Source organism: Balaenoptera ricei, chromosome 7 (genome assembly GCF_028023285.1).
Source record: "Balaenoptera ricei isolate mBalRic1 chromosome 7, mBalRic1.hap2, whole genome shotgun sequence".
Lineage (NCBI taxonomy): Eukaryota > Metazoa > Chordata > Mammalia > Artiodactyla > Balaenopteridae > Balaenoptera > Balaenoptera ricei.
Window position 1 is genome coordinate 73092446 of NC_082645.1, and position 288358 is coordinate 73380803.

General features: G+C 35.4%; 2 protein-coding genes across 2 annotated transcripts; both read left to right on the plus strand.

The window, feature by feature from the left end:
- The first annotated feature begins 75826 nt into the window (after positions 1-75826).
- FSIP2 (fibrous sheath interacting protein 2) lies at positions 75827-205692 on the plus strand. Its single transcript, XM_059928283.1, has 23 exons — positions 75827-75925; positions 76268-76393; positions 79722-79883; positions 80578-80667; positions 81942-82081; positions 83182-83323; positions 83802-83912; positions 96064-96190; positions 98615-98704; positions 106600-106715; positions 107536-107581; positions 108787-108893; positions 111095-111155; positions 132020-132077; positions 159981-160017; positions 162611-171584; positions 173438-182916; positions 185437-185937; positions 187482-187582; positions 196596-196642; positions 199747-199790; positions 203005-203074; positions 205564-205692. The coding sequence occupies exons 1-23, from the start codon at positions 75827-75829 to the stop codon at positions 205686-205688; spliced, it is 20853 nt and encodes a 6950-aa protein (XP_059784266.1). The 3' UTR covers positions 205689-205692.
- A 20180-nt stretch (positions 205693-225872) lies between these two features.
- On the plus strand, positions 225873-227374 carry LOC132368789 (cytochrome c oxidase subunit 8C, mitochondrial). Its single transcript, XM_059927527.1, has 2 exons — positions 225873-225916; positions 227206-227374. The coding sequence occupies exons 1-2, from the start codon at positions 225873-225875 to the stop codon at positions 227372-227374; spliced, it is 213 nt and encodes a 70-aa protein (XP_059783510.1).
- Positions 227375-288358: the final 60984 nt, after the last annotated feature.

A 288358-nucleotide genomic window follows, 5' to 3' on the forward strand; every position in this document is an offset into this window, starting at 1 on the left:
ATCCCACATGCTGTGGAGAAACTAAGCCCGTGTGCCACAACTACTGAGCCTGCGCTCTAGAGCCCATGCACCACAGCTACTGAAGCCCGCGCACCCTAGAGCCAGCGCACCACAACTACTGAGCCTGCGTGCTGCAACTACTGAAGCCCTCGCTCTTAGAGCTCGTGCTCTGCAACAAGAGAACCCACCTCAATGAGAAACCCATGCACCGCAGTGAAGAGTAGCCCCTGCTCGCCGCCAACTAGAGAAAGCTCGCATGCAGCAATGAAGACCCAACACAACCAAAAATAAATAAAATTAATTTTAAAAAATTAATAAATTAGATGTAAACATGGAAATATACATTAGGGTTAGGAAGCAGAAGGAACTGAAACAAAGGGGAGTTTTAAAATCAGAGTGGAGAATAGGAGGGGGCAAGATGGCGGAAGAGTAAGACGCGGAGATCACCTTCCTTCCCACAGATACAGCAGAAATACATCTACACGTGGAACTGCTCCTACAGAACACCCACTGAACGCTGGCAGAAGACGTCAGACCTCCCAAAAGGCAAGAAAATCCCCACGTACTTGGGTAGGGTAAAAGAAAAAAGAAATAACAGAGACAAAAGAATAGGGACGGGACCTGCGCCAGTGGGAGGGAGCCGTGAAGGAGGAAAGGTTTCCAGGCACTAGGAAGCCCCTTTGCGGGCAGAGACTGCAGGTGGCAGAGGGGGGAAGCTTCGGAGGAGAGCGCAGCCACAGGGGTGCGGAGGGCAAAGCGGAGAGACTCCCGCACAGAGGCTCGGCGCCAACCAGCACTCACCAGCCCGAGAGGCTTGTCTGCTCACCCGCCGGGGCGGGCGGGGGCTGGGAGCTGAGGCTCTGGCTTTGGTGCTAGCCGGGAGGGAGTCCGGGAAAAAGTCTGCAGCTGCCGAAGAGGCAAGAGACTTTTTCTTGCCTCTTTGTTTCGCGGCGCGCAAGGAGAGGGGATTCAGAGCGCTGCCTAAACGAAATCCAGAGACGGGTGCGAGCCGCGCGGCTATCAGCGCGGATCCCACAGCAACAGGGGCGCAGAGGGAAAAACGGAGAGATTCCCGCACAGAGGCTCAGCGCCGAGCAGCGCTCACCAGCCCGAGAGGCTTGTCTGCTCACCCGCTGGGGCAGGCGGGGCTGGGAGCTGAGGTGCGGGCTTCGGTCGGATCGCAGGGAGAGGACTGGGGTTGGCTGCGTGAACACAGCCTGAAGGGGTTGGCGTGCCGCGGCGAGCCGGGAGGGAGCCGGAGAGGAGGTCTGCAGCCGCCGAAGAGGCAAGAGACTTTTTCTTGCCTCTTTGTTTCATGGCGCGCAAGGAGAGGGGATTCAGAGCGCCGCCTAGACGAACTCCAGAGGCGGGCGCGAGCCGCGGCTAACAGCGCGGACCCCAGAGACTGGTAGGAAACGCTAAGGCTGCTGCTGCCGCCACCAAGAAGCCTGTGTGCGAGCCCAGGTCACTCTCCACACCGCCCCTCCCGGGAGCCGGTGCAGCTCGCCACTGCCAGGCTCCCGTGATCCAGGGACAACTTCCCCGGGAGAACACACAGCGCGCCTCAGGCTGCTGCAACGTCACGACGCCTCTGACGCCGCAGGCTCGCCCCGCCTCCTCCGTACCGCTCCCTCCCCCGGCCTGAGTGAGCCAGAGCCCCCGAAGCAGCTGCTCCTTTAACTCCGTTCTGTCTGGGCGGGGAACGGACGCCCTCAGGCAACGTACATGCAGAGGCGGGTCTAAATCCAAAGCTGAACGCTGGGAGCTGTACGAACAAAGAAGAGAAAGGGAAATCTCCCCCAGCAGCCTCAGAAGCAGCGGATTAAAGCTCCACAAACAACTTGATGTGCCTGCATCTGTTGAATACCTGAATAGACAACGAATCATCCCAAATTCAAAAGGTGGACTTTAGGAGCAGGATATATTAATTTCCCCTTTTCCTTTTTTTGTGAGTGTATATGTGTATGCTTCTGGGTGAGATTTTGTCTGTATAGCTTTGCTTTCACCATCAGTCCTAGGGTTAGGTCCGTCCATTTTTTTTTTTTTTTTTTTTTTTTACTTAAAAAAATTTTTTTTCCCTAATATATGCTTTCTTAATAATTTTTTCCGTATTTTCTATTTTTAGAAATTAAAAAATTTTTTTAATAAGTTTTTTCATATTTTTTATTTTAAAAAATTAAAATTTTTTTTGTAATAAATTTTTTTTAAAAAAATCTTTTTCTTATTTTTTACTATAAAAAAATTAATAAATCTATTTTTAAAAATTAAAAAAAAATTTTTTCTGAATACATTTACTCTTAATAATTTTTTTTATTTTTTATTATAATAGCTTTATTTTATTTTATTTTATCCTCTTTTTATCTTTCTATTTTTTTCTCCCTTATATTCTGAGCTGTGTGGATGAAAGGCTCTTGGTGCTCCAGCCAGGCATCAGGGCTGTGCCTCTGAGGTGGGAGAGCCAACCTCAGGACACTGGTCCACATGAGACCTACCAGCTCCACGTAACACCAAACGGCAAAAATCTCTCAGAGGTCTCCATCTCAACATCAAGACACAGCTTCACTCAACGAACAGCAAGCTACAGGGCTGGACACCCTATGCCAAACAACTAGCAAGACAGGAACACAGCCCCATCCATTAGCAGGGAGGCTGCCTAAAATCATAAGGCCACAGACACCCCAAAACACACCACCAGACGTGGACGAGCCCACCAGAAAGACAAGATTCAACCTCATCCACCAGAACACAGGCAATAGTCCCCTCCACCAGGAAGCCTACACAACCCACTGAACCAACCTTACCCACTGGGGACAGATACCAAAAACAACGGGAACTACGAACCTGCAGCCTGTGAAAAGGAGACCCCAAACACAGTAAGATAAGCAAAATGAGACGACAGAAAAACACACAGCAGATGAAGGAGCAGGGTCAAAACACACCAGACCTAACAAATGAAGAGGAAATAGGTAGTCTACCTGAAAAAGAATTCAGAATAATGATAGTAAGGATGATCCAAAATCTTGGAAATAGAATAGACAAAATGCAAGAAACATTTAACAAGGACGTAGAAGAACTAAAGAGGAACCAAGCAACGATGAAAAACACAATAAATGAAATTAAAAATACTCTAGATGGGATCAATAGCAGAATAACTGAGGCAGAAGAAAGGATAAGTGACCTGGAAGATAAAATGGTGGAAATAACTACTGCAGAGCAGGATAAAGAAAAAAGAATGAAAAGAACTGAGGACAGTCTCAGAGACCTCTGGGACAACATTAAACGCACCAACATTCGAATTATAGGGGTCCCAGAAGAAGAAGAGAAAAAGAAAGGGACTGAGAAAATATTTGAAGAGATTATAGTTGAAAACTTCCCTAATATGGGAAAGGAAATAGTTAATCAAGTCCAGGAAGCACAGAGAGTCCCATACAGGATAAACCCAAGGAGAAACACGCCAAGACACATATTAATCAAACTGTCAAAAATTAAATATAAAGAAAACATATTAAAAGCAGCAAGGGAAAAACAACAAATAACACACAAGGGAATCCCCATAAGGTTAACATCTGATCTTTCAGCAGAAACTCTGCAAGCCAGAAGGGAGTGGCAGGATATACTTAAAGTGATGAAGGAGAAAAACCTACAACCAAGGTTACTCTACCCAGCAAGGATCTCATTCAGATTTGATGGAGAAATTAAAACCTTTACAGACAAGCAAAAGCTGAGAGAGTTCAGCACCACCAAACCAGCTTTACAACAAATGCTAAAGGAACTTCTCTAGGCAAGAAACACAAGAGAAGGAAAACACCTACAATAACAAACCCAAAACATTTAAGAAAATGGGAATGGGAACATACATATCAATAATTACCTTGAATGTAAATGGATTAAATGCTCCCACCAAAAGACACAGACTGGTTGAATGGATACAAAAACAAGACCCATATATATGCTGTCTACAAGAGACCCACTTCAGACCTAGAGACACATACAGACTGAAAGTGAGGGGATGGAAAAAGATATTCCATGCAAATGGAAATCAAAAGAAAGCTGGAGTAGCAATTCTCATATCAGACAAAATAGACTTTAAAATAAAGAATATTATAAGAGACAAAGAAGGACACTCTATAATGATCAAGGGATCGATCCAAGAGGAAGGTATAACAATTGTAAATATTTATGCACCCAACATAGGAGCACCTCAATACATAAGGCAAATACTAACAGCCCTAAAAGGGGAAATTGACAGCAACACAATCATAGTAGGGGACTTTAACACCCCACTTTCATCAATGGACAGATCATCCAAAATGAAAATAAATAAGGAAACACAAGCTTTAAATGATACATTAAACAAGATGGACTTAATTGATATTTATAGGACATTCCACCCAAAAACAACAGAATACACATTTTTCTCAAGTGCGCATGGAACATTCTCCAGGATAGATCATATCTTGGGTCACAAATCAAGCCTTGGTAAATTTAAGAAAATTGAAATCGTATCAAGTATCTTTTCCGACCACAACGCTATGAGACTAGATATCAATTACAGGAAAAGATCTGTAAAAAATACAAACACATGGAGGCTACACAATACACTACTTAATAATGAAGTGATCACTGAAGAAATCAAAGGGGAAATCAAAAAATACCTAGAAACAAATGACAATGGAGATACGACGACCCAAAACCTATGGGACGCAGCAAAAGCAGTGCTAAGAGGGAAGTTTATAGCAATACAAGCCTACCTCAAGAAACAGGAAACATCTCGAATAAACAACCTAACCTTGCACCTAAAGCAATTAGAGAAAGAAGAACAAAAAAATCCCAAAGCTAGCAGAAGGAAAGAAATCATAAAGATCAGGTCAGAAATAAATGAAAAAGAAATGAAGGAAACAATAGCAAAAATCAATAAAACTAAAAGCTGGTTCTTTGAGAAGATAAACAAAATTGATAAACCATTAGCCAGACTCATCAAGAGAAAAAGGGAGAAGACTCAAATCAATAGAATTAGAAATGAAAAAGGAGAAGTAACCACTGACACTGCAGAAATACAAAAGATCATGAGAGATTACTACAAGCAACTCTACGCCAATAAAATGGACAACCTGGAAGAAATGGACAGATTCTTAGAAATGCACAAACTGCCGAGACTGAACCAGGAAGAAATAGAAAATATGAACAGACCAATCACAAGCACTGAAATTGAAACTGTGATTAAAAACCTTCCAACAAACAAAAGCCCAGGACCAGATGGCTTCACAGGTGAATTCTATCAAACATTTAGAGAAGAGCTAACACCTATCCTTCTCAAACTCTTCCAAAATATTGCAGAGGGAGGAACACTCCCAAACTCATTCTACGAGGCCACCATCACCCTGATACCAAAACCAGACAAAGATGTCACAAAGAAAGAAAACTACAGGCCAATATCACTGATGAACATAGATGCAAAAATCCTCAACAAAATACTCGCAAACAGAATCCAACAGCACATTAAAAGGATCATACACCATGATCAAGTGGGGTTTATCCCAGGAATGCAAGGATTCTTCAATATACGTAAATCAATCAATGTGATACACCATATTAACAAATTGAAGGAGAAAAACCATATGATCATCTCAATAGATGCAGAGAAAGCTTTCGACAAAATTCAACACCCATTTATGATAAAAGTCCTGCAGAAAGTAGGCATAGAGGGAACTTTCCTCAACATAATAAAGGCCATATATGACAAACCCACAGCCAACATTGTCCTCAATGGTGAAAAACTGAAACCATTTCCACTAAGATCAGGAACAAGACAAGGTTGCCCACTCTCACCACTATTATTCAACATAGTTTTGGAAGTGTTAGCCACAGCAATCAGAGAAGACAAAGAAATAAAAGGAATCCAAATCGGAAAAGAAGAAGTAAAGCTGTCACTGTTTGCAGATGACATGATACTATACATAGAGAATCCTAAAGATGCTACCAGAAAACTCCTAGAGCTAATCAATGAATTTGGTAAAGTAGCAGGATACAAAATTAATGCACAGAAATCTCTTGCATTTCTATACACTAATGACGAAAAATCTGAAAGTGAAATTAAGAAAACACTCCAGTTTACCATTGCAACAAAAAGAATAAAATATCTAGGAATAAACCTACCTAAGGAGACAAAAGACCTGTATGCAGAAAATTATAAGACACTGATGAAAGAAATTAAAGATGATACAAATAGATGGAAAGATATACCATGTTCCTGGATTGGAAGAATCAACATTGTGAAAATGACTCTACTACCCAAAGCAATCTACAGATTCAATGCAATCCCTATCAAACTACCACTGGCATTTTTCACAGAACTAGAACAAAAAATTTCACAATTTGTATGGAAACACAAAAGACCCCGAATAGCCAAAGCAATCTTGAGAACGAAAAATGGAGCTGGGGGAATCAGGCTCCCTGACTTCAGACTATATTACAAAGCTACAGTAATCAAGACAGTTTGGTACTGGCACAAAAACAGAAATATTGATCAATGGAACAGGATAGAAAGCCCAGAGATAAACCCACGCACATATGGTCACCTTATCTTTGATAAAGGAGGCAAGCATATACGGTGGAGAAAAGACAGCCTCTTCAATAAGTGGTGCTGGGAAAATTGGACAGATACATGTAAAAGTATGAAATTAGAACACTCCCTGACACCATGCACAAAAATAAACTCAAAATGGATTAAAGACCTAAGTGTAAGACCAGACACTATCAAACTCTTAGAGGAAAACATAGGCAGAACATTCTATGACATACATCACAGCAAGATTCTTTTTGACCCAGCTCCCAGAGAAATGGAAATAAGAACACAAATAAACAAATGGGACCTAATGAAACTTAAAAGCTTTTGCACAGCAAAGGAAACCATAAACAAGACCAAAAGACAACCATCAGAATGGGAGAAAATATTTGCAAATGAAGCAACTGACAAAGGATTAATCTCCAAGATTTACAAGCAGCTCATGCAGCTCAATAACAAAAAAACGAACAACCCAATCCAAAAATGGGCAGAAGACCTAAATAGACATTTCTCCAAAGAAGATATACAGATGGCCAACAGACACATGAAAGAATGCTCAACATCATTAATCATTAGAGAAATGCAAATCAAAACTACAATGAGATATCATCTCACACCGGTCAGAATGGCCATCATCAAAAAATCTAGAAACAATAAATGCTGGAGAGGGTGTGGAGGAAAGGGAACTCTCTTGCACTGTTGGTGGGAATGTAAATTGATACAGCCACTATGGAGAACAGTATGGAGGTTCTTTAAAAAACTACAAATAGAACTACCATACGATCCAGCAATCCCACTACTGGGCATATACCCTGAGAAAACCATAGGTCAAAAAGACTCTTGTACCAAAATGTTCATTGCAGCTCTATTTACAATAGCCAGGACATGGAAGCAACCTAAATGTCCATCGACAGATGAATGGATAAAGAAGATGTGGCACATATATACAATGGAATATCACTCAGACATAAAAAGAAATGAAATGGAGGTATTTGTAATGAGGTGGATGGAGTTAGAGTCTGTCATACAGAGTGAAGTAAGTCAGAAAGAGAAAAACAAATACAGTATGCTAACACATATATACGGAATCTAAGGGGAAAAAAAGCCATGAAGAACCTCGTGGCAAGACGGGAATAAAGACACAGACCTAGTAGAGAATGGACTTGAGGATATGGGGAAGGGGTGGGGTGAGATGTGACAGGGTGAGAGAGTGTCATGGACATATATACACTACCAAATGTAAAATAGGTAGCTAGTGGGAAGCAGCCACATAGCACAGGGAGATCAGCTCGGTGCTTTGTGACCACCTAGAGGGGTGGGATGGGGAGGGTGGGAGGGAGGGAGATGCAAGAGGGAAGAGATATGGGAACATATTGTATATGTATAACTGATTCACTTTGTTATAAAGCAGAAGCTAACACACCATTGTAAGGCAATTATACTTCAATAAAGATGTTTAAAAAAAAATAAAATAAAATAAAATAAAATAAAATAAAATAAAATAAAATCAGAGTGGAAAATTTTAAACAAGATGCTAAAATGGATATGAGCTGGCAAAATTACAATGTGTGATCAGAGGGGTAAAATGGTAATAATTCTAGGGAAAGACTATATTAGTAAGTTATTACCAGCTCTCTGCAATGAATAAATTAAAAGACTGAATACACAAAGCTCAGAAGGCACAAGGTAAAAGGTAACCTTGCAAAAATAGTTCCTGAAACTATAATTGGGGCATGGCTAATACTGCCAGATTAGTAATATTGTTGTTGCAGAGATATCTGGCCTCCTGGCTTTGAAATACTGTCTATATGCTTCATTCCAGACCTCTTGTCCAAATTCTGATTTTGTATTGCCAACTGACTACTCTACATCCTCATGCGAATGTCTGTTAGACAGATCAAGCACAGTATTTCCAAACATAAACTCTTCCCTCCATGTCTGCCATCAAAGTTAATGGCAATTCCATTTTTTCCAACAGCTCTGGCCAGAAACCTTAATGTCATTCTTAACTCCTTTATTTCTCTCTTACACCTTATATCCAATAATCAGGAAATCCACTGACTTTACCTGAACATATATGCAAACTCCTTCCCATTCTTTCCACCTTCACAACTATCATCTCACTCAGCCACCACCACTTCTCACTTAAAATACAAAAAGAGCATCCTAAAGTTCTTCCTGGTGCTACACTCTCCCCTACCACAGTCTGTTTTTAACAGAAAATCATTTTAAAATATGCCACTTCAGTCCCCATTTCACTTAAATAAAAGCCAAAATATTTGTGATGTCATATGATATCACCCACTCCTCAGTTCCACCATATATCACCTCTTCACATTCTCCATTCCATCCACATTGCCTCTGAGTATACCAGGTATACTGCTACATTTGCAGCTTTACTTTAGCTCTGTCCTCTGTCTGCAACACTCCAGCCTCAGATATCTGCATAGAAGTCCCTTACTCTTTTCAAGGAGTTTCTCAACAGTCAGCTTCTCAGTAAGTTCTATTCTTACCACCAAATTTAATGCTGTAATCTGCAATATCTCATTCCACAAACTTGTGAGCCTTCTTCCTGCTCTACTGTTTATTTTCTTCCACAACACTTATCACCTTACAACATGCTAGATTATTTATTATCTTTATTGCATGTTATCTGCCTCTCATCCCTGAACTATAAGCATCAGACAGGCAAAAATTTTTGTTTGATTTGGTCACTGATATATCCCAAATGACTAAAAGAGTATCTGGTACTAAGTGTGTACTCAATAAATATTTGTTTTCAAAGTTTAGAAATATATAGTTTATAATGATAACAATACACATTTAGACAACAAGGATAAACTCAGTATACTAACGGCATCTCTATGGATCTGTGTACTATAAAACCTAAGACAGTAAATAAATGTTTCATTATCTGTTGTACGATAAATACACTAGACTATCCAACAAATAGACTAAGTCTACAGTTCAGTAATGTTAACAAAAATTATCAGACAAGAAAAATTATCAAATAAAATAGTGTAGGTAACAGAATTACTACAAAATTTTTTGATTTCCAGGAGTATTTCACACAATTTTCCAAAGTTGAGGTTCAAAATTGTGTTCAGTAGACTAACTGCAACAATATCACCTCAAATGCTTGTTTACAATGTAAGTTTCTTTGGCTCTACCTCAAATTTATAGCATCAGAATTTGAGGGAGTGGGGTGTATATCACCTGGGAATGTGAATTTTTCCCATTTTTTCCAGGTAATATTTTGGAAGCTAGTGTTTAATACAATCTTTTTATTTAATTGAGAATAATGACACAAAATCTAAATGCATCTGTCTTCCCTACTTACATTTTAATTAACTTCTCAATACATGATACAATTTATTTGAGATTCACTCATCAGATATACAGAAGTTGTTTCTAACTTCCCTTGTAATATGCTGCACCAATTATATCCTCTTGGCTCTTCTCCCATATCCTCTGATATTTTACCTTCAGAATACAAATGTGATAAAATCCCACCAATTCTAAACCTCCATGGTCTCTGAACTTTTACAAAGGACTGAACTGTTAAATCACACTTTCATGTATCAGATATCTTACCCGGTATCAAGCTTTACTATAATTTCAAGGATAGAGGAAATTAAGAGCCACAGGTGGAGCAGGAAGTAGTCGAGGATTCTTAACACATCTTCCCAGGTCCTGCTTCTCTTTGCCAGATGAGGTTTCTAAGTGATGAAGGTGGTTTACTTTATTTACACGGAAGGAACTAACTCAGTTATGAAAATCTACATTTAATATTTAGATAGTTATGTAGCTTATCTGATGTCTTCCTGGGAAAGAACCTCCCATAAATCTAAAATTTCATGTTTGTTTAACACAGCAATCAGTCCATGGGCATCATGCTAAAAAACATTCCCTAACTTTAATTTTCCCAATAAGAAAAATAATTTATTTTCCAAGTAAATGTTTACGAGAATGTTTATAAGAATATTAGACTGAGTCACCTGCCCTCTACACCCTCTCCTCATCATAGGAGAAAAATTTTTTCCAGGCCAGTTGCTTTCTTCTTTCCTTTTAGTTTTATTCCCTTAATTTTCTTATATTATTTATTATAATATGTTGACCTCTTTCTTTCTGTTGATTTAATTCTTATATTTTAAGAAATAAATGTAACTAACTATTATATTCATTTTTGTATAATTAAATAAGGATTTACCACTATATTTTACACTATTCTGTCAAAGAAAACAAAGAGATTTTTTTCTTGGAATTTATACCAAGAAATGACAAAATCCAAGGAAAAACATTTGCTTTTTACCTAAGGGACACTACTGAGCTTCTAACAGTTTGCGTTTCCATTCTTGCTAAGCTTTCCACATCTAATAAAGTATTCTGTGCAATATCCCCAAGGTTGGCTTTACGTTCCCTTCTAACTTTTTCTAGATTTTCCCATATCCTAATATAATTAATTTTTGTTATTTATTTTTCTCACCCTTTCTAGGTCACCAAGAACTAAGAATCGTGCTTGCCCAAGAGCTGGCAAGAAAACAGTGACCAAAATACAGTCAAAAAGAAATGAATTCCATCAGCAACTGAACATGGAAAAGGACTTGGAGTTTCAGAGGATATCACAGTCCTGGCCCATACCTTGATTTCAGCCTGGCAAGGCCCTAAGCAGAGGAACCAGCCAAATTACACTTAGATTCCTAACCCTAAATTTGTGCTCTTAAATCAAGTTTGTGGAATTTGCTGCACTGAAATAAAAACTAATGTAGGATTTGGTATCTGTGGGGTGGTGCTCTAACAAATACTTTAAAAATGTGGCAGTGGCTTTGGATCTGGCAAAGATGAAGGCTGGAATAATTTTGAGGAGCGTGGTAGAGAAGGCTTTTTAAATTGCTTCTAACAGACTGTTAAAAACACTGCTGGTAAGACTTCTGAAAGAAGTGCAGAATATGCTTTTGCAAACTGGAGAAGGGGAGATCCTTGTTACATAATGGCAGTAAGCTTAGTGAAATTGTATCCTGCAATTATGTGCAAAGCAGAACTTGAAAGTGACAAATTTTATATATAGTTTCAGAACTTTTTAAGCAAAAAGTTGAGGGTGCTTGTCTGGTTTCCTCTTGCTGCATATAATAAAATGTGAGAGAAGAAAGGTAAATTGAGAAAATAATAGTATGACAAAAAAAAAAAGAACCAGGACTGGATGATTTTGAAAATGTGCAGTGCCTCCAAGTGGCAAAATATTCCAAAAGTCAGAAATGGCTACTGAAAGTGTGGCATACAGAAATGACTAAGTATGTGACTATATAACATTTTGTTAAAACCCCAGAAACATGAAAGGTCAGATATTCAGTATACAATGGGCTCTTTCCAGGAATGAAGGATGTGTCTTACAGACCTCAACCAAACCAGAGGATCTCTAAAGCTTAAGGGTGCTGACCCTTAGCCATCTCGACAGGAAGCCATAGTAGAGAAGGAATTAACTCTAAAAGATCTGTGGATCTGACTTTTACCAAATGGGGTAAATACACGATAAATCCATGGAAGACCCCCAAAATTCTTGAGAAAATTGTTTCAGTAGAGACACTCCCAACTTGGACTAAAAGAGACAGAGAAAGTACAAAGTGAAGGGAGGCTGTCAGACCATCAAAATTCTACTGGCAGGAAGCAAGTTGATAAAACAACTCAGCTGCAAAGATACAGTAACTTTTTTGATAAAATAGGATGACTCAGAAATGGGAAGCTAGAACCAAGATGACAGAGCTGAGAGCAAAGGAAAATTATTCCTAGGCCTTAATACCTAATGAAGAGAATTCCAACATTTGCCTGGCTGGATTTCAGAACTATTTTGGACCAGTGACATTTTTGTGCTTCTATTTCCCCTCTTTTTTGATCAATGCCTGTTGTATTATTCTAAACTTGTCCTACCATTGTACACTGGGAATCTTGGGGGCAGATAACACATCTCTTTAGTTTCACAGTCCTACATAAGGCTAGGGATTATGTCCCAGGAGTTGATCATAATAGATTACACTCAGGAGCCTCATCATAACCTTAGATGATTTAAATGAGATTTTGGACTTTGAGTCGATGCTATAATGGGACTAAATTCTTGGGTCCTTGGGAGGGAGTCAATGTATGCTACATGTGGGAGGAATGTGAATTTTTTATGGCCAGAAGTAAGACTGTGGTAGGAGAATTCTAGGATGGCCCCCGTGATTCCCCCAAGAGCTTATTAACTATGTTATACAAAAATTCATAGCTCTTATTATTTGTTTTCTTTACCTAGCAAGTTCTGAGAATGGTGTGTTAAAATCTCCAGTGATACATTATATTTCTCCCTGCAGTTTTGTCAATAAATATTTAAGGCTATGTTGTTAGGTGCAAATATTTTGAAAACCACAGTAATACTTTTAAAATTTATGAATCATTTTATCAATATTCTTCACATTCCTTAGGATATTTAGCCTTAAATACTTTTAGACATTTATTAAAATTGCTACTCTGAAGGGTAAGCTGGGACGAAGTGAGAGAGTGGCATTGACATATATACACTACCAAATGTAAAACAGATAGCTAGTGGGAAGCAGCCACATAGCACAGGGAGATCAGCTCCGTGCTTTGTGACCACCTAGAGGGGTGGGATAGGGAGGGTGGGAGGAAGAAGCAAGAGGGAAGGGATACGGAGATATATGTATACATATAGCTGATTCACTTTGTTATACAGCAGAAACTAACACATCATTGTAAAGCAATTATACTCCAATAAAGATGTTTAAAAAAAAAAATCGCTACTCTGGCTATCCTCTGGTTCAATTTTTTTTTTTTTTTTTTTTTTGCCACGCCATGCAGCATGTGGAATCACAGTTCCCCGACCAGGGATCGAACCCGTGCCCCCTGCCTTGGAAGCATGGAGTCTTAACCACTGGACTGCCAGGGTAGTCCTGGTTCAATTTTTATGGTCTTTATTTACCATCCTTGAAATTTTCTACATAATCATGCCTTTTCATTTTCTATATATCTGTTATATAATATATATTATTAGATGTTTAAAATTGAATCTGATAATTTGCATTTTCTAATTAACATTATATTAAGTTTTAATTTTATTATCTATTTTCTCTTTACCATTACAATGCTCACTAGGGAATCTTTTCAGTATCAACCAAATGTTCAAACTGACAAGACTAAAAAGGTCACATCTTGCATCAGAGTTACTTAAAAGTATATAGGGTAAGAGAAAACCGCTTGTCATCAGGAAAGTATCAAGTTTCCTCTATGTTAAGAATTGTGTTTGCAGCATTTATATAGCTATCCAGGAGATATCCTCTGAGCTCTCAAGTAAGTTCAGGTGTAAGGAGACCAGAATCCCACCAGTGGTAATGAATTCATTTAGCTTGGAAATTTCAAGTCACACATGAGCTGGTATCTCTTGTAACAAGTCCAGAAGAATAGCTCTTAGAAAGGTATGAGCTCCATCATCAGGAAAACATAAAGTTCAGGTTACCTCTTGATATTTATAGTTCCTCCAAGTTCAGTTTCAATTTACTAACCAGTAGTTAATTTTACCATAAGTAATACTGCCTAGTTGATATTCCAATTTTAGCAGGTTTACAGGCGGAAAAGCTAGAAAGTTAAGAGTCAAATTCTTATGAAGAATAGAAAAATGTTTACTTAATACCTAACCAAAATTACATTTTTCTTTTAGTTTTCAATTATATATATCAAAAGGTTTATATAATATTTTACTGGTTTGAAAACTTCCATTATTATTTGTTTATTCTGATTACTCCTAACATAACCCATTTTAAGTTATTTTTACTTATTCATTTCTTAAGCTTAGCAACGTTTACATTTCATCTGAAAACTACAGACATATCTTCTGTTACTTTACTTTGCCCATTTTCTAGCATTATTTTACTTTAAGGTTTTAGTTAGGAATGCTTTCGATATTTTCTTTCTTAATGTCATTGCTTATCACGCTATCAGTAAACTTGATTTGGAATTATTCATCCATCCTTCCCATAATTCTAGTGTTCTGCGTGATTTGTTTCTTCTTTTACCAGAATACTTTCTCCAAGAATTCGTTCAAAGGAGCCTTCATGTGATAAACATTCTGAGGTTGTATATGCCAAGGGATACTTTTATTTCTCTTGTTCATTTAATTAGCATTTAATTATAAACATGATTAATCATACATTTTCTTGAACCTAAGTGTGGTAGTCAGAATTATAATGTTATCTCCAAGATTCCTGCTTCCAGGAGTACATAGTCTATATAATTCCTGAGTTCAGCAGGACCTGTGAACATTATGTGTGTCATTTCTGTGCATAGACTATGTTGTGTGGCAAAAGTGAAGATGTGATTAGGTCCCTAACCAATTGACTTCAGGCTAATCAAATGTGAATTATCTTGAGTGGTCTTGAACTAATCAAGTGAGTGCTTTCAAAGAGAACCTACTGGTTAGAGATTTTCTTCTTGACCTAGAAGAAATTAACTACCATCTTATGAGAGGGGGCCAAACAGCAAAGACTTGAGAGTGGCATCAAAAGAGCTGCAAGCAATCTCCGACCAACAGCTAGCAAGAAAATGGAGACCTCAGTCTGGCAATTGCATAGGAGTGAATTCTGTCAACAATCTGAATGAGCTTCAAATAGAAATCTGAGCTCCAGATGAGAACATAGTCTGGATAACAGCTTGAACTTTGTGAGATCCTGAACAGAAGACCCAACAACTTACCCTTGCCCAGACTCCTGACCCCTGGAAACTGCGTGATCATAAGTTTGTGTGATTTTTTAAGGTAGTAGATATTAGAGATTGATGGTGCCCCCACAAAAGATGTGCTGATGTCCCAACGCCTGGACTCTGATACTTGTGAATGTGACCTTATTTGGAAATAGGATCTTTGCAGATGTAATCAAGTTAAGATAAGGTCATTATGGCTGGTGTCCTTATAAGAGAGAAATGTGTACACAGAGAGAGGAGAAGAACACAAAGAAAACCATGTTTCCTGGAGACAGAGATTGAAGTACTATACCTGCAAGCTAAGGAACACCAAGGATTGCCAGTTAAGCACCAGAAGCTAAGAAGAAGCAAGGAAAGATTCTCCTCTACAAGTTTCAGAAGGCTTGGCCCTGCCAACACCTTGAGTTCATACTTCTAGCCTTCAGGGCTATGAGACAACACATTTACATGTTTTAAGCTACCCAGTTTGTGGTACTTTGTTACAACAGTTCTCGAAAATTATTACAGTAAATTTGTCGTAATTTGTTACATCACAATAAGAAACAAATATACCAGGTTTTGTGGAGCTGTCTGATGTCAATTTAATTCTTCTTTCATTATTTTTCTGATATTTTAGAATATCTCCTTTTTTGATATTTTTAATTTCAAAATATTTCCCTATTTTAACTTACTTATGTTTGATAACTACAATTATTTTTCAACCTAAAGTACTACAACTGTCTTTAATTCTTGACAATTCTTGCACATTATTTATGCAAAATATCCTGTATTACATTCATTTTTTCACTCTTTCTGAAACACGTATACTTTTATGTCCTAAATATTATATATTTCATATTATGTATTTTTATTTTAAGTATGTGTATGTATGTATACACTTTATATCATGGCAATAATATTAATAGTAAAGCACCCATATACCTCACATCCAGTTTACGACTTAGAACATTAAAAATAGTTTTAGAATCTTCTGTGTGCCTCTCCATACCATTTCTTTGATAGAATATCCAATGCTGCTTATTTGAGAGGAGAACAACTCTTTGCTAAGTGTGTCATCCTGTCAGAAACTGAAAGTCCCATATTTAATTTCATAGCTTAATTTAAGCAGTCTACTTCCTCATCCAAAATTAAAATCCCTAATTAACTCTTGGCTACTTCAGATTCTAATTACCAAGGCTTCCTTCTAGGGTTGGGATGTTTCGCTGGTTGGAAGTTTTTTTAAATGCAGGTAGCTTCTCTCTCTCTTTTTGTTTCCCTAATCTGCTTAAAGTCTCCTTTTGTGGTAGTCTGAGATTATCTCAAGTGGTTCAATTTCCCTTGTTGGCTCAAATGATAAACTCAACATTCTATTTTAATAAAGCATTTTCATTTTGATTGCCAACAGTTGCAAATTTTTGGCAAAGGCTGAATCCAAGCAATTCAAGCAATAGATGGGTTTTATTTACCATGTATGGGAGGTTTAAAAATTATGTTTGAATACCTTAAGTGGACATAAAACTGTTGGAGGAGGTCATTAATAAGATGTGACTGCCCATTGGACCTGGACCTGGGCAATCAGAGGCTCCTCACCCCCATTCCTGTCCTTGGAATGTATGTTCCAGTTGCTTTTCCTGAGCTAGAAGCTGCCCAAGGACACAGCCTTGAGACAGTAATATGGTGTTGAGACCAACCTGACTGTGTATGTGACTGAACCCAGTTAAGGCCTCTATATAAACTTTTAAGATTTGGCAAGCAAGTGCAGAAATCAACACATCTTGCGGCCACCCAAGACAAGCCTGATAAGTAAGTTTCCTTGCTTACTAAACCGGCCACTGGGAAGAGATCAAGATGGCAGAGTAGGACATGGCACTCACCTCCCCCCATGAACACATCAAAAATACCCCTACACGTGGAGCAATTCTCACTGAAAACAACTGGAGACTGGCATAAAGACTCTAGGACAACCAAAGCTGTGGGAAAGGTCCACACAGAGTCAGGTAGGAAGGGAAGAGAAGCAATCATGTTGGGACCTGCACCACTAGCAGGGAGCACAGAAGAGGAAAGGGATTAAATGGGCTCAGATCTCCTCCCTGGGGAGTGAGCTGTTCAAACCACACATTGGGCAACCCAGCCCTGGGGTCCAACACTGGATAGACAAGTCCCCTTAGGTGGTTTGAAAACCAGTGGGACTAACAGCAGGGCTGCAAGAAACTTATATTCTACTCGTGACGAGTGTGCACATGCTTGCTTACTCCCAAAACAAGGTGGAGGAAGAATACTGACACTGCTCAGAACTGTGGTCAGTTTCCCATGACCACACTAGTGTATGCCCCAACTCACACTGGGTGTCCATTCCAGCTCCTCGTGCTACACAGCACAGCTCCACACTAGAGTGAAGGCTGCCGTGTGAGGAGAGTGCACAGTTGTGGACAATAGAGCCAGCTCAGAACTGGTGCAGCATCCTCACAGGTTGAGGGCAACCATTACTGGTGTTCATGGGGGCAGCATATCAGGATCAGTCTGGAACACTGGTGCACTGAGATCACCCCAGCATGAGCCCCGACCCACACAAGGGAGCTGATCTGGCCCCTCTTGCTCCACAGTGCAGCTCCCCACTAAGGCAAAGGTGCCATTGCTGAGAAGTGTGTACTTTTGTGGGGGATGGAGCTGGCTCAGACACAACATAGCATCTCAGCAGGGTGAGGGTAGCCATTACTGGAATTCATGGAGGCAGCAGATGGGGAGCAGTCTGGGCCTCTAGTACCCAGACTGCATCAGCGCATGCCTTGGCCTGCACCAGCACCCACTCCAGCCCATCTTGCTACTATCTGCTGCCCTTTGAGGAGAAGGTGCCAATGCTGAGAAGGATGACAGTGCACACTTAGAGAGAATGGAACCAGCTCAGACCCGACTCTCTGGGCTCCAGAAACTTAGGACCCAAACCTGCCCCTGATAGGGTGGTGTTGGCCAATGAGCAGAAGAAGAGCCCTGGCTCATACCTGGCTCTGACTCCAGCCACTCCATCTCTAGCCCCAACTACCACCAAGGTGATAGCTACCAGCACACCCTAGGGGAAGACATGCTTACTTCAGATCCTGCTTTGCCACCAAAGCTCTGGGCCCATGCACATTCTATAGAAATGCTCTCACACACGGACACCCCTTCAAGACCAGGATATGTAACTATTTCACCTAATTTCATAGAGACAGAGAAAGTTAAGCAAAATAAGACAGAGTAATTTGTTTCAAATGAAAGAACAAGAAAAAAGCCCTGAAAAAATAACTAATGGACAGAGATAAGTAATTTAATAGATAAAGAGATTCAAAGCACTAGTAATAAGAATGCTAACTGAACTAGGGAAAAGAGTAGATGAACACAGTGAGAATTTTAACAAGGAACTAGAAAATATGAAAAAGAACCAGTCAGAACTGAAGAATACAATAACTGAAATGAAAAACACACTAAAAAAAATTAAAAGTAGACCAGCTGATAAAGAAGAACACATGAGTGATCTGAAAGATAGATAATGGAAATCACCCAATTAGAACAGCAAAAAAGGAAAACAAATTTTTAAAAAAGAGAACAGTTTAAGGGACCTCTAGGACAACATCATGTGTACTAACATTAGCATTATAGGGGTCCCAGAAAGAAAAGAGGGAGAGAAGGGGGTTAAAAATGTATTTGATGAAATTATGGCTGAAAACTTCCTGAACCTGAAAAAAGCGGTAAGAATGTATAGGAAAGGAAAAATTCCACTAATACAGGTAAATATAGAGTAAAAGCTGAGGATCAACCACTTAAATAAGCTAGCATGAAGATTAAAAGACAAACAATTGAAAAATCAACTATAACTATAATAAACAGTGAAGGAATAAATATGAAGATGTAAAATATGACATCAAAACACAAAATATGGGGACGGGACTAAAAACTACAGAACTCATGGAATGTCTTTAAACTTAAACGACTACCAGTTTAAAACAAGTAGATATAGTTATAGGTTAAAATATATGAAACCCATGGTAACCACAAATCAAAAATGTACAATAGATACACAAAAACTAGAGAGAAAGGAACACAAGCATTAATTAGAGAAAACCCATCAAACCACAAAGAAAGAAATTAGAAGACAAATCAGAGAAGAACTATTAAAAAAAAAAAAAAAAACAGAAAACAAGTAACAAAATGGCAATAAGTACATACCTATCAATAACTATTTTAAATGTCAATGGACTAAATGCACCTATCAAGAGATAGAGAGTGGCTGTTTGGATAAAAAACAAGACCCATCCATACACTGCTTACAAGAAACTCACTTCAGACCAAAAGGCACACATCAACTAAAGGTGAGAGGATTGAAAAAGATATTTCATGTAAATGGACATGATAACAAAGCTGGGATAGCAATACTTTTGTTAGACAAAATAGACTTTAGAACAAAGTCTATAACAAAAGATAAATAGGGCATTATATAGTGAAAAAGGGATCCATACAAGAAGGGAATATATTCACCTAATATAAGGGCACCTAAATATATAAAGTAACTATTAACAGACATAAAAGGAAAAATTGACAATAATACAACAATAGTAGAGAACTTTAACAGAATTTAACACAATATTGTCTATTGAGGTAACACACTTACCTCAGTAGACAATAACCCGGTCAGAAAGTCAATAAACAACCGCAGTATTGAATGACACTTTAGACCATTTGAACTTAATAGATAGACAGGGTGTTCCATCCAAAAACAGCATAATACATATTTTTTCAAGTACACATGGAATATTCTCCAGAATAGATCACATTCTAAGCCACAAAACAAGTATCAACAAATTTAATAGGATAGAAATTACATCAAGCATTTTTTTCTGACCACAGCAGTATGAAACTAGCAATCAGTTATGGAAAGAAAAATGGGAAAAACACAAATATGTGGAGACTAAACAATATGCTGCTAAAAAACCAATGGGTCAATGAAAAAATCAAAGAGGAAATCAGAAAACACTTTGAGACAAATGAAAATAAAAACACAGCTTGCCAATATCTATGAAATATGTGAAAAGTACCTCTAAGAAATGCAAATCAAAATTACAATGAGGTATCACCTCACACTGGTCAGAATGGCCTTCATCAAAAAATGTACAAACAGTAAATGCTGGAGAGGGTGTAGAGAAAAGGGAACCCTCTTGCACTGTTGGTGGGAATGTAAATTGATACAGCCACTATGGAGAACAGTATGGAGGTTCCTTTAAAAATAGAGTTACCATATGATCCAGCAATTCCACTCCTGGGCATATATCCAGAAAAGATGAAAACACTAATTTGAAAAGATACATGTACCCTAATGTTCACAGCAGAACTATTTCCAACAGCCAAGACATAGAAGCAACTTAAATGTCCATCGACAGATGAATGGATAAAGACAATGTGATATATATATATATGTGTGTGTCTACACATACACACACAATAGAATATTACTCAATCTTAAAAAAAAGAGTGAAATAACTCCATTTGCAGAAACATGGATGGACTTAGAGATTATCATATTAAGTGAGGTAAGTCAGACAGAGAAAGACAAATTATATCACATATGTGGATTCTAAAAAAATGATACAAATTAACTTATTTACAAAATAAAAATAGACTCACAGATAGAAAACAAACTTATGGTTATCAAAGGGGAAAGTGGGGGAGGGATAAATTAGTAGTTTGGGATTAACAGATACACACTATTATATATAAAAATAGATAAACAGCAAGGGCCTACTATACAGCACAGGGAAATATATTCAATATCCTGTAATAACCTATAATGGTAAAGAATATTAAAAGACATATATATATATATATACATATATATATATATATATATATGTATATATATATATATGTCACTTTGCCAAATACCTGAAACTATCACAACACTGTAAATTAATTATACTTCAATAAAAAATAGTACATTAATTAATTAATGTTTAAAATAAAAATAAAATAACAATACTTCAAAAAGAATAAAATACCTAGGAATAAACTTAACTAAGGAGGTGAAAGACCTATGATCTCAAACTATAAAAAAACACTGATGAAGAAAATTGAAGATGATACCAAAAAATGGAAAGGTATCCAATATTCATAGATTGGAAGAATTAATATCGTTAAAATGTCTATATTAGCCAAAGCAATCTACAGATTTAATACAATCCCTATTAAAATACCCATAACATTTTCACAGAACTATAACAAATAATCCTAAAATTTATATGGAAACACAAAATACCCTGAATTGCCAAGCAATCTTGAGAAAAAAGAACAAAGCTGGAGGTATCACTCTCTGTGACTTCAGACTATACTACAAAGTTACAGTAATCAAAACAGTATGGTGCTGTCACAAAAATAGACACATGGATCAATGAAACAGAATAAAGAGCCCAAAAATAAACCCACAATTATGGTCAATTAATCTATGACAAAAGAGATAAGAATATACAATAGAGAAAAGACATTCTCTTCAATAACTAGTGCTAGGAAAATGGAACAGCTACACATAAAAGAATGAAAGTAGAACATTTTCTCATACCATATACAAAAATAAACTCAAAATGGATTAAAGACCTAAGTGTAAGCACAGAAACCATAAAACTCCTAGAAGAAAACATAGGCAGAACACACTTTGACATAAATCATAGCAATACATTTTTCTGGAAATGTCCCCTAAGGCAAAAGAAACAAAAGCATAATAAACAAATGGGACCCAATTAAACTTAAAAGTTTTTACACAGCAAAGGAAACCATCAACAAATCAGAAAGACTACCTACTGAATGGGAGAAAATATTTGTAAATGATATGACCAATAAGGGGTTAATACCCAAAATATATAAATATCTCATACACTCAACATCAAAAAAAGAAAAACACTCCAATTAAAAAATGTACAGAAGAATAGATTAGACATTTTTCCAAGAAGACATGCAGATGGTCAACAGGCATATGAAATGATGTGCAACACCGCTAATCATCATAAAAATGCAAATTAAAACCATAATGAGATATCACCTTACATCAAAAGACCACATCAAGCTATCAACAAAAAGACCACAAATAACAAAATGTTGGTGAGGATGCAGAGATACAGGGACCCTAGTACACTGTTGCTGGGAATGTAAATTGATACAGCCTCTATGGAAAACAGTATGGAGGTTTCTCAAAAAAACTAAAAATAGAAATACCATATGATCCAGCAATTCCCCTTCTGGGTATATATCTGAAGAAAAGGAAACCATTAATTTAAAAAGATACATGCACCCCAATGTTCATAACAGTATTAATTACAATAGCCAAGATATGGAAGCAATCTAAATGGCCATCAACAGATGAATGAATTAGAGAATGTGGTATATATATATATACACACAATAGAATATTGTTCAGCCACAAAAAAGAATGAAATTTTGCCTCTTGCAACAACTTAGATATAACTGGAGGGTATTATGCTAGTGAAATGAGTCAGACAGAGAAAGACAAATACTCTATGTTATCACTTATATGTGGAATGTAAAAAATAAAACAAATGCATAAATAAAACAAAAAAGAAACATACTCACAGATACAGAGAACAAGCTAGTGGATACCAGTGCTGAGAGAGAAGGAGTGAGGGATAAGATAGAGGTAGAGGATTAAGAGGTACAAACTATGCTGTATAAAATAAATAACCTACAAGGATATATTGTAAAGCACAGAGAATTTGGTCATATTTTACAATAACTTTAAATGGAGTATAACCTATAAAAAAATTGAATCACTATGCTGTACACCTGAAACTAATTTAAAATTGTAAATCAACTATACTTCAATTTAAAAAAATTAGAAAAAAACCTGCCACCTACCAATCTGGAGTACTCTGCCTCTTTCATTGGTCTCTCCTTGCCTTCTGTATATGCAGGCTGGTTTCAGATTACACTCAGGAAGCTCCGGAGGATGTTCAATCCAACAGAAACACAATCCTCTACAAATTTTGCCCCCTTAATATCCACTGTAATCGCTTGCATTATCTGTTTTGTCCACAAATATAATAGAATTTATACTTTATGTATTAGATAGCAAATCTTAGAGTGTCAGTTTAGAATCCACAAAGGAAGTGGGAACAATAGAATTGTCCCAAGTCTCATAGGGCATTTTAAAACTTAATTATTTATATCATTCTCATTCTTATTAAGAATTAGGTGGACTACGGATTAATGAGTGAACAAAGCCTATATTATTCCTTTAAAATTCAGTTTCAATGTAAACTTAAACTTTTCCTCTTCCACTCCTTTATATCTTGCATCCAGTATAGATTTAGATATCCCTAATATTATTTCCAATTTCCCTGTTTTATGTGTATATATTTTGATTCATGGAAACAGTATTGTGACACACACACACATATATGTCTTATATATAACTACACATTTCATATATATATATAATTCTTTTTTTATATAAACTTAAAAATATTTATCTATGTTCCTCTGTCCATCTAATTTACTGTTTCTATTTGGGGCATAGAACTCATGTTGTACTTACATGTCATTTAACTATCCTCTAATCCAGTAATAGACACAGACATTTTCTCTATCTTGTTGACAGCACAGGTAACACTTTAATAGACATTGTAGTGCATGTCCCATTATTGAACTGTAAAAGAAGTTTGGTGGGAGAGGAGAGTAGAGAGTGGAATATATATCTAGGATCACAATTGCTAGGATACAGCGTATCAGTAAAATTAATTAGACTGAGATGTGCCAGACTGTTCACCTGAATGGCTGCCGCATTCTACATTCTCAAAGGTGAAGAATTATTTTACATATTTCTACATCCAAGAACACTTCGTTAATTTCTATATAAATGTCCTTGTCTCCTGCACTTCACTCTTCTGAATGAAACGTCTGTGTGTCGGTAGAAAATAAGTGGACAAAAGGTAAAGTTATAATTACTCTAATGGTGCATACAGGTTCTGTGTGTATATAGTTGCTCATAAGCAACTTACAAGCAGATTATGTAGCTCTCAAATGACTGAAGAAATTTCTCCGAGATGAGGCTGCCCTTATTTATGTGCATGCTGCAGGCAGTTTTCCCTGCAATAGAAGTCGTTCAATTAAGAAAGTGAACAGAAAATTTGTCCCTGATTTTAGCTGAAGCAATCAATGACACAGTCTTGACCGTGGAAGCTATTCAGGTCAGCTTTGATTGCTTAGACAGTATAGATAGAGATTATAGTATTGCTCAGATGGCCTCTTCATGGGCCAAGTTAAACCCTGTACAATGACTAATACATCTTGCTCTAACTAGATTAATGCCTTAGGCTAAATGGAAAGGCCAATACAGAAACTTAAAAAGATAATCACCTTTCTCTCTGAGTTAGACCCTAATAGTGTATAGCATTTGTTCAATAAGTTGATACTGGTACTCTGCAGGGCAAGGTTGAAGTCAACATTGCAGGTTGACTCATCTTGCTGGTTCTAGTCTTGTTGATAGTGGCCTTAATTATATACTGCATGAAACAAATTTGGTCCCAATCCCTGTCAATCAGATTAATCAGAGTAATTCACATTCACATGAAAGATTCATCAGAGGTTAAGACAGTGTAGAAATGAGAGGTGGATATTGCTGAAAGACATTTCTCCAGGGGTCTCTTGCATTTCTGCAGAGACACTGACAACTTCAAAATACCCTTTCAAGGATGTCCGTATAGCAAAGAATTTTGGAAGATGGAGATATTATCTCCCACTGGAATAAAGGACAGACTTGTCTCCTGTTCAGTATAATAGAGATAATGTCTTTCCCCAGGGCAAAGTTTGGGCAGGCTTGCTTGCAGAACCTGATAATGAACTTGGGTTTCCTAAGCTAAGGGTTACTCAGTTGTAACACAAACCCACTGTGTATTCAGCATCCACTTTTCTCCTCTTCCACTTCACTTGGGAGACTGGGGCCAAAGTAAACTAATACAAACATAAAATTCATATTGCCTTCTGTGCTGTGAGTAATAAATCCTTCACCTCTGACAAAGGAGTCTCAAGCTATATTCCATGAAGCCAAGTTGTTAACTTACAACTAGGGTAGAACGTCAGCCCCATCATAGTACATGACAGTATTATATGTTTAACAGATGTCCATAAAGAAATACTGCTCTTACCTCTACTCTTTCTCCCCATACTACAAGATCTAATTCATTTTTTAGAAGTATAACTTGCATTGCCAAACACAAGCATGCATTGTGCCTCATAATATCTAATGTAATATAAAGTATGCAACTCCTTGTATCAATATGACTTTATTCTACTGAAAAGATATAATCACATGGAACATTATAAAATTTTTAACAAAGGAAAGTAAATGTTGGTATTTGTATGTTTTACAAACAGTTATATCTTGTATAATTATTCAATTTGGTTTATTTCAAATTGAATTTTGTTAATTTAACTAAATTTGTGAATTTTGTTAATTTAACCAAATATTTTAGGAATAAGTTGTAAATGCTATTGAAGGAATCTTGTAGGAATATTAGAAAAAAGTACAACGTGAACTCAGAATCTAAAAGTTTTACATTCTACAGCACTGTCTCTAGAAATCCAACACACTCAGCATCATTTCAAAGACATTTTTTTCTAATCAATACACAGTGATACCTGAGAAAGAAGCATCCCTTTTCTATGCTCATTTACATATATTTATTCAATGAATATTAAATTAACACAACATGGCTAATCTAGAGCTGTGCAAACAAATGTCCTGTTCAAAGAACGATGATGGCCCACTTCTAAAAAAAGAAAAATAAATCTTACTTTTCTTTTATTCCTTATGCTGCTCCTTATGTCATTTTATGAACTGTCTGAAATTATGTTGAATAATATAGTTGTCATATTACTTTGGTTAGTAGATACTGTAATAGATGGAACACATGCAAACTAGTCTTCTTTAATAAAACACAAACAATTTTTGTATTTTGAATTAAAAACTATAAAACTATTTTATAGACATAGTCACATCATGAAGTTAAATACGTAAGCATCCAAACATCAGAATATGCATTTGGAATAATTTTCAATTGTCCCAAAATATGATGACGTCAAGGAAATCAGGATGGCCCTTTTCTATTACTCTAAGTTGATGATTAGCAAGCAATTATGTATAAGCATGAAAACGCTACATATATTTATTCTGTTAACTTTCCGCATCCATTTTTCTTTTCAATACGTTTTATTTTGTCAAACATAAAGTTTAAACCAACCAAAATACACACACAAAAATAATTTTATGCTATAAATGGAGAAAATCATTTAAGAGCACTGATATACCTTCGTATCTGACGAAGAAATGCAGTAATTGCTGATTTCTTTTAAGGCAATACCTATTGAGCCTCTGAGATAATTTAATCAATCAACATATATTTGAGAATATATACTCATGTTTACTAGATACCACGATTGGAAAATGATAAACTTCTGTAATCCTTTCCAAAAAAGAAAATATACATATATAAAATTGTATTTTATAAATGATTCACCACTTTTTAGACAAACATATTAATGAGGAAAAAATAAGAGAGATCAACTCTGAAAGACAGTACACCATACATAGCTTCAGGCTTCAAATAAATTTATTTCGTATCAAATAAACTGTACAAAATATTCTAGTCTTTACATTCATGGGCAGCTTGTATTACTATCAAAAATGGCTGTAAATAAACAATGTAATAATTTTGAACTTAGATTTGAAAATAGTTCATTGTAAACAAATGCCATGCAAGAATTAAGGAATTGTCTTTATCATTTGTTTTGTTTTACTATGTTCACCTCACGTTTTAAAAAGAAGAGGGAAAATCAGCATGAGAAAAAAAGTAGTTTAAAAGTGATCCCACACTAAACTCTATGAAAAGTTATTCATTCTGGATTAAAAAGAAAAACAACTGTGTCTCATGACAAACATCAAATTGTTTTAAGAATGATGGATGAATACAAAGGTATTTCTAGTGTACAAAAAACAAATGAAAACAAAGATAAAGGGAACGTTTCCTGACTCTAAAAAAATCGACTATACATTCAGTTATAATTTGAGTTTTCTTGTTGTTTGTGCTCATGTATAATGTAATGATAATCTTCTGAGAAGTAATTTCAAATATTGAATAAGACTATTAATTAATACAAGTGTTACATTTAGACAACCATGACTTCTTTTTTATATTCTGTACAATACTTGTCAGGCCTATAGTAGATACATAACCCTAATTCCTGCTTTCATCCAATCTTAGGACTGGTTGCTCTATTTTCAGTAAAATAATTTTGGATATGTTAACCATTAGACTATATTTTTGTACATTTACTTGTTCTTGCTCCAAGGGCCCACCATTATTCAACACTTTAACAAAATTGTTTTAATTATATGCACACACACACACATACACGGCACATACAACAAGCCAGATGCTGAAAATGTGGTCAGACAGGATTCCTCAGGTCACCTGAATAATCTAGATCATATGCGCCCTCATATGAAAACACTATATTTTAAATAGATAATATGTGATGTATTTTCAAAACATAAAACTATATTTTATTAAGAAGAAATAGATATAAAGAGAAAAAAAGTGAAAATAAATCAAATAAAGTTTCCCAAATACAAAATAACATAGAAGTTGCTTTAACTGCAGATGGATATATAATGGAGACAAGTCGGAAAAAATAAATGGAGAAGAATAAGGATACACTGTAAAATTCCTATGCAACAACCAGCTCTATGAAGAATACATGTTTGGATTATAGTGAAAATTGAGCAGTTGAAACCTTTGGGAGAAAACAATGTGAGTTGTATACTACCTATACCTTGATAAGAAATGAGGTATCCAGCCCAGATCCACTGAATTGAGAGGCAATAAAATATAAAATATTCAATATACACCTGAGATAAAAATAAAGAGAAACAACCAAGTGCCAAAAAAGAATAAATAAATTCAAAAAATAGATGTAAGAAGATGCTATAGTTTTGAATCAGCTATAGATCTTGGAGAGGGTAGATTTTTTTTTATACCCATGTAGCTCCCCTTTCTGGCTACATGAAGCAGGAATTGGAATTGCCATGACAGATTTCAAAATATGTTTTAAAGCCATTGTTTTAGAATAAATTTTCTTCCACATAAACAAAAAGTTGAGTGGGGTTATATCTTTATGAATAAGTAATGCTGATGAGAAAGGGGGAAAATGTTTCTACAGGTATATAATTGGTTCATTCTAATGGGATAACTGACTAATCTGAGTCTATGGGAATCTACATATCCAACTAGATTGCCAGCTGATTCTTGGTCACACTAGTGTTTAAGTAGCACTGACTTGGGGATATGGTCCAATAAAAATAAAAGTATTCTATTCCAGATAGGTTAGCTCAAAGTGACTTTAAAGTAAAGAGAGTTTACTCCATCTGACTGACCATCAACTCTCAGTTATTTTATATTTAATGCTGAACTAAGATGATATAGAGTATACACTGTCTAAGTAGAGACAGGAAAAACATTTTTCTTTCATAAGAATACCTAATAGAGAAATTATTCCAATAAGTCTATCATATTTCAAAAGCTTTTTACTTATATTTTAATGGCCCAAGTAGCTAAATCAGTGTCCTATTTAAAAGCATGGTAGTTTCCAGAAATTTAATACTGAAATAAAATAAACTTCATAATCCATGGCAGATTTTTTTGTTATTTCTGTAGACAATGGAAAAATTGCTTTAAATATTCTCATGGATTCTTTCCTTTCTCCTGGGGACTCTTCAATGAACCAAAGACATCACTATTTGGGAAACCAGTTTGATCATCAATTGCTTAAATGATATATCAATTCAAAATGATTTTGTGGATTCTGAATGGGAGAGATTTGACAGCTTGTTATTTTACAATAAATACTCATTAAATGTCATCTACACCAAGTAACTGAAAAATACACTCTCTGTGCCTCGTTCAATTTACCTTCCAGCATGGAATAGTTATAATTGGTTGAAATCAAGATGTGGGGCTGAAAATTTACTAATTTATCCTCCCCCAAACTGAGAGAAAATGAATATTGAAACTTGGATTATTTTGAAGTATGTGAGTTTGTTTATCTTCTGCAGGGAATTTGAATTTTGGTCATAAATGCTTAGAGCACATCTGGCACATAGGATAAGGAAAATAAGTTCATTAGACAAATTGCAAAGGGTCACAATGGAGCGTGTGCCCATGCATGAATATGGGGACTGTACCCTGGGGTAGTACTGAGGCATGTTTGGCCGGCTGCTTTAATTTGTCCTATGTGATTTGTTAAGCAAACAAAAGAATATGAGAAGCTTGCTTGCTTGAGTGTGCCAAGGCTGCAATCAGGCACTTCATCCTTCCTTTCCAGTCCACCACCCCTGTGAAAGCTGCAGATGCAGAAAAGCTGGCTGCTGCACCAAGGTAAATATGGCACAGTAGCCAGAAAGAATTATGAACTACAAAAATGTGAACTGCAGATGCTGTACCAGAAGAATACACAAAGATGAAAAAAGCAAAAACAAAAGAAAATTTAAAAGGCATAAAATATTCATTGAAGGCAAAAACTAAAACTCACTTTCTTAGATATCTAGATAAAGTTTGTGTATTTAAATACACTATAAGGTATTATGCAAACATTGTCATGAATTGTATGATAATAATATAGAAACTCTAACATGATGGAAACTAAATTTGTAGAGGAGAAAAACAGTCACCTGTGAGGGAAAATTGTGTGTCAACTCATACCATAAATTTGAGGCAGGCCTGAAATTACAACTTGAGCCTCATAATTCCTAGTCTAATCCTCTTTCCATTGAGGCATGCTGCCTGTCTCTCATCATCATCATGCTCTCTATATCACCAATATCACTCACCTTATGTTGCTGTTCAACATGCTATTTCATTATTTATCAAATATTACTGCCTATTAAATTCAAGTTATTACTTGATGTTTTGATAATATATGAAATGAACATGTACTTCTGTTAAATTTCTCATTTTATTGAACAAATTATAATAGTAGTTTAAAATATTTTAATTAACGTAATATATATTATAATTTTTCCTGTGACAATATTGCTATTATTTAACCTTTTTGTTTTCAAGGTTTTTTTTTAGTTCCTTAAAAACTGGACATACTGTACTCTTAACCCTTTTAAGGAATATTAATTACATTTTTTAAAATGTCTCTTCCATTCTTTACATTATCGTATGTTTTGGAATCTCTGGTTCAGTTTTTATATCCTGATATTTCTCTTTCTGCTCCTGGCTTTCACCCTTGATTAGTATTTCATATTTATGAATAAAGAAAGATGTTGCTTAGTATTGGTATTGGCGTTTTATTCCTTTGCAGGGGTGAAAGTTTGCAAACAACATGCAAATAGTATAAGGTTTGCAAAATGGGCAGGTTCTAAGTAGAAGCAGCCTTCCATTTAAATTATTTATTAGGGAGATGCTTAAGACTCTCCAACTCACTATAATCACAAGGAAGCTGCTCTGGGGTTGGCATATTTAATACTTATTTCAAAACTAAGTGGCACTGAGCTCCTCTACTTTTTTTTCCCCTTGTTTATTTTGGGGATTGAAAATTGTCTTAACTTCTCTCTGTTCTCCAATTCCCACACTAGTTCCCTTCTGTGGAATGGTTAATAAGAAAGTATTTCTTGGGTCCAGCTAAGGGCATATGCTACAGCTTGTTGCTCCTTGTACACAGAATGTATGCATTTTCAAAGACAGTTCTTTAATTCATTACAGTGATTTCTTCTCCAAAAGCCTATCACTGCATTCAGATTTTCTACTGCATTCCCTTCTGTGCAAAATTAGAGTTACACATTCTACTCCTCAGATGTCTCAGTCAATAAATCATCTGCTCTCTCCCCTCAGGAATTTGTCAGTGTTTCTCTTCAGTTGATGGTACTATTTCTTATTTTGATACCGACATACTTTTGTGATCACTATTTTGTATATAACAATTCTCACTTCAATTAGAGTTTATGAAAAAGAAAGGGTAAATTATGTACTCTGCCATCTTGAATTAGATATGCATTTGCTTTTTATCTTTGTTTTTCATTGTTGTTTTGAACATACATTGTTAAAATTCATATAAATCTTTGTCTATAATTTCCTTTTTCAGTTTCTGTCTTTGTAGTTTTCATTAGGAAGATTTTTCCCTCTCTAACAATACACAACATTTTCTTACTTAATTTTAATTATCTCAAGGTTTTATCAATTTTTTCTCTTTCTGTATGATGATTAGAAACACAATGGACAAAAAAAACCCCAACATTATGGACATCAACATACAATTTACCTACCTCTACTTGGAGGAAGAATTAGGGTGTTCTGCACGGGATTGTGTAATGAACAAGGGATAGAACTAAGATTGTGGGGGCTTGGGTTTTTAAGTAGATTATACTATAATGAAATGCATTAGAGCATTTATGGAACATCACAACCCTATAGTTTTCCCAACTGGCGTGAGTTATAATCAGTGTAAATAAACTAAATATTAAGACATCTATACGTTTACATCCTCTATCTTGCCATTGTTTTCTGGAAGAAAACTTCAGAGCTAGGAAATGATGGTGACATTCCCTGGCTTCAGGTGTGATCTGGAGTGGGCTATTACTATTAAAGCATCTGTAATAAGAAAGCTAACTGAATTAATGAAAAGAGTAGATGGACACAGTGAGAATTTTAACAAGGAATTAGGAAATAGAAAAAAGAGCCCATCAGAACTGAAGAGTAAAATAACTAAAATGAAAAACACAATAGAAAATCTATTTTGAAGATCTTCTATAATGTTAGGATCTATGTAGAAAAAGCACATTTTTTGTTTTCTGGATGCTATATTAGTCCTGTAAGTTCACTTTCCTTTCCTCCAAGTAATTTTACCTAGTGGAATAGATAAATTTGAGAACTTGTCTTATTAATGAAAGTAAATATGCAAAAATCAGCTTTCTTTTTTTCCCTGAAGATTGATATTAAGTGAATCTCTACAAGAAATCTAGTTCGACCACAAAAAAATTTACCCAGAATGAAGTTCTATAGGGAAGGTAATTACAAAGAAAGAGAATTCCAGAGGTCAAATGCTTTTTGACAAAGAATCAAAAGCAATTTAATTAAGAAAGTATAGTCTTTTTAACAAATGGACTGGAACACCTGGACATCCATATGCAAAAAACAAACAAGAAATCTAAACAGAAACCTTTCACCTTTCACAAAAGCAACTCAAAATAATCATAGACATAAATGTAAAATAAAAAGCTGTAAAACTCCTAGAAGATAACATAAGAGAAAATCTTGCTAACATTGGGTTGGGTGATGACTTCTCACGTACCACACCAAGCGTGAGCCAGCAAAGAAAAAATTTGTAAGTTGAAATTTAATAAAATTAAACACTTTTCCACTGTGAAAGACACTGGAAGAAATATTTGCAAAACACATATATGATAAAGGACTGGTAACCCAAATATGCAAAAAACTCAATAATATGCAAAATTCAAAAAAACACCTCAACAATAAGAACACAAACAACCGAATTAAAAAATGGACAAAAGATCTAAACAGACATCTCACCCAAGAATATATATATAGGTGGTAAGCACACTAATAGATGTTCAACATCATGTATCATTAGGGAATTGCAAATTAAAGCAATAAGATACCACTACACACATATTAGAATGGCTAAAATCCAAAACAGTGCCAACATCAAATCTTGGTGAGGATATGGAGAAACAGGAACTTTTGTTCATTGCTGTTGGAAATGCAAAATTTTACAGCCACTTTGGAAGATGCTTTGGCAGTTTCTTACAAAACCAAACATACATTTAACCATATGATCCAACAGCTGAGTTGCTTAGTATTTACTTTGCCCAAATGAATTGAAAATTTATGTCCTCACAAAAGTCTGCACACAAATGTTTATAGCAGCTCTATTCATCATTGTCAACCAGGATAAACTTCAATAAGGTGAATGGATAAACAAACTGTAGTATATTCAGAAAATAGAATATCATTCAGCATAAAAAGAAAAGAGCTATCAGACCATGAAAATACATGAGAAGATCTTAAACAGATATGGCTAAGTGAAACAAGCCAAACTGAAAAGGCTACACGTTTCCAACTATATGACATTCCAGAAAAGGTAAAACTATATATTCTGTAAAAAATATCAGTGGTTTCCTGGGGTTTAGTGGGGAGGAGATAGAGAAAAGGAGGGATAAATAGGTGGATCACAAGGGATTTTTAGAGCATTGAATCTATTCTGGATGAGACTGCAATGGTGACTTCATGTCATTACACGTTTGTCAAAACCGGTAGAAAGTGTAACACAGAGTGAGCCTTAATGTGAATTATGTACTTTAGTTAATAATAATGTATCTATATTGGCTCATCTATTTTAACAAATGTACCACAGTAATGCAATATGTTATAAAAGAGGGATAATAGGGCAAGTGAGAACGTATGTGGGAACTCACTGTACTTTCCACTCAATTTTTTTGCTCTGCATACCTAAATTTGCTCTGAAAAAAAAATAAAGTATATATTTTTTTAAATGGGCAAAGGAATTGAACAGACATTTCTCCAAAGGAAATAAATCAAAGACCAATAAGCACATGAAAAAATGCTCATCATTACTAGTCATTAAGGACCCTTTAAAACCACAATGAGATACCACTTCACACTCAATAGGATAGCTACTATGAAAAAACAAAAACAAAAAACAAGTATTAATAAAGATATACAGAAATTGAAGCCTTCTTACAGTGCTTGGGGGAACATGAAACGGTCTGTGGAAAACACTTTGGCAATTCCTCACAAAGTCAAACACAGAATTACCATATGACCCAAAAATTCTACTCCTAAGTATGTAACAAAGAGAGCAGAAAATATTTTCACACAATAACTTATACATCAATTTTCATAGCAGCATTATTCTTAATAGACAATAAGTGGAAAGAACTAAAATGTTCATTAACTGATGAGTGATAAACAAATGAGGCATGCCCATACAATAGAATATTATGTAGCCATAAAAAGAATGAAGTACAGATACATACTACCATCTGGAGGAACCTTGAAAATGTTACACTAAGTGAAAGAAGACAAACATGAAATGTCTAATGTTGTATGATGTCAATTATAAATATCTTAAATAGGAAAATCTATAGACAGAGCAAGAGGATTAGTGGTTGAGTAGATTTGAGGAGGGTGAGAGAATAGGGATATGATACCTAAAATATATGGGCTTCTTTTTCAGGTGATGAAACAGTGTTATAATGGACTCTGTGGATGATTGCTCATATCTGTGACTATACTATAAACATTGAATTGTTCACTTTGAACGGGTAAATTGTATGCTATGTAAATTAATATCTCAATAAAGTTGTTTAAATAATAATGTTGGGAAAATTACTACATGCAAAGAAGCAGCATAAGTAGATTCATAAATAGGAAAAAAATCAGTCAATAAAAACAGAATCAAAATGAGAGAGGAGGTGGAATTAGAAGACAAACATTAAAACTGCTATTATAAATATGCTTAAAGAGGGACTTCCCTGGTGGTCCAGTGGGTAAGACTCTGCACTCCCAATGCAGGATGCCCGGGTTCAATCCCTGGTCGGGGAACTAGATCCCACATGCATGCCGCAACTAAGAGTTCAGATGCTGCAACTAAGAGTTTGCATGCCACAACTAAAGATCCCACATGCTGCAACTAAACATGCCGCAACAAAGATCCCATGTGCCACAACTAAGACCCAGCGCAGCCAAAATAAATAAATAAATAAATAAATATTTAAGAATAAATAAATAAATATGCTTTAAGAAATAAAAATATAGATATAAAGAATTAAAAGAAAATATGAAAATAGAAACAAATGCTATTAGAAAAGAACCAAATGTTAACTCTATAGCAGAAAAATATAATTTATGAAATATAATTTATGAAACTTTCACTTGGTAGTAGAAAACAAACAATTCTTTTGTTATATGTAGGACAATATCATGCAGTCTATCATATGAATAATAAAGGTTAAAAAATGTCTAAAAGACTTCTTGTGAGAAAAAAAAGAATACCTAGAGAAAATGGAATGACATATTTGTAATATAAAAAGTAAAAGATTTTTAAATAAAATTTTCAACCTAGAATTCCATACTGAGGAAAAACATCCTCCAAAAGCGAAGGCAAAATAATTTTTTACATGGAAAAAAGTTGAAAGAATTCATGGCCACCAAATGTGAACTATAAGAACTATCAAAGTATGTGCTTCAGGAAGAAAGAAAATGACGTTGCGTTGAAACTTGAATCCACTCAAAGTAAATACCAAAGTATTGTGGATAAGTATAATAAAAGATGTTTTTCAGTTTATGATTTCATTAAAAGGTAATTGACACTTAAAGGAAAAATAACAATCATCATGGGTTTCATAACCTATAGGAAAAAACATGACAACAGCAAAAAAAAAAAGGAAATGAAAATATACCCTTATAAGAATTTACATTATAAGTGAAGTGATTTAACAGTATTTGTAGGTAGACTGTGTAGGATAAAGATACAAATTGCATTCTCTAGAGCATGGCTAAAAATAAATCAAAGAGATACAGATAGGAATACACAGAGGAGATAGCATAGAACACTGAAAATATTCAAAAAGGAGAAAAAACAAATAATAGAGGGGGCAAATGGAAAATCAAAGCAAGATAGTGGGTCCAGATATGCTATGTCCCAAGCCAGTTTCTTCCTTGAGCCTTAATGTTGCTTCTTTCAAGATATGTTCAGTTATCTCAGTTTCAAGTAGGGCTGATCATTTTTTTCGTTAATATTAGTCAACATCTCCACCCCACCCTACTTCTCAAAAACTTAGGATTCAGCTCTTTTAGCTGTAAAGGAATAATTTCCTTCTCAATGAAATGGATCTTTATGTTAACATTGAATTATCTCACTCTATGTACAGCTCATCTCATCCAGTTCTTAGATATTTTTAAAAATTTTTTTAGGTTTACATTCCCCTCTAATAAGTATTTACACCATAATTCCCGAGATGCAAGAGGTAAATTTGAAAGTTATTTCTGAGTTATTATTTTAAAACTACTTTCCATTTAGACATATGTGGTATTCTTCTTTTTGTGTTGATTCTTAGAATCATATTCCTGTTTTTCGTAGTCTCTGGAATCCAGACTTTCTACTCCCCTTCTTTTTTTGAGGACTTATTTCTGGATATTTGCTCATCCTTTCAGTATCTATTTAGGAATTGGATTTAGCTACACAAAAGAAAGACCTGCCCATAGAAGCTTTAACAAATAGGGGTTTATTTTTCTCATGCAGTTAGAAGTCTGGTATAGGCAGTCCAGAGCTTATTTAGCTGCCAAAAAAGAGTTTCTTCTATCTTTCAGTATTTGAGCCTCTGTGACTTTTCCCCTCATGGTACAATAACACTGTTCTGCCTTCAGTCTGTTAGTATGCTATCTATATTCCAAGGAGAAAGAAAAGGGCAGGAGGAAGCAAAACCTTTCCCAGAAATCCGCTTCTACTGACTTGACATCTTTTTGTCCAGAACTGTAATACTTGGCCACACTAGCTGCAGGAGAGTCTGAGGAAGTGAGGATATTTAAATGGACACATTGCCTTTCTCAACAAAATTATGAGTAGTAAACAGCAGAGACGCTGGAAATCAGGATGCAAATAGCATAGACTACCTTAGGTCAGAAGGTTTCTTCCATAACTTCTTTCTGGATTCCTCAGTACAATAATTAAAGTAAAATCTATTTTTTTATCTACATCAATATTTTATTCTTTCCAAAGCAAACAAAGCAGCCAATTTCACGTATACATTGTTCTCTCGTTAAAATATTTGAAAGGGCACCAAGCGTGCCTCTCTTCCATCTGAGGACATGCACATACTCAGTAGTCCTATAGCACTTTCTTTCTTCAAGAAACCTCAAGGTGATATGAAATCAGAACCCAGATAATTCAATTTCCCAGATCCTTTTTCCTCTAGCCAAATACATTTTGTCCATTCCAGAGCCCTCCCTCACAGATCTGAACTATAAAACCCTTTATCTATATAAAGAATGTATTAAGGGAATTCCCTGGTGGTCCAGTGGTTAGGCCTCCACGCTCTCACTGCCGAGGGCCCGGGGTTCAGTCCCTGGTCAGGAAACTAAGATCCCACAAGCTGCATGGTTCGGCCAAAAAAAAAAAAAAAAAAAAGTATTAAATCTGCCAGTATGCTATATCATGAGGATTTATAAAACTATTTTTACCTTATACATAGATATTTCTAATATTCTAAAGTTATGCTAAGAAAAATTCATGATATATTTTAATAAATTATTCAAAATGTATAATATTTGCTTATGATTTTATTATTTATAATTCTCCAGTATCTTATCACCAACTTTTTCTCTTTTCTGGGGGGGGAGCAGGAGGGACTGACATAGCAAACTGCATCAAACTAAAATAAACTTTTGAATCAAATATTTATAGATTTTCTTGTCTGTAATTTTTTAATCAATTGGCTATTTGACTGCAGCTCTTTAACTAGTTTTCCCATAATTAATTTCATATTTTTTGATATGTTTCAAAGTAAATGCAAACATTATTACATTTACCCCGGAATACTGCAGTATGGACAGAGTCCAAAATTTGTTCAAGTTTTTGTTCAAGTTTTTAGGTTTTTTTAATGTAATATTCAAATACAATAAAATGCACAAATCTTAAGTGTACATTGGCTGAGTTTTGATGAACGAATAGTCCTATGAAAGCGAAATCCTTATCCAAGATAAAGAACATTATCATCACCTCAGAAATTTCCTTTCTTTCCCTTCCCATTCAATTCTCACCCACACTCCAAACGTTAAGTATTGCTATGATCTTCCCCATAAGCATTAGTTTCATGCATCCTACAAAACCATATAAATTGAATCATTCAATATGCATTCTTTAGAGAAAGCATATTTCACTCAACAAAGGATTTTTACAATGTACCCGTGCTGCAGTATATATCACTAGTTTGTTCCTTTTATTTCTGATTAATTTTATTTTATTTATTCATTTATTTTAATTTAAGCAATTTATTTGAGCAAAAATTCATTCAAGTCGGGCAGCATCCAATATAGCAGATAGAAAGCTCCAAAGAGTTGTACAAAATGAAAGTTTTACAGGCAGAGGGGAATGGGAACAAGGAAGTTATACTAAGCAAAAAAAGTAGGTTGGTTATTACAAAGTTACTTTCCTTTCCTTTCCTTGAGATGGCAAGAGTAACTCAGACAGATTACCTAACTAGTGCTGATCAGGTGATTCCTGATTGACTGGTTTAAGATTCCATTTCCCAGAGAGCTGAAGCTGTAATTAAGTTTAGGTCTTGGCTGGCTACGTGTGGCTTAGCATAAGTGTCTCCATTTTGGGTCTGTTGTCTTGTTTTTAACACATTCTATTAATTTTCCTTAGAAACTCGATGATCACCCCTTACAACTGGTTACCATGAAGAATTAGGTTGATGAATATAGTAGCTGTCTTGGGTGGTTTTCCTTTGCTGCTGGAGACCTGTTTTCCTAACAGTCCGTTCCTTTTAATGTAAGGACCAATAGGGTGTTTTTTGGAAGCGGGTCTTGGTGTTGGTGGAACACAGAGGGAGCTAGGCTGTGGATCCCCACAACTACCAAAATAAAGGCTCTTCTCATCTCCAGGGAGAACACCTGCATTTATTCCTGGGTAAAGTCGCCTTCAACACTTTTGTTACACGGGTATTTTTTTTCAGCATCTGAGATAAAGTCCAGAGTTTCCTCAAGCTTTGCTCTTTTATCTTGGGCTTGACAACCCACACTGGTTTGCTACCTAGACAAACAACTTTCTTTTGAGAGTGGTTCTCAAGTTTTATTCAAGAACTTAAAGCTTTTCTCTACAGAACCCGGGAATGCGGAGAGGGAGCATCCACATGGCCACCTGTCATGAATAAATGTTGTTAGTAGTTAACCTGCCTGGGGGCCCGAGGTCCACACCTGCTCCTTATATTGGTTGCGTCTCTGCTGCAGTTTGTTCAGAGCTCTTTCAGGAAGAACTACGCTTTCCTCTGCTCTCTTTGGTGAGTGTTTCCCCTGGTTTTTATTTTTTCCATCAGTCTGTTTTTCAGCATCTTGGACTGTAGTTTTTCCATTTCATATTTTCCAACCTCGTTTTGGTTTTTCTGTTTCCCTTTATGTTTCTTTTTTGCTCTTTCATCAGGACCTTAAGAGATACGGAAGGTAAGCAGACAGACTGGTTGTCTTTCTTTGGTTCACAATATTTATATTGTAGCTTCTTTAGGAAAAAACCAAACTAAAACAAGAGAAAAATCTTGTTAGTCATGCTGACACAGTTTTGCAAAGTGCTGATAAAGTGTTTTAGACTTTAGAGAAATATTTAGCTACTGGAAACTTGTGAAATACTAGTTTGCTTCTTTCCATTTCTGAGCAGTATTCCACTGTAGGAATGTACCACATTTGTTCAGCAATTCTCCTGTTGAAGGACACCTGGGATGTTTCCATGTTTTTGCCTATTATGAAATAGAGCTGCTATTAACATTCATCTACACTTATTTTTTTGTGAAAATAAGTTATTTCTTTTTAATAAATACCCAGAAGGGGACTGCTGGGTCAAAGGGTAGTTTATTTTTACTAAAAAAGAAGGGGAAAAAAAGCTTCCAGATTGTCTTTCAGAGCTGTTTTACCATTTTACATTCAACCAACTATATATTGGTTGGTTATTCCAATCAATAACCAGAGAGGTCTGGATATTTCACATTGTTGCTGACATTTGATGTTCGCAGTCATTTTAACAGACATTCTCATGGATGTGTGTAGTGTCTCATTGCAGTTTTAATTTGCATTTCCTTAATGGCTAATCACGTTAACTGTGGTGCTTTGAGTCTACCTCATGTATGCATGGTTTCAGAGTCAGTCAGAGATTTTATCAGAATTTGTACATAGAATTTGGAGCTCCTCACCTCTATTTTCAGATCTAATATTTCAATTGAATTTTCTTTCATATTTGCTATTCCTCTACTGATATTTCCTGTATTTTCACTCATTACAAGCATATTCTCCTTTACTTCAATGAACATAGTCAAGAAAGTTGTTTTAAAATCTTGGTTTGAAAATTGCAGCATCTGAGTTAATTAGCAATTGCCATTTGTTGAGAGCTTTTTCTTGATATTAGGTCACATTTTCCTGTGATTAACTTGATTTTTGTCCTGAACATTGTGAATACTATGTTTGGTACATTCTAGATTCTCTTATACTTCTCCAAGAATACAAATGTTTTGTTTTAGTTTGTTAGACTTAAATTGCTGACTCATGCCTGCATTGAGTGGCAGTATAGATTTCCACTTGATTCCTTAATCTTCGGTTGCAATCTGCTTTCAATTTGACCTTCATGTGCCTTGTTCAGGGACCATTCAGTGAACACGGACTAAGTTAATGAAGGAATCAGGTTTCTCCTGTCTTTTCCCTTACTAGGGACTCCTTCCTCACTTTATAGCAGCTGTGGTTTCCTGGAGTTCCTTCACAAAGTTCCTCTAGCTTCAAAGATTTCACATATTTCTATTAGGCTTTTGGAACCCAGTGCTGCCACTTTTGCAACTATGGTGGGAATCACTCCACGTTGATCAATTCTCCCAATTTTTGCCTCCTCTCAAAAGAAAAAAAAAAAAAATGCCTACTCTTTTAAAGCTATAGAGCCCCCAGGGAGTGTTCTGTTTTGTTTTCCTCCCAAATTATTAATAACTTATTTGTGAAAAGACCAATGTGTTAAATGCTTAGTCCTCTGTGGCCGACAACAAATTCTGGCAGCAATTATGTATAAAGACTTTGCTATGTCAGACTAAAACCCTGTCATTTAAAGTGTCACAAATATCAGCTAGTTACTAAAGGGGCTAGCCTTCCTAAAAGTATTTTTGTGGACCTTTTATCTTTCATATGAACTATATTACTGAACCGGTATCAAATGAATTCATGGTATTTGTGTATCTGCTATAGGCAACCATTCTATTAGTCCAACTATTTCAGTAGTCCTTTTCATTTCTACAATTCTTATAAATGTTTAGACGAGTAAGGCATTTTAATAGAGGATATGTAGGTAGAGAAACTGGAAAAATGAATATTGTGTCTACTATGTAGTAAATAGTTTGCTAGAGAAGTGAATTCTACATATCTAATCCTGCCTAAGCTTATCCCAGCTACTGTATTTCTCCACGTGGCTCTGATAGCAAAAACCTCAGATTTTAAGTGCTCAAATATAACTTAAGCAGTATAAGTAAAAAACAGAATCCAGTTACTACGTAGTTGTCAAATTTTAAAGTTTTCATGGTAAATTAGTATTTTTTAATCAAAGTAAGTTGGAAGTTTAAGATATAATTATGGAGACAGAATGGGAGATGAAATAAGTGCATAAAATAAGTACAATATATAAAATTCCACATGCAAAAAATAGACTTAATGATTTTCTTCATTTCTACATAATATGGCATCAAGAATAAATATGCCTTAAATTTTGACACAGGTTAATATTTTATGAACCTTTCTCTAACCTGCTGATTAAAATCAATTTCAAGAGTCAATTTTTCTTTCTTTTCATTTTCGTATCAAATGGGTTTTATAACTTATGAATTAATAATGGCCCATCTACTTCAGATTTTAGAAATACTGTATATTATTTCTACTTAAATAATAAATGAATCTTAGGCTCCTTGTGATTATTTTATAGGTATATCATTTTTGTTATATATTTTGCAATAGGTTGAATTTAAAACTGCAATTCTTTTGAGTTACTTTATTACTATACTGATACATTGAAAATCACACTAAACTTAATACAGATTGATAAAGTCCTTCTGTTTAATGAAATCCAAACATTCTTTATGGTTCAGTCTACTTTCACAAAGTCTTTCACATATCCTTACTTCTTTGATACCACGCAACATCATTCAAGTGGTATTAATCATGTGCTATCCTGTGACCTCAACCGTAGCATTAGTTTTATTTTTCACACCATATGTCCTATTGCCCTAAATAAACAATCTCAGGGAGATTACATTGTACTTTAAATTGTTCCTATAAAGAAACTCAAAAGATATGTATACATAATCTGTTCACTGCATACAAAAAACATAAAATATACCTGTTTGAAAACATGAAATATCTATTTTTGTCTTAATAGAATAAGATTTAATAGAAATGTTACATTTCTAAAGATATGAACGGTGAAAGCATTCCAGAATGTCTACAGCTGAATTTAACTACATATATATATATATTTCTTTTTTATTATGTCATCCTAGGATTTTATTATGTATACATTTTAGGTTGTTGGCTGTTTTTGATTTGATTTTTTTGATAAATTTGCCATGTTACATTTTACATATTTAAAGTGCACAGGGTATTACTTTGTTAGCTTCTTGTTCTCTTGATCCTTTATCATTCATTACATAATTACCTTTCTTATTACCATTTTTGGCTTGATCTATTTTGTCTGATATAAGTATGGCTATACCTGCTTTCTTTCAGTTAACATTTACTTGCAGTATCATCTTCCACCCCTTCACTTTGAACCTGTCTTTGGAGTTGAGATGAATCTCCTAAGGCAGCATATAGTTTGCTCTTCTTTGCTTTTCAATCCATCAAGCTACTCTGTGCCTTTCGATTGGTGAGTTTAACTCATTTATATTTAGAGTGATTATTGATATATAAGGACTCATTACTGTCATTTTATGTTTTGTTTTCTTGTTGTTTTGTATCTCTATTGTTTGTTTTTACTTCGTGTTTCTGTTTGCCTTTTTGGGTTGGTAGTTTTCTATGATGATATGCTCAGTTTCCCCTTTTGTGCTTTTGTTCTAGACTTTGGTTTTGTGGTTACCATGAGATTTGAATAAACTCTCATAGATGAAATAGTCCTTTTTCTACTGATAGCAGCTTATCTTCATTTGCTTATGCAGGCTCCATCATTTTTCCCACTCCCTTTTATATTTTTGGTGTCACAAATTATCCTTTTTTATGCTGTGAGTTTGTTACTAAACTGCAGTAGCTATAGTTATTTTTAATGCTTTTTCCCTTTAAACCTCTATGCTATAATTAACATCCTATTCTAAAATAGTTACAATTTTCTGATTCTGTCTTTATCACCTTACTCAAAGTTTTGTGTATTTTTGTCTTACTGTTTTAAGCAGAAAAGCTCCCTTCAACATTTCTTGTAAGGCAAGTTTAGTAGTGGTAAAATCCCTCAGTTTTTATCTGAGAAAGCTTTTATTTCCCTTTCCTACCTGAAGGATAACTTTGCTGAATAAAGTATTCTTTGCTGGAAGTCTTTATCTTTCAATACTTTCAATATGTCACTCCACTCTCTCCCAGTCTGTAGAATTTCTGATGAGAAATTTGCTTATGGTCTAATGGGGGTTCATCTGTAGGTTTTTCCCTGACTGCCTTTAATAGTCTTTTATCATTGACTTTTGGCAGATTCATTGTAATGTGTCTTGGAGGGGGTCTTTTCTCATTGAGATAGTGATCTGTTATCTTCATGGACTATATGTCTACTTATTTCCCTTGGTTTGGGAAGTTCTCAGCTATTATTTCCTTGAATAACCTCTCTGCCCTCTTCTTCTGGTATACCTGTTACTCTTAAGTTAGCTCTCCTAATGGAGTCTGATAGTTCTCATAAGGTTTCTTTACCTTTTTGAAGTCTTAGTTCTCTCTCCTATTCAACCAGAATCATTTCTAGATTCCTATCTTCCAGATTGCTTATTCTCTCTTCCACCTGATCTGTTTCCATGTGTTCCAATGCATCCTTCATCTCATATGTTGAGTTCTTCGGCTCCAGAATTTTTGTTCTTTACAATTTCAATATTTTTGGCAAATTACATCTGTTCACTAATTTTATTCCTGAGTTAACTGAACTACCTTTCTGAATTACCTTTCTGAGTTTTCCTGTAGCTCACTGATTTTCTTCATAACAGCTATTTTGAATTCTCTATCAGTTAGATGCCAATCTTCCATGACTTTGAGTTTGGCTGCTGGAAAATTGCCATTCTCTTTTCTGTGATACCATATTACTGTGATTTTTCATGGTATTTGATGAGATGTGCCTCTGCTGGCACATTTGAACTAAGGACACCTTTCCTTTTTTTTTTTTAAATTTATTTATGTTTACTTATCTATTTTTGGCTGTGTTGGGTCTTCATTGCTGCATGTGGGCTTTCTCTAGTTGTGGCAAGCGGGAGGCTACTCTTCATTGTGATGTGCAGGCTTCTCATTGTGGTGGCTTCTCTTGTTCTGGAGCACGGGCTCTAGGCACGCGGCCTTCAGTAGTTGTGGCACAAGAGCTCAGTAGTTGTGGCTCACAGGCTCTAGAGCACAGGCTCAGTGGTTGTGTCACAGGGCTTAATTGCTCTGTGGCATAGGGGATCTTCCCAGACCAGGGCCCAAACTCGTGTCCCCTACATTGGCAGGTGGATTCTTAACCACTGCGCCACCAGGGAAGTCCCCAGGGACACCTTTCTTATTTAGGTAAAGCTTCTTGTTTTTTTTTAAACATCTTTATTGAAGTATAATTGCTTTACAATGGTGTGTTACTTTCTGCTTTATAACAAAGTGAATCAGTTATACATATACATATGTTCCCATATCTCTTCCCTCTTGCATCTCCCTCCCTCCCACCCTCCCCATCCCACCCCTCTAGGTGGTCATAAAGCACAGAGCTGATCTCCCTGTGCTATGCGGCTGCTTCCCACTAGCTATCTATTTTACATTTGGTAGTGTATATATGTCCATGACACTCTCTCACCCTGTCACATCTCACCCCTCCCCCTCCCCATATCCTCAAGTCCATTCTCTAGTAGGTCTGTGTCTTTATTCCCGTCTTGCCACTAGGTTCTTCATGTCCTTTTTTTTTTTTTCCTTAGATTCCATATATATGTGTTAGCATACTGTATTTGTTTTTCTCTTTCTGACTTACTTCACTCTGTATGACAGACTCTAACTCCATCCACCTCATTACAAATACCTCCATTTCATTTCTTTTTATGTCTGAGTGATATTCCATTGTATATATGTGCCACATCTTCTTTATCCATTTATCCGATGATGGACACTTAGGTTGCTTCCATGTCCTGGCTATTGTAAATAGAGCTGCAATGAACATTTTGGTACATGACTCTTTTTGAACTATGGTTTTCTCTGGGTATATGCCCAGTAGTGGGATTTCTGGGTCGTATGTTAGTTCTATTTTTAGTTTTTTAAGGAACCTCTATACTGTTCTCCATAGTGGCTGTATTAATTTACATTCCCACCAACAGTGCAACAGGGTTCCCTTTCCTCCACACCCTCTCCAGCATTTATTGTTTCTAGATTTTTTGATGATGGCCATTCTGACCGGGGTGAGATGATATCTCATTGTAGTTTTGATTTGCATTTCTCTAATGATTAATGATGTTGAGCATTCTTTCATGTGTCTGTTGGCAATCTGTATATCTTCTTTGGAGGAATGTCTATTTAGGTCTTCTGCCCATTTTTGGATTGGGTTGTTTGTTTTTTTGTTATTGAGCTGCATGAGCTGCTTGTAAATCTTGGAGATTAATCCTTTGTCAGTTGCTTCATTTGCAAATATTTTCTCCCATTCTGAGGGTTGTCTTTTGGTCTTGTTTATGGTTTCCTTTGCTGTGCAAAAGCTTTTAAGTTTCATTAGGTCCCATTTGTTTATTTGTGTTTTTATTTCCATTTCTCTAGGAGCTGGGTCAAAAAGAATCTTGCTGTGATGTATGTCATAGAGTGTTCTGCCTATGTTTTCCTCTAAGAGTTTGATAGTGTCTGGCCTTACACTTAGGTCTTTAATCCATTTTGAGTTTATTTTTGTGCATGGTGTCAGGGAGTGTTCTAATTTCATACTTTTACATGTATCTGTCCAATTTTCCCAGCACCACTTATTGAAGAGGCTGTCTTTTCTCCACTGTATATGCTTGCCTCCTTTATCAAAGATAAGGTGACCATATGTGCGTGGGTTTATCTCTGGGCTTTCTATCCTGTTCCATTGATCTATATTTCTGTTTTTGTGCCAGTACCAAACTGTCTTGATTACTGTAGCTTTGTAATATAATCTGAAGTCAGGGAGCCTGATTCCCCCAGCTCCATTTTTCGTTCTCAAGATTGCTTTGGCTATTCGGGGTCTTTTGTGTTTCCATACAAATTGTGAAATTTTTTGTTCTAGTTCTGTGAAAAATGCCAGTGGTGGTTTGATAGGGATTGCATTGAATCTGTAGATTGCTTTGGGTAGTAGAGTCATTTTCACAATGTTGATTCTTCCATTCCAAGAACATGGTATATCTCTCCATTTGTTTGTATCATCTTTAATTTCTTTCATCAGTGTCTTATAATTTTCTGCATACAGGTCTTTTGTCTCCTTAGGTAGGTTTATTTCTAGTTATTTTATTCTTTTTGTTGCAATGGTAAATGGGAGTGTTTTCTTAATTTCACTTTCAGATTTTTCATCATTAGTGTATAGAAATGTAAGAGATTTCTGTACATTAATTTTGTATCCTGCTACTTTACCAAATTCATTGATTAGCTCTAGGAGTTTTCTGGTAGCATCTTTAGGATTCTCTATGTATAGTATCATGTCATCTGCAAACAGTGACAGCTTTACTTCTTCTTTTCCGATTTGGATTCCTTTTATTTCTTTTTCTTCTCTGATTGCTATGGCTAACACTTCCAAAACTATGTTGAATAATAGTGGTGAGAGTGGGCAACCTTGTCTTGTTCCTGATCTTAGTGGAAATGGTTTCCGTTTTTCACCATTGAGGACAATGTTGGCTGTGGGTTTGTCATATATGGCCTTTATTATGTTGAGGAAAGTTCTCTTTATGCCTACTTTCTGCAGGGCTTTTATCATAAATGGGTGTTGAATTTTGTCGAAAGCTTTCTCTGCATCTATTGAGATGATCATATGGTTTTTCTCCTTCAATTTGTTAATATGGTGTATCACGTTGATTGATTTGTGTATATTGAAGAAACCTTGCATTCCTGGGATAAACCCCACTTGATCATGGTGTATGATCCTCTTAATGTGCTGTTGGATTCTGTTTGCTAGTATTTTGTTGAGGATTTTTGCATCTATGTTCATCAGTGATATTGGCCGGTAGTTTTCTTTCTTTGTGACATCTTTGTCTGGTTTTGGTATCAGGGTGATGGTGGCCTCGTAGAATGAGTTTGGGAGTGTTCCTCCCTCTGCAATATTTTGGAAGAGTTTGAGAAGGATAGGTGCTAGCTCTTCTCTAAATGTTTGATAGAATTCACCTGTGAAGCCATCTGGTCCTGGGGTTTTGTTGTTGGAAGGTTTTTAATCACAGTTTCAATTTCAGTGCTTGTGATTGGTCTGTTCATATTTTCTATTTGTTCCTGGTTCAGTCTCGGTAGGTTGTGCATTTCTAAGAATCTGTCCATTTCTTCCAGGTTGTCCATTTTATTGGCATAGAGTTGCTTGTAGTAATCTCTCATGATCGTTTGTATTTCTGCAGTGTCAGTGGTTACTTCTCCTTTTTCATTTCTAATTCTATTGATTTGAGTCTTCTCCCTTTTTCTCTTGATGAGTCTGGCTAATGGTTTATCAATTTTGTTTATCTTCTCGAAGAACCAGCTTTTAGTTTCATTGATTTTTGCTATTGTTTCCTTCATTTCTTTTTCATTTATTTCTGATCTGATCTTTATGATTTCTTTCCTTCTGCTAGCTTTGGGGATGTTTTGTTCTTCTTTCTCTAATTGCTTCAGGTGCAAGGTTAGGTTGTTTATTCGAGATGTTTCCTGTTTCTTGAGGTAGGCTTGTATTGCTATAAACTTCCCTCTTAGAACTGCTTTTGCTGCGTCCCATAGGTTTTGGGTCGTTGTGTCTCCATTGTCATTTGTTTCTAGGTATTTTATTATTTCCCCTTTGATTTCTTCAGTGATCACTTCGTTATTAAGTAGTGTATTGTGTAGCCTCCATGTGTTTGTATTTTTTACAGATCTTTTCCTGTAATTGATATCTAGTCTCATAGCGTTGTGGTCAGAAAAGATACTTGATACGATTTCAATTTTCTTAAATTTACCAAGGCTTGAGTTGTGACCCAAGATATGATCTATCCTGGAGAATGTTCCATGAGCACTTGAGAAAAATGTGTATTCTGTTGTTTTTGGGTGGAATCTCCTATAAATATCAATTAAGTCCATCTTGTTTAATGTATCATTTAAAGCTTGTGTTTCCTTATTTATTTTCATTTTGGATGATGTGTCCATTGGTGAAAGTGGGGTGTTAAAGTCCCCTACTATGATTGTGTTGCTGTCGATTTCCCCTTTTATGGCTGTTAGTATTTGCCTTATGTATTGAGGTGCTCCTATGTTGGGTGCATAAATATTTACAATTGTTATACCTTCCTCTTGGATCGATCCCTTGATCATTATAGAGTGTCCTTCTTTGTCTCTTGTAATAGTCTTTATTTTAAAGTCTACTTTGTCTGATATGAGAATTGCTACTCCAGCTTTCTTTTGATTTCCATTTGCATGGAATATCTTTTTCCATCCCCTCACTTTCAGTCTGTATGTGTCTCTAGGTCTGAAGTGGGTCTCTTGTAGACAGCATATATATGGGTCTTGTTTTGTATCCATTCAGCCAGTTTGTGTCTTTTGGTGGGAGCATTTAATCCATTTACATTTAAGGTAATTATCGATATGTATGTTCCTATTCCCATTTTCTTAAATGTTTTGGGTTTGTTATTGTAGGTGTTTTCCTTCTCTTGTGTTTCTTGCCTAGAGAAGTTCCTTTAGCATTTGTTGTAAAGCTGGTTTGGTGGTGCTGAACTCTCTCAGCTTTTGCTTGTCTGTAAAGGTTTTAATTTCTCCATCACATCTGAATGAGATCCTTGCTGAGTAGAGTAATCTTGGTTGTAGGTTTTTCTCCTTCATCACTTTAAGTATATCCTGCCACTCCCTTCTGGCTTGCAGAGTTTCTGCTGAAAGATCAGCTGTTAACCTTATGGGGATTCCCTTATGTGTTATTTGTTGTTTTTCCCTTGCTGCTTTTAATATGTTTTCTTTATATTTAATTTTTGACAGTTTGATTAATATGTGTCTTGGTGTGTTTCTCCTTGGATTTTTCCTGTATGGGACTCTCTGTGCTTCCAGGACTTGATTAACTATTTCCTTTCCCATATTAGGGAAGTTTTCAACTATAATCTCTTCAAATATTTTCTCAGTCCCTTTCTTTTTCTCTTCTTCTTCTGGGACCCCTATAATTCGAATGTTGGTGCATTTAATGTTGTCCCAGAGGTCTCTGAGACTGTCCTCAGTTCTTTTCATTCTTTTTTCTTTATCCTGCTCTGCAGTAGTTATTTCCACCATTTTATCTTCCAGGTCACTTATCCGTTCTTCTGCCTCAGTTATTCTGCTATTGATCCCATCTACAGTATTTTTAATTTCATTTATTGTGTTTTTCATCGTTGCTTGGTTCCTCTTTAGTTCTTCTACGTCCTTGTTAAATGTTTCTTGCATTTTGTCTATTCTATTTCCAAGATTTTGGATCATCCTTACTATCATTATTCTGAATTCTTTTTCAGGTAGACTACCTATTTCCTCTTCATTTGTTAGGTCTGGTGTGTTTTGACCCTGCTCCTTCATCTGCTGTGTGTTTTTCTGTCATCTCATTTTGCTTATCTTACTGTGTTTGGGGTCTCCTTTTCACAGGCTGCAGGTTCGTAGTTCCCGTTGTTTTTGGTATCTGTCCCCAGTGGCTAAGGTTGGTTCAGTGTGTTGTGTAGGCTTCCTGGTGGAGGGAACTAGTGCCTGTGTTCTGGTGGATGAGGTTGGATCTTGTCTTTCTGGTGGGCATGTCCACGTCTGGTGGTGTATTTTGGGGTGTCTGTGGCCTTATTATGATTTTAGGCAGCCTCTCTGCTAATGGATGGGGCTGTGTTCCTGTCTTGCTAGTTGTTTGGCATAGGGTGTCCAGCACTGTAGCTTGCTGGTCATTGAGTGAAGCTGGGTCTTGATGTTGAGATGGAGATCTCTGAGAGATTTTTGCCATTTGGTATTACCTGGAGCTGGGAGGTCTCTTGTGGACCAGTGTCCTGAAGTTGGCTCTCCCACCTCAGAGGCACGGCCCTGATGCCTGGCTGGAGCACCAAGAGCCTTTCATCCACACGGCTCAGAGTAAAAGGGAGAAAAAATTGAAAGAAAAAAAGAAAGAGAATATAATATAGTGAAGTAAAATAAAGCTATTATAAAGCAAAGCTATACAGACAAATTCTCACCCAGAAGCATATACATATACACTCACAAAAAAAGGAAAAGGGGAAAAATTAATATATCCTGCTCCCAAAGTCCACCTCCTGAATTTGGGATGATTCGTTGTCTATTCAGGTATTCAACAGATGCAGGCACATCAAGTTGTTTGTGGAGTTTTAATCTGCTGCTTCTGAGGCTGCTGGGAGAGATTTCCCTTTCTCTTATTTGTTTGCACAGCTCCCGGGGTTCAGCTTTGGATTTGGACCCGCCTCTGCGTGTAGGTCACCTGAGGGCGTCTGTTCCCCGCCCAGACAGAACAGGGTTAAAGGAGCAGCTGCTTCGGGGGCTCTGGCTCAGTCAGGCCTGGGGGAGGTAGGGGTACGGATGCGGGGCGAGCCTGCGGCGGCAGAGGCCTGCATCACGTTGCACCAGCCTGAGGCGCGCCGTGCGTTCTCCTGGGAAAGTTGTCCCCGGATCACGGGACCCTGGCAGTGGCGGGCTGCACCGGCTCCTGGGAGGGGCGGTGTGGAGAGTGACCTGTGCTCGCACACAGGCTTTTTGGTGGCGGCAGCAGCAGCCTTAGCGTCTCACGCCCGTCTCTGGGGCCCGCGCTGATCGCCGTGGCTCGCGCCCGTCTGTGGATTTCGTTTAGGCGGCGCTCTGAATCCCCCCTCCTCGTGCACCAGGAAACAAAGAGGGAAGAAAAAGTCTCTTGCCTCTTCAGCAGCTGCAGACTTTTTCCCGGACTCCCTCCCGGCTAGCTGTGGTGCACTCGCCCCCTTCAGGCTGTGTTCACGCCGCCAGCCCCAGTCCTCTCCCTGTGATCCGACCAAAGCCCGAGCCTCAGCTCCCAGCCCCGCCCGCCCTGGCGGGTGAGCAGACAAGCCTCTCGGGCTGGTGAGTGCTGCTCGGCGCCGATCCTCCGTGCGGGAATCTCTCCGCTTTGCCCTCCGCACCCCTGTGGCTGCGCTCTCCTCCGTGGCTCCGAAGCTTCCCCCCTCTGCTACCCGCAGTCTCTGCCCGCGAAGGGGCTTCCTAGTGCATGGAAACCTTTCCTCCTTCACGGCTTCCTCCCACTGGTGCAGGTCCCGTCCCTATTCTTTTGTCTCTGTTATTTCTTTTTTCTTTTGCCCTACCCAAGTACGTGGGGAGTTTCTTGCCTTTTGGGAGGTCTGACGTTTTCTGCCAGCGTTCAGTGGGTGTTCTGTAGGAGCAGTTCCACGTGTAGATGTATTTCTAATGTATCTGTGGGAAGGAAGGTTATCTCCGCGTCTTACTCTTCCGCCATCTTCTCTACCTCCAGGTAAAGCTTCTTTACCTTGGGAATTAGAGGCCTTTCTTTTGTTTTCTAGCAAGTGGCACTATAGCACATGTTTTCTTTTGCTTGTTTTTAAAGGAGTTGCCTCCAGCTATATTTGTGAGTGCACACTTTCCACCCTCTACTCTTTCTGCCAGAGGGGTTGTGGGTGCCATTGTCCTTGCTTGTACCACAGAGGTCACCAGTTCTGTTGCTGCTAACAAAATTGCCAGGGCCACAGGCACCACCACCATTGCTGGGGTCACCAGGGTTGCAGGCACCACAACCACTGCTGGGGGAGCTAGGGTTGCAGGTGTTGCCACTGCTGCCAGGGACGCCAGGGTCATGGGTATCACTGCTATTCCTGGAACTGCTGGGATTGTGGGAACCACCACCACTGCTCCTCCAGTTCCACCACTGCTCCTCCAGTTCCACCACTACTCCTCCAGTTCCACCACCTCCATGAGGTCCAATCCACCCACCTTCAGATGTACAGATCAATAGACATATAACATTTTATAAGTTTAAGGTATATGTATTGATTTGATAAATTTATATATTGCAATATGATTACCATCAAAGCATTAACTAACACATCTATAATATTACGTAAGTATCACTTCTTTTTTGTGGTGAGATCATTTAATATCTAGTCTCTTAGCATCTATGAAGTATATAATGCAGTATTGTTCGCTATAATTACTATGCTATGCATTAAATCTCTAGAACTTATTCACCTTCTAATTGCAATTATGTATCCTTTAACAACATCTTCTGATTTCCCCGCCCTCTCCAGCCCCCAGTAATCAACATTCTACTCTCTGTTTCTACAAGTTTGGCTTTTTTTCCATATATGAGTGATATCATACAGACTTTGTCCTTCTCTGACTTATCTCATTTAGCAGTATGTTTTGTTAACGTTGAATTGGTAGTAAGCTGAGGTAACAGTTTAGAAGTCAAGGTCAGATTAGACATGACATAGGGCAAAGAGACAAAAATATGTCATTTCTGGAGAAAAGACTCAAAGAAGGTAAGAACCATATCTAGATCCAGAGACAGATTTTAGTCCTATTCCATAGTATTGCAGTAAGCTCCATATCCAATAGATATTTCCCTGGGAGAGAAGTTAGTAGGATAAAGTGCAAGGTCATTTTAAGGTTTTTGTCTTTTGAATATCTTACAGACTTAATTTTATTTTCTATTTCAGCATTTGCCAGATGGGTTAATGATAATTAATGGTAATGGTAATTCAGCAAGAGTTGCATGAATTTATATATATTATAAGTGTATTACTAGTCTTGAAATATTAAGTGAATATTTTGGTTAATATATAGTATGTTTAAATAACTGAATCTATATACTTATTATTCATAATGTGTTCCTTCAATCAGCTGAGTCTGAAAATTCAAATACTAGCATGGTAAATGGTTGAAATATTTTGGTATTTAAAGGGTTCCATGCTCAAAATGTCTGGAAAACAATTATTTTAAGTGAATTTATTTCTTATGTTATTTAGTTACCTATATAAAATTAACACTGTAAAGGAATTTTAGAGATCTCATTGATGGACATTTTGTAAAATTTACCTCTTTAAATAACAAAACAAAACATGATGATTTAGACATATTGGCTCTATCTGCTGCCAACCTGAGTACTGTAAAGATATTTGTTCTCTAAAAGTGTCTGATGACATTTTAAGAAAAATGGCTTATCCTTTTGATATTGAGTAATCTTTCTTCTGAAAACCCTTTTCTATCATAAAACAAGGACCCCATTTAGAGTCAGTTCCCTACATCAGGTTCTACAAGAGAATGATGATGATCAATATAAATGGAGAGATCTAAATATGGTTTTTCATGAGTATATTCAGTCACCAATTGTTCACAACAGCATTATATATTTTCCAGACTTAGGCATCACTGTTGTTCAGAGAACACAAAAAATAGTTTGTTTTGATCTAACTTCTTAGAAATACAAAGTTTATTTCAAAAAAATCCTTATGAAAATAACTACTAGTTTCATTTACTAGCTGGTTAAATTATAGTATGCATAACAGAGAGGTATGTGTGTATTACACAAGATCTGTCCTCATATTTATCCCATTTAGAACTGTGCCATGTGTACAGACATAACATAGAGAGCTGTACTCTGAAACTCACAGAAGAACCTTGTTGATTCTTTATAACATGTAAAAACAGCATATTAAATTCTGAATTATAAGTGTACTGTTAAATATATACTGCTTGTGTTTAAAGTCTTCATAGTTGCTAACTGAAACTTGAATATTATAAAACAGAAGTGTCTTTATCCTATAAAACCTCTCACAGGTTTTGTTTTAATGAAAATATTATTGAAGTTATTCTTCACTGATACGCCCATCTTCTCTTCATCCCACATTTCCATTCTCAGTAATTTAAGCCACATATTTGCTTTTGATTCCTTTCTTTCCTTCATCTACTCTCATACTAAACAACTAAATCATGAAATATTCCTTGTTCTACTTTCTTAATATTTCTGGAATCTATACCTTTTCTCCTTTAAGCCAATAGTTAGTTAAGCCCATGATCTCTAGCTTAGTTTACTTCAACAGCCTATGAGCTGGGCTACCTGTCTCTTGTAAATGAACTCTTCTGATTCATTCTCTGTATTGCATTCATTCACTCATTCATTTATCTAGTATTTAATATATACTGTGGGACCAGACACTGTTTTGTGTGTATGGTTAATCTCTCTAAAACTCAGTTAATCATATTATTATCTTCTTTAAAACTCTTCAGTGAGCTCATCTTTTTCTATGAAATCCAATTACTTAAATTATTTATCTCCTCATTAATTTACTATTTCTCATTACTGGTCCATTGCAAACGTTTAGACACCTTCTCTGGCTAAGATCTCCCTTTTACCTAATGCTTTGTCAAGACTCTTATGTCCTCCCATAGTATTCATGAAGAGCACTCATCATACTGTATTGTAAGTACTTGACTAAAATGTCTCATCTCTTGAAAATAAGCTCCTTGAAAGTAGACAATGTGCATTAGTATTAATTATATGTAAAGTGTTTAGTAAAAGTATGGGGACAATAGAATCTCAGTAAAGAATAACTGAACAGTCCTGATCACCTGAGTATTACAGTATATGCTAAACTTAATTTTCCATCATTTATGTCAAACTTCTGAATCTCAAATACAATATTAAAAATACAGATCCAAAAACATATTGGACAAAACCTAGTCACTTTTTTCTGGAGTATCTGAAACATTCAGGCAGAACTGTAAACCAAGAGGTATACAAACCTCATAAGAAAGACAAAGGGAAAGTCTTGTGAGTGACAGATTGCTCACACTTTGGATGTAACCTAGGAAGTCATATGTATTCTGGCAGCATATTATGAAAATTCATTCTTCAATATTCTTATAATTTTTATACAACATCCCATATTGTATACTAATAAGCAAACATTGTATCATTTAATTTTTCTGTACCATATTTATGACCATCTCTTCATTATACCACTGTGAACTCACACAGATTTGTGTCCAGTAAGATTGACACAAAGATCCCAGGTCTAAATTCATATGAGTATTCTAGAATTCAATTGATTGTTGATTCTAGAATATCAAGGTAACAGCTGGACTCATTCATACAAACTTTGAGGTGAGTAATGGAAAATAAAACGTTTTAGTGAAATGTGTCCTCTCTCTCCTGTTTTAAGGTGTTTTGGGTGACTGTGTGATGGCTTTATGATGTGTCAACTTGGCTGAACAATATTCCCCAGAATTCTCTTCCTAGTATATTTCTAATTAGAGTAGGCTACAGGGAATATTTTCTTGACATAGTTAAAAGAAAGGTGACAGTAGTAATTTTTTACCATATGCACACCTTCTCCTGGTTATTCAATCAAACATTATTCTATGTGCCACTGTAAAGGGATTTTATAAATATTAAAGTCCCTAATCAGTTGATTTTAAGTGAATCAAAAGAGAGCATCCTGCACACACCAAACAATCTGTTGGTATTTATTTATTTAGTATAATTGACCTACAACACTGTTAGTTCCAGGTGAACAACATAGTGATTTGATATTTCTATACATTACAAAATGATCACCATGGTAAGTTTACTATCTGTCACCATACAAAGAGATTAGTATTGACTATATTCCCCTAGCCATACATTTCATCCCTGTGACTCATTTATTTTGTAACTGGAAGTTTGTACCTCTTAATTTTTCTCAAATATTTCCCTCATCCTACCATCCTCCTCACCTCTGGCAACCACCTGTTTGTTCTCTGTATCTACAACTCTGTTTTATTATGTTGGTTCTTTTTTTTTTTTTTTTTTTTTGAATTCCACATAAGTGATTTCATACCATATTCGTGTTTCTCTGACTTATTTCACTTAGCATTATGCCCTCTCCATCTATCCATATTGTTGCAAAAGGCAAGATCTCATTTTTTTATGGCTAACTGTATAAATATACCACATCTTCCTTATCCATTTATCTATCAAAGGTAGCATCCATATTTTGGCAATTGTAAATAATGCTGTGATGAACACTGGGGTGTGTTTATCTTTTCAAATTAGTGTGTTTGTTTTCTTCAGAAAAATAGAAGTGGAATTTCTGGATCAATTTTTAAGTTTTTGAGGAACCTTTCTGGATCAATTTTTAAGTTTTTGAGGAACCTCTGTATTGTTTTCCATAGTGGCTGCACCAATTTTGCATTCCTACCAACAGTGCACAAAGATTCCCTTTTCTCCACATCCTCACCAACACTTATTTATCTTTTTTATAATATCTATTCTGACAGATGTGAGGTAATATTTCATTGAGGCTTTGATTTGCATTTCCCTGATAATTACTAAGGTTGAGCATCTTTTCATGTGTCTGTTGGCCACCTGTATCTCTTCTTTGGAAAAAATCTCTATTCAGGTTCTCTGCCCATTTTTTATACAGGTTGTTTTTTAATGCTGAGTTGTGTGAAGTTTTGTGTATATTTTCGATATTAATCTCCTATCAGATATATCATTTGAAAATATTTTCTCCCATTCAGTAAATCAGAAGGTGTGATACTTCCAGCTTTGTTCTTCTTTCTTAAGATTATTTTGGCTTTTTGAGGTTTTTTTGTGTTTCCATACAAATTTTAGAATTATTTGTTCTAGTCTTGTGAAAAATGCCATTGGTATTTTGATAGAGATTGCATTGAATCTATAGATTGCCTTGGGTAATATGGTCATTTTTAACAATATTCTTCTAATCGATGAGCATGGTGTGGCTTCACATGTTTTTGTTGTCTGTATTTTATGAAGTCTTATAGTTTTCTGAACACAAGTCTTTTGCCACCTTGGATAGTTTTATTCCTAGGTATTTTATTTTGATGCAATTGTAAATGAAATTGCTTCTTAATTTCTCTTTCTGATATTTTGTTGGTAGTGTATAGAAATGTGACAGATTTCTGTATTTTGTATCCTGTAAATTTACTGAATGCTTCTACTAGTTCTAATAGTTTTGAGCAGAGGCATATTTGGAATTTCAATTTGGCGTCCTGTCATCTGCAAACAGTGGCAGTTTTACTTCTTCCTTTCTAATTTGAATTCCTTTTATTTTTCTTGTCTTATTGATGTGGCCAGGAATTCCAATACTGTGTTGAATAAAAGTGGTGAGAGTGGGCATCCTTGTCTTGTTCTTGATCTTAGAGGAAATTCTTTCAGCTTTTCATCATTGAGTCTGATGTTAGCTGTTGGCTTGTCATATATGGCCTTTATTATGTTGAGATATGTTCCCTCTATACCTGTGTTGAGAGTTTTTATGAAATGGATGTTAATTTTGTCAAACGCTTTATCTGCATCTACTAGGATGATCATGTGATTTTTCTTCAATTTGTTAATGTGTTTTATCACATTGATTTTTTGGATATTGAACCATCCTTGCATCCCTGGGATAAATCTCACTTGATTAGGTTTTATGGTCCTTTTAATGTATTGTTCAGTTAGGTTTGCTGATCTCTTGAGGATTTCTGCATCTTTATTCATAAGTGATTATTGGTCAGTAACTTTCGTTGTGGTGTCTTTTTCTGGTTTTGGTATCAGGGTGATGCTAACCTCATAGACTAAGTTCAGAAGCATTCTTTCCTCTTCCTTTTTTTGGAGTAGTTTGAGAAGGATAGGTGTTAAATCTTTTTTAAATGTTTGGTAGAGTTCACTTGTTAAGCCTTCTTGTCCTGGGTTTTTGTCTGTTTACAGTTTTTGGATTACTGATTCAATTTCATTACTAGTAATTTGTTCATATTTTCTATTTCTTTGTGATTCTGTCTTGGGAGATTGTATATTTCTAGTAATTTGTCCATATCTTCTAGTTTGTCCATTTTTTTGGTGTATAAATCAACTAATTTGTTTGTAATAATCTCTTATGATCCTTTGTATTTCTCCAGTACATACTGCAACTTCTTTTTTCTCTCTGATTTTATTTGGGCCTCTTTTTCTGATGAGTCTGGCTAAAGGTTTATCAATTTTATTTATTTTTTCTAAGAACCAGCTTTTAGTCTCATTCATTTCTTCTTTTGTTAAATCGCTATTTCATTTATTTCTGCCCTGACTTTAACATTTCTTTCCTTCTAACTTTGCATTTTATTATTTTTCTAGTTCCTTTAGGTATAAAGTTAGGTTGTTTATTTGACATTTTACTTGTTTCCTGAGGTAGGCTTTTATTGCTATAAACTTCCCTCCTAGACAGTTTATCCTGTGTCCCATATATTTTGAATCATTGTGTTTTCACTGTTATTTGTCTCCAGGTATCTTTAAAATTTCCTTTTGATTTCTTCAGTGACCCACTGGTTGTTTAGTAGCACATTGTTTAGCCTCCATGTGTTTATGTTTCTTATAGTTGATTTCTAGGCCCACAGTGTGTCAGAAAAGATGCTTGAGATGACTGCAATCTTCTTAAATTTATTGAGGCTAATTTTGTGGCCTACCACATGATCTATCCTGAAGAACGCTCCAAGTGCACTTGAAAAGAATGTGTATTCTGTTTTTGAATGGAATGCTCTCTATGTATCTATTAAGTCAATCTGATCTCATGTGTTGTTTAAGGCCAGGGTTTCCTAACAGATTTTCTCTCTGAATGATCTATCCATTGATGTAAGTGGGGTGTTAAAATCCCTGACTATTGCTATATGACTATCAACATCTCCTTTTGTTTATTAATATTTGCTTTATGTATCTAGGTGCTCCTATATTGGGTGCATATATGTTTACAATTATATCTTCTTGTTAGATCGATCCTTTTACCTTTATATCATGTACTTCTTTGTCTCTTGTACCATCTTTGTCTTAAAGTCTATTTTGTCTGATACACGTATTGTTACCCCACCTTTGTTTCCATTTTCTTGAAATACCTTTTTCCATCTGCCAATTTTCAGTCTGTGTGTGTCTTTAGATCTGAAGTGAGTCTCTTGGAGACTCACATGTACATGGATCTTGTTTTTTATCAATTCAGGCACTGTATGCTTCTGATTGAAGTATTTATTCCATTTACATTTAAAGTAACAATAGGCATGTAATTATTGCCATTTTGTTTGTTGTTTTCTGGTTGTTTTGTAGATCATTTTTTTTTCCTTTTTATTTTACTCTCTTCCCTTGTAATTTGATATAATTCGACTATCTTTAGTGTTATGTTTGGATTACTTTCTCTTTTTTTCTGTATGTATTATAGTTTCTTGATTTCTGGTTACCATGAGATTCATATATATAACTTCTTAAATATATTTGATTATTTAAAGTTGATGCTCTCTAAATTCAAACACATTCTAACCACCCTACATTTTACTCTCCTCTTAAGTTTAATGCTTTTGATATCATATTTTACATCTTTTTGTGTATCCCTTAACTACATATTGTGCATATAGATGATTCTACTACTTTTGTCTTCTAATCTTAATACTAGCTTTATAAGTGGTTGACCTACTACCTTTACTGTATGTTTGCCTTTACCAATAAGATTTTTCCTTTCATAATTTTCATATTTCTAGTCATGGTCTTTTCTACTTAGAAAGATCCCTTTAACATTTCTTTTAAAGCCAGTTTAGTGGTGCTGAACTCTTAATTTTCCTTTTTTGTAAAACTCTACCTGTCCTGAATGACAGACTTGCCAGGTGGATTATTCTTGGTTGTGGGTCTTTTCCTTTCTTCACTTTGATATATTATGCCACTCCCTTTTTGCCTGCAGAGTTTCCACTGAAAAGTCAGCTTACAGTCTTATGGAAGTTCCCTTGTATGTAACTAGTGCTTTTCCCTTGCTGCTTTTAAGAGTCTCTCTTTGTCTTGATTTTTGCCATCTTAATTACAAGGTGTGGACCTCTTTGGGTTGATATTCTTTGGGACTCTCTGTGAGTCCTGGACATGGATGTCTGTCTCCTTTCCCAGATAAGGGAAGTTTTCAGCTATTACCTCTTTAAGTAGGTTTTCTGCCCCCTTTTCTGTCTCTTTTCTTTCTGGGACCCCCACAATGTGTATGTTACTACACTTGATGTTGCTCCAGAGGTCTCCTAAACTGCCCTCATTTATTAAAATTCTTTTTTCTGTTCAGCTTGGGTGATTTCCATGACTCTATCTTCTAGTTTGTTGATCTGTGCCTCTGTATCACCTAATGTACTGTTGATTCCTTCTAGTGTATTTTTATTTATTATTTCATTATTAAGTTATGTTTGGTTCTTCTTCATATTTTCTAACTCTTTTTTAAACTTTTCACTGTGTTCATCCATTCTTCTCCTGAATTCATTGAGCATGATTATGATGAGCTTTTATTGGGTAGATTACTTATCTCCACTTTGCTTAGTTCTTCTGTGGTTTTATCTTGTTCCTTCATTTGGGACATATTCCTCTGTTGCCTCTTTTTTACTAATTCTGTTTTATTTCTATGTATTAGGAATGTCAGTAACATTTCTGATCTTGGAGAAGTGGCCTCATGTGGGAGACATCCTATGGAACCCAGCAACACAGTCGTCTCTGGTCACCAGAGCCCTGTGCTCTAGGGGTGTTCCCTATATGGATTGTGTGTGGCCTCTTCTTTTGTGGCAGGGATGATTACTGTGGGTGTGCTGGTAGGTGGGCTAAGGTCCCAGCGTTAATAGTCTAGAAAGAGGACTCCAAAATGGTGCTTACCAGTACCAGTATCCTCACATTGGAAGAAGCTCCTACAAATGGTTGCCACCAGTGTCTATGTCCCCAAAGGGTCCCACTGGCCTCTTGCCTCTCCAAGAGGCTTCTCCAAGATCTCCAAGTAGGTCTGAACCAGGCTCCTTTCAAATTACTGCCTCTGCACTAGGTCTCAGAGTGTGTGAGACTTTGCACATGCCCTTTAAGTACAGAGTCTCTGTTTCCTACAGTCCTCTGGCCCTCACGAAAGTAAATCTTGCTAGCCTTCAAAGCCAAACATTCTGGAAGCTAATATTTCCAATGCAGACCTGCTGGGCTGGGGAGCCCAATGTTGAGCCAGAACCCCTCAGTCTTTGCGGAAAGCCTCTGCGATTGTAATTATCCTTCTGTTGGTGGGTCGCCTACCTGGGGGTATGGGCCTTGACTGCATTGTGTCTCCACCCCTCCTACCTGCCTTGTTGTGTTTCCTTCTTTTTATCTTTAGTTGTAAAAGATCTTTCCTGCTAGTCTTCAGGTCATTCTCATTGATACTTTGTAAATCGTTTTAAATTTCATGTGCCCATGGAAGAAGGTAAGATCAGTGTCTTCCTACTCCACCATCTTGGCCACTGCCTTCTGTTGGAAGAACATTAAAAGGGGGCTTAGCACTTCCCTGATCAAAGACTACAAACAGCAGCTGGATCTGCAATTTCTCTCCTTTTCAGTGGATCTTCCTTTCTGGTTGCCCATCTGTGCACAGTAAGCTTCAGCTCATCTCATGGCATTTCATCCTGCTCATGATCTACCCTTCCTGGCTGCCTGCCCTGTAGACTTTAGGGCTTGTTTAGCCAGCCCCCACAACTGCATACAGTAATTCCTCACAATAAACAAACAAATATATATATTCACTTTCCTACTGACTCTGTTTCTCTGGATGAGTCCTGACAAGTACACACTAGCTTAAAAATATGACAACTCAACTGTCCATATCTATAATTACTTGTTAGCTTTAATATATTTTTAGAAACATGCCAGGTATGCTTTTTGCCTCTTAGCAAGAATTTAAAGAGTAAACTATTATATCAGGTGTCTGGCTTATAAGAAGTACTGCAACTGTAGATCTCAAAGTCTAATCTTGGATTTTTTTAAGAAATAGTAAGTAGCTATATGATTTATTTAGCTTCCGTAATATAATGGCCAGAAGTTTCCAGGCCAAAATCTAAGAGCTTCAGTGATTTATATGAAAGAAGAGTAAGAAACAGAACTAAAAAGTGCTTTAACTCACTAGGATGACTTGCCCTGAAGAAGTGATCTGATATAGGAACTACCATATAAGAGGAATTATCCTGAAACTTTACAGAATTTGTTTATTTGTTCTAACAGTTTTTTAGTGGAATCTTTAGTGTTTTCCATGTAATAGTATGTCATCTCCAAAGAGAAACGATATTATTTCATCCTTTCTGATTTTGATGTCTTCTTTTTCTTCCCTAATTGCTCTGGCTAGGATTTCCAGCACTATGTTGAATAAAGATGGGCACACTTGTCTTGTACCTATCTTAGAGGAAAAGCTTTCAAACTTTCCCATTGAGTATGATGTTAGCTGTGGGTTTGTCATATGCAGCTTTTACTATGTTGAGGTATGTTCTTCCCAATATGTTCAGAACTTTTATCATGAAAAGGTGTTGAATTTTGTCAAATACTACTTCCGTATCTATTTAGAGAATCATATGATTTTTATACTTCATTCTATTAAGGTGGTGTATGGAGTTTATTGATTTATATAGGTTGAGCCATCCCTGCATTCCATGGATAAATCCCACTTGATCATGTTGTATGCTCATTTACATATGCCATTGAATTTGGTTTGCTAGTATTTTGTTTGGAATTTTTCCATCTATATTCACCAGGGATATTGGTCTTCTTTTCTTGTAGTCTTTATCTGACTTAGGTGTCAGAGAAATTTTGTCTTTAGGAACAGAGAACACTTTGGGAGAACACTTTGAGAACACTTCTCACCTCTTCAGTTTTGGGGTGGAGTTTGAGAAGAATTGGCATTAATTCTTTAAATGTTTGATAGGATTCACCAGTGAAGCTACCTGGTCCTGGGCTTCTCTTTGTTGGGAGGGTTTGATTACTGCTCAATCTCCTAAGTCATTATTGGTATGTTCAGATTTTGTATTTTTCATGATTCAGTCTTAGCAAATTTATCCATTTCTTCTAGGTTATACAATTTATTGTCATATAGTTGTTCATAGTAACCTCTTATGATATTTTGTATTTCTGTGGTGTAAATTGTAATTTTTTCTCTTTCATTTATAATTTTGTATATTTGAGTTCTTTTTTTCTTGGTTATATTTATTTCTGCTCTAATCTTTTATTTCCTTTCTATTGCTAACTTGGAATTAGTTTCTTTTTCAAATTCCTTGAGGTATAAAATTTGATCATTTATTTGAGATCTTTTTCTTAACATAAGCATGTATCACTGTAAACTATCCTTTTAGAACTGATTTTGGTGCATCCCATAAGCAATTTTATTGTTTTCATTTTCATGTGTCTCAAGTTACTTTCTGATTTCCCTTTTGAGTCCTTCATTTACCCACTAGTTTTTCAAGGTTGTGTTTTAATTTTCATGTATTTGTACGTTTTTCCATTTTCCTGTTATTGACTTCTTGTTTCATATTATGATCAGAAAAAAACAACTGATAGGATTACAGTCTTCTTAAATTTATTAATATTTGCTTTGTGGCCTAAAATATGATCTAGAGAATGTTCTGTGTGCATTGATAAGTATGTGTATTATGGTGCTGTTGGATAGAATGTTCTATATATGTCTGTTAGGTCTATTTGGTGTAAAGTGTTATTCAGGGCCACTGTTTACTCATTAATTTTCTGTCTGGATGATCTATCCAATATTGAAAGCAAGGTATTGAAATCCCCTACTATTATTATATTACTGTCTATTTCTCTCTTTAGTTCTGTTAATATTTGCTTTTTATATTTAGATGCTCATTGCATTCTTCACTTCTAGAATTTGTTTGCTTTATGGTTTCTACTTCTTTATAAAACTTCTCATTTTATTAGTGCATTTTTTCCTGATTTTATTTAGTTGTCCATCTGTGTCCTCTTGCATTTCATTAAGTTTCCTTAAGACGTCTGACAAAGAATTCAAAACAGTTAATTTGTAGATCTCCATTTCTTTAGGGTAAGTTACTAAAGCTTAAAAGTTTCCTTTGGCAGTATATTTGCCTGTTTCTTCATGATCAATGCACTCTTGCATTGGTGAGCAACTCCTCCCAGGCCCTTAGTAAATAGTGCTGGTGACAGGACCATGGCTAATGGGGCTGTAGCCTACTCCTTAGGGGTACAGAGCTGTTTCTAGGTCTTTAATCGAGACCACAGTTGGCAAGTCAGCCTCTTGGGTGCAGGCATGCCTTCTCAAAATGGATTTCCTAAGTTTTGGACTCCACTGAAGTTTCACAACCTCCTACCTAGATCTCAAAGTTCCTACAAAGGCACTTTTGCCCATTTATGGTTGCCAAGTTATTGTTGCTGAGGTGAGATATCAATGAGAAGCTCTTTTTCCTCCATCTTGCTCACTTCATCTATTTTTTTTTTTTTTTTTTTTAAGAGAGAAGATTGCAGGAAACCCGGAGAGGGCCTGTGACTTTTATTCTGTGAGATGAGAAATCATTGGCAGGTTTTGAACGGAGAAAAGACAGTATCGGATTCATGTTTTGTTTTGTTTTTTTGTTTTTTTTTTTTTTTATAGCTACTTTATTTATTTATTTATTTATTTTTGGCTGTGTTGGGTCTTCGGTTCGTGCGAGGGCTTTCTCTAGTTGCGGCAAGTGGGGGCCACTCTTCATCGCGGTGCGGGGACCGCTCTTCATCGTGGTGCGCGGGCCTTTCACTATCGCGGCCCCTCCCGTTGCGGGGCACAGGCTCCAGACGCGCAGGCTCAGTAGTTGTGGCTCACAGGCCCAGCTGCTCCGTGGCATGTGGGATCTTCCCAGACCAGGGCTCGAACCCGTGTCCCCTGCATTAGCAGGCAGATTCTCAACCACTGCGCCACCAGGGAAGCCCCACTTCATCTATTTTTCTTTCCTGTCATTTTGTCTTCTATCTTTTCTCTTCAAAAAAGAGAAAAGAAAACTGTTTCAATTTCTTTCCATTTTCTTTCCTTTTATCAAGGTGACCAAGATAGAAGAGGCAAACATGACTGAGGCAGAAGTAACTGGCAGGATTGGGGAATGGTTAAACAAAGGGGTCATGAAAAAATCTAAGTAAATTTATTAAGGATAATGGATACCAGCAGGGAATTAAAACATGAGAAAGATGAAGACAAGAATGAAGCCTGTGGCATTTGATTGGACTTAGATAAATTGGTGTGAGCTGTGTGTTAACAAAGGGATATGAATAAACAAAGAAACAGATATAGGTCTCCTTGTGCGTGTGTGTGTATCTTAGCTCTGTCTAATGAAAATACCTGGAAGCTATGAGCACATTTAATGTCTAGGTTTTTTAAATAAAAGTTTCAAAAGTAGTAATAACAAACAGGAACTAATATTGGGAATGAATAAAGTAGGGAAAGATCATTTTTACAGTATAATCACAACTAAGAAGTTCTACATAAATAGAATGAATTGTAGAATCAGAAACAAATAAAAATTTGGTAAACATAACAGTTCTATTTTTTCAGGCAACTATCCTCAGTGGATACTAACACTCAGGGATGAAAATGTGTTGAGAAATATACTATATAGTCTTAAACTATCTCCCACAATTCCAATCAAAATTATGGCACATTTTTGTTTTTGTAGAAATTTACAAACTTATTCTAAAATTTATATATAAATGGAAAGGGTACACAAATCTAAGATTGGTTTGAAGATGAAAAAGAAAGCTGGATGTTGTACAATGACAGGCAAATCTGTAGTAATTAAGAGAATGTGGTATAGGTGCAAGGATAGACAAATAGCTCAATGGAGCAAAGAGAGAAACATACTGACTCCTATTGTCACCTGGTTTACGTCAAAGTGTCACTGCATTGAAATGAGGAAAGGTGTTCTTTTTTGAATAAATGGTACTGGATCAGTTGGAATCTGTGTGAAAAATACATCTTTTCCTCCACAACACACAAATAGCAATTCAGATAGATTATAAAACTAAATTTGAAAGTTAAAACAATAAAGCTTTTAGAAATTAACATGGGCAATTATCTTCAAGACCCTAGGATAGACAACAATTTATGAGTAAGTATATAAGAAACAAAATATTAAAGAAAAGATAGATTAATTGGATGTCAAAAATTAAGAGATTCTGTGACTTCCCCAGTGGCTCAGTGGTTAAGAATCCGCCTGCCAATGCAGGGGACACAGGTTTGAGCCCTGGTCTGGGAAGATCCCAAATGCCAAGGAGCAATTAAGCCTGTGTGCCACAAATACTGAGCTTGCACTCTAGAGCCTGGGAGACACAACTACTGAGCCCAGATGTCGCAACTACTGAAGCCCGCATGCCTAGAGCCAGAGCTCGGCATCAAGAGAAGCCACTGCAGTGAGAAGCCCGCGCACCACAATGAAGAGTAGCCCCCACTCACTGCAACTAGAGAACGCCCTCACACAGCAACGAAGACCCAACGCAGCCAAAAAATAAATAAATACAATTATTAAAAAAAGATTCTGACCATCAAAAGACATTAAGAATGTGAAAGGCCACAAAATGACAGATATTTGCAATATGTGAAAACAACAAAGGATGTATGCAAGTCCATAAAAACTGCTACAAATCAATAATAAAAAAGCAGACATGCCAGCAAAGTCAAAAACTTTGAACACTTCACAAAAGAGGATAAACAAATGACAGACAGCATGACAGACAGCATATGAGAAAATATGCATCATTAGTCACCAGAGAAATGAAAATTAGATACCACTGCACATCTACCAGAGGGCTAAAACAAAATAACAACAACAACTGATTATACCAATTATTAGTGATGATGTGGAGAGCTAGAACTTTTCTGTCCTACTGGTGGGAGTGCAAATTAGAAATCCACTTTGGAAAATAGTTTGCAGTATTTACTAAAGCTGAAAATATTCATGCTACCACTCATCAATTCTATTCCAGAAATACATATACATGTGCATCAAAGAGCATGTACAAAAATTTTTGTAGCATCATTATTTGTAATATCTCCAAACTAGAAACGATCAAAATGCCCATCAATAATGAAATGTAAAAGTACAGTTTGCTATATCCATATAGTGGATACCATTCAATGAACTGCTCCTACAGGCAACAACAGGAATGAATCTCACAGACATAATATTGAATAAAATAAACCAAGCACAAATGATACATGTCATTAGATTCTATTTATGTAATATATAAAACATTCAAATTTCATCTATAGTGATATATATCAGAATATTTTGCTTGGAGACATCACTGATAGACTTCTGGTGTGCTGATAATGTTCTAGATCTTGATCTAGGTGACAGTTATATAGGTGAGTCCACTTAGTAAAACTCATAGAGATATATGCTTAATATTTTTGCATTTTACTGGATATAGAGTATGCTTCAATAGAAAAAATTAAATAGACAAGAAATCAAGCCCCAATTCATGCAGTTTGGTCAGCTTCATTGCAGTTTGTGGCTCCAAGAAGACTGACAGAACTAAGCCAGTAGAAATCTTCTATTTCTTTTAATAAGTTAAAGAAGCTGTTATAATACTTTTGAAAACAAATATCAAAAGGATAAAACACAGATTGACAGCAGTGTGCGATGCTCAACATTTATCTAAGAAAACAGTTTTAAAATTTTATGTCTCAGAATTTTAAGATTAGCATATTCATACTCAAAGAGAGGCTGTAACCTGGACTGAGTTTTTATACACAAGATAGAAATCCAGGGGGAAAAGTTGGAAAGGAATCACAGAGTGTCATATTAAAGTTCTGATCACTCACTGTTTGACTGTTTACATTTCATTTTATGATAATACACATAAAAGATCAATTGTTCTAGAAACAGGAAGATAAATGTTTATTTTATCAAATATAAAGAAAACATTATAACTGTGCTAGATTATCTCTTCTATACCTGTCTCTAACATAATCTTGGTAAGGATAAAAACTAATTTTTCTGGAATCTTCTTACCCTAAGCTCTAGGTCAGAATTTGCCAGTGAAAGTAATTTGTGTGAGATACGGAAGGGAGAAGTGAAGCAAAAGCCATTGTTTTCAGAGATCAGTCATAGTGCCTTAATCAGAGTGAAGCTGCAGATGACTTTACAAGCTCACACTGTCCCGTTGTGGCAGACTTTGCAGAATTCTTCATGAGCTCTCTCTACATGCTCCCACCTTTTGGCTAGACACATCACATAACTGGATTTCTATTTGAACACCTGCTTTTCCTCCTGCTCTAGTGCTTTAGGCTCTAGTTGTTATTGTTTCACTGATCATCCAGCTGTAGCATTTCAGATGTTCATACTAGCCCTTCCTGCTTTTGTATAAGTTCTAATTCATTTTATTAAACCCCTCACTCATATAAAAGTTGAATGGCTCAGTTTTGTTGACTGAGAAGCCACTTTGATATTTTACATATTGAAGTTTTCCAACTTTACTGCCACATTCACATTTTTTTAATTAAAGAACAGGATAACTTACTGACATGTTATTTAAGTACTTCAAAACAATTTAAAGACATGTAATTTATAATAATAAACAAAATGTATGAATGTTAGCAGTGAAAGCATATTTTCTATATTCTACATGCAAAACTTAGACTTTATTAACTTTTAATTAATGTAACAATCTTCTTATTTATAAAGGTAGGCTGCTTCCTTTATCACTCTAAAAGTCTTTGGAAACTTTACCAGGTAGTTAACAAAGTTGAGTTACTGAAACAAGAAAGATTTTTTTTTAAAATTCTTGCACTTCGTGAAGGTTAAAGGAAGGGTTACTTGTAATAATTTTGGTTTTAAAATATATTTTATGAAGCATAATGGTTATAGAGACTAAGATTTTGCAATGTTAGCATTTTGCAATGGTAGAAAGATGATAATTAGCAAAGGTCAAAAAGTGTTCTTATTTATGATTAGCTGCAAATAAAGTAGGAATTTAAATGTGTTATCTGAATACCTTTGGACAATCAGATATTCATTGATAAAGAGTTTCCTCCTTAGTGGTAAAATAGTCTCCAAATAGATGTGATGAAAATACTATCTTTGAAGTAATTTTTGATGAAATCTGATAAAACTCACTTACAGAAAACTGCATTATTTGAGTAAAAAATAAATGAGGAAAGTGAAAGTTGCCTAAGACACAGAATATGCATTTGAATCTTATGATCACAGGCAGGCATTATATATTCAAGTTCTCACAATAATTTTTGTTTCCATAAAGGGAAAAGGAAAAAATTATATAAAGAAGAAGTGGAAAATAACATCTATTGAGGGCTGTCTACAAACCATTGCACAGCTTCTTTACATACGCTATTTCACCTTTTAATAACATAATTATTTAAGATAGATATTATTATCATTGCCATTTTATGAATTAAGGAATTGTGATTCATAGCTCATTCAGTTAAGAGTTGGTAAAGGTGAACTTAGGACTACCTTGTACAAAAGCCTGTTGGAATTTTTTTTAATTAGTGTGACAAAGGTAAATTTTATTCCTGTGAGCACACTAATATATAGTGTGTTCTGGAGTGAAGGAGGAATCACTTTCTAATTCTGTAACCTTGAACAAGTTATTAACCCTGAGATAACACAAAGGATTCCATTTCCAAATCAGACTTACATGATTTGAAGATCTTTTCCAATATAAACCTCTCCTAATAATTTCAAAATAATTTTATTAGTACTTTCTGTTTAAAGATATCAAAGAAATCTAGAAGCATTAATAGGGCAGTTAAGATCTTTAATAAAGTTAAACAAGAAAGGGAGCGAGAAAGTCACCAAAGGAATCTTAGTAAATACGGCATAAAATAATTTGACAGAGTAGAACATATATTTATGTTAAGAAGTGAAAATGGGTTTATTAAATTTTTTAAAAATTTCAAATTGTCCCACAAAACAAAACCCAACTGTTTTCTGTATGTCACAGATATATCTAAAAGTGTTTCAGAAGAATTTACAATAAAGAAATAGGCAACTGCATATGTCTGTCATGCCACCACTAATAAAACAGAAATAAGCTCCTATATCAGACAAGGTAAAATTCAGACAGAAAAGTCAAATAAAAAAGAATTGAGATTTTTTTTTTTCCTACCAATGTCCTCTGAGGTCTTTTTTATTCCCACCTTCATTACTTCTGAAACCATACTAAAGATAAAAGTTTTTTTCAGACTGTTCACTAATTAGGTGAAAATTAACCAAACAAACAAAAAGCCCTGCAACTGATAAGCTGCTTCCTGGGAAATAACCCTGTGATTCCCTGCAACATTAATATAAATGACCAACTGGCAGAAGACGATAGGACGTAGTAATATTTTTAACTTAAAAAAGTTAAGAAATTAATAAATGCCTCTAATTGTGGTTATACATTTAAATGAATATCTATTTTTTTAACAAAGTTGAAAAGAACAACCACATTTCTATGGTGATTGCACCTAGTATAAAACAAATATGCTTATTGAAAAAAAATTAATCTTAACTTGATTCCAGTTTCAGTCTGAGTAGAACAGATCCAAAGTTATATTCTTGAACAGCATAAAGCATTATATTCTCTTAAGCGCCACAATTTGAAAAATTGACAGAAGCCTTGAGTTACAACCTTAAATTTCCCATTAATCTATTGGTAATTTTGGAGGATTTCATTTTACTAATTTCCTGCGTTTTTATTTGTAAAATAAAAGTATTCATTTAAATGTCCGATACCATTTTCTGTTCTAATATTCTGAAGGATTTTCATGTTTTAGAATCTTTTTATTGAAGTATAAATGCTCATAATCTATTATTTTGTGGCTGTCCTTCCTTAAATTCATAATACACACATTACATATATATAAGGAAAATATGTCAATTATAAACCTATAACTAAAAAAAATTTGCATAAGGTAATATTTATGCTAAATCTGAAAAACTATTTTTTGGTCTTTTCTCTTTTGTTTATCTTTAAAAATATTGCCTTGATCCACCGAGTTAATTTCATAGGTAGCTAACAGTTTTTGATCCTCCATTTAACAAAATAACTATACCTTTACCCAGATCAGTAAGCCCCTGAACTTTGTTTAATCTGCAGATACTGATAGGTTTTATAAGTATCACTGTATGAAAGCCGAACAATTGCAATCAAAATATTCTGATGCAATCAAAGTATGCAAGAAAGTTATTACTATGATTTAATGATGTACCTATTCTTTAAATAAATAATTAAATGAGAGAAAAAGAGGAATGACAAGCTATAACAGTTTTTTTTTTACTACCCTATAGCTCATTTTTTTAAATATATATTGGAGTACAGTTGATTTACAGTGTTGTTTCAGGTGTACAGCACAGTGATTCAGCTATACACATATCTATTCTTTTCCAAATTCTTTTCCCATTTAGGTTATTACAGAATATCGAGTACAGTTCCCTGTGCTATACAGTAGGTCCTTGTTATCTGTTTTAAATACAGTAGTATGTATATATCAATCCCAAACTCCCAATTTATCCTTCACCACCCCTCCGACCCCCGCACCTTTCTCCTTTGGTAACCATAAGTTTATTTTCTAAGTCTGTGAGTCTGTTTCTGTTTTGTAAATAAGTTCATTTGTATCATTTTTTTTAGATTCTGCATGTAAGCGATATCATATGATATTTGTCTTTCTCTGTCTGACTTACTTCACTTACTATGATAATCTCCAGGTCCATAGCTCATGTTCTTAACACCATGTAGGAAAACAATAATTTAGAGATTAAAAATGTGGGATGCTATCTAAAGAAGATAGTGTCAATTAGAAAGATCATTGCTCAGAAATGGATGCAATAAAATAAAATGAAAACAAAAGCATAAATATCCTGACTGGTAATGTCCTTTTAAGCAATAACCAAGAAAAAAAAATTTCCCTTTTCTTAAATTTACTCATTTACTGAAATGGTGTTTATTGATTACCTCCTACTGTCTTTTCTATTTAAGAATAATTACTGAGCACTGATCTAGTTATTGAAGAGTACATTGAACAAGACAGACAAATCTTCCCTAAAGAATTTTCATTTTATAGTGATGAGACAGACCCATGTCTTCATATGATCGTCCCTCTGTGCCTGTCTATATCCTAACCTCCCATTCTGATAAGGATATCAGTCATATTAGATTAGGGCCTATTCTGATGATCTCATTTTAACTTAATCACCTATTTAAAGGCCCTCCCTCCAAATATGGCGACATTCTCAGGTACTAAGGGTTAGGATTTCTACATAGGAATTTTAGGGGAACACAATTCAGCCCATGACAGAGCCCAGGGTTTCTATGGTGGATGATTAGGTGGCACCTGCTCCCTAGCACATATCAAAATCCCAGACGCCCAGATAGAAAGCATGTGTCCAGCATAAACACTATCTTTACAAACAGTCTAGGCACAGTGAACCCATGTAATCAGTTTGTGAGTGGTTCAACTGCCAAGTTCCCAGATGCTAGTCATGAGAGAATCTTGCAAGCAGGCTTCTCTAAAAAGATAGCAGGCTCAGGTCTAGTGTATTAACCCTTTTGTACACAGGCTGACAAGTTCAAGCTTATTTTTAACTTGTGATATATTTTGGGCTGAATATACACACATGTTTATTATGATTACTAAATGTTGCTTTGATTTTTAAAGGAGACAAAAAATATATTTTGCCGGTTAGTCTATAATAAGTAATTTGGCCACTACTTTCCTTTTATTCATTCCCTAAGCTTATATAACTTTAAATACATTAACAGAAAATTATCCAGTGATTTTGCTTAAAGTTAGCAGAGTAAAGGTTTCAAAATACAAGACAAAAAAAAAAAAAAGAGCATGAAAATTGAGGGAAAAGAATCTATATTGTCTCTGAAACAAAAAAAAATTATAAAAACTAGTTATAGCCGTTACTTGAAACCACAACCTATGAGAAATATCTACTCAGGACAGAAAAAAGACAATAACATCAGGCACGTACCTTACCAAATCTCTGTTTGTGGTAGGATGAATTAGTATAACTGCTTTGGGGGAAACATGACAATATCTGTAAGAAAAAAAAACAACATACCCTTTAATCTAGGAATCTATTTAAAAGGATGCTTATTACAGAATTTTTATAACAGAAAAAAATCTAAAAATTAATAAATATAAGACTAGTTGAATAAATTATGGTAATTACAGCATTACACACTCTACATGTGTAGTTAAAAACTAAATTAAATCACAGTTGTTCATATGGAATGATCTTCAAGACATATTGCTCAGTAAAAATGAACACTAAATGCTTCATAAGATATGTTTGCATGTACATAACAATACACAGACTATATCAATAGTTTGCTTCTGGGTTGAGAGTCTTGGGATCTGAGAATAAGGGCGAATTAATTTTAGTGTTCAGATTTTTAGCCACATATGTTATTACTTTACCAATATAAAATTCTTCATCTTCTGCCTTCTGAGGGACATCAAATGATTAAATCAATCAAGAGGATGAAAGTTGAGAAGGGCTATCATAGAAATCAATGCATCTTGGAATTTAAGATAACATAAAGAATTAGCTTGAATATTCAGATTCAAGGTACTCATACCCAGTATCAAGCTTTACTAATAATTTCAAGGATATATGTAATCATAAGGCACAGGTAACATTTAAAAAAAGGTCCAAGACCTCTAGCACCGTTCTCCAAGTCCTACTACACCACATCAGATGCACTCTGGCCCAAGTTAACAGATGAGGTTTTTGTGAGGAATGCATTACTTCACTTTGATAGAAGGAGCCAGTTAGATTATGAGACATTTATATTTTACAGTGGGTTACACAGATTATATAACATTCTCCAACCAACCATTATGCATAAATCTTTATATTCCAGTTTGTTTACCATAAGCAATTCTAGACAATTTAGGAACGTCCTGCTAAAAGCATTCCATAGAAAAAGATTTTTGCTAGCAAAAACCTTTATTGCTATTGTGTGGGTAGGGCCATCATTAGTATGTAGCAACAAAAATATACTTAGGACTCACTAAATGCTTGCTAGGTACTATGCCAAGTACTGTACATGTAAAATTGAATAAGCAAATACCTGCTTTCAAGGAGTTTCCATTCTATTAAAGGGAGAGTGACAGGTAAATAGACATTTTTGATGTATTGGGAAAAGTGCTAAAACGGAGGGAAGCACAGAGGAAGAGAATTTGACAAAAGCTTAGAAATGTCAGAAAGGCTTCCTAGAGGAAAGAATACTTAAGCAGTCTTAAAGGCTGATTGCAATTAGCCAAGCAATGAAGTGCAAAGGGCTGTCAGGCAGAGGAAACAGCACAGCAAAGACATAGTCAGTCTTGAATCAGCAGGCTCAGAAGGGGAAGTATCTAGAATTTCTCAGCTTCTCGTTTGGGGAGATACTGATATTGTCACTGAGATGGGAAATGCAGGAAGTATAGGGCCTTTGTTTTGTTCTATGGTGGAAGGTGTGGGTTGAGATTTGAATATATTGAATTTGAGATGATTGTGAGACATCCGTTCAAATTTAGGAGTCCTAAGCATCTGCATGGCATTAAAACAAATAGAGCAGATGTAAAAGTAGAGTGTACTGATTTAAGAAACTGCCTCTGGGGCCACTATTTAATAGTGATTGTCATTCTTCTTTAATCTTTGAAAAAATGGGGTATTTCTTGACAAGGCTGTTATAAAGGTTAATGTAGAGAGTGTTTAGCACAGAATCTGGAGATAGCAAATTCTCAATAAATGGTAGGTATTATTACTAATGGCCCCAAAATAAGAGGATAAGAGTGTGCCAAGGAATCTAAGAGACTAAGTCCAAATTCCTGACATCAGATACAGTCTCTGCCCTCAAAGTACCCACAGTCTAGTTAGCTCCTTGAAGAAAGGGACCATATTTTTTTCTCATCACTGTATCCTTTAGTACCCAGCTCAGATGACTGGCCCAAAGGTGTCAGGCACTTTATAAATTTTGGCTGGATGGTTGAGAGGAGGAGAAAGAGGCATATAGGAGAAGGGCAAGAGAGGTGGAGAGGAGGGATTGGGAGAGAGAGACAGAGCTAGAAATGAAAGAGGAAGACTAGAGGGGGGGTCGGAGTACAGTACGTCCTGTGGGACCTGGAGTGGGGTGGGGAGAGGTTATGGGAGCCTGGGGATGCGGTATGGTCACAGTCTACAAGGGGGGGCGGGGCATGTAGAAAGCCAGGCCTCTGGCCCTAAATTGGGCTGCACAGTCACTCTTTTTTGTTTTTTGCATGGAACCAAACCTTCCCGGAGGCCAGGAGAAATTAGCCAGCTAACAGGCCAGCAAAGCTTTATACATTTTGATTCTGAGTTGGTTTGACTGAGGGCTGTAGGGTTCAGAGAGGAAAGATATTTCGACCTTGGCGCGCTGGGACCAGGCCCCTAGTACCGATTTCCCCAGCTCTGAGGCGCCCGGGCCTCCGGCGCAAGGGGCCGGCCCTCGCGGAGGGCACTGCTGTTGCGGCGCCCGCACGTTCGGAGCCTGTAACGCCGCGAGGGTGGGCCTCCGGTACGCGGGGTACCGACCATTCCGGCCCGGTGGGGACCGAGGAACAACGACGGGAAAGGGGTGCGAGGGGAAGCGAGAGGGGAGGGCGGTGGCGGCGCAGAGGGGCCCAGGCCGGCTATGGAGTTGTACCTCAGCGCCTGCTCCAAGGCTGCCAACGTCGCGGCTACCAAGACGGCCACCAGCGGCCTGGCCGCGGACAGCCAGCAGTGCGGAGACGTGAGTGTCAGCGAAGACTAGTCATCCTTGCCCTCTACCAGGCCTCCGGCCGGGAGGGCGTGGGGGGGGGGGGGGGGGCGCGGTGCCGCGGACGGTCACGTGCGGTCCGTAACCGTCCAGCTTCTGGCGCCCTCATGCGGCGCGGCACGTGGCGGGGCTCGGGCAGCACTGGCCGCAACTGGCCGTGGCGCCAGCGGGAGGGAGCTGGTAACCCGGAAGCGGAGGTCTTCCCGGCTGTGTGGCGGGGCTGGACCCTTCAGTTCCTTAGGTTGGAGTAACAGTAGGTTGGCCTAAACTAACATACCTAAAGGAAAGACAAAACTCCCCAATTGTACCTGACAGGGCGCGCACAAAACCCACTTTCCGGGGGTCGGAGCAGCTCAACTACTGGATCTGCCTCTTGGGGTGAAGCTGCCTGTGATCCCAGGAAGCAACCCTGTATACTATACCACGAAACTAAGTGAAAAGGTAAAGTGATGTTTAATTGTCTTACGTTGGTTTCTTTGTCCTTTTCGACTGCTGTTAAATTCAGGCGCTAGCTACATCACGTGAAGTGCATTGAGGGAATTTGCACTAATGTTCCGTACCTCTCCTATCCTAAGGTGTTGTTCAGGATGCGTACCAAGCAAGTTCATCTAGTATGATTTGGACAGAATCATGGGCTAGAAAGTTTAGATTCTTAGTTCTGTCTTATTATGATTCCATAAATTATAAATTAACTTTATAATAACACTTCATTTATACCTATTTATTGAAATTTAATTCACTTAGAGATATGTTTGGTCGAAAGGTGGACGGTTATCTGTACTGGCTGGCATTTAATTATATGTTATGATTTTAACCAATAATAACTTGGACAGAACTCTCATTACAGAACACCTCTCTTTGTTTTGAGCTGAATTCTGCTTCACACACGAAGTGCGAAAAAGAGTAGAGTTGAAATGAATTAAAGTGTTTAGTCCTTTAACCTCACTTCAGGAAAACAAGGCTCTGTCTCCCTGAGGAGACTCCGTGATTTGCCCCAGCCTCCCCATCCAGTCTTTTCTCCAGTGCAGAGCCTCTGCTTTTTCTAGTTGGGGTCTTTTATACCTACTCACACAGACCATGTTAATACTTCTGTGACTTTGTTCACCTTGCCTCCCAAACCTGGCATACCCTTTGCTCTTCTCCTCAACTCCCAAATCTTACTGGGTTATAGTGTATACTGCCCTCAAACTCTTTCATGTTTTTAGTCCTCAGTGCGACCCCCTCTCTCAAACCTCCCCATTCCTTGATTCAGTACTTAACACTGAAGGAGGTTCAATACATTCTTTTTGAGCAGTTGCTTTGATCAGTATTGCAAAAAATTCTACAAGGAAGAATTCTGAGTTACCCCCTTACTCATCTAGTATTTATGATGTCATCAGAAATGAGTAGGGGCCCTTCATATTTGATACTTGCCTAATAAACATGATTTCTTAAAGTAAATTTTGTTTTTGGAAAATACATAATTTCCCTTTTTAAAAAGAAATCTTTTCTACTAGAATACAGCAAGTTAACTAAAAATATGCCAACCTCACACAATTTGACTAAGTCATATACACACAAACCAGCTTTCCTAAAGCATGCTTGAAACCTATATCACTCCTTTTTATTATGTAAACTTAACCCTGTCTTCTGTCTACTTCCTCAAATATTGTTTGCTGTATTACCATTTTCTCTGTCAAATAATAATTCACTTGTCAACTACTTTTTAAAAAGATGTTCTCTGTTCTTTATTACATTCATTTTCCCCCAAACTCTTCATTTAATCATAATTAGGCCCAATTTCCCTGAAGACTGACTTTGTACTGAAAGAAAAAGAAGGATATCAATCTCCTCAATGAAGTAGTGCTTTATATTTACACTTTTAGTTGTTTCTTTCCAATTATTTTAATCGACAACAGATGGGTTACCCTGACACTAATAAATGGGTTTGTATTGGGTTGCCCAAAAAGTTCATTCAGGTTTTTCGGTAAGATGTTACTGAAAAACCCGAACGAACTTTTTGGGCAGCCCAATATGAAAGGTGTTCTTTGTTTATAGGTCACTAGTCCAGGGCTGGTTTTGAGAAACATAGGCCATCAAAGCTAAAATTCAACATCTAAAAGAAGTTGACAGCTAAACATCAACATCTAAAAGAAACAATCCACTCCTTGACTCATGATTTTTGACTGTTTCCCTTACAGGAAAGATATGAACTTCTTATCTGGTCTCACTGAATTTAAGACATTGCCCTATAGGATTCCCTTTTTTTTTTTTTTTTCTTGCCTTCTCAGGGAAGCTTTGGTAATTAGGAATTCTACGTTACAACTTAGACCGCTTGGAAGAGAATAAAGTCTGGTATTAAGCAAGTGGTCAGAAACTTACCAGGAAGCTTTTAAATGGGTAAGGAACACTAGCGTCCTATCAGGTTCCCCAGTCTCCCCTTTTGTCGACGTAAGAAGAATCCTCATACTTACCTTGAGGGAGCTCTTTTTAGGGTCCCAACCCAGGCTCCTTAGTGTTCAGAATCTGACTGAGGTGGCTACCGCCAGACAGAACACAGACTGAGCACAAATAGGTACCTCCAGACAGTTCTGGATTGATGCACAATGTGTGGGGCCATATAAATTGAATTAGATGCCTGCAGACAGGGCATGTGCTCTCAGATTTGCCACATCTCCCACACATTCCAACTGCCTTTCACTTGAGCCAATTCCTGCTTTGACATCACTTTAGACTAAAATTTCTGTTGTTCTGGCCAAGAAAACCTAGAGGAAAGCACAAAGATAGGATGCAAAGACAACATTTGGACGACTTCCACACCTGCTTCCATCCTCTACTTTTTCCCTTTCAGAGATTCTCCCATTACCCATTATCACCATCCTGCTATTGAAAAATTTTTGGAAAATGGACTAAGTACTCACATCCCCCCCAAAATTTTAAACCCCCTCACTTTGTAATGTTTTAACTTACAGATGAGATTAAATAATTCATCTGCTTCCTCTAAAGTAACAGATATAGCAATATGACTATTAGCTGATATTTTCCTTCTTTTATATGTTAATGACTACTTCATAAGGTTGTATTTGGTCTTTACACATATGGAGAAACCTCAATCCCTACCAATATCCTTCATAATTGGTTCTTCAATATGTTGAACTGTATAATATAGACCTTGAATTTTTTCCAGACTGTAGTGCTCAGAAATCATTGGGTTTCTTGTGTTAGATAAGAACTCAAAATACAGTAACTCTGTAATTCATCATCTTTAACATCTGAGTTTTACTTCTATTTTTTGTCAGAGTTGTTTCAATGCATCTTTGTGAAAGATTTTCTATTTTCCTTCATTTTCAGATTATTGAGATATAATCATGATAATTGATATTATCCCTTTATCCTTCTAATGCAGTGCCTTGATCTGGAAGAGGGAGGAGGAAAAGGGAGAATCTTAGTATTAGCTTTATACATTAAAAACAAATTTTATCCTATTCCCTTTCTTTTCCTTTCCTCCTCCATTTTCTACCTTTGGGTCAGGAGCTGATGGAGATGGGGGGGGGGTGGATTAATTGAGTGAGGGTGGATTTTTAGAATAATTCAGGTCAGTGAAGAAAAGAGGTAGGGATGAGCAATTAACATTACCCATTCCAAATTCTTCTATTGCTGGTTTTTCCCCACTTCACATTCTTCTTGCATGCTTTATTTTCAGTGAACAATCTGGTGTTTTAATAGGTTGATATTAAAAGTAAAATTCATTAATTGTATGTTTATAATATGTTTAAATCTATGTTTGCAGCTTTTCCGACCTTCTTATGGTTTTAACCTGACTGATCCTTATTGTCGACTTTTGGAAAACCAATATAAAAGTCTCCATGATCCACATTTAAGAGCCTACCATAAGCGTAAAGACATCTTGAGGAGATTAAAGAAAGGTGGCTACATCACCAGCAATAATAGAGTGAGTTGAAGATAATTTCTTTTTAATCATTGAAAACCTCCAAGACTTGGTATAAGCTTGCTTCTGTACCTCACTGGGTGACCTGTATCACCTTTAACTTGGTCATAAGAGATACTTAATGGAAAAGTCCATAAATTATTCAGTATTTGGATCAAAGGAAATCGGACAACAGTTGTTTTCTAAGTGAAACTACTTTCTCATTTACCTTTTTTCTTTGTAATACCAAAAGATGATTACCAAATAATTTGAGGATATACAAATAATTTTCCCAACTGTATCATAGTCCTCTTTCTCTGTCTCTAATGGCATGTATGCTTGTCAAGGATTATGTCCCGTATACTTTTTAAAAACTTTAGACAAAATAAGAACCTAGCAAAATCAGCCTGATAGAGTCCTGATAGACTCTATTCTTATTGGGGTTGAACATTATTATTACATTGGTATTTTAATAGCTCCAATTGTGTGTAGTCAATTCCTTATCATGGCATAAGTCATATTAATAAAGTAATGTTATTTGGATAACAGTTTCCTATTGATTAACAATTTTTAGAGAGCTATTACTTACAAAATTGTTAGTAATTTATTACTTGATATCAAAATGTCATTTTTGCTCTGGAAAGTAATTGCTTTGATTTTAAAATATTTGTATTTATATATTTTTGTTGTTATTATTGTTTTGTTTTTTTTTTTTTAGATTGTATGTACCTTGAGGGAATTGAATAAGTACAGGCAATATCTTACCAGTTTAAAATTGGACTTTGAAAGAAACTATATAAGAGAACAAGTAAGTTAAATACTTAAATTTGGTTTTTTTTTACATAGAGTTTGGAAGAAAGGTTTGTATACAAAGTATTTTCTTATAATATTTTACCTTGAATTTTGATAACTTAATTTTTCCAAGTAAAAATTTAGAGCAGTAGTAAATAATATTTTGAGGTTGATATTTTGTGCCAAGAGAAGGAAAGGGACCAAGTCATCTATTAATATGCCAGTAGTAGCTGACAAAATTTAGTAATTAAATTACTACTCAGATGTGTCCCTTCTACGTGAGCTGGGACCAATGGGAAGAGTCCATTGTAGTAGCAAGATTCTTAAGCTGTAAACCAAAACAGCTTAAGTAACAGGAGAGGAACAGTATGAATAGTTATCACATCCTAAAGGTGACTCAAAGAACATGTGCACTGTATGTTTGTACCCACACACATGTGGCTGTGTCCATACAGTAAAAAAATGTCCTTAAAGGTGAAGTGGAATGATTGGTATAGAGTGAGTGGGTAAAGTTAGTGACTTCCTTTCACATTTTCACTCAAAGTTTGTGTGAGAGTGTGTGCACGTGTGTGCCTGTGTGAGTGAATTCAGGCGTTAGAGTCAAGAGAGTTGGGTAAAAATGAGAAAGGTGCTCATATATGTACTTTTACAAGTTTATGTTCTAAGGTCAAGAGAGTTGTATAGAAATGAGGATGACTCCCCAGTACTTTTAAGTGTTCTATATTTCCTCCCATTTCCTCCTCTATGCCTACAGTTTCTCCTCCGCTTCTTCCATTTTTCTAAATTTCTTCAGATTGGGTAGAAAAATAAGCTGAAATATTTATCGTTTATTTTCAGAGAGAGAAATCTTTACTTTGGTTCAGTTGTCCATGTCTGCTGTGGATTCAAAATAGATTTAAATGCAGTTAGGGACTTCCCTGGCAGTCCAGTGGTTAAGACTTCACCTTCCAATGCAGGGGGTGTGGGTTCAATCCCTGGTCCAGGAGCTAGGATCCCACATGCCTCAGGGCCAAAAAACTAAAAACATAAAACAAAAGCAATATTGTAACGAATTCAGTAAAGACTTTAAAAATGGTCCACATCAAAAAAATCTTTAAAAAAAAAAAAGATTTAAATACAGTTAAACAGAATTAGTTATTTACAAAGTATGGGAATTTTACTAAACGCTAAATATGAAAAAGGCATATCAAAAGACAGTTTTCTGGGAAATGTTTTAAAAAATTTATGTATACATATATACACACATATACATACATATACATATATATGATACACACTTTTTCTTAATAGAAAATGCTTGCAAAACAAGTAAATAAACTACAGGAAGACAATCAAATACCTGGACGTTCTGATGTTGCACAGTTCCAAAATTGGTTGTTACAGGAGGGCACCCCATCTATTAAGGACCGGGAACGATTAATAAGGCACAGGTGAGATTGAAGTTAATGCATATTTTATGTATATAATGTGGACCCAAATAAGTTGCAAAATACTGCAAATAATTGATGGTAGGAAATTTTTTAAAGTACTGGATGCTATTTAACTCCACTCTTTCAGTGTGGAGAGGAAGGGAGATCAAGAGGTACAGGAATTGGAAACTTGGGTGCCAAGGCTAAAGATGAACTTCTACTAGAGAAGATAGAGTTTCTGGGAGTCCAAGAGGCAATCCAAGCTGATAACTGAAGAATTAATCAAATCCAAAATCCTTCCTATAGTAGGAGATGGTGGGAAAGTATCTTTAGCACATGCCTCTAATAATAGTTTTTTATGGGTCTTCTTTAAGCGCTGACAGCATTAAGTTTGAGGAAATTAATGCAAAGTCAAAAAAGGAGGTTTGGTATAACTTTATCTAATACTAATATAAACGTGCATTATCTCAAAAAAAAAAACCAAAAAAACTGCAAGCTCTTTAGATATTATCTACTTACATTCAATCATTACCTTTCCATGGTCAAGACCATTTCTTAGTATAGTTCTTTCCTCCTCCTCTATTAAGGTGAGAAATTAAGCTGCATTACCTGATTTTATGTTCCATGGTAGTTCCATAATACAGATTGACATACCAGAGACCCAGACTATAGATGCAAGATTTGTTCAAGGCCTTATAAATTACAAGGGGCTCAACACACATCTTTTCTAAGGAAATTCAAATCTGATTTTTTCCAGATTTGAAGTCAGTGTTTCAGTTATTTCAGTCTTCTTCGCAAACTCATATTCCTAAGCCTATTGTGAATATGTACTGTACAAAATGTTTTTAATCAGTCTGCTCCACATTTTATCATTGTCTTGGCCATAACAACAGATTCTTATATATATAGTAGGGAGATCTGTATAATGAATAAAATATGGTGAGTTCATGGGTCAGGCTGGCTTAAAGTCCATGAACAGAGCTGATAGAAAAACAGTTAAATTCCTGTTGCTCAAGAAATATAAAGCAAGAAAGGAAGTAGTTTTGGACTATCAAAGCAGATGATGCCATAATAAGGAAAACTCCCAATTCACCTTCACTTACATTTTCATTTTTACTTAGATATTTGGATATGATAAGTAGAGAATTAGAACATCTTGAGCACACAGCAGAAGAGCAACGCCTAATCCAGATGGACAGAGAAGAAAGACAACAGCGGGAACACACAAGAAGAAAACTTAGTCTTCGTAGAAAAATTGAAGAGGTGAGAGACAACAAATTTAAAATATTGAGAGAAAAATTGTGTACAGTTATTTCATTTGTAAATAATTTGAGCTGTCCATCATACTTCTTGAAGTCATTTCAAGTCTAAGCATTTTACCCACGTTGATCTTTCTTCACAGCTATGATATGCATGTTGTTACATAAAATGAGAATGACACCACAAACTACATATATGAGCTAATATCTGCTCTTAAAGTGATGATGGTGAAAGTTACTAGATACTGTTTAACTCTCCTATAGCCCTCAGTGTGGAAAGGCAAAAATTTTTAATTTAGCTTTAGTTAAAAATAACCATCCCTGCATTCCTAATAGGAGTGCAGTGAAGAAAGCGCTTTCTAAAGCCAACGTATGACTTCAGTTACGCTTGACCTGATTTCTGTTAGGCTCTTGACTTGTTCTAACTTGCTTGTTGGTTTATTGTGAATACATACTGAATACAGTAACATCGTGCTCTTTAGGAATGGAAGACAAAAGAGATGTTACTTCTAACAAGGATCGGAGAAGATGTTAAAAGAGAAGCTAGGATAGAGGAACAACGGCGTAAAAGCAGAGAAGAGAGTGACAGGAAGGTAGGATGAGCTTTAAGCTCTAATTGGGGCTGTTTGAGGACAAGCTTTTGATAGTTTTGATTTTTGAATGTAGTTCACTTTGTGAGATGATAGAATAGTTACCCCAAATGATTTGTATTATACAGAACTGAAAGTTATAAAAATTTTTGCTATATTTTGGTCATATTGCAACCATAATATAAAAAGTACTTCTCTAATTTTTGATATAACTACTTTTGACTTTATCTCACACCATAAACTACACTTGTAATTCCTATAGAAAAAAAATGACATAACTGATTGTTTTTCTTAGAATCAGAATTTCTTGGAGAAAGTTCTCAATTTTTCCCCACCAGTTAATTTTTTTAGAGTAACTGTTTTGAACCTTAAATAATATGTAATATTTTATGATTTAGAGTATAAATCAGTATAAAGAGAAAGAAAATTCATTTGTAATCCCAGCACCACCCTATTTATTGGTATACATACACACACAACTACATACACATACATTGCATAATATTTCCATGAATATTTACATATTGCAATAAATAAATTCATGTTATTGTTCCTTATAGGCTGTTTTGTAGACTGCTTTTTCATTTAACGAAATAACATTGACAACTCTTCATGTCAATAAATATTAACCTAAAATAATCTAATCTAAATGATTATTTTAGGTAGTATGTTGTTGACAAACCTATATGTAAGTGTAAGATTTACATAATTTGGTTATACTGCTATCTACTGCTATATAATTTTTTAAATACTGGAAATTGAAATATGTTGGTAATCTTTTATTCTACCCTTCATACATGTACCTTTAAGTATTGTCAGGGACTCATTACCCATATGGCAAGCTCAGCTTATTCTAATTTACTATAATTATTATTTTCTAGTATTTAATTTTTCACCACTTTTTTACTGGAGTATAGTTGATTTACAACATTGTTAGTTTTCAGGTGTACAGCAAAGTGATTCAGTTATACATGTACATATATTCATTCTTTTTTAGATTCTTTTCTCATATAGGTTATCACAGAACATTGAGTAGAGTACCCTGTGCTATACAGTAGGTCCTTGTTGGTTATCTATCTTACATATAGTAGTGTGTGTGTATTCATCCCAAGCTTCTGATTTATCCCTTCCCCCACCACGTTTCCCCTTTGGTTACGCATAAGTTTGTTTTTGATATCTGTAGGTCTGTTTCTGTTTTGTAAATAAGTTCATTTGTTTCTTTTTTTTTTTTAATTAGATTCCACATATGAGTTATATCACATGATATTTGTCTTTCTCTTTCTGACTTCACTTAGTATGATAATCTCTAGGTCCATCCATGTTGCTTCAAATGGCGTTATTTCATTTTTTTATGGCAGAGTAATATTCTATTGTATATATGTACCACATCTTCTTTATCCATTCCTCTGTCGGTGGATGTTTAGGTTGCTTCCGTGTTTTGTCTACTGTAAATAGTGCTGCAGCGCACACTGGGGTGTATGTATTCTTTTAGATTATAGTTTTCTCTGGATATGTGGCCAGGAGGGGGATTGCTGGATCATATTGGATTGCTGGATCAAAAATAGAGTCATAGTTCTATTTTTAGTTTTTTAAGGAACCTCCATACTGTTCTCCATAGTGGTTGTACCAGTTTACATTCCCTCCAACAATGTAGGAGGGTTCCCTTTTCTCCATACCCTCTCCAGAATTTATTGTTTGTAGATTTTTTGATGGCCATTCTGACCAGTGTGAGGTGATATCTCATTGTAGTTTTGATTTGCATTTCTCTAATAATTAGTGATGTTGAGCTTCTTTTCATGTGCTTTTTGGCCATATGTATGTCTTCTTTGGAGAAATGTCTATTTAGATCTTCTGCCCATTTTTTGATTGGGTTGTTTCTTTGTTTTGACATAGAGCTGCATGAACTGTTTGTATATTTTGGAGATTAATCCCTTGTCGGTCACTTCATTTGCAAATATTTTCTCCCATTATGAGACTTGTCTATTCATTTTATTTATGGTTTCCTTTGCTGTGCAGCTTTTAAGTTTAATTAGGTCCCATTTGTTTAGTTTTGTTTTTATTTTCATTATTCTAGGAGGTGGATCAAAAAGATATTGCTGCAATTTATGTCAAAGAGTGTTCTGCCTATGATTTCCTCTAAGAGTTTTATAATGTCTGACCTTACATTTAGGTCTTTGATCCATTTTGAGTTTATTTTTGTGTATCGTGTTAGAGAGTGTTCTAATTTCACTCTTTGACGTGTAGCAACAGCATGCCCTAGGTTTCCTCTTAATTTTTGCCTGATCACATTTGCTTTTCAAGGAGTCTTGGCCAATTTTAGTGACATCTAGTGCAGTGGATCAAATTATGGCACTGGGAGTGTCCATTAAACATGACCACTGATGGTAAGCATGGTAACACCACAGGCTACCTGAGGCATCTTAATGGCAGAGCTATTTGAATTATTGATATTTCCAATGCAGCTATTCTAAATTGTCTTTTTTGAATCATGTTTTAATATGAGAGGTTTTCAATTCATTTGTATGTGTTTAATATATTTATATTTTTTGCTTTCAGATTTGATATTATCTGTATTTTTACTCCAATCTATGTGCTTAAGTTACAGGGCTGTCAAAAACTTAAGAGATCTGTCTTAGCTTCTTTGTCAAAAATCAGTTGTATTCGTCTAAATTTACTCCTTTTCTGCTCTTTGCCCTATTTGTCTATTATACTGCCTTGATTATTATACCTTTAATAATTGTTTAAATCAGTAATGTTAGCCTTCCAAGTTTGTTTTTCTATTTTGAAGTTGTTTTGGTTAATCTAAGCCCTTTACATTTCTGTGTAAATTTTAAAATCATCTTGTCAATTTCTGCCAAGAAATTTTACTGAGATTTTGATTGGAGTTGTATTGACTCTGTAGGTCAGTTTGGGCAGAATTGATCTTTTGATAATACTGGGTCTTCCAACTCATGAACCAAATACCTCTCTCCATTTATTTAGGTTTTCTTAATTTTTCTTCTCGTGTACTCATGTAATTTGAAGTGTACAGCTCTTACACATCTTTTGCTAGATTCATCCCTATGTATTTCATGATTTATGCTATTGTAATTTGTATTTTTAATTTCAAATTCCAATTGAGGTTAGGATGTAGAAAAACAATTTTTAATATTCATTTCGTATCTTGTATTGATAAAAACACTTATTAGTTCTAGTTGTTATATTCTAGGTACCAGTCGATATTCTACATGAATGATCATGTTGCTACAAATAAAAGTAGTTTAACTTCTCATTGAACACAGATGCCTTTTTATTTCCTTTTCTTGCCTGACTGCACTGACTAGAACCTCCAGTATTATGTAGAATAGAAACAATTTTAATGGACATTATTATCAAATTTTTTTTTGTCCTATCTTGCCTCTCTACAGACATAATAGGCTGCTTGACATTGTACCAGACTTCACTGATATGCTTTTCATTTTGTAATTTTTAAATTGAAATATAGTCAGTGTACAATATTATGTTAGTTTCAGGTGTATTACATAATGATTTGACATTTGCATACATTATAAAATGATCACCACAATAAGTCTAGTAATCCTCTGTCCTTATACAAAGTTATTATGATATTATTGACCATATTCCCTATGCTATATATTTTGTCCTTGTGATTCATTTATTATATAACTTGAGGTTTGCACCTCTTAATTCCCTACATCTATTTCACCCACTTCCCACCCCCTCCCTTCTGGAAACCACCTGTATCTGAATCTGAATATTCTTCTCTGTATCTGAATCTGTTTTATTTTGTTGTTGTTGTTCGTTTTATTTTTTAGATGCTACACGTGATATGCAGTATTTGTCTTACTCTGACTTATTTCACTTAGCTATAATATCCTCTAGTTCATCCATGTTGTCACAAATGGCAAGATTTCATATTTTTAATGGCTGAGTAATATTCCATTGTGTGTGTGACCACATCTTCTTTATCCATTCGGCTATGGATGGACACTTAGGTTGCTTCCATATCTTGGCTACTGTTAATAATGCTGCAGTGAACACTGGGGTGCATGTATCTTTTGTATTAGTGTTTGTATTTCCTTTGGTTAAATACCCAGAAGTGAAATTCCTGGGTCATATGGTAGCTCTATTTTTAATTTTTTGAGGAGTTTCCATACTGTTTTCCGTAGTGGCTGCTACCATCTAATAATTTAAAATCCTACCAACAGTGCCTTGAGGGTTGCCTTTTCTCCACATCCTCACCATTTGGTATTAGTTGTCTTTTTAATGATAGCCATTCTGGCAGGGGTGAGGTGGTAACTTATTGTGATTTTGATTTGCATTTCCCTGAAGATTAGTCATGTTGAGCAAGTCCTCTGACCATTTTTAAGTTGGCTTGTTTTTTTGTTTGTTTTTTTTTGTTTTTGATGAGTTGTAAGATTCTGTTGTGTATTTTGGATATTAACCCTTTATCCGGTGTATCGTTTGCAAATATCTTCTCCCATTCAGTAAGCTGCCTTTTGTTTTGCCAATAGTCTACATGTCCGAAAATGTTTTAGTTTGTTGGTATCCCATTTGTTTATCTTTGCTTTTGTTTTCCTTGCCTGAGGAGATAGATCAAAGTAATAATAATAATGCTAACATCAATGTCAAAGAGCATACTGCCTGTTTTCCCCTAGGAGTTTATTGGTTTGGGGTCTTACATTTAAGTCTTTAATCCAATTTTGAATTTGTTTTTGTATATGGTATGAGAAAGTAAATAAGTTTAATCCTTTCCCTGTAGCTGTCCAGTTTTCCCAGCACCACTTATTGAAGAAGCTGTCTTTTCCCTGTTGAATATTCATGCCTCCTTTATTGTAGATTAATTGACCATATAAGTGTGGGTTTATTTCTGGGCTCTCTTCTGTTCCAGTGATATGTGTCTGCTTTGGTGCCAGCTCCATACTGCTTTGAACTGTAGCTCTGTAGTATACTTTGAAATCAGGAACCACGATTTTGGTTATCTTTCTCAAGATTGTTTTGGTTCTTCAGGGTCTTTTGTGTTTTCATCCCAATTTTAGAATTATTTGTTTTAGTTCTAAAAAATGCCATTGGTTAGGGTTAGGGATTACATTGAATCTATATATTGCCTTGGGTAATATGGTCATTTTAACAATATTAATTCTTCCAATTCATGAGCACAGTATATCTTCCCATTTGTCTTCAGTTTATTTCATTAATGTCTTATAGTTTTCAAGTATAAGTCTCTTGCCTCCTTTGTTAGAGTTATTCCTAGGTATTGTATTCTTTTTGATACAACTGTAAATGTGATTCTTAATTTCTCTTTCTGATAGCTCATTGTTAGTGTGTAGAAACAGGACAGATTTCTGTATATTAATTTTGTATCCTGCAACTTTACTGAATTCATTTACTAGTTCTAATAACTTTGGGGGGCATCTCTAGGATTTTCTATATATAGTATCATGCCATCTGCAAACAGACAGTTTTACATCTTCCTTTCCAATTTGGATGCATTTTATTACTTTTCTTGTCTGATTGCCATGGCTAGGACTTACAATACTATATTCAAGAAAAGTGGTGAGATGGGGCATCCTTGTCTTATTCCTGATCTTAGAGGAAATGCTTTCAGTTTTTCACCATTGAGTATGATGTTGACTGTAGGTTTGTCACAAAGGGTCTTTATTATGTTGAGGTATGCTTCCTCTGTACCCGCTTTGTGGAGAGTTTTTTTTTTTATCATAAATGGATGTTGAATTTTGTCAAAACTTTTTTCTGCATCTATGGAGAAAATCATATGATTTTTCTTCGGACTGTTAATGTGGTGTATCACATAGATTGATTTGCAGATATTGAACCATTCTTATATCCCTGGGATAAATCCCACTTGATTGTGGTGTGTGATCCTTATAATGTATTGTCAAGTTCTGACTTCTAATATTTTGTTGAGGATTTTTACATCTTAGGTTCACCAGTGATAATGGCCTGTAATTTCCCTTTTTTGTGGTGTCTTTGTCTTGTTTCAGTATCAGGGTGATGCTGGTCTCCTAGAATGAGTTTAGAAGACTCTTCCTTCCTCTTTGATATTTTGGAATAGTTTGAGAAGAATAGGTGTTAATTCTTCTTTAAATATTGGTAGAATTCACCAGTGAAGCCCTCAGTTCCTGCTGGTTAAACTTCATTACTGGTAATTGGTTTGTTCATATTTTCCTCCCAATTCAGTCTTGGGAGATTGTACATTTCTGGGAATGTATATTTCTTCTAGGCTGTATATTTTATTGGCATATAATTGTTCATAATAATCTCTTATCCTTTGTATTTCTGTGGTGTTGGTTGTAACTTCTTCTTTTTCATTTCTGATTTATTTATTTGGGCTCTCTCTTTCTTGATGAGTCTGGCTAAAGGTTTATCAATTCTGTTTATCTTTTCAAAGAACCAGCTCTTAGTTTCACTGATTTTTTCCACCTTTTTTTTTTTAGTCTTTATTCCATTTATTCTGCTCTGATCATTATGACTTCTTTCCTTCTACTAACTCTGAGTTTTGTTTGTTCTTTTTCTAATTCTGTTAGGTGTGGATTAGGTTCTTTATTTGAGAATTTTTTTCTTTCCTGAGGTAAGCTTATATTGCTATAAACTTCCTTCTTAGAACTGCTTTTGCTTTGTCCCATAGATTTTGGATCATTGTGTTTCTATTTTCTTTTGTTTCCAGGTATGTTTAGTTTGATTTCTTCAGTGACCCATTGGTTGGTTAGTAGCATGTTGTCTAGCCTCTACATATTTGTGTTTTTTACAGGTTTTTTTCTTGTGGTGATTTCTTTGTGGTCAGAAAAGATGCTTGATATGATTTCAGTCTTCTTAAACTTATTTAGACTTGTTTTGGGGCCTAACATGTGATTGATCTATGCTGGAGAATGTCCCATGTGTACTTGAAAAGAATGTGTATTCTGCTGCTTTTCAATGGAATGTTATATGTATATATAAAATCCATTGGGTCTAATGTGTTATTTAAGGCTAGTGTTTCCTTATTGATTTTCTGTCTGGATGATCTATCTATTGATGTAAGTGGAGTGTTATTGTCCCCTATTATTATTGTGTTACTGTCAATTTCTCCTTTATGTTTGTTAGCATTTACTTTGTGTATTTAGGTGCTCCTGTGTTGGCTACATAGATATTTACAATTGTTATATCTTCCTGGATCAATCCTTTTATCATTATGTAATATCCTTCCTTGTTTTTTGTCACAGTCTTTGTTTTAAAGTCTATTTTGTCTGATAAAAGTACTGCTACCCCAGATTTTGTATGGAGTGCTTTTTTCATCCCCTTAACTTTCAGTCTGTGTGTCTTTAGATCTGAAGTGAGTCACTTGTAAGCAGCATATATATGGGTCTTGTTTTTGTATTCATTCAGCCACTCTGTCATTTGATTGGAACATTTAGTCCATTTACATTTAAAGCAGTTATTGATATGTATGTACTTAATGCCATTTTGTTCATTGATTTGTGGTTGTTTTGTAGTTCTTTTACATTCCTTTAATCTTTTTCTCTCTTCCATTGTGACTTGATGAGTATCTTTAATATTATGCTTGGATTTGTTTCTCTTTTTTGTGTGTTTTATTATACATTTTTGGTTTGTGGTTACTGGGAGGTTCATGTGTAAAAACCCATATATATATATGATTATTTTAGTTGATTATCTCTTAGATTCAAATGCATTCTAGCAACCCTACATTTTTACTCTCCCCTCCACTTTTAATGTTTTGATATATTATATTTTACATCTTTTTGTTTTATGTATCCCTTAACTACTTATAGTGGATATAGATGATTTTACCACTTTTGTCTTTTAACTTTCCTACTAACTTTATAAGTGGTTGATCCACTGCCTTTATTGTATGCTTGCCTTTACCAATGAGATTTTTCCTTTTGTGTTTTTCATATTTCTAGTTGTGCTATTTTCTGCTTAGAGAAGTCCCTTTCACATTTCTTGTAAAGCCAGTTTAGTGGTGCTGAACTCTTAGCTTTTGCTTATCTACAAAACTTATGAGCTGTCCTTCAAATGTGAATGATAGCCTTGCCAGGTATTCTTGGTTATAGTTTTCCCTTTCACACTTTGAATATATTGTGCCACTCTTTTCTGGTCTGCAAAATTTCTGCTGAAAAGTTAGCTCAGAGTCTTATGTGAGTCACCTTGTACATAACTAGTTGCTTTTCTCCTGCTGCTTTTATGATTCCTTCTTTAATTTTTGCCAATTTAATTATAATGTGTCTTGGTGTGGACCTCTTTGGGTTGATCTTGATTGCGTTTCTTTGTGCTTCCTGGACCTGAATGTCTGTTTTCTCTCTCAGGTTAGACAAGTTTTCATCTATTTCTTCAAATAAGTTCTCGGTCCCTTTCCCTCTCTCTTCTCCTTCTGGGACCCCTGTAATGCAAATGATAGTGTGGTTGATGTCCAGAGATGTCTTAAACTCTCTTTATTTTGTTTAACTCTTTTTTTTCTTTTTTCTGTTCAGCTTGGGTGATCCCAACTACTCTGTTTTCCGGTTCACCAATCTGTTCCTCTGTATCAGCTAATCTGTTGATTCCTTCTAGTGTATTTTTTTTTTATTTTTATTTATTTATTTATTTATTTATGGCTGTGTTGGGTCTTCATCCATGTGCGAGGGCCCTCTCTAGTTGCGGCAAGTGGGGGCCACTCTTCATCGTGGTGCACGGGCCTCTCACCATCGCAGCCTCTCTTGTTGCGGAGCACAGGCTCCAGACGCGCAGGCTCAGCAATTGTGGCTCACGGGCCCAGTTGCTCCACGGCACGTGGGATCCTCCCAGACCAGGGCTCAAACCCATGTCCCCTGCACCGGCAGGCAGATGCTCAACCACTGCGCCACCAGGGAAGCCCCCCTTCTAGTGTATTTTTAATTTTAGTTATTGTATTATTCAGTTCTGTTTGATTCTTCTTTATGTTTTCTAACTCTTGTTGAACTTCTCACTGGTTCATCCATCTTCTTCTGTGTTCCTTGAGCATGTTTATGACCATTACCTTGAACTCAATTTTATCAGGTAGATTGTTTATCTCCACTTTATTTAGTTCTTTTTCTGAAGTTTTGTTTTTGTTTGGAACATATTGCTCTCTCTCCTCATTTTGCCTAATTCTTTGTGTTTATTTCTGTGTATTAGGTAGATTGGTTAAATTTCCCAATCTCGAAGAAGTGTCCTTATGTAGGTACCATCCTGTGACCCCCAGCAGCACACTCCCCTCTGGTCATGAGAGCTCTGTGCTCTAGGGGTGTCCCCTATGGGGGCTGCATGGGCCCTTCTGTTGCTTCTGCAGTTGCAGGGCTGACTACTTCGGTGTGCTGGTAGGCAGGGCTGGCCCCTGGTCTGGTTGGCTGCCAGGCCATGCCTCATGTGATGGCTGCCTGCCCACTGGTGGACATAGCTGGGTCCTGGTGCAGCTGGTTACAAGTCCCAGGGGGTCCCATGTCTCGTGCCAGCCAACCGGTGGGCAAGACATGTCCTGGTAAGGCTGGCTATGGGGCCTGTGGTGGCTGGGTTAGGAACTAGTCACCTGTTGGGAGATGGTGGGTCACAGTGAGGCTGGTTGTATGGCCCGGGTGGATCCCAGGACTGGTGCCAGCTCCCTGGTGAGAAGATCATCCCCCAGTGCTAATAAGCTAGAGGGAGGACTCCAAAATGGCACTTACCAGCACTGGTGTCTTCATAGTAGAACAAGCCTCCCAAAATGGCTACCACCAGCATCTCCATCTCCAGAGGGAATGCCAGCTGCCTCCTATCTCTCCAGGAATCTCTCCAAGATGAACAAGTTGGTCTGACCCAGGCTTCTTTCAATTTACTGCCTCTGTGCTGGGACTTATAACATGTGAGATTTACATGTGCCCTTTAAGAACAGAGTCACTATTTCCTACAGCCCTCTGGTTCTCCCATACACAAGCCCTGCTGACCTTCAAAGCCAGATGTTCTTGTGGTTCGTCTTCTTGGTGCAGGACCCCCTGGCTGGGGAGCCTGATGTTGAGCTTGGACCTCTTTCTCCTTGGGAAGAACCTCTGCAACTGTGATTATCCTCTTGTGGGTCACCTACCCCAAGGTGTGGCTCTTGACTATACCTCACCTCTTCCTCTCCTACCCATCTCATTGTGGTTACTTCTTTATATCTTTAGTTGTGGAAAATCTTTTCTGCTAGTCTTCATGTCATTCTCACAGTTGCTCTGCAGATAGTTTTAATTTTGGTGTGCCAATGGAAGGAGGTGAGCTCAGGGTCTTCCTACTCTGCCATCTTGGCCACAGCCTCTCATTTTGTAATTTTTTTTTTCTCTCAGTGTTTCATTTTAGATGGTTTCTTTTTCTGAACACGTATTAATTAATCTCTTTCCCTGCAATATCTACTCTGCCATTAATGCATCCATTGCATTACTCATCTCACACATTAAAAAAAATATTGATTTGGGCCCTTTTTATATCTTCCGTGTCTCTTGTTTACCTTGTAAATATATGGAATGTAGTTATGTTTGTTTTATTTTAATTCAAGTATAGTTAATTTACAAGTCGTGTTAGGTTCAAGTGTGCAACAGTGATTCAGTTGTACATATATAGGTATATATAGATAGATGCTTTTTCTGATTCTTTTCCATTATAGGTTATTACAAGATACTGCATATAGTTCCCTGTGCTATACAGCAGGCCTTTGTTGTTTACCTATTTTATATATAGTAGTGTGTGTATGTTAATCCCAAACTCCTAATTTATCTCTCCACCCACTCCCTGCAATCCCCTTTGGTAACCATAAGTTTGTTTTCTATGTCTGTTGAGTCTATTGTTGCTTTGTAAATAAGTTCATTTGTATCATTTTCTTAGATTCCACATATAAGTGATATATGATATTTGTCTTTCTCTGACTTACTTCACTTATGTGATGATCTCTAGGTCCATCCATGTTGCTGCAAATGGCATTATGTAATTCTTTTTTATGGCTGAGTAATATTCCATTGTGTATATATATATATATCACATCTTCTTTATCCATTCCTATGTTGATGGACATTTAGGTTACTTCCATGTCCTGACTGTTGTAAACAGTGCTGCAGTGAGCATTGGGGTGCATGTATCTTTTCAAATTAGAGTTTTCTCCAGATATATGCCCAGAAGTAGGATCGTAGCATCATATGATAACTCTATTTTTAGTTTATCTGTTTTAATGTTATCTTTAATTCTAACAGCTGTATCATTTCTGGATCATTTTTGATTGATTACTCACTTTATGGGTCATATTTCTGTGCTTCTTTATATGCTTGGTATTCTTTGATTAGATGCCAGATATCTTGAATTTTATATTGTGTGTGCTGAATATTTTCAGCTTTTTATAAATACTCCTTAGCTTTTTTTCTTGAATGTAGATAGGTAGTTTATTTGGAAATGGTTTGATTTTTATAGGTCTTGCTTTTTAATAGTTGTTAGATGGGGCCAGAGCCATGTTTAATCTGGGACTAGTTATTCCCCACTACTGAGGCAAGACATTTTAGTACTCTACCCAGTGCCCTATGACTTACAAAGTTTTTCTGGGGTGGCTGGTGAGAATAGGCGTCATAGGTAGGGGCCAAGTACTGTTTTCTTAATCCTTTGGGATGATCCTGTCTTTGGTCTTGGATAGTTTCCTCACATACACATAGTGATCCATTCCATTGCTGACTACTTTAGGAAATTCTCTGAGGATTTCTGGGTGTTTTCCTCTGTGCCGCTATCTCTTTTCTGGCACATCCAGTGTCAATATTAGTCCAGAGATTTACAGAGAGAAGTCAAATTTCATGTATGATATTATGTTTACCTATGTTAGGCGTGAGTGACTCTTGGTTAAGGAATCCTCCAGCTGAAGATGATTTGAAATTGCCTAAATTCACCAGGAGAGCAATGCATTGAGATGCTATCTGATCTGAAACTAGACACCCTGAAGGTGTGCAGTGAGATAAATTGCATCTAAGGGTTAAATATATTCTTCATGTTTGACCATGTGTGGAAATTTACCCCTTACTACCCTCCCAAATTTGTACTCAGAATAACCTTACAAGTCACAAGTCTTGCTCATTTCCAACATACTATCACATTTTAAATATTTATTTGTATTTCTACACAGCAAGTTGATGTTAACCAATATACTTCTTTAATATTTTAGAAACAAGCCCTTCTAGAGAAAAAAATGGCTTATCATTTACAAAAAATGCAAGAAAGTGGCATTAAAAGAGAAGATACGAGGAAAAATACAATTGATTACAGAGAACAAGATGGACCACATTATGAATGTGAGAACCTTAAGGGCTGATGTAGCTATGTAGAAAGTGCTTGTCTGTGTATTTATGTAAAAGATCCTTTTACACAACTCTGTTTGCTCACGCTTGCTACCTGCTTTGTGCCAGGGAAGGGTTCTAGGCATTTCCCTATCAATAGTTCAAGTTGAAAAGTAGACATACACGTAAAAATTAAAATAACCTTATCAAGTGGTTCAGCAGACAGGCTTGCCTATATTGCAGTTCTAACCAACTTCCCTGTACTTAATGTATTTTTTGCTACTGAAACCTTAAAAATTTGTAAGATAATTGCTATCACGTACCAACATGGTGTTCTACTATTTTGCCAGCCATAAAGAATAGACAGTACCAGAAAAGAACACAGGGAAGAAGGAAAGGAGGAGGTAGAGAAAGATAGAAAGGAACAAAGGAAAGGAGGCGGTAGAGAAAGATAGAAAGGAACAAAGAAAGGAAAAAAGGGAAGAAATGAAAGTTTAAAGGAAGAACATCAAGTCATTACTTTGTTATGCCCAGTATCACCAGCTTCCTGTTATTTTTAACATTTTAAGACTGTAGTAGGATTTATTAAATTAATTAATGATATTAAAATTTCATGGCCAGAATACAAAAATGTAGACTTGTTTTAATTATCTGTGACTAAATGTATCAGAAAAGAAAATAATAATCTTCCATGAGTTATCATCATAGCATCCCATCAATCCTATCTCTGTCCCATCAATCCTGTTTCTATGTGAGAGCCTCCCTTTGTCACTTAAGTAGATTACTAACTAGTCTCCATTGGCTCTTATTTTTACCTACCTCAGATCCATTTTTTACACTGCTACATAATTACACGTAAAACTCTGTTCTGCTAGTTTTTTCTCCTGGCCTCAAAACTTAAAGATCCCCATTACGTTTTAAATGAAGCTCAGACTTCTTAGACAACCATTCATCACCATCTAGGGTCAAACCCAAACCTAACTTTATTTCACATTACCTCCTTGAAGAAGGCAGATATGATCTAGGGGTGATATGCTTAGGCTCTGGAGCCAAACTGCTGAAGTCGAAGTCCTGCTTTACCATTGTCTAGCCATGTAAATAGCTTGAACAAATTATTTAACCTCTTTGAATCACAGTTTCATCATGTGAGAAGAAAATACTCCTAAATCCCATAAAAAGCCCAAAAGTTCTAGCCCATAGTAAGCATTCAATTAATTTCATTGTCTAATCAAACGAGACTGCTGACCGTTCCTAAAACACAAGTGAACTTGTATACTTCTGGGCCTCTCTTTATCCAAGTTTCTAGCCTGGATTGAAATGCTCACTGTCCATCTCTTTAACTCCTGGAATTCTTTAAGCTCCACTGTAAGGGACACTACAAAAAGTCTTTCTTGATAACTGTAATTGGAAGATACCTGTCCTTCGAATCACTTATAGTACTTTGTATTATTCTTAATACATGTATTCCATACTTCCCACTGTCTTAATTACCTATTATATTGTAACTCCCACCTTTCTGTTTCACAGAGCACCTAGTATCGTATGTATATATGTATATCTTTGTGTGTGTTTGTATACATGCATGCTTACTGAATGGACTAATTCAGTCTCTTCAGCTCATTGAGATAATGATAGCAATTTCATCCTTCAAAAAAGAAATCACTTTAGAAACTATATACATCCCTGCATCAACAACCGTTAACTTTCTCATTTAATAGGAAAAGAGTTTCAAGAAGACATTTTTAAACACTTGTTGCCTCAAATCCCTTTTTCTGAAGAAGTGGGATATAAATTAATTTATTTTATCAAGGTGACAAATGAAATTGAATTATTCCTCTATAATAATGTTGTCATCTTCCACCAAGTAGACAGCTTCCAGAGGGACAGAGAGAGTAAGAGAGGACAGGAATATTGGGTGAACCTGCTCCAATGAGAAGACAGATCACTCTCACATTTGACAGCCTTAATGAAAACCCATTGAGCGCACATGCTGTGAGGATCCTTTGCCCTACTAAATGGTTAGAAACAGGAACTATAATTTCCTTTATCGCAAAGGAGGAATATGTATTTGGTTGCTTATGCTAGGCTGTGAGGTACATTCAAGAGTTGCAATTGTCACTGTGGGCTGGTGGGTCTCCAGCCAGTAGCTATATTGGTATCCATCCCTACAAAGACAAAATGGCGTGTTACAGTTGAGCCAGGTATAGCTTTTCTCTCTGTCAGAGGAAAATTCTGTCCTTCTATCTTTTAACTTGAAGGGATAATATTTGAAGAGTAATCGTTTTTCGCATTCCTCCATCTTCTCCAATACCTCCCCACAATCCTAAATAGAAATTAGCATGTAGGCTCACTTCCTATTGGGCATGAAAAGAGAGCCTGTCTTGGGTAATTCTGTCATCATCATTATTAAAAATAAATGTTTTGTTGCATTTCTTTAAGCTTATTCTCCAAAGAAGAAAAAGAAGAGTAATGATGACATAAAGATAGTTTATCCTGTTGGTGACCAGAAAGCAAATAAAGGAGCATATGGTAATTTAATATTGTGATAAGAAATATTAAATAGTATTTTTGGGAAAGACTGAATTTGGATGGCCTTTTTTGCTTAAATTCAGATAATTCCTCTGTTCTTTGTTGTCAAATGACAGATTTAGAGTGATGCTTACAAACAATGATATAACCTCTATTGCTTTCAGAATTTCATCTCAAGTTACAGATTTAGTGTTCTGAACTTATCATCATTTTAGACAAATTAAATGGTCTATTGCTGCTGAATGAAAAATACATGAACGTAACAAATTGCAAGATAATTTTTATATTGCTCAAAATGATTTTTAAAAACTCTGAAACGCAAGAGGGAGGGGATATGGGGATATATGTATACGTATAGCTGACTCACTTTGTTATACAGCAGCAACTAACACAACAATGTAAAGCAATTATACGCTAATAAAGATGTTAAAAAAAAGAAAAAAACTCTGAAGTGAGTCAGAAATTAAGTTTATGTACATTCACTCAACCCACTATGGACCCCAGTGAAATATCACTTTCTTTATTTATATCATTCTATGTTACTTCATGTTGTCCATTAGAGCTCATTGGATTAGACCAGGAACCCAAACAACGGCATAAATATCCTCCAAATAATATACTATTAAAAGTATAAGACTGTTAAAAATTGAGCAATATGAATTCTTCTCCCATATTAAATTTCCAGGGAAAAATTAAAGTATAAAAATTAAATCCCTTTGTCTTTATCAGTTAAATTCTAAAGAAAAAGTTTAAAATCTTTCCTTCCATGAGTGTGTAATTTGATTAGTCTCATAAAGTCTCTGGGATAAGACAGGGTTGCCTTAGCTGAGGCTGTCTTCCACTCAGGACTACTGAGGTTTACTTAATTCAGCTCTAAGCTTTAAAGACCAAAGAAAGATTTTTAAAGTCCAAAGATTTTTTGGTCCCATTTTTAAAGTCCAAAGATTTTTTTTATAAAATATCAAAGAGTTACTTACAACACATACAATTATGACAACACCAGCCACATATCTACTAAATGTAGACAATAAAACTAAATTCTCAGTCTCTAAAGCAGTTATCTCATGCAGAATGATCTTCTAAAAGTCTAGTGTTGAATGCAGGCCAGACTGGTCTTACTAATGTCAAAAAAATCTCAGTGTTATTGGAGGAAAGGATGATAGATGGAAAATATGATTTTCAGCCTCACTAAGGTACCAGTCTATCTGTGACAGTTGTCCAGGTATCAAAACTAGAAATTTAATTAAGCATAGTTGGGAGACAAAGATGAATTCTAAAACTGTATTAATACATATCTGGGGGTGAGAGGATCTATTTCTATCCTCTAAGAGATTGGCAAGTGAATCACTCTTGTTTTTTGTGAATTTTAGAAATGTACAGTAGTGATATCACAATTCATTATATATTAAAAGTGCCCCTCTTTCCCATTCACCATAATCAAACCTCCTTAGTTTCCGTCTCATCACTGAACTGAGTATGAACTCCATACAGTGTCACAACCTTTACACTCTTATGGGCAGTTTGCCCCCACGTTCTGTAATTGGCAACTATCCAAACAGAGTTCAGAGGCCAGAATTCTCTATAGTTCCTGCTTCTGATCTTGTCTCTGTATTTTTTCATTCTCATAAAAAGATCCTGGGGTAATTTATTTTGGTTTTTAAATTACCCTAAAGCAAAATGGAATTTTTTATATAATTGCATGAATTTTAACACACCTATGAATTTGTATGACCTCTACCACAATCACCGTGAGAACATTTACAACATCCCAAAAATGTCCATTTGCAGTCACACCATCTTCCCTCCCACTAATAAGCCCAGGCAACCACTGATATGTTCTCCATCACTATAGTTCTTTTTCCATTGGAAAATGCCTTGTAAATGGAATCATATGGTATTTGACCTTTTGATAATTGCTCCTTTCACTCAGCATACCTTTGAAATTCTTTCAAATTATTTCATTTGTCAATAGTTGACTCCTTCTTATTGCTGAGTAGTAGTCCATTGTGTGTATGTACCAGGTTTATTTATGCATACATCAGTTGAAGGAAATTTGCTTGTTTCCAGATTTTGGTGATTATGAATAGAAAGATCAGAAGTATACATTAAGCTTTTTGTGTGAACAAGGAATTGTTGTATATGTTTAAGTTTATAAAGAATTGCCCAACTGTTTTCCAGAGTGGCTATAGCATTTTGCATTCCCTATTTGCTATGCATCCTTGTAACTGTTGGTATTATCAGTAGTTTTTATTTTAGTCATTCTAATAGATGTAATGGTATCTCATTGTGGTTTTCATTTGTATTTGCCTGATGGCTAATGATGATGAATATCTTTTCATATGCTGTTTGCCTTTTGTAAATCCTGCCTGGTGAAGTATCTGTTGAAGCTTTTTGCTCTGTTGAGTTTTGGGAGTTATTTGTATATTCTGAATATAAGTATTTTTCAGGTGTGTGACTTGCAAATATTTTCTCTCAGTCTGTAACTTGCCTTTTAATTTTCTTTTTTCTGTTTCTGATTGATCAGTGTGTCTCCCCCTTTGCCCACATTGCACTGTCTTTGATTACTGTAGCTTGTTATTAAAATGTGGTATAATTCCAGCAACTTTATTTTTCTTCAAAATTTTTATGGATATTTTAATTCATTTACCTGAGTATAAATTTTATACTCAGCTTTACTGCAAAAATTATGCCAGGATTTTTGAATAAAGTATATTAAATCAATCTGTAGATCGATTTAAGGGGGAAAGAAATCTTCACAGGGTCCTTCCAATCAAGGATGTTTAGGTCGTCCTTGATTTCTTTCATAAGTGTTTTGTAGTTTTCAGCATAGAAATCTTGTATATGTTGTGTTATATGTATACATAAGTGCTTCATTTTCGGTACTGTTGTATATGGTATTTTTAAAGTTTGATTTCCAATTGTCCATGGCTGTTGTTTTTACTATGTCTCTTTATACAGATTTTTTAGTGGTTGTTCTAAGTAACGGTGTACTTACTTAGCTTATCACAGTCAACCCTAACTAGATATTCTACCTCTTTATGTAGAATTTGGAAACCTTACCACTATATATGTCTCCTTACTCCTCTCCCCTTTGTTATAATTATCTTATGTATTACATCTACATATACCAAACAGCCACTCAGAGTAATCATCATTTAAATGACTAAATAGGCGAAGAACAGCCTATCATATTTACTCAAATAATTAACATTTTGGTCGCCCGTTAATTCCTGATGTTTCTGGTCCCACGTTTCTTTCTGGTATCATTTTCCTTCAGTCTGTAGAACTTCCCTTAGCATCTCTTTTAGAACAAATTATCTGGCACTGAATTATCTTAGTTTTCCTTCACCTGAGAGTATTTTTATTTTACCTTCATTCCTGAATGATACTATTTACCCTTGATATCGAATTATAAATTGTCAGGCTTTTTTTTTTCCCCAAAACTTTAAAACTGTTGTTCTCCATGGTTCTGATGGATATAGATACCATTATTAAGATATTTTAATATAATTGATATGATATTGTATACAGTGTTTTGTGACTTGCTTTTTATACTCAGCATTATATTTCAAAAGTTTTACCTATGTATTGTCTGACATTTTACTTCCTTTCAGTACTAATCCTATCCCATTGTGTGAATATCCCATTGTGTAAATATACCACAATTTAATATGTTTTTCTTTTGGTGGAGGTATCTGTCATTTGAACAATATTTCACCAAACATTCTATACATATATATCTCCTGGTATTCATGGACAGGTGATTCTCTAGGGGTTATATGCCTCGATATGGGATTTCTGGGTCATGTTCCCTCTTCTGAGAAATTGTTTTTTCAAATCTCTTTTCCATTTTCTTATTGGGTTATTTTTCTTTCTCTTACAGATTTGAAAGATTTTTTTGGTTACACACTCTATTATATACATATATATGGTATAGCAATATCTTCTTCCAATTTGTAATTTGTTTCTATTCTCTTTTTATCTTTTGATGTACAGAAGTTCTTAGTTCAGTATAATAAAATTTTACATTTTTCCTTATAGTTTGTATATTTTGTTACTTTTTATTTGAGGTTCATTTCTATGAGTTCTCTTTGATATGGCAAAGACATTAATCTTTTGTCTTATTTGTGGCACATATTTCCATAATTTTGTTAATGACTTTTTTTAGCCTTATTAAACATTTCAAAATAAGCAAAAACCAACAGAATCCTTATGTGCCTATCTTTCAACTTCAACAACTCGTGGACAGTTTTGTCTTGTCTATGCTCTCAACTTCTCCCTGCTGCCATATTGTTTAAAAGCACATCCCACACATATTATTTCATCCATCAACATATCAATATGTACCTAAAAAATAAGGATTATTTTTTTAATGCGTAAGCACAATACCATGATCACATTGCACAAATAATATTTCCTTAATGTAATCAAATATCTAATCACAATTCAGCTTTCCAGTAATCTCATAAATGTCACAAAAATATTTTGACATTACTTTGAATCTACATTGACACATACTGCGATAGTTTGTATGTCTTTTGAGTCTTTTAATCTATAGGTTCTCCTTCCATATATTCCTCTCCTTCCCTCCCTCCTCTTCTTTAAAATTAGTTTATTTGTTGAAGAAATTGAGTTGCTTGTCTTGTTGAGCTCCTCAGTGACTGAATTTTTGCTGATTGCATCTATATGGTGTATGTTATTTCTTCTGTATTTCCTGTAAAGTATTAGTTAAATCTGTGCACTTTCAGGTTCAGTTTCTTTAGCAAGACTGATGCATACATGATGGTGTATCTTTCCATCAGGAGACTCATAATATTGCATTGTCTTTCTCTTTGTGATATTAGCAGCCATTTATGTGCAAGGCCTTGATCCACAAATTAATTATGGGTTACAAAATTGGGATATTTTTCCTTCTTCATAAACTAGCTAGAAAATTTCTAATAAAAAGAAACTTTCCCCCAACTACTGTTTGGTTACACTGTGATACAGGATACTTGAGAAAAGCAGGCTGATGCTTAATATTTTACCATCATTTATTAGTTTTCAAAATAATGAATTGTTTCAGTAGCATCTTCTAAGAGTGAGCAATTAGTTTTGTTTCATTATGAATTCACAGATTTATATAAATTTTATGCGCTTAAAAATTGCTATTACTGTGCTTACTAATGTTGAAATTGTGACACCTCTGGCCAGTGAGAGCCCCTTCAAGATAACTCTCGAGTCCTTTTTGACACAACCCTAGTGATTTTTGTTAGCTTCCTTGCTATCTGAGAAGACTGGACTATCCAAGCTTATCTTGTACACATTCAGTTGTTTCAACACCAATGAGTTTCATTGGTATCTTTGAGAAGATGAAGTAATCATATATAGTTGGACCTATTTCTGGACATGCTCTTTTCTTTTATTGGTCTATTTGTCCTTATGTGAGTATATTCAATAGCATTCTCTTAATTACCGTAGCTTTATAATAAGTCTTGAAATTTGGCAGTTTGAGTTCTCCAACATTTGTTGTTCTTCTAAGTTGACTTGGTTGTTCTAGGGCCTTTGCATTTCCATAGAAATTTTATTTTTTTTTATTGAAGTATAGTAGATTTACAATATTGCATTAGTTTCAGGTGTACAGCATAACGATTCAGGGTTTTTTTGGGCAGATTATATTCCATTATAGGTTATTACAAGATATTGAGTGTAATTCCCTGTGCTATACAGTAAATCCTTGTTGCTTATCTATTTTATGAATATAGTTTGTATCCATTAATCCCATACTAATTTGTCCCTTATTTCCTCTCCCCTTTGGTAATCATTAAGTTTGTTTTCTAAGTCTGTGAGTCCGTTTCTGTTTTGTATAGATTCATTTGTATTATTTTTTAGATTCCACATATAAGTGATATCATATAGTATTTGTCTTTCTGTGTCTGACTTAACACACTAAGCATAATATACTCTAGGCCCATCCATGTTACTGCAAACAGCAATATTTCATTATTTTTTATGGTCGCATAATATTCTGTGTGTGTGTGTATACACATACATAATACACCACATCTTCTTAAGCCAATCATTTGTTGATGGGCACTTGGTTATTTCCATGTCTTGACTATTGTAAATAGCAGTGCTGTGAACATTGGCATGTATGTATCTTTTCAGCTCTCCAATTTCTACAACATAGTCAGCTGGGATTTTATTTGGGTTCACCTTTCATTTCTTTTTCTTGCTGGCCAGGACCTCCAGAACAGTGCTGAACAAAATGGTGATCGTGTACATCCTGATCTTGTTCTAAAATATAAGGCTAAGTGATCAATATAAATTAGAATATAGTTCTGGAGATTTGAGGATAGCTTTTATCAAAGGAAGGGCATACCCTCATACTCCTCATTCACTAAGAAGTTTCATCATGAATGGGTGTTGAATTTTATCATGTTTTTCCTTTCATCTTTGAGATAATCGTCTACATTTCCTCCTCTTTTCTCTTACTGTGGTACGTTACTTTGGCTTATTTTTGAATGATAAACTAACCCTGCATTCTTGGAATAAGCCTCACTTATTCATTATGTATTATCTTTTATTGTATATTGTTAGATTCAATTTATTTATAGATTTTGCATTGGAGGATATTGACTGAGTTTTTCTTTTCTTGTAATGTCTTGTAATGATTTTTATATCTGAGTGATTCTGGTCTCAAAGTATGAGTTGGGAGAGGAGTTTACTCCTCTTCAGTTTTCTGGATGAACTTGTGTAGAATTAGTGTAAATTCTTCCTTTGGTATTTTGTGTAATTCAGAAGTAAAGTCTTTTGAGCCTGGAGTTTTCTTTGTAGAAATGTTTTTAACTATATATTCCATTTCTTTAATAGATATGAGGTTCTTCATATTTTCTATTTATTCATGAGTGAGATCTGATTGTTTTTGAGGAAAATCTGTCCCTTTCATATAAGTTTAATTTATTGCTATACATTTTCATAATCTATTATTTTTAGTATTATCTATAGACTGTTATGCTGTTATCTCTAATTTCCCTGATGATGGAAATTTGTGTTTTCTCTTTTTCCTGATCAATCTGGCTTTATCAGTTTTATTGAACTTCTCAAGGAGTCAACTGTCAGTTTATTTTCCCTCTTGTTTTTCTATTTCTTTTTCACTTTGATCTTTACTTATTTCCTTTCTTCTGCTTACTAAGTGTTGACAAGGACGTGGGAGAATTAAAACTCTGACACACTGCTGAATGGTATGAAATGGTACAACCACTTGGGAAAACAGTTTGGCATTTCTTAAAAGTTAGACATATACCTACCATATGACCCAGCCATTCTACTACTAGGTATTTACCCAATAGAAATGAAAAAGTATGCCCACACAAACACTTGTGCAGGTAAGTTCATAAATATTTGTAAGTTGCCAAAACTGGAAACAACCCAAACAACAGGTGAATAGATAAAGAATGGTAGCATATCCATACAATGGAATACTTCTCAGAAATTTTTTAAAAAAGGAATGAATTATTAAAACATACTATACTGAGTGAAAGAAGCCAGGCAAAAAATACTACATATCACATACTATATGATCCCATTCATATAAAATTCTAGAAAATTCAGATTAATCTTGTGTAAGAGGTACAGAGCAGTGTTGTCTCAGGATGGGAAGAAAGAGATAAATGGATTGCAAAGGTAGATGAGAAAACTTTCAGGGGTATTAGAAATTTTATTTTGGTTGCAGTGATGGCTTCACAGTTATAGATGTATTTTTAAATTGAGGCAACCATTCAATTTAAATAATAAGTTATAATTAAATTATAATTAAACCACTATAATTAAACCAAACAATTATAATTAAACCATTAAATTATACTTCAGTGAGTTCTTTTTAAAAATACACTGTTTCTTTCATTTACTTTTAGGACCCTTTGTAAACACCATTCATCGGTCTCTAAGTAGTTCAAAGAATGTTGCCAAAAAATCAGTACCTTCTGTTGTTTGTCAGCCAGATGTACAAGATAATGATATTGAACAAAAGGTATGAAATTATGTCTCAAGCTTCTGTATGTGATTATTAATTTATCTAGTTAACTTTTACTTCTGTGAACCATCTCCCTCTCTAGCGTGTTACGGATTGGTTAGGGGTATTAGGATCTATTCATGAGAACTGATCCCTTTCCCTAGATGTGTTGAGTTACCTTTGTGCTAAACTCACTCTCATTAGCAGAAACTAATCCAAACAAACATTTAGCAATTGCAATATCTAATATTTATTGAGCATCTACTGTTGGCCAAAGCCCTGTGACTTTTTCCTGAAGGAAGGGAAGATGAATAAATTGGTCACATAGGATACAAAGAAGAATAAGACATAATCTTTCCCCTTGAGGACTCATTGTCTAATGGGGCAGACAGATACAAAAATGTTATTACAGTAAATTGAGAGTCTGGGATGATAAATTTTATTTTGATTCTAAGCAATGTGTTTTTAAAGCAGTAGATTGGATTAGAATAGGTTGGATTGTATTTCCCTGAAACAGACTGAATGACTAAACGTTTTAGAACCAACCACTAAATAGATTACCATGTCTTTAAACAAAATATGGAGTACTAGAAGAGGGTAAAGTTTGTACATGGCTGCATATTAAACTCAATTTTGAACTAGTGAAATTTGAGATCCCTGTGGAAGGTGTCCTAGGAGGTTGGTAATAAGTATTGTCCCTGAGACAATTTTCATGAGAGAGTTAGAAGATAAAAGGGAAGAAAATCTGTATTAATTTGGTTGATTGGTAGAAGGTAAAATCTCTTTCAGAAGTGAAGTTACTAATGAATGTTCTTATCTTTAATGTTGTACCATATAGAAAGATGGAGAGACAAATAAAAAATCAAGTATTTTTGATAATAGAGGTAAGAAAATAAAAAACATTCATAATTGTTCTGTTGTTTGTTAAGTACCTAATTATGGTTTCACCATATGGTTTCTCAAGTTACTTGTTATACCTGATTATAAAAACCATGGTTATTTTGGAAAATAAAGCATGGTATAAAACTGTTTTTGAATTTTGATGTTATAATTAGCCTATATGTTTGAATGATTGCTTGATAAGTATGACTTGAAATTTGCGAAGTGTGGAAAAGTTAGAGTCTCTGCTGTAGCTGTTTATAGTGATAGGTAGAGTAAGATACTGACATACTATGGTTCAGTAGCTTATAATACAGAGAAATATCCCCAGGAAGGTCCTCATACTGCACTGGCATCTATTCCCCACAGACAATACATCCTATTTCCCATCTCCCCTTGAGTGGAATATACAATAGCTAAGTTTTTCTGCACCTTGTTAGATTTTTGGAAGTCACTAAAAACACTCTCATGCAAAACCTATATACACACATAGAAAATACTAGACACCTCCATCCAGTGGCCAATGACCACCTCAAATTCAATACAAAAATCAAATTTTTCAACTTCTTGATCCTTCTGTTTTTACCCAGGCACAAAACTTGACTTATCTTTGACTCTTCCTCTTTCTTGAATTTTGTATCCCAAAGTTGCCACTCTCTGTCTAATCTACCTCCTTCATTCCTCTTTCCCTCTCTTTTGCATTCCCACAACTGCTGCCTTTCTTTCCCCCATCCTTGACTATTTCAGTAACCTTCCTCCAACCTCTTCTTCCTCTTTTTAATCCACCCTACATTTTGGTGTAAAGCAATCTTTCTACAACACAGTTTTGGTTATTCCCCTATTCAAGCTGTGAATGGTTTTCCGTCACAGACTGAGTGAAATGCAAACAGTTAAATCTGCCAGTGGTTTGTGGTTAGTTATAGGGATTAAGCTGGCATAATATTAAATAAATTAGGATCAGAGGTTAAGAATCTCAGACTTGTTCCTGAGGGCAGTGGTGAACACTGGAAATTTGTGGGCACTAAACATCAAAAAAGGTCATGTTATTCTTAGAGATACTTCCTTAACTCAGGTAAATCCCTGATTGGTGTATTCCAGTGATTGTGGCAGCTCAGCAGGGAGAACACTGGATCAGTTCTATTCGTTAACATTCACCCTTGTTCCAGCAATATTATCTTTTCATATGTAAAAGTATCTCGTCTTTCTCCAGGAGAGATACATGTCTCAGCTCAAGATTCAAAGATTTCAGCTCAGAATTCAGCTACAAGAAATTTTCCCAGATCTTCACAGTCTTATGTGGGTCCTTCAAAGGATGAGGTATATATTTCTTTTGCCGCAAGTGCAAACAATAAATGAAGTACAATCATATGATCATCATTGGTATAAAAAATTCACTCATGAAATGACAATACAGAACAACTTCAGTCCCTGAAATTAATCATACCATAATAAAATTTTAATAGCTCTAGGATAGTCTTCCCAAATATAAGCTACAACATGTTGTTTACAGTACATACGTGCAGCCTTCAGAGGAGGTATCAAATTAGGCTTCTCTGATTGGGCTTTGACGAGTACTGATGGATTGTTCAGAGACAGACATACCGTCTCTCCCCATTTCCTTTTGACCAGTGAACAGTTACTTGCTGTTGAAAAGTTACCAGCAAAAATTCAGGTGCGGCTTCTGAATATAACATAGATATATAGATATTTTTCTCTGTGCATTGCCAGCTTGCTATTATAGGAGTCAAAAGCACATCTTCCATTCCATTAGTAACACAGTGTTAACTGTATCAACTGTGCTAAAAAGTTAACATGGTTTGAAAGAGATTTCAGTAAACTGGAAATTTATTAAATTCTTTCCAAATGAATTCTATTTGATTAGGGTAGAAAGTGGCATCTTCTGTGTCCTCTAATGCATAATGATTGACAGACTACATTATACGTAGCTCATAAATGTAGTATGTTTACTATAATATGCTTCTCTGTAGCACAGTTTTATTATAAACAAGTATTTTACGTTTCAGTGTTCTACTATGTTAATATCCACATTAAGCATGAAAAAGAAATTTCTTAACAACTCTGACATTTAAAGTCCTCATATTGCCCAACAGATGTCAAAGACTATGTCATGTACTAAAAACCAAACCAAAACAACAAAAAAATGAAAAACTTCTTTAAAAACTGTCTATAAATTTTATTATTGACCTTTTTTGAGTAATATGTGTATTCTTAAATTTGCCATCCATATTTCTCTAAAATGAATATTAAATGTCCACAAATATCTAATTTATTATGATAAATACTATGAGAATTTTATTATGATAAGTATCATCCTGTTTCCAACATGTTGTACAAAGCCTACCACTGTCAGAAAATGTATTTCTGGTGGCCTGTGTTCAGCTCTCAGATCTGGGAATAAAAAAGTCTATTGCAGGAATTCCCTGGCAGTCCAGTGGTTAGGGCTTGGCACTTTCACTGCTGGGGGCCTGAGTTCGATCCCTGGTTTAGGAGCTAAGATCCCACAAAGCACATGGTGCAGCCAAAAGAAAAAAAGTCTATTGCACTGGATTTTCTGCTCTGAGAGCCAAATCCTCATATATTCAGAGAATCTGCTCTCTGCCTTCCAGCTCTGCTTAGTCTTTTATTCTTTTTTTAGCCTTGTTAAAAATTACACCTATTCATTTGTCCCACTGAGTTAACTTCCTTACTGATCAGTGCACTCCAAAGATAATTTAACAATAAATAATATTGTACAGAAAAGAGTTAACATAGCAGGCTTGGGACTGCTGTCTTTGTAGAGGCCTGCTTGCAAGATTGGCCTATGGCTAGTGTTTGGGAACTTGGCTTTTCTAACATTCCCTAACTGATATGGAAATTTCCCTAACTGAATGGGTGGGTGCCTGTACGTAGATTCTGCAAACAATGTGATTTTTGCTGAACATCTTATTTCCTTTTGGGGGGCTAGAATTTCAGATATGCACTAGGCAGAGGATGTCTTCATGACCAGCCTTCAATAAAAACCTTCAGTGCTGAGTTTCTAATGGATTTCTCAGGCTGAAACATTGCACACATGTTGCTGCATTTTTTATTGCTGGAGAAAAGAGCATGTTCAAATGTGTCCTTTTACAGGAGGGAGAGAACATAAGGAAGCCTATGCATGGATTTTTACAGACTCCTCCTATGTCTTTCCCCCTTATTTATCCTATAGTGTATCCTTTTACTGTAATAAATATTAGATGTGAGTACAACTGTATTCTGAGTCCCATGAGTCTTAGCAAATTACCTTATGTGTGCATAGTCTTGTGGCCCTCCTATAATATAACTGTGAACTTTTGAATTCTGTAAATAATTGATGTACTATAACCATCAAAAATGTGTGCATTTCTAAAAATTGACATTTAAGAGTTCTCAGAATCTTAAATCTCTGTATTTTAAATATATAAATAATAGTTGATGTTCAGATCCTGGAAAAAAAAAAATCCTTTGAGAATGTCTGTTTTGTTGTTTGGATTATGTAGAAGGAGATAAATGCTGATTGGAATGAAAGATCAAAGAGACCAAGCTACTTCTGTGAATCAGGTAAACATCAGCAACAGCTATTGAGTAAATTGTGCAGTCTATTAATTCATTCTTTCAACTAACATTTATTGAGCTCCTGATTCATGCCAGGTATGGTGCTAAAGACTGAACAAAGAAAACCCATGGTTCTTACCCAGGGCTGTTACAGTGTAGTAAGGAGATAATCATGCCAATAACCAGAACCCAATACGATAAGTACAATAAAGAAAGTAGGTGTGTGTACAAATCAGAAGAAATATAGAGAAGACAGTGCCTAGGTCTGCCTGGGGTCCTCAGAGAAGCCTTTACAGAATAGGTCATACTTAAGACATGAAAGATGAGAAGGAATTTTCTATTTCAATTTTGAGAAAATTGATACTTTTTAATGTTAATTGTTCTCTTTCTCTGAGCATTGAATGCCTTTCTATTTGTTTAGAAGTTGTCTTGAATACTGTTTTATTATATACATATATATATGACACATAAATATGTGATTCAGGATAAATATTGGTTTTGTACTTAAGTTTATTCCTATGTAATTTTATCACTTTTGCCACTTTTATAAATATGTTCCCACATTCATGTATAAATAGATTCCTAATGCTAGAGAAACACTGTAAAGTTTTTCATCTTGTATCCAATTACCTTACCAAAATCTCCTGTTAATTTTAATATTTTTGCTAATATCTCATTTTTTATTAATAAACAATTACATGAGAGAATTTTTTAAATTCCCAAATGTTTGTACTCATTTTAATAATCTGTCTAAATATAGTTACTGGAACTTCCAATATTAAGTGGCATGGTAGTTAACAATATGACTGTTAAATTCTGGGTTTTACTTGAAATAGTTTTGGTGTTTTGCCACTTAGGATATTTGCTGTTGGTTTTGGTAAATAATACTTTATTATCTTTAAATAGTGTTTTTTCCTATCTTATGGCTGAAGATGAAATTATGAATTTTATTTATGAAATAAAACTATTAATTTTTGAAAAATCTTTTCTAGTACCTATTGATATAATCATGATATGTTCTTTGATTTATAAGGATTATGTTGATAGATTCTATCATATACTATTTTCCCATTTCAGAAATAAATCACACTCGTCATATTATATTTTTGTATATTCTCTAAACTGAAGTAAAACATATAATCAGAAAAGACTACAAAATAATATACAGCTCAATGAATTATCACAAAGCAAAACACCCATGAAACCACAATGTAGATTGAGAAATAGAACATTGGAAATCCAGCAGAAGGCCTCATTATACTCACTCCCAATCAATATTCTCCTCCACAGATACTGTCATTATCTTGATTTCTGATATTATAGTTTATATATCCATTTGTGTATATTTGTGCAGTTTCTTATTATCAAGCCAATACTCCACTGTCCTAATTACAAAAGCCTTGTAGTAAATCTTGATATCCAGTAGAGCAGCTAGAGTATTGACTAGTTGACTATTCTTAGCCCTTTGCCTTTCCATATAAATTTTAAAAAGAGCTTGTTGAGTTCCAAAAAAAAAAATCTTACTGGGATTTTTTATTGGAATGGCATTAATCTGGAGATCAGTTTCAGGAGAATTACATCTTTAAAGTATTATATCTTCCAGTCCAGGAACATACGTAACTTTCCTTTAATTTCTCTCACTAATGTTTATACTTTTGTGTCTTAAATATTTTTCATTAGATTTATTCCTAGGAACTTGATTTTTTATGATATTTTAAAGAATATCTTTTAAATTTGTATTTTATAATTATGGATGCTCTGATGAAATAAAACTAAGTTTTCTATATTGGTCAGAAACCTGGGTAACCTCAATTATTATTACTAATAATTTATCTACAGATTATTTTAGACTTTCTACATATATAATAATGTTTTCTACAAATGTCAGCTTTATTTCTTCCTTTCCAATCCTATAGCTATTTTTCTTGACTTCTTAAACTGTCTAGTATCATTAGTGTGTGTTGAATAAGACATTCTTTTTGTTCCCAATCTGAGAGAGAATACTTAACATTTTGTAATTAAGCAGAATGCCTGCTGATTATTTTTTATAGGTCTCAACATATTAAGGACGTTGTCTTAAATCCTTACCCTGCTAAGATCTTTCATTATGAATGGATGTTGAGTTTTGATCAGTTGGATTTTGTTTTTGTTTCACAATTACTGAGATGATTATATGACTTTTCTCCTTTATTCTGTTAATGAATTATGTTCATTTTTTAAAATGTTGCTACAGACTTTTCTTCAAATAATAATCATTTGATCGTTATGTAGTATTCTTTTTCTATGCACCTTGATTCAATCTGCTTGTTTTGTTTTACATTTTTTCCTTATATAGTCATAACAGCAATTGGCCTATAATTTTCACTTCTCATAATATCTTTTTTAACATAAAGGTTGTACTATCTTTATAAGTGTTCCATCCTTTATTTTCTTCTGGAAGACCTAGGTAGAATATTGGGGTAATTTTTTCCTTAAACATTTTATAGAATTTACTGGTGACAGTATCTGGGCCAGGAGTTACTTTGTTAGGTAGTTCTTTTTTTTTTAATTTTTATTAATTTTTATTTATTATTTTTGGCTGTGTTGGGTCTTCGTTTCTGTGCGAGGGCTTTCTCTAGTTGCGGTGAGCGGGGGCCACTCTTCATCGCGGTGCGCGGGCCTCTCACTGTCGTGGACTCTCTTGTTGCGGAGCACAGGCTCCAGACGCGCAGGCTCAGTAGTTGTGGCTCACGGGCCCAGTTGCTCCGCAGCATGTGGGATCCTCCCAGACCAGGGCTCGAACCCGTGTCCCCTGCATTGGCAGGCAGATTCTCAACCACTGCACCACCAGGGAAGCCCCTGTTAGATAGTTCTTAATTACAATTAAACATTTTTAAATATAGGATCATTTAGTTGTTAGTCTAGTAATTTATCTTTTTCTAGAAATTTATCAATTTGCCTAAGTTTCCAAATGTATTAGCATAAAATTATTCATAATATCTTGTGTACGTATCCTAATACTAATATTTTAATTTTTTAATTAAAAGCATTCAGAAAATACAAATTTGTGTTCAGTAAATCATCACAAAGCACACAAATCTATGTAACCCCTGATATGAACAATAATATTATCTGCACTGCAAAAACACTCATTCTTTTCCCTCCAAATCAAAACATCCTGCCTCCTTTTCATTCTCTTGATTTCTACCACAATAGATTAGTACTGCCTGTTTTTGAACTTTATATATAAATGAAATCAAGGTATGCTTTGTTTCTGGCTGCCTCTCTCAATATTATGTTTCTGAGTTTCATACTATTTTTGTGTGTCATTGTAATTCATTTTAATTGTTATATAGTATTCCACTTTATGAACATACAATTTATTCTGTTTATGGATATATGGATTTTCCAGATATGAACTGTTATGAGTAATATTTATGAACTTTCTAGCACATTTGTGTGTGAGTGTGTTCTATGGATATATATCTAAGAATAAAACTGCTTGGCCATTGGATATGTATATACACTAGTAGATAATGCTCAAGAGTTTCCTGAAGGGGTCTCACCAATTTAAAGTTTTACCAGCAGTTAATGAGAGTTCTTGTGATTTCATATCCAGCCATCTCAACACTTTGGTATTATAGTCTTTAATTTTAGCCATTCCAGTAGATTGTTATGTTATTGAGGTTTTAATTAACATTTCTCTTATTAGTAATGAATTTTCATATCTTTATTGGCTACTTGGATATCTCCTTTTGTGAAGGTTCTACTTAAGCCCCTTACCTATTTTTCTATGAGTTTGTGCCTCTGCTTCTTACTAATTTGTTAGCAGGTTTTTTTAATATTCTGCATAATGAATCCTTTGTTGTATATAATGGTGTAATATATTCTCACACTATATGCCTTTTCTCTCTTTTATTAAGGCTTTTGAAGAACACGTTATTATCATTCAAATTACCATTTATTTTTGATGAGTTATTTCTGTGTCCTGTGTAAGAAATCTTTTCCTAGCCAATGTTATTTCTTTGATTTTTTTTGTGAGAAAACTTAAGATCTATTCCGTTAGCAGATTTCAATTATGCAGTACAGTATTATCAACTACAGACACTATGTTATACATTAGATCCTCAGACTTTGTTCATCTTATATATAAAAGGTTTACCCTTTTACCAGCTTCTCCCTATTTGCTTCTTATTCCAGCCCCTGGCAACCACCATTCTACTCTCTGTTCCTATGAGTTCAACATTTTTTTTAAGATTCCACATAAAACTGTAATCTTGCAGCATTTGTGTCTCTGTGTGACTTATTTCAGCTAGCATAATACGCCCTCCAGCTTCATCCATGTTTTCCCAGATGGTGAGTGTGTGTGTGTGTGTGTGTGTGTGTGTGTGTGTGTGTTTAGATAATATATTTTCTTTATGCATTCATTCATCAACAGACGCTGACATTGTTTCCATACCTTGGTTATTGTGAATAATGCTGCAATGACCATGGTAGTACAGATATCTCTTTAAGATAATGATTTCATTTTTTGTGTGTATAGACCTGGAAGTGGAGTTGCTGGATCATATGGTAGTTCTATCTTTAATTTCCTGAGGAACCTCCATACTGTTTTCCAGAATGGCTGTACTATTTTACATTTTCACCAACAGTGTATATGTGTACCCTTTAACCCACATCCTCACCAGAATTTATCTCTTGTCTTTTTTATATCACCTCACACCTATTAGGATGTATATCTTATTGTAGTTTTGATTTGCATTTTCTTGATGATTATTGATGTTGAGCACCTTTTCACATACCTGTTGGCCATTTGTAGGTTTAAATTGGAAAATGTCAGTTCAGTCTCTCTGCCCATTTTTTAATTGGGTATTATGGGTTTTTTGCTATTGAATTGTATCCTTATGTATTTTGGATGTTAACCACATATCAGATACGATGTTTGCAACTATTCTATCCCATTCCATGGATTGTCTGTTCATTTTGTTTATGGTTTTCTTTGCTGTGCAAAAGCTTTTTAGTTGAAGTGATCCCATTTATTTTTGCTTTCATTTTCTTTGTTTTGCTGTCAAATCCAAAAAATCATTGCCAAGACCAATGTCAGGGGGCTTAGTTTTCTTCTAAGAGTTTTATAATTTCAGATCTTACGTTCAAGTTTTTAATCTATTCTGAGTTGTATTTCGTGTACTGTATAAGGTAGGGCTCCAGTTTCATTCTTTTGCATGCAGTTGTCCAGTTTTCCCAACACTATTTTTTAAAAACACTATGCTTTCTGCATTGCATATTCCTGACTCCTTTGTTATAAGTTAATTGAATGTATATATATACATATACATATATGCATGGGTTTACTTCTGAGCTCTCTACTCTCCCCCATCTACCTCTGTGCCAGTACTATGCTGTTTTGATTACTGTAGCTCTGTAATTTAGTTTAAAATCAAGAAGTGTGATGCCTCTAGCTTTGTTCTTCTTTCTCAAGATTGCTTTGGCTATTCAGGATCTATTATGGTTTGATATACATTCTAGGACTGTTCTATTTCTGTGAAAGATACCATTGGAATTTTGATATAGACTGCATTAAATCAGTAGATCACATTTGGACACTTTAACAATATTAATTCTTCCCATCCATGTTAAGGCATATCTGTCCGTTTATTTGTATCTTCAGTTTCTTCCATCAATGTCCTGTAGTTTTCAGTGTACAGGTCTTTCACCTCCTTTGTTAAATTTATTCCTAAATATATTATTCTGTTTGATGCTATCTAAATGGAATTATTTTGTTAATTTCTTTTTCTGATAGTTTGTTATTAGTGTACAGACACATAACTGATTTTTATATACTGATTTTTGTATGCTATGTCTTTACTGAATTCGATTATTAGCTCCTACAGTTTTTTTGGTGCATTCTTTAGGGTTTTCTCTTTATAATATCATGTCATCTGTAAATAGAGATAATATTACTGCTTTGTTTCTGATTTAGTTATATTTTATTTCTTTTTCTTGCCTAATTGCTCTGGCTAGGACTTCCAGTACTGTGTGAATAAAAGTGGCAAGAGTTGGCATCCTTGTCTTGTTCCTGACCTAGAGCAAAAGTTTTCAGCTTTTCACCACTGAATATGATATTAGCTGGGGACTTGTGTGGTCTTTATTATGTTGAGGAACATTCATTCTATGCCCAATTTATTGAGAATTTCTATCATGAAATGGTGCTAAATTTTGTCAAATATTTTTTATGCATCTAGAGATGATCATATGATTTTTAGCCTTCATTTTGTTAATGTGGTGTATTACAGTTAACCACTTGCATATGTTGAACCATTCTTGCATCACAGGGATAAATCCCACTCGATCCTGGCATATGATTCTTTTAATGTACTACTGAATTGGTTTGCTAATATTTTGTTTTGAATTTTAACATCTATGTTCATCAGGGATATTGGCCTATAGCTTTTTTTTTTTTTTTTTTGGAAGAGTTTGATAAGGATTTGTATTAATTCATCTTTAAATGTTTGGTCAATTCACCAGTGAAACCATCTGGTCCTGGACTTTTCTTTGCTGGAAGGTTTTAATTTTTTTCATTGAACTATAGTTGATTTACAGTGTTGTGCCACTCTCTTCTGTACAGCAGAGTGACTCAGTTATACACATATATACATTCTTTTTTTATATTATTTTCCATTACGGTTTATCATAGGATATTGAACATAGTTCCCTGTGTGGAAGGTTTTTGATTACTGATTCAATCTCCTTATTAGTAATTGGTCTGTCAGATATTCTACTTCTTTATAATTCCATCTTGGTAGGTTGGATGTTTCTAAGAATTTATCCATTTCTTCTAGGTTATCTAATTTGTTGGGATATAATTATTCATGGTAGTTTATTATTATCCTTTGACTTTATGTGGTATCAACTGTAATGTCTCCTTTCTTCATTTCTAGTTTTGAGTCTTTCCCCCTTTTTTTTCCTGTTAAGTCAAGCTAAAGGTTTGTCTATTTTGTTAATCTTTTTTAAAAAGTACTTATTTTTATTAATCTTTCCTATTTTCTTTTTAGTCTCTATTTTATTTATTTCCACTCTGATCTTTGTTATTACCTTCCATCTGTTATCTTTGGGCTTAGTTTGTCCTTCTTCAATTAGTTCCTTGAGCTGTTAAAGCTAAGGTGTTTATTTCAGATATTTTTCTTCTCAGAAAATCAGTAATGCAACAGAGGTCCTACGTTGACACAGTAGACAAGTTTGACTTAATTGACATCTACAGGATACTACATCCAAAAAAAAAAAAAAAAGACTACACATTCTTCTCAAGCATGCGTGGAAAGCTCTAGAACAGACCATATACTAAGGTAACCAAACAAGCTCCAACAAATTTGAGAGGTTAGATATTATTTCAAGCATCTTTTCTGACCACAAGAGTATGAAACCAGAAATCAACCCTAGAAAGAAAAATGGGAAAAGAATGAACACTAATGGAGACTAAACAACATGATACTTAAAAACCAATAGGTCAATGATGAAATCAAAGAAGACATCAGAAAATAACTCAAGATAAACAAAAAAGAACTCACAACCATACAAAATCTATGGGATACAGCAGAAGCACTTCTATATACAAAACTACAACAGTCACACAGAGATAGAAAACAAATATATGGTTTCCAAAGGGGAGAAGGGAGGGAAGGAGAGACAAATGAGAGGAGTATGGGATTAACAGATACAAACTACTATACATAAAATACATAAGCAACAAGGATTTACTGTTTAGCATGAAGAATTAAATTCAGTATTTTGTAATCTATAATGGAATATAATCTGAAAATATATATATAACTGAATTACTATACACCTGAAGCAAAGGAAATATTGTAAATCAATTGTAATTTAATTAAAAAAATAAGTAAGCAAAAAGTAAGTTTAATAAAAAAGTCAAAGTCAAACATCCATTTTTCCATAGAGATAAGGACAGAGCATTCCTAGCCAAGCTATTAACTCTGTCTTCCAAAACTGTGGAATTTTGTTTTGTTTTTTATTCTATTCTAATAATACCCTCTATGCTAAACATTTTCCTGTGAGTGTAGCTCACAACTGTAGATTTTGATGTAAATTGTTCTGTTTTTTATTGGTTTACACATAGATTTTACTTCCCCTCTTAAATTCTCTTTCAAAACAGGTATCTGTGCATATTTTTAAATTTCTAATAAATAATTTTGGTAACATTCTTATTTTTAATTTCTTTGAATTAGTATCAGAAAATATAGCCTTTAAACCTCTCTTCGTTGAAGTTAAGTTTTCTTCGTGGCCAAATATGTATCGATATTTTTTAATGTTCCACAGATATACCAAAAAAATGTCTATTCTTTATTTGAGAGACCTAAGGTTTTAATTCATGCATTGGCCAGCCATGAAGTTTCTATTGCAACTATTCAACTCTGCCACTGTAGCTGGAAATCAGCCATAGGCAATATGCAGTGAATGGGCATAGCTTGAGTCTTTCATCAGTTTTGCTTTTGACAATGTCACATGTAGTTCTCAGCCCTATGATTGCTGGGTTCCTCTTAAGTGAGTTTTTAATTTTCTCTACTTGGTCATGCGTTTTTTTATGACCTTAGCTGTTAGGCCTATGTATTAGCAGGAAATCAGCAAGTAGAGGAAACCACAATTATTTCTGCATAAGAGGAACAGGATGAATAGAATCATAAATAACCCTCTGTTAAGAGAAACTTCCTGTACCTCCCCTCAGGTATAATTTGTAGCCCTTTCTTACCTTCAGGACCTACAGCAAACCAGTCTACCAGTAGAGCTCCCCTTCAGGTCCTCTCAGTGTAAAACCGTTATCTCCCTTGCCTTCCTCCCCACGTGAATAACTGTTTGCCTGAGAACTTTTTTTTCTTTTTTAATTTTTACTAGAGTATAGTTGATTTAAAATACTGTGTTAGTTTCAGGTGTACAGCAGAGTGAGTCAGTTATACATATACATATATCCACTCTTTTTTAGATTCTTTTCCCATATAGGCCATTATACATTACAGAGTACTGAGTAGAGTTCCCTGTCATATACAGTATGTCCTTATTAGTTATCTATTTTATATATATATATAGTTATCCATATATATATACACATACACTGTGTATATAAATATAGTATGTATATGTCAATCCAATTCTCTCAATTTATCCCTTCCCCCCTTTACCCCATAGTAATCACAAGTTTGTTTTCTACATCTGTGACTTTTTGTTTTGTAAATAAGTTCATTTGTACCTTTTTTTTTCCTAGATCCCACATATAAGTGATATCATATGATATTTGTCTTTCTCTGTCTGACTTCACTCAGTATGACAATCTCTAGGTCCATACATGTTGCTGCAAATGGCATTATTTTGTTCTTTTTTATGGCTGAGAATATTCCATTGTATATATGTACCACATCTTCTTTATCCATTCCTCTGTTATGGACATTTATGTTGTTTCCAGGTCCTGACTATTGTAAACAGTGCTGCAGTGAACATTGGGGTGCATGTATCTTTTTGAACTATGTTTTTCTCCAGATATATGCCCAGGAGTGGGATTGCTGGATCATATGGTAAATCTATTTTTAGTTTTTTAAGGAACATCCATACTGTTCTCCATAGTGGCTGTACCAGTTTACATTCCCATCAACAGTGCAAGAGGGTTCCCTTTTCTCCACCTCCTCTCCAGCATTTATTGTTTGCAGATTTTTTGATGATGGGCACTCAGACCAGTGTGAGGTGATACCTCATGTAGTTTTGATTTGCATTCCTCTAATAATTAGTGAGGTTGAGCATATTTCCATGTGCTATTTGGCCATTGACATGTTTTCTTTGGAGAAATGTCTATTTAGATCTTACGCCCATTTTTTGATTGGGTTGTTCGTGCTTTTGATACTGAGCTGCAAGAGCTGTCTGTATATTTTGGAAATTAACCCCTTGTTGGTCGCATCATTTGCAGATATTTTCTCCCATTCTGTAGGTTGTCATTTCATTTTGTTTATGGTTTCACAGCACCACTTATTAAAAAGACTGTCTTTTCTCCATTGTATATTCTTGCCTCCTTTGCCATAGGTTAGGTGACCACAGGTGCATGGGTTTATTTCTGGGCTTTCTATCCTGTTCCACTGATCTAGATTTCTTTTTTTGTGCCAGTACCATACTGTTTTGATTACTGTGGCTTTGCAGTATAGCCTGACGTCAGGGAGTGTGATTACTCCAGCTCCATTTTTCTTTCTCAAGATTGCTTTGGCTATTCAGGGTCTTTCGTGTTTCCATACAAATTGTAAAAATATTTGTTCTAATTCTGTCAAAAATGTCATTGGTAATTTGATAGGGATTGCATTGAATCTGTAGATTACTTTGGGTAGTATAGTCATTTTCACAATATTGATTCTTCCAATCCAGGAACATGGTATATCTCTCCATCTGTTTGTGTCATCTTTGATTTCTTTTGTCAGTAGCTTAAACTCAGTACTTATTCTGAGTACAAGCATTTGCCTCCTTAGGTAGGTTTATTCCTAGGTATTTTATTTGTCTTGATGTGATGGTAAATGGGATTGTTTCCTTAATTTATCTTTCTGATCTTTCATTATTAGTGTATAGGAATGCAAGATATTTCTGTGTATTAATTATGTATCGTGCAACTTTACAGAATTCATTGATAAGCTCTAGTACTTTTCTGGTAGCATCTTTAGGGTTTTCTATGTATAATATCATGTTATCTGCAAACAGTGACAGTTTTACTTCTTCTTTTCCAATCTGGATTCCTTTTATTTCATTTTGTTCACTGATTGTGTGGCTAGGACTTCCAAAACTATGTTGAATAGTAGTGGCAAGAGTGGACATCCTTGTCTTGTTCCTGACCCTAGAGGAAATGCTTTCAGTTTTTGCCATTGAGAATGATGTTTGCTGTGGGTTTGTTGTATATGACCTTTATTATGTTGAAGTAGGTTCCCTCTATGCCCACTTTATGGAGAGTTTTTATCATAAATGGGTGTTGAAATTTGTCAGAAGCTTTTTCTTCATCTATTGAGATGATCATATGGTTTTTATTCTTCAATTTGTTAATACAGTGTATCACATTGATTGGTTTGCATATATTGAAGAATCCTTGCATCCCTGAGCTAAATCCCACTTGATCATGGTGTATGAACCTTTTAATGTGTTGTTGGATTTGGTTGGCTAGTATTTTGTTGAGGATTTTTGCATCTATGTTCATAGGTGATATTGGCCTGTAATTTTCTTTTTTTGTGACATCTTTGTCTGGTTTTGGTATCAGGGTGATGGTGGCCTCATACAATGAGCTTGGGAAGTATTCCTTCCCTTCCTCTGCAATTTTCTGAAGAGTTCCAGAAGGTAGGTGTTAACTCTTCTCTAAATGTTTTACAGAATTCCCCTGTGAAGCTATCTGTTCCTGGACTTGTGTTTGCTGCAAGTTTTTAAATCATAGTTTCAATTTCAGTACTTGTGTTTGGTCTGTTCATATATTCTATTTCTTCCTGGTTCAATATTGGAAGGTTGTACCTTTCTAAGAATTTGTCTGTTTCTTCTAGGTTGTCCATTTTATTTGTGTATGGTTGCTTGTAATAGTCTCTTATGATCCTTTGTATTCCTGTGGTGTCAGTTGTAACATCCATTTTTCATTTCTAATTTCATTGATTGGAGCCCTCTCCCTTTATTTCTTGATGAGTATAGCTAAAGGTTTATCAGTTTTGTTGTTCCAAAAGAACTAGCTTTTCGTTTCATTGATCTTTGCTGTTGTTTTCTTTATCTCCATTTCATTTATTTCTGTTCTGATTTTTATGATTTCTTTTCCTTCTACTAACTTTGGGCTTTGTTTGTTCTTGTTTCTCTAGTTGCTTTAGGTGTAAAGTTAGGTTGTTTGAGATTTTTCTTGTTTTCTGAGGTAAGATTGTTTTGCTATAAACTTCCATCTTAGAACTCCTTTTGCTGTATCCCATAGGTTTTGGATTCTCTTTCTTTTGTTGTCATTTGTCTCTAGGTATTATTTGATTTCCTCTTTGATTTCTTCAGTGATCCATTGGTTGTTTAGTAACATATTGTTTAGCCTCCATGTGTTTGTGTTTTTTATAGTTTTTATTCCTGTAATTGATTTCTAAACTCATAGTGTTGTGGTCAGAAAAGATGCTTGATATGATTTCAATTTCCTTAAATTTTCCGAGGCTTGATTTGTGACACAAGGTGTGATCTATCCTGGAGAATGTTCTGTGTGCACTTGAGAAGAAAGCGTATTCTGCTGGTTTTGGATGGAATGTTCTATAAATATCAAGTCTGTCTTCTCTAATGTGTCATTTAAGGCTTCTGTTTCCTTATTAATTTTCTGTCTGCATGATCTGCTATTAGTGTAAGTGGGGTCTTAAAGTCCCCCACTATTGTGTTACTTTTGATTTCCCTTTTTATGGCCATTAGCATTTGCTTTATATATTGGTCCGCCTATGTTGGGTGCATATATATTTACAATTGTTATATCTTCTTCTTGGAATGATCCCTTGATCATTATGTAGTGTCCTTCCTTGTCTCTTATTTTAAAGTCTATTTTGTCTGATATGAGTATTGCTACTGCAGCTTTCTTTGATTTCTATTTGCATGGAATATCTTTTTCCATGCCCTCACTTTCAGTCTGTGTGTGTCCCAGGTCTGAAGTTGGTCTCTTATAGACAGCATATACACAGGTCTTGTTTTGTATCTATTCAGCCATTCTGTGTCTATTGGTTGGAGCATTTAATCCATTTAATCCATTTACATTTTAGGTAATTATTGATATGTATGTTCCTATTGATATGTATGTTACCATTTTCTTAATTGTTTTGAGTTTGTTTTTGTAGGTCTTTTTTCATCCCTTCCTCTTTTGTTCTCTTCTCTTGTGGTTTGATGACCATCTTTAGTGTTGTGTTTGGGTTGCTTTTTCTTTTTTGTGTGTGTATCTATTTTTTGGTTTGCATTTCCCATGAGGTTTTGATGTAGCAGTCTATATATATACAAGGTTGTTTTAAGTTGCTGGTCTCTCAATTTCAAATGTAATTCCCATTTCCTGTATTTGTACTCTCCTCTTCTCATGTTTGCTGGTTTTGATATCATATTTGTGTATGGATGATTTCCTACTTTTACTGTAGGTTTGCTTTCACCAGTGCACTTTCCAATTTGTGGTTTTCTTGTTTCCAGTTGTGGCCTTTTTTTTTTTTTTTTTTTAACCTCACCTGCCTAGAGAAGTTCCTTTAGCATTTGTTGTAAAGCTGGTTTGGTGGTGCTGAATTCTCTTAGCCATTGCTTGTCTGTAAAGCTTTTGATTTCTCCATCGAATCTGAATGAGAGCCTTGCTGGGTACAGTATTCTTGGCTGTAGGTTTTTCCCTTTCATCACTTTAAACATATCCTGCCACTCCGTTCTGGCCTGCAGAGTTTCTGCTGAAAAATCAGCTGATAACCATTGGGGATTCCCTTGTATGTTGTTTGTTGATTTTCCCTTGTTGCTTTCAATATTTTTTCTTTGTATTAATTTTTGTTCATTTGATTAATATGTGTCTCAGCATGTTCCTTCTTGGGTTTATCCTGTATGGGACTCTCTGTGCTTCCTGCACTTGGGTGACGATTTCCTTTCCCATGTTAGGGAAGTTTTCTACTCTAATCTCTTCAAATATTTTCTCAGGCCCTTTCTCTTCTTCTGGCACCACTATAATTCAAATGTTGGTGTGTTTAATGTTGTCCCAGAGGTCTCTGAGACTGTCCTCATTTCTTTTAATTCTTTTTTTCTTTATTCTATTCTACAGCAGTGATTTCCACCATTCTATCTTCTAGCTCACTTATCCATTCTTCTTCCTCATTTATTCTCCTATCAATTCCTTCTAGTGTATTTTTCATTTCAGTTATTGTATTGTTCATTTCTGATTGTTTGTTCTTTAGTTTTTCTAGGTCTTTGTTAAACATTTCTTGTATCATCTCGATCTGATCCTCCATTCTTTTTCTGAGATTTTAGATCATCTTTACTATCATTACTCTGAATTCTTTTTCAGGTATATTTCCTATCTCCTCTTCATTTATTTGGTCTTGTAGGTTTTTATCTTGCTCCTTCTGCAACATATTTCTGTCGTCTCATTCTATCTAAGTTACTGTGTTTGTGGTCTCCTTTCCACAGGCTGCAGGATCATAGTTCCTCTTGCTTCTGGTATCTGCCCCTTGGTGGGTGAGGTTGGTCCAGGCTTCCTGGTGGGAGGGACAGATGCCTGCCCTCTGGTGGGTGGACCTGGGTGTTGTCCCTCTGGTGGGCAGGGCCATGTCCGGGGTGTGTTTTGGGGTGTCTGTGAGCTTAGTACAACTTTAGGCAGCCTGTCTGCTGATGGGTAGGGCTGTGTTCCTGTCTTGCTGGTTGTTTGGCCTGAGGCATTCCAGCACTGGAGCCTGCAGTCTGTTGGGTGGGGTTGGTTCTTGGTGCCAAAATGGGGACCTCCAAGAGAGCTCACACCAGTTAATATTCTCTGGGGCCTCTGCTACCAGTCCTCTTGCCCACACGCTGAGGTACAACCAACCAACCCCCACCTCCCCAGGAGACCCTCCAAGACCCCTAGGTAGATCTAGCCCAGGTTCCTATGGACGTACTGCTTTATGCTGAGTCCCAGTGCACATGAAACCTTGTGTGCACCCTCCAAGAGTGCAGCACGTGCACTCAAGCCCTGCTGGGCTTCAAGGCTAAATGCTCTGGAGGTTCTTCCTCCCGATGCCAGACCCTCAGACTGTCTTGGAGTCTCAGAGGGCTATTGGTATGTGAGAACATCCCTATGTAGCCTGCTTGGGTTTAATTTTTTTTTTTTTTTTTTTTTTTGGTGCAAGGGCTGTTTTTAGTACGGATGACTACCACCTCTTTTCTCAGTGTATGCCCTATCTCTTTGATAGAGGGTTTGACTGGTGTTTTGCTGACTATAGCCTGCCCTGGATATTGACTGGGGCCTCCCCTTTGCTCTGTGGTGGTCACTGCCCTGTCAGGGGCAGGGTCTGCTCCCTAGTTGTCCACATAGAGGCCCCCAGATCTGTTTCTTAGCTGTGTTTCTGGTCTATGATGTGAGGTAGGTGGGACTGGAGCACTCCCATGGGGAGAGAAGCCACTGAGTATTCCACCTCTGGAGCTGTTCACCTGTGAGCGTGCTCTGTTGTGTCCCCTTTCGCCTATTGTGCGGGCTCACAAAGTACACTGTTGTTGGTACTGCTCTCAGTCCCAGCTTAACCGTGGGTATACCAGCAATTGCTACTGACTCCCTGCCTGAGAACTGTTCTTTTGAAAGATCTGTCTTCACCCACTTATCTGGAATGCCAGCTTGCTAATATATGCAGATACCATATATGTGTGGATCTGTTTCTGATTTCTCTATTCTGTTCCAAAAGATCAGTTTGTCATTGCACTAGTATCACACTGTTGATGATTCACAATGTCTTGACATCAGTAAGAAGACATCTCATCCACCAGCTCCCATCTGCTACCACTTTTACCACTTTGTTCTATTTTTCTGGGAGTGCCTTGGCTAAATCTATCTTCCTCCATATAAATTTTAAATTGACCTGCCAGTCAGAAACACACACAAACACACACAGCTGAAGTGTTGACTGAAACTGCATTGAAACTGTAAATTAATAAGGGGAGAACAGATATCTTTTCAATACTGATTCTCCCTATGAGCGTAAATGGTCTGTCACTCCATTTTATGGAAATTTCATTTCTTTAAGTTTAGTATTTTCGCCAGAAGCATCTTACACATCTTTTTGTTAGATTTGTTCCTAGGTACTAACTATTTCTATTGCTATTAAAAATGATATATTCTCTAACTACTTGTTACTAATGTATAGAAATGTGATTGATTTTTATATGATTATGTGTCCAGCAACCTTTTCAAATTCTCTAATTCTTATTCCTTATTTGTTGATTCTTTTGTTTTTTAATATAAATATATTACCGATAAATAATGACAGATTAGTTACTTTATTTGCAATCTTAATATTTTTAAATTATTTCTTGTACTCTTCCCATTTCTAGGGCCTTCAGAGAAATGGTGAATAAGATGATGAAAGTGGGCTTTTTGTCTTCTTTCTGATTTAAAATGTTTTAAAATTATTCACCATTAAATATGATGCCCACTGTAATATATTGGTAGATGCCAGGTTAAGAAAATGCCCTTCTATTTCTAATTTGCTAAGGTTTATCAGTAAATGTTGACTTTTTAGTGCATCTCTTGTTGAGATGATCACTTTTTATTCTCAGAACAATCATTCATTCCTTGATTAAATCAAATTTATTCATCATGTATTATCTTATACATTTCTAGATTAGATTTTCTAGTAATTTTTGTAGGATTTTAGCATCCAGGTTCTTGAGAGAAGTTCGGCTGTAATTTTCCTTTTTCATAGTTTTCTGGTGTGGTTTTTGTACAAGTTTACAGTAGCTTTATGAGTTATATTACCTCTTTATTATTTTCTGGAAGTTTCTAAAGTTAGAATCATATATTTCATAAATGCTTGGTAGAAATTACTGGCAAAATAACCTGGTCCTGGCTCTCTATGTGACAAAAACTTTACAGATTCAATGACTTTAGTGATTCAGAACTATTCCTATTTTTCGTTTCTTTTCAGATTTTTTGGGCATGTTAGACTTTTCTTGAAAATGTATTCAGTTCATCTGAATTTTCAAATTTATTGACATAAATTTATCATATATCCTCTCCATACATATTGAAAGGATAGGATTATTGAAAGGTAGTATGGCATAGCGGGAAAGAACACATACTCTGACCCCAGACTAGTTAAGTTGAATCCACACTCCCACACTTAAATTTATGTTTGGCCAAGTTGTTCAACTTCTCTGTTCTTTAGTTTTTCCAACTATAAAATGAGAATAATAATAGTACGTTGTTCATATGATTGCTATGGCAATTCAATAACTTAATATTTGTCAAGTGCTTAGAACTGTGTATGACTCTAAATTGGTGGTATGTACAAAAGAGATTTTGAAATGTACTGCAAAATTTGATGTGCAGTATTTTTATTCTTCTCTAAATCATATCTAAATTCCAATTTTGTGTGTTATTTTGTATATATGAGTTTAAAAATTTCAAGTATATTGGATTTGTTTTTCTTTTTGTTATTGATTTCTAATTGCTTTGTAGACTGAGAACATGACCTTTATGTTACCAGCCTTTTGAAGTATCTGAAGAATTGCTTTATTGGCTTAGTGTACGTGATTAATTTGTTTAATGTCCTGTTTGAAAACAATGAATATTGTCCACTTTGAAGTACAATATTCTAAATATTTCCATTTAACTGAGATGTTTAGTTGTGTAGTTCAAATAGTCTATATTCTTACTTTTTAAATTCTTTGTTCAAAAAATTATCGGGAATGATAAGATAGTTTTTCAACTCCTCCATGTAGTTGTATCCATTTTGGCTTTTTTATTTCTTGATCGAGGTTATTAGTCATATCTAGGGTTATCTTGGTAACTTATTACCAAGGTAATAACTTAATCTTATTATTATGTAGTGACCTTTATCCTGAGCCATGCTTTCTTTCTTAAATTCAATTTGCCTGATGTTACTATAGTTGTATCAGCTTTCAATCTTAGAGTCGTTAGATGTTTAATTGTAGCTCTTATAAATAATTGACTTTGGATTTTGCTTTATTTTATTCAGTATTAGAATTTCTGATTTTTAACTGAATTTAAACTGCTTACATTTATGTTAATTACAGATCTTTGGAAGATTTTTGCTGCCTTATTTTTGCTTTCAGTCTGTTCTCCTTTTTAATATATATATATATATATTTAATTTCTCCTTTCTTCCTTTCTTTTAGAATATTAAATGTATTTTTTAATTCAGCTTTCCTTCTACTGTTTTGGAAATTTTTTACTATGTGTATATTTCTGTTGACAATTACCCTTAAATTTTAACATGTACTTAAAGTAAAAGTCAAAGTTAGAATAATTTACTTTTACTCACTATCTCATATCATATTTAACTAATAATTTATCTGGTAAAAAAATTCAAAATTAAATTACTTTTCTATTTTATAGAGATTATGTGTCTATTTTTCTATTAAATTACTATTCTATTTTTCAAGTTTTATTTATATTTTCTCACATGTTTACCATTTTATTGTTGTTCATCATTCCTTTTTGCATTTCATACTTTATAGAATCACCTTCATTTTTCCTAAAATACATCCATTCTTTAGAAATGTCATTAATGAATGTATTTTGGGAGTAAAGTCTCAGATTTTATTTAATAAAACTGTATTTTATCCATGTTATGGGATATAATTATGGCTGGATATACCAGTTCTCAGGGACAGTTCTTAGCACTTTAAAAATATTGTTTTACTTAAATGATCTGCTTTCTGTTCTACTTAATTCCTATGTAAGTGGTCCTTCCTCCCACATCCCCCTCCCCACCTTCTCACCCCCGCCACACACACACCACAGGCTGCTTTAAAGATCTTTCATCTGCTTTACTTTAGTATCACTATGATGAGCAGTTCTGGCCAAGTCTCAGCTGTTTTTCTCTCCTATGTTGCTTCTCCTCATTTTCTTTATTCTTTTCTTCTGAAACTCCAGTTATATACGTGTGTGTGTGTGCGTGCGTGGGTGTGTGTGTGTGTCTACTTATACATCGTCTAAAAACCACATTTTCCATTTCTCTCTATTGCATTCTGGTTAATTTCTTTGAGGTTGTCTTCCATTTCACCAATTCTCTCTTCAGTTGTATCTATTTTACTATTCTATAAATTTAATACACTTTTAAATTTGTTTGATTAAACATATATATATAATATATATTATATAATTTCTCATTATTATTCAGATTTGATTGGACTTTTTTGATAGGTTCCATTCCTGTGATTTCCAATTACTACTTTATTTAAACATATAAAATGCACATATTTTATATTCTATATTTGATAATTCCAATATCTGAAATATTTGTGGTCTAATTTTAATGGTTTTTTTTTTTCCTGATAACTGGCATGTTGGTTTGTTTCTTCATTTTTGTCTATGTGTGTGTGGCAGGGATGTGTTGTTATATGTTAGCTTGTTTTTGACAGAAATGCATCATTTTTGACAGAATTCCTTACTTTGATAGGATGTATTACTATGTAGAAACTCAAACTGAACACGTTAAATATGTACAGTTTTGCAAATATCAATTATACTTCAGTAAAGCTGTTAAGTTTTTTTCATGCGCTACTGCTAGGCATCTGGGAGAGCTATAAAAACAGGTTCATTTTAAATTTCTCATTTGGAGTTTTATGGACCATACAGTGAATTTGAACCTCAAAGTCACATAAGAGATAATATGTGGTTATGAATTCTTCAGAGATATTATTCTTTTCTGCTCTTCTTCCTCTATCCACAGCTGATGCCAAGGCATAATTTGTTTGTGCTGCTACCTCTGTGGCATGATTTTTTTTAAGACAGCTCTTTCACCAAGGGTGTAGTTTTGTGGAATAAAGTATATTTTCACAAGCTCTAAGGTTTTATTTCCCATCTGGTTTGAGCCTGATATATGGTTTTAAATCCCCTGGCTATCCATTAAGTTTGCAGTTATGGCCAATGGGCACAGGGCAGGCATCAGCTTCACCATTTGCTTACAATTCCATATGTGTGTTCCCCCCAATTTTTTACTCTCAAAGATTTCTCTTACCTCCTTGAAAGCTTAGCTGTCTTTAAGAGGATGGTTTTAATATTTTATACAGAATTCTAGGAAAATATTTTTAGAATATTTACTCCAGCATATTAATGAAACCACAGAAGAGTTTGTTTTTTATTTTGCTTTTAAAATTATATTATCTTCACACTTAATTTCTCAGGTCTATGAATTCTTAATTTCAGGTACTGCTTCTCCAAATCTGAACACACACAAAAAAAATATCTACACAAACAAAGTCAAAAAGTTTCATAGGATTTAAGTAAGACTTTTTTACACATCACTGGTACCTATTGGTTACTCATTTATTGGGAGAAACAAGAGTTACCACTTAAACTTGACTGAACAGGCTCTAATTACTAACACTACTTTCTGTAAACAGGACATTCTTTTTGTCTAAAATTTTTATTCATTTGTGTATTTGCATAATTAACAAACACCAAATCCAGTGTGGAGGTGTTGTGCATAAAAACTTTCTATGTCATCTGTATCCAGAATCTTTACTAAAATCCAATAATGAAATCTAGCTAGATTACATACAAAGTGAGTGAGATGATGTTTGAGTGGGAAGAGATTAATGGCCAACAAATCAATGAATAAATGTTGAGGAAACATATTAATTATGTAGTATTCTCAAAAAATAAATGTTGGAGATATAGTGGGAAATTTACATCATAATCAGGGAGACAGAAGAGTAAACCTTTAATTACAGTATAGCATAATGAGTTTTATAATAGAAAGGGGTAGAATGCTTTAGGACCACTAGAGAAGAATATTTACTTAGTTTCAAGGAAGGCTTTCTAGAAGAGTTAACACAAGCTGACTGAGACCTAAAAGATAAGAAGTTAAAAGAGGGCATAGGGTGCTCCAGACAAAGGAAATGGCAAAAACAAGGGCCCAGAGGCATGGGAGAGATGATACATTTAGGAAATAAGTTATTTTGTGCCTCTGATCCATAGAATACACATGGAAGACTAGCCAGAGAAGACACTAGAGAGATAGATAAGAACATCAGATTGTATGGTATATTTTATGCCTTGCAAAGAAATTTAGATTTCATTGTCGAGAGTCGCTGGAGGCTTTTAAACAAGACTGTGACAATAGAGAATAAAGAACTATTAGAGGATATTATCATTTTACAAGTTGTTGGGGAAGGATGCAAACTAATTATTTTCTTTTTCTGGTAAATAGGACCTCGGGCTCCTGCCACAGTCCAGGGTATTTTCCCTCCTTGTGTTTTCTCAAATACGTAAGTATCTAAGAAAATTAATGTATAATGATAAATGATAAATTAATATTCTAATAAGTATGTGGGTCATATTAAAAAGCAAATAATTACATGGGATCCTCCATTCTTGTACTTCTACTTAGATTTAGTGAAACGTTTGTCTTTTGCAAATTCTCCTCACTAAGCTTAAGTTGTAAAGTAGACAAAGTTAATGTTCTTCCTTATTTCCTTACCCCGCTGTGGTTCTACACTTGCCCTATATTCAGAGTCTTCATGCCACTTTCAAGATATCCAACCATGTCTTCTCCTCTTCAGGTAGCTTTCCAGGATCTGGACTTGTCTCTTTGCCTTTCTCCCCTTTGAAACATTTACCATTCCTTAAACCTTTTGAGATTACTGGCTTCCTAAGGACAGATTAGTTTAGATTAGTTTTACTTTTTAAATTTTTAATTAGTCATTCCTATCCTAAAGTGTATTTGCCATATAATCCAAAATAATAATCTCTAATGATGGAACTTGCAAGTCTCTGGAGAAGAAATTTGGGGAGCCTGAGGGATTTTTATTCCTCAAACTGGTGGCAGCCTATTTCTGTTGGTGTCTATATATGGCTTTCTCAACTTTAGAGCAGAGAGACTATCATTTTAGACCCAACACCGTCGCCTTTTTTAAAAAAATCAATAACTGAGGTCCAGGAAAGACTTTACAAACCCCTAATTCCTATGAAAATGGTTGGATAGAGTTAAGTGGTATATGGTGGTAAATGCTGTTGACATATTCAGACCAAGCTTTCTTGGAGGAAGGATCTTGACTTTAGGACTGATGAACATCAGTTTAACTGACTTACTGAGAGTTCATAGGATACACAGCACTATAATAGATGCAGAAAGAAGGAAACTGGACTAGTCTGGTTTAAAGAAATAGAACAAGGTGAAAGAATGGTGATCATTTGTACAAAACAGCCATTTTTATTTTAGTCATTTAATAAATGTTTATTAAATATAAATACCTGCCTCTTTATAGAAGTGGTTAGAGGAAGATCATAATAAAGTCTTGAGTGCTGCCTCCTTATTTTTCTCCACCCAACATTATAGAACTACAGAGTCACTTGGATCTTCCATAGCAAATATTTTGGATACTTTTTCATTAAAAAATCTTAGCTCGGTAAGATGAGTAACTCTGTGTATTACCTGGAGATTCTTCACCACGCCCTCCCAAATTGACAGGGAAAAATACTTTTAGTTGCAGCCAACCAGCCTAACATCCTGTCAGAATACAAACAAAACACAGCTAACAATACTTTCTGGTCTGACTCTGCCCATCATACACATTCACATTCTTCTCATTCTGATTTAATTCCAGATTTTGTAAGACTTTACTGTGGAATCATTACATGTATTCTACCATCCACCCTATCTCTCCCTCTCTTTCGTCTATTGATTAGTTCTATTTTTTCTAATGTTAATACAAAAGACAGAAACATTTGTAAAATAGACATGGAAATTCAAGACCAAGAGAATGAAGACAAAGCAAGTATGATAGCAGTGGGTATAAACAGTTTCAATAATTACGTATTACACTTAGATAATGAATATATTTATATTATTGGGATGGAAGACATAGGAAGTAACAGAGTGAAGAAGACAGTAAGTCTGCTTGCTACTTTCATACTGTGGTCAGAAATTTATAGTTTACTTATTGGGCAATACTCTGATGTTTTGGAAGGGGAATGGTATGGTCAAATGAGCATACATGATGGATAACTCCAGCAGAAATATATAAGAAAAATTGATGGCAAGAAACTAGGAACCAGTTCTAGAAGTCCATTAGTGGCCTGCACAAAGGCTTCATTTTGTGTTAGAGTGAGTAGGCCCAAATCCAAATGATTTTAAATGGGAATTTATTTATGTTCAAAGCATAATGCTAGATACTGGGCAGATACCACAAGGAAGAAACCTATGCCACTGTGATTGTGAGCTGTTCTTTTTCAAAGATACCCTCTTGGTGAGAAAGAGGATGGAAATAGGACAAGTTAAAACACCACAAAGCTCACCGTTCTTACCTAGATCAGCTATTTTTCTTGAGTAAACACTCTCTGGAATGCTGAAAGCCTTTGGTTAATTTTCAGAGTTCTGAAAACTGAAACAAATTGACTATGAAAACCATTTACTATAAAATAATGAAAAAAAATTTGCTAGTTTACCTATTGCTTTTAAGAAGGAGTAAATTTTCAGAGCTCTTTACTCTGCCATTTTCACTGATGTCAACCTTTATCTGGTTATCACAGTTGTTTTCTAGTGGTCTTCTTTGAAGTTTTCCCAGTTATTTGATTATTTTTATTCTTAGGTCTTTTCTCTTTGTTTGGATATTTCTGCATGCCTTTGAGGCAGAAAGTCTGTTGGAGTCAGGTACAGGTATCAGTTAATACAATGGACTCCTTGAGTTCCATTTGGTGCCTACAGTATAATGTGAAGAGAATAGAAAAATGAATATGGGAGAGTTAGGTTGCAGAATATCAAAAAAAACAAAAAAACAAAAAAAACAACTGTGCTTAGGTTGACCTAAGAAAACAGATCCTGAAAAAATAAAGGAGGCCAAAATATAAAAACACGTCACTGACATTACCTTTCAGGCTCCAGGTTCCATATTGCAAAAGGTACTAGTCTGAGTATGGACTGTTGCTACAAAGCTCATGTCCGAGCTGAAACCAGGGAGGTTTTCATTTTCTGCCAAGATAGAGGATATAATTCTCTGTCTTGCTGTTTCTCGTAACTGAATTTTAGACTTTGGGAAATTTTTAATTTTATTTATTTATTTTATTTATTTAAAAAATTTTTATTTTATATTGGAGTATAGTGGATTCACAGTGTTAGTTTCAGGTGTACAGCAAAGTGATTCAGTTATACATATACATATATCTATTCTTTTTCAGATTTTTTTCCCATATAGGTTATTATAGAATATTGAGTAGAGTTCCCTGTCCTATACAGTAGGCCCTCTTAATTATCTATTTTATATATAGTAGTGTGTATATGTTAACCCCAAACTCTGAATTTATCCCTCCTGCCCCATTTCCCCTTTGGTAACCAGAAGTTTGTTTTCAAAGTCTGTGAGTCTGTTTCTGTTCTGTAAATAAGTTCATTTCTATCATTTTTTAGACTCCACATATAAGTGATATCATATGATATTTGTCTTTGTCTGACTTACTTCACTTGGTATGATAATCTCTAGGTTGATCCATCTTGTGGCATTATTTCATTCTTTTTTGTGGCCAAGTAATATCCCATTGTATATATGTACCACATCTTCTTTATCCATTCCTCTGTCAATGGACATTTAGGTTGCTTCTATGTCTTGGCTACTATAAATAGTGCTGCAATGAACATTGGGGTGCATGTATCTTTTTGAAGTATGGTTTTCTCTGGATACATGTCCAGAAGTGGGATTGCTAGATAATATGGTAGTTGTATTTTTAGTTTTTTAAGGAACCTCCATTGTTCTCCATAGTGGTTGTACCAGTTTATATTCCCACCAACAGTGTAGGAGGGTTCCCTTTTTTCCACACCCTCTCCAGCACTTATTGTTTGTAGACATTTTTCTTTGGCTGTGCTGCACAGCTTGTGGGATTCTAGTTCCCCAACCAGGGATTGAACCCAGGCGCCCTGCAGTGGAACTGCAAACTCCTAACCACTGGAAAGCCAGAGAATTCCCTGTTTGTAGACTTTTTGATGATGGCCATTCTGACCAGTATAGGTGATACTGGATTGTAGTTTTGATTTGCATTTCTCTAATAATTAGCAAAAATGTTGAGCATCTTTTCATGGGCTTCTTGGCCATCTGTATGTCTTCTTTGGAGAAATGTCTATTTAGGTCTTTTGCCCATTTTTGGATTGGGTTATTTGTTTTTTTAATATTGAGCTGCATGAGCTGTTTATATATTTTGGAGATTAATCCTTTGTCCGTTGATTCATTTGCAAATAATTTCTCCCATTCTGAGGGCTGTCTTTTCGTCTTGTTTATAGTTTCCTTTGCTTTGCAAAAGCTTTTAAGATTCATTAGGTCCCATTTGTTTATTTTTGTTTTTATTTCCATTACTCTAAGAGGTGAGTCAAAAAAGATCTTGCTGTGATCTATCAAAGAGTGTTTTTTCTATGTTTTACTCTAAGAGTTTTATAATGTCCCGTCTTACATTTAGGTCTTTAATCCGTTTTGAGTTTATTTTTGTGAATGTTGTTAGGGAGTTTTCTAATTTTATTCTTTTACATGTAGCTGTCCAGTTTTACCAGCACCACTTATTGAAGAGACTGTCTTTTCCATGTATATCCTTGCCTCCTTTGTCATAGATTAGGTGACCATAGATACATGGGTTTATCTGTGGGCTTTCTATCCGATTCCATTGATCTATATTTCTGTTTTTGTGCCAGTACCATTCTGTCTTGATTACTGTAGCTTTGTAGTATTGTCTGAAGTCAGGGAGTCTGATTCCTTCAGCTCCGTTTTTTTTCCCTCAAGACCGCTTTGGCTATTTGGGATCTTTTGTGTCTCCACACAAATTTTAGTATTTTTTGTTCTAGTTCTGTAAAAAATGCCATTGGTACTTTGACAGGGATTGCATTGAATCTGTAGATTGCTTTTTGTAGTATAGTCATTTTCACAATATTGATTCTTCTAATCCAAGAACATGGTATATCTCTCACCATCTGTTTGTGTCATCTTTGATTTCTTTCATCAGTGTCTTATAGTTTTCTGAGTACAGGTCTTTTACTTCCTTAGGTAGGTTTATTCCTAGGTATTTTATTATTTTTGTTGCAATGGTGAATGGGATTGTTTCCTTAATTTCTTTTTCTGATCTTTTGTTGTTAGTGTATAGGAATGCAAGAGATTTCTGTGCATTAATATTGTATCCTGAAACTTTACCAAATTCATTGATTAGCTCTAGTAGTTTTCTGGTGGCATCTTTAGGATTATCTATGTATAGTATCATGTCATCTGCAAAGAGTGACAGTTTTACTACTTCTTTTCCAATTTGTATTCCTTTTCTTTTTCTTCTCTGATTGTCATGGCTAGGACTTCCAAAACTATGTTGAATAATAGTGGTGAGAGTGGGCATCCTTGTCTTGTTCCTGACCTTAGAGGGAATGCTGTCAGCTTTTCACCATTGAGAATGATGTTTGCTGTGGGTTTGTCATATATGGCCTTTATTATGTTGAGGTAGGGTCCCTCTATGCCCACTTTATGGAGAGTTTTTATCATAAATGGGTGTTGAATTTTTCAAAAGCTTTTTTGCATCTATGAGATGATCCTATGGTTTTAATCTTCAATTTTCAATATGGCGTATTACATTGTTTTGCATGTATTGAAGAATCCTTGCATCCCTGGGATAAATCCAGCTTGATCATGGTGTATGATCCTTTTAATGTATTGTTGGATTCTGTTTGCTAGTATTTTGTTGAATATTTTTGTATCTATATTCATCAGTGATATTGGTCTGGAATTTTCTTTTTTTGTGATATCTTTGTCTGCTTTTCATATCAGGGTGATGGTGGCCTTGTAGAATGAGTTTGAGAATGTTCTTTCCTCTGCAGTTTTCTGGAAGAGTTTGAGAAGGATTGGTTTTAGCTCTTCTCTAAATGTTTGATAGAATTCGCCTGTGAAGCCATCTGGTCCTGGGCTTTTGTTTGTTGGAAGATTTTTAATCACAGTTTCAATTTCATTACTTGTGATTGGTCTGTTCATATTTTCTATTTCTTCCTGGTTCAGTCTTGGAAGGTTATACCTTTCTAACAGTTTGTCCATTTCTTCCAGGTTGTCCATTTTATTGGCATAGAGTTGCTTGTAGTAGTCTCTTATGATGCTTTGTATTTCTGCAATGTCTGTTGTAACCTGTTCTTTTTCATTTCTAGTTTTATTGAGTCCTCTCCCTCTTTTTCTTGATGAGTCTGGCTAAAGGTTTACCAATTTTGTTTATCTTCTCAAAGGACCAAATTTTAGTTTTATTGATCTTGCTACTGTTTTCTTTTTTTCTATTTCATTTATTTCTGCTCTGATCTTTATGAATTCTTCTACGAACTGTGGGTTTTCTTTGTTCTTTTTTCTCTAGTTCCATTAGATGTAAGGTTAGATTGTTTATTTGAGACTTTTCTTGTTTATTGAGATAGGATTGTATTGCTATAAACTTCCTTCTTAGAACTGCTTTTGCTGCATTCCATAGGTTTTGGATCATTATGTTTTCATTGTCATTTTCTCTAGGTATTTTTTGATTTCCTCTTTGATTTCTTCAGTGATCTCTTGGTTATTTAGTAACGTATTATTTAGCCTCCATGTGTTTGTGTTTTTTTACATTTTTTTCCCCATAAAAGATTTCTAATCTCATAGTGTTGTGGTTGGAAAAGGTGCTTGATATGGTTTCAAGTTTCTTAAATTTACTGAGGCTTGATTTGTGACCCAAAGTATGATTTATCCTGGAGAATGTTCCGTGTGCACTTGAGCAGAAAGTGTAATCTGCTGTTTTTGGACGGAATGTCCTATAAATATCAATTAAATCTATCTGGTCTATTGTTTCATTTAAAGCTTGTACATTCTTATTAATTCTCTGTCTGGATGATCTGTCCATTGGTGTAAGTGAGGTGTCAAAGTCCCTCACTCTTATTGTGTTACTGTCGATTTCCTCTTTTATAGCTTTTAGCATTTGCCTTATGTATTGAGGTGCTCCTATGTTGGGTGCATATATATTTATAATTGTTATATCTTTTTCTTGGACTGATCTCTTGATCATTATGTAGTGTCCTTCCTTGTCTCTTGTAACAGAATTTATTTTAAAGTCTATTTTACCTGATATGAGTATTGCTACTCCAGCTTTCTTTTGATTTACATTTGCATGGAATATCTTTTTCCATCCCCTTATTTTCAGTTTGTGTGTGTCCCTAGGTCTGAAGTGGGTCTCTTGTAAACAGCATATATATGGGTCTTGTTTTTGTATCCATTCAGTGAGCCTGTGTCTTTTGGTTGGAGCATTTAATCCATTCACTTTTAAGGTAATTATTGATATGTATGTTCCCATTACCATTTTCTTAATTGTTTTGGGTCTATTTTTTTAGGTCCTTTTCTTCTCTTCTGTTTCCCACTTAGAGAAGTTCCTTTAGCATTTGTTGTAGAGCTGGTTTGATGCTTCTGAATTTTCTTAGCTTTTGCTTGTCTGTAAAGCTTTTGATTTCTCTCTCAAATCTGAATGAGATCCTGCTGGGTAGACTAATCTTGGTTTAGGTTCTTCCCTTTCATCACTTTAAATATATCATGCCATGCCCTTCTGGCTTGTAGAGTTTCTGCTGAGAAATCAGCTGTTAACCTTATGGGATTTCCCTTGTATTTTATTTCTCATTTTTCCCTTGTTGAATAATTTTTGTCTTTAATTTTTGTCAGTTTGATCAATATGTGTCTTGATGTGTTTCTCCTTGGGTTTACCCTGCCTGGTACTCTCTGCGCTTCCTGGACTTGGGTGGCTATTTTCTTTCCCATGTTAGGGACATTTTCAACTTTAGTCTCTTCAAATGTTTTCTTGGGTCCTTTCTCTCTCTCTTCTCCTTCTGGGACCCCTATAATGTGAATGTTGTTGCATTTAATGTTGTCCCAGAGGTCTCTTAGGCTGTCTTCATTTCTTTTCATTCTTTTTCCTTTATTCTGTTCTGTGGCAGTGAATTACACCATTCTGTCTTCCAGGTCACTTATCCATTCTTCTGCCTCAGTTATTCTGCTATTGATTCCTTCTAGTGTATTTTTCATTTCAAGTATTGTATTGTTCATCTCTGTTTGTTCTTTAATTCTTCTAGGTGTTTGTTCTTTCATTCTTCTAGGTCTTCACTAAACATTTCTTGCACCTTCTGGATCTTTGCCTCCATTCTTTTTCTGAGGTCCTGGATCATCTTCACTATCATTATTCTGAATTCATTTTCTGAATGGTTGCCTATCTCTACTTCATTTAGTTGTTTTTCTGGGGTTTTATCTTGTTCCTTCATCTGGTACTAGCCCTCTGCCTTTTCATCTTGTCTATCTTTCTGTGAAAGTGGTTTTTGTTCCACAGGCTGCAGGATTGTAGTTCTTCTTGCTTCTGCTGTCTGCCCTCTGGTGGATTAGGCTATGAGGCTTGTGCAAGTTTCCTGATGGGAGGGACTGGTGGTGGGTAGAGCTGGCTGTTGCTCAGGTGGGCAGAGCTCAGTAAAACTTTAATCCACTTGTATGCTGATGGGTGGGGCTGGGTTCCCTCTCTGTTTGGCTTGAGGTGACCCAGCACTGGAGCCTACCTGGGTCTTTGGTGGGGCTAATGGCCAACTCTGGGAGGGCTCACACCAAGGAGTACTTCCCAGAACTTCTGCTGCCAGTGTCCTTGTCCCTGCGGTGAGCCACAGCCACCCCCCACCTCTATAGGAGACCCTCCAACACTAGCAGGTAGGTCTGGTTCAGTCTCCTATGGGGTCACTGCTCCTTCCCCTGGGTCCTGATGCACACACTACTTTGTGTGTGCCCTCCAAGAGTGGAGTCTCTGTTTCCCCAAGTCCTGTCAAAGTCCTGCAATCAAATCCCACTAGCCTTCAAAGTCTGATTCTCTGGGAATTCCTCCTCCTGTTGCCGGACCCCCAGGTTGGGAAGCCTGCCATGGGGCTCAGAACCTTCACTCCAGTTGGTGGACTTCTGTGGTATAAGTGTTCTCCAGTTTGTGAGTCACCCACCCAGCGGCTATGGGATTTGATATTATTATGATTGCACCACTCCTACCATCTCATTGCAGCTTCTCCTATGTCTTTGGATGTGGGGTATCTTTTTTGGTGAGTTCTAGTGCCTTCTTGTTGATGATTGTTCAGCAGTTAGTTGTGATTCCGGTGCTCTCGCAAGAGCGAGTTGAGAGCACGTCCTTCCACTCCGCCATCTTGAACCAATCTCCAATAACTGTCAGTATGTTTTGATTTCCTCTTTGATTTCTTCAGTGATCCCTTGGTCCTTTAGTAACATATTTTTTAGCCTACTTGCTTGTGCTTTTTATAATTTTTTTTTTCTTGTAGTCAATTTCTAATCTCATAGAGTTATAGTTGGAAAAGATGCTTGATATGGTTTCAATTTTCTTAAATTTAGCAAGGCTCACTTTGTGGCCCCACATATTGTCTATCCTGGAGAATGTTCCATATGCACTTAAGAAGAATGTGTATTCTGCTGCTTTTGGATGGAATGTCCTATAAATATCAATTAAGTCTATCTGGTTTAGTGTGTCATTTAAAGCCTGTGTTTCCTTATTGATTTTCTCTCTGGATGAACTGTCCATTGGTGAAAGTAGAGTGTGAAAGTCCCCCACTGTTATTGTGTTACTTATGATTTCTTTTTTCTAAAGTTGGCTGTTGCTTTAATTCTGATTTTAAACATCTGAATACTGCCCAGCTAAGAAATTCCACTTCTAAGAATTTGTTATAAGAAAATAATGAGAGATGTGCAGAAATGCATATATAAAGGTGTTCATCAAAACATTTGTGTTAATAAAGATTAGGCAAAAGCATAAATGCCCAATAATAAAGAATTGGTTAAATACTTTGATATAGTCATTTTATGGAAAGTGCTTTGGTAATTAAATATGGCTGTATTTTTATCTCTGTCTATATACCTGTATTTTCTAATTTTTATCTACCACAAATATTTTGTAGTTATATAACTTAATTGGAAAGTTTTAAAATCTGCCCAGCTCAGTGCTTTGTCCAAAATTCTGTTCCTTACTTGTTTTTCTTATGCTTTTTTTCCAATTTGACTTTATAATTGAATAGCCAAAGTTCAGTATATGTAGACTCTAAGTTTTAATTTTTCAACTTTAGCTTTTACATCTTCTGTTTTTATGTAGTTTAGCTTAACTTCAACACCTGACAGTGAGCTGCTATAGAACAGCACACAAGCCAATGGAAAGCTGTCATTTTCATTTTGAACACTGTCTGTCTCCTGCAAGCTCATATCTGAGGCCTGTACATTCTAATTAAGTATCAAGAAGGACAAGCACAACCGTAAACTCAAATATCTAGGAAACATATGAAGACGTAATCAGTTGAAACGTTCCTTTTTTCATCTAGACCTGACTGCAGCTTAACTCAGAGTAGGAATTTTGGCATGGTTTCGCCAGGGTTGCAGCCTGTTGGCCTAAGAGCCAGAATGAATATCTTTAGTATTTATAGCTCAAAAGTTGTCTCTTTGAAAGGAAGACAAAGAGGTGCCTGATTACATCATAGCTATGTGTGCCTGTGTATGCACCTGTGTGCACACAAGTGTGTGTGCATGTGTGTCTGAGAGAGGAGGGATGGGGAAGGGGATGGAATGGAGGAGAGGGAGAGGAGAGAATGAGAAAGTGAGTGGGATTGTGTAAAGGGTTTCTGTTATCTTTGGCACTAGGTTAATTTGCCCTTTTAAAGTTCTTATAGACTCCAATCGTTCTTCCTAGTAGATGTTCTACTTTTAATTAATTAATTGATTAGTTGTTCAATGTCTGACTCTCTTTCTAGAAGGTAAGAGACATGAGGGCAGGAACCATGTCTCCACCCACTCCCCTCTCTCTTTCCCTAGTTCCTACCACGGTGCTTTTTGCATATGTAGTGAGGATTTAATAAATATTAGTTGAATAAATGCATGCATGGGTCTTAAAAACCATATATAAATATATATATATATATATTTTTTTACCTTGTCTAACAGCTTCTGTGGCTGCTGTAGCTTCCCCCCCGCCACCCGCCCAGCTGCTTCTTAAAGCCATTTTTATAGCAGGAGAGGACCTTTTCCTTAAACTGAAGGAGGTGCTTGTTGGCTCCTTCTGCAGTGGGAAGGTTGGCCCACCCTCCATCCGTTGTGAGCTTCAAAAGGTGGGACCTACTCTTCAGCCCTGTTTTACGGCAGTTAGGATCGGTGTTTGCACCTCCCTTCCTAGCTGCCCCTAGGCTCTAGATAGTTCTGTGACAAAAACCAAGCATGTGTTTCAGTCTGCAGTAACACAGGGCTGTAGCCTTTTTAGGATGTCTCATTTGGATGCCAGTGTGACTGTGGGAACTCCAGCTCTCTCACAGACAAAGTACACATCCATCTTTAATTTGTGCTACATGCTAGGCTTTGCCTCATGAAAGCTTGGCGAAGGCAGGCATTTTTGTCTGTGTTGTTCACTGCTCTGTCTTCATCCTTAAGGACAGGGCTTGAATGCCCACTCTGGGCACTCAGTAACTGTTTGTGGAATGAGTGAATGAATGATGAAATATCCTCATAGCTGGTGAATGTCATCTTGTGTTTGATGTGCCATTTTGGCTATAGTTCACTCAGTTAAGAACTTGAAATGTGTACTGTTTATGAAGAGGGCAATCTTTTTCCCACCCCCCTAGCCCCATTACATTTCCGATACTCTGCTGCATGATCCTTCTAAACTGGATGCCAATTCTCCCATTTTCCTTTACAGAACAGACCAAACCATTAATGTTGGCAATCATGTGCTATTGAGTATGTTGTTACCAAATTTCCAAATCTTCTGATCAACCCACAGAATTTACAAATATAACAAATTCACTTTTTTTATTGGTAAAATGCTATACTTTCAAATCAATGTTTTCTATAAGAATACTGATTTTTGCTGTGTGATTCAGAAATCAGAGGACAAATGGTGATAATATATGCTAAAATTAAAATTAGTCCGCCTCCTTTTGTATACAAGAACCTTGTCACTTCCCAGTTTGCTTTGTCTCTCAGGAAGCTCAGAGCTAAGAGTTATGCGCACCTATTCTTACCCTCAATTTTCTGACACAGGGATTTCATCTCTATTTCCGTTCATTACTTTGTTCTTTTAAACATAAAAATATATATATGGTATCATGCTTTGTCAAAAGTAACCTCAAATTCTTTTTGGTATTTGAAAAATTATAGTTAATGAGAAGAAAAATATTTAACTATTCACAGGTGCTTTTCAAAGCCTGCCTTCCTTGATGCCATCAATGCCTGCCTCTCACTCACTAGATATCAATGCTTTTCATGAGCTGGATTTCTCCAGCGTCACTGGCACTGGGAAATAAGCATGTTATACTAGAACATTAGCGTGCAGTAGAAAGAGCCCTTGGTTTGGAGTCAGCAGAACTGGGTTCTTGTTACAACTCCACGTACTACTGGAGTGATCTTGGACAACTCACTTAACCTCAGTTTCTCTTCTAAACATTGAGTATAAAGTCACATGTTATACCAGCTACCTTGGGTTCTCATGATGTAAATGAGATAAGACATGTCCATGTGTTTTGTAAATATTACAGTTGTCTACACATCTGTGTCCCCACAAGTCTGTACACTCCTTAAGATCAGGGACTACATCTTGTTCATATTTGTGTCCCCAGGGCTTGGCTTGTTGACCTGAAGACACAGAGGGCACTGAATGTGGGTGATACTAATTTACTCATTGTTTTATTTCAGAAAAGTTCCACTGGAGTCTGTTCATTAATAAGCCTTCATTGGTCAGTGGATCTTAATTGAGTAACTTCTACATGCTTTCTACTACCCCTAGGTTATTTATTTATTTATTTATTTATTTAATCTTTTTTTTTTTTTAATTGGAGCATAATTGCTTGACAGTGTGCTAGTTCCTGCTGTACAATGAAGTGAATCAGCTATATGTATGCATATATCCACTCCCTCTCGGACCTCCCTCCCACCCACCACCCCTCCCACCTATCTAGGTCATCACAGAGCACTGAGCTGAGCTCCCTGTGCTCTACAGCAGGTTCCCACTAGCTATCTATTTTACACATGGTAGTATATTTATGTCAAGCCTAATCTCCCAATTCAGCCCACCCTCCCCTTCCCCCCGTGTCCACACCTGCTTTCTCTATGTCTTCATCTCTATCCCTGCCCTGCAAATAGGTTTCATCTGTACCATTTTTCTCAATTCCACATAATGCATTAACATACAATATTTGTTTTTCTCTTTCTGACTTCACTCTGTATGACACACTCTAGGTCCATCCACATCTCTACAAATGACCCAATTTTGTTCCTTTCTATGTTTGAGTAATATTCCATTGTATATATGTACTACATTTTCTTTATCCATTCATTTGTTAGTAGACATTTAGGTTGTTTCCATGTCCTGGTTATTGTAAATCATGCTGCTATGAACACTGGGGTACATGTCTCATTTTGAATTATGGTTTTCTCAGGGTTTATGCCCAGTAGTGGGATTGCTGGGTCATATGGTAGTTCTATTTTTAGTTTTTTAAGGAACCTCTATACTGTTCTCCATAGTGGCTGTATCAGTTTACATTCCCACCAACAGTGCAAGAGGGTTCTCTTTTCTTCACACCCTCTCCAGCATTTGTTGTTTGTAGATTTTTTGATGATGTCCATTCTGGCCGGTGTGAGGTAATACCTCATTATAGTTTTGATTTGTATTTCTCTAATAATTGTGATGTTGAGCAGCTTTCTATGTGCCTCCAGGCCATCTGTATGTCTTCTTTGGAGAAATGTCTATTTAGATCTTCTGCCCATTTTTGGATTTGGTTGTTTGGGTTTTTTTGATATTGAGCTGTTTGTATATTTTGGAGATTAATCCTTTGTTAGTTGTTTCATTTGCAAATATTTTCTCCCATTCTGAGGGTTGTCTTTTTGTCTTGTTTATGGTTTCCTTTGCTGTGAAAAAGCTTTTAGGATTAATTGGTCCCATTTGTTTATTTTTGTTATTTCCATTACTCTAGGAGGTGGGACAAAAAAAATCTTGCTCTGATTTATGTCAGAGTGTTTTTCCTCTGTTTTCCTCTAAGAGTTTTATAGTGTCCGGCCTTACATTAAGTTCTTTAATCCATTTTCAGTTTATTTTTGTGTATGGTGTTAGGTAGAGTTTGAATTTGATTCTTTTACATGTAGCTGTCCAGTTTTCCCAGCATCACTTATTGAAGATACTGTCTTTCTTCCATTGTATGTTCCTGCCTCCTTTGTCATAGATTAGGTGACCATAGGTGCATGGGTTTATCTCTGGACTTTCTATCCTGTTCCACTGATCTATATTTCTGTTTTTGTGCCTGTACCATACTGTCTTGATTACTGTACTTTGTAGTATAGTCTGAAATTAGGCATCCTGATTCCTCCAGCTCCGCTTTTCCTTCTCAAGGTTGCTTTGCCTATTAGGGGTCTTTTGTGTTTCCATACAAATTGTAAAAGTTTTTGTTCTAGTTCGGTGAAAGATGCCACTGGCAATTTGATAGGTCTTGCATTGACTCTGTAGATTGCCCTGGGTATGATAGTCATTTTCACAATATTGATTCTTCCAATCCAGGAACATGGTATATCTCTCCATCTGTTTGTGTCATCTTTGATTCCTTTCATCAGTGTTTTATAGTTTTCTGAATACAGGTTTTTTGCCTCCTTAGGTAGGTTTATTCCTAGTTATTCTTTTTGTTGCAATGGTAAATGGGATTGTTTCCTTAATTCCTCTTTCTGATGTTTCATTGTTAGTGTACAGGAGGTACAAGAGATTTCTGTGCATTAATTTTGTATCATGCAACTTTACCAAATTCATTGATTAGCTCTAGTAGTAGCATCTTTTCTAGTAGCATCTTTAGGATTCTCTCTATATAGTATGTCACCTGCAAAGAGTGACACTTTTACTTTGTCTTTTCCAATTTGAATTCCTATTATTTCTTTTTCTTCTCTGAGTAGCACAGGTAGGACTTCCAAAACTATGTTGAATAATAGTGGCGAGAGTGGACATCCTTGTATTGTTCCTGATCTTAGAGGAAATGCCTTCAGTTTTTCACCATTGGGAATGATGTTTTCTGTGGGTTTGTCATATATGACCTTTATTATGTTGAGGTAGTTTCCCTCTATGCCCACTTTATGGAGAGTTTTTATCATAAATGGGTGTTGAATTTTGTCAAAACATTTTTCTGCATCTATTGAGATGATCATATGGTTTTTAGTCTTCAATTTGTTAACATGGTGTATCACATTGATTGATTTGCATATATTAAAGAATCCTTGCATCCCTGGGATAAATCCAACTTGATCATGGTGTAGGATCCTTTTAATGTGCTGTTGGATTCTGTTTGCCAGTACTCTGTTGAGGATTTTTGCATTCTATGTTCATCAGTAATATTGGGCTGTAATTTTCTTTTTTTTTTTTAAACATCTTTATTGAAGTATAATTGCCTTACAATGGTGTGCCAGTTTCTGCTTTATAACAAAGTGAATCAGTTATACATATACATATGTTCCCATATCTCTTCCCTCTTGCATCTCCCTCCCTCCCACCCTCCCCATCCCACCCCTCTAGGTGGTCACAAAGCATCGAGCTGATCTCCCTGTGCTATGCGGCTGCTTCCCACTAGCTATCTATTTTACATTTGGTAGTGTATATATGTCCATGACACTCTCTCACCCTGTCACATCTCACCCCACCCCCTCCCCATATCCTCAAGTCCATTCTCTAGTAGGTCTGTGTCTTTATTCCAGTCTTGCCACTAGGCTCTTCATGGCCTTTTTTTTTTTTTTTTTCCTTAGATTCCATATATATGTGTTAGCATACTGTATTTGTTTTTCTCTTTCTGACTTACTTCACTTTGTATGACAGACTCTAACTCCATCCACCTCATTACAAATACCTCCATTTCATTTCTTTTTATGGCTGAGTAATATTCCATTGTATATATGTGCCACATCTTCTTTATCCATTCATCTGTCGATGGACATTTAGGTTGCTTCCATGTCCTGGCTATTGTAAATAGAGCTGCAATGAACATTTTGGTACATGACTCTTTTTGACCTATGGTTTTCTCAGGGTATATGCCCAGTAGTGGGATTGCTGGGTCGTACGGTAGTTCTATTTGTAGTTTTTTCAGGAACCTCCATACTGTTCTCCATAGTGGCTGTATTAATTTACATTCCCACCAACAGTGCAAGAGTGTTCCCTTTCCTTCACACCCTCTCCAGCATTTATTGTTTCTAGATTTTTTGATGATGGCCATTCTGACTGGTGTGAGATGATATCTCATTGTAGTTTTCATTTGCATTTCTCTAATGATTAATGATGTTGAGCATTCTTTCATGTGTCTGTTGGCCATCTGTATATCTTCTTTGGAGAAATGTCTATTTAGGTCTCCTGCCCATTTTTGGATTGGGTTGTTCGTTTTTTTGTTATTGAGCTGCATGAGCTGCTTGTAAATCTTGGAGATTAATCCTTTGTCAGTTGCTTTATTTGCAAATATTTTCTCCCATTCTGAGGGTTGTCTTTTGGTCTTGTTTATGGTTTCCTTTGCTGTGCAAAAGCTTTTAAGTTTCATTAGGTCCCATTTGTTTATTTGTGTTCTTATTTCCATTTCTCTAGGAGCTGGGTCAAAAAGAATCTTGCTGTGATGTATGTCATAGAGTGTTCTGCCTATGTTTTCCTCTAAGAGTTTGATAGTGTCTGGCCTTACACTTAGGTCTTTAATCCATTTTGAGTTTATTTTTGTGCATGGTGTCAGGGAGTGTTCTAATTTCATACTTTTACATGTATCTGTCCAATTTTCCCAGCACCACTTATTGAAGAGGCTGTCTTTTCTCCACTGTTTATGCTTGCCTCCTTTATCAAAGATAAGGTGACCATATGTGCGTGGGTTTATCTCTGGGATTTCTATCCTGTCCCATTGATCTATATTTCTGTTTTTGTGCCAGTACCAAACTGTCTTGATTACTGTAGCTTTGTAATATAGTCTGAAGTCAGGGAGCCTGATTCCCCCAGCTCCATTTTTCATTCTCAAGATTGCTTTGGCTATTCGGGGTCTTTTGTGTTTCCATACAAATTGTGAAATTTTTTGTTCTAGTTCTGTGAAAAATGCCAGTGGTAGTTTGATAGGGATTGCATTGAATCTGTAGATTGCTTTGGGTAGTAGAGTCATTTTCACAGTGTTGATTCTCCCAATCCAAGAACGTGGTATATCTCTCCATTTTTTTGTATCATCTTTAATTTCTTTCATCAGTGTCTTATAATTTTCTGCATACAGGTCTTTTGTCTCCTTAGGTAGGTTTATTCCTAGATATTTTATTCTTTTTGTTGCAATGGTAAATGGGAGTGTTTTCTTAATTTCACTTTCAGATTTTTCATCATTAGTGTATAGAAATGTAAGAGATTTCTGTACATTAATTTTGTATCCTGCTACTTTACCAAGTTCATTGATTAGCTCTAGGAGTTTTCTGGTAGCATCTTTAGGATTCTCTATGTATAGTATCATGTCATCTGCAAACAGTGACAGCTTTACTTCTTCTTTTCCGATTTGGATTCCTTTTATTTCTTTTTCTTCTCTGATTGCTGTGGCTAACACTTCCAAAACTATGTTGAATAATAGTGGTGAGAGTGGGCAACCTTGTCTTGTTCCTGATCTTAGTGGAAATGGTTTCAGTTTTTCACCATTGAGGACAATGTTGGCTGTGGGTTTGTCATATATGGCCTTTATTATGTTGAGGAAAGTTCCCTTTATGCCTACTTTCTGCAGGGCTTTTATCATAAATGGGTGTTGAATTTTGTCGAAAGCTTTCTCTGCATCTATTGAGATGATCATATGGTTTTTCTCCTTCAATTTGTTAATATGGTGTATCACGTTGATTGATTTGCGTATATTGAAGAATCCTTGCATTCCTGGGATAAACCCCACTTGATCATGGTGTATGATCCTCTTAATGTGCTGTTGGATTCTGTTTGCTAGTATTTTGTTGAGGATTTTTGCATCTATGTTCATCAGTGATATTGGCCTGTAGTTTTCTTTCTTTGTGACATCTTTGTCTGGTTTTGGTATCAGGGTGATGGTGGCCTCGTAGAATGAGTTTGGGAGTGTTCCTCCCTCTGCAGTATTTTGGAAGACTTTGAGAAGGATAGGTGTTAGCTCTTCTCTAAATGTTTGATAGAATTCACCTGTAAAGCCATCTGGTCCTGGGGTTTTGTTGTTGGAAGGTTTTTAATCACAGTTTCAATTTCAGTGCTTGTGATTGGTCTGTTCATATTTTCTATTTGTTCCTGGTTCAGTCTCGGTAGGTTGTGCATTTCTAAGAATCTGTCCATTTCTTCCAGGTTGTCCATTTTATTGGCATAGAGTTGCTTGTAGTAATTTCTCATGATCTTTTGTATTTCTGCAGTGTCAGTGGTTACTTCTCCTTTTTCATTTCTAATTCTATTGATTTGAGTCTTCTCCCTTTTTCTCTTGATGAGTCTGGCTAATGGTTTATCAATTTTGTTTATCTTCTCGAAGAACCAGCTTTTAGTTTCATTGATTTTTGCTATTGTTTCCTTCATTTCTTTTTCATTTATTTCTGATCTGATCTTTATGATTTCTTTCCTTCTGCTAGCTTTGGGGATGTTTTGTTCTTCTTTCTCTAATTGCTTCAGGTGCAAGGTTAGGTTGTTTATTCGAGATGTTTCCTGTTTCTTGAGGTAGGCTTGTATTGCTATAAACTTCCCTCTTAGCACTGCTTTTGCTGCGTCCCATAGGTTTTGGGTCGTTGTGTCTCCATTGTCATTTGTTTCTAGGTATTTTTTTATTTCCCCTTTGATTTCTTCAGTGATCACTTCGTTATTAAGTAGTGTATTGTGTAGCCTCCATGTGTTTGTATTTTTTACAGATCTTTTCCTGTAATTGATATCTAATCTCATAGCGTTGTGGTTGGAAAAGATACTTGATACGATTTCAATTTTCTTAAATTTACCAAGGCTTGAGTTGTGACCCAAGATATGATCTATCCTGGAGAATGTTCCATGAGCACTTGAGAAAAATGTGTATTCTGTTGTTTTTGGGTGGATTCTCCTATAAATATCAATTAAGTCCATCTTGTTTAATGTATCATTTAAAGCTTGTGTTTCCTTATTTATTTTCATTTTGGATGATGTGTCCATTGGTGAAAGTGGGGTGTTAAAGTCCCCTACTATGATTGTGTTGCTGTCGATTTCCCCTTTTATGGCTGTTAGTATTTGCCTTTTGTATTGAGGTGCTCCTATGTTGGGTGCATAAATATTTACAATTGTTATACCTTCATCTTGGATCGATCCCTTGATCATTATAGAGTGTCCTTCTTTGTCTCTTGTAATAGTCTTTATTTTAAAGTCTATTTTGTCTGATATGAGAATTGCTACTCCAGCTTTCTTTTGATTTCCATTTGCATGGAATATCTTTTTCCATCCCCTCACTTTCAGTCTGTATGTGTCTCTAGGTCTGAAATGGGTCTCTTGTACACAGCATATATATGGGTCTTGTTTTTATATCCATTCAGCCAGTCTGTGTCTTTTGGTGGGAGCATTTAATCCATTTACATTTAAGGTAATTATCAATATGTATGTTCCTATTCCCATTTTCTTAAATGTTTTGGGTTTGTTATTGTAGGTGTTTTCCTTCTCTTGTGTTTCTTGCCTAGAGAAGTTCCTTTAGCATTTGTTGTAAAGCTGGTTTAGTGGTGCTGAACTCTCTCAGCTTTTGCTTGTCTGTAAAGGTTTTAATTTCTCCATCACATCTGAATGAGATCCTTCCTGGGTAGAGTAATCTTGCTTGTAGGTTTTTCTCCTTCATCACTTTAAGTATATCCTGCCACTCCCTTCTGGCTTGCAGAGTTTCTGCTGAAAGATCAGCTGTTAACCTTATGGGGATTCCCTTATGTGTTATTTGTTGTTTTTCCCTTGCTGCTTTTAATATGTTTTCTTTATATTTAATTTTTGACAGTTTGATTAATATGTGTCTTGGTGTGTTTCTCCTTGGGTTTATCCTGTATGGGACTCTCTGTGCTTCCAGGACTTGATTAACTATTTCCTTTCCCATATTAGGGAAGTTTTCAACTATAATCTCTTCAAATATTTTCTCAGTCCCTTTCTTTTTCTCTTCTTCTTCTGGGACCCCTATAATTCGAATGCTGGTGCGTTTAATGTTGTCCCAGAGGTCTCTGAGACTGTCCTCAGTTCTTTTCATTCTTTTTTCTTTATCCAGCTCTGCAGTAGTTATTTCCACCATTTTATCTTCCAGGTCACTTATCCGTTCTTCTGCCTCAGTTATTCTGCTATTGATCCCATCTACAGTATTTTTAATTTCATTTATTGTGTTTTTCATCGTTGCTTGGTTCCTCTTTAGTTCTTCTACGTCCTTGTTAAATGTTTCTTGCATTTTGTCTATTCTATTTCCAAGATTTTGGATCATCTTTACTATCATTATTCTGAATTCTTTTTCAGGTAGACTACCTATTTCCTCTTCATTTGTTAGGTCTGGTGTGTTTTGACCCTGCTCCTTCATCTGCTGTGTGTTTTTCTGTCATCTCATTTTGCTTATCTTACTGTGTTTGGGGTCTCATTTTCACAGGCTGCAGGTTCGTAGTTCCCGTTGTTTTTGGTATGTGTCCCCAGTGGCTAAGGTTGGTTCAGTAGGTTGTGTAGGCTTCCTGGTGGAGGGAACTAGTGCCTGTGTTCTTGTGGATGAGGCTGGATCTTGTCTTTCTGGTGGGCATGTCTATGTCTGGTGGTGTGTTTTGGGGTGTCTGTGGCCTTATTATGATTTTAGGCAGCCTCTCTGCTAATGGATGGGGCTGTGTTCCTGTCTTGCTAGTTGTTTGGCATAGGGTGTCCAGCACTGTAGCTTGCTGGTCATTGAGTAAAGCTGGGTCTTGATATTGAGATGGAGATCTCTGAGAGCTTTTGCCATTTGGTATTACCTGGAGCTGGGAGGTCTCTTGTGGACCAGTGTCCTGAAGTTGGCTCTCCCACCTCAGAGGCACGGCCCTGATGCCTGGCTGGAGCACCAAGAGCCTTTCATCCACACGGCTCAAAGTAAAAGGGAGAAAAAATTGAAAGAAAAAAAGAAAGAGAATATAGTGAAGTAAAATAAAGCTATTTTAAAGCAAAGCTATACAGACAAATTCTCACCCATAAGCATATACATATACACTCACAAAAAAAGGAAAAGGGGAAAAATTAATATATCCTGCTCCCAAAGTCCACCTCCTGAATTTGGGATGATTCGTTGTCTATTCAGGTATTCAACAGATGCAGGCACATCAAGTTGTTTGTGGAGTTTTAATCCGCTGCTTCTGAGGCTGCTGGGAGAGATTTCCCTTTCTCTTCTTTGTTCGCACAGCTCCCGGGGTTCAGCTTTGGATTTGGATCCGCCTCTGCGTGTAGGTCACCTGAGGGCGTCTGTTCCCCGCCCAGACAGGATGGGGTTAAAGGAGCAGCTGCTTCGGGGGCTCTGGCTCACTGAGGCCGGGGGGAGGGAGGGGTACGGAGGAGGCGGGGCGAGCCTGCGACGGCAGAGGCGTCGTGACGTTGCAGCAGCCTGAGGCGCGCCGTGCGTTCTCCCGGGGAAGTTGTCCCCGGATCACGGGACCCTGGCAGTGGCAGGCTGCACCGGCTCCCGGGAGGGGCGGTGTGGAGAGTGACCTGTGCTCGCACACAGGCTTTTTGGTGGCGGCTGCAGCAGCCTTAGAGTCTCACGCCCGTCTCTGGGGTCCGCGCTGACAGCCGCGGCTCGCGCCTGTCTCTGGAGCTCGTTTATACGGCGCTTTGAATCCCCTCTCCTCGCGCACCAGGAAACAAAGAGGGAAGAAAGTCTCTTGCCTCTTCGGCAGCTGCAGACTTTTTCCGGACTCCCTCCTGGCTAGCTGTGGTGCGCTAACCCCTCAGGCTGTGTTCACGCTGCCAGCCCCAGTCCTCTCCCTGCGATCCGACCAAAGCCTGAGCCTCAGCTCCCAGCCCCCACCCGCCCTGGCGGGGGAGCAGACAAGCCTCTCGGGCTGGTGAGTGCTGCTCGGCGCCGAGCCTCTGTGCGGGAGTCTCTCCACTTTGCCCTCCGCACCCCTGTGGCTGTGTTCTCCTCCGTGGCTCCGAAGCTTACCCCCTCTGCTACCCGCAGTCTCCGCCCGCGAAGGGGCTTCCTAGTGTGTGGAAACCTTTCCTCCTTCACGGCTTCCTCCCACTGGTGCAGGTCCCGTCCCTATTCTTTTGTCTCTGTTATTTCTTTTTTCTTTTGCCCTACCCAAGTACGTGGGGATTTTCTTGCCTTTTGGGAGGTCTGACGTTTTCTGCCAGCGTTCAGTGGGTGTTCTGTGGGAGCAGTTCCACGTGTAGATGTATTTCTAATGTATCTGTGGGAAGGAAGGTGATCTCCGTGTCTTACTCTTCCGCCATCTTCTAATTTTTTTTGTGATATCTTTGTCTGGTTTTGGGTGACAGTGGCCTCACAGAATGAGTTTGGGAGTGTTCCTCCCTCTGCAATTTTTTGGAAGAGTTTGAGAAGGATTGGTGTTAGCTCTACTCTAAATGTTTGATAGAATTGGCCTGTGAAGCCATCTGGTCCGGGATTTTGTTTGTTGGAAGATTTTTAATCACAGTTTCAATTTCATTACTTGTGATTGGTCTGTTTATATTTTCTAATTCTTCCTGGTTCAGTCTTGGAAAGTTGTACCTTTCCAAGAATTTGTCCATTTCTTCCAGGTTGTCCATTTTATTGGCATATAGTTGCCTGTAGCAGTCTCTTATGATCCTTTGTATTTCTGCAGTGGAAGTTGTAATTTCTCCTTTTTCATTCCTAATTTTATTGATTTGAGTCCTCCCTTTTTTTCTTGATGAGTCTGGCTATAGGTTTATCGATTTTGTTTATCTTCTCAAAGAACCAACTTCTAGTTTTATTGATGTTTGCTATTGTTATCTTAATTTCTATTTCATTTATTTCTGCTCTGATTTTTATGATTTCTTTCCTTTTACTGACTTTCAGTTGTCTTTGTTCTTCATTCTCTAGTTGCTTTAGGTGTAAGGTTAGATTGCTTATTTGAGATTGTTCTTGTTTCTCAAGGTGAGATTGAATTGCTGTAAACTTCCTTCTTAGAACTGCTTTTGCTGCATCCCATAGGTTTTGGGTTGTTGTGTTTTCATTGTCATTTGTTTCTATGTATTTTTTATTTCCTCTTTGATTTCTTCAGTGATCTCTTGGTTGTTTAGCAGTGTATTATTTAGCCCCATGTGTTTGTGTTTTTTTACAGTGTTTTTCCTGTAGTTGATTTCTAATCTCATAGTATTGTGTTCAGAAAAAACACTTGATACAATTTCAATTTTCTTAAATTTTCCAAAGCTTCATTTGTGACCCAAGATGTGATCTCTCCTGGAGAATGTTCCATGTGCACTTGAGAAGAAAGTGTATTCTGTCCCTTTTGGGTGGAATGTCCTATAAATATCAAGTCTATCCGGTCTGTTGTGTCATTTAAAGCTTGTGTTTCCTTATTTTCTGTCTGGCTGATCTGCCCATTGGTTTCAGTGGGAAACCAAAGTCCCCCACTATTATTGTGTTACTGTCAGTTTCCCCTGTTACAGCTCTTAGCATTTGCCTTGTGTATTGAGGTGCTCCTATGTTGGGTGCATAAATATTTGATTGTTACATCTTCTTCTTGGATTGAACCCTTGATCATTATGTAGTGTCCTTCCTTATCTCTTGTAACAGTCTTTATTTTAAAGTCTATTTTTTCTGATATGAGTATTGCTCCTCCAGCTTTCTTTGATTTCCAATTGCATGGAATGTCTTTTTCCATCCCCTCACTTTCAGTCTGTATGTGTCCCTAGGTCTGAAGTGGGTCTCTTACAGACAGCATAGATATGGGTCTTGTTTTTTTATCCTTTCAGCCAGGCTATGTCTTTTGGTTGGAGCATTTAATCCATTACATTCAAGGTAATTATCAATACGTATGTTCCTATTACCATTTTCTTAATTGCTTTGGGTTTGTTTCTGTAGGTCTTTTTCTTCTCTTGTGTTTCCCGCCTAGAGGAGTTCCTTTAGCATTTGTTGTAAAGCTAGTTTCGTGGTGCTGAATTTTCTTGTCTTTTGCTTCTCTGTCGAATCTGAATGAGATCCTTGTTGCGTAGAGTAATCTTGGTTGTAGGTTTTTCCCTTTCATCACTTTAAGTATTTCCTGCTACTCCCTTCTGGCTGGCAGAGTTTCTGCTGAAAAATCAGCTGATAACTTTATGGGGATACCCTTGTATGTTATTTGTTGCTTTTCCCTTGCTGCTTTTAATGTTTTTTTCTTTGAATTTAATTTTTGTTAGTTTGATTAATATGTGTCTTGGTGTGTATCTCCTTGTGTTTATTCTGTATGGGACTCTCTGTGCTTCCTGGACTTGGGTGCCTATTTCCCGTGTTAGGGAAGTTTTCGACTATAATCTCTTCAAATATTTTCTCAGACCCTTTCTCTTTCTCTTCTTCTTCTTGGAACCCCTATAATTCAAATGTTGGTGCATTTAATGTTGTCCTAGAGGTTTCTGAGACTGTCCTCATTTCTTCTCATTCTTTTTTCTTTATTCTGCTCCTCAGCAGTGATTTCCACCATTCTATCTTCTAGCTCACTTATTTGTTCTTCTGCTTCAGTTATTCTCTTATTGATTCCTTCTAGTGTACTTTTCACTTCAGTTATTATGTTGTTCATCACTGTTTGTTTGTTCTTTAGTTCTTCTACGTCCTTGTTAAACATTTCTTGTATTTTCTCGATCCGTACCTCCATGCTATTTCTGAGATTTTGGATCATCTTTACTGTCATTACTCTGAAATATTTTTCAGGTAGCTTGCCTATTTCCTCTTTATTTATTTGGTCTTGTAGTTTTTTACCTTGCTCCTTCATCAGTAACATATTTTTTTGTCATCTCATTTTTTTTGATGGGTGGGGCTATGTTCTTCTCTTACTGGTTGTTTGGCCTGAGGCATCCAGCACTGGAGTTTGCAGGCAGTTGGGTAGAGCTGGGTCTTGGTGCCAAGATGAGGACCTCCCGGAGAGCTCACAGCAATTAATATTCCTTGGGGTCTGAGGTTCTCTGTTAGTCCAGTGGCTTGGACTCAGTGCTCTCACCACAGGAGCTAAGGTCTGACCCCTGGCCTGGGAAACCAAGATCCTGCAAGCTGCATGGCACAGCCAAAAAAAAAAAAAAAAAAAAAATTGGCAACAAACAAAAAGGAGAACAACAAAGAATAAAAAATAAAATTAGAATTAAAAAATACATTAGAAAAAATAAAAATATAACTGAAACAACAACAAGGCAAAACCAAACCACAACAGCAACCAAAAATAAAAAAGGGCCAGAAAAGACCTCGGTGGGGGGTCGGGGATTAGGCAAGGGGGACAGGGCATAGGCTCAGGACTGGCATGCCAGAAAAGGCCTTGGGGAATTGGGGGACAGGGCCTAGGCTCAGCGCAGCCAGGGGGCGAAGGTTTAGGCTTGGGACCCCAGGGCCCTGAGCCAATGGGGAAAATGCTGGCCGTGTTCCCTTCTGATCCCCCAAAAGTCTCTCCCCATCCCTGCTGATCCCCTCTCCATGTGTGGGCCCCTCTGAGCATGGGAACTGCCCCCATACCCCAGCCTCTCAGGGGCACGAGTCCTGTCTTACCTCTACTTGCTATTTTCTTAATTTTGGGGGGTTTGTTTATGTAGGTTTTTTTTCTTCCCTTCCTCTTCTCTTCTCTTGTGATTTGATGACTATCTTTAGTGTTGGATTCCTTTTTCTTTTGTGTGTATCTATTGTAGATACAGTTACCATGAGGTTTTGATAAAGAAGTCTATATATATGCAAGGTTGTTTTAAGTTGCTGGTCTCAATTTCAAATGCATTTCCAATATATCATGCATTTATACTCTCTTCTCACAACTGATGGTTTTGATATCATATTTGTGTGTGGATGATTTCCTACCTTTATTGTATGTTTGCCTTTACTGGTGAGCTTTTCCATTTGTACTTTTCTTGTTTTTAGTTGTAGCCTTTTCTTTTCCTCCTAGAGAAGCTCCTTTAGCATTTGTCATAAAGCTGGTTTGGTGGTGCTGAATTCTCTTAACTTTTGCTTGTCTGTAAAGCTTTTGATTCCTCTGTCAAATCTGAATGAAAGCCTTGCTGGTTTGAGTATTCTTGGTTGTACATTTTTCCCTTTCTTCACTTTACATATATCATACCACTCCCTTCTGGCCTGACTTTCTGTGTTTGTAGTCTCCATTCTGCATGCTGCAGGATTGTAGTTCTTGCTTCTGGTGTCTGCCCCCTGGTGGGTGAGGTCGGTTCAGGGGCTCATGCAGGCTTCTTGGCGGGAGGGACTGGTACCTGCCCACTTTGGGTGGAACTGGGTCATGTCCCTCTGGTGGACAGGCCTGTGTCAAGGGGCTCAGGAGGACTTTAGCCAGCCTGTCTGTTGGTGGGTGGGGCTGTGTTCCCATCCTGTTGGTTTTCTGGCCTGAGGCATCCCAGCACTTGAACCTGCAGGCTAATGGGTGGGGCCAGGTCTCAGTGCCAAAATGGTGACCTTTGGGAGAGCTCATGCTGAGGAATTTTCCCAGGGGCCTCTGCCACCAGTGTTCTTGCCCCCGAAGTGGGCCACAGCTGACCCCCAAGAGACACTCCAAGAGCCGCAGGTAGGCCTGGCCCAGATTCCTACAGAGTCACTGCTTTGCCCTGGGTCCCTGTGCACATGAAACCTTGTGTGCACCCTCCAAGAGTGGAGTCTCTGTTTCCCCCAGTCCTATAGAGCTCCTGCACTCAAGCCCCACTGGCCTTCAAACCAAATGCTCTGGGGGCTCCTCCTCCTGATGCCAAACCCCCAGGCTGGGGAACCTGATGTGTGACTCAGAACTCTCAGTCCTGTGGGAGAACCTCTGTGATATAATTAGTTTCCAGTTTGTGGGTTGCCAACCTGGTGGGTATGGGATTTGATTATATTATGAAAGCATCCCTTCTACCATCTTTTTGTGGCTTCTTCTTTGTCTTTGGATGTAGAATATCTTTTTTGATAGGTTCCAGTCTTTTCTGTCGATGGTTGTTCAGCCATTAGTTGTGTTTTTGGTGTTTTCATGAGAGAAGGTGAGCTCAAATCCTTCTACTCGGCCATCTTGCCACCCTTCTGAAGGAACCCATTTAAATGTATACATGTTCTTCTGAGATCTTGGGAGAACACAGTTGTTGAGTAAGCTATCACTGTCCGAGTTTGTTTCCTCTGCCTGTGGTCTTCTTCACAGGTCAGTGATGCTCACTGCTATTGGAGCAGGATCCCAGCTCTCATCACTGCACAACACGAACTCAGTGTCTAATTTTATAATGTAAAGTAAAGTACAGGCCTAGAAAAAGTAAACAAGGTATATCAATTTTCTCTTAAGAAAGCAGGAAGAAGATAAGCAAAGGGCCTATGTTGAAATTTATGAAAATAAATATCTGAAATATACAAAAATAAATCAGAACTAAAGTCTCAGATCTTGTTTTATTAACTGTGTGTTATTCTATATTTTTCATTGAGTTCTTTAATTTTTACAATTCAGAAAACCATGTTATTTCATTAGTATCATGATAAAAAATCTAATTAGAACACATGATAGAATATTGTCATACATAGAAAAGGGCTACTTCTAAATTGGTATTTAATATGGCTCGAAATTTATGATTTTAACCCATAGTTATTAAATAGTCACCTTAATTCCTTACTACTGTTTGATGAGAGTGTGGGTAGGACTATGGGATTTGAAAGGGTAAGTTAAGGATTATCCGGAAGCTCTGGTCAGATTGTCTTGCCACCTCATGCTGCCTTTTAGCAAACAGAAAGAACTATCTCACTGTCTCCCTCCAAGTCTGTGTCCTTCCCCAGAGAACCTCAAAGCAGGAATGGTTAACATGGGTCAGAATTGGAATTTTCAAATAGACATATTTTTTATGCAGCAGCCACAATTCTACTCCTCTGAGTAATGAATCATGTGGGCCAAAATCAAAGAAGGAAGAGAAATAGGTGGTGGGGGTGGACAATGAAAAAGTTTATTCTTTTGAATTTCTTTTAAAAATCTCTTAGATACAAAGAGAAGAGACTGATTCACTGATTAGAAGTTTTGGAAAAAGCTACATAAATTCTTGACCTTAAGTAATAACTAAATCATCAACCTTTCTTGACTTTACAGACAACAGAATCTCCTACAAAACTGCTTGCAAGAAAAAGTATGTATCATAAAACTCATTGATAAAGCAGCATATTAACTATACTCTTGTATGTGTCATAATAGGAAAAAAACTATGAATCAAACAATGAGTAATCATTTATTGATATTAGTGTCCCTCTTTGCCCTTTTTTTCTTCTTTAATAAGTTTACTTTAAGTTAATTCTTAGATTTTACAGTAGTCTAAAGTTCTCATCAAAATATAATTTTGGCTCTTCAGGAAGATGTCTCATGGGGATGAGCAGGAAGTCAGGGAAGGGTCATTAAGGGACCTAGCCATCAAATAATCATAAACCCAGTCTGTCATGGGAAGCCATTAACAGAATCACTTCACAGACTTGGCTGATGAGTTGGGATGCCTGGGTTTGTCTCTAGCCAGTTTTGTGGGAAGCACCCCAGTCACATAAAAAGGACCTGGTCACCTATGAGCTGAGACTTGGATAAGAGGGTATTTTTATAAGGCCTAATTCTGGATCCAGTCAGACCAGTTAGGAAAGAGAGAGAGGTTTGAAAACAGCATATATTCTGACATACTTTTTCACATGAACTCAATTCATAGAACATGTAGCAAAATGAAAACTTTTGATTCAAGAGAATATTTCTCAGTTTAATATTATAATGGAAAGCAACTGCAAACTAGGTTCTATTTATCGTATTTTACTACATAGAAAATTTTAGGAATATCTTTCATATATCAAGGTTGGAAACTTTTTCTCATACCTAGCCTAAGAGTAATAATGTAGATCTACTGTTTATTATCTCTGGTACTAAGAAAAATAATATATATTAAATGTCTTAGTTTATATGTCATAGTAGATTAGAACAGTTGCTTTGTTCTTAAAATATTTGATTTTGGATGTGATTATATAAGTATTATATGACATATGCTATCACCCAAAATATGTTTTTCAGACCACTAGCCATTGTCTGTATAATAAATGCAAAAATGTATTAGGAGATTCAGGGATTAGAGCAGAATAAAATGGCTTTCCTTGGGGTGCCCCTAAACAGTCTTTAATGTGTCAGGAGAGAGTATGCTACATAGGTGTTAACTTATCTTTCAATGTTGGCCTGAAATGGGAATAATTCTAACTAACTTAAGGCAATATTTTGGGTGTGAACAGCCCCATTACAGGAATCCTATTGTTTATCCTCCTGTCTACATGACAGCCTTCCAGGCTTTGCTGCCAATTACTTGTGTTTATTGCTTTTTATGTTTTAAGAGTAATAACAATTTAAAACATACTATTAGTTTATTATAGGCAAGAGGATGTTTTGCGAGTCCAAAATATATTTTCAGGGGTTTCCCTGGTGGCGCAGTGGTTGAGAATCTGCCTGCCAATGCAGGAGACGCGGGTTTGAGCCCTGGCCCGGGAAGATCCCCCATGCCATGGAGCAACTAAACTACTAAGCCTGCGCTCTAGAGCCTGTGAGCCACAACTACTGAGCCCACGCACCACAACTACTGAAGCCTGTGCACCTAGAGCCCATGCTCTGCAACAAGAGAAGCCACCGCAGTGAGAAGCCTGCGCACTCCAATGAAGAGTAGCCCCTACTTGCTGCAGCTAGAGAAAGCCCGCACACAGCAATGAAGACCCAATGCAGCCAAAAATAAATAAATAAAATAAATAAATTAAAAAATATTTTTTTCAGTACATAATTTGAGGTATACAGAAACAGATAGATAGATTTTGTTTCTACTGTTGGTCCAGTTTAAATGTAGGACAGCACCACTGACCACTAAGGAAACTGTCATACAAATCTGGTCCCTGAGTTCTTATTTGCAGCTCAAAATGAGGGATTCTCCAACACCTATTCTTGCTCAGCCCTCCTGACTCTTTGAGACTCAGTTCTAGATTGCCCTTGTTTTCAATCTAAATTCATTTGTTCCCTCAGTGCATCACCTTTTCTCAGCCTTCTTAAGACAGTGTCCACTGATACTTTTTTGTTGGATACAAAGCCATTCAATCTCTGTAAAGCATGAACTTTTTTGTTGCCTATCAAATGATTCTTAGCAATTAGCTGTAGTCATTTCCATATATACACATCACAGGCTTACCCCTGCAGCAGGGAAGGGGAGGAGAGATGGCTTCTTTTCCATCCTTACATCTTAGCTAGACAGATGCCTCTGAAGGCACCCAAATGTTTTGACTGCATCTGTTTGAGAAATGCTTTGTTAGAAATAATCTGGTTCATTTTAAAGTAATTTTGCTGGGTTGTAGACACCATGTTTCTTCTTGCCAAAATACTTGCCTGTAATGTGCCTGGATAGCAAGTTAGTGATTTTTTTTTTTTTTTTAAACCAGAAATTCATTTATCCTAGCAATAAATGTTGGGGGGGAGAAAAAACTTCTGAGGGAAGGGGAGTCAAATGCAAACTTATACAAGAAGTACTTTACTGTAGCACAGAATAAACCAACTTGAAATTAATTTGAAATTCTAAATAGATTTTCTTTCACTGTGTTCTTTTTATAATGATGATGGTATCAAGCTATGCATTGTTTGACATAAAAAATTAAATGTTATCCTCTGTCCCAGAATAGAGTAAGTTGTTAACATGATTTTCTTTTCATTCCTGCTTGCCTCTTTTCCAGGTAACTTCTGGGGAACTGAATAGCATAATTCAGAATATAATGACCTGGGTTGTGGCTACAGTGACCAGTATATTATACCCAGCCATCACAAAGTATGAAGAAAGGTTGAAAAATAATGCATACCCAGTGTCTGATGACTCCATCCTCTCTTCAGATAGTTCGAGTTTTTGTAGCACATGCAGTGAAGAGTTTACATATGGAAGCTACACATCTGCAACAACTAAAACATTTCAGGGAGAGCCCTGTTCACTTGCAGTTGACATATCAGTAAGGCGACCAGCCACACCTTCAAAACCACCATCTGCCCATGTGGAAAGAACAGTTGTGGGAAAAACATATCACATTAAAGGACAACCTACAACATCTGAACTAAAATATAATAAAACAAGCATGATATATACATACCCTAAGCTCAGAAGTTGTAAATCTGATAGTCACCTTCTAGCATCATTTGAAACGGGCACAAAAAAGTCAAAGGATGCTACCACTGAAACAGATGGCTTAGAGAGTCCATTGTTTTCTGATCAAAAAACAAAAGCCATGAATGAAATGAAGAATTTAAAGAATGTTTTTGTTAACTTTAAGTGTCGCTTAAAAGGGGAAACTGAATTGATTTTGGAAAGCATTTTTCAAGAAATAATGTCTGATTTAACACAGGGCATTCCTTCTATTTCTTCTGTTACTGCTGAAGTTTTTGTTGACCAAAGTGAGCCTGAAAAAGGAGACTTGGTTTCTAATGCTGATATCTGCTCAGTAGCTTCAGAGATCGTGGAAAATATGCTTGAGAAGCTACAGTCTGCAGTTGAGAAAAAATGTATCCAGATATTTTCACAAGAAGATTTGTCAGTCAACATTAAACCAAGCTTAACATCCAGTGGAGAATCTCTCACTCCATCATATGGAAAACCTTTAATAGATTCACTGCCTCATACTGTGGAACCCATGTGTGATATTGCAGAGGATATGGTGCATGCCATTTTAGAAAAGCTGATGACTCTTGCATCTTGCAAGCAATATGAACTTCCTCATCTTGAAGATGCAGCTAAACTTTCCTATCAGCAACATATGGCAGACCCAGCATATATGTGCCTTATAAAAGCCAACAAAAAGAAATGTAGTCCTGAACTTGATGCAGCTAATTTAATTGTTAAAGAAGAAATACAAAATTTAATGTCAAATATTTTTTCCCAGTCCTCTTTGGTTGGCTATATAGAGGAAGCAATCAGCACGATACTAGGACATGTACAAACCGAACTTAATAATGAGAGACTTATTGCATCTGATGAAACAGTAGTACTCCTTAAGCTGCTCGATGATATCTTTACTCAGTTACATCAGGAACCAGTAAAAGCAGATAATCAAAAATGTAGACACTCTAGACTGAGAAGTCCTTCTGACACTGAAGTAAAGTACAGACTCACTGGCACTAGATTATCTAATGGTCCTGGGTCTGGAAGACCATTTCCACCTATTAATGTTCCTGGCATGGTCCTTTATTCTGAAGATGATAATGAAGAAATAGACAAAATTGTGGGAAATGTGCTTGATTCATCTTTTAAAGATGAAAAAGCAAAATCACAAGAACAGATTCCTGAGCATTGGTTTACAGAAAGAAACACTTGTCTTGAATACAAAAGAAATAGCAAACAACCTATAAAGCCTGCTTCTCCAAGAAGCAAAATTGCATTTCATGATCGGAAGTTAAAGACTGAGCTACCATTTTTTAAGAATAAAATTTTAAAGGAAAATCCCTGTTTAAATAAAGACATTTTGTTTTTCAGCCAAGATCAAAAGCATCAAATACACAAGGCTTCAGAAAACATAGTTAAAAGTATTTTAACGGAAATGCTCAAGGACGTATCTTCTATTCCTCCTGGTCACTTAGACAGTAAAACTGGCAAAGAAGCTTCAGTTCTTGTTTCAGAAAAACCTCAAGGACTGTCACATCAAGAATGGATGGACCAGATGTTTTCTGTGTCAGAAATTAGTGCAGTGGCTCAAGAAATAACAGATGCTGTATTAAATATACTTCATAAGGCAAGCTGCATTCCCAATACCACCAAAAGTTTCATTTCATCGTCAGTTCATCAAACTTCTCTAGAGAGTCCTGACACTCTCCACATGGTCAAAGAAGCACCAAATCAAAAGCCATTAAAAATATGGTTCAAGAGTGAAAAGAAAATGAAATATTTATCTTCACTCGATGTAGATCCTGCAAAGCCTTCCCTGTTAAAATCTGAAGAAAATGAACCTAAGCCTATAGATGACATTACTGATAAGATCATTAATGCAGTTTTTAAAAGGCTGAAGTTATTTGTTTGTCCAAAATTGCAAATGGGCTTCAAACCTTCACTTGCAGAGCAATCTTCATTACAATCTCAACTTAGTACTTATACAACTAAAGTGGTAAACATTGTTTTGCATGCTATCCAGAATGAACTGGAACTCAATAAAAACCTAAATCTTAGGGAAACAGACCATACCAAATCCCTTACAGGTGAAGGATTTTTTACTGACACTGATAAATTAGAATCTCTTGTCTCAAATCTCAGTGATGACATTATGGCATCTCCATTATTAACTTGCATTTGTGAAATATTATCAAGTGGACATGCAGATCAAAGCAATATTTCACTCCCTTCAGATAATCCAAAGCCTATGACATCATGCAGATCTGATAATGTTCATAAAGGGAACATTTTGCCAAGTGGACAGGATAAGAAAACTTTTTACAAATTTTTAGCTACTCCATGTGCTCTCCATAGTGTCATTAGTGAAAAAGATCTCAAAGAGAATTCCAGATTGCAAGTGTTAGATAATATTGGGGAAACACTCTATGAAATGTTATGCAAGCTCATAGGAGCCCACCCTCACTGTCAACCATCTTGTAGTAACCTAAGCAGAGAGAAGACAAATGAGAATCAGCAAACAGCCACTGAAATGCAGTCTAATATTCAGCTCATTTCCACAACAATTTTGGAATATATCCTTGCAAAGTTATGTAGTGTTGACATGGATAGTAGTTCTGTAAGTTCAGGATTTAAAGCTGTCTCAGAGTCTCTTGATATTGACAGCCTATCATTTACTTCAATTATTGAGGAAATGGCCAAGTGCACTGACATAATCTCCAGCATAGTTTCCAGGATGGTTCAGAAGAGTAATAAAGAGATGACTAAAAGCAAGGAAAAATCTATTGCTCCTAAGTCTTCCAAAACAGGGAGCACAAAAGAAATTCATTCTAATAAACTGAAAGCTGTGGCTTCAGATATTCTTAATATGGTTTTTGCTAAACTAGAAGGGTTTGCCAATGGAAATTTAGAAACTCTGGGGGCTTCTATCAATGATGGAAATAAAAGAAGCAGTAAGATGGACTTGGAATGTGAAAGTCCCAGTGTTTTCACGGACACACATGAAGAACTATTGCAGTCTGCTTTATACACGCATGCAAAGAAGGTATCAAGTGCTATTTTGAAAGCTATTCAAACAGAATTAAATATGAACTCATTAGATTTGAGGACAAGTATGGAAGCACCACCACCTGACAAACAAATGCTCGAGAATATAGTCAGTTTAATTTTAGATGCAGTATCCTCAGATATGCTTAATGAAACTGAATCTGAAGAGAGAGGCATTCAAACTTATAGATACAGGCCAACCTATGGAAATTTTCTTCCTGGTGGAGCTGAATCAGATTCATTTCTAGAAGATGCTGCAAATACAGAGAAAGAATTCACTGGAGAGAGAAGATCACTTAGAGAAGAAACTAAATCAGATTCTCTTCAACAATGTGTTCTAGAAAGAACCTTAAACAAAATTGAAGTGAAACTCAAAGAACCACAGAAATCTCCAATTGTTCCCATTATAAGAAATATTTTGAATGAAATTTTTCAAAGTGCTTTGGTCAGTCAATTAAATGTGCTTTGTCTCTCCCACTCCTATTTAAGTGGCATCCCTCACAATGTTGAAGAGACAATTGCTCAAACATCTGTTCAATTTATAGATAAAATGATGGTGTCTGAAGCAGATGTAACCATAGTGGCAGATGATGTTGTTAGAACTGTGTTTGATAAACTTTATTCAGCTGCTATGACAGGGAGAAATGCAAGTGAAAACAGGTATGAAACCATCACCTTTTCAACAAATGTTTCTTTTCATGAACACACCAGTGGAGGAGAAAAGCCCTCCATCACTGTGCCAAACAAGAATCCATATACTCTTCAGTCCAGATTCAGTGTTGACAAACAGGCTAAAGTAAACACAGTTGAAGATATTGTACAGACAATATTAACAAGTTTAGAAACTTTTGCTACTTCCAAAGTACAATCTCTCTTTTGTCCCCAGATCAACTTCACAGTTCCAATGGCTTTACCTATTCAGCAGGATAAGAGTACATTAAGCAAAGCATTATCAGCCAAAGATTTGTATTCTGATGATCAATTTTCCTGTTGCTCAGTGGATCATATTATGTCAGAAAAGACCAACTCATTATATCAAGTCTCTTTGAATAAATTAAATACATACGCAACAGAAGTGGCCAGAAAAATTTTACAAGGAATCAAACATGAATTAGATAAAGAAAGGGAAAATTCTTTCTTAACTCATAACATTGTGGTTTCTGAAAGTATTGCAAGTCAAATTGTTAACACAGTGTTAGATATTGTATCATCTAAAGGAAAATGTGACAAAAACAATTCTGACAAAGAGATTAATTCAGATCAGCAAGAAGGTATTATTGAAAAGCTGTTTATTAAGACTGAGTATCAAAAAGTACTTCAGTTTCAAATACAAGATACCATTGAAAGTATCTTATGTGATATTTATGAAAAACTACTGTATCAGAATAATCTCTCATTTGCCACACCCGCTTTGAAATGTAGCATAGCTGGCAAACATTCCAGAGCAAATTCTGAAATGTTCATTGAGGATGCAAATAAGATTCTTCCAAATTTTTCAGTTCCTAACTCAGATGTCATTTTGATATCCAATGATATAGTAGATATTGTTCTTCATAATCTCAGTTCTGCTGTCATACTTAGCATAAATTCAAAGGATCCTACTTCTACAAGATTGCCTCTGACCTTTTGTGATATGTTTCCAAAAGCAGAGTGTCAACAGCCTCTTCTTATGGAGTCAAAAATTGAAAGAAAAACAGAGCATTTTCCATCTTCAAAAAATCTGAAATCAGCTTATGCTAATGATACTCATATAACTATAGTAGAGAAAGAAGATCCCAAGAAATCTGTTCCTGACCCATGTGAGGAAAGTGCTGACTTCATTACTAAAACTATTTTCAATCGGTTAGAATCATTTGCCACAGAAAGAATGGATTTGTTAATTACTCTTGCTTTCCAGCCTAAAGAAAAGTCATTTCTGAGCCCAGAACTGGAAAACTGTAGACGAGATGACAGCATCTTTCGTGAATCAAGCCAGGTGGAATCAAATGTGAATATTCTGAAAATATCAAATGAAACTGTTCTCAGTGAAGAGCTCACAGATTTCACTTTTACCAGTTACAGAGAAAAACTTGGATCTACAATTCGTCTATCACAAGCTAGTCTTAAGGAATATGCTGACGTCATTGCCAGTGCCATTTTGAAGCTGATTAAAAATGACTTAGACCTCAAAATCCAAAAGATGCATCCATACCCAAACAACATTTCATTCCAAGAAATCACCACTGTGAGTGAAATTGTCAACAGTATCTTAAAGATTTTATATAATAAAAGATCTCTAAAGGAAATCAGTTTTTATTCAAAGGACAATCGTAACTTATTTTCACAACTAACTGCATCAAATGAAATATCACTGGGACAAAGAGCTCAGGAAACACACACCAAACTGTCTCTGTTTTCAAAGTATCCATTAGAACAAAACCAAATGGCATTGGAAAGGGAAAGCCAGAGAATTGTTCTAGAAGAAATATTTATGAAAAATGAAGAATCAAAACAAAAAGAAAGAACTGTATTATTCAGTGCAGTGAAAGAAGTTTTAAGTAAAGTGTGTCAAAGAGTAATGGAAATCATAGGTCATTTGCCTTCATTTAATGAAATCCCCCACTTTATGTCTAGCTCTAAAATTAAAACATTAGACATAACACAAAAAAACTTCTTTCAATCCCATATTAACAGTGTAGCAAGTGACATAATTGAAAGCGTTTTGGGGAAAATGTACTCTGTAGTTGTGACATCGTTATATGAAAGTAATAAAGTACAAGCAACTGACAAAAATATTTTACCAAAGAAATCATCATGCATCAGAGAAACTACACAAGCAGGAATAGGAAGTAATCTCACTAACTATATGCTACCACAGGTTTATCCTTATGCAGGCAGTCAAAATGTCTCTCTGTTGGAAAAAACTTTTTTACAATATTCACCATTAAAAGTGGGGAAGGATTTAGTCCAAATGGTTCTCAATAAGATCACAAATTTTGCCTCACTTTATCTAGAAGAGGCCCTGTCCCATAAAGGTTGTTCTGTTGAGTTGCAACCTCTAAGGCTACACACTTCTAAACTGAGCCCTAAGGGCAACCCTAAGCCAGGTTTTAAAACAAGTTTAAAAGCAAGATCAAAAGTTACTCCTTTGCCTAAATTTAGAGCAAAACCACACCTAGGACCTAGTCATACTAAGGCCAAAAGCAAGACTAAATTAGGTCCTAGAGAGAAGACTCCAAAAGACACCTGGTCCAAGACTGCCATTGGGCTGCCACACATCCTACCAACGGGAGATGCCAAAAACTTACTGGAAGTGAAGTTGCCTACTTCAGAACTAAAAATGTATGCCAAGGATATAATAAGTAATATCCTGAAAACAACTGTTAAAGAATTTGAAAAGGTGGTGCAAATTAGAGCAATGGTAAGTGATAAAGCTTTACCATCTGATCAAATCATGGCAGCAAATAAAATAGTTAGTATGGTTTTGCAAGGATTATATGCTACAAATAACCAAAATTTGGGTAATCCTATATTCTGTCATCTGGATGATCCCAAACTTTCACAGGGGAATATAGGTGCAGAGTCTCTTGCCAAACCACAAGCATGTTTTTACTTGGAAAATGTTTCTTCACAGTTAGAACAGATTTTTCCTAAAGAAGGTATATTTAAAAAAATGTTTGACAAATGGCAAGCAGAATCAAATGACATGGAAAATGAAAAATGTAAGCTCTTGATGATAGCTGAAAATGGTTTGACTGAAATTGCAATAAAAGCAAAAGAATTAGAATATTCTCTTTCACTTTTAAATTTGCCACATCTTGAGGATTGTGAAAACAGGTTTCATAGTTGTTTTAAGGGAGCTTCTATGAGAGCTGAAGACACCAAAGCACAAATTAATATGTTTGGAAAGGAAATTGTTGAAATGCTATTTGAAAAATTACAGCTGTGCTTTTTATCCCAAATGACCACCCCACGTGGTAAAGAAACTCCAGCAAGTAGGAAAGAACACATTACTACTAAAAGTAAATATGGTTTTCCAACCAAGGACATCCTCAGCAATGAACCAATATATAACACTAAAACCGAAGACCAAAGTCCTTTGGGCTCTAGCAACCAAATTATTCGAGAAATTGTAGAAAGGATTTTAAACCTGTTAGAGTCATTTGTAGACTTACAGTTTAAACATATCTCTAAATATGAGTTTTCTGAAGTAGCGAAAATGCCTGTAGAAAACCTTTTTCCTGTCCAACAGAGACTATTAAGCAAAAAGATGTTGCCAAAATTACAACCACTAAAAAAGTTTTCTGATGAATCCAAGTCAAGTACTGTTATTTCCAAGGAAAATGTACAGAATACCCTTCTACAGGTTCATTCGTTCCATTCAGAGTTACTTACATATGCCATTAATATTGTCAGCGACATGCTTGGTATAATTAAGAGCAAGCTGGACAAAGAAATAAGCCAAGCAGAACCATCTTCAATTAGCATATTGAAAGAAAATTTTGCAGCAAGTGAGATAATTGGTACACTGATGGACCAGTGTACTCATTTCAATGAGTCTCTGATCAAAAACCTTCCAAAGGAAAGTTTGTTCCAAGGAGTAGAAAATACCTACATTGTTAATCAGGTTGAATTAGCAACTAATACGAAAATGCCCATGTCAAAGTTAAAGGAAGTAAGATTCGGGAATCATCCTCCACAAAGCAGTGTACCAGGTTTAGGGTTTTATTCAGAGGAAGATAAGAAAAAAAGGTATAAGTCTTCATCAAATTTACCCTTATATTCCAGAGCCTCTGTAGAAGACACAATTAGAAGCTCAGAGCCAATGGAAAGGCCTGATTCAGAAAACATACCATCATGCTCTAGAAACAAAGTACAAGACTTTAGCCCAAAGGAATCTGACTTGGGCTATTTTGATCAAGCTATGAAAGGAAATGGCTCCCTCCCGGAAGGGAGTGTCTTACAAAAACTGTTAAAGAAAGCAAATGAATCCACAGAAACAGCATTACAGCAAGTCATGTCATTCACAGAAATGAGAAAAGGTGAAAATCCAAGAGTGTTTCATTATGAGATCTCCAAACCAGTTGTTGAGCCAAACCAAATTCAGACAACTGTCTCTCCACTCAAAATTTGTTTAGCCGCAGAAAATATTGTCAGTACTGTGCTGTCAAGCTACGGCTTTCCAAGTCAACCACACATTAACGAAAGCACAGAAACAATGAAACCATTTTTCATATCAAAGCAAAACCCTTTGTCTGTAATATATGGTCAAAAGAATGAGGAGAAAAGTTTGCTTAGAATGTGGGATAAAAGAATCAGTTGTATACCTGAAGAAGAAAACAAAAAACCTGAAGCCAGCAGGGGAGATTTTTCTTTAATGCAGAAATGGGAAAATAAGAGTTACCTGAAGATAAAGACTCTGAAGGAAGTTGAAGTCATTGCTTTTGCTGATCATGAACTGGGTCCAAATGAAATTCATTTGGTAGCAAGACATGTCACCACATCTGTGGTCACATATTTCAAGAACTTTGAAACTAGAGGTAAGCAAGAATGGGCATAATTTAGAAAAAAATAGATATATTTAAAAGTGGGCATAATTTAGAAAAAATAGATATATTTAAAAGATCTCCTGTCCAAGAAGCTTCATTTACTGTTTTTCTGAAAACAGCCTTAGGAGGGTATTTAATTACTTCTTAATATATCAAGATACTAAAAAAAAAAAAAAAAAAAATTCATATGGTTTGAATCTGAAAAGGTCTGTCTCTCAATTTTCCATATCTGCAGATGAGAGAAAATGTGACTTTTTTAAAGCAGGGGATTTTGGTTGAACATGAGGTACGAGTTCCAAAGATCTTTTAAAGTTCTCATGCATGACTTCTTTATAATCATACCAAATGTACAGGTAACTGATTGAAGGTTGTGATTCAACTTTAACGTGTACAGTTGAAGTCGTTGCTATTATTAGTCACAGTTTATAAGAACAGTAGTGTTAAACATCTTATTTTGCTTGTATTCCAGTGTTATTAAATTCCTTTTAGGTATAATACTCTAAACATATATTTAAATATATATTTTCATTCCCTTTTAAAAAATGCTTATCTGTATATGTTAGAGGTTGAACCATATGTGATAGCTATTTTCATATGTGAAAACCTATTATTGGAAAGTTCATAAAATTCAATCTAATAATCTATTATAGCCTTGAACTGGATCAGTAATTCTAGTTGCCAATAATTAGTTGCTACATTACCAGTCCAGATACATCACTTGCCCATCATTCAAATTGCAGAACACATACTATCAGTCCTACCTACCTGCACAATGAGGCCATTTCCTATACTTAAAACTGGTATGATTTCAAGGTGGACAGTTGTGTGTCTGAAATTGCAAGCTTATAAGTAGAATTTCTTTAAGCACAGCCTAATTGAACTTAGAGAATAAGAAAAACAAAGCAAACAAGAGAAGATCCATGATTCCCTCCCATTGGTATTTGGCTCTTTCTATCACATCTCTTCTCTATTCCCAGACATGTCCGGGGCCTTCCAGCAATTTCACTCATGTTCCTTCCACATGGAGCACTCTTTCCTCCCTCCCTTCATCTCAACATGGCCAAAACCTGTCTAGCTGTCAAAGTTCAGCTTAAAGCCTCCCCTCTCCACTGAGTCTTGTCTGATTCCACATGCAGAGGTATAATAGGTTATTACATTCTGAGAAAGTTTTGTGAAAAAAAGAGTATGTAGCTCTGGCTACCACTCCAAGAAATCAGCCATACCAAGTAGGTATATGATTTGCAGTACTCTGTTGAATAGCAGAATATAGTCCTGTGCCTGGCTGGGTTGGCCCATCATCTTTGTGACAAACTAATCTAGGGGTTAAAGTCCTGCTGATGTTACAGTCCATCCCTAACCTTTCTGAAGTGAGCACACTTTTATTTCAGTCAAGTTGTTATTGCAACACAACTCTTTAGCTTCCTAAAAGTAATACAAAACATTATATGTTTGACTAAAAATATTTTTAAAATAATTATATGAAGTCTCTAGAGATCACTGCAGACATGTTAAGATGTAACACCACACTTGGAAATCATTTCTCTGCCCCAGGATTTCCAGCTTCTTCGAGCACCTTAACCCATCTAAGCAAGACAGGTATCAGCACTAGACTTAGAGATTTGAATTCTTCAGGGTTATTTTCTCAACTTTATGGCTAAAACTAAGATTCCACAGGTGGGAAAATAAGTATCTGAAGAAAACCCAATATCTTTCTTGACTAGATTTTTCTTTTTCTTTAGTGAGGTGTTCCAAAGGTGAAATTCATATGTAAATAACTACCAATATATAGAATTTTCCATATGTCCCTTAATGCATGCTAAAATGGTAATGTTTTCTTTTTTAAGTTTCCAGTGAGGAGGTGTCTATTGTTTCCACACTGTCAAGAAAAAAATATGAATCAAAACAGCCTCTAAGAAGCATATACAATGATTCTTCGCTTTATCAATTTTGTGAACATCTCACTGAGTCTGTCATTTGCCATTTAATTTCAAGCATTTCTGATAGCACCACAGACAGCAGAGAAAAGGAGAAAGCTTCCCATGCAGTATTTAACACAATTATTTCAATTGATTCTCAAGTGTTTGAGAGTAGGTCAATTTCTGTTGGAGAACTTGCTTTAAGTATTTCTGAAATCATTGCTGAAATCCTTTTAAATAGTAACATCATAGAGAATGACACTGCACAGCAAATGTTTTCGTTAAAAAGAAAGTATATTTGCTGCCCAGGAGTAGCTGCTACTGACTTTGATGATCTCTTTCAGGATCTCTTAATAGGTGTGATTCATGTACTGTCCAAAGAAATAGGGTTAAATCATCACCTGGAAAACAGTGGAAGAAACAGACCATTTTCCATGCTTAGAAGCAATAGTGTGCCCATTTGCAACAAAAAAAATACCATGCAAAGACAGAAAGCTTCCAGAGACTGGGAATTATCTACTCACAAAACTGATCATATCATTCAAAAAAATAAATTAAGTTATCTGGCCCATAAGTTAGATAGTCTGGCTGGTAGCTTAAAAACTCATGAATCCAAAGAAGTAGTCAACAAAGTTTTCAGTATTGTTTTGGATTTATTTTTACCAGATGAACAGCCAGATGAGGCTATGGATGCTGATAAAAAAGCAAGAATATTTTTCTCATCATCAAATGATTGGCAATGTAATAACATACTTGGAAATAACTTAGGGCTCACCCCCAAATCAGTTTTCCTTCTCAATGTTGTGTGTGAGAAACTTATTAGAACACTTTTAGAAAAATGCACAAACTCTGTCTTTCTTGATAATAGCCCTCTTTCTGAAGAGATATCAGCAGAAGAATGTCAACTTTTTAAAATACTTCAAAGTGTACAAGATGAAGAATTTGATTATTGTAAGAGAACGATGGACTGTGAACAATTTCAAGGGGATTATATGTCAGACGTTTTGGAAAATCTGGCAGAAATGGATCAAGATTTACTGTCATCAGACTCTATTCTTACTGTTCTTTCCCACAGCTTGGTTAAATCATTGATGGATAAATTATGTCACAGTATACAACTCCCCCAAAGTCCACCTTTTGCAAACAAGCATTTGAAGTATGGAACGAGAGAAATACAGTCTAGTTTCATAAAAACAAAAAGGCCAGAGTTAACAGAATCAGGACAAGGTAAAGGTTCTTTAGGACTCATGAGTTATGATGGCAATGCTTTGACAGGACCTCTGAATAATCTCAGTGTAATTAACTCCAAAATACAAGCACCATTTGGCAAGAAGTATTCAGTAAATTTTGCTAATGTGTCACCTCTTAAAAGACAGGGAACAAAGGATATGGATACAACAGCCATCCATAATAAGCTATATCCAGGAGATGTGAATACGGGTGTTTATTCAGCCACATTTTTAGAGGACATAATTTCAGAACTGTTTTTTAACCTCTCTATTTCACTGTGGGGCAAAAATGAAAACATCACTGAAGCCCAGCTCTATGAGATGAATGCATTATTTGTCAACAATGTAGTGAATGAGTTTAATAAGGCAAGGGTCACTGTTTTACGGAATTCTGAAGAAAGGCTGTGTTTTCCACCAATCCATAAAGAAACTTTTAGTAGGATCGTTGACTCAGTTTATTATGATGTTTCACAGCAATATAAATTGAAAGTGACCTGTGGTGGTAATCTGGCATGTGACAGTACTTCAATAGCAGAACAAATAACGAAAAGCATATTGTTAGAGATTTTGGACTACCAACTCCCATCTTGCTTCAAGGGAAAGCTCTTACATAATTCATACTACCCTCTCAACGCTGAAATTATATTACAGAAACTTCAAAACAACCTGAGAGAATTTACTTCCCAAGCTTGGTCTTCAGCAGGCTATAGCACCATGTTATCACACTCATTTTTAGAAGATATCATCAGAAGACTTTTATCTCAACTCATTCCTCCACCCAGTAAGGCGTCCTCTTTGGGAAAAAAATATTTCATGAGTTCAGATTTTAATGAAATATCTACCTGTATAATAAATAAGGTTATATCAGCCATTTCAAAACATAAAATTTGGTTCACTATATATGATAATCAATATCTATGTACAGGAAAAAACCTCCAGAAGATGGTGGATTCTGTTTATAGAAATATTATGCAAACAACTGACTCTCTTCTTTCAATACAGAAAAGTATAGTCAGCCGAAGCCCAATTATGGTTGACCAAATAGCCAGTTTTATTATCCAAGAGATTATTGAAAATCATCTTCAACCATTTTTGTGTGGAGAAGGTTTACCTCGTCCAAAGACTCCATCGGATACAATATCGAGTATGGTTAAACAGGTTCTCAGTGAAGTCATAGAGTCACACAGACCCCAGATGTCATCACCCTCAGGTATTTACCCTAAGACATTTGTAGGGGAAATTGTTGCCAGACTTTTATCAAAAATTTTCAGTCCAAAGCATAACACTGAAATTGAGCTGGAAAACTTGACCCAAAAAATAGTAAACTCAGTAAATAACCATTTTGACAAAGCTAAAGTTCACATTCTATATGATGACAAAGAACAGTCTTACCCCTCTGTAGATACAGATATTGTGGATGAACTCGTCACCTCAGTTTATAGAAATGTTTTAAAACAGCATGGATTAGACCCTGAGGTTGATAAAGAGTCTGAAGACAGTGATATTTTTGTGGAAAAAATTACCAACTTAGTTGTAGCAGCTATTTCAGATTACCTTCTTCATCCATTGTTTTCTGGGGATTTGTCATCTTCTTCATATTTTATTTCAACAACTGAGAATATCATTCAAGATGTTCTTAGTAACATCAGTAGGTCTACCAAGCCAAGTCAGAGTTTATCTCCATATAACACCTTGCTGCCATACACATTTTTAGAAGACATGATCAGAATACTATTATCTAGAATTTTCCCTTCTGCATCTAGCATTGTTGCAAACAGAGAAACTCCAAAAGATAGATCAAAAGTTAATTTCAATGAAATTGCTTCAAATATAATCAGTGATATTAGGATGAAAATTTCCCAACATGAAATTCGATTTTCAAAAGATGAAGAAACCAAGTTTGTTTATTCAGAAGACAATGTTCAGCATCTTGTGGACTCAGTATTCAAAAATATTTCAAACTCTGAGTCTCAAGAATCAGTTGAGCAAAATATCACAAGCAGTAATGATGTTTTTATTGACAGAATAGCAGGTTTTATCATTAAACATATCTGTCAACAACATCTTCAGCCATTTGTGGACAGAAAGTCATTACCTTCTTCATCATATACATATTTTGGTGATGAGAAAAGGCAGTGGTTTTATGCCAGTGTTTATTCCTCAACTTTTTTGGAAGATGTGATTTCTGGGGTTTTAAGCAAGATATTCCACAGGGTGTTAGGCATTGTACAAACAAAATCAGTAACAGATTCAGAAGATGAACTGTTTGATAAAGCTGAAAAACTCATACAGTTCATAACAGAGGAATTCTCAAAAGCCCAAGTTAGCATTTTAGAGAATGCTGAGGAAAATTTATGTTTGCCTCCAGTGGAGAGAGATGTAGTCAAAAACATTATTGACATGGTGTACAGCAAAGTTATGCAAGAATATGAAAGGGATATGATGCCTGATAAAGATTTTCTAAATGACACAAAGACACTGGCTGCAAGGATAACTAAAACCATCCTAGCCGAAACCTTTGATTTCCAAATTCATCCAAATCTTATAGAAAAGTTTCCATTTGGATCACAATCCAAACTTAGTACTGATATTTTGATAAAGAAAGTTCAATGTGACATTACTAAATCAAGATTCCAAAGACAGGCTTCAACAATATATACTACTATGTTATCACATACTCATTTGGAAAAAATTGTGTCTCAGCTTATATCTCAGATGAGTCCATTGGCCTCCAATACAGAACACCCAAATACTTCTCAATCAGACTTAAGTAATACAGTAATAAAACTGATAAATGAAATCATGTCAATAATTTCAAAACATTCAATATGTATTATTAAACATGGGAATGAAAAACATAGTATGATTTCAGAAAAAGATATCCAATCCATGGTTGATTCCATTTATGCTGATCTTTCCTATTCAAATATATACCAGTCTCTTACAAAAGATAAAAAAGGTATAAGTAATATACCTGTTTCAAAAATAGCAAGTTTTATAATAAAAGAAATCTTTAACCATCATCTTCAGTTATTTTTATCTGGAGATAAAACTCTCCTTTCAGCCGCAGTTGATCAAACTTATAAACAGAATGTAGTAGATCCTAAACAAAAAGAGTTGTCTTTCATTGTGAATTCAGCTGTCTTTTTGGAGGAAGTAATTTCTGAACTTTTATGTAAACTTCTTTATGCATTCTCACATAATGTCTTGGCTGGTGAAAACCCAGATACAGTAAAAGACAAAATTACTGGCATTGTTACAACATTAGTAAAATCAATTGTTCTGGAGTTCACCACATCGGAGATTTTAGTTTCAGAAAACTTTGATGATGATATGTGTTTTTCAGAAGGATATAAAGAAATGGTTCAAAAAACAGTCAACCTAATTTATGAAAAAATATTAGATGAATATAAATCTCTGATTCAAATATATAGGGCTATACAAAGTGACACAGCTTGTTTTGGAAGAAAAATATATAATTTGCTTTTGGAAGAAATTTATGATTATCAGGTGCAGTCATTAGTTTCAGGAGAATTAGTATCTTCTTCCTACTCTTCCCCTCAAGCTGATAAAATCATCAGAAATGTGCTCAACGTCATCATGAGAGATAGCCATGCCTTGCCATTATGTATTACTGTGCTGTCACGTTCTCTTTTAGAAGACATGATTTACAAGCTTCTAGTGCATATCTTCCCTTCAACTGACACTGAAAGTGAACTACAAGAGGAAGAGGTTTCACCAGATTATGAGTTTGTGGATGCAGCATCAAAATTAACTGATGAAATTATCAAAGAAATTTCTGAACATGAGATCCGTCTTGCTACGGCAGAGGAGAACACAGAGAGTATGCAATTAGAAGTGATTGAGAATTTGGTTGACTCTATATGTAATAATATTTTGAAAAAATCTGAATTTCAAGCTGAAGTCCAGAAAGATGCAGACAAAAAAGGAGGCTCATTCCTCAGTAAAATAGCTGGTTTCATTATGAAGGAAATCATGGATCATCATCTGAGGCCATTTTTACATGGTGAAAAATCATCTTCCAATAACTTATCTAATTATGACCATGTCTCTGTACATACTAAACCTGGTAAAGAAAAGAGACAGCCTTCTCTATATTCAGCTACATTTCTGGAAGATGTAATTGTTGACCTTGTTCACAAGTTTTACTCTCTTTCAAGTATTACTGAAGATTCTAAGAAAAAAGAAACACCAGAGCCAGACATTGTGAGCTTGGCTATAAAATTTGCAAACTCTCTGATAGGAGAATTTAGGAAAAGTGAAATTAAAGTTCTACCAAATGCTGAAGAAATTTTTTCTTTTCCACCAACTGATAAAGAGACAGTTGATAAGATATCCAATTTTGTGTATGATCAGTTCATAGGAAAGTATGGATCTAATGCTATTCAGATGGATGATAAAAATAACATTGTTACAGAAATGATTGCTGCTTCAGCCCAGAAGGCCATCTCTGCTTTCAAGATTCAACCACTTTTTTCAGGAGACTGGTCTTCCACTTTCTATTCATTTCTAAATCCAGATAACATCACCCAAAGGGTTAAACACCTTCCACAGAAAACCTCTACACAGATAAACAGATGCTTAAAAGGGAACCAACTTACTTTACCAGAACAATCATATAAACACACATCTCTAATCTCAGACCAGAAAAATGTGTTGGATACTTTGGAAATAGATAGAGGTGCAATGAGTAAAAAGAAAAGTTTCAAAACTAAGGAGGCATCAATGAAAAAAGGTGACATCCAAGATCCAAAAGTTACCTCTGTAACTAGAATTATGAAAAGCAACATGGTTAACCTGTTATCAGGGTCAGCTGCAGATGTGGCAAATAAAAAGAAAGAGAATGAAAATAAAATGGGAATTCCAATTCAAAAATATAATGTATCAGAAGTTACTTCTCCAACTACTAGTGTGAAAAGTAAAGATAAACAGGAGCCGTATTTGAAGGGAACACTTAAAAATAGTGAAATTGAGAAGAAAAGCATATCACCTTCAAATAAGGAGGGGCAAGGTAAGGAGGTACACACACAATTTCTAGTAGCTACTGATGGTACAGAATGTGAAAAGGAAATACTTGGACCAGATTTTGCAATAGACATTGAGAAGAAGATTGACAAAACAAGAGAAAATTCATTAAAAAAAGACAAGCCCTTTCAGTTATCTTCTTTGACAACCAAAGCAAGAAATACAAAGACCACAATAGAGAAAACAGTTGCCCAAAAGCCAAATGATGAGGAGAGGAAAGACTCTCCAGCTCAAATAGATATAAAGGAAGGACAGTGCTCAGATTATGAATGTGTTCAAAATGTCACTGAAAATATTTATGATAATATCTTAGGAATATATCATTCTCAAGAATCAGCAGATTATTCAAAACGACAAAGTCTCCCAAGTTATATATCACTGCCTCTAGTTCAAGAGGTTGGCGAGGATTTTGCACAGTCCATTTCAACAAAGGATTTATACCTGTCAATTAACAAAAATCTCCCTGCCAAAGAGAAAAAAGAAGAAAAAGAGAAAGCAAGAGAAATAGAAAAAGAGAGGGAGAAAGAGAAAGAGAGAGGGGACAAAAGAGAAAAAGAGAAAATAAAAGTTAAGGATATTAAAAAGGAACCTAGTAAATCTGACAGTCCTCAGTACCCACCAAAAAGTGAACCTGGAATTTTTCCTGCTAAATTTTTAGAAGATGTTATCACTGAAATGGTTAACAAATTGGTCTTTTCTTCCTCACCAGAAACACAAACATATGATAGATGTCAAAATGTAAGTGATGATGAAAATCAAGCTGAACTCTATGACACAGCTCTGAGACTTATTGATTCACTGTTGAAGGAGTTTTCAGATGCTCAAATTAAGGTATTTAGGCCAGATAAGGAAAATCAGTTTTTTCCACCTGTAGATAAAGTGTCATCAGTTCCTAAAGAACCTCCCAGGCATAAAGAATCAAATATAGATAAAGCACCATCCAATGTCAAGAAAATAACTGTGGATAATATGCATAAAATGACTGAAAAACCCTCTTTGAATAAGATACTTTTCCTAGATAAAATATCAATTGATAAAACATTGGTCAACAAAGTTGTTCACTCCTCTGTGTGCAATATTTTGAAGGAATATAAATCTCAAGACTCCATTTGTAAGAATATAAAGAGTAATGGGGGAAATTTAGCAAGACAACTAACTAGTGCAGTGATAAGTGAAATTTTTCAATATAAGCTAAATTTGATATCGTGTGATGAGTTTCCACCTTCATCATGTTTGCCTCTGGAAACTAAGGATGTTGTTAAAAAGGTCCAAAAGGTGGTTCAAACAGCCAGCAAAGAATGTCAAACATCATCGCCATATACCATCATGCTGCCTCATGAATTCTTAGAGAATGTGATTTATGCTCTTTCATCTAAAATTTTCTCAACAGTATCCAACACTGAAGCAGAAACATTTGAGGGCAACTGGTTCACAGAACTAGATTTCCTTCAAATGAAGTTATTAAGTACAGTTACAACAGAGATCTCCAAAAATGAAGATATGATTATACAGTATGTGGAATCCTTACATCCCAATGATGATGAAATTATTCAATTAGTGGTTCAGTCGCTCTATAATAATCTCTTGTCACAGTTTGGATCACAAGAGATTATACAAAATTGTGCAGCCAGTGGATGTAGAATTCTTTCAGAAACCATGGTTGAGTTAATTCTACGAGAAGTGACTGGCAATCAGTTGCAGAACTACTTTTCTGGAGAGCTAACTCCATATCAGTGTGCAGAAGTTGACAATGTTGTTGAAAATATTCTTAAAGATGTTATCCAAACTGCTGATGTTCCCCAGCCTCAACCATCACATGCTCGTATACTGCCTTATAACATAATAGAAGAAATTGCTGTAAAATTTTTATCGAAGCTTTTATCTATGTTTCCGAAAGCAGATAATGAAAGACCCAAATCCCTAGAAACTGAAATTCAAAAAATTATCTCAAAAATATTAAATTCAATACAAGAATTTATCTCCAAAAGTAAGATTAAAGTTGTATCACCAGCAAAGGAATTGCCTACTGTACCCTTAGCTAACAATGAAACCGTTGAAAAAGTAGTTAATTCTGTTTATACCAGTATTTTAAAGCACTCTGGCTCACACATTTCTATATTTAAAGATTTAATGGGTAAGAGTAATGTTCTCTCTGATATAATAGGTTTTTTATTGGTGAAAGAAATTTCCAATTCTAAATTTCAACCTCAAGTAGAGGAAGAATTATCAAGTTCAGAATTAGCTCTGGAAGCTGTCAAAATTATGGAAAAAGTGGTCAAAATGGTTGATGAATTTAAGTCCCAGGAAAAGTCTTCATCCAAAAAACGTTCTGTGTTAGATGCCACGTTTTTAGAGGAAGCATTGGCTTTGTTCTTGGCCAGAATAGTAAGGTTGCCAAGTGCCTCAAGCAAACATGCAAAAAACTTACCAAAGCCCGAGTTAAATAAAATTGCATCTCAATTGACAAAATCTGTGACGGCTGAAATTTCTAAGAGTAATATTAATCTTGTTGCTGCTGATTCTGAAGAACACTTTTTAAATCCAGAAAGTATAGAAATTATTTCTCAGGTTATTGATTCTATTTATAGTAATGTACTACAACAACCTGGAACCCATAAAGATCTTTATTATGATATAAAAAGTACAAATGGAGTTTTCCCTAAAAAAGTGGCCAGTTTAATTATTAATGAAGTTTCAAATTTTCCCTTAGATACAGTTAGTCCAAAGTATTCAAATGCTGGTCTCTTCGGAGATCTAGACATTAACAGAATTGTTCAAAAGGCACAAAAGCATGCTAAAGTGATCCCTGACTTAGATAAAGAAGAGTCAAATAAAGATTCAATTGTAGAGGACTCTACAATTAAAATAGTTCCACATGTTGGGAATAAACCACTCAAAATAGATCCAAACATTATCTCAGAACATTTAGCAGTAATTTCTATAAAAACTCAACCTCTTGAGAAACTTAAGGTGGAATGTTTAAAAAACACTGGACATAACATAGCAGAACTGAGAAGAGCATCAATAAGTAGAAGAAGTTATTCCTCAGACACATCTACTGTAGGACAGTTAAAGAGAGAAAGACGTACCTCACTGAATAAGACGGGACGACTCGATGTAAAACCCTTTGAGGTAAGTGAAAAAGCAATAGAAAAAAAAAAAAGTGAGCCATGATCTGTGATTCCCTTCCTCAAATAGGTATATGGGAATGTATTTTTTGTTGTTGTTGTTATTGCCTAGCCCAATAGGAAAATTGGTTGCACAAGTTCATTCGTATAGTTATATGACTTACTGGGACTTGCCATATCAGCTCTGTGGCTCACTCTAAAGGTCTCAGGCTAGTTTTCCTAAGACAATCAGTTTAAATGGGCTTTAAAAAAATAATGGGAATATAGGGACATACCCTTAACAGTAAAATCAGGCTAACTGAAATTATAATGATAAAACTATCTAAAATAGATTTCTCAAACCTAAGGCTCTACAGCGGTAATACTACTCTTTTTACTTTTAACAACATTCATCAACACACATCAGACTACGCTGATTACTACTACTCTATAAACTCTTAGGTTATACTTGTTTCTTATTATTTCACTTTAATTATATTAGCCTTTCTCAAGTTCTTCTATACTCTCAAGAAGTGTCAAGTTTCTTTCTTCTATCCTTGTTCTAGATTTAGCTGCTTTATTGCTGCCATATTTATGAACCTGTTTCCTCGTGCTTTAGTCCCTAGCTCTGCCCTGCAGCTCCATACTTAGGCCCCAAATATATTAAACTAATTGAGACTTTAAAATGACAAAATGATGTCCTTGTTACAAGGAAACTATACAGCTGAGGACAAAGGGTGGTCTGGCCAATAGTTACACTGATCTACTACACATTTTGATTTTTATCAGAGCCCCTTCTACTACTGATGGTATTCACTCATAAGAGGACTGAGTGTGCTTAGGGGTATAATCTGTGGCCTGGACAATGAGCAAAGTTTTATAGAACCATTCTCCCTGGAGTATAAACTTGAAGTAAATTTTCTCCAGCACTATCCTGCAACCCATTGAACTAGGTCTCAGGGCTGTTAAATATGTTAATTGGCACTTTGTGTTTTCATACTCAAATACTGAGATTATTATGGGCTGACATACTAATTTAATCTTCTTTTCCCTAAATTTTTTGAACCAGATGACATTCCTTTCAAACTCTAAAATTTATCCTTCCACATGGATTCTCATCGTTTGCATTAGCATATTATTTGGTAGTCTTCATTCATACATAAGTAACCCCTTAGGAGTAAAATTTGTTGAACAGACTACAGAATAACATTAGTCAAAAGCAGTTTTTAATTACCTGTAGAATTGTCTGTCACAAATCTTACTCGTAGTTACCCGTTCTCTTTCATTAAGTCATTTATAGACCACAGGAAAGCAGGATGGGAATATTTAAACCAAAATAATTACCACTGTCCTCTTAAGGGGAAGAAAATCCATCCTCAAAATAAAACACAAAGAAGCAGACCTAGACAACTCTGATAAGACATATGATTTGTACCAATCTGAGTATCAATCTCCTGCATAGGGACAAGAGAAGAAGCTAAAGAACAGTAGATTAGATCAGCAAACCTAGACACTTGTTGGCCTCACCCAAGGGCTTTATTTTCTGTTTTGAGATACCATAAATTCCCAACACACTACACATGTACATATGAAAACCATATATAGTCACAAATTCCAAAGCCATATAGAACGATTTTGGATTTTATAAACCACTGGTGCCCTCCACTAACACAGAAAATCAAAACTGATTGGTTTTAAATTCTTAAGGAGGCTGTTTCTATATTTTGTTTCCACAGAAGATATTATTTTAGGGCACCAATATCTGAAAAACTGGCTTACAGTGTTACACAGGGATGTTGAGGTCTAGAATTATTAACTCAAAACAATTTGGAGGTTCTGTGGCATCATCAAAGGCTACTGAAATGTGGAAGTTCTGTTATTTAATTGTAACTGTCTTTTATCTGTCTTAAGACATTGAAAATGGAAAGTGAGATTTGACTAGGGAGGTGAGAAAAAAATGAAGATTTATGTTTTCAAGATTCTTTTGGAAAATATATCCAAAGGATCAGGGGTGGAATGATAGGGATTAAAGAGTCAAAGACCTTCACAATCTTGGTTATTCATCATTTTTAAAAGTCAAGATCAGATAATACCTTGCTTTCTTGTTGAAAATATGTACATTTCAGTTTCTCTATGATAACTCATCTACAATTTTAGAAAAATATATTATCATGTCTACTTCTGTCACAAACTTTCAAAGTAACCGAAAAACAAAAAAGTAAATATGATGCAACAAAATATGAAGTTTAACCAAAAAAAGAAGAAAAAGAGCCTATTTTAGTCCTTCCTTTAAACTCTGGAGTAAATTATGGTAGATTAATAAAATAACCTCTGAAGGTAAAAGAAATGATAGATACCAACAAATATTTCTTACAAATTTCATGTTTGTTTTTTAAAATATTGCTAATGTAAGCATGGCATCTGAAGATAATACTACTTTAACATTGAAACTAGAAACCATACTAAAATAGCTGTATTATAATAGAATCACAGGAAAAGTGATTGAGGCATTTGTTTTTGATATTCATTATACCTTCAATTCCAGGCTGTTTGCAGAAATTCATTTCAGAATATAAGAAAGCCGGATATCACCAAGGTGGAGCTTTTAAAAGATGTTCAGAACAAAAAAGAACTTATCCTTCGGTTAGTAGCTCATGATATTGATCAAGAAGTTTCAGAAAGTACCATAGAAGAGGAACTAATGTCTGATGAAGATGAAGTTGTTTTAAGAGAGATTGTACAAGAAGAACACTTAGGAGAAAAAGTTGAAGATCAAGTGAAAGAAGCCACAAAGCCAGTAGAAACCAAAGTTGTTTCTCCCAAGCCAACACGAAGCACAAGTAGCCTGAAAAAGAATTTTTCACTAAGCAAATGTTGTCAGCCCACATCCAATGCAAATGTTGAAAATACTGAAGCAACCTCAAATCATGTAATAGAACCGAAGGAGGGACAAGTTAAAAGAACTGTTGATAAACTTGACATGGCCACCTGCTCAAGAACCTTGACTGAAACAGATTCTATTTGGGAGGAAAAGCCACAGAGTAAGGTGAGTGAGAAATATGACTGTCAATAACCAGATATCTATGGAAAGAGTAGAGATCTTCAGAAATTCTGTCCAAGAATGTACCTTAATTGGGCAGAAAAATATACTAAAATGGTTCCAGATAGTCTCTTCCTTAGTCTGGCAACATTTACAGTATGAGAGAAATAACTAACAGATGAAGCCATAAAACACAATTGAGGGAAAGCAGGTAATGCAAAGAGACATATATTAGTTAGAAGTCCAGGGATAACAGAAAATGGAAGCTATTTAAGAGAAATGCAAGCTAATTATTTACATCTATCTTTTAATAGATTCCGGCCCTTTTGTATTTTGGCTGATAAATACCTTTTGAGCAGGTAGGGCGGGACCAGAAAATAGGCCAAGGTAGGAAGAGGTAAAAAAGAATCCACACGAATTCAGATTGTCTGAGTTTGAATCTTGACTCTCACTTTAATAGATATATATATCTTTTGGGCAGTTACATAGCCAACTTTTTTCTTACAAGTTACTTAGCCAACTTGCCCAAAGTTAACAAGTTAATCAAAATATTTTAAATATCACCCTTGCAATCAGCCCATAAACTCCACTCTCGTCATGGGGAACAGCTCTTGTCCCTAATACCATACCCCTCACATAACATAATGGTCTAGACTTCAGTGACCCTTTGGGTGGTTCCTGTCTAAAAAATCCACACCAAAACATGTCTTGGAAAAGTGTATATGATACAGGATTTCCTGATGAGACAATTCTATTGATTATCCATTTGACATTATTCCTAGGTTAACACAAAAGCTGAGATGAACCAGAGAAAAAGAACAGAGATACAGCTCTTCAATTCAGAAGTTTCCCAGGTAAATCATCTTAACACATACTCTGACCTATTTGTTGGGAATCTATGTGTGATTACATGACCAAATGCAGTCTGCAGAATAGTTTTCTTGAGCCTCATACTCAGAAATGCTGGCTTCATAGATAACTAAAGAATTGTTATAACAATACCAAAAGTCAAAATGGATTTCATATAATGGATTACTGTTCATATACAATAATCCCAATAATAGTAGTCTGTTTTTTCAAGATTCTAATAGACATAACAGTTAAGGTATTCTTACAAAAGTTATAGCCATAAAATCACACATGACTTCCCAACAAACAGATCAGAGTACGGTTAAGATAACTGACTTGACAAACTTCTGAATTGACCAGAATTATATCTCTGTTCTTTTTCTTTTTGAACTAAGTTTTCATTAAAATATTTGTTAAGTACAGAAATGGAAAACTATATTCTTCAAAGTTTGTGCTAGGTTTAATCTTTAATGTTTATTCAGACTTCAATATTATAATATAGATCATCTTTACTAACCATTTCCAAAGAATTATATTGGAAAGAGACATTTTAATTAGAATTACAGTGTTCATCCATTTTTAATGTAATCTCTGAAACTTCTACTAATAATAGTGTAGATTAGAGGGCAGAATATGCCAAGTATATGAGAAAGTGCATATCAAACGCTACTTTATGTAACATATGGTTTGCACTTTTCCAGAAAGAAGAAAGAAACCTTATTACTGAGCCGACACATTACTTCATACACAGAATTATGAGTTCATCTTCATACAACCAAGAAGATCTGATTTCATCTGCTGGGTACATGAGATTAAAGCAATATAAAAATAGAAATATGAGATGAAAGTAATGCTTATGGGAAGAATGAGGTCTCTGGTAAAACTACGATTGGGCAAGTATTCAGCCCTAGACCTTCCCTCACTCCTTATCCTTTTCTCCCTTGGCTCCCTACTGTGGACATTCCCTAAACCCTCTCCTTTCTATCTGATTCTGCATTTCTAGTTACCTGGCCTCTATGTTCTTCCTAGTATAGCAGTGTCTTGGATGAAGAATTTGCTAGTGTGTTTTGTTTTTGTTTTTTGTTTTTCTTACCTGGAAGATAGTGCAGATTCTATTGTGACCCAGTGCCTTTCAGCCCAAAGGGTTCCTGCTCAACTCTAAGTAACTAAATGTTCCAGTGTGTATAACTGCCTCTAAGAAGAATCCAAATAAGAGAGGGAGCAGTGTAAGCTGAAGCATTCAGGGATGAATTCTAGAAAGCAATGGAGTTTGATGTGGGCCTGTAAAGATGGACAGCATTTACATGAGGAGAAGGCAACCCAAGTTCGGATGACTATAGGAGCAAAGTCTGAACTATATGGCATTTATAGAGGACAGAGAGAAAAAGTACACTGTAGACTTGAAATCTAATTAATAACTATATCTAAAACAATAACTATCTAAAACAGTTAGAACTTGTCTAAAATTATTCTTAAGTTTATAAGAATATTCATAACCTAGAAGAGGTAGCATTTCTATTGTGGGAGAAGCAACAGGTATAAATAGGAGAAAAATCTACCTGGTTATAATTTTTTCCCACTCAGCATGATGGAATTGTTTCTTTTTGACACTGACACTATTTTGGGACATATTTTCCTGGCCAATCATTGCCTCTTTTTTCCTGCGTAATGATTATATTAACATACAAAATTAGTAATGCAGGTACCTCTCTATTGTTTATATTAGTGAAGACAGAGGGCACAGATAATACCAAATAAAAGACAATTTAGAGCAAGATAGCAGACCAAGAAACTGCACACCCTTATTTTCTTGTAGGAACAAAAAATAAACAACTACAGACTGCTAAAACAACTTAATAGGAGCTCTGGAAACCAGTCAGATAACTGCAGCAACCAAGGGAATGCCCAATCAAAGAAAAGCCACATTCAAAGTGGCAGGAAATTCCACACACTTTTACTTGTTTTTGCCCAACCCCCTTCTGCAACATGATGTGGCACAGTTGGGAAGAAATAGGCCAATTCTCAGTTTTCTCTCTTGACGCGGAAAGAGCAGATTGGAACTTGTTTGTAATGTTTGGGCCTATCTGTGGGCTGCCTGAGGGAATGTTTTCTGTCTCACCTGAATAGGAGCTCAAATTGGGAATGCTGGCATTGTTTGGGTCTAAGCCTGGAAGCCACAGAAGTCAGTAGATGGATGCCATGGTGCATGAAAATCACAAGGGACTGCAGATGCACAAACACCTGAGGGAAAGAGATTACAGGCAGGGGAAAACAATAGGATAGCTAAGGCCCTGAGAAGAAACATGATGAGACTCTTAGCAAATAAAACATTTAAAAGCAGGTCAGGAAAATGGAAGAAGGAAAAAAAAAAAGTACATACGTAGGCCCAGAAGGACATATACCCAGAACAAAAGTAAGATCTGAAGGCTTTACCTCAGACTGTTCCCAAGGCTCAGAGTCCTACTAATTAGTGAAGGGCTTCTACAACAATCTCCAAAAACTGGAAGAGGTAGCTATTTCTTTAAATGCTCAAATTTCGACATAAGATCACAATGCATATTAATGAAATTAGGGCACATTTTAAGAAACCAAATAAATTCCCAGAAAATGTCCATGGAGAAGCACACGAATTAGACATACATGACAAAGATTTTAAAATAACTGTCTTAAATATGTTCAAAAGCTACAGAAAAACACAAAGAACTAAAGGAAATCAGGGGAAAAGTATATGAATAAAATACATATAAATAAAAACAAAGAGACAGAAACTAAAAAGGAACCAGACAGAAATAACAGAAATTCTGGAGCTCAGAAATTCACTAGATGGGTTCAAGAGCAGACTCAATCAAGTGGAAGAAAGAATCAGTGAACTTGAACACAAGTCATTTGAAATTTTTGAGTCTGAGCAGCAAAAAGAAAAGACTGAAAAAAGAGTGAACAGATTCTGTGGCACTTAATGGACACCATCAAGCAGTGATATATACATATATAAGTATATATATATATATATATATATATATATATATATATATATATATATATATATATATATATATGTATATATACACACCATGGTGAGTTCCAGAGAAGAGAGAGAGAAAGGGGCAGGGAGATTATTTGAGGAAATAATGGCTAAAACCTCCTCAAATTTGAAAAAGCATGAATATACAAATACAATAAGTTCAATGAATTCTAAGTAGCATAAGCACACAGAGACTACCTGAGACATCTTATAATCACAGTCATCAAAAGCCAAAGACAAAAAAGAGAATCTTGAAAGTGACAAGACAGAAATGACTTGTACAAGAGATCTCCATAAAATTATCAGTAAAATTTTCAGAAGAAATCTTGCAGGATGGAAGGCAGTAGATTATATATTCAAAGGGCTAAAATAAAGAAAACTATTAAGTGAGAACTCTATAACCACCAAAAATACCCTTCAAAAATGAGAAAGAAATCAGAACATTCTAAGACAAAAAATAAAACAAAAAGCTGAGAAAGTTCATTACCATTAGACATGACTGCAAGAAATGCTAAAAGAAGTTCTTCAAATTGAAAGTAAAAGATGCTAGACAGTAACTCAAAACCATATGAAAATTTAAAACTCTCTAGTAAAGGTAAACACAGGGACAATATAAAAACCAGTATTATAATAATTTTAGTTCATAATTCCACTTTCATTTTCTACAGGATTTAAAAAATAAATGCATAAAAAATAATTATAAATTTATGCTGATGGGCATGGAATATATAAAGCCATAATTTGGGACAGTAATAGCAAAGGGATGGGGGTTGATCTATAAAGGAGTAGAGTCTTTGTATGATGTTGAGGTTAAACTGGTATCAATTTAAGATAGACTGTCATAACTTTAGGACATTATATGGAATCTGTGTGGTAACAAAGAAAATATCTATAGAATATAAATGAAAGGAAATAAAAAGGTAATCAAAATGCATCTCTGCAAAACCTCAAGTGACACAAAGGAAGGCAGTAGTGGAGGAAATGAGGGATTACATACCTCAATATACTAAAGGCCATATACGACAAACCTAACATTATACTCAGTGGTGAAAAGCTGAAAACATTTCCTCTAAGATCAGGAGCAAGACAAGGATGTCCAGTTTTGCACTTTTATTCAACATAGTTTTGGAAGTCCTAGCTATGACAATCAGAGAAGAAAAAGAAATAAAAGGAATTCAAATTGGAAAAGAAGAAGTTAAACTGTCACTGTTTGCAGATGACATGATATTATACATAGAAAATCCTAAAGACACTACCAAAAAACTACTAGAGCTCGTCAATGAATTTGCTAAAGTTGCAGGTTACAAAATTAATACACAAAAATATCTTGCATTTCTATACACTAACAACAAAAGATCAGAATAAGAAATTAAAGAAACAATCCCATTTACCATTGCAGCAAAAAGAATAAAATACCTAGGAATAAACCTACCTAAGGAGACAAAAGACCTGTACTCCAAAAACTATACAACACTGATGAAAGAAATCAAAGATGACGGAAACAGAAGATATACCAGGTTCTTGGATTGGAAGAATCAATATTCTCAAAATGACTATGCTACCTAAGGCAATCTACAGATTCAATGCAATCCCTATCAAATTACCAACGGCATTATTCACAGAAGTAGAACAAAAAAATCTGTATGGAGACACAAAAGACCCCGGATAAACAAAGAAACTTGAAAGAGTAAAAGGGAGCTGGAGGAATCAGGCTCCCTCACTTCAGACTATACTACAAAGCTACAGTAATCAAGACAGTATGATACTGGCACAAAAACAGAAATATAGATGAATGGAACAGGATAGAAAGCCCAGAGATAAACCCACACACCTGTGGTCACCTAATCTATGACAAAGGAAACAAGAATATACAATGGCGAAAAGACAGCCTCTTCAATAAGTGGTGCTGGGTAAACTGGACAGCTACATGTAAAAAAAAAAAAAAAAAAAAAATGAAATTAGAACACTCTTTTACACCATACACAAAAATAAACTGAAAATGGATTAAAGACCTAAATGTGAGACTGGACACTATAAAACTCTTAGAGGAAAACATAGGCAGAACACTCTCTGACATAAATTGCAGCAATATCTTTTTCGATCCATCTCCCAGGGTAATGGAAATAAAAACAAAAGTAAACAAATGGGACCTAATTAAACTCAAAAGCTTTTGCACAGCAAAGGAAATCATAAACAAAATGAAAAGGAAATGCACAGAATGGGAGAAAATATTTCCAAACGATGTGACAGACAAGTGATTAGTCTCCAAAATTTACAAACAGCTCATGTGGCTTACTATTATAAAAATAAACAACCCAGTCAAAAAATGGGCAGACGACCTAAATAGACATTTCTCCAAAGAAGACATACAGATGACCAAGAAGCACATGAAAAGATATTCAACATTGCTAATTAGAGATGTGCAAATCAAAACTACAAGGAGATATCACCTCACACCAGTCAAAATAGCTATCATCAAAAAAATCCGCAAACAATAAATGCTGGAGAGAGTGTGAAGAGAAGGGAACCCTCCTGCACTGTTGGTGGGAATGTAAATTGGTATAGCCACTGTGGAGAACAGTATGGAGGATCCTTAAGAAACTAAAACTAAAGCTACCATATGATCCTGCAATCTCACTCCTGGGCATATATCTGGAGAAAAACATGGTCCGAAAGGATACATGCACCCCAATGTTCACTGCATCACTGTTTACAATAGCCAAGACATGGAAGCAACCTAAAAGTCCATCGACAGAGGAATGGATAAAGAAGTTGTGGTACATATATACAATGGAATATTACACAGCCATAAAAAGGAACAAAATAGTGCCATTTGCAGAGACATGGAAGGACCGAGAGATGGTCATACAGAGTGAAGTAAGTCGGAAAGAGAAAAACAAATATAGTATAATATCACTTATATGTGGAATCTATAAAAATGTACAGATGAACTTACAGGCAAAGCAGAAATAGAGTCACATAAGTAGAGAACAAATTTATGGTTACCAAGGGGAGAAGGGTGGGGTGGGATGAATTGGGAGATTGGGATTGACATATATACACTACTATGTATAAAACAGATAACTATTGAGAACGTACTGTTTAGCACAGGGAACTCTACTCAATGATCTGTGGTGACCTAAATGGGAAGGAAATCTAAAAAGAGTGGATATATGTATACGTATAACTGACTCACTGTGCTGTACAGCAGAAGCTAACACAACATTGTAAAGCAACTATACTCCAATAAAAAAGAAAAAAGATCTTATAATAACAACCTAACATTACATCTTAAATACCTACCTAGAAAAAGAAAAATAAGCTAAACTCAAAACTATTAGATGGGAGGAAATAATAAAGATTAAAGTAGAGATAAACAAAATAAGAGAATAGAAAAATAAAATCAGTGAAACCAAGAGTTGGTTCTTCAAAACGTTGATAAAATTGACAAATTTTAGCTACATTGCCTAAGGAAAAAAAAGAGAAGACTCAAATAGCTAAAATCATAAGTGAAAGAAGAGACATTATAACTGATTTTACAGAAATAAAAAGAATTATAAGAGTACTATGATTTTACAGAAATAAAAAGAATTATAAGAGTACTATTAACAATTGTATGCCAACAAATTGGATAATCTAAATGAAATAGACAAATTCCTAAAAACATGACCTACCAAGATTGATTCATGAAAAAATGGAAAAATCTGAAGAAACCTATAACTAGTAAAGAAATTGAATCAGTAATTAAGAAGCTCCTAACAAAGAAAAACTCAGGACCAGATGATTTCATTGGTGAATTGTAGCAAACATTTAAAGGAGAATTAAAACCAATCCTCCTCAAGCTATTGATGTAAAGTAAACTTCCTCCAAACAAAACAAGAACAAACCTCTTCAAGCTATTGATACAAAAATCTTCAACAAAATACTAGTAAACAGAATTCAATAGCAGATTAAAATGATTATACACTGGGCTTCCCTGGTGGCACAGTGGTTGAGAATCTGCCTGCCAATGCAGGGGACACAGGTTCAAGCCCTGGTCTGGGAAGATCCCACATGCCGTGGAGCAACTAGGCCCGTGAGCCACAGCTACTGAGCCTGCGCGTCTGGAGCCTGTGCTCCGCAACAAGAGAAGCCACGACAGTGAGAGGCCCGCGCATCGCGATGAGGAGTGGCCCCCACTTGCCACAACTAGAGAAAGCCCTCGCACAGAAATGAAGACCCAACACAGCCATAAATAAATAAATAAATAAACAAATACTTAAAAAAAAAAATGATTATACACTATGACTAAGGTTGATTTATCCCAGGAATACAAGGGAAGTTCAACATATGAGAATCAGTCAGTGTAACACAAGACATTAACAGGATGAAGGAAAAAGAAACACATTCTTATCTAAACTAATGGAGGAAAAACCATTTAACAAAATTCAACACCTTTTCATGATAATGACACTTAACAAACTAGAAATAAGAGGAAATTACCTTGAAATAATAAAAGCCATATATGGAAAAACTACAACTAACATTATTATACTCAGGGTGAAATCCTGAAGGATTTTCCTCTAAGCTCAGGAAAAAGACAAGGGTGCCCACTCTTATCACTTCTGTTGAGTATATTACCAGAAGTCCTAGCCAGAGCAATTAGGCAAGAAATAAAAGGCATCTAAATTGGATGAGAAGTAAAGTGAGCTCTGTTCAAAGATGGCATTATCTTATATGTAGAAAACCCTAAAGATTCCATACAAAAAAGAAAACTTTTAGAACAAATAAATGAATTCATCAAAGTTGCTGGATATAGAATCAACAAAGAAGAAGACAATTGCATTTCTATACACTAACAATGAACAATCCAAAAACGAAGTTAAGAAAAATTCAATCCGCACTAGTATCAAACAGAATAAAATATTTAGGAATAGACTTACCAAGCGGCAAAAGATTTGTACACCGAAAACTACAAAACATGCCTAAAGGAAATTAAAGGAGACACAGATTAATGGAAATAGTCCGTTAAGATTTCAATATTACCCAAAGGATTCTACAGATTAAATGAATCCTTATAAAAATACTTAATGACCTTTTTCTGCAGGAAAAGAAAAAATTCATTCTAGAATTATATAGTATCTCAAAGGACTCCTAACAGCCAAAACAATCTTGAAAAGGAAGAACATACTTGGACTTCCTAATTTCAAAACTTACTACAGAGCTATGGTAATCAAAACAGTGTGGTGCCGACATGAAGACAGATATGTAGACCAGTGGAATAGAATAAAGAGCCCAGAAACAAATCCTTAATATATGGTCAAATAATTTTTGATAAGCATGCCAAGACCATCCAATGGAGAAAAAACAGTCTTTTCAACAAATAGTGTTGGGAAAACTAGATAACCACACACAAACAAAAATGAAGTTAGACCCTTACCTTATACTGTGTATAAAAACTAATTCAAAATGGATCAAAGACCTACATAAAACTATAGAACTCTTATAAGAAAACATAGGGGGAAAGCCCCATGACACTGGATTTGATAATAGTTTCTTGGATATGATACTAAAAGCACAAGCAGTAAAAGAAAAATTAGATAAGTTTGACTTTACCAAAATTAAAAACTTTTGTGCTTCAAAGGACAGAGTGAAAAGTCAGCACAAAGAATGGGAGAAAATATTTGCAAGTCATATGTCTGATAAGGGATTACTATCCAGAATATATAAAGAACTCCTATAACTCAACAACAGCAAAAAACCAAACAACCTGATTAAAAATTGGGTAAGGGACTTGAATAGATACTTCTACAAAGAGGATGTACAAATGGGCAATAAGCACGTGAAAAGATCTTCAACATCACTAATCATTAGGGAAATGCAAGTCAAAACCATAATGAGATGCCATTGCACACCCATCAGGATAGCTATTATCAAAAAAATTTTCAGAAAATAACACGTTGGCAAGAATGTGAAGAAACTGGAACCCTTGTACAATGCTGCTGGGAATTTAAAATGGTGCAGTCACTATGGAAAACAGTGTGAGAGTTTCTCTAAAAAGATAAATATATAGAGTAACCGTATGATCCAGCAATTCTACTTCTGGGTATATACCCCAAAGAATTGAAAACGGGGACTTAAGCAGATATTTTTACACTCATATTCATAGCATCATTATTCACAATAGCCAAATCATGGAAGCAGCACAAGAGTCCATTGATGAATGAATGGAAAAACAAAATATGGTACATACATTCAGTAGAATATTATTCAGTTTTAGAAAGGAAGGACATCCTGACACATGCTATATGTCACCTTGAAGACATTATGCTAAGTGAATAAGTCAGTCTCAAAATGACAAATATTACATGATTCCACTTATATGAGATACCTAAGTAGTCAAATCACAGAGGCAGAAGGTAGAAGATTAGTTCCAGGGGATGGAGAGAGAGGAATATGTGGTGTTAGTATTTAGGAGTACAGAGTTTCAATTGGGGAAAATGAAAAAGTTCTATAGATGAATGGTGGTGATGGTTGCACAATAATGTGAATGTACTCAAGCATAGAACTGTACACTTAAAAATGGTTAAGATGGTAAATTTTATGTTATGTGTATTTAACCAAAATTTTAAAAGTTGGGAAAAAAGAGTGAATTTAGAAATAATTTGCATTCAATTTGGAAACTCAGTGATACACTCTTCCAGGTTTACTTCCATATGAAGAATGACTGACAGATTGTTCTTTTACTTAACCAGTAATTTCTTGATTCATTAAATACACAAAAAAATTAAATATTTTTTTTCTTTTGTTTTAGTGAGACTGAAGACTGTATGGCAGATAAAAGTCCTAAAATTATGGAAGGTTGGATTTTTGTATTTCTTGATTTAAAGTAGAAAGTATTCAAAAGGACACTCTACTGCTTTGATCAGTTTTTTTAGTTATCAAACCTGAAGTTGATACATTTTTTTTTTCCTATGAGCTTACCTACTTTTAGAAATGATCTAATACTACATCATGCAGGTGTTAAAATAAGTCAGCTAGTTTGTCTTATTAATGATTTTGGTCAAGAATATGGTATGATAATATGAATTTATATTTACCATGCTCCTGTGAGAAATATTCACAAAATCAGGGTATATCATATGATAGTTTCTAGCTGAACCAGAACCCATGATACTAGGATTTAACAATTTCTTTGAGAAGTTATCCTTCATTTGTGCTTAACCCTATCAAAATGTACCCCAAAAAGCTTTTAAAGCTAAATTTATTTGCTTACATTTAAATATGGCTAGTATGGACCTCACTTTGTTGTTGTTTTTTAAATCTATAATTGTACTGACTGCTTAGAACATTTGTGTGTGAGGACTGTTTGGCACTCTGTTGAAACCTCAGATGATTAACATGGTTCTAACAATGGTAGCATGTCCAAGAGGTTAAGTGTCATGTTTACTATAAAGTGGCCTTGAAATTTGAACCACAGGTTTACCCTGGCTATTTCAAACATACAACTCACTCAGGTTGTTACTTAAGAAACATATTCTCTCAACGTGGAAGTGGAAATCATTTTTATTAAGATGGGATTCATAGAGTAACAGTAAGCATGCCAAAATTCTATAAATGTACCATAACCAGGGGTCAAAATAATCACTGTATGATTCCTGTATTATGGAATCCTAGGCTGCTAGAGTTGGACAGAAATACTTACTATAACGCCCCTCATTGTTTACATGAGGAAACTCAAGCTCAAGGTGAGAAAATGTCCAAGATTACTTTGAGTCAGAAGCAGAACAGTCTAGATCCCAATGCTCCTGACCCTAAATTCAGTGTTTTGTTTTTTCCAACCTTGTTGCAATGATCCAGCTTAATTCTTATATCCTTCAGTAATATTGCAGCTGTCCAATTCAATTGTTTATTCATTCATTCAAAGATTTTGCTGAGCACCTCCTTTGTGTTCTAAAATCCCATGTGTGAACAAAACTGACAAAGTCCTTGATCTCAAAGAATTTACATTGTAACTTGAGGCAGGGCATCAAAGATAATTCCAGGTATAAATATTTCCCATCTCATCTGGGACAAAAGCCAAGGAACTTACAATGGCTTGCAAAACCTTACATCATCTGGACATCACTCCAAACCCCTATTACCTCTCTAACCTCCTCCTCTGTTTCTCTTTCTGGCTCACCCTGCTCAGGCCTCACTGACCTTCTTGCTGTTCCTCAAATATTCCAGGAATTCAGGGTCTTTGCACTTGCTGATCCTCATGTAGTGCTCTTCCCTCTGCATCTACATTGCTCACTCCTCACCTTCAGAACTTTGCTCCAATGTCACCTTCTCAGTGACATCTTCTTTGACCACACTCTTTGAAATTGTAACTTCATTCTCAAGATGGCACTACATATTCCACTTCTTTGCTATTTTTCTCCCTAGCATTTATTACTATATGCCAGACTGTATGTTTTAATTAATTGTTTTTTCACTACCTCCCTCTAGAATGTAAGCTCCATGAAGATCACAGCTATATTTCCAAGAGCCTAAAACAGGCATACAGTAGGAGGAGGCAGTTAGTAAAATAGGAGAGACTATGGGAATCGAAGGAGGGTGCACAAGAATTCTGTCTTGGTTATGTTAAGGTATTAGATATTAGATATTTAAGTTGAGGTGTCACATAAGCAATAGGATATTTCAGTCTGGAGTTCAGTGACAAGCTTAGGGTTGAACACATACATTCCTAATTCTAGTTTATAGTTTTATATAGAATATGGGAGAAAATCTCAAATAAATCTGAGTATGTTAGATCCTGAATTAGCAGGAATTTTTCTGTGACTCTTCATCAAAACCAATTCCTAGTATATCCTGGAAAGTTGATAGCCATCTAACCTGGAAACATAAAAACTGGTGTTTGGAATAATAGTCCTGGTAGTAAACCCAAATGTCCTCAGTCACTTAAAAGCAAAAGTCAGTTCAGCTATATGCGATATAGAGTCAGATACTTTAGAAATATTATCAACCAACAATGAAATTTTACCAATTTTCTCAGATAAGTCAGATAATCAGCTCTTATCATATTTGAGTTAATTGAGGTTTTACTATTTTTTTCCAGAACCTACATTGACCCAAAGGGTAATTCAGAGAGTAATCACATGTGTTGACTCTTGATGATCACATGTCTATAAAATGCATACTTTTTACGTATGAGATATCTCGAGTCCTCTTTAGAGACAGGCAGGAAGATAGTATTATTCACATTCTACATAGGAGGAAACTGGGAGAGAAGTTAGATTAAATTTGCCAATATTCACACAGCTCTAAGTAGTGAAGCCAAGACTCAAACTCGGGTTTTCTGACTCCCTAACACGTTAGCTGGGGTCTTTATGAAACTTATCTCACAGTACCATTTCTACCTCCTTGGGTTGAATTCTTCTACTGGTGTCTTGACCTCCCCTGAAATTTAGGTAACTTTTAGCTCTGTGCAACTCCACAAGGTTTCTTCTTGGTATTGCCTCAAAATTCTCCTGATTTTCACTCAGAGTATTTCATAAGACTAGCACCTTCCTCTTTGTTCCAATTATCTGCTTTTAATTAGCTATGTAGAATCAAAGAGTGTTAAAGCTAGAAAGGCCCTTAGGAATCACCTACAGGGTAACTTCTCATTTTACATGTAAAATAAATAGGCCTGTAGGGATTGAGTGGCCATTCATAGATGTATACCTACTAAGTTTACAGAATCTGCCTTTCCTACTACATCACACTTCATCTTTCATAATTTCTAAAAGAAGGGCTAAGATATGCCACAGAATTCTAGAGATCTCACCTATTTCAGTTTTGTTCACATTGTCTGTACACTAAAAATAATAATAATTTCTTCTATCAGCCTAAATTCTATGACTTTTTGGTGAAAAACAATAAGATCAGATTTGTGTCAACACTATGCCTCAGAAAAAATACTATTTTTCCCCCCTCTACAGCAAGTTCTCAGGAACGAAGGCCAGAAAATTCAAACAATGTTAAGGTAAATATTTTTCAATATCCTCTAATTAGAATACATGGAGTCCAGGTGAACACAACCCAATTTTCAAGGTCAAACCAGGAACTATGTGGTGCTATTTGAGAGGCATCAGGAAGCATTCCCCTATTTGCAATTTCTTCATGCTCAGATCTCTCCTCCTGGCTGAGACTTGTCGGTGGTACCCAAGAAATCCATTAACTGTCACCTTAGGGTTAAGTTATCATTCCTTGCTTAAGTGCACAGGATAAGCCACTGTTCCTCCCTAGCACCTAACTGCAATTCCATTCCTTAACTCTGTTACTGCAGTCTCTGGAGGAAATCCTAGAGGGAGTGAGTCACTTGGTCCTGCCTAGGGCAGGTAGACCCAAGTGAGGGACTTGGTGGAGGCAGGGAGGAAATAAAAGCAAAAATGGAAGAGAGCAGTTTATAAGAAATAATTGCTGATTCCATCTATTTCTCTGTATTCCGAAGGACTGACTGTCTAAAGGCAGTTTTCCAAAAAGGCCCAGCTGTTCTCCAGTGTAAACTCAGAAAGTGTCCTCTTTGCTAAATCTTTTTAGAAAGCTTCCAATGAGTGCTCAAGCTACAAATCCTCTTCTGTTTTGTTTTGTTTCTTGGCTCAATTTAATCCCATTTTTAAGCAAATCTCCCCAACCCCATGATATTACAGTCCATCGATTATCCAGTCACTTCTCATTATCAGAGTAATTTTCAGAGCCATATCTTACAACTCATACTTAAGATAACTTTTGCCACATATCTAAAGATGCTGGGTTAGTTCCTCACTCAACCTAATCTTCATTTTTGAACATAAACATCTATTTGACAACCTCATGCTGCACTTAGGCCATATTTTCCAAGTAAAATCATATGGCACTAAAGGGGAGACAATGAATCTCTAGTCTGATGACAGGCCATTCCTTGTGCCAAAGTGAATTGCAGGCTAATCTGGACCCTTTTGGTTCTTGCCCTTTTCCTTGCTTACTGCTTTTTCCATGGTAAAACTATAACTAAAGTTGTTATTCAGTCCAGTTCTGAGTAAGGTAGAGTAAGCACATTCCACCTGTATCTCTCACTGATTAAAACTAAAAACTTTGGACAACTACTGAGGGTTCTGAAAAGTAAATAATATCAGGAGTTTGAGGAGGGAAATCAAAACTCAAAAAATAATACCATTATGAGTTTCCTGGGTTTTTTCCTCTCACATCTCCTAGCATAGACCCAGGGCAGTTCAAATCCTGTAATTATATAGAGGGAATGGATAAAATAAGAAAGCTCCAAGAGAATCCACTGCTCTCTTACCAGAATTAAGAAGAAGTTCCTATGAAATGGAAAATAGGGAAGCCCACTTTTTCCCCCTCTTCTGCCCCTGCCACAAGGTAAGTTTCAGCCATGAAGCTACACAACAATGGCAGCAAAGGCTGTGAGGCACTTAAGACTGAAAGAAAATCCTTCTGACCAGAGGAATTAGGAAAAAGGCTCCAGTAACCTGAAGAACATTAGGGGGAAACGTGCTACTTTTTTCTCTGCTTTCTCTTGTTAATTTACCCCAGACATGGATACAGTCATTGGATGTGTGAGACAGCACACAGGAAGGCTAGAAGCACACAGCATTCTAAGCATAGAATCAGAAAAGGGGACTGCTGAGAGTCAGAGACACTAAAAGGAATCAAAGAGAGGAGGGATATCAAAAAAGGAATCCCTCCAAATCTGTTTATAAATTGTCTCCTGAGATGTGCTTGCCAGGAACTGACCTGAAGTTCTATAGACAAAAGGCTATGAGAACTTGAACTACAGTATTAATAGTGGTATGCACTAAAAATTACCACCGAGACTTTGAAAACTGAACTTACACTGGAACCACATCCATAGAAGGCAGAGTAGGATGTGTGCTCTGAAACTTAATGGGTTAATTACGTACTTTAAAAAAATCAACCTTCTACAAAGGATTTTAACAGTTCTTAGAATCACATAAATTGTTTAAAATGCTCAGGATACAATCCAATATTACTTAACATACAAAGAACTAAGACAATGTCTACCACTTTCAAGGGAAAGGACAAGAGATGCCAACTCCAACATAGCCAAGATTTTGAAATTTTCAGACAAAAACCTTAAGTAATTTTAACAATGTTCCACGAAGTAATAGCAAATACTTCTGAATCTAATGCAACGCTAGAAGTTCTTAGCAGAACTTAAATATATTACTCATCTCATAAGTAGGGAGCATCTGCTCCCTACTTATAGATTAGGGATTATCAACTCTAATTCTCACAAATTAGAGCCATGATTTTTTTTTTAATATCAATATCTGCCCCACCCTCAAGGACTTCAATTCCAGTGGTGGTATGGGACCCAGGTATTCATATTTTTAAAAAATTTTCCACAGATAACTCTACTGTGAAGCCAACGCTGAGAATAAATTCTTTAGGTAGTCTCTGCTCCATTTTATTCTTTAGGCATCCTGTTCAAAATATTTCAATACATAAACTACCTCAAGTCCTTTTGGAGGAATTGTGGTAAATCTCATTAATATCTGGTAGTCTTTACATAATCTATATACAGTACATTTTATGTTACATGTATTTAGCCTTACTTCATTGACTTTTTTACTTTTTAAATTGCTAGCATTATAGAATAGTTACAGTGAAGCCCAGGTACCTGTCCCAGGCTATTTTATGCCTTTCTGGGAAAACTGCTCCCTTTGCCTTCAAATATATAATAAAGACCTACAGAGTAAAACCAGTACCTGAGCCATGTTCCCTGCCCTAGCTCCACACACCCACTTTACTTCTCTAGATTCCAAAATCGCTAAAATTTCCATAAAAGGAAACTGGGCTTATATAGTAAACATCCATTTTCCTTCTCTTATCTCTATTATCAGAAAAGAATTTATAACTTACTTCTCACTCCAATTCATCCAAAAGGGGAGGGGGGAGAGACAGAGCTGACATTTTTTGTCACTTTTAACATGCCTGAACCTTTAATCATCATTTGGTAGCCAAGGCCCATATCTATGATAAGGGTCAATCCTAGCCATCGTAATTGGCAAAAAGTAGGAGTCTAAGTCTCAGAGAATAATTACTTGTGACTGCAGAACACAGAAATTATATAAAATGCTGTAATGATTATGCTACATCTCTTGAGGATTTCTAGGTATCTCTAGTGTGTAGTATCCAACAAAAGATCCAGTTAATACTTTGTTTTGTCTTGGCAGTTTATCACCATATTTGAAGGAAACAAGAATATTCCTGGTAGTGTGAATTCCTCAAAAGAAGTCATTTCAGGTACAAAATATACTATCCTTTTAACATTACTCCTAGAATGGGTAGTTTCTTCCTTGCAGTATTGACATGTATTATCAATATGAGATTGCTATATGTAAAAATATAAATAGTAAGATATTATTTCCATTTGCAGTTTACTATGCAATTCTTAAACCAAAGGAGTAATAGATAACGGAACTAACGTTGAATAGGTATCAGCTATCTTCATTTTACTGAAGAGAAAGTGAGAGTAGGTTACTCAAGGTCACCCCAAGCTAGTAAGCTGCAGAGCTGGGATTCAAATACAGATCTGCCCGACTTCAAAGCCTAAGCTCATTCAACATGACAACAGTTCACAGGAGCTAGATAGGTAACAAACAAGAGCAGTATGTTGAGCAGGGGTCTGTGGTCCACTGGAGATGGCATGCCCCATTTAAAGAAGGGAGCTGTTACTCAGGTCCAGTCATTGGCATGCTGGATTGTTGCCAGGCCTTCTAATTCAGGTCCTAGCATTTTTCAAAAGAAACTGGAAATGGAAGTTCTATGTGAAAATTCCTGACTTTCAGGTTTTATCAAGTAATGCAAAACACTTTATGGACCAAACCAAACTTGTTCATATCTCCTACACCGTATTATATTCCCTCTGCAAGTCTTACAGCCCTAATTTACAAATGAGAAAATGGAGGTAAATAACTGTCTGAGGTTATACAGCCAACAAATGGAGACCTTTTAGGGCTCAAAAACATATCTTCTGACTCTGACCCAACATTCTTTCTTCCCTCTACATTGTGGTTCCATATAGTTGCCATTGCATCCCAGAATTGTGTCCTCAATGACAAAGATAGCTTAAAGTTTTACTGTGAAAAGAGCTACTAACTGATAAACACAAGGGTTCACTATTCTCTCTGGGGATGATGCTATTAACCTAGGACACCAGCAACCCACCAGTCATCTAATAGTGAATGTGGATTTGGGTAGTGTCTTCATTGTGTTTCTAGGAACTGCTTTATACTGGAACCACCCAGAATACTTTTTTTTTGTTTGTTTGTCTTTTTAATTGCAGTATAGTTGCTTTACAATGTTGTGTTAGTTTCTGCTGCACAGCAAAGCGAATCAGTTATACATATACATATATCCCCTCCTTTTTTGGATTTCCTTCCCCTTTAGGTCACAACAGAGCCTTGAGTAGAGGGTGTCTTTGATCAGCATCAGGCAGTGCTCACTGCTGAGAGAGAGCACCCATTGTAGCAACAAGCCTGGTCCCTCAGGGCAGTCTGTGTGTGCCTCAGGGGCACAGGGGTTGGGGGGAACTGCATGTGAGTACAATGGACCCTCTCTAGCTGGCTAAGTTAGCATCTTGGAGTAATGATGCCCAGGAATCTGCATTTTTAACAAGGCCACCAAGTTTTCAGAACATTAACTCTTACCTCTCCAATGAGAATTTCAGAAGCCTTGTATCAATGCCTCGGTCGTGTTAGTAAAAATTTTATCTTGCCTTTTCAGAATATACATCTTTCTCTTTCATTCATGCTTTTGTCTTGTCTGCTGCAGATTTTGGCTTTTTCCTTTTTATAGCACAGTAAAAACCTAAACATACATTTTTATTCTTTATTCTGTTGGCTTTCTTAGTTTTAAATCTGCTGTTGGCTATCTTAGCTTTAACAATAGAAGATTACCTTGCTAGAAAAGACAAATCTAGGTAACTGCAAGAGGTATAGTCATGAACTTTGGCATGTACTGGAATTAAGAAAAGATGGGCTTTTACTATCATGTGTGTTTTCATGTCCTATCACATCCTATCATAAAGTTTCAGAAAAGTACATATTTACTTGTCTTTACATGTAAAATATTCATTTTGTTAAATTATAATATGATATTCTGAGAGTCCATGCCCTGAAGAAGTGGTATAGAAAAATGAATCCAAATGGAAATTTTTATTATCTATACAGTCTTCTGTCACATGACAAAAAAAAAAAAAAAAAACACTTGAAGTTAGTCAACTAAAAATTTACCCAAAGTGGTAAGAAATTATAGCAGTTTTAATGCACTTCTGTTTTCAAGTGAGCACTCTGAAATAGACACCCTCACTGTATAGCATTGAAAGTTACTTTCCCATGTGAGTTTAGCTCATCAGACTTTTTCAGAGGTGTTTCTGCTAGAAAAAGAAAGGTATTCTTTGTACACCTGATTAACGAAGTATCAGAGTGCAGCATATAATAATGCCATGAGAGTCAGAAAGCTGTTCCCTGTCCAAGCTTGGCCACTCCTCATGTGACCTTAGGCAAGGTTTCTGACCTCGCCAAGATTCATATACAAAAATGGAGATATTTTTCCTGTTTCCTTCACAGGAGTGTTGGAAGAATCAAATCAAAAGAATCTTTCTTTTTTAATCCCATAAATTATTCTATAAATGTCAGTTTTTGAATTCTAAATCATCAATTGTATAGTATGGCTGCCTCAACTAGAATGTCTAATAAATATCTATACTACTTTTTTTGCTTTGTCCACAGAAACTCCCAAGCCTAGTATTCCTAAACAAGGATCTAAAATGCTGGCAAAGGTATCTTCAGCTCTGTCAAAGGTGTTTTCTCGAACTAACACCAATATTTCCAAATCTTCCTCACCACCTCACTAGGACAAGCACTGAAGTTTCTATACCTGATGTAACTATGCTTACTTCCCTTAGAAAATAAAATGTTTTTTAAAACATAACATAGTGTCCTGTAAGATGATTCTTGTAATGCTGAGCAAAATATTAAAAGCAAGAGAAGTATATTAGAGACCTGGGTGAGAGAAAGTTTTGATAATGCTTTTGATAAGCATTTTGGTATAAGAAGATGCTGAGTGCTAGTATTATTCAATACATACATGCCATGAAGATAAAGAGACAAAAAGTGTACCTAGTAAACCAGTTAGCCCTCATTACCCATCAGAAAATGAACTTGAATTTTTCCTGTTAAATTTTTAGAGGGTATGTTCACCAGAATAGTTAGCAAACTGAGATGAAACTCAAGCTTAATTCTATGACACAGCTATGAAACTGATTGGTTCACTATAAAAGATGTATTTGGATGTTCAAATAAAAGTATCTATACCACCTGCAGATAAAATTTCATCAGTTTATAAAACACCTCCCAAAAAGATCCAACTATGGATAAAGCACCATCAAGAAGTAAAGAATTATTGTGCATAAAATATTATATATACATAAAATGACCCCATGACTAAAAAACCCTTTTCTGACAAGGTACCTTCTGTGGATAAAATACCATCAATACACAAATTGTTGGTCAATAAAGTTATTAAATCCTTTATATAGATACCTTATATGAATATAGATACAAAGATTCTATTTGTAAGAACATAAAAAGCACTGAGGAAAACTTAACAAGATGGATAGCTAGTGCTATCTATTTTTTTCAAAATCAGTTAACTTGCTACTTTGTGACATGGATCCAACTTCGTTCAGCATGTTTGCCTCTGGATTCTAAAAGTCTTGTTTAAAAGATAAAAAAGGTGGACCAAACTGTAAAGAATTTCAGTCATCATCACTATCTACCCTAATGCTGACTCATACATTTTTAGAGAATGTGGTACCTTTTATCTATAATCTTCTTGACAGTAGCCAGCGCTAAAGCAGAAATATCTGAGAAAATTTTGTTTTACAAAATTGGATTTCCTTTAATAAAGTTAGTCAGTGAGGTTATGACAGATAGCTCCAGAGGGAAAAAATGTAATTATAAAGAATTTTTACATTCCAGTGATGATGAAGCTACTCAGTTAGTAATGTAGTCTATTTATAATAATCTCTTATAAATTATTTGATCTCAAAGATCATACAAAATGATGTACCCTATAGATGTAGACCTTTTCAAAAATGATAGTTGATGAGAAATGACTGGCGGTCCAGATCAAAACAATTTTCAGGAGAACTAATTCTTCCAGTGTGCATAAATTGACAGTGGTATTGAAAGTATCCTTAAAGATGTCGTCCAAACAAACCACTGATGCTCCCCAGCTTCAGAAATCACACACTTTTAGGTTGCCTTTTAACATAACAGAAGATTTTAGTGTAAAATTTTTTATCAAAGTTCTCATCCATGTTTTCAAAAGTTGAAAAGGAAATAAGCAAATCTTTAGCAGCTGAAATGCATTCTGATTTTAAGGCATTCTGGTTCACATATGTCTCTAATTAAAGATATAACATATAAGAGTTAATGTACTCTCTGATAGAAGGTTTTTAATGATAAAGGAGATTTCCAATTCTCTCCAACTCGAGAAAGAAGCATAAAGTTCAGAATTCTTGAAGCTGTCAAATTATGGCAAAAGTGGTTTAAATTATTGATAAATTTAAGTTCTAGGAAAAACCTTAATCCCGAAAAGCTTCTGTTATATGTCATGTGTTAAATGAAACTTTGTGACTGTTTAGATAACTTAGTGGGAAAAAATGCATTTTACCTGATAAAATCTGTAGTAGCTTAAATTTCTATAAGTAATGAGCTTTTGATTCTGAAGAATACCTCTTAATCCATAAGGCATGGGAATGAGTTCTCAGGTTGTTGACTCTGTTTCTGTTGTACAGAGGCTGGCAAACCTTTTATGTGAAGGGCTAGATAGTAAACATCCTACTTTTGCAGGGCATAATGGTCTCTGTCAAAACTATTTCATTAGGCCTTGCTAGCACAAAAGCAACCATAGACAATATATGAACAAGTGAATGTGGGTGGAATTCAATGAATATTTATGAAAAGTAAAATTTGAGGGTTTTTTTACATTTTTATACCCCAAAACATCATTTTTTTCCAGTGATTAAAAACTTATAAAACCATTCTTACTTTGCAGGCTCGTCAAAAATAGATGGCAGGCCAGGTTTACCCCATGGGTGGCAGTTTCCTGACTCATGTACTATGAAAATTTGGGACCCATAAACTAACTGAGTTTGATATTAAAGGCACATATATTTCTAAAAACAATGAACTTTGGGAGTTCCCTGGCAGTCCAGTGGTTAGGACTTGGAGCTTTCATTGCTGAGGGCCTGGGTTCAATCCCTGGTCAGGGAACTAAAATCCCACAATCCGTGCAGTGAGGCCAAACAAACAAAAGCAATGAATTTTACTAGGGAAGTTTCAAATTTTATTACAAAAAATTAATACATAAGGTTCAAATGTTCATCTTTTTAGTAATTTGGTTATTGAATACATTTCTGAGAAGGCACATGAGCATTCTGCTAAAATATACCTTGAGTTAGAAAAAGAAAGTTAGATCAAGACTTAATGTGAGGTTGAATTTCCAGTAAAAATTATTACCTTAGAAATAGCCAATCAAAATGGATCCAGACATATTTTCAGAACACGTGGTAGTCACATTTGTGAAAACCTCACCATTAGTCTAGATTGCAGCAAAATGGAGTATACACCTCGAAGTTCCCATCCCCCCACAGAAACACTGACAAGCAAAAACTGTCAAACCCAACTTTTCAGAACTCTGGAAAACAGTTAAAGGTTTACAGTAACTAACCAAACATTGAATCAAGAAAAAGGTAACTTTCAAATGGTAGCAAAGATTTATGATGTTTTTACTTGCCCTTGCCCCACCCCCTCCCCAGCACAGTAGCAGTCTTAAAGAAAGAAACTTGCGTTCCTTGTGTAAGTCCTTGGTCCCTGCTTTTGAAGGAAGCAGAGCAGACTTCATTGGAAAATTATTGTGTTTGTCTGTTACAAACTGGGAGCTGCCTGAAATGTAGAAAAGCACTTGTCCCTGTTCAGCTTAACTGGGAACTCAGACCAGAAAAGCAGTAGGCATAGCTCAAAAAAACTGCAAGCCAAATTAACAACTCACAGATGCTTAGGGGGAAAAAATGTGATGGAAACATAAAACAGATGCCAAAAGCCCTGGAACAAAAGTTAGGGAGTTTCATTAAGAAATTAAGGCATTCAAAAGCACCCATGAGAGGAATTTAGAAAGCCATGGACATGCCCAGAACAAAACTCATGCTCAGAAAAGATATGAAACACCCTAAATTTTCACCTCAAACCAATCCTTAGGCTCAGTGTAAGCCTACCTAAGTATTCGAGCAGTTCCCTTCATAGATCCAATCTTCACAGACTAGGGTGTGTATGTTTTTTAGCTCCTGGTGTTCAAGGGAATCTCTATGAAACCTCTAGCTTAACACAAGGAACAGAGACTTCAGTGACCACAGAAGATGAGGAACACATCCTCTGAAAATATAGTTTGGGGAAGTCACTAAACAAATGGGCTACTATAGCCTTCAAAAATCAAAAACATAAAAAAAACAAAAAAGATGGAAAAGAGGGAGATCTGATTTCCAAGTTACCACATTATAATATGCAAATGTCCAGTTTTCAACAACAAAAACAACCCAAAAAACCCCACAAGGAATACAAAGAAACAGGAAAAATATAGCCCTTTTAGAGGAACAAAATAAACATTAAGAAACCCTCCCTGAGGGAGTCCAGACTTTGGAGTAATTATACAAAGACCATAGAACAATTATATTAAATATCCTCAAAAAGCCAAAGGAAAACATAGACATAGACCGAAGGAAATCAGGAAAATAATATGTGAACTAAATGAGAATATCAATAAAGAAGTAGAAATTATAAAAGGGAACCAAACAGCCACCATGGAAAATTTTGACAGTCCCTCAAGAAGTTAAGCATAGAATTGCTACATATTTCATTAATTCCACTTCTAGGTATATACCCAAAAGAACTGAAAGCAGGGATTCAGATACTTGTACACCAATATTCATAGCAGCACTATTCACAATAGCCAAAGGTAGAAACAACCCAAATGTTCATCAATAGGTGAATGGATAAACAAGATATAGTATAAATGTACAATAAAATATTATTCAGCCTTAAAAAGGAATAAAATTCTGATATACACTACAACATGGATGAACCTTGAAAACATTACACTAAGTGAAATAAACCAGACACAAAAAAGGTTAATATATGATTTCACTTATTTTAGCTACACAGAACCGGAAAATTCACAGAGAAAAGTCAAATAGATGTTAACAGGAACTGGAGAGAGTGTGGATTGGGAAGTTATTGATTAATGGGTACAGAGTTTCTTTGGGGGATGATGAAAAAGTTCTGGAAATGGATAGAGGTAATGTTTGCAGAACACTGTAAATGTACTTAATGGTACTGAATTACACACTTAAAAATGGTTAAAAGGGTAAATTTTGTTATGTATTCTTATCATAATAATAATAAATAACTTGTAAAAAATGGAACCACACAGATTCTGGAGATGAAAAGTACAATAACTGAAATAGAAAATTCACTAGAGGGATTCAACAGAAGATTTAAACACACAGAAGAAATAATAAGTGAACTTGAAGATAGAAAAATTGAAATTATTTAGTCTGAGAAGCAGAAAAAAAAATGAAAAAAAATAAACAGAGCTTAAAGAACATATATGAGATAAGGACCTATGTGATACTGTCCAGCAGACCAAAATATGCATTATGTGAATCCCAGGAGGAAAAGAGAAAAAGGACAGAAAGAATATGTGAAGAAATAATGTCCAAAACATCCCAAATTTATCAAAACTCATGAATCTACAAACCTAAGTTTCAAAATTGGATAGACTCACACCAAGAAACATTATAATCAACCTGTCAAAAGACAAGCTATCATGAAAACAGTGAGAGAAGTGACACCTCACATTCACTTACAAGGAACCTCAATAAGATTAACAGGTAATTTCTCATCAAACTATGTGTGGCAGAAGACAGCAGGATGACCTGAAAGAAAAAAACTATCAACTAAGAATTCTGTGTCAAACAAAACCGTCCTTAAAATAGGGAGAAATTAAGACATTCCCAGGTAAAAGCTGAGGGACTGTGTTATCACTAGACCTGCCCTACAAGGATTTATAAAAAGAATCCTTCAGATTGAAATGAAAAGATGCTAGACAGTAACTCAAAGCTTTGTGAAAAAGTAAAGTTCTCTGGTAAAGGTAAATACATAGGCAAATATAAAAGACAATGTTATTAATTTTTGGTTTGTAACTCCATATTTTCCTATAGGATTTAAAAGACAAATACATTAAAATTATAATTCAATGGTATTGGCCACATCATGTATATATTTTTTACAATACTTATTGTATTCTACATACAATAAGTACAGGGGAGAAGAGGAGATAAAGCTGTACAAGAAAAGTGATTTTCCATGCCATTAAAGTTATGTTGACATCAATTCAAATTATGTTATAAATTTGTAAATGTATTCTCTCCATGGTATGGTAATAAAATAATGTTATTTTATTAACATTTTAGATGTTAATAAAACATCTAAAAATATACAGAAAATAAAAAGTCAAATGGTTCACCACAAAAAAAGCAACAACACACAAAAGAAGGCAGTGATGAAGAAAGTGAGGGACAAAAGTAGCTGTAAGCACACAGAAAATAGTTAAATGGAAAAATCCTTCCCTATCTGTAATTACTTTACATGTAAATGGAATAAATTCTCTAATCAAAAGGCAGAGGCATATAGAATTAAAATAATAATAATAATACAACTATATACTGCCTACAGGAGATGCATTTTAGATCCAAAGAAACAAATAGATTTAAAGGATGGAAAAAGATACTCCATGCCAATAGTAACCAAAAGAGGCCTGGGGTGCTATATTAATATCAGACAAAATAGACTATGTCAATGTTACAAGACAAAAAATGGCATTATATATTGATAAAAGGGTCTATTCATTAATAAAACAATTATAAACATATCTGCACCAAACAGCAGAGCCCCCAAAATAAATAAAGCAAATAATGACAGAATTCAAAGGAGAAACAGTTTTTTGATATACCACTTCCGATAATGAATAGAACTTCTATATAGAATATCAATAAGTATTATAGAAGACTAAAATAAAACTATAAATTGATTAGACCTAACAGACATATAGAGCACTCTACCCAGAAAGAGAATCCACAAGGGCACACAGAATATTCTTCAGAATAGACCATGTTAGGCCACAAAACAAATCACAATAAATTCTAAAAGACTGAGTCAAAGTATCTTTTCTGACCACAATGGAGTAATGCTAGATAGCAATAAGGAACACTGGAAAATTCACAAATATGTGGAAATTAAATGACATACTCTTAACCAATGGGTCAAAGAAGAAATCTCAAGAGTTTAGAAAATACTTAAAAATAAATTAAAATAATGATGCAACATAACAAACCTTATGGGATGCAGCAAAGGCAGCGCTCAGAGGGAAATTTATAGCTGTAAACATCCACATTAAAAAAGAAGAAAGATCTCAAGTCAATAACCTTAACTTCACACCTTGAGGAACTAGAAAGAGGAGCAAAATAAACCCAAAGCTAGCAGAGAAAATGAAATAATAAAGATTAGAATGAAGAAAAATAAAATATGCACTAGAAAAACAATAGAATCTATGAAGCCATACGTTTGTGTTTTTGAAAAAATGAAAATTTACAAACTTTTAGCTAGATTGACCAAAAAATAGGAAACTTTCCACTTTTCACCATTGAGTATGATGTTATTAGCTGTGGGTTTTTAATAAATCCCCTTTCTCATGTTGAGTAAGTTCCCTTCTATTCCTAGTTTTCTGAATGTTTTTATCATGAAGGAATGGTGGATCTTGTCAAATGCCTTTTCTCTGTTCATTGAGATGATCATGTCACTTTTCTTCTTCAATCTATTAATGTAGTCCCAATTAGTTACTTAGGGCTACTGTTACAAAGCACCACAAACTGAATGGCTTAAACAACAGAAATGTCTCACAGTTCTAGAAGCTAGAATTCTGAGATCAGAGTTTGCAGGGCCATCCTTCCTCTGAAAGCACTAGAACAGGATCTGTTCTAAGCCTGTCTTCTAGGTTTTGGTAGTTCCTTGGCTTTGGGCAGTATAACTCCAGTCTTCACATTGGATTTTCCCTGTGTATGTCTGGGTTTTTACATGATGTTCCTTCTACAATAACATTAGTCATATTGAATTAGGGTCCCACCATACTCCACTACAACTTCATCTCAACAAATAATTACATCCTCAATGACCCTATTTCCAAATAAAGGGACTTTATTTGGTAGAGAGGTTAGAAAATCAATATATGAATTTGGAGGGGGCACAATTCAAACCATAACACAGTGTATCATATTGGTTAGTTTCCTCATGTTGAACCTTCCTTGCATTCTGGGATAAATCCCATTGAGTCATGATGTCTAATCCGTTTAATATGCTATTAAGTTCAGTGTGCTAGTTTTTTGTTGAGAATTTTTGCATTTATATTCATAAAAAATATTAATAATACTAAAATACTAAATACTAATACTAAAATACTAATAAAAATACTAATAAGTATTTAATTTTCTTTTCTTGTGATGTCCTTACATGGCTTTGGTGTCAGGGTAATGCTGGCCTCATAGTACAGGTTAGGAAATGTTCCTTCCTCTTCCATTTTTGGAAAAGTTTGAGAAATACTGGTGTTAATTCTCATTTAAGTGTTCAGTATAATTCACTACTGAAGCCATCTGGTCCTGGATTTTTCATTGTTGGGAGATTTTTAGTGCCCTGTTTCATTACTACTATTCAACATCATAATAGAACTTTTTTTTACCAGAGCAATTAGACAATAAAAAGACATAAAAGGCATCCAAGTGGGAGAGAAAGAAGTAAAACTATCTCTATTTGCAGATGTGAATAGACATCCCCAAATATGCAAATCCACAAGAAGGCTACTAGAACTAATAAGTGAACTCAGCAAGGTTACAGGACAGAATATAAACACAAAAAGTCAATTGTATTTCTATACACCTAAAATAAATAATACCCCCAAAATTAAGAGCAATTCCCACTACAATAGCATACCTAAATAAAATAATAATAATCAATCAATCAATCAAGGAGGTGAAAGACTTATACAATAAAAAGTTCATAACGTTTCTGAAAGAAATTTTAAAAGGACTAAATAAATGGAAAAGACCTTCATGTTCTTATATTTTTGGCAATGGATTATTAGATATGACACCAAAAGTGTGAGCAACATATCTGGACTCCATCAAAATTAAAAACTTTTGTGCATCAAAGGATATTATCATGAAAGTGAAGAGGCAACTTGTAGAATGGATGAAAATATTTAAATATTTTCAAATCATATATCTGATAAAGGTGTAACATCCAGAATATATAAAGAACTCATGCAACTCAAAATAAAAAACAATTAAAATATGGGCAAAGACTTGAATAGACATTTCTCCAAACAAGATATAAAAATGGCCAATAAGCTTTTGTAGACATGCAGTATCATTAACCATTAGGAAATTGAAATCAAAACCAGAATGAGTTACTGTTTCATACATACTAGGATGACTTTTTTTTTTTTTTTTTAAGGAAAATGACAGGGTTGACCAGGACATAGAGAAATTAGAATACTCTTAAATTGCTGTTGGGAATTGCAGCTACTGTGGAAAAGTTTGGTGTTTCCTCAAAAAGCTAAACATAGAATTACCATATGACTTAGAAATTCCACTCTGAAAACAGGAATTCAAATACTTATACAATAACATTCATTGCAGTATTATTTGCCAAAAGGTGGAAACAACTCTTGTCAACAGATGAATGGACAAAAACAATGTGATATACACATACAGTGGAATATTATTCAGCCATCAAAGAATGAAGCCCTTACACATGCTATAACAGAAATGAACCTCTAAAACATTATACTAAATAAGTGAAATAATCCAGACACAGGACAAATATTTATTCTACTTAAATTATATATTGTATACAATAGGCAAATGCATAGACCTAAAAAGTAGATTAAAGGTTACCAGGAACAGGGGTTGAAGGTAGGAATGGAGATTACTGCTTACAATTACTACTTAATTGTTGCAGTTTCTACTTGGAGTACTGAGAAATTTTTGGAAATAGTGGTGATGATTCCTCAACATTGTGAATGTAATGCCACTGAATTTTACACTTAAAAATGTTTAAAATGAAAAACATTGTATGTTCTATCACAATAAAAGAAATTTAAAACCCTCACCCTTCTAGAGAAACTGAAGATGTTATATCTAACTAGAACTGGACATAGAATAACTGAACCGAGAAAAGCATCAATAAATGAAAAGAGTTACTTACTAGGCACATCTAATGCAGAAAACAGGAAGTCCTATTTCATTAGATAAACCTAGACAACTGGATGTAATGTTTTTAAAGGTAAGTGAAAAAGGCAATGATGAGAAGAAATGAGTGGGCAGTGAGACACAGTGCTTCTGTTACCCTCTTAAACTGGACTCTGGGAATGGAAAGGCAGAAAAACTGACTGGCTGAAACTGTAATCCTCATTGACCATTCAGAAGAAATGCAATCTTTTACAGTTTCTGCAATTCTTTATTATGGATATTCTTTATCATACACTGTAGTGATGCAAAAGGGCCAATAAATAGAATAATGGAAAACTAACCTCTACTATAGTTTTAAATCCTCAAACTAGTGTTCCACAGTAGCACTGTTCTTATTTTAACAATATTAATTAGACTTTAAATACTAGGTTTCCCTCCCTTTTTCTTATTATATTTGCATTATATAAACCTTTCTCATATATTTTCACATCCTCATAATAAAACTAACTTCTTCCCTCTTTTACCTTGGCCTAAAGCTATCTATCCCAATGTTGCTAATCTTATGCATCAGTTTCAATAAGGAGCTTATCAGGTCAATAGTTTTATCTCATACTCTATTTTTTTGGAAAACAGAGATATCATGACCAAATGCAATGTGCAGTTTCCCACTGCAGCATGGTCAGAAATGCTGGCCTATAGCATTTCTAAGGAAATTTTGTGGGTTTTTTCCTTAATTTATACCAAACTCTAATACCGGACTTGCATTTTTTCCTAAAGAAGAAAGGAGACCAATTACTGAACTAACACATTACTTCATACATAGAATTATGAGTTCACCCTCATATATCCAAGAGGATCTAATTTCATTTGCTGCTTACATTCAATTAAAGCAACTAAAAACTACGAATCTGAGATGTAAATTAAGCATATGGCAAGATGAAGCCCTTGATAAAACTTTGAGGAAAACAGTGATCAGCCCTCAATCTTTGTTGACTTCTTGACCATTCCTCCATTCCCTATCTTCTATGGTCAGTTCTTAGACCTCCCTTTTCCATCTGCTTCCCTACTCCTGTTTCCCTGATTTCTATTTCTTTTTCTTGAGACCATCTTTGTTGTACAGTGATGCAATGGATCAAATTTTTGGAATGTGTTAGATTATTTAATTGGGACACAGGCACTGAGTTAACAGTAATACAGTGCCTGTACTATAGGCCCAAAAATTCACTGATTCAAAGCTTGCATTTTTGTTTTTAGTATTCAATTATTCAATTTGTAAATCTAAGTCTCCTTAAACTTGTAACACAACCTGTCACTTGTAATAGTCAACTTGTAAATATAGTAAATTTGTGTTAAAATTAAAGGCACTAACTTTTACTTGTGTCCTTTGTTCAAATAATACTTAATTAGTTTATCATTTTGACAGTGGAGAATTACCTTAAATATTTACCAGTTTACAAATTTCATTAGGTAAATTCCTTAAGATGCTTCAAGCTATATGAAAAAATTAGTCTATTTTTCTCAAGCATTCAAAATATCTACATCTCAATCTAGACAACAAAGGCTTCCTACCACTTATAAAACTCTTTTAAATTTAATAAATCAGACTTTTAAATTTAAAAAAGCAAACACTCAAGTATTTCAAACAAAGCATGAAGAAAAGCATAGCGATTATAAAATTTGTCACTACGATTCTTAAATATATCAAATAAATTAGCAATGCTATGGAGTTTTTATAAACATGCAACCATTCAAGTACACCCACACACATATATGAATATTTAAACATTATTATAATTGTAAGGCAGTTTTAGGCTTTGTGACCAAAAATAAAGTTTGGGGTGATGAATTTCATTGGTGGGTGTCATTAGAGGGCCTGAAACGACTGAAGATTACCAGGATCAACTCACCACTCTAAGGCTAAGAGCAATGATCAGAGAGGAAACCCAACTGTCAATATTTGCTCAATTGAAGCAGTCATCCCTAAAAGACTATTTGTCCTCTGATACTGCTTAAATAACTGAACATGTAACCAAAAGAGATTATTTAAACAAGAATAACAGGATGTTGTCAATTAAGAAGTTTATTTTTCCATTAGCAGAGTGAGATCCCATGGAAGGCGAAGGGAAGGAATATTAGAACACTTACAGAAAGATGAAGAAACTGTTTTCTCTGAATACCAAAGTATTGTCTGGGTTAATGTGCAAAAGTTGTGGCTGGGACTTTTGGCTATGGCTTTCAGGAGTTTAATGAATCCTCCTCCTCAAAAATACGTATAAAATTAGACAGAATTATCAAAACAAACCATATTAGGAATCTGGAAATAGACCAATGGCAAAAAAAAATTGGGAAGGGATTATTCATAATTTCAGGTAAGAACAGAGTCTGTTTTTTGCATGGGCGGGTGGGGGGAGCGGTGTGGGGCTGCTCCCTTCCTTCTCTCTTCCCATCTTGATCAGCTAGGACAGTTTTCACAGAGCATGGCTGACCACCATAACCAGAAGCTTTGCTTCCAGAAAGGCACACTTGATTTGGGGTGAAAGCTAAAAACTTGTGGTGATTTTTTTTTCATTAATAGTAGGGAACTGAGTGGGAAATAAAGGGCAAAACCTGTAACTCTGCTAGGAATAGTTTGTAGTCCTAGTTGGTACAGAGTGCCCTAGCCAGAGAGAGGCTGGATACTGGAGAACTATGTAAGGGTGAGATAAGCTGTCCTGGCTGACACATTCCTGGCTGACAAAGAAATTATGTACATGCATAAGGGATACTTGAGAGATCCTGAGGTCTCTCATCCCTGAGATATTTCAGATATCTGAGAAGTGGAAGCCTAGAAAGACTGGAAGACTGGCTGTATTTTGAATGCATTTCAACATACATGCAGGTAATTAGGCTAAGGTTTAAATTCTTAAGGACTTGAGTTGTAGGAGCACATGCTTTTCCCCTATCACTGGCTGACAGCTTTGCAGTCTTAGCCTCTTAGACACCAGGCTAAAAAATAATTAGAATAAAAAATATGAGAAGAGATATAACCAGATATATTCTTTGAGATGCAGGAAAGTTACAAAAAATAAAGCAGAATTCAGACTTGCTACAACATATTACCTAAAATACACAATTTTGTCAATAAAATTAGGAAATATGAAAGAATAAGGAAACCATGATCCATACTCTGGAAGAAAAGCAGGCACTATAAATGGACTTTCAGAGGGCCTAGATGTTGGATTTAGTAGATAAATGCTTCAACTATTTTACATATATATATGTTTAAAGAATTAAAATAGGATAAAAATGACTCAATAAAGGGGATTTTCTAGTTATTTTTCTGTTATTCTGTTTCTGTTATTTCTAGTTTAATCCCATTGTGTTCTGAGAGCAGTCACTATATGATTTCTATTCTTTTAAATTCATTAAGGTGTGTTTTATGGCTCAGAATGTAGTCAACCTTGATGAATATATTATGTGTGCTTGAAAAGAATGTATATGCTGCTGTTGTTGGAGAAAGTGGTTATAGATGTCAGTTATATCCAGTTGATTGTCCTTATTGATTTTCGGCCTACTGAATCTGCCCATTTATAATATGGGGATGTTGAAGTCTCCAGTGATAATTGGTTTATCTATTTCTCTTTGCAACTTTATTAGTTTTTGCCTCATGTAGTTTGTCATTCTCTTATTCAGTGCATACATGTTAAGGATTGTTATACTTCTTGGATAATTTATCCTATTATTATGTAATGCCCTTATTTATCTCTGATATCTTTCCTTGCTTTGAAGTCCTCGCTGTCTAAAATTAATATAACTACTCCTGTCTTCTTTTGATTAGTATTAGCATATTATATTTTTCTCCATCCATTTACCTTTAACCTATATATGTCTTCATATTAATGCAATTCCTTGTAGACAACATATATTTAGTCTATTTTTTTTACCCATCTGACAACTTGTCTTTTAATTGGTAAATTTAGACAATTGATGTTCAAAGTAATTACTAACTTAAAAGGATATTAGAGAACAAAACTACTAATCTTCCCAAATTTCATAGATCATTTGTTATCACTTTAATGTCAGTGCTTTTACTGGCAAAAAAAAAAAAAAAACTGGAACAAATATAGCTAAATTACAAATTAATCATGTTATTACAAATTGATCATGTTTTCAAAAGTAACACTCAATTATAAAATTTCCAGTATCACAAAGAAAAATGTGCTCTCAAACATTTCTATGCTATAGCACTTATAAGAATGCCGTTTAATTTAATAATGCTATTTAAAGCATTTCAAAAGTTGAAAAAAGCATAGTGAAATATACTTTTGTGAAGGAGATTATTTTTGATAGTACATATAACTTAAGTCTTTATTTTGATGGAATAAAATCACCTTTGGAATTTCTAAGAAAAATCTTATTTCAAAAATTCTTACTGACTGAAATTCCAAGAAAGTTGTACTAGAGAAGTGATATGATGAAAATGGAAGAGTTATGAGAATTAAATGATTTGCAATGTGTAAAGCTCTTAGAACAGCCTGACACAAAGTAAATTTAAGAGTGCTCAAATGAAGTAATTAACATATATTCCCAACTAACCTCTCATTCCTAATTTCTTCCCTGGAGAATTAAAACAATCCAGGAAATCATATTGAAAGGCACCTAGTTTACTTTAGACCAAAAGCAGAGTTAACAGTTATACAATTTTTTTCAAAGGCAGTTGGTGACAGCCGAGGGACCTATGGCAAGGAAGTCTTGTGGTACTTTCACGTGAGGTAAAATCTTAGATTTGGAAATGTGCTAAGAGTTCTAGGGATAAAAAATAATAATAAATATACTTAGGAAGTGCTCATATCAGTTAAATTTGGTTCTTGTAAGAGTTAACTAGCTCTTTTTACCCCAATAAACATGTAAAGATGTTATGTCAGTCAGATAAATTGCTCCCAGTGGGCACAGTGGCTTCCTTAGAGAATATTGCCACTTGCATCCAGAAAGATCTGAGTTAAGAGAGACAAGAGGTAGTTATGACTTTTCACCTCAATATATGCAAACTACAAGTGCTATGATGATGATCTCAAAAGCTGAATTAAATTGCACACAGGATTTTAGATATATATCCTGATGCTCTTGAATGCCACGAAGAGGGATGGCTTCAAATATTTACTGAGCTTCTACTACGTCTCAGGCACTGCTCACATTGGGTAATACAGAAATAAGTAAAACAGTTTGCAGCCTCTGGCTCAGTATAGTATACAAGGAATATATATTAACTGATAATCACAATAATGTAAAATAGGTAGTATGGCTAATATAAACAAAACATGAAAGATAAATGAAAAACATATCTAAATGTACCAAATAGCATAATTTTTAAATCACTGAACTTTCAGTTCCATAGTAATTACATAAATAAATTTGCAGAAAATGGAAATACAAATATGTATTCTGTAACAAAAAAAAGATAACTGTACAACTGATGGAAATATAAGCAATATAAAGAACTGTATTATATCACCATCATAGAAAAGAATCTGGAAGTCAGATATAAAAACATGTAAAGAAACATTTATAAATATGCATGTATATAAGTAGAAGACTGGAAAGTGATATGGGAAATTGAAACAGTTGTTTTAGCTCTGAGGAGCATTTATTTTTTTCTTTTATAAAATATTCTTGGGGTTAAAATTAATAAGTGACTCTTATTAATAAGTGAATCACTTATTAATAAGTGATCTTCCTTTCTGCTATTATGTTAATTATCTACTACTTCTGTTATTACATTATCTATTATGGAGTACATGTCAAAACACATGGGTTTTGGTTAATCCGTATTTAAATATTATAATGTGGTGAATAATGACAGAGAGTTGAGAAACAAACACACCTGGGTGCATATTTTCTCTCTGTCACCCACTACCTGGTACAGGTTACTTATCCTTGCTGTAAAATGGGATACTAAGAATTCCCATTTCACAGAGATGTTGTGAAGAATTATTGAGGCATGTAGATGATGCTCAATAACTGTTATTACTCTCAATTATTATCAACTACTGACTTTGTTTAGCAATTTCACTTTACAGATGAGAAAACTGAGATCGAAAAAAGTTAATAGACTTACCCAAGGTCATAGATCATAAAATTTAAAGCCAGATTTACAACTATTTATTCTAAATAACAGCTACTTTGCTGTATGTTGATGAATTTTAGTTAAATTTACCATTACCTCAATTTTTTTCTAAAATTAATGAATTGTATAATTCACAGATAATTTTCATTCAGATCAAATATCCTCAATGCCCTAATATTCCTTCACAGGCCAGAAATATTCACTCCACTATTGAGTCTTGTGCAGATGTTCCATAATCTATAAAAACATGAGGAAAAGGTAAAAATTTCACCTAGCCCCACTCCATACCTAGAAGCCCTTTTTGCCTTTCAGTGAGAAAACTATTTCCAGCTAATAATTTGGAAAAAATCACAGGATCATGTTGTTCGCTTTTCTCTTCTCAAAGGATCACAGACTTACACTGCATTTTGTCCAATGTCCAAAAACAATTATTTCATATTTTTTGTCTGCCTTTAGATTTTGTTTTTGCCGAAGGAGAAAGGGTAAATCCAGTTCATTACTCTGTCATAGATGGAAAGGGAAGTTATTATTTTATTTTTACTCTTATTTTAAAATTATTTTATTAGAAAACTATTAGGTAGTTTTAGTTGGAAACTTCCTACCAGATCAACTACAAGATTTTATACACTAGAGTTTAATCAGTTCAGTTAATGATCAAGACAGTTTTATATACATTCCTTGTGGAGCACATGAATTTCCTCTGAGCTTAGAACACCAAGTCTAAATATCCCTGACCTTAGAGAACAACTAAGAGTGTATGAGTTTAGTTTTTTATTGACTTGAGAAGTGTGGTTTCAATAAATCACATTTTGACGTTCTAAACAGTTTCATCACATCATTCAGAACAATTATATTTGGTGTTTAAGACTCCCGTTGCTAATATGTGCCAGGCTCTGATATTATATATTTATAAAAATTTTACATCTGATCATCTTTTATCGATGATTGCACAAAAGATTCCAAAATTCACAAGCTTCAATTTCTTTAAAAATTTGAAATAGGGTATTGTCTTAACTAAGAAATAAGAGTTTCAGAATAATACTATAACACAATCAGATAATTGATCATTATCAATGTTTTGCTATAAATTATATACTCATTTTCTGAAAATTTTATATTTCTAACTTGCTGACAGCCTATTTTAAACAATGAATAAACTATTTTACTCTCTAATGTATTTCACTTATGATCTATTTTTTATTGCAGTATAAGGAAAAAGAAAGCAGCTGCATTCTCCAGCTGTGACAAAGTGTTTCAATATATGAGGAAAGCAACATCAGTAATAAATAAAGCAATTTACTTCTTTACAAAAATGACTATCTCTATTTAATATCAAAGCTGTTGCTAGTGGTAGAGACTAGCAGCTGGTATGGCTAAAGTGAATACTCACAGGGAAATTAGGTTGCCACTATATCAGCTATATTATGCTCACAAAGGCATACTAAGATTCCTGTGGAAAACATTTAAGTGCTTTCCTTTTGAATTCACTACCAAGAAACTATCTTATTTCACTTAGGTCACTGATAACAATTGAGTGACAGAATGCAGTCCATTGCTGCTACCACAAAGCAGTTAACTTCCACTTCCCATTGTAGGCAAAGAGTCCAGAGTGTCCTTTAATGATAAATAAGAAATGTACTAAAGTCATAAAATTGATGCAAAAAAATAAAATTATATTGCATCTCCAGAGGTTGCCATGTTTCTAGAACAGCTAGGGGCTGTGGAAATAGAGTATGTTCCAATATGAAGCTTTCAGGTAATTCATCATTTTACACACACACACACTTCCCCAGTTATCAACTATCACAAATTAGACTACTATGACAAAATTAAAACTTCCCAAAGGGGCTTCAGAACTAGTTGTATTTTCAAGCAACCACTAATCTATAACAATCTATGGTTAGACTGAATTTTCTAATGTCATTTTCACTAGAGAAACCAGGCAACTACCCAACAGTTATTTTTCAGCCATCGACCTGGAATCATATTTTCACACTAATATTTGGATATTAGAGATCAAGGCATCATCTATTCATGGATCCAGGTATGTGTCTTGAATTAACATATGTCAATGACTAAGAACTTGCACTGTGTTCATATTTCATTGAAATAACCATAACTTATATTTGGATATCACCTTATAGTTTACATTATATTTTTTGTATGTTAATATATTTAATAACTATGTAAGATGGATGTGAGAGTGTAACAGAGAAAAACAAACCTGACTCCACATTGGATCTATTCCTTTAGCTCTAACCCTTGTGCTCTGTTGCCTGTGCTTAGTCATGCTGGCTGTGCGCCTTTGTAAAAGAATGTTACCTTTAGCCTGAAATATACATGATGGGCTCCGACCTTTAAAGGTATAACACTTTTCCATTTATATAGAGATAAAAAGTTGCAGAACAGAGAATAACATTTGCCTTCTTGGAGGTTTACAAGAACATTGTGAGGAGTCCTATATGGACAGCTGCAAGAACAAAGGATTTCTTCACCAAGAAGTCTGCAACCTTTTAGTATAAAAGAAGCCTGAATTCTAACTCGGGTAAGATGGTTCTTTTGGACACTAGTCCACCATCTTTTTGGTTCAGTCTGCTGGCTTTCCGAATAAAGACACTAGTCCTTGCCCCAACAACTTGTCTCTCATTTATTGGCCTGTCATGAGGCGAGCAGTATGATCTTGGACTCAGTAAAAAAGGAATTATTGCCCCACTTGATATGAGACCATGAATTTCAGAAGGTTAAATAATAGCCTAATGCTACATAGCTGATCATTTGCAATCTGTTTGCTAGACTGTGAAAAGGGAAAATTCCACAGAATAACTGTCAAAGTCATTATCATTACACTAATACACCAAGTTTGGGAAATAAGTTAATGATAGGTGAAAAAAAGCTTATAATAGATAATTAATGGAGAAAGGAGATGATTACAAAGGAATTTCTGTCAACTTGCATGTTTTCATCAGTATTTTATCCTATATCTTTTTACTGTATCACCTGAAATAGATTTCTGCATATAAAACCACATTATATATTATTTGTGGAGAAATTCTGTATTCTGAGAGTGCTGACAATCTTGTCAACTTGCTTGAGCTACTAAATGCCCAGCAGGTACATACTGATAAGAATTTTTATACCCCAAAGGTCTGACACTGAGGACAAATTGGAGAATTTTTCCATAGCTGTCGAATAGTACAACATTATAGAAAACTAATGGGTAACTTAAAAGGCCACTTCTTGGTTTTCTATATTTCATAAAATGGTCAGTGAAGTAAAAATTATTTTCTCAATAATAATAACAGTAATATGAAGCGGAAGAAGAGGAGGAAGAAGAAGAGGAAGAAGGGAAGGGGGAGGGGGAAGAGAAGAACAAGTTTGCCTTTTTCATGCGACTTTCTTAAGTATTCCAGACCACATGATGTATATTACAACTGAATGAATAAGCTCTCTTCTATTGAACCAAACATGAAAGAGATTTCTAAAATGATAAGATGCCACTCTTCTTGCTATTTTTGTGTTTTAAAGTTATTTTTATAGTTATATAAATATATAGAATATTTTGTAAATATTTCATAATATATTTGTTTTAATTATATTGTTTTATATTATATACAATACCTATTTTAAATAAATATTCTAAAAGTTCTCCATTTAAATTTCTAATATGAAAAATATAGATAGAATTTACCCACATTAAGGGTCTCCACAATTTTTAAGAATTTTATAAGTTTCTGAGAGCAAATTTTGAGAGCCACTCCCTTAAATTATGTTTTAGAGTGTGTTACACCAGGTACATAACTAATATATTCATCTTTTCAAATGGGCAAAGAGTTCTGCTTGTGCTACATATAATATAATGAGTTCTTTTTGTCTGGTCTACTAATTTAAAATTTTAGAATAAATATTTTCTATGGAATATTTTTTAAATACTCGTAAATCATCATTAAGCATAGGTAAATGAAATAAAAATTCATATTAAGGATGTGGGTCAAAATTTGTTATTTAATTTGATAGTTTATCATTATAGGTAAAGAATTTTCCTTTTCATAGTCATGACAATTTATTATTATATTGGTGAGTGTCTATAAAACTTATCTGTATAAGGAGTAGTATATTTTGAAGCAGAGAGAAAACATGTAAACAGTATTTTGGCAATGGTCAAAGTGGATCATGTTAAATGACTTCAGTAATAGCACTCTCTTCTTTGGTGTTCAAAACAATAGATCTAAAAGGTTCCTGCCTGCAAATTTTGAGAACCACTCAAAAGCACATAAGTATTAGAAAATTTTTTTTCAATGAATGTAATTGTCCTCCCTTATAACACAAAATATTTAAAATAATCAGAAGTTAGAAACAACCTATAAAATGAGAATGCTAAAGTTAAAACTAAAGTAATTTGAAAGTATACTATGGGATGTAGATTGGCATATTTTAGATTACCTGAATAATCCCATAATTCTGTCTTTTACAATTTCTAGAGTATGGATATATGACATTACATTTTCACTTAGAAAACTTATTTAACACATATTATGTGTCACAAATTGTGAGTAAAACTGGAACACGAAGTTAAGATGGATGTCTCAGGCTTAGATGTTACAAAATTTCCAGTCTCTTGGTATGAAAAGTATATATGTATATTATTTGTTAAGTTTTATTGATATATATATATACACACACATACACATAGATATAGATATAAATATAGGTATAAAAGGGTGTAAAGACAAAATCTTAATCTATGTAGAAGCTGGGAAGACCTGAAATAGACTAAGGGGTTCTATCAGTCTACTGTGGGTCCTGAAGTTCTGATACAATACTATGATGGCTGGTCATTTTGCATGAACTTTGGAGGTTCATTTCATTAAAAGTTAACCTTTATTCTATCTTGGTTTACTTTGTTTCAGCACCAACTTTTGGTCCATATTCAACTGTTTTATTCTTATTGGAAGAAAATTATATATTATATAATTTTTTATCATGGATTATAATAGTAAAACTAAATTTATCACCACTGCCTAAATTAAAGTTTTTTGGCTACACTACTTTATTAACCTAACCGCCTGCTTATGCTTCAATAGTTAAATAAACATCCTAATTTATGAAACTAATTGCATATACAACTGCAATTGTACTAGTTAGGAATTATTACTAGAGCTCATACATTGAAAATCTAGCAATCTAGTTAAACTAGCTAATCCTAGTTGTCTTGCATTGGGAAAGAGTTTAAGCAAACCATGCTAATAATAAAGGATACTTCTCTAACAATAACCAGTGCTCTTCTACTCATTTAGTTGTAAGGATAGATAGGGCACCATAGCAAAGAAAATAAAATCATGCATTGAAACATTTTCTGCACTATGTAAAGCAATCTATTAAAATATCAACACTGTGATTCCCTTGCAGGTATGAAGAAGCAACTGCCTCAAATAAATCATCTGAGCTCCTGATGTGGTTAGTTTTATGTCAACTTGACTGGGCCACGGGGTGCCCAGATATTTGGTCAAACATATTTATGGGTCTGTGAGGGTGTTTCTAGATGAGATTAACATTTGAATTGTTAAAAGCAAGTAAAGCAGATTATCCTCCCCAATGCGAATGGGCCTCAACCAGCCCACTGAAGGAATGAATAGACTAAAAGACTGAATAAGAAAAATTATTTCTAACTGCTTGACTGTCTTCAAGCTGGGACATCAGTATTCTCCTGCATTCAAGCTCAGTCTGGAACTTACACCACTGGCTGGCTCTCCTACATCTCCAGTTTGCTAACTACAGATCTTAGATCTTACACCATAAAACCTCGCCTCGCGTCACTTCGCTTCACCTCACCTCGCCTCGCGTCTTCGCCTTGCTGCGCCTCAGCCAACGAGTCATGCCGCGCCTGCCGGTTCTCTGCCTACTTCCCAGCCGCCGCGTGACCCTGCTGGTCCTGCAGCCTGGTCAGCGCCTGGCCCACTCGGAGCCTCCGCGCCAGCGCCCCGCGTCGACCGTAGAGGTGGCTATTGCCCTCGTGGTGCTTTTTACCGCCTTCTTAACCCCCAGTGGGTATGTGCTGAGCAATATGAACCAGTTCTGAAGACGGTAGTGGGAGAAGATGTAGAGCAGCTGTTAACGTCCAACAAACTTTCAGAAAACGCTGTGGCTTCTTTAAATGAGTAAAAGTGCTTAGTTGGGTTGATGATGCAACCGCTGTGGGTATTCACTTTCATAACCACATGCTTATGGTAAATATTTTGCACTTTTTTTGTACTGTGCATTATAGAAAGTTGTATAGTCAATTAAAAATGTTAAATAAAATTGAGACACTTGTTCATGCTTGGTAAAAAAAAAAAAAAGGGGGAGAGAGAGGTGTCTTATATTGATAGCATACACACACACACACACACACACACACACACACACAGAGTCAAATTCTCAAAAGCAAAGAATACAACAGTGTTTGCCAGGGGCTGGGGCGGATGGAGAAAATGGGGAATTGTTATTTAATGGGTATAAAATTTCAGTTACACTGGATGAATAAATTCTAGAATATATGCTGTACAACATAGTACATATAGTTTACAATACAGTATTGTGCTCTTAAAAATTTAAGAGGGTAGATCTCATGTTAAGTTCTCACCACAATAAATAAATAAACAAGAAAACTCTGGAAGGTATTGCTATGTATATTACCTTGATTGTGGTGATGGTATCAAAGGTGTTTGCATATGTCCCAATTCATCAAACTGTACACATTAAATACATGCAGCATACATATAAATGATAACTCAACAAGGCTGTTAAAAAATAGGAAACTTCCTCAATCTGATCAAATGAATCTAAAAAAAAAATCTACAGCCTAGATCTTCAATAATGAAGGAAACCTGAATATTTTCCCTGTGTAATCAGGAAAAGGGTAATGATTCCCACTTTCAACACTCCTGTTCAACATTGTTCTGAAGGCCCTAGCCATTGCAATAAGGCAAAAAAAATCAATAAAAGATAAAGCCAGGAAAGTAAGAAGTAAACCTTTTGCAGATAGTATGATTGTTTAAATAGAAAATTCCATGGAATCCACATAAAAACTACTAAAATTTATGAATTAATATGGCAAAATTCAAGGATAACAGGTTAAAATACCAAAATCAGTTGTACTTTTGCTAACTAGTGGCAACAATTAAAAAAATAAAATATTTAAATTTCCATTCACTATACACAAAATAAAATATTCATGAAAAAGTCTAACAAAAGATGCACTATTTCTCAACAATGTAAATTACATATCATTAATGATAGAAAATAAAAAAAGACTACTAGATGGAGAAATATTCAATACTCATGGACTGAAACACTTAGTATTTTTTAAGATAGTAACTCCCCCCATTTCAACTATGCATTAAATACAATTCCAATTATATGAGTCGACAAGCTGATTCAAAAATGATTTTGAATAAAAAGAAAAATCTGGAAGACTTATTCCACCTAATTTTGAGAATAAAGCTACAAAATCAAAACTGTTTGGTATTAGTGAAAAGATAGATATATACATCAATGTAACAAAATGGAACATCCAGAAATAGGCCACATATATAGGGCCAATTTGTTTCTGACAAAGATGCCAAAGCAATTAAATTTAATCTGTATGCATAAAGATTGAGCATTCTCCCTTTACTCATGCCATGCAGAAAAAATGACCTCAAAATGAAAAGCCTACCTAAATATTCAACTAAAAGTGATAAAATTTCTTAAAGAAAACAAAAGTTTATTTGTAATCTAACAAAGATGTTTTAGAAAAATTAAACAAAACATGGAACATAAAAGAAAAAACTGTAAACTGAGACTTCATTAAAAAAAGTGTTCTTCAAGGACTCCCCCGGTTGTCCAGTGGTTAAGACTCCGCACTCCCAATGCAGGGGACCCGGTTTCATCCCTGGTCAGGGAAATGGATCCCACATGCCTCAATTAAAAGATCCCACATACCACAACTAAGACCCAGCGCAGCCAAATAAATATTTTTTTTTAAAGTGTTCTTCAAAAGACATTATTTATACAATGAAGAGAAAAACTGTTGAGCTGCCAGGTATCAAGGTGGTAGATTAGGACAATGAGCCAAACCAAAAGTAACAATCAAGGCTTTGTTCACTTACTGTTTGTATTTGTTTGTTTGTAGGACTGCCGTGACAGGGTACCACAGACTGGGTGGTTTAAACTTACAGTTCTAGAGGCTAGAGATCAAGATGTCAGCAGGGTTGTTTCTTCTGAGGCCTCTCTCCTGGGCTTGTAGATAACCATCTTCTCCCTATGTCTTCACGAGATCTTCCCTCTGTGTGTCTTTGTCCTAAAATTCTCTTCTTATAAGGACACCAGTCATAGTGGATTAGAGTCCATGCCAATGACCTCATTTAAACGTATTACCTCTTTAAGTCCGTATTTCCAAATACAGTCACATTCTGAGGTACTGGAGGTTAGGACTTCAACATATGAATTGTTCGGGGACACAATTTTCCCCATGATACTGTGATAGTGCAGGCAAGAAGCAAAGAAAAAGAAAAGTACAGGCTAGCCAATGTTCCATTTTTCCCCATGGAAGGGTACTGGGAGAGGGTCAGTCAGATGATATGCAGCGCAGTGGGGGAAATCATCTCAAAGGCTGAGGATCCTGAAAAAGAAGAAAGAAACAAAAACACCCTCCTGCCTTTTATAGACCCAGGTGGCCAGGAGCAGGGGGAGGGAGATGTGGTAGGAGTGAAAAAGTGCTGAGTCAGAGTGGAGAAACTATCTTAACAAGGTTTCAGCTGAGGCGCCTAAAATGTGCCTCAGCTGTGGGCTCTGAATGGCGGCACCTACTTTAGGAATGCTGGTATGCATATGAACATGGCTCGCCCAGAAGTGGGGGGTTTTGTCCTTGACTGCCACTCTCTCCATAGTTACAGTCTCAAAAATGGTTGTTCATGAATACAGTGTATAAATACGTGGAAGTCTACATTTTAAATATAAGATTAGGAACACATACTCTAGAAGCAATTAAAATAAATTTGTCAGGGTGCTGATAAAGGAACTGTGGAAATAAACTAAGACTACCCAAATAAGAATGAGCAAATGAGATTTATTCCGAGCTTGCTATAGCAAGGGAGTCAGCCATCAACCCTTTTGTTGGCAGAGACTCAAAGGCAGACAGATGAATGGGAAAGCTTTATATGGAAAGAAAAAAAAGGGAAGGCTTCAGTATCCTCTGATTGGAGGCTGTTGCCCTGGAGAAGCCGTAAGCAGACTAACTGGAAGTGGGGTATCCTATACGATTGGTTAGGGGAGCACACTTGGCTTTCTCTGGTTGATCCTAAGTTGGGAGCAGGGGCAAAAATTAGAGAAGCCTCAGTTACTGATCAAGTCCTGGCTGTTTTGGGCCAATGGCTACTGAGGCTGTTGTTTAGCCTCCTGGACTGGTTGCTGCAGGTTGAGGGTCAGAATTCTACTTCTATATATGGTTTTGAGATAGGCTGGGACCGGGACCCTTTACTGGAGTGCTTGCACCTGGACAAACGTCTCCTTCTTGAACAACAGAATACAAAGAAACTATAAGGGATTAAAAATAACTGCATGCATGCACGGTTGGGGCAAATTATGAACAGTAAGATATAAAAAGGCCAAAAACCAACTGACACGTCTGAGGTTCCGGGAGCAAAAGCAGGGTACTGCACATGATGCCTGCACACAGCACCACCACGGGGGTACGCAGACCACCTAAGCTACCCCTCCGGCTGACCCACCCATCTGCCCCTATCCTCACACCATTTAAGGAACCAGCTTGCCCCACCCTGGGGGAGCAAGCAAGGGCACCTGTTACTTGTTTTCACTCCCTCTTGCTGAAGCATGAGTCCCAGTAAAGCCTTGCTTAAGTTTTTCGTCTGGCCTCTATCAATTTCTATTTGATTATAGAGTCCAAGGACCCAGGTTGGTAACGCTTTGGCTATTGTCCATTTATATATTCAATCTCTCAGTGAGAAAGCAGTAAAAAATTAGTGCAGAATTTTATGACCAACTTATACTGTCAATTCCTGAATAAAGCCCAAGTAACATATATTCTTTTGCATTTTTTTCTGGAGTTTATACATGGAATTGAAAGTAACATTAACATTAAATATGTAATTAGAATTAAAATTACATTGTAAAGTAGGAAAAGTGTTCACAAAGCACAAAATTAAGTGAAATAACCATGAATGTACTATAAGATACTGAGGAGGAAAAATCAAAGCCCAGAATTTCCCAGAAGACAGTGAATGCAATGTAAGTCACAAATAAGGCATAGCACAAGATCAGCAGATTAGAGAGCCTAAAGGCAAATTATAATTTTTTAATTTACCACTTTTTTTTTCCAGAAAAAACAACAACTTGGAGTAGTATTTAGAACAGGCATATATTCCAAGGCACTGATAAAATTAATGACTGGAGAACAAACCAAATTTTAAACTCTCAGCCAGGGTAAAAATAAATGTTAATTGCATTTGCTCTCTTTAATTGAAAGAATGAACAATACCAAAACCTCAAAGAAGAGAATAATGTTTTAAACACTAAATTTCTCATAGTCTGGTACTTTGATATGATGATAAATAGTGTAGTCTCTAAAATCAGACTGCCTCAGATCAAGTCCTATCTCTGCCACTTATAAGCTGGTTGTTTCTCTCTATAACATGAAATTCTTGTCGTGGTTATGTATCATATATCTAAACCACTTAAACATAACACCTAGCACCTTGTTTAATATCTCTTCAAAGTTAGCTATAAATATATTATTCACATAAGAAATAAGTATTGAGTGCTGAAAGCTGTCTAGTCACTATTTTAAACACTGGGGATACAACAGTAAACCAAATAGACACGGTCCCTGGTTTTATAGTTGCATTCTGGAGCCACATAAATGCTATAAAGAAGATTAGGGCAAAGTAAGAGTTAGCGATACTGCAGAGTGAAGTGTTCTATATATAGACTAGCCCAAGAAGAACTTCTTCAACACAGTAACCTTTGAACATAGACCTGAAAAGAGAGAGGGGAAAAGTCACAGGGAAAGGTAGAAGAGTGTGTTTGACAGAAGGAACTTTGTGGAGTGTCAAATACATGTCAATGCATTCTCAGCATGTTCCAAAAACAAGGCCATATTGGTGAAATGGAAACCATAACATGCTTTGAGCAGAGCAATGATTTGATTTTATTTTGAAAGTATTATACTGGCTACTCTTAGCAGCATGAACTATAGGGAGGCAAGACAGAGGAAAGATCATTATCTTTGTCAATGTCTCCCCCACCTTTCCCCCATATATATCATCCATCCATTCATTTATTTATCTATCTATATTACATAATATACATATGTTGTATGTACAAAAGAAGACCAACTATTATATTTACCTTGTTCATCTAAGGTGATATAACAAGAACTCTTTTGGAGAGAATTTTTAAAACAAGTAAATAGAGGGTATTGTTTTGCTTTGGATTTTGTTTTCTGTTTGTCTTGCTATAATTTTAATAAAAGATGAGGGCCTGGGGCTTCCCTGGTGGCGCAGTGGTTGAGAATCTGCCTGCTAATGCAGGGGACACGGGTTCGAGCCCTGGTCTGGGAAGATCCCACATGCTGCAGAGCAGCTAGGCCCGTGAGCCACAACTACTAAGCCTGCGCATCTGCAGCCTGTGCTCCGCAACAAGAGAGGCCGCGATAGTGAGAGGCCCACGCACCGCGATGAAGAGTGGCCCTCACTTGCCGTAACTAGAGAAAGCCCTCGCACAGAAACGAAGACCCAACACAGCCATAAATAAATAAATAAATAAATAAATAATTTAAAAAAAAAAAGATGAGGGCCTGGTAAAGTGAAATTCAATGAAAGCAAGGTTGTAAGGATCTAAGATAAGTATGCCTCAGTTTGAATCTTGGTTCTGTGACCTTGGACAAATTACTTAACCTCCCTGTGATTCAGTTTCTTCATCTTTAAATTGGAATAATGCTAGGACCTATAGCAAAGTTGATTTTTTTGTTGTTGAGGATTAAGTTAATATATGTACAATGCTTAGGAAAATGCCTGCAATATAACAAGCATTTAATAAATATGAGTTCTTATTCTTATTATTATTGAAGAAAAGAAAGAGAAAAATGATTTGATTGGCCAAACATCATGTGGCTCTAAAAGAATATTTTAAATTCTAACTTAACTAGTAGAATTGTGTCAGTGCAGGTGATTTTGCTCAGCAGCACACTGGAGAGTCTCTGGGTCAGAGACTCTGAAGGACAGCAGCAGTCTGAGGTCTTTTATAGACTGAGGTTTATCATACAGATGGCTAGCAGGTGTTGAGTGCAGTTTTGCAGGGTATGCAAAGCAAACAGTCTCTAAATGGCCTAATCTAAAAAATCTGAGTTTGGTGCCGGTGGGCTTTGGAGCTAATGGGCCCCAGTCTGCTATGAAGAAATAATCAACATAGGGCCAATAGACAGAGGCCATCTTTGCCTTGTTTATATAACAGAGCCTCCCATGAGTCCCATGTGATGTGGACATGACTGGTTCAGAGTCAAGTCTGTAGTCAGGGACCCTGAAATAGCAGGGTCCCAAAAAGCAGGTGCCCGAAGAAAAATCTGACAGAGAAGTAGAGAGGGCTCCTCTTCCACTCAGGACGAAAGGAAGACTGAGAGGGACAAGAGCTGCCAGTGGGCACTTGTTAAGACGCGGAGATCAGGTTCTTTGTTACTCTGGCATGGACTTTTGTTGCAAAGGCTATCTGGGCAAACAGTGACCAGAGGATACGAATGACAGACGTGTTCTGTGCCTCACCTTAATAAGAGATCCCATAAACCATATTTCCACACACCTCTCGTCATTTGTAGACAAAGTCTGAGAAGCCTGAGAGACCAAGCATTTTACCTAGAGAGACTGAATGTTTCCTTGAAAGATTCTTGAATCACTTATTTTCTATTCTAAGTCTAGCTCTTTTGTTGATTTTCCTTTGCCTGCTATCCAGGATAGGGGTTGGGGAGGGCCTGCGAGGAAAAAGAAACCATTTATAGACAAAGAAATCACCTTTCATCTGATCACGGCTATGGTTGTTTGAGGATTTTCCCAGGCTTTCTACCTACTCATTATTTGAGATTATGGTATGGGGGGCGGGGAGGTGTGGTTTCTGTGTTTGGTAAAGAACTTTTATGGTTGCTTGTATTTTCTTTAGTTCTCAATTTATTCAGTTTACAAATTAAAAAATCTGTTTTCCTTTTAAACTCCTAAACACGGTTTATAATCTGGTGTATTCAATTATAAATATAGTAATGTGGGTTATCATTAAATACCTTTATTTGGAAAATTTGTTTTCTTAACAACTTTATTGAGGTATACAAAAAACTACACATATTTAAATATGCCATTTGATGGGTTTAGACACAGCAAACATCTGTGATGCCATCAGTATAATCAAGGTAGTAGACATATCCAACACCTCCCAAAGTTTTCTTGTGTCCCTTTATTGTTGTTGTTTAATTTTTTAGTAAGAACACTTAACATGAGGTATACCTTCCTAACAAATTTTGGAGTGCACCATGCCTTACTGTTAGCCATAGGCATTATTATACAGCAGATTTCTAGAATTTACTCACCTAGCATAACGGAAACTTTGCATCCATTGAACAACAACTCTCCATTTCCCTCAACCCCCCAGACCCTGGCAACCACTATTCTATTCTCTGTTTCTATGAGTTTGACTATTTTAGAAACCTTAGATAAGTGGAATCAAATTTAATGCCCAATTAATTTTCATTTTCATTTCCATGAGTAAATTTCCCTAAATATCTAGCAATGTTTACAAACTTAATTTTATCAATTCCTTAAGATATTTCAAACTACATCTGAAAATTTAATCTATTTCTCTCAACCATTTGCAATACCTACTTCCAAATGTTTGAAAAACTCTTTTACATCTAATAAATCAGACTTTTTTTCAATCTCCTTCAGTGTTTCAAATAAATACAGACAAGCACAATGATTTTAAAACTTGTCACTACACCTGTTAAATAGAACTTAAACCAATTAATGTTATATTTAAATTTAAATCTATTCATCTATAATTCTATAAATTCAAACATTAATTTAAATCTAATAATTTTATAGAATTTGATTTAAAAAACACATACATACACTCCCATGCAGACATGCATAAATATGGATAATTGCAGGCATAGGGGACAGTGTTAAAAATAACTATATCAACTATGTAAACACTGATCCACTTATAGACACCTCCCATCTTCTCTCATTCCCACATACATCATATTCAAACCATCCATACATGTCCATATCCAAAAGCATAAGACCCACTGATCCAAAAGCATACATAAACTCATATTTACATATACATATTTAAATATAACTGGAATGGACTTTAAATATTGTTGGAATAATATCAATCCTAAAATAATCTTGCCATATTAATATATTCTAATGCTTTAAATACACATGTGGTATAATAAATAATACCAAAATTCTTATAAAAATTGAATTGCTTCATTTGGTATTGCAATATAAAATATTCACATAAAGAAATCTTGTAGAATTGGCAACAATATAGCATAGCTGTTCCTTTGTGTTTAAAGCACATCATTTCTTAGGTGAAGATTAGCTCCAGATCTCTAAGGAGTCACTTTGAGTCCTCAAAGTGAACATTGTGAAGAATGGGACATTCTTATATGATAGGTTTCCCTAGATCTTGTCACCTATTTCAGCCAGGTTTAAGATTATTTTAGACTTTGCATCTTCTAATCTGAACATCAGAGTTTTCACTGCAACTTTTGAATAAGCTTATTACTAAGTCATGGAGTTGGAAATGACTAGTTGAGAATGGCCCTTGCAAAATAGCACCTGAGCTGTATACCCAGCAGTAATAGGATTTGCAAAGTGAAGCAAACACAAAGTCTAATTCATTCTCTTTAGATTTTAAAATAAAAGGGATAATTTTACATAGTAAATAATTAATTCATTTCTCAAAATGATAACCCCCTGCTAGTTACCTTCTGAATAAAAAACTATTTTTATGGTTTTGGATATATGTAAACAGAAAGTTTTAATGCTTAAAAATATATGTAGATTCCAAACCATGTTTTGGCTTTTCTAGGTCCTTCATATTTTCTTATGAATTTGAGAATCAGCCTGTCAATTTCTGAGAACTCCCAGTGAGGTTTTGATGGAATTAATGTTTGCCATGTTTTACATATGGTTGCTTGCTAAAAATTAGTAGTATACAGAAGAAAATAGCTTTCAAAAGTGCTTACTCAAGGAAAATGCAAATGATTAATTAGATAGTAATATGGAAAACATTTGGCCAATAGGTTTTTAATCAATTAATAATTTTCTTCATTAAAATACATAAATCCAGCAATAACTCTTAAATAAAAGAAATACAATATTGTCTTCTTAAATAAAAGAAATACAATATTGTCTAACTCCCTTTTTGTATCTAGCTTTACATCATTAAGATGTCTTTCTCACTAGATTACAGGTGAAAATCAAAATGTTAGTGCAAATTAACAATGCTTGCTATACTAAGCATAGCGTAAACACTTTTTATTTTTTAACATCTTTATTGGAGTATAATTGCTTTACAATGGTGTGTTAGTTTCTGCTGTATCACAAAGCGAATCAGCTATAGGTATACATATATCCTCCCTCTTGCATCTCCCTCCCACCCTCCCTATCCCACCCCTCTAGGTGGTCACAAAGCACTGAGCTGATCTCCCTGTACTATGCAGCTGCTTCCCACTAGCTATTTTACATTTGGTAGTATATATAAGTCCATGCCACTCTCTCACTTCATCCCAGCTTACCCTTCCCCCTCCCCGTGTCCTCAAGTCCATTCTCTACCTCTGCGTCTTTATTCCTGTCCTGCCCCTAGGTTCTTCAGAACCATTTTTTTTTTTTTTTTTAGATTCCATATATATGTGTTAGCATACAGTATTTGTTTTTCTCTTTCTGACTTACTTGTCTCTGTATGACAGACTCTAGGTCCATCCACCTCACTACAAATAACACAATTTCGTTTCTTTTTATGGCTGAGTAATATTCCATTGTATATATGTGCCACCATATGACCCAGCAATCCCACTACTGGGCATATACCCTGAGAAAACCATAATTCAAAAAGAGTCATGTACCACAGTGTTCATTGCAACTCTATTTACAATAGCCAGGACATGGAAGCAACCTAAGTGTCCATCGACAGATGAATGGATAAAGAAGATGTGGCATAAACCCTTCTTAATTTTCTTATTATTCATTAATGAGACATCAACACATTTTATTTATATATTATTATATTCATTGTAAACATATAGCACTCTTATTCTTCTCAGATGCCCCACTGAATGAGTTTGATGATGCAATTCTCAAGAGAGAGAAATATATAGTGCTGTGTGGCTAAAAGCAAATTTTCTTTAAATAGATTATCTCTTTCATAGACTGAAAAGTACATGCAGTTCTTATAAACATTTAAATTCTGTTTAAGTAATAGAATACCAATTTGACAATATACTTCAAACATTTTTTAGGTTTAAGTAGATACATTTATAAACAGTCACAACATATCTGTCAGCTCTTTTGGTCTACAATTATAATATATAGCCTTAATAGAACAGCATCACTGAACACTTGTACCTTTACTGGCTGGAATGACAACAGGAAATCATGTTGAGTGGAACCTAGAGAAATATGCTTAAGTATTCTGCTGTCTAGGGAGCAAAGGCTCTGAAACATCTCAGTCTGGCACTGTTCCCACTGAGTGAGCTGAAAAGGTCAGGCAAGGGTCTTTAGGGAGCTGGAAGGGGTCAGTGTTTATAGGTATGTTGGGTTATCTGTCACTCAGTTTCTCTGGATGATCAGTATGAGATTTCCCATTGGCTAATCATCTTTCATAGTTAGCATATCTAGACTGACACATATTATCTGAAACTCTGACCATTTCTTACGGCATCCACTGTGAGTAACCACCACCATTTCCCAGCTGGATCATTATTATAGATTCTTAACTGGTCTTTCCTCGCATTTCTATGTCTATTCTCTACTCAAAAGCCAGAGTGAGGCTTAGAATCATTATCCAGATCATCTTATCCTATTTTTCAAAACCATTCAATGCCTCTCCATCTCACTCAAAGCAAAAGCCAAAGTTCTCACATGGTCTGAATGACCCTCCAAGGTCTGTGCTTCTCAGTAAAGTTTTGTCCCTGCTTCTCTCAAGACAGTATTAAAGGCCACAAGAATGAGTCAACATAATTCTACAGTCTGACATTTTTCTACTTAGTTCTCTAAACATCCAAACTCTGTAGGCATATGATATATGTCTTTCCCCAACACACACACACACACACACACACACACACACAAAGAGATAATTTAACCAGGTGCTTTATTACCAAATAAGGATTGCCAAATTCCCACTTGTTAGTGAATGTATTGTGTTGGTCAAAAAGTTTGTTCATTATGTTATGTAAACATAACATCTTACGGAAAAACCTGAACGAACTTTTTGACTAACCCAATATATTCCCATCCTTCTGACAACTCCAAAAATTTCATACTTTAGAGCTTGTCAGAGGTAACAGCCTACTTGCAAGTATCAGGTAAGTATTAGGAAACTTTTGACTGCAAATGATGCCAATACATCTCAGACTAGTTCTTAGAAAAGAAAACATAGTGCCTAAATTGAGACTTTGAAAAGGGAAAATGAATTCAGGTCTCTCTTCTCCTATTGACTTGGCTTCGCTTTCTTCTGTGCAGGGCTCCTTTTGTGAGCTCTATAGATGGGCTTCCACCATTCAAACAGGTGAGATGACCATCAGAGGCCTCAACATCATATCTCATAGTTTAGCAGGTTTAGAGGGTTTTTTTTTTCCCTCTTTCCTTGTTTCTTAAAATTAATATTTGAGATTATATCTCATTGGCACTGTTTAGATTACATGCCTAATTCTTTGACACACACTGTTGAAGAAAGAGAAATCATAATTGGCCTGATCTGGATCATTGTTCCCCTAAAACCTGGAAGTGCCTTACCAGGATGACATAACAGGTAAGACAGTAATTCCCCAAAGGGAAGGATGCTACACAATGGGAAGAGGAAAATTCTCTGATATCTTGCTATGATATTGTATATTTGCACTTTTGATGATAAGATATGGAAGCTAGTAGCATTTGCCAAATTCTGCATTTTTCACTATAACAAGAATTTCTACTCTGAACAAAAATGCAATGTTTTCCATCCCAAACCTGAAGAAGGAAACTGATATCCAGGTACGGGAAGCGTAAAGAATCCATCAACAGAAGAATGGATAAAGAAGGTGTGGTATATATATGCAATGGAATATTACTCAGCCATAAAAATGAATGAAATATTGCCTTTTGCAGCAATGAGGATGGACCTAGAGAATTTATGCTTAGTGAAATAAGGCAGACAAAGACAAATACTGTATGTTATCACTTATATGTGAAATGTTGAAAATAAACTAATGAATATAACAAAACAGAAGAAAAGTGCAACATTTTTATAGAAAAAAATAGCAACAGGCTCAGTACTGAAGTTTTGCTCTTAAGAAACTTTATGGGTGACCCATATCAATGAGAAGTCGGGGACTATTGTGCTATTTATGAAAATATTATATAGCTTAAAGCTATACATGGATAAGTTCTTAAAATGTTTAAATTCTGTGATACAAATGGAAACAAACTGCTATAATTATTAATAGAAAGAGGAAAGGCTGTTGGATCCAAGAAGAGTTTATAAATTTTTCAATATGAAAAACAATCAATTATAACACAGTGGCATAAATAAATTAATTAATTAATTCACCTAACAAAAAATACATAACACCTTTATACATATTTTTTAAATTCAATTAACGAACAGAAAAAAATACCTATATAAATGCAGACATATACCATTTTCATAGTGATGAAAAATATCAATACTGTAAACATGCCATTCTCTCCAAAATAATTTAAGTATATATTTAAATAAACAAATTTAATTTATAAATGTAAAGAAATATGAACAAAATATGCAATTTCATAAAGGGGTCCTAAAATTTACATGAGAAAATAAATGCCCACAGTGAGCAAAAGCAATTGAAAAGAACACACGTAAGAGAAGTCAAGGAAAATGCACCCTAACAGCTATTAAGCTAGCTGAAGCCATTGCAATTAAGACAATAAGGAACTGATATAGACAAACAGACCAAATAGAATCCAGAAATAAGTATGATTTATGTAGAGGTATCATCACAAATAAATGTGAAAATAATAGAATGTCCAATAAATTATTTCGGGAAATTTAACTCACTTTAAGAAAAAAAATATGTTATTATCATTAACTCACATCATAAATGAAAATAAGCCCCAGGTGGATTAAATGCCCAGATATGACAAGCAAAATTATAAATCCCTGGAAGATAAAGCTAAGATGATATATGGAGTGGGAAGGATTTCTTATACAGGGCCTAAAACGCAGGCTCTAAGATAATTTTTAATGAATTTTACTACAAAATGTAAAGATAAATACATTTTACTTAGCTACTATAGCTTTGATCAAAATAATCTCCATACCCCATATGAACTTATCAATAATAATTAAGTAATTAATAAGTTAAAATATAGAAAATACTATTGGGAATATAAAAAGTAAATAAGACAAAAATCTCTATTTTCAAGTAGTTGACATGTGCATGGATAATAACTAAAATTCCAAGTAGAATTTGATAGATTTTTTTAAGATAACTCAAATTACTGATCATTTTTCCCACCTTGTATGTTTTGTTTTGTTCTGTTTTTAATTTATTTATTTTTGGCTGTGTTGGTTCTTCGTTTCTGTGCGAGGGCTTTCTCTAGTTGCAGCGAGTGGGGGCCACTCTTCATCGCGGTGCGCTGGCCTCTCACTATCGCGACCTCTCTTGTTGCGGAGCACAGGCTCCAGATGCACAGGCTCAGTAGTTGTGGCTCATGGGCCCAGTTGCTCCACGGCATGTGGGATCTTCCGAGACCAGGGCTTGAACCAGTGTCCCCTGCATTGGCAGGCAGATTCTCAACCACTGCGCCACCAGGGAAGCCCCCACCTTGTATGTTTTAAAGCATAATTTGTATGTGTTATCTTCTCCCTATTTCAGAGAATTCAGCATAAATGATACATTCAATAATTTTTATGTTTTCATTTATGATAGTACCAGTCAAACTTACTAACATGTTTGTAAAACTGCTTCAAAGAATCTATTTCCACTTAACTTTAACCTAACCTAAATAGGTTAGGTTACAATAGCTTTTTGGCTAACAAATCTGTGTGTTTTAATTACTGTTGTTAAAAGTGTAAAGGCTTTTCTCCCTCATGATTTTATTATGAAAATATCTACCTAAGCCATATACCATATGGACCACACTAGAGAAAATTTATTTAATATGTTATAAAAGGCTGTACTCCTCTCTTTAATTAGGACTTTAATGCCAACAACAACCACTGCATCTTGAGTTAGCCACAAAATTATCAAATGCAATGCTTAGATTTAATTAAACATTTTATAGTCCCTTTTAACCTGGCAAAGATGTTCACCCTTTTCCCATGTCCAGTTATGAGAAAAGAATGGTAAATAACTAATAAATTAGAATTAGGTTTATAATTTTATTTCCAGAAAAATTACATTTTTAATATGCATTTCAGCTTATCTGTAAATAACCTAAAAGTGATGTCAAAATCTTACCAGGTAATATCCCTTCTGTCATATTCAAGTATAAGCTGGTGGGTGCTGTGTGTTAAATGACCACAATTTTCCAAAAACATACAACATAATGAATCACATATTTTCAATGTTCATTAAATACCCATTTATTGTCATTTCTCTTAAGACAAAGATAACATGTACTCATTTGTGGAATATTGTAATAACCTTCTGTTATTTTTAAGGTAAAATGAAGCTCAAAATTATCAAAAAAGATGAGTTTATTTGGGAATAGCAGAGGAATTACAATTCCAGACATGCAAACAGGCGAATCTGCTGAGGGTTTAGGGTAGGCTCTATATATGGTCGGGGAGCATAAAGAAGGGAGAGTGCAGTTGGAGTCTGTTAAAATCAAAAACAAATGGAGACCAGGTGTGAAAATTCCCTGAGCAGACAAAACCAGTCCAGACATATAAACAAAGCTCAATTCAGCTTATTTTTCAAGACCAATGACACCTGGCTCATTTCTTGTTCATGCCTCTGGAAACCATAAGCAAACTTCCCCAAAGTTGATATGAGGCAACCCTTAACCAACTCCCTATCATTTAAGAAAATTCCAATATTATCAGTCATCTGTAAATCAGGCATTTATAGGAAATCAGTCTCTCAGTCCTTAAGTTTTGTTTTCCTTAGGGCACATGCATGACATTTTCCATTTTATACTCTCTGGTTCCATTTCAGATTGACAATCTTTCTAACTGTACTCTCCACCACCAGCTCCTCTCCTTTGAATTGTCCCAGCATAGTGCTGCTTGCTTATTCTTTCAAAAGCACCCTCAAATGATTTCTCTGTTCAAGAGTCATCAGTTCTCCACTGCCTATAGAAAAATGTCTACACTCATTATCTTACTTAATGTCTTTTATAACCTTGCCCAAATAGTTTTTCAATCGAATTTCCCAATACTATCTTACAGGAAATTTGCATTTAAAGATCAAGAGTCTACTTACCATCACATAACTCACTTGTAATTTAACTCAAATCATTGAGTACCTACTATGTGCCAGGTACCACCTTAGCATCCTTGTTCATCTCTTGTGTAATACGACATCCTTTGGTGATTTTAATTATTAAAAGTCTATGGGTCTTTCATGTCCCAGAACAGACACCATCTGTACCATGATACCTGTCCTAACTGCTTAAACTCAGTCATCTCTACTTGAGCCAAGAACCCATATTCTGTACAGTCGGAAATACTGACAAAGCATACTTCCTTGTGTAGTGTTGTATATTTTCTCATAGTGTTATTTTATGTTTTGATATTTATTGGTTTATTTTACTATAATTCACATGTATATGTCTTGCAGAAAAAGATAATTGGTCCCTATAGTGCAGAGACAAATATGGAATATGAATAAAATACTGTTCCTGCTTTCAAGTGCTTATCAACCCCAAATAGATATCAGATGACCTCACAAATACTTTCCTCTGCTATAAACATCAATAGGCATCCAGCATACCAATACATACACACACACACACACACACACACACACACACACACACACACGGAACAGTCACATTAACTTCAAGAAAATACTTCTCTATAATTTATTTACATTTCCCTCTTTCACTTTTAAGATGTATGAGAATTGAAACCATTTACCAGTACACGCACAGAGCTTACCATCTATATTAAAATGACTTCTAGTTTTCCACCATCTTCATCGGCACAACCAAGTGGTCATAAAGTAGTTACGGCTTTTGAGCTTTCTGTGTGTGTGTTTTCCAGGAAATTCTTGCCCAGGAAGAAAAAAGTTACAAATAATTTTATTATTCATTTCAGGAACAGTTCCTGAGAGACCTATTTCATTGAACATCAGATTACTGAGCATTTTAATCAATAATCTCAAATGATTGTTTTCTTTCCCAGACTCTTGTTTTATTTTGATTGAAGTATAATTGACATACAATATTATATTAGTTTCAGGTGTACAACATAGTGACTTGACATTTATATATATTACAAATTAATCACCACAATAAGTCTAGTTACCATCTGTCACCATACAAAAGTAATAGAGTATTACTGACTATATCTCATATGTTGTACATTACTTCCCCATGACTTATGTATTTTATAACTGGAACTTTGTACCTCTTGATCCCCTTCACCCATTTTGCCCACCACCCAACTGCCCTCTTCTCTGGCAACCACCAATTTGTCTTCTGTATCTATGAGTCTGATTTTGGTTTTTTTTGTTGTTGTTGTTCATTTGTTTTGTTTTTTAGATTCCACATGAGTGAAATCATATGGTATTTGTCTTTCTCTATCTGACTTATTTCACTTAGCATAATACCACATTTTCTTTATCCATTCACCTATCAATGGACACTTAGGTTGCCTCCACATCTTGGCTATTATAAATAATAGTGCAATGAAATAGGGGTGGATATATCTTTTCAAATTAGTTCTTTTGTTTTCTTTGGATAAATACCCAGAAGTGGAATAATTAGAACTACCATATGATCTCCTAGACTCTTTCAATCCCTTTCCTCAAAACTCTCACTTTGCTGTACCCATGAGGCCTAAACTATCATATTATAATCTTTACCCAATCCTCATCAGACTATAATATCAAAAAATTCATAAATTTCACAACTCTGTGTCGCCCCTTGGAGATGCTAAGACTCTATCTAGGTAGTGCTCACTCTTATCACAGAAAGTAATGGACTCACCTTTGTCTTATTAACAAATTATTTCAGTGGTATTTTGGGGAGGTTAGTATTTAACATTTGTCATCATAATATATTATGTATTCGTTTACAGTCTGTGTTCTTAGCTAGAAATTAGAAATTAAAACTAAAATCCCTAAGAGTAATTTGAGAGACTAAGACTTAAAGATTCTTGGTGCATAAGGTATGATGCAGAAAGGAATAGACCATAAGCTTAGGAAAAAATTATATTTGATGCTTGAAACATTTTCCTTTAACACCTGAAGAGAAATTTTATATCTTGGGATCTACTCTCTCTTCATTCTGACATATCTTGATTATAAAAATTATTTAAAAACAAAGTGAAACAAAAGCTCAAAAGGCATAAGCACTTGTGTCCACTTAAAGGTAAATAAGGATAGTTAGGAACCAAAATTCTATCTCAGTCTCTAATTGAGCCACATGGAGAAAGAAAGCTAACAGGAAATAAATTATTTGGGGGAATCATCATAACTAATCTTGGGAAAAAATGTGAGGATTATTCAAGTGAAAGACCAGGCTCAGAAACTGCCTTTTTGCTCACACACTGTCTATAGCACTGTGTCTCAAATATGCCACATGGACTGCACTCTTTCGCCTGGGTAACAGTTGGGGTTAATGCGAGACGACCACATGCCAACTCTTTACTTTCCATAATTAAGGATTCAGAAACATTGAAGAAGAGTTAAGAGAGAAACAGGATAGGACTGATGGGACTTCTCCTGGCCTTAGTTCCCTAACAGATGTAAAGTTGCTGGTAATCCTGCCCAAGCATGATAGAGTCCAACCAGATTTGAGGAAAGTCAGTAATTACTGGCATTAGGTCTTTAGTAATTCAAGTGTCCATCCCAGCAGAGGGTGGAGGTTGGGGAGAATATACAAGCTTATTTCTTTCATTTAAGGGAATATGAAACTCATTATTAGGGAGGCCATACCTTCACCAATGGGCAATATATAGAGTTCACAGGTATCCTGAGAGCCATGGCTGCTTCTTCCCATCGAATGTCTCAAAAAGCACAACCCTCATGAACATATACTGGCACATATCATCTCTAAAATAAAATGGACCTAGGTTAAACTGCATTGCAGTTAATGACTTAGGTTAACATGCAATGAGGACAGGAGAGAAAGCTGTGTGGGAGTGAGAGCTTGAAGTCAGGAAAACTGCAGTTTTAGACAAATGATAGATGAAAATTAAGCACTCTAGGGAAACAATGTTGGGCTTCTGGAAAGCTACTAAAGAAGCCTTAAAAATTGTTAGTTTTTACCAAAAAAAGAGAAGAATTATATCTATGGGAGTTTGGGAGTAAAGAAGAAAATTTTAAAGGCATTTGTCTGAATCATTTACTGTCATTTCTAAAGGATGTAAACATTTCTAAAAAAAGTACATATTCACAATTTTAGAATTTGTGGATTAACCCCTTTGTATTACAGATGAGGAGCAGATAGCCAGAGTTTAAGTGACATATCCAAGGTTATATAGACAGAAACAAAGCTATTCAGGAATAGAACCTCAATTCTCTTACCCTTGAGAAAGGTTTTATCCCCCTCTACAATATCACACTCTCTATTTCAATCAATTAAATTGTGTTCTGAATATTCATTATACAATCAAAAAACATTTTAAAGAATCTACCAGCCACTGGGCTAAGTACGAACAATGGTGATCAAAATGGGTATGCCTCCTCCCATCATGACCCTTACAGTTTGATATTATGAGAAAGAAATAATGGTAGAGTACATGTATCAGGTCCCATGGTGCTTCAAATAAAGTTGGGGAAGTGGGACTTCATGACTAAATGCAGACTAAAGGAATACACAGGGGGAGACATAGTGCTTTAAGTCAGCAACTCAGATAGTGTTTACATTTTACACTTAAAGAGAATGGAGAAGGCACTGCTAGCTAGAATGGTAACATGAGCAAAGAAAAGGACAACTGGGTGAAAGAAAGCAATCTTGCATTGCTTTACACTTAAATTTCTTTTTACATAACTACATAATTTAATTTTTAGAAATATCTCTAATTTAGTTTTAATTTTTTTGTGTTTTGTATTTAAAATAGCTTAGATTTAGAAAGGCAATTAATGTGTTCAAGTCAGCTAAGCTAAAAAATGCCTAAACTTGGACTAGACCATAGGTTTTCTGATTTCAAGTCCAGCGCTTTTCTACTATAGTGTTGCATAAATCACAGCTCAGATACCATTTCCTGAAGCAAACAATCACAGTTGATGCTGTGCCTGATTTGTGTAACAAAAATTGGATCTGGTAATAGAAATGCCAACTCACAATCTTAATAACCTAATCATTCAGATCTGAAATTTGTTTTTCAAAATGTGAGACAAATTAGTTTGAAGTAATAATTTATTTGCTTTTTTCCCGAATTTTCCAATATGTTGTAATTCTACCACTGTTAATTGGACATTTAATGTTAATAACCATTTTGAAAACTTAAGTACATTTGAATTATATAGCTAAAAGATAAATCAATTTTTCTCTACATTTCCCTATTAAGTAAATACTTATTACTAGGATAATCTAAGAAGGAATATATTTGAAGACCAGAAATGAGTTATGGAATAGAGAAAAAATTATGTAACCTTTATTGCATACATTATCCTACACTATTAATTTTAATCCCTGTATTTATATTATAGACAAAGAAATGTATAGAATTAATAAAAAATAAATTCATAAATAGTCAATAATGACTCACAAAGGCTGCTGCTATGAGACAAATGATAGAATTAACCTATTTTCCCTTTTTCATACTTTTTAAGTGTTTTATACTTAAGTAGTCATATTCCTATTTACAGAACTATCAATATACACCAGTTCTTAAAAGTAAAAAAAGGTTTGTAATAGGGAAGAACGACTCTGACTCCATATTGGTCTGTTTCTTTAACTTTCTATGGTTTTTGCTACAAGTTAATCACTAAAGAGATGTTGCCTATAGCTTAAAGTATACATAATGGCCTATCCCTGGGAACCCTGCCTCCCATAAAATGAGGTTAAACTAAAATACCTTTGTTTAGCTCACAGGAAACATCTTGACCAGGCTTACCTGTGAATGGCTGCAAGAAAGAAGAAATTAACACATCCCCTCTGGAGTCTGGCGGGAACCAGGAAATATCTGCAACAACTTATCACCTTTTTTGACTCACCTCCCCGCCTTTGTTCTATAAAAGAAACTAGCATCCAAACTCAGGCAAGATGGTTCTTTGGGACACTAGTCCACTATCTTCTTCATCGGCCGGCTTTCAGAATAAAGTCATTTCTTGCCCCAACAACCCATCCCTCCATTTACTGGCCGGTCGTGTGGCAAGCAGTATGAGCTTGGACTTGGTAACAAGTTCACTCCCTTCCTCTACTGAAAAATGTGTAATATTTCATACCAATGACCATTGAATAGAGTATAGAAAGTAAGAAAGAGTAAGAAAGGAAGAAAGCAAGCAAGCAAGCAAGAAACAAGAAAAAGAAAGAAAGGGAAAGAGAGAAAGAAAGTTAGACATCACAAATTCTTGGATTATGAATTTGGTTTTATGACCTTTATGTTTTTAATAATTTGATACCAGGTTATAAATGCTCAGAATGTGAAATGATGAAAGCAGAAAAAATATTAGAGGGTTGTTTATTACATATTTAACATTTGAGAAGCCTATATTCTTTAAAATCCTTACATAAAGAGTATGTATATATATATATATGTATATATATATATATATATATACATATATATATATATATATATAACTAGTTAATGTAGAAAGAAAGAAATAGTTGCTAATTTGTGGCCATTTCTATTATTAAGCTAATGGAGTACTTAACTGAAGCATAAACTAACTTTTTTACTGCTTTATATTTCTAATATAACTTTAGAGCCTGTAGTTTATGTTTATAGTCTACTTTTTATCATATGAATGACCCTGTTAGTACATAAGCATTTAGTCTTAATTATAGATGATGAACTGCAGGCTTCAGTGGTTAAGAGATTTTCTTAAGGCTACTTAACTAGTAAATAGTAAAGTCTAGATCCAACCATATCTTCTGAATTTAAAGGCAAGGCACGTTCTATTATAAATAATTCCTCTTAAAATGAGTTTTCGTTACTTAGTAGTCATAATCAAGGCACATATGCTCACTAATTATTAATTCTACGGATAGAATTCAAAACAGTCTAATGATTATTGAATTAGTTGCTATGAAAAGCAACTTGAGCATGCTTGAAAATTTTCAAATGCCTGGTTCTGTTCCAGATATCAAGCATGTTACCTACCAGAGAAATAGCTCTCTCTTAGCTATAAAATTTTGCCTCTCATCTCTTAGAATTCACCTAAGACTGGTGAGGAACAGAAGAACTCATCATTTCTTTTTCTCATTTCCAAAGCTCTATTTTCTGCAAAGAGGAAAAATCCAAAGTGGAATATCCCCCTGAGGTGAATGAACCCCACATTACAATATTGCCATGAAATGATGGTGTAAAAAAAGAAGAGCACATAAAACAGGAGAACCTCTAGGAGATGTTTCCTTGGGGATGTGATATTGAGTTGAGGTTTGAAGGGTAAGATCAACAGAATAGTGAAAATGTTTTAGGCAGAGAAAACAATGTGGACAAAGACCCTCTGACAAGAACATATGACACATTCAAAGAAATATTAAAAAGTCTGCATGACTGGCTCAGACAGGAAAAACATGATGGATGTTGTGATAAACTTTTGACATAATTTCTTACTGCAGTTTCTCTATTTTCTATTGCATCTGCCTTTTGTGGCTTTTCTTTCTTTCTTTTTCTTTTTTGTCCTGCTATCCTAGTCCTTTTAGTCTTTTATTTTCAAAAAATGGGAAATGAAACCCATTATCAGATAGTAAGTAAATTTATTAAGCTTCCAAGAACTGTACTAATAAGTAAAATATATATAGAATAAAGCACTCTTTCACATATTTTCTTTTGTTTTGTATTAAGTAGTTCAACATTTTAACTGGCATGCTTATTTAAGTTATCACAATCATTCAAAAATCATGTTGATTCTGAAAATATAACAAGAATCTTTTTTGTAATAATTTTATAGTCCATAAATAATGTATATTCATTTAGTAAAAATTAAATGAATTCAAAGCGAAAAATATCTAGATAATCATGTTACTCACTAAAGTCCATTAGAGAGAAAGTGAGAAAGAGAGAGTTAATAAATGAATAACTGCCAAATAGAGAATATTTTGAAACCAACTAGTAGAAAATATCAGAACTGGATATATGAATATATTTACAATTCCCATGGAGTGTGTAGAATTTTCTAAGAGAATCTGGCACATCTCTTAGGTATCCAAATAACAAAATCTTGAAGTAAATGTAAGTTTCAGAATAGGCCTGTTGCAGGTGAGATGTGAATCATCCCTAGGTTTCTCATTATAGATTGTACAGTAGTCAGGAAGGAAGAAATAAAGTAGGATATCTGCTTCTTAATTTTCTGAGACCTCGTTGTATAAACCAGAACTCTGGACTGAAGATGTTGCAGAATGGAGGAAAAAGGTTGAGAAAGAAGCACCTTTGTAACTACTGACCCAAGACACTTGAAACCAGATAAATAAATTTCCACTTGGGAGAACTATGAAAGCAATAAAAACTCCTGCAGATAAAAAAAGGGGACACCAAACCTGAGGGCAGACATGTTACCCCAGGGAGAGGACCCAGTAGATGTGGTGAAAAAGTATCCTTATAGAGTACAACCTAACTAAAACTTTCAGATGATTCCTATCATTCTCCCCAAATATCCCCCACAAATTCTTGACCTAAATATAGACAAAGTTTTAAAAATTGTCACTGATATGAACAAAGTAGCAGCTTTGTTTTGAAATCTCCCATTCAAAATATTGATGTTCTTTCTTAGTGCATAGGACAACACACTTAACAACAAACACACAAGCACACACAAACAAAAAACACTTTCTCAGGGGAAAAAAAACAAAGAAAGAATGAAAACACTCACACTTGAAACTAGAACACGCTAAGAGGAAATCCTCAAATTCTAAATGCTAACAGAAACAACAGAGAACTTGGGAGACATCAGGAAGCAGCAATGGGAGTGACAGTAGAATGGGGAAAGAGTGAAAGGCATTGAATGGCAGATACCCAAAATCAGAAGCAAAAGTGAGCTTTCACCTCATGTTGCATTTGCACAGGATGTGAGCATATGTGAAGGGATAGAGAGAAAGTGTAGAAATAACCCAGTGACACAAAGGTGGCAGACCTTATAAGGTATGAGGAATAAACATCTTCTAAAACAGAAGAACATAGCTTACAAGGAGGGGCTGGAAGTTTGGAGATAACAGTCAGGGAAGGAACTAGAGAGCACTGGAAGCTCCCCAGAACATGACTGAGTTCATAAAAGTCAGAAGCAGGTTAGCTACCAATTGGCATGGCACTTAAAGAGAATACCTGCCCCCACAAAGTTCCCCGGGGGTGACTTCCTTGCCTTCTCCCCTTATGCAAAAAGCTGGTATAGAAAAATTAAACTTGGAAGCAGATTATAGGACTAAGTTAACTGTTAAGAAACAGGAAAAACTCAGTTTCTTAGAAAAATAAAACATTTACAGAAACAAAGTCGAAATTTTAAGGCACACAGGAGATGACAGACCTGGTTAATAGTTAAGTAGAGAACATAAAGGACAGAAATAAAATAGTGAGCAAACTGAAACAAAAATAAACATTAAAAATTACTAGTAAGAAATCTATCACTGAATAGGGAAAGGATAGCCACTGTATGCATACTTGGAGTTTCCAAAGAAAAATATTAAAACAACTGGAGAGAACAAATGTTTAGTAATACAATTCAATAAACTCCTATAATAACAGACTAGAATCTGATGTTGAAAGGGCACTTTTTGTGACAGAGAAAATTAACCAAGAGTGTTGAACACCAAGTCAAATGTTAGACAAATATTTAGATTTTTAAAATAAAATAATAATTTTTGGTTATTAGGCCAAAAGATCAACTCATATATTTTAGAAAAAAGGACTATGGCTAGTATAAAATTTCTCTGCATCAACATTCAAGATACACTAAGACAGACGTGTGCATACTTTGGGATGAATATGACCATGTTTGCATTTGGGAGGGTAGCCATAGGACTGACTACATAGAAAAATTCTAGAATTAAGAAAATATTAAAATTAAGAAAACAGTTTATAGTTTAACAGTAAAAGAGACATAGCTAAAGAGAGAATTAGTGAACAAGCAGAGAGGTCACAAACAAATATACCAACTAAAACACAGAGCAGAAAAAGAGAATTACAGAAAAAAAATGTTAAGAAATACACAGGCTATGGTGGAAAAGTACAACATAAAGTATAAATAAAACACTAAAAGGAGAGGAGACAGATAATGGGGCAGAAGAAATATTTGAAGGTTTTTGGTTAAGAATTTGTAATACCAATAGAAGACATTAACCTATATGTTCTATAAGAACCAGGAACACCAAAGAGGAAAAACATGATAAAAACCATACTTAGGGCCTCATAATAAAATTTCTGGAAAAAAAAAGAAAAAGATTTTAAATGCAGCAAGGACAAAAAAGATAGTTCTGCTATAATGAGACATATGTGTTCCTATAAATCATTGTATTATGCAAAATGACATAATAAAATCCACAGGGATTATGGGTCAACAGGGCTGTACGCACAACATTCAAAAACTTTGTCAGTGACCCATTAAAAAAAAAAAACCAACATGGGACTCTAATAAAACAGTAGTACAATTTTATACACATTAAATGATTAAGAAACACATAAATATTATAATAAATATGGCACTTTGCCTTGAAAAATGCCCAGTTTATTTGTGAAGGAAACTGTGGGAAGAGTTGCAGCTAATACACAATCTTATGAAAATTTAAAAAAACAAAGTAGCTCTCTCTGATTATCAGTCCTTTCAATACCTACTTTATAGAATTATTTTGAGTATAAGATATAAGCAAATTGCTTAGAAGAATGCCTGGCACTTTATGTGTTCACTAATTGTCATTAGTCATCAAGGAAATACAAATAAAAACCACAGTGTGATAGCACTTCATACCCAATAAAATGGCTGAAATAAAAAGGATTGACTATGCCTCGTGGTGACAAGGATGTGGAGCAACTGTAATTCTTACATATTTTAGATGAGAGTGTAAAATGTTACAACTACTTTGGAAAACCTTATACAATTAAACATATATTCATTCCATGTACCAGAGATAGCAACTCATGGATATATACCCAAGAGTACATAATGTATATACTCATAAAAGATTTGTAAACTAATATTCATAACATTTTTATTCATAATAGCTAAAAACTGGAAACAACACAAAAGTCCATTGACAAGAGAATAAATTTGAAAGTTTTGGCATATTCTTACATTGTGATAGTACTCAGTAATAAATGATATAAACTACTGATTTGTGAAACACCACAGAAAATTCAAAAAAAATATCATGGATGAATTTTTTTAAAAAACCAAAACATTGCTGAGTGAAAGAAGCCAGATGAAAAAATTTTACGACACAATTTATATGTAGTTCCAGAACTGAAAAATCAAAGCTGTAGTGTTAAAAATCAGATCAGCGGTTACCCAGAGGCCAGGGCATTGAAAGCAAAAGTTCAGGAGGACCTTTCAATGATTATAGAAGTAATTTTTATCTTGAGATTGTGGTTCCACAAGTATATAAATTTGTCAAAACTCATCAAATTGTAGTCTTCAAATCTGCTCATTTTAATTTATGTAAACTTTACCTTGGTAAAATTAACTTAAAAAATCTGAAAACAACCCAAATATCCATCAACAAAAGAATGGATAAAACATTTGGAGTATACTCATATAATGGAATACTCCTAGGATATAAAAATGAATGAAGTACTGATTCATGCAACAACTGGATAAATCTGAAAAACACTGTGTTGAGTATAAGAATCCAGAAATAGAGCACGTGATGTATAATTGCATTAACATGAGTTTCTAAAACCAGCAAACAAAGCTAAGGTGCTAAAAGTCTGAATGGTGATTGCTTTGGGGTGGTTTTGGGAGATTAGATAGAAAAGGGAAAAGCATAAATTTCTGAAATGATGGGAATGTTGTATATCTTGATTTGACAAAGCTTGTTAAACATACAATCAAAATTTTAAAATTTTCTTGCATGCTAATTATACTTCAGTGATAAACAGGAACATACATATCTATGGATGTATGTCTTTGAAAAGAAATACAATAAAAGTTCAAACTATGTTTTTAGTAGTCTTAAACTAGTATGTAAACTAACTGATGTTTCAGCATAAAATTCAAGTTCTCTGACAATAAATTCAAAACTGAGGAGAATAGGAAGGAAAAATTCCATTAGTCAAAGAAAACATGAATGATTTGAATGTTTGGATGGAAATATGTAAGTAATACAAAGACAGAAAACCTCTTATAACTGAATATATTGGTTTACTATCTCTCATAGAAATTAAAAGAAAACAAAATATCAATGTACAATATTTGCTTGACATTTTCAGAGTCAGCTTCAAAAGGCAACCTATTGTCTTATGTATCAAGTTCTAATCATGCAGCTCAGTGGCCTGCATCTATGCCTTTGCTGCTTGAGAGTGAATTTTGCCCATAACTATAACTAAAGGCTAAATTGGAGCTCCAATCTATCAACTGTTTAAATTTCTTTTACTCATGATGACATAAAAATTACTAGGCAGATAATGTCTATCTCTTCTGTAAGATTCCTGTGCTGCGCTTTTCCATTTTATTTAGTAGTCTTGAAAACATGTTTACAAACCAATAATTCCCCTCCAACCTAATGTAACATTTTTCTTTTTCTCTAAATTTAAGATTATATTTGTATTTTAAGGTGAAAGACTGAAATCAGTTCAAATATAAGTTGGAAAACCCTAGCTTGACCCCAGAGGAGGGTGCATCAGACCAAATGTTTGTGGGTCCTGTCTCTCCTTCACGTTATTTATCACCTGTGTTCTACAATTTCAAACTCCCTGTAATATTCTAATTTGCAATATTCTAATTTGTTGCCACCACTCATTTATAATTCAGTCTTCATGTCATCTAATTAGTATCCAGAAATTTACACTGCCCATTTGTAGTTGTAACATAAGCTCAACCCAGACAGAATTCTCTAAATCAGTGGTTTTTAATAATTTTTGGGCTCATGGATGCTTTTGAGAGTGTGACAAAAGTATGAACTGACTCTCCCAAGGAAATATATGTGTGCACAGAGACACATACATGTGCACATATACACATATATGTCCACATATTTATTACATATATGTATATATGTGGATTATCAAATTATATATTCTATCATCAAAAAAATTTTTTTTTAAGTGAAGGACCCTCCATGGATCTTGTAGGTTTTTCTGGACACCCGATTGAAGTAGGTCTCCATATTTGGTTTTACTTATTCTGGGCTCTAGCGTTTGGGCAGATACAGATTTCTCTGTATACCATTATCTGATACAGACTTTTACTCAAGTTTTATGAAATTGGCAGAATTTATTAATAATAACTAAACTGAAGAATAAATATCCAGAATAATAAGTGATATAGATTGTGATTCTAAAACCTGTTTCTAGAACACTAACAACAACAACAAAAGCTATCATATAAATACTGTGAAGGAACTAGGGGAAGTTTTGATAATATTAAGACCATGGAAGGACGAATGTTTTCCTCTCTTCCTGCTGCACTAAATGTAATGAAGTCCATTGTTCTTTCTCAGTTTGGTAAAGCCTCCAGCCACTTCTCTACATAAGCAGAAAAAGATGATCATATTGGAACAGATCTTTAATCTTTAGAGACCTTTGAGAAGCTCTTAGTTTGCACAAATTTAAATAAAATAAACAATTTGTGCAAAAAGACAAATTCTCAATACAGCATAACTGCACTATGCCTTGTTATTAATATTCAGGAATCTGAAGAGGATGGACCTATGTATACAGGGTATAAGAAAACTAGAAGTCTTGGTAGCAAGATTAAGCAAATCACTCAGTCTCCCTTTCCCTAGGCTTCAGAGTTCTGCAAATCTGTCAGATGGATCTCAGTATCTTTGATCAAGGGATCATTTATTGCTATTTACCATCATAAATGACATTAATTGACTGACCGTGAGAGAAGAGAGAGTCAGAATTTTGTGACCTTAACAAAAGGACACAGAGGTCCTCTTACAGATGATTTGATTTGGGAAAGATGATGTATAGACTTTGAAGCTTGTGGTTGGGGAATGTTAGTGGTCCAAGGAGGCTCCTCTGTTACCTACTGTTGGTTCCACTTTTCTGACTGAACCTTGACAGACACATACATTGAGAGTGGTTCCAGAGGATCAGACTCGTAAGGATAAGTTCTATGAATTTGTTCTAAGATTTATGGAATGAGACCTCTGATCTGATTAGATATAAAAGCATTAATGACTCTGCTTCCAATGGTAAAGGAGGCATGATAGCCTATGACATGCATAGGAAAACAGTTACTCAAATTATCATGCTAAGATGCTTGTAATCAAGTGTCGAAAGGCAAGGCTCTGTGTGATTATGTATTCACTCCCATAGAATATTTTAGTGAACATAAACAGAATAGGGCACATGGTTGGTTGCTTGCTTGTCTGTGGTTGCTTGCTCCAACTGTGCTGGAGGGTTTGAGAAAAGACAATTATGCACTTTAAATTCCTAGTTCAAGGCCTTAAGTAAGGGATGTGAAAGCCTCTATGACTTTCCTGAAGAAAGTCTTATTTCTGTAGCTACAGGGCCAAGACTTCTGAAAACCGAAACAAGCAAATTGAACTCCTAAACTTGTGGGGTCTCTTTTGTTAAAGTTAGGACATTAATTGGGAAGGAATAAGATTCTGACAATTGTAATGGGGTTAGAGGACAGATTCCAATATGGGAAACTTGAATTAGGCTGAGAGAACCGCTGGGTTGTGAACATGTGCTACATTTTCTGAGAAAGAAACTTCACTCAAAAGAGCCCAAAAGGTGGAGCTCAAAGCCATGGAGAATTATTCCAAAGCCTTAAGACAATTCAAACTTCCAGCATTATTCAATATGGACTTTAGAAATTCTATGGACCAGTGATCAACTTTAGCCTCCCATTTCCCACATTTTGAACAGGAATGTCTATAGTGGCTATCCTATATCTGCCCCACCATTGTATGTTAGGTGTATGGGGAGCAGATAACTCATCTGTTTAGTTTCACAGATCAAAAGGAAGTGTGCTCAAAAAGCTGTAAAGAAATTACACTTGAGGAGCCTCATCCATGCCTGGACCTGATTTAAAGGACAAGACTATGGATTTTGAACTGATGCTATGAGATGAGACTTCGGGCACTCTTGGGAGGAAGAGAGTGTATTTCATATGTGGGAGGGCTGTGAACTATTGGGGCCCAAAGGGCAGATTATGGAAGCCAGCATCCAAGATAGCACAAATCATCTTACCTCCTGGAATTCAGTCTTTGCATGATCCCTTCCCCTTGTGTGTGGACTAGATTTAGTGACTCACATCTAATACCTAAAGTTAAGTGATAATTTACTTCTGAGATTAGGTTATAAATATCTGAGGTGCATTCTTACTTCCTCCAAGATCACTTATTCTGGGCGAAGCCAGTAGCCATGTGAGATTCCTATAGAAAGGTCCACATACAGAGGCCAACATCCAGGGATGAATTGATGCCCTCAGTCCAAAAGCCCACAAGGAACTGAGGTCTGCCAAAAATCTCTGAGTGACTTTGGAAACAAATTCTACTCGAGTCAAGCCTTCAGATGAGAATGCAGGCCCAGCTCAGAGTGTGACTGAAATAATGAGAAACCTTGAGCCAGAGTTACCCACTTAAGCGGCTCCTGAACTCCTGATCCACAAGAATTATAATATTTGCAGTTTTAAACTGCTAAATTTTGGAGTAATTTGTGGCACAACATATAACTAATATAGTACTGCTAAAATGAATAAACAGAATTGTAAGAGATACAGACTGTGGTTCTGATAGCAGTATCTTAGGTTTTCTACAAAGCAAGTGAAAAGTAAACCTACCAGCCTTTTCAAGGGAAGGATATCGTTTCTGGTCTGGTTTGCATTACATATGTTGTTCACTTTTGCTGATTCTCTTTAGTGGATCTAATATTCTTTTATTTCTTCATATCATCACTATTAGAATTCCACTTGTTTGTTACAGTGACCTTACTATTAAATTCTTAGCCTTTGTATGCTCAATGCTGCAAGTACCACTTAAGAAGTGAATCTTTACCAGTTGATATTCAATGCAGAGTCTATTTCTAATGTGTTTTACAAAATGCCAGCTTTCTACTTTACTTGTTAACCTTGGGAATGACTGTTATCTGTTTGGCCCTGCAGTTCCTTCTGTAACTAATCAGTCTGTCTTTTTTTTTTTTTTTTTAATCTTGAACTCATACTAAAAGTCAGCCGTGTCATCTCTGCATGCTGGGGCAAATGTGAGTTGTTGTTTTTTTTATAAATTTATTTATTTATTTATTTATTTTTGGCTGTGTTGGGTCTTCGTTTCTGTGCGAGGGCTTTCTTTAGTTGCGGCGAGCGGGGGCCACTCTTCATCGCGGTGCGCGCGGGCCTCTCACTATCGCGGCCTCTCTTGTTGCGGAGCACAGGCTCCAGACGCGCAGGCTCAGTAATCGTGGCTCACGGGCCCAGTTGCTCCGCGGCACGTGGGATCTTCCCAGACCAAGGATCGAACCCGTGTTCCCCTGCATTGGCAGGCAGATTCTCAACCACTGCGCCACCAGGGAAGCCCCAAATGTGAGTTTTTATTCTTAATTTTTACCAGTAGTAGGAAAAGGGAGGGAAAATATGCCTGCAATCTTATATAATTACACAGTAGCTCTTTTACTGAAAATTTATTTGAGAGTGATAGTCTCAATTTATGCCTGTTGTCCTAGCATAATTTTTAGCATATCCTTTTACTCTAGAAAGTGTCTAGATATAAATGATAATTCTTGACAACTGCATTTATAATCCAAAGTGTTCAATCTAAAGAGGCAGTGTTAAATTGTGATAAGGAGTGCCATTTTTGTCACCAGAAAACTGTAATGAAATTCTAATGCTATCTTTTTTCAGCTTTTTTGCTCTGAGGCAAATTATTTACCTGCTCTTCATTTCCAAAATAGAAAAAAAGAATGTAATATGAACTCATAGATTTGTTATGAGTATTTAATAAATTAATACAAGTAAACTCCTAAGAAAAGTAACTGTCATACAGGAATCAGTAAATATGAATATTGCTATGGTTAATTTTCTGTGTTAACTTGACTGGGTCATGAATTACTCAGATATTTGGCCAAACATTATTCTGGATGTTTCTAAAAGGGGGTATCTGAATTAGATTAACATTGAAATTGGTAGACTGAGTAAGGCAGATTGCCCTGCCTAATGTGAGTGGGCTCCATCCAATCAGTTGAAGGCCTGAATAGGATAAAAAGGCTGACCCTCCCCTGAGTAAGACAGAATTCTTTCTGAATGACTGCCTTCAAACTGGAACATTGGCTTTTTCCTGCCTTTGGACTTGAACTGAAAGATCAGTGCTTCCTGAGCCTTGAGGCTGCAGGTCTTCAGACAGGAACTACACAATTGGCTCTCCTGGGACTCCAGCGTGCTGACTCACCCTGTAGATCTTGGGAGTTGTTAGCCTCTATAACTGCATGAGCAATTCCTTTAAATAAATGAGCAATCAAACTAACAAACATCTTATTGATTACGTTTCTCTGGAAAACCCTGACTAGTACACGTATTACGTAGTCTATGAGAAAACTGCTTAATAACCAGTTGTGTATGCTAGAGAAGGAAAAGGATATATTCTTCAACTTTTCCACCTGTAGCTTTTTAAAAGGGGAGAATTTAACACTGATCCTGAGCAAATCCATTTACAAAATGGTCTGTAGAGAATGTGATTAAATTAGCTTACAATTAAAAAAAACGTAGTATACTATAATTCAGGAATTGGGTTCTCAGAATTTTGATATCGTGGTGAAGATGATGACAATGATGACTGTGGTTATGGAAATCAAAACAACTATTACAGTCATCATTTACCTTAATACAAAGTTACTAAGACTTGAACCCAGTAGCGAGGCAGACAATATTTAAAAATGTCAAAGAAAAAAACGTGTTTCTTATCATTAAAATAAAAATTATTCAAATTAAAATAATAATGAAGCACAATTAACCTATTAGAATAGCAAAATATTTTCTTTACTTTTCAAGTAACAGTAATTGATTTTGAACAGTATCCTGTGAAATGGGTCGTTTCTTAAGAAAAAAATTTTTTTTTCTTGTGACAAGAACCTTTAAGAACCTTTTTAGAGACACAGAGGAGAACCTCAAACTCAAAGAAGAGATAACCTTTACTTAAAAGTTGATGAAGCTTAAATACACCATTTTAAACTGCAAGTTGTAAAGATATTTTGGAACATTTTGATAAAACAGATGAGAAACTAAAAAAAAAAAAAGAAAAAAGACAACTGTCTCTGGGGGTTGGTTACGGGCCATGAGGATAGCGATCAAAGAGTTGGGGAAAGGAGCTCAGAATCAGTAGGAAGAGAAGCTCTAGCAGAGGGGCTGAGGGGCTGCCCCAGGACCTAAGCGTCTGAGCCCTTCCTCCCCCACCATCTCCCTTTCGTGCTCCTACCAAGGCTTAAAGAAACTAAAGACACAACTGTTCCTCACCTTCCCCCCTCTTTTTTTTCAGATAGAAAATTGTTGAGTTCTAAAAGCATATGCATTGATTGGTGTTTTTCTTCAGTTTATACTTTTATGCAAATTTTAAAAGGGGAGGAATAAACTGCCAAGGAACTTGTCTTTAAAAAAAAAAAAAAAAGAAAATAATCAGACAGGCACACTCAAAAAACCAAATAAACAAAAAATTACTCTAGTCTTATTTAAAAGGGCAAATAATTGAAAAAGCAATGATTATTCAAATTATATCACATTGCTTTAATACAATAGTATGTAAATATTAAAATTATGTTTATAAAAAATTTGTAATGGCATCCCAAAGTAATGTTAAATGACAAAAAATCAGGATGCAATATGATTGCAACCAAATTTTTAAAACTTCCTAAAGTAGAAAAATAAAGCATAACGTTCATTTCTGGGTAAGAAGATCATAGTTTTTTAAGATGATATTCTTTAAAATTTTAAATATATTTTCTCAAATTTTCACCCATAAGCAGTAATACTTTAATTATATGGGAAAAGAGAGAAGCAACAGATACTATAAGCAAAATAAACAAACAAAAACTTGGTCTGTTCATTTGTTATACATTTTGTGCTCAGCAGCATGCCTATAAGGAACTTACAATCTAATTGAGGAAATAAATAAAATATTTACTGAACAAAGATGAGCTTGGTATTTGCCATGTTGACTTTAAAGCACAATAGGGCTTAAAGCAATCTCTTGCGTTATACAAGCCAGCAATTACCTGTCAATTTTGCAAACAATATGAGCCTTTCACCCTCAGGAGCAAAGTAGGAACTTATATCTCCCACATAGCAGCATCCATAATATGAACACTGTGAGACTATGTCTGACTGACTGCATTAAAGTCCTAGATTATTATAAGTGCATTCTTTCTAACTCTCTAGAGTAATGATGCCATTTCATTGAACTTTAATATTCTTTGTTGTTTTCCTTGAATATAAATTAATAGAAAAACAAATTCCAACCATTCCAACCTACTATATTGTTCTTGGTGAAGGTCTCCATTAAAATTATCCACAAAGGATAACCATTATTAATAGTTCACGTTTTTTCCTCTAAATGTCTTTCTAGATCTCTCTCTTTCTCTCTCTTCATTAGTTTATATCATTGGATCTTGCTATAGAAACTATAAAATGACTTTTTCATTAAAAAATATATAATATCTATATATCTAAATCTATCTAAAATTCTATTAACATAGCCAATAGCATGGATTTTGTAATTATAAACACTGCATTCAAATTCTACCACATACTGGCTGTGTCACCTAGAAAAATTATGTAAATCTCTCAAAAGCCCAATTTCCTAGTATATAAAATGCTGATAATGTTTTCTGACTCATAGGATTCTAATAAAAATTCAATGAGCCAATACATGTAAAGCTCTTAGAACAATGTTAAATATGTTCAGTTGTTTTTTAGTTGTTGGTATTGTTTATTATTATTATTTTATATTTTACAACAAAATAGTATTTTTACATGCATGAAACATTTTCTTCCTTTCGCTTCTATTGCAAATTTTTTGTTCTTACAAAATTTATTGTTACAAATATATAATGGATAAAACATACCCATGCAAATATTGCTTGAGGATCAATTTTTGTAAGTGAAATTATGGATCTAAATCTTTTCATCTTAAAAAGTTTTAGCCAATTTAAACTCCTTATAAAAACATATGAGAATTACAAAGCTTTTTTTTTTTACACATACTCATAAACAATGGCTTTGTTTTTTTAATTTTCCCAAGATTATTTTCTCCTTATTTTCCAGGTCTTCAAGCATTTCAGTTGAACTTCACTATTTCTTAATGTGTGTGTATTAGAGATGCGAATTTGACAGCATGTAACAGAGAACTCCCAGTACAGTTAAATAAACAAATGAGGAATTTAGATGTTAATTTCTTTGCCATAACAATCAGGAAATAGATAGCTTTATGAAACAAGTTCCTCTTTCAGGTATAAAGAAAAAAGCATGTGTGGCACCTGAAGTGAATCTTTCTCCAAATGCCAAACACTTCTGCTTACGTCTAATTGGCAAGAATTGTCATATGGTTAACTGACAGAAAGCCTGGGAAAAACACCTAGCTGGGTTCATCACTGCTTGATCTCAGATTTCCAGCCTGCAGAATTGTGAGCAATAAATTCCTGCTATTTATAAGTACCCAGTCTGTGGTATTTTGTCATATATGCCTGAACAGACTAAGACAAAAATTGGTACCTAGAAGTAGGGTGCTGCTGTAACAAACACCTAAAAATGTAGAAGTAGTTTTGGAACTAGGCAATGGCCAAAGGCTGGAAGAGTTTTGAGCTGCATGTTAGAAAAAGCCTATATTGCTGTGAACAGACCACTAAAGGCAATTCAGGTGAGGACTCAGAAGAGGACACCTGCAGAGAGAGCCTCAGTCTTCTTAGAGAATATCTAAGTGGCTGTGAACAGAATGTTGGTAGGAATGTGGACAGTAAAGGCCATTCTGATGAAGTCTCAGATGGAAATGAGGAACATGTTACTGGAAACTACAGGAAAGGCAATCTTTATTATAAAGTGTCAAAAAACTTGCCTGAATTTTGTCATAACCTAGTGTTTCGTGGAAGGCAGAACTTGTGAGCAGTGAAAAAATTTGGATATTTGACTGAAGCTATTTCTAAGCAAAGTGTTAAAAGTAAAGATTGACTTCTTTTGAATACGTACAGTAAAATGTGAGAAGAGAAATGACTTAAAGAGGTAATTGTTAATCAAAAGGGAAGCAGAAATCTAAAATTTGGAAAATTCCTATCCCATTGTTTTGCAAAAAAACCCGAGAAAGCATGTTCCAAAGGGAACACTCTGGATGTGGCCAAGAGAACCTCTGAAAAGGGGATTAGGAATCATGGATTTAATCAGCCACCCCAACAGGAAAACAGCCAGTTTGAACGGAAGGGGAAGGAGACAGGAAGGAATTTGGAAATTGTTGGATTTCCTAGATTTTACTAGAAGGGACCATGGAGTTATTCACCTGCAAACATGCAATATTCTTCAAGACAAGAAAAAAAGGATTCCAAAGGTGATTCAGAAATCATCAGAGCCGCCTCCTCAATTTCAAAAGTAGGAGCCATTGCCTAGGTTTCAACAGACTGGAAGACCACGGCCGAATCTGTGGGGGTGGTAACACCCAAGCCATGGGTGCTGGACCCCTGCCCAGGGGTGGGTCTACCCCCACAAACCCAGACCAGTAGAACCACTGGCCTGTGTTTCCAGACCAGGCGAGATGCTGCATGGGCTGTGCCCAGCAAAGCCATGGGAACTGGAATGTGTGTCCAGAAGGCAGAATCCCCATCCCAGTAGGTCTGAAAGGCATGGCCTCTGCCCCAGAGAGCAGAGCATCAAGTTAAAGAAGATTTACTCTCAAGCCTTGTCTTGTTGGGTTTGGGATTTGCTTGGGGGACCTATCACCCCTTCCTTCTTACTATGTCTCACTTTTAAATTTGGAATATCTGTCTTATGCCTGCCCCACTATAGTATTTTGAAAGCACATAACTCATAACTTGTTTGATTGCACAAATTCACAACTGGAGAGGAATTTGTCTCAGAATGAATCATAATTTGAGCCCCACCCGTATCTGATTTAGGTGATATTTAGATGAGACTTTGGACTTTAGATTTTTAAGTTCATGCTAGAACAAGTTAAGACTTTTGGAGCTGCTGGGGTGGAATGAATGTATTTGTATTTGAGAAGGAAATGAATTGGGGGGGTGTGGGGCAAAAGCAGAATGCCATGGCCTGAATGTCTGTGTCCCTCCAAAATTCATTTGTTGAAATCTTAACCCCAAAATGTTATGGTATTAGAAGGTTGGGTCATGAGAGTTGAACCTTCATGAGTGGGATTAGTGCTTTTAGAAAAGAGACACCACAGAGATCCCTCACCCCTTCTACCACATGAGGATACAATGAGAAGTCTGCAACCCTGAAGAGGGCCCTCACCCAACCATACTGCCAACCTGATCTCAGACTTTCAGCCTTCAAAATTGTGAGAAACAAATTTCTTTTGTTTATAAGATATCCAGTCTGCGGTATTTTTATATAGCAGCCCTAACAGACTAAGAAACTGCCCCAAACAAAACTGAAGCTTTGTTACTAAGGAAAAAGGAGAATTGAAATTAGATATGTTAACAATGTCTGTCACATTAGCCTTTTATAATTCTTCTTTTTTGTAGTCTAAATTGCTTCTTTATTTTTTGGTCCATTTTTCTGTTCAGCTGCTCTATTTTTACTGTTGAAATCATTATATAGTTTGATATAATGGTGTGCTGACAAATATTTAACAATTAGTTCTCTGATTAAAATGAAAGATGCTAATTTGTAGCATTGTCAATATTCGTGGTATAAATTCTCCCATGGAGGCCAATTTCAAGCAACCAAAGTAATATCACTGAACATGAAGTAGAAAGAGATAAGTAGTAATACACCATTATATAGTATTTCTGCCCTAAAGATACAATAAACATGAACTCAAAAGCATAAATAATAGTAAAATGTAGTAACTAATTAGAAAGTAATGAGTTTTCAGTTTTTATTACCTTTGTTTTTTAAAATGATTTAATTGTACATTTATATATATATTTATATATATATATAAAAATAAATAATAGCTGTATTTAACAACTGACTCACAAGATTAATCTAACAATTGGCTATTACAATCTATGAGCCAGCCCCAGTACAGCAATCATTTGACATATGTGTCTGTATCTGTGTCTGTGTGTGAGTGTGTATGTACTAGGACAACCTTATTAATTAACTTTCCTGCTTATATATTGACTATTTGTACTTACAGGTTTTTAAAAGTTTGTCAGGCATCAATATATTAGTGTTAAGATCTCTTCACTACTATTGTAATGTTGTGTAATTCTAGTAATTTTACATGTTATTATTAAATGTGATTTTATTTTGCGTCATGAATGACCATTACATTTTAAAAAGACTTTAGTTTTTTTTAGCAGTTTTAGGTTCACAGCAAAATTAAGAAGAAAGAACAGAGAATAGAATAGAAAACAGAATAGAATAGAATCTAAAAAAGAGTGGATATATGTATAGGTATAACTGATTCATTTTGCTGTACAACAGAAACTAACAAAACATTGTAAATCAACTATACTCCAATAAAAACTAATTTTTTAAAAAAGATAAAATAATGGAAATCATCCAATCCGAAAAACAGATAAAAATAAACTGGGGGAGGGCTTCCCTGGTGGCGCGGTGGTTGGGAGTCTGCCTGCCAGTGCAGGGGCCACGGGTTCGAGCCCTGGTCTGGGAGGATCCCACATGCCGCGGAGCGGCTGGGCCCATGCGCCACAATTGCTGAGCCTGCGTGTCTGGAGCCTGTGCTCCGCAACGAGAGGGCCCGCCGTGGTGGGAGGCCCGCGCACCGTGATGAGGAGTGGCCCCCGCTTGCCGCAGCTGGAGAAGGCCCTCGCACGGAAACGAAGACCCAACACAGCCATAAATTAATTAATTAATTAATTTAAAAAAATAAAAAATAAATAAATAAATAAACTGGGGGAAAAGAAAACAAAGTCTCAGGAATTTGTCAGACAATAATAAATGATTTACTACTGGTGTCATAGGTGTTTGAGAAGGAAAAGATAAAGAGGAAGGGGCAGAAAAATTATGAAGAAATAATGGCTGAATATTTCCCAGATTTGGTCCCCCCCAAATTCCCCAGAGAAACCTACAATTTAAAGAATCTGAGTGAACCCCAAACAGGACAATACCAAAGAAATCTATGCCAAGACACATCCTAGTCAAACTTCTGAAATCTAAAGACAAAGGAAAAATTGTTTAACCAGAGAAAGAAACTGACACATTACCTATAAGACAAAAACAATCCTAATGACCGCTGCTATCTCATCAAGAACAAGTGACACAACATAATTCAAGTGCTGAAAGGAAAGATCTGTCCACTTAGAATTTGATATGCCGAAAATATATTATTCCAAAATAAAGGAGAAATCAAGGCATTTTTAGATGAATGAAAACTAAGAGAATTTGGTTCTGGCAGGCCTACCCTAAAATAATAACTGAAAGGAGTTGTTTAAGCAAAAATGAAATGATAAAAGAAGGAAACTGGAACAACAGAAAGGAAAAAAGAAAATAGTATGAGCAAAAATATGGGAAAATACAATGCCCTTTCTCTTCTTGAGTTATGTTTCTTGGCTGAAGCAAAACTTATTAACATATCTAATGTTCTCAATACATGTAGAGGAAATATTTAAGACAACTAAACTACAAGTGAGGGAAAGATGTAATGAGCAGTAGGTTCTATACTTTGGTAAATGTTGACACAAGTAGACTTTGATAAGTTAAATATATATGTTATACCTAGAGCAACCACTAAAGATGCTACACAAAGAAATATACTCAAAAATACTATAGATACATCAAAATGGAATTCTTTAAAAATGTTTGTGTAACCTATAGGAAGGCAAGAAAAGAAAACAGAGGAACAACACACATACACACACAAAAAAACAGTGAGAACAAACCATAAGAAAACAAAAATTAGAGTGGCAGACTTAGGCACTGACATATCAATAATTACATTAAATATCAATGGTCTAAATATACCAATTAGAAGACAGTTTGGCCAACTGGACAAAACAAATTGACCAATCATATGCTAGCTAAAATAAACTTACTTCAAATATAATGATTTCAAACAAAATGATTTCAACAAAAATACTTAGGTTGAAAATAAAAGGATGGAAAAAGTTACAGCATGTACCACATCAACTGAAAGAAATCAGGAATGGCTATATTAGTTAAGTAGGCTTCAGAGCAAAGAGAATTATTAATGACAGAGGGTGACATATTGAAATGCTAAAAGGGCCAATCTACTAAGAAGATATGGAAATCCTAAATGTGTATGTACCAAACAACAGAGCTGCAAAATATGTAAAGCAAAACTGATAGATGTGAAAGGAGAAATAGGCAAATGCACAATTATAAATGGAGACTTCATTTCAATATCCTTTTTTCAACAATTGATAGAGCATATTTGTCTATTGACAGAACATCAACAAAGATTTAGAAAAACTCAACAACATTGTCAACCAACAGGATCCAATCAATGTTTATAGAACAGTCCACTCCAAAACAATAGAAGAGACATTTTTTTCCCAGCATGGAATATATACCAAGATAGACTATATTCTGTGCTATGAAACAAAACAAACATATTTAAAATCATATGCTCTCTGACCACAGTGGAATCAAACAAGAAATGAATAACAGAACGAAAACAGAAAAATCTCCAAATACATGAAAACTAAACAGTGAATTTCTTAATATCCATAGGTTAAAGAATAACTCTCAAGGGAAATAAAACAATGCCTTGAATTAAATGAAAAAGAAAATAAAATATATCAAAATTTATGAGAAGCAGCTAAAGCAGTGTTGGAGGGAAATTTGTAGCACTAAATGCTTGCATTAGAAAAAAGGAAAGTCTTGAGTCAGTTAATATAAACTCTCACCTTGAGAACCTAAAAAAAAGAACAGGAAGATTAACCCAAAGCAAGTAAAATAAAGGAAATAATAAAAGCAGATATCAACAAAATGTGAAACAGAGAAACAATACAAGAAATCAATAAAAAATAGACCTGGGTCTTTGAAAAGATCAATGAAATTGATAAACCTTTATAAAAACTGACAAAATAGAAATAAGACACACATTACTAAAATAAGGAATAAAACAAGGGATATCTCAGACTTTGCAGACAACAAAAGGACAATAAGGAAATACTATCAATAATAATACACATACAAACTTGACAAATTAGATGAATTAGGCCAATTCTTCAAAAAATACAAACTACCACAACACAACCAATACGAAATAGAAAATTTTAATAGCCCTATAACCATTAAGTATATTTAAATTATTCTTTTAAATCTCTCAATAAAGCAATCCCTAGCCCAGATGGTTTAACTGAAGAATTCTACCAAATATTTAAAGAAGAATTAATATTAATTCTACACAATTTCATCCAGAAAATAGAAAAGGAGGAAACACTTCCCAATTCAACCTATGTAGCCAGTATTACACAGATACTAAAACCAGACAAAGACAGTACAAAAAAAGAAAACTAGACTAATATTCCTCATGAATATAGATGCAAAAGTTCTTTACTTTTACCAAGTAGAATTCAGCAATATATAGAAAGAGAATTATATACTATGAACAGAGTATTTATTCCAGGAATTCAAGGCTGGTTTAATAATCAAAAATCAATCAATGTAACCTATCATACTAACAAGCTAAAATAGGAAAGTCACATGATCATATCAATTGATGAGGAAAAACCTTTTTACATGATTCAAAACTCATTCATAATAAAAACTTTCAGAAATTAAAAATACAAGAAAATTTCTTCAACTTAATAGTATCTACAAAAATCCTATAGTTTACATTACATTTAATGGTGAAAGATTGAATGTTTTCCCCCTAAGACCAGAAAAAATGTCAGGATGTCCACCTTCACCACTACTATTCAACATAATACCAAAATTTCTAGCCAGTGTAATAAGGCAATGAAAGGAGATAAAAGGCATACAGGTTAGAAAGAAAGAAATAAAACTGCCCCTATTTGTAGATGACACGATGGCCTATATAGAAAAACCCAAGGAATCTACCAAAAAAATTTTAAAATCCTAGATCTGATAAGAGAGTTCATCAAGTTGGCAGAATGCAATATATGCACACAAAAATTGTATTTGTATGCATTAACTGTGAACACATGGAAACTGAAATTAAAAATACAATAAAATTTACAATCACTCACGAAAAATGAAATGCTGAGATGTTAATCTAATAAAACGAGTACAATGATGAAAACATTGAGTGCTGAAACACCAGAACTCTGTTGAAAGAAATCAAAAAACAAGTTCTAAATAGAGAAATATTTTGTGGTCGTGAATTGGAAGATTCTAAATAGTAAAGATGTCAATTTTCCCCAAATTGATATACATATGATATGGAAAGTCAAAGGAACTAATTAAGGAACTAGAATAGCCAAAATAATTCTGAAAAATTAGGACGAAGTACTCAACCTGATTTCAATTCTTATTATTGTTACAGTAATCAAGACTGTAAGGTATTAGCAGAGGGACAGATACATAGATCAATGGAATAGAATAGAGAACCCAGAAATAACTCCACAAAATTACAGTCAACTTATTCTGACAAGGTACAAAAGCAATTTAATGAAGCAAGGATAGGCTTTTCAACAAATTCTGCTGAAACATTTGGATATCCATCAACAAACAAACAAAAACCTAGGTCTCACACCCTGTACAAAAATCAATGCAAAATAAACCAAAGATTTAAATGTAAAACATAAAACTAAAAAACTTTTACTAGATGACGTAAGAGAATATCTCTGGGCTCAGTAAACAGTTTTTAGAAATGACACCAAAGAACAATCCTTAAAAATTTTTGATAAATTGGACTTTACCAATATTAAAAATCTGCTCTGAGAAATACTCTGTTAATAAGATGAAAAGATAAGCTATATATTTAGAGAAAATATTTGCAAAACCATATATCTGACAAATGACTCATATGAGAATATATAAATAATTATTAAAATCAACTGTAAAAAAATCTAATTCAAAAAGGGGCAAAAGATATGGAGTGACATTTCACAGAAGATATGTGGATGGCAAACAAGCACATGAAAAGATGTGCAATATCACTACTCATTAAGGTCAAAATGATATCACTACACGCTTACTAGAATAGCTAAAATAAAAAGTGATAATTTTTACATTTTAAGAATAGCAACCTATATAAAAATATTTATATGATTTAAATAATATTAAATATAAAAATAATATAACCAAATGCTGATAAGGATGCAGAAAATCTGATCTCTCATACATTGGTGGAGAAAATGTAAAATGGTACAACCATCCTGGAAAACTAGTTCAGCAGTTTCTAAAACAAAACAAAACAAAACAAGAAACCTAAACATATATTTACCATACAACCCAGCAACTGTTCTTTGGAGCATTTATGCCAAAGAAATGAAAATTTATGCCCTCACAAAAACCTGCCCATGATTGTTCATAGTGGCTTTTTAAAAAAATTGTGGCCACAAATTGAAAACAACCAAAACACCTCTTGATGAGTGAATGGTTAAACACACTGCAGTACCCCCATACCCTATACTCAGCAATATTAAGGGATAAACTACTGATATACACAACACCTTAGATGGATATCAAGGATATTAGGCTTAGTGAAAAAAATCCAATTTCAAAAGTCACATACATTATGATTTCATTTATATAACAGTCTTGAATGCCAATATTAAAGAGTTGGAAATCAGGAATGTTTCCCAGGGGTTAGCAGGGGATACAGATTAGTGGTTTCCAGGTTTGGAGGGTGGAGGGCAGAAATGACTAAAAATGTATAGCATGAGGGAGAACTTTGGAGTGATGGAACAGTCTGTATCTCTACTGCAGTGGTTTTTATATAAATCTACCCATGTGATAAAAGGACAAGAACTACACACACCAACGTCATTGTACCAATGCTAAATTCCTGGTTTTGATATTATTGTACTCTAATTATGTGAGATATAACCATTGGGGGAAGTGGGTAAAGGATACAAGGGGTCTTTCGGTCCTAGCTTTACAACTTCCTTTGAATCTACAATTATGTCAAAATAAAAGGACTTTAAGAAAACTAGCAGCATAATGTACATATTTCTTTGCATCTGGAAAAAAAATTTGTCTTAGAGATTATACCATGCTACCTATTTCTTTATCATGGCTATTTACTATATCAATTTTTAAAATTCTGGTATTGTTGGATATTTTGTTTTTTTCTGACTTTTTGGTATGATAAACATTGTTGAAATAAATATAAATAGTATGTGATATCAGCAAGTGCTTATCACAGCACATTCATAATAGTTGGTTACAGTGGTAATCTATTCTAAAAGACTGGGCATATAATTTGATGAATCAGTTCCATTAAAATACTGGCTCTAGAAGTTTTATATGTTATATTAATCTATATGACAAATTTCCAAGAATGAAATTACTGGCTAAATCTATTTTTATTAAGCAAAGTTTAAATTAGTTTTAATACTTAGTAGAGATAGTATCTCCTCACAACTTTTTATTTTTACACAATTTCCTGGGAATCTTTGTCTATTTATTTTAATGTGAATTTAGAATAAGTTTTGCTAACTAAAAATTCACACTGATATATTATTGGAAATATGTTAAAATTATAGATTAAAATAGGGAGAGATAGTGCCTTTCTGATAGTGAGTCATCTCAAGATCACACTGTGACTGTAATTATTCAGTTCTTCCTAACTATCCCTTAATTTTTCATATAGATCTAAAATATTGCTTATTAAGTTATTTTCATTTTTGAGGCTTTTGTACACTATGTTTTTTCTAGTACATTTTCTAGCTCTACTGAAGTTTCTTAATGAGAAAATCATTGACTTGTGTTTTAATTTTAAAAGCTCCCCTCTATACAATATAGTTCACTGTATTTAACACTTGTTTTGCTTTCCTCCTGAACACAGAGTAAACACCTCCCAGCCACAGTACACCTACACACACACACACTACCTTGGAGTTAGGTATAACCACATGATTAAGTTCTGAAAAACAAATGTGGAAGAAGGGATGTAACACACTTACATGAAAAGTACTTGCATCATCTACACATTCTCTCTTTTGTAACCAGATGTGAAGGGTCTAACAGAAGATTCTAAATTCAAAGGGGTAGCTTGGTCTTTAAATCATCATGCAGAAGGCCAAAGGGATGATCAACTGCTAAACACCAGCACTAAACTTGGAGGAGAAATAAGAAGCCATCAAGGCATTTCTTCAAAGACATACTTAAGATCATTTAAAAATCAAATTGGAGTAACTATGGTTCAGGCATCCAAAAGGGAGCCGGGTGGCCACTGTGGATGTGGTTTTAGACACATTCCTATATCACTGAGAACCTGAGTTTTCTCTGAACTGTATCAAACTCTAGGACACCACTAACCATTTTCAAAACACTATCTGCTAGCAGCTACCAGATGCAAACTTGTACTTTGACAGTTCCCCCCCTTTGAAACTATGTAATAATTTCATACCCCAACCAATCCTTGCTTAACAAGCTCCCATACTTCTTACCAGCTCCAGTTCTAATTATTGACAAACAACTTACGTAAGGGACAGTTTTTTGCCTTTATAAACCTCCCCCAATTTGTAGTCAGGCAGCACATAAATCAAGTGCTTCTTGAATCTGTCTCTCCCAAACAGTAGGCCTAACAAACAGCAAATAAATGCCTCTTTATTTCAAACAGGTACCCATTTTTGAAATTTTTGGTTAACATCTTAAAGTGTTATGCATGCAATTGTTTCAGGTTTCATTATCCTTCAACTGCTATGGATTTGGAAAATGTGTTTTTATAAATATCAAGGGATTTTTTAATTTACTATGGAAGTTTTTTTCTTTTTGAAGTCAGAAGAAATTATTAAGAGTTTAAATAAAATTATAGCTTCAGAGATGTTCAAAATTAGTTATTTTTTAAATCCACAAAAAAAAATTATGCTGAAAAGTATTAATTATCCACTAAAAGTTTTATCTTTTAAAAATAATTTTGCCTGTTATTGAACTACAAGAAATAAAAATGCACTTTTAATTTACTGACATTATGATTAAAATGTTTAAATAGATGTTTCTGTACATTGCATATTTCATTTAAATAACGTATGTATTCTATTTAGTCTCATAGAGGGGATAGATACAGATACAGAGGCATGGAGATGGGTAGATAGATGATGATGTAGATAGATAGATAGATAATAGAAAAATATATGGATAGAAAAAATATATGGGTAGATAGAAATATATAAATATATATTATATATATATAAAATTTTAACCTCTCCAAGATGTTATAAAATTAAGCATTTGGAAATTTTGAAAAATTTCCAGAAATCTGAGTTTATCCAGAAATAAATGTTCTAGTCCAGATAAAGTGGCTTATTGAAGGGCTCTTAATTTTTGCGGTATAAGGATAAAATAATAGAAATTTTAAGCACCTTGTTATCTGGTATTCTACTGGATATTAAAAGAATTAATGTAATAGTCCTTCATTTATAGAAATAAAATTTACTTCAATTCCAAGCTAAATCATAGTTTCATAAGTAGAAATATATTTTCTTCTCATAATTCACATTCCTACTATTCTCATTTTTATGGCATTTATTTTTACTTTATAATGTCTGAGATTATCTTCATTATATTTCTTTTTCAATGTCTTTTGGTAAACAGGCACCTAAGGGTACCTCATATTGCTTTTCTTTGTGTAATGGATCAGCTTGAATTGGCCTGGAGGTTATTGCATAATGATGTTTAAGATACTCTGTAAAAGTCATTAACTCATATCTCAATACTGTCAGGAATTCTTGAAACATTTATTTCTCATTCCCACTGGTTTTCTAGTTCCAGTCTCCTCTAATATTTTGTATTACTTTTAATTAATATCTCTATCTATCCCACTGAGAAAAAATTACACCCTTCTATATTACTTCTAAATGTTTTTCTGAATGGGTTTCTTAAATCTAGTTATTTACTATTTATTTTCTTTCCCTAATGGTAGAATGTTTTGTTCAACTTCCAAAAATATTATTCAGTTGAATTTATCACTATCCCAGAATAGTTGCCTGTAGATATCTTTGTTTGGTTAGCCTTTCTTTTGAATAGAATTTTCTTTCAGTTTTAAAAACTAAAATATTAGTTATTAAAATGTGTTACATTTCTTTTGATTCCTACTATCTCCTTTCCTTGTTAACAATTAAGAGGCATTGGTGATTTTATATGTCCCACTACAATATTTTTTCAACATCTACAAAACACTGGGAACAAGTCACATAGAAAGTGTAAAAGAATCTTTCATTTTCTCTTTTTCTTTTATGCTAAATATACATATTTTTGGCTTTTCAAGGAATTTAAAAGTTTTTTCCAATTAAGTTCAAGTTTTTTCAAATTTCCATAAGAAATGTTTGCAATATTTTATTTATATATTACTTTTAAGTCCTTGTTTGGAAGGAACACAGGTGTGTGCGTGTGTGTGTCTGTGTACACGTATGTGAAAGAAAGAGATTGATTCTGCATATGTGCCTTTGCCTGTGCTTTCATTTTTTCTTGATGTATTCTATTTTATTATGTTATAATCCAAATGGTGTCTGTACTGTTTAAGATTCATTAGAATTTCAGGTGTTGTCTAACATAAGGTAACCTTTTTAAAATGTTATTCCTATGTAAGTTCAAAGAAACAATGAAAACAGAAGTTACAGATAACATTACTGAAATGTACTGAGATACAACTAGAGTAGTGCAGAGGAAAATTCTCAGTTCTAAATATTTACATTTATAAAAAGGAAAGATGAACATCAATTAATTAAACACTCAATTCAAGAAATTATAAGGAAAACAACAAAAATATTTGATGAAAGGAATTAAAATGAAAAATGCAAATATTAATAAATTAGAAGACAGAAAAAATAATCCTTAAAACCAAGCGTTGGTTGTTTACAAAAGCAAATCATAAAATAAACAAACCATTAGCTCACCTAATCAAGAGAAAAAGACAAAAAGCACAAACATGCAAAATAAAAAGGAGCACACATTTTAAATCATATGGGAAAAAACAATCTTAAATTTATCCATTCTCAATTCAAGGTGAGATGAGATGACAATCTACTGAAAAGAAATTGATTATATTCTATAACCCTCCATAAATTCAAGTAACCATAGTCTATCCTAAAACTCAGTTGTGTCACATAACTCAAACATTTTCTGAACTATTTGTGTAATCAAGCAGAATCCTACGGGGCCTTCCCTGAGACAGACCCCTCCCCCATATCCTCTGCTTTAGCTCTTCTCTGCAATACCTAGATAATAGTAGCTGAGGCATATATCCTGAGTTTTTCAGCTGCTAAAACCACCACCAAATGGAAGAAATTAACTACTTGATGATCAAGAGCACAGAGCCCCCAGACCTTCATAGCCTAAGGATTGATCACGGTCAACCAATCAGAATTGTGCACAAGCTGATCACATACCCTGGGGCGCCCCTCCCTTACTTCCCTTTAAAAATGCTTTGCTGAAACCCTTTGGGAAGCTTGGGGTTTTCTGGAGCACAAGCCACCTGTTCTTGCTTGGCCCTGCAATAAACCTATCTCTGCTCCAAACTCCATCGTTTGAGTTTGTTTGGCCTTACTGTGTCTCGGGTACCGGAACTTGCATTAGGTAACATTTATATTCAGGGTCCAAGGCAAAATATAAAGTTGAGACCAGAGAGACGGTATTGGGAATTGTAATAAAGTGTGAGTTACAGAATGCTGAAGTAAAGAGTATTAATTTTCCAGACTGCGTAAGAGTCATGGGATTCAACCAAGTGGTATCAAGGAAACAATGAAATTGATCAAAGGCAGCACCAGCCTCCTCACACTGAGTTTGCCTTTATTTAGATATGCTTAATCCTGGAAGCTCTTTGATGTCCTGAATGTGTTATTTCCTTCATCAGAAAGAATACCTTAGTGTCATGAAAAAATAGAATATACCACTATATAACTAAGGACAAGTTTCAAAATGACCTTAATATGTTCTTCAGCAACCCCCTGGTTTCAAAAGTGAACAATGAGGTGTTGTCAGTGCTTCCATGAATGCCGTAACTGTAAATATTGTGGCATGAAATACTCCAGAACCAATAGCTCAAGGCACCTAGGAGTTAACTAGTCTAAACCAACATAGTTGTCATTAAGCTGTCCATTTTTCTTCTCCCTCTGCCAATGGAGAGACTTGAAATTCAATTTTGCTAATTCCCTCCCATGAGGCTACGGCTGAGTCTACAAATATCTTCACCTAAAAATAATAACAACAGAATAATACAGAAACATTGAGAAATGACTGATAAATATCTAGGGCAGGATCTACAGTAGCAGACCATGGCAGCGTACTGGGAAGTCAGGAACCTGACCCCCTGTCCTATTTCTCTCTGGTGTCCAAGGAATGCTGTCATCAGAGTGGGTAGGCAGGGGAAATAGACACAGAATAGAAAGTCATTTTGAGACAGGAGACAGATGGGCCCCCAGGGCAAACAGTTTGAGTTTGTTCCTTGTGGACCGACACTCCGAGACGGCAATAACAGGACAACTGAGAGAGGAGGCTGGGCCCTGCCCAGATAGAAGATAAGAGACCACATATTTCTGCAAAGCCATAGGGCCAGGGCCTTGTCACTGACCAGTGGTCTAGTGGCTAGGATTCGGTGCTCTCACCGCCGCAACCCGACCGCAATCACTGGCCAGGAACCGAAACCCTGCTTCAAGCCGCTGCAGGCCGAGGCCACGGGAGATCAATTTCAGATCCTGCTCTCCAGTCATCACAGAACAACCTCAACACACACACACACACACACACACACACACACACACACACACACACCCCTAAGGGTAAGGGGTTTCAGAACACTTTGGCCTGTTCCCCTATCAAGTATGGGCTGCAGCAAGGCATGAGTGCAAAGAGCTTCTTACTTGCCTCAGCAGAGTGTGAACCTAAAAGAAATACTCCACGTGCTGCATAAGAAATGTTTTCAGGTCAAAACTGAGATAAATATTCAAAAAATACGTTGCCAATCATGTGACCTCACAGATTCAAGAAATGGAACCAAAAGAGAGGCCAAATCAGATTATGTAAAACCTAGAAGAATACTATATGGAAACCCTGGTACTCCTATTAACTTTTATATGGTCAAGATGCTATCTATGTGTGTCTGACTCTTTTCAATAAACTGCAACTGAAGCAGTGGTTTCTAATCTTGACTGCTTGGTGGATTAGTACTGGGTACCAAATCACCACCCAGCTTTCTGATTTAACTCATTTTAGTGTGGTGTGTGCATCAGATTTTTTAAAAGTTTCTCAGAGATTTCTAACATGCAGCAAATGCTGAAATAGGATATGCTTAGTGAGACAGGCACCCTTAGAATAAAGGCACCTATCCCATCCCCCAAGGTATGCAGCTTCTCAAGTGTCACTACACCTAACCAAGCAACAGGGTAATAAAAATGGGATTCTCTTTTTGATTTAACTTAGGCTCTAGGAAAGAGAATGGCAAATTGTGTACCTTTGCCTATTTTTGTAAATAAAAAGTTTACTGGAACACAGCCATGCTTTTATTTACTCATTGCCTGTGATTGTTTTTATACTACTATGGCAGAGTTGAGTGGCTGCGCTAGAGACCATATGTCTGGCAAAGCTGAACAGAAATGAGTTTACTGACCCTTGACTGAGGCACTGGCTGGACCACTCCTGTCCCTTGCTTCTCCTCCTTCTACACCCCCCTCACTCTAGCCAGTGAGCTAGAAGAAAGACAAGGAGAGCAATGCAGCCAGAGAGAAGCTGCCACAACTTTAAAAGAAGTTCATAATTTTTAAATTGTACACTGGAATAGACATAAAAATTACTGAACTGATATTGTTTGAGACTAAAGAGAAAACAAAACTTTTGGTTTACTAGCTGTTATGAACTGAATGTCTCCCCAAAGTTCATGTGTTGATGACCTAACCCCCAGTGTGACTCTGGGGTGATGGAGCCTCTAAGGAAGTAATTAAGGTTAAGTTAAGTAATAAGAGTTGGGACCCTGATAAAATTAGTGTCTGTATGAGGGGAGACAGCAGAGAGCTTTCTCACCCTCTCCGTGTACATGCAAGGAAGAAAGGCCATGATAGGACATTGTGAGAAGACGGCCATCTGTAATCCAGGAAGAACCAAATCAACTGGAACCTTGATCTTGGACTGCTGGGCTACAGAACTGTGAGAAAATTAATTTCTGTTTGTAAGCCTCCCATTCTATGGTATTTTGTTATGGTAGCCCAAGGAGACTAAGACACCAGCAAAAAGTCAAGAAATAGGCTACATATTTGCTCAAGTTGCAACACAGAGAGAAAGGAAAAATTAGCCTCAACACACAGTTTTGAGAGGTCAATTTGGGAAGAATAAGGTAGTTTTCAATTGAATCCTACCTCTGATTTTTCTTTGGACATTTGCACAAAGCATTCATTATCAAATTGACAATTTTTGAAAGTAATTTTTAATACAAGATAGATGTTTCCTTTGATAATGAAAGGTTTTGTTTCTTCTCTTTTTATGTCTTCTATTTTACTTTTGGTTGTTATTATAGTTTGTTTCCATACATTGGGGGAAATGCCTTAATTTACTTCTTTATATAAATTTGTAATGTGTATACAAAATGTGTTATAAAAATAACTCTTTAACAATGTAATAAAACCTGATTCCTGTTATGAGGGACCTCCCCTTTTCTTCAGTCCACCCCCATCCACACTCCATGAGTGGGATCTTATGGAATCTAATATCCTTTATCTATGACACTGAAGTTGTGTGTCCATGAAACTGTGGCAAGTGCACTTGGTAGCTTAACAAGTAGGGTAAAATCTCAGACCATTCACAGTTTTTGATAACTTTCGTCCTCCAGTAAAGTAGCCTGGTTGTGATGAACAGAGTCTAGAAGCAGCCTCATGATTGCCACCTCCTGCTGTTCACATCCTTATGGGATTCCCTCCCATTGGGTATGGGCTGGAACTGTGATTTGCTTCAAAACCCATAGAACATGGCAAAGGGGATGGTATGTATGTGATTATGCATATGAGATTACATGACATAAGAATGCAGTACTTATCTTTTGAGTTTCTTTCTCTCTGGTTGGCTTTAAGGCAGCAAGCAAGCAGCTTGCTTGTGGGAGAAGCCCCACACAGCAAGGAATGACAGTATGCCTCTAGGAGCAAAGAACTGAATTCCTCCAATAACCTGTGTGAGCATAGGAGTGGATCTTTTCTCTGTCAGACCTCAGATGAGACTGCAGTCCCAGCCAATACTTTTATTTCAGCTGTGTGACACCCTAATCAAGGACTGAGCATAGCTGTGCCTGGACTCCTGAACCACAGAAACTGCGATAAACATGTGTGGTTTTAAGCCACCAAGTTTATGGTAATGTTGTTACCCAACAATAGATAACGGACACACTGTCTTTCTCACAGAATAGCCTGGAGGAAGCATTCCAAGGGAATAAGAGTGGAAGCTGCAAGATCTCTTAAGGTCTAGCCTCCAAAATCAAGTAACATCACTCTAATCACATTCTGTTGGTCAGAGAAAGTCAGAAGTCAGCTTAATATTCAAAGGAGTAGGGAAATAAACTCCAAGTCTTGATGGGAGGAGCAGAAAATTACATTGCAGAGGACATGGGAGGAATTGTTTCAAACACCTTTCAAAGCAATCCAACACAGTCTGCTCTTCGGTCTCAATAACTAATATCCATACCACGTGCAAAATAAACTCATTCTCCTCTCTCAAGACCCTCAAAGTCTCACCGATCATGGCTTCAGGCTCAAAGTTTATGAGACGCAGATCAGGCTCCTTGAGCATTATCCTTTTAAAGGTTTTACAAACTGGATTTCTTTTTTTTTTTTCTTTTTTGTGGCTGAAAGAAGTCTAGAGGGAAATGTTCCCTGTCAGTGTAAAACTAGTCATATATAATGAAAACAACAAGTAATGAAATAAGAGCCCATCCCTAAAACTAAAGACATTGCTATTTTCCACATCACCTTACTCTTTCCTGTTTTTCTCAAAATGCTCAGCTCAGTTTTACTTTCTGTCTTAAACTTTTCCTCCCCATGTAACAACTACAACCACCAATGAGATCACCAGCTCACGCATTTTCTTGCCCTGTAGCCAGTAAGAGTTGATGATCCATGTCTCTTAAAAGTGTCAGCAATGAAGTTTGGCAGCAAGAAAATGTAACAGGAGTTGTTAGAGCAGGAAGGGAGCATAAATATATTCATCCTAGCCTAGAAAGAGAAATTAATGAAGTATAGATTATTGAAGTTTTCTGGTTGATATTATTATCATTGCTTTCTTTTCTTTAAATGAACTAGCTATAATTTCAGGCCCTGGAATGTATACATTTTTTAAATGATGGGCAGGTTCCCTTACTAAAATAGGATACTTTTCCATTTGCTAGCTTCTCTTCTCACCTACAGAGTCTTCTTGTGCAGATGAGAAAAATCTAAAGATTAACATTAAATAAATCTGCCCGATTATTCCTTTTACTCTAGAACAGTGGTTGGCAAACTTTTTCTTTAAAGATCCAGGTAGTAAATATTGTAGGTTTTGAAGATCACATGCTCTCTGTTGCAACTACTAAACTCTGCCATTGTAGCCTAAAAGCAGCTATAGCCAACATGGAAACATATGGGTGTACTGTTGTACAAAAGGGGTCATTGGTTGGATCTGGCCCAAGGCAGTAGTTTGCTGACTGCTGCCTTAGAGCAGCACTGTCACCTAGAAAAGCATGAGCCATGCATCTAATACTACATTTTCTAGTGGCCTCATTTAAAAAAATAAAAAGAAACAGGTAAAATTAAGTTTAATACTATATTTTATTTAACCCATATATCCAACATTTATCATTTCAAATGTAACCAACACATAAAATTGTTTTAAGTAATTTTCTTATAAAATTACTATATTCTACATGCTTTTGTATATCTAAATAATATCTTTTTTTAAACTACCTCTAGATATTTCACATTCTTTTCCTTTTCTGTACTAACTTCAGAATTTAGTGTGATCTAATACTTACAGGACATCTCAGTTTGGACTAGCCATATTTCACGTGCTTCATGGCCACATGCGTCTAGTGGCTACCTTACTGGACAGCACAGTCTGAGAGTATGCAGAAAATGCAAACAACTTGAAATACTACCCAAAACCTATTTCAAGCGACCTTTTTCCAGTTCAATTTCTCTTATATTAGGTCTGAATTTAAAGTTTTGGTAGATATTTTAGAGGAGCAAAATTTGCCACCCCAGAATGTATGTCTCTGGCAGGAGGATTAATTTAGGCTGATTATTATTAAGAAACAGAAGACTCGGGAAGTCTTTCTTTTTACCTCTCCCTTAGCTGCCTGAAGAATTTAGATAAAGGGACTGTTCCCAGAATACAGTTGTTACCAGAAAGATCTGCAAAGAATATGGGCTTGTTGTGGTGGGGGAAACTCCAGGCCTGGCCTAAAGATGAGAGTCCATTCTGTGTCCCAGTGTCTCTGCCTGGTCCAGCAAACATTTGTTTACCAAACCTTTGCTTTTCCATCTCCATGTGAATTGCCTTTCTCCCCTCTGAACTCCCAAACCCCTACCCGCAATATCCTCTTTTGAATTTAGCTGAAGATGACATTTAAGGTGAGGTCTTTGAAAACTGAGTTACTCAGTTTTCCCAAGTCCCTCCCACCTACACAAGTTAATAAATTTTGTTCGATATTCTCCTGTTAATCTATCTCACATAAATTTAATTCTTAGACTAGCCAGAAGAACCTAGAAAAGTAGAGAAGAATTTCTTCCTCCCCAACAATATTTAACAAGAAAAATTTTATAGTGTTTTTCCAAAGACATCATAAACTTAGAAGGGGCATACATAGAGAAAAATGTTGCAGTAGTCAAATGATTGTTCTAATATAGTGGTTGAGTAGTTTATAATAAGTTTTTAAAGTTTTGTGATCACACAAGATAGTCTGGCCTCTTGTTAATCATATAGAATTCTCCTACAGATTCTATTTCAATGGAACTGGACTTGGGCCTCAAGATTTATATATAGTAAATTTCCCATATGGTTTTTAGAACCCTGACATGTTTACACAAAGTTATGTAGTAAAGATAAAAATATCATGTCCATATTGATTTATACAATAACCTGGAAACTAAGATTAAGTTTATTCTTTAAACACTTACACAAACAAAAACAAACAAGACAAAACAGTCCCTTGGTACAGAAGTGGATTTGGAAATTTTTATCATTCCTTCACTCAACAAACAATCCTTATCCATTCTCTATTTTATCTGCTTTATCTTCTCATTTCTCCTGTCTCAGTTTTATTTTCCTTTTATTTTCCCATTATCCCTTACAAGTTGAACCTTCCCCTTCCTGTGACCGTTCTCCTACCATCCTCAGGATTTTACTATCAACTTCTCACTAATAGATTTACTCTTTCTTTTATCCTTACTTTTACTTCCACACCTGGTTCTCTTAGTGTTGCTATATTCCTTAAAACATTCCTCCATTTATCTCCAACTATGTCCATGACTTAAATCATCACTTCAGTAACCAGCTTTCACTTTATCCAGTTCAAAATTCTTCTTCAATAAAACTGACTGAAATAGAGCATGAGATTTCATCAATTTACCATAGTCTGTTAAAAATGAAACAGACCTCAAAAATAGTTTCTGCCCTTAGAGGTCCCTGCTCCAGCGATAGAATTTTTCACTTATATGATACCTTCCAGAATGTTTTCAGAGGATAGGTGACTTGCTATTTTCTACATCAGTCTTTAACAGTTATAGTAATAAGGTAAAAATAAAACTAAAAGTGACAAATATGAAATACTGTGGACATTTTAATTAAAGAACAGAAAGGGACAAGCAGAGAAAATAACATAAAAAAATAAAGACAGAGATAGGAATCAGAGAAAGGAATGAGGGACAAACGTAAACAAAGACAGAAAAAAACAGAGACAAGGAAAGAATAAAGACAAAGAAAGAAACAGGAAGGAAGGCACCCAGCAAGAGACAAGAGGAAAAAGCCTAACAGGAAATACATTAAAAAAATGGGAACAGGATAGAAAGCCCAGAGATAAACCCACACACATATGGTCACCTTATCTTTGATAAAGGAGGCAAGCATATACAGTGGAGAAAAGACAGCCTCTTCAATAAGTGGTGCTGGGAAAATTGGACAGATACATGTAAAAGTATGAAATTAGAACACTCCCTGACACCATGCACAAAAATAAACTCAAAATGGATTAAAGACCTAAGTGTAAGGCCAGACACTATCAAACTCTTAGAGGAAAACATAGGCAGAACACTCTATGACATACATCACAGCAAGATTCTTTTTGACCCAGCTCCTAGAGAAATGGAAATAAGAACACAAATAAACAAATGGGACCTAATGAAACTTAAAAGCTTTTGCACAGCAAAGGAAACCATAAACAAGACCAAAAGACAACCCTCAGAATGGGAGAAAATATTTGCAAATGAAGCAACTGACAAAGGATTCATCTCCAAGATTTACAAGCAGCTCATGCAGCTCAATAACAAAAAAACGAACAACCCAATCCAAAAATGGGCAGAAGACCTAAATAGACATTTCTCCAAAGAAGATATACAGATTGCCAACAAACACATGAAAGAATGCTCAACATCATTAATCATTAGAGAAATGCAAATCAAAACTACAATGAGATATCATCTCACACCGGTCAGAATGGCCATCATCAAAAAATCTAGAAGCAATAAATGCTGGAGAGGGTGTGGAGGAAAGGGAACACTCTTGCACTGTTGGTGGGAATGTAAATTGATACAGCCACTATGGAGAAAAGTATGGAGGTTCCTTAAAAATCTACAAATAGAACTACCATACGACCCAGCAATCCCACTACTGGGCATATACCCTGAGAAAACCATAGGTCAAAAAGAGTCATGTACCAAAATGTTCATTGCAGCTCTATTTACAATAGCCAGGACATGGAAGCAACCTAAATGTCCATCGACAGATGAATGGATAAAGAAGATGTGGCACATATATACAATGGAATATTACTCAGCCATAAAAAGAAATGAAATGGAGGTATTTGTAATGAGGTGGATGGAGTTAGAGTCTGTCATACAGAGTGAAGTAAGTCAGAAAGAGAAAAACAAATACAGTATGCTAACACATATATAAGGAATCTAAGGGAAAATAAAGGTCATGAAGAACCTAGTGGCAAGACGGGAATAAAGACACAGACCTACTAGAGAATGGACTTGAGGATATGGGGAGGGGGTGGGGTAAGATGTGACAGGGTGAGAGAGTGTCATGGACATATATACACTACCAAATGTAAAATAGATAGCTAGTGGGAAGCAGCTACATAGCACAGGGAGATCAGCTCGGTGCTTTGTGACCACCTAGAGGGGTGGGATGGGGAGGGTGGGAGGGAGGGAGATGCAAGAGGGAAGAGATATGGGAACATATTGTATATGTATAACTGATTCACTTTGTTATAAAGCAGAAGTTAACACACCATTGTAAGGCAATTATACTTCAATAAAGATGTTGACAAAATAAATAAATAAATAAATAAATAAATAAATAAATACTCCCATCTTAAAAAAAAAAAAAAGATTAAGTATCTTTGGATGACATCACTATAAGATATTTTCATTTTCTGTCCTTGTTTATTTTTCATGTTTTCTACCCATAAGCATCCATTACTTTTATAATTAAAGATACATTTTATGTCTCAATTAGAAAAATAATATATATTTTTAGTATAATTTAATATAAAGAAGAAATAATTTTACCCATCCTCATGTAAAAGTATGGCATATATACACATTCTTGATCGGAAAAAAAGAAGTTTTTAAATCATAGGTGAACCTAACAAGTTTTAGTATAAATCTGAGTTTTAATCTCAGAGCAGCTTTAACAAAATAGTAATTAAGTTTTTGCAATTGATCTGCGCTCTCAAAATTCTAAATGCTCTTGTTCTCTAAAAGTGTTAGTTTTTTCATCATTTTTCTAATAAGCAAACTTATAAGAGCATCTAAAATCTTGACAGTAAAGATCAAAATAAAACTTCAAATTTATTCCACTGGAAAGCTCTCAAATATTATTGAAAGAACAATATATTAGAAATTCTTTTAAAAACAAATTAACAGTAGAAGTTTAATATTGAATTGTGTGAGACATACACAAACTCCCAATATTATATTCAACTCACATATTGTATATAATATGTTCCCATGGTACTTCCTGAATTCTGAGGCATTCTTCTTTCAGGGCTTATCTGTCCTCTTCTAAAAAGCTGAATTACCTAAGTCAACTGTTTAGTCATTTGATAAATATATGTTAGCTTCTGCTTTATGCCCAGATTTGTTCCAAACCCTTAGTATAAAAAGATAATTTAATAGGGCCCTGCCACTAGGATCTTGTAACATAATATTTACAATTTAGTTATAAAGGCTCTAGCAAATGTAGGAATGAAGGATTATATTCAACATCCCTATGCATTCAGATGAAATTTCATAAATAGAAGGTGCCCAAAAATATATAATAATACATTTTAGATTAATAGATTGGTAGTATATAGTCAATACATCTGGAATTTATGTAGAATTTACTTGCCCTGTTTTTCACAAACTGAAAAGCAAATTGGCATGGCCCAATTCCTTTACATATAACTGGGTAATGCATCTTAGGCAGATCACTGCTTTCTAAAAAGGGGTAAATAATATTATTGGAAAAATAATTTACCAACAAGCACTATGTAGAACCAATGCAGGATTAGTATACCCTTTGAGGATTCTGTTTGGATTTGTTTTTTTAGAGTTTTATTTATTCTGTATCTGGCCTTATTTTATAAATCCTTTCTACTTAAATCTTCAAATCATACTATTTTCTGTCTTTGCTTTTAACTTAACAGTATTTGAAAACACTGCAACTTAAAATAAAAGATTTAAAACGTAAAAAAAGAATAAATGAAAAGTGATTTTTGAGGCATATTAACCTAAAGCTCTGAAACAAAAATAAACTCAGTCTTCAAGTGACAGTAACTTTAGCAAACAGTAATTTGTATAGAAGTACTTCACCTCTTCTTAAAAGCCCCTTAGTATCAAAAGAAGGCATGCAAAAAGAGGGCTTCAGATAGCAGTTTTCAGAATGAGAAAATTAATAGGAGGAAGCAGTTCCTTTTATCTTTCAATTCTTTTTACGTCAAATACTATAATCTAACCTAACTATATGTTAACCTAACTACAATCTAGATTCTGAGCAATCAAGACACAAAGATGTTGGTTTTTACCTTTTACTTATATAATCTGGTGTTGAGCAGATGCAGCTATTAAATGATGAGAAGAATCATCTATGAAAATGAATACATATAATAACAATAAGTAATGAAATAAATGCACAAAAAGTCATACTGATTAACAGCATTCTACTATAATCCTCTAAATATGTAGTTATTGGTTTATTATAAGTTGCCTTGGAAACTATTTTAGGAGATTTTGTTTTCAGAGCTAAAATGATTTTCCTAATGAGAACAAAGATATAGTAAAGGGGCTTCCCTGGTGGCACAGTGGTTAAGAATCCGCCTGCCAATGCAGGGGACACGGGTTTGAGCCCTGGTCCGGGAAGATCCCATATGCCGCGGAGCAACTAAGCCCATGCGCCACAACTACCGAGCCTGTGCTCTAGAGCCCGTGAGCCACAACTACTGAGCCCGCGTGCCACAACTACTGAAGCCCATGCACCTAGGGCCTGTGCCCTGCAACAAGAGAAGCCACCGCAATAAGAAGCCCATGCACTGCAACGAAGAGTAGTCCCCGCTCGCCACAACTAGAGAAAAGCCCTCACGCAGCAATGAAGACCCAACACAGCCATAAATAAATAAATAAATAAAATTAAAAAAAAAAAAAAAGATCTAGTAAAGGTATGCAATCAATTCCTCTACCACCTCCCTGCAAAAAGAAATAAAAAATGAAAATCCCTTGTGTTTGATGTTAGCTGCTTAATGCAACCACAATTTTCATATTTTAAGCAAAATGCTCAGTTTGCAACAGCAGAGGAGGGTAATCCAGTGTGGCTATTATCAAGAGTTGTGTTTCCATGTTTTGTGGTGAGGGATAAGGCTTTGGAGCCACATGGCTTGGGTCTGAATCCCAGGTCTGGCATTTATAGCTGGCTGTTCATGGATACGTTTTTAAAACTCTCTCTGTTTTAATTTCTTCATCAGCAAAACTCAAAAAAGGACTTGCACCTGCATCATAGAACACATAGTATAACCTTATTAAATGTTAATCATCACTGACAAAGAATATTGATAAAAGGCTAACCAACAATATTGTGGAAACACAATCCTGTACGGTACCTATTGTTATTTCCCAGTTTTCAGATAAGCAATATTTCATCTGAACTTAGCCAGTTTTCACATAAGAAAATGAGACAGTTAAGAAACACATCAGCTACATAGTTAGAATCTGGAGGACTAGGATTCCAACTTCATCTTCTGACTGTAAGTGTACCACCCTAAATGTGCACCTTGGTTCATATCGTCATCAGCATCTTCCTCTATCTTAGCCTCCTCTGCTACCCTATCCGACCCCAGCCATCTTCGTCATCATCATCATCACCACTACCACCACAGTCAGGACTTACTGGTTACTGATTTCTAACTATGTGCCAGTCACAGTGGGTTTTATGGGGGGTCTTTTTGTTCTCTTCGGTTTTTTTCATTTTTTACAATCATTACCTAATTATTTCTCATAATAACGCTGGAAATTTGCTGCAATTTATCCCCATTATACAGAGAAAGACACTGAAGCTTTAGAGTGGTTAGGTAAATTTTCCAAAGTCTTTGAGTTAAGTGATGAAATGGAGTTGAATCATTTGTTTTTTATGCCAAAGTCCAGACTTTTTTTTAACAGCTTCATTTAGATATAATTCACATACTACATAATTCACACATTAAATTGTACAATTCCATGGCTTAGGTATATTACATTATTCTTTTTAATTGTGAAAAATATATATATATAATAAAATTTACCATTTTATCCATTTTTAAGTATATAATTCAATGACATTAATTACAGTCACCATGTTATACAACTACTACCAGTCTCTATTTCTAAAATTTTTTATCACCCCAAATAGAAATTCTGTAACTATTAAACAAAAACTCTACACCTGACCTCCCCCAGCCAC

Bases quoted from the DNA above. Each gene is read 5' to 3' on its own strand.
- FSIP2 (XM_059928283.1), top strand. From the start codon at position 75,827: ATGGAGTTGTACCTCAGCGCCTGCTCCAAGGCTGCCAACGTCGCGGCT. The intron at 185,938-187,481 runs GTGAGTGAGAAA...GCACTTTTCCAG, and splicing joins AGGAAAAGCCACAGAGTAAG to AAAGAAGAAAGAAACCTTAT. The intron at 187,583-196,595 runs GTACATGAGATT...CTTTTGTTTTAG, and splicing joins GATCTGATTTCATCTGCTGG to TGAGACTGAAGACTGTATGG.
- LOC132368789 (XM_059927527.1), top strand. From the start codon at position 225,873: ATGGATGTCTCAGGCTTAGATGTTACAAAATTTCCAGTCTCTTG. The intron at 225,917-227,205 runs GTATGAAAAGTA...CCTACTTCCCAG, and splicing joins ACAAAATTTCCAGTCTCTTG to CCGCCGCGTGACCCTGCTGG.